The sequence below is a fragment of the Nesoenas mayeri genome (genome assembly GCF_963082525.1).
Source record: "Nesoenas mayeri genome assembly, chromosome: 3".
Lineage (NCBI taxonomy): Eukaryota > Metazoa > Chordata > Aves > Columbiformes > Columbidae > Nesoenas > Nesoenas mayeri.
Genome location: NC_137544.1, coordinates 19,217,751 through 19,506,108, shown reverse-complemented (window position 1 = coordinate 19,506,108; position 288,358 = coordinate 19,217,751). Strand labels below are relative to the sequence as shown.

The 288,358-nt window shown below is 39.6% G+C and overlaps 6 protein-coding genes across 14 annotated transcripts in view; 3 read left to right on the top strand and 3 right to left on the bottom strand.

Annotated features, from left to right (window-relative positions):
- Positions 1-64,722: 64,722 nt before the first annotated feature.
- On the bottom strand, positions 64,723-157,773 carry EIPR1 (EARP complex and GARP complex interacting protein 1). Of its 5 annotated transcripts, XM_080341314.1 has the most exons (10): positions 157,668-157,773; positions 148,119-148,202; positions 141,932-142,064; positions 113,779-113,935; positions 101,893-101,992; positions 93,157-93,293; positions 89,683-89,850; positions 88,255-88,422; positions 77,255-77,474; positions 64,807-64,849 (listed from the first exon to the last, which is right to left on the bottom strand). In XM_080341314.1, exons 1-9 carry the CDS (start codon positions 157,707-157,709, stop codon positions 77,300-77,302), a joined length of 1,164 nt encoding a protein of 387 aa, XP_080197440.1. In that variant the 5' UTR covers positions 157,710-157,773; the 3' UTR covers positions 64,807-64,849; positions 77,255-77,299. The 5 variants fall into 5 exon arrangements, with proteins under 5 accessions (XP_080197442.1, XP_080197440.1, XP_080197439.1 ...); XM_080341316.1 differs by lacking the exon at positions 77,255-77,474 and having other exon boundaries at positions 64,723-64,849; XM_080341313.1 differs by lacking the exon at positions 64,807-64,849 and having other exon boundaries at positions 75,093-77,474.
- A 72-nt stretch (positions 157,774-157,845) lies between these two features.
- TRAPPC12 (trafficking protein particle complex subunit 12) lies at positions 157,846-209,819 on the top strand. Of its 5 annotated transcripts, none has more exons than XM_080342713.1 (12): positions 157,846-157,947; positions 158,541-159,757; positions 164,618-164,734; positions 173,604-173,717; positions 174,278-174,416; positions 186,046-186,158; positions 191,047-191,119; positions 194,915-194,988; positions 203,550-203,648; positions 207,010-207,110; positions 207,906-207,993; positions 209,402-209,819. In XM_080342713.1, exons 2-12 carry the CDS (start codon positions 158,546-158,548, stop codon positions 209,642-209,644), a joined length of 2,373 nt encoding a protein of 790 aa, XP_080198839.1. In that variant the 5' UTR covers positions 157,846-157,947; positions 158,541-158,545; the 3' UTR covers positions 209,645-209,819. The 5 variants fall into 5 exon arrangements, with proteins under 5 accessions (XP_080198839.1, XP_080198843.1, XP_080198840.1 ...); XM_080342714.1 differs by having other exon boundaries at positions 157,851-157,886; XM_080342715.1 differs by having other exon boundaries at positions 157,896-157,935.
- Positions 209,820-217,324: 7,505 nt separating this feature from the next.
- ADI1 (acireductone dioxygenase 1) lies at positions 217,325-222,847 on the bottom strand. The gene is made up of 4 exons (XM_080342051.1): positions 222,679-222,847; positions 222,180-222,299; positions 220,446-220,625; positions 217,325-218,733 (listed from the first exon to the last, which is right to left on the bottom strand). Exons 1-4 carry the CDS (start codon positions 222,796-222,798, stop codon positions 218,611-218,613), a joined length of 543 nt encoding a protein of 180 aa, XP_080198177.1. The 5' UTR covers positions 222,799-222,847; the 3' UTR covers positions 217,325-218,610.
- A 2,028-nt stretch (positions 222,848-224,875) lies between these two features.
- On the bottom strand, positions 224,876-233,964 carry RNASEH1 (ribonuclease H1). The gene is made up of 8 exons (XM_080341903.1): positions 233,805-233,964; positions 233,592-233,722; positions 232,835-233,029; positions 232,168-232,267; positions 231,634-231,688; positions 230,440-230,524; positions 227,274-227,398; positions 224,876-225,660 (listed from the first exon to the last, which is right to left on the bottom strand). Exons 1-8 carry the CDS (start codon positions 233,912-233,914, stop codon positions 225,574-225,576), a joined length of 888 nt encoding a protein of 295 aa, XP_080198029.1. The 5' UTR covers positions 233,915-233,964; the 3' UTR covers positions 224,876-225,573.
- Positions 233,965-239,433: 5,469 nt separating this feature from the next.
- Positions 239,434-245,891, top strand: RPS7 (ribosomal protein S7). Its single transcript, XM_080343092.1, has 7 exons — positions 239,434-239,507; positions 240,082-240,163; positions 240,488-240,559; positions 241,695-241,838; positions 243,316-243,380; positions 245,026-245,176; positions 245,776-245,891. The coding sequence occupies exons 2-7, from the start codon at positions 240,089-240,091 to the stop codon at positions 245,851-245,853; spliced, it is 585 nt and encodes a 194-aa protein (XP_080199218.1). The 5' UTR covers positions 239,434-239,507; positions 240,082-240,088; the 3' UTR covers positions 245,854-245,891.
- A 23,896-nt stretch (positions 245,892-269,787) lies between these two features.
- COLEC11 (collectin subfamily member 11) overlaps positions 269,788-288,358 on the top strand; it is a gene marked incomplete at both ends in the record, with an annotated part of 18,890 nt that continues 319 nt past the window's right edge. The window contains 6 exons of the mRNA XM_080342059.1: positions 269,788-269,917; positions 275,894-275,965; positions 286,294-286,365; positions 287,070-287,123; positions 288,016-288,111; positions 288,286-288,358. The exon at positions 288,286-288,358 is cut by the window's right edge and continues 319 nt beyond it. Of these exons, the coding sequence (XP_080198185.1) occupies positions 269,788-269,917; positions 275,894-275,965; positions 286,294-286,365; positions 287,070-287,123; positions 288,016-288,111; positions 288,286-288,358 (497 nt within the window). The remainder of the gene's footprint in view (positions 269,918-275,893; positions 275,966-286,293; positions 286,366-287,069; positions 287,124-288,015; positions 288,112-288,285) is intronic.

Below are 288,358 nucleotides of genomic sequence, written 5' to 3'. Positions count from 1 at the left end.
ATGCAATGAGTGCGAGGCTATGCTGTCCAATAGGTAAGAAGGTAGGACAATTGGGATAAAATTGTTGCTCCATAAAAATCAACGGCAAACTTCTTGTTGATAGAAAACACATCAGAATTTTATCTTAGTGTCCTATGTTTGATCCTGCTTTTATCCATTGCTTAGCTCTTAACAAATCAATTAATATTTCTCTTCTTTCTCTAAATGTAAAGTGGTCATTTCTATAACCGTATTTGTAAAATGCTTTCTAAAAGTACATATGAAAGAATTATTTAAATGGTAAGTATATTATTATCTACTGACAACTCATCTCCTCTGCTAGGAGACCAATTACGGAAAATGTTCTATATATTTATATGCATATAAATCTAGATTTAAGTGTGACGATTCAGAGGCGGGGGGGTGAGGAAGAGTGCTTTCATACATTCACACTTTCATAAATGTAACTTTGTATAAAAGCTCTTGTAAACTGTTCTCTGACCTATGTTAAGCATTCTATATCCTGCAGGAAAAAAGAAAAAACACTTAACTTAGGCCATAAACTTATTCAGTTATATAGATAACTCATTGCTACAGAGAAGCATTAGCAGTAACTGTCGTCCAGCTGAATACAAATGTGGACACAAGCAGCAGGTTAACCAAAGAATCATGTTCTGGACTCAAAGAGATAGCAAGATGTTTTATTTTCTAAATACAGAAATTTCAGGTGTTCCTAGCAGATATAATATTTTTAAGCAAATGTGTGTGAGTGTAGGGTAGGTGTTGTAATGTGTCATGACATTACTGGTTTAGTCAGAAAGCAACAATCATAGTATGAGAGCCTATGAAGAGCTCACAGATACTCTGGGCTTTTCCAATTTTGTTTTTACTCATTTATCCCTGAAAATCTATGAAGATGTCAATGAGTAAAAGATCTTTGAAATCTTTGAACCAGATGCCTTAAAGTTGCTTTGCAGCATGAAGAACAATTTTGCTTTAAATTTAGTAAATTGCCCTCACAGCATTAGAGCAATTGCGTAGTATTGGGAGAAGGAGCAAAATTCCAGTCCCATGGGATGTCCATGACAAAATTCTGCCTCCCTTCGAGGAATTCACATGTTACTCAAAGCATGACAGGAAAGAGTCATGCACATTTGAATATTCAAACCTGGAGATGGCTGAAACTAAGATGAAAGCTATAAAAAGGACAATAACAACTGAACTGTGGTTCAGACATCTTTTTGTAAAGGATGCAGTGACAGATGAGAAATCCAAGAAGTCACGGTGTAGGAAAAGAGGTCAAAAAGCTGTATCCTATGAGTACAGAAATCCATAAGAACATCAGCTCTAATAAAATATACACCTTCAATATGTTGTTATGACTGAAAGCTCAGAAAAGTACAAAGCTCAGTCTGGTACCCATGTCATAAAAAAGCCATGTTTCTCTGTCTGATTGTACCCTGCAGTGATGAGAATCTCAAATAACCATATTTGATGAATGAAAATAAGACAGTGTTCTCGTGAAATGTATATCCACACACATCTTAATTTATTTCATCAAAGTAATTATAGGATCATAGAATGGTTGAGGTTGGAAGGGACCATTGGAGATTGTGGTCATTGACGGAACATGCCATTTAGTACCAGAGCTACAGAACTTGTTTCTTCTCTACAGATACATTTGATTGCCATTCAATGGAAGGATAAGGTAGACTTTTGAAATTTCATCAAAACCTTCTTATAGTTCTCAGAAAAACATGGAGTATATTAAGCCACTATGTCAAATAGTTTTGGGAAACGTGAGTAAGATTTCAGGTTCTTTCTCTCATTAATGGTGCAGCAGAACTCCCTGCAGACTATGAATCTGGCAAATGAATGCTGTAGGATGTACACAAGGAATTTGAACATATCTCAGTCAAAACCCTTGTATAAAAATTAGACTGGATGTATTGAAACTAAAGGGACTGAACACATGAGAAGCTGAGCCTGCATTGAACCAGATGCTTCACAGAAAACATGAAGGGCTGATACCACTAAAGATAGTGCATTACAGATAAAGACATATTAATTTCTCACCAATATTCATTATGTCAAGATTTTTCTCATATATTTATGTAGTTGCAGACAATTGGAAATAATAATCTTCCTCAGATTCTCCTATTTGGAGTATTACTTGTCATCATCAGTCAAAAATCATTAAGAAGTGGCCACCTCTTTTATTATAGTGTTTCTATAGTAGATCCAGGGCACTTGCAAAGATGAAATTTGTTTTCTTGTATATGAAAAGATAACAACCTTTTCACTCTATTTTAAATCATATGTGAAGTGGTATTACATTTTCAGAATGTTAAATCAAGTAATGCACTGGTTGTATGACTTGTCATTCACTGGACTCTGTTATTTAGGAATGCAAAGGCAGAAGCAGTAGTTTAGCTGAGCAAGATGTAAGATGTTCCTGGTGTGTGAACAACACTGCAGGTTAGTTAGTTAGTAGTAATGAATGCTGGTCGCTATCATATGGTGGCAAGTGGTGTAATGGAATGGAGTACAGACTCTATTCAGCAACCTCTGGCAGAGTAAGCCAGGAGACAACAGTGTCTAGAACATCCTCTAGAGCAGGGGTGTCAAACACATTTTCACCGGGGGCCACATCAGCTTTGCAGCTGCCTTGAAAGGGCCACATGTAATTTTAGGACTGTATAAATATAGGAGTAGGTACATTTATACAGTCCTAAAATTACATTTGGCTCTTCGAAGGCAAACACGAGGCTGATGTGGACCCACGTGAAAATTAGTTTGACACCCCTGCTCTAGACCAATCCACAAGGCTCCTCCACACTGCAGTCAGTCTCCTGCCATGCCTATCAGTTTATTAATAACACTGAAACTGAGGACAGCATGGCATTGTTTGTATTTCATTTGTTATGGAAATACACTTTTTAATGAGCAAATATATGAGAAAGTTTTCTTCCCTTTCCGAACCTGCCCACAGGAGTTATAGCATTCATATTTTTATCTCACTGAGTCAATTTTTCATGTAGGTTGTAAAATGTCTACTCCATTGCAACCTATTATATGTATGAATAAATAATCAATTCTCTGTATGCTATAATATATGTCTGTTAATGGCACCACAAGTCTATTGATCTCAACCATCTACTTATCAACATGGTTTTCTTTGTCAACCTGTGTGTAAAATACTGCAGTGGACAATGACTGGCCAACCACTTAAGATAGAGAGTGATGGGAAACTTGTAATGAAACTGTCCTGGAATTTGCATAACTATAAGGTTCAAAAACTAGTAAGTCTCCTGTCTCTGCTTCTTGTTTAAATTTCTGCCATATAGCATGATCATCTGGATCCAGGTTTTCCCATTGATTAACCAGAGTTCATATATTTGGTTTTGGGGGCTTGGCTGCTGGCTTTTCCCTCCCTATGTCCTTTATTTTACTTCTAGTGGCCCTGAACAGTGATCAATAAGTTACCAATTTATGCTACAATCAGTTTCCTAGCTCATTTCTGCTCCTACAAAAAAAGACCTTTTTCTTATTCTTTCTAAATTTTTTATTACCCAGATCAATATAATCAGAGTTCTGTATCTGTCCAGCCTCCACTCGGCAGAGTCATCCAGTGCAGGGACCTGCCAGTCTCTCAGTAATGTTCACATCAAAAGGGTGATTTTTTCCCCCCACCAACTAAGTTCATCTCAATTATTTCCTCTGAGATGCTGGGGGTGTCCTCACTTTCCTCCACCACGACTCGCCATCTCTGTCCTGCCATGTCTGCTTTATAAAATGACACTTTCCAATTTTAGACCCTTTTTTTTTTTTTTTTCCCTACAAGTGGCAAATGCTCTGTTAATCTTTAGGAATGATCCTCCCAAGAAAGCTGTAACTTCTATTTTAAGGATGATTTCAGTCTGGGTGGATGATTTTTATGACCGTAGTTAGTACTATTTCTAATCCGCCTTTCTTATCTAGGGTTTGGTGGAAGGTCACAGCAGTTTAAATTCTGGAACACCTTGTCAGAAATCATCTGCCTGAAGAGTTTTAATCTGCTCATCCCATTACAGAGCTGACTGTGACACGCAGGGTGTGTTCTGGGTTTACAGAAACCCTCGTATCGATAGTAGAAATTTCTGTTAATATTCCCTATACTTGTCAGACTCTCCTTACTTCCCTCCTCTCCATGCATTTGGAAAAGTCAAGTTTTTCATAATTCCAATACAAGGTTCTGTCTAACAAGCAACAATTGAGAAATATACTTCTAGGCATTTAAACCAATATGTACAGTGTTTTTATCACAGAACCTGTGTAACTATAAAACCAGCTGAAAAGAATCTTTGGTGTTACTACTCAAAATATTCTGGAGCAAAATCTCCTCTTCATCTCTTCCAAAGGATCCTAATGTTCTTCAAATGTTTTAGGCATGTGCTTTATTTATAAGCACGTGGGGGAGGGGGGCAGGCCCAGGGTGTGGAGAAGACAGAGAATTCTTAGAACACTTAAAATTGGACAAGGACCACAAAGATAATCAGGGGGCTGGAGCATCTCTCCTATTAAGACAGGTTGAGAGAGTTGGGGTTGTTCAGCCTGAAGAAGGGAAGGTTCCGGGGACACCTTATAGCAGCCTTCCAGTACCTAAAGGGGGCCTACAAGAAAGCTGGAGAAGGACTTTTTACCATGACATGTAGTGATAGGACAAGGGGTAATGGCTTTAAACTAAAAGAGGGTAAATTTAGATAAGACATAAGGAAGAAATTATTCACCATGAGAGTGATGAGGCACTGGAACAGGCTGCCCAGAGCACCTGTGGATGCCACATCCCTGGACGTGTTCAGAGTCAGAGTGGGTGGGGCTTTGAGCAACCTGGTCGAGTGGAAGGTGTCCCTGCCCATGGCATGGGGGCTGGAACTAAATGATCTTTAAGGTCTCTTCCAACCCAAACCATTCTACGATTCTATGAAGTAGAAAGAAAAAAGTGTTTTCATTGCTGTCCCAACAAACAGTAAACAAATCATCACAGACAAAATGAGTTTCAATTGTGTTAATGTACTGTAATATTACTTCCAGTAACATGAAAGCTAAATTCTGAAATTAGAGATAAAATTTAAATGGGACTGGAGTATCATTTTCCTGGAAAAAATATACTTTTTCACTCCACACTAAAAAAAGAAGGAAGTAAAGTTAAAATACTTACAAATTAAAAAGAAATCTTTTTGAAACAACAATCATGGATTTGTATAAACACCACAGTTTCTTAAATATTTGGTCTGATTTTTCCTAGCATCAGCTTATTCAATGAATTACAACTCCTTTCTTATACAGTACATTTAAAAGAGATCTCTTAATCTAATAAATTCATAAATATATTCTTTTTTTAAAAAAAATCCTGTTAATATGCCATAACATACCAAATATATTCTATAAGTTTTTGCCTGCTGTATTCTCAGATTAAATATAAGGCTATAAAAAGTAAATAACTCATTTAATGCCCAGTTTTTCTTGTATAAACTTGATGAGATTTGAATTATATTTTAAGGAAATAATTGGAAACCCTACAAGTTCCTAAAAAAAAAAAAATTGGTTCGATTCAATGTCTAATAAAAGGCAGAGCACTATTTCAAATTTAAGAGATTAAATCTACCGGACATCTGAATCTAATCCAGTATTTACATTATTAAAATGGATAACCAGAAAAAAAAAAAAACAAACAAGTAAAAATGTTTATATACAATTCTAAGTACTGAAGTTGAAAAAATGATTTAAATTCTATGTAGAAGAATGAAAAAAACCCCAAACAATCAGCATGCATAAACCTTGGCTACCTCCGATATTAATAGATGACTGTGATAAAATAAAGGCACTAGGTCAGGAGAATATTTTTGCCCTGAGCTATCTGCTTCCAAAATGAAAGCCCAGGTGGCAGTTTGAGGACCTAGAAGACAATTTTTTTCCATGTCAAGTGCAATTACGTGGTACAGGTATTCTCGTATGTGTTGATCTCGGATTAACAAGTAATTGATTTCAAGATGAAAAGGGGGACGTAACCTCCGGAGTAGCACAAGATCATTGCTGCTGCACGTCACGGTGAGCACAGGTAAACACAATTCAAAACATTACTCTTCCAAAATCAACTAGAATCAATCTTTAAAATGATGTCACAGGAAAAAAATTTCTCATGAGCAACTAGACAGGATTTCCTCTGAGTTTTATGTAATGAAAAGCAGCAACATTACCTAGCTTCACAGAAGCGTATGTCACCATACAGAAGAAACCCACATCTAATTATTCACCAGAAAATGGCCTCTCTGACATAAACAGGGAAAATTGTTTCATAAATCAATTTTGCACTAACCTTCTAAACAAAAATGCACCACACATTTGAGATGCAATTACTTTGCCTTGTACATCACAGGATAAGGTGACTGGATATTCAAGGGAGGAGAGGTGAGAGTTGCTCTTTGTTCTCTGCACTGAACATGACAATCTATTATCAGAGAAATTATAAACATTCACAATAAATACATTGTCCTCGACCCTCACGCGCAGGCTTGCCTGCAGCACCTCCATGTAGTATTTCTTCACACCAGGGCCAATGACAAGCTCAGCACCACCCTACAGCAACAACTGTTGTCTGTGCTTCATTTATCCCCTTCCCACTGATCACATCACAATAACAATTTAGGTCCAGCCCTTTCTGTTGTGTATATTGTTAATGGACATTTGCATCTACTTTCCAGAAACTTCTGGAGAGAAGACCACTTACATCAGAAGCCCTGACTTTTTACTGTTTTATTATTACTTTTACTATCTTATTATCTTCTTCAGACAAGAAAATAAGCATAAGGGTAAATCAGTGCTCGCCTCTAAAGAAGAATGATACAAGCACCACTATTTATACTGTCTTAATACTACTGGATTTTTTTTCCCACTTCCTAAAATTGCATTAGGGAGATTACAAAGAGGTATGTAAGTGAAAAGCTCTTGCCTAAATTTCATAGAGAGGTATGAACAGAGATGGGAGGAGGGAAGTCAAGCTAATGGCTTCTAGCAATTGTGACCTGCAACCTTGAAGGGTCTCATATGCTCTTACTTCTTCACATTTCAGTTTATACAAATAAACTAAATATACATATACATATATATATATATAGATAGATAGATAGATATAAACTGAGTACAGGAAAGACATGGACCTCTTGGAGACAGCTCAGAGGAGACCACAAAAATGATCAGAGGGCTGGAACACCTCTCTTATGAGGACAGGCTAAGAGAGCTGAGATTGTTCAGCCTGGAGAACAGAAGGCTCTGGGGAGACCTTATTGCTGCCTTTCAGTACTTAAAAGGGACCTATGAGAAAGATGGGGACAGACTTATTAGCAGGGCTTGTTACAATAGGACAAGGGGTAATGGTTTTAAACTAAAGGAGGGGAAATTCAGGCTAGACATGAGGAAGAAATTTTTTATAATGCAGGTGGTAAAACACTAGAAGAGGTTGCCCAGAGACGTGGTAGATGCCCCATCCCTAGAGACATTCAGGGCCAGGCTTGATGGGGTTCTGAGCAACCTGATCTGGATGAAAACGTCCCTGCTCATTGCAGGGGGTTGGACTAGGTGACCTCTGATGGTCTCTTCCAACCCAAACAATTCTATGATTCTATGATATTTATTTTCTGGGAACGTGCTCTAGTCACAACTACCATTTTTGCCCCTTTACCACACTTGTTTCCGTATATCATATGGAAATTTGCTTGGCTTGGTCACTCCAAACGACAGGGACAGTTTGGCTCAGAGTCTCATGAAAGTGAAGTTGTTTAACACCTGATTTTCTCTCATAACACAGAGCGCAAACAATAGCAAGTCCTTTACTTACAGCAAGAGCCAGTTACAAAACCAAATGCAGCAAGTCCAAAGGTGCCTTGGGAAGAAGCTGAATTTTACCAACACCTTGTAGCCCACAGAAAAGAAATGAGCTCTATAGAAGTGTTTTCTTGATGAGATGGTTCTAAATAAAGGATTAGAGGGATATTCAAAATGAAGGTGTCAACATGGGATCACACAGACAAGTCAGTGTGGATGAAGGCAGCTGGTGGGTTTACCAAAGATGATGCCATTTGCGTAATACATCAGTTTATACTTTTCCTGTGGAGAAACATAAACAGGGAAATAAATGTTTGTGGCAAGTGTTGCATTTGCTTGAATCCAAGCTCATTAAATAGTAAATATCAAATTATTAATAGCTAGCTTATGTAATGTTAAATTTACAAAATTGCTCCACTTCCTCCTGACAAATCTGACATCAGCACACTAACAGTCAGTTTCTTTACTTCATTACTAATTTTGGTTTTAAACCTTGAGGCCATGATTTCTTCAGTGTTGTGATAAACCCACCACTGATTTTGAAAAACTAATTGTGCATCCAGCTATATTATTTGCAAGTTATAATATTAATCTTTTTAATGCTGAAGATAAATTAATAAATACCATTGCTGGCATGAAATAGGTTAATGACAAGGTTTGAAATATATGGATTGTGGCCACTTCATCATCAGGTGTCAAAGCAAAAAGCATTGTGCCTTTCTCCATAACGTCATCCTACTCCACTTTTGTCCTTATATATATTATGTCTGCCTTTTTTGGCATGTGATATGCATTCAATTAAGTAATAGCATCCAGATGTGTTAAGTGCTCTGCTCTAGTTTTACATTACAGTACAATGTGCCATGTATTAGTAAGGTAGACAATGATCTGATTTACTATATGTATTACTCTAAATGTGAAAACACTGCTCATAAATTATATTTTTTGTATCTAACTCTTAGTCTTCCACTGCTATTACCTGACTTTAAAAACCATAGCAATTACACAGTGAAAACAACTTGAAAGTTCATGGCATCCTGCAGGAGACAACGCATTGTAATGCATATCCTCAATTCTCTGCAGGATTCAGCAGACTGCAAATCTGTCAGGGTTGAGTCTGTAGGGAAACTGTACTTTTCAGCTGTCTCTGCTGTATATAATCCGCATTATATGATGCAATAAGATATAAAATTGTCAGAAGAGCCTAGAGTTCTTCTCTCTTTACTTAAAATTATATATGTGCAAAGACAAGCAGACTAAAATAGAGTTTATATGTTTTTGGAGCTGAAATCATATTGGCAACATGATGCATCATAAATTTTAAGCCATCAGCTGTCACGGCTGATCTTATGCAGGTGCTGAACAGTAAGCATTTGTGCTGAAATAACACCATGTTATATATCAGCCTCGGTAAGTGTCGGTGCATGCTTTTATCTAGTTATAGTGAACATAAATAAATAAATAAATAGGTAAATAGGTAAATAAATAAATAAATAAGCATACAGCATTGCAAACACTCACAAGTAGATACATCTTTAAACAAATACAAATACTTGAAAATAAAACCTTAATAGTACTGACTTTACTAAATCAGTGAAGAACTTTACATATCCTGGACAGATGGTATTGTCCTACAACATTTCTTCAGAAAGTACACAGACACAGTAACCTCTCCAGATTTTGTAAAATGTTCATCCTAACAGAATCATCAGCTCTGGCTATAACTCAGATTTTGCTCCTTTCTCGACTTCTGTCCACAATCGTTAGGTTAAGGGGTCTTTTTTTAAGTAGGATCACCTCTCATCCTGCTTGGAAACCTCTCAGACAAACAGTAACGCCTGCAGAAATGTGACAGGTGCCCTTTGGCACCGGGAGAAGAAATAAGCAGGCAAAGATGGGAACCACTTGATCCAGCCCTGCTGCATCGAGAATGTAAACTAGTTGGACCAGCTGGGGTGGGATTGCTGAATCTGTACCAAGTAATGCTTTCAGAGGACAACAGTTTCAGTTAAAACAAACATCAGCCGACCCATCACTCCATGTCATGTGTAAATTGCTCCAATTGCCCAATAAAATGCTATGCAGAAATACCCTAGTTCACTTTTTCAGACCTGTATGGGGTATCTAATATAGCAAAGGTCCAACATTGGTTGTAGGACTTATCAGGTTAATCAGCACAATTCTGGGTTTGATGCTCCTTCGAGAAATGCAGACAAAGCCCAGGAGCAACACCAGGCAGGTACCCACACTCCTGCACTGCTCAAGCCGTGCCAGCTGCAGCCCAACGCTGTCACAGAGAAGGGACGCCCAGTAGGAAACATTTCATGCTCGCATTGCCAGTTAGTGTCAGAAAAGGAAATTAAACACTGAAATAACAGGAACCAGATCACCAAACAGATCATTAGTGGTAACTACCTTGTCAACAGGCAATCAGACTGGAGGAGATATGTGTAACACACACAGAGCATTGTAATAGTAGTTCAGTTTTAGTGGAGTTAACATATGCTGCTCTTCAAATAATAAGAGACAGGAAAAAATGAAGCTTAAATTGAGGATTTTATTAAAATAAGAGTATGTTCTTCAAAAATATATTCTTATATAATGGTGGCCATGCTCTAGTTCAGAGGCTTTTCAACTTCTTCTTAACATGACTGAATAACAGACCTTCTCCTCTATGTATTCATAGCCTGACAGATGTAAAAATTTTAATTTGAATGACTTCACTTTTTTGTCTATTATTTGAGGGTTAGACATGAAGAGGCCAAAAGGTGGTAACTTCCATTACATGGTGATTATCTGCAACTCATGCTGAAAAAGTGGCTCCAGAAATGAAAACCTCAGGGCCACACCTCATACCTATCCCTCAGTTAGCTGCTGCTCCCTCCCACAGAAATTTGACCTCATCCCATTACTGCTGTAAGTGATTTATAATACAACAGCAGCGTAAAACTACAATCCGAGAAATTTTGTTGACACCAAAAGGAAATCTCTGCTTCTCTCTCTTCCCATTTAAGTATTTAATGGTAACTTCACTGCTTGTCAAAAATTACTGGAATCACAGACCTTTTACAACCAGGTCAGGCAACCTGGCTCCAGGACTGGCAGCAAACATCAGTTCCCACACCTTGTCCCACTCACTTTAATGAAATGAAATTGTTCATCAGGTGGGTCCAGGAAAAGGGTTTATGTTTGCTGCACTGAGCATGAGCACTTTTGCATTACTGTAGATTGATGAATTACAAACTCATAATTTAAGAACTAACCGCTGATATCACAGAAAGCAATGATTATTTGGTTGTTCTTGTAATGGGACAAAGGTCTAGTCTAAATAGATTAAGCCACAATCATTAAGTGACTGGTATACGTAACTGGGAAATCAGAGATGATGACTAAGGCCAAGTGGACGAATTAGTCTCTGGGAATGGGTTTGGAGCTATCACAAGAGTGAAGAAAGCAGCTCAATATTTGTAGATCCCCTTCGATCCCCTTCCAGGCACAGCCATGCTGGCTGTACGGGTTACAGATCCCAGCCCCATCCGTCTGTCCCACTCCGCAGCCAGCCAGCTCATTCAGCCTGCTGGCAGAAGGTCTTGTGGAGCAAATGAGCCAGGTTAGCTGAGACCAATTATTTCCACTTCTTAAGGTTATTTGGCTCACTTTGACCGAGACTGGTTTGGAAGCAACTACAGCAGCAGTTGGGCAGCAGGCCTGTGGGAGAGGGAGCCCTCACTTCAGCAAAGGGATGATCACAGGCAGCTGGGGATGGCTGGAGGCAGCAGCCTCTTCAGCTGACCCAGGGACACCTGGAAACGGAGCACAAACATCAGGTCAGCCTCACTGGGGCAGCCCAGTTTGAACTAATTACTTCACAGGCAATCAGTCATCAGCTGATAACCACTTTTGGATATTGTGGATCTGACTGATTCAGGCAAGAGACCAGAGCTGAAATTCTCTGTCTTCGATAACCAAAGCTCTGAGCCAGCTAATTCCCTTCTGATAAAGCTGCCTACACGTGTGCACACACACACATTTTCTTTCTCTTTTTCCTTTGTCTCACACCCTGAGCTGTAGCAGCAAACCTGAGACAGAGCAGGCTGAGCCCCAGTTCCTCTGCAGTTACCCTGGCAGGTAGTGCAACCTACTTCTAGCTCTTAGGGCCTGGAACAGCAGGGATGGTAGCAAAACAAAAAGGTTGATGTGATATTTGTCTAACTCTGGCAAGGCAAAAGCACTTCTACAGTAAAAACCTTACAATATATAGCATCAATGAGCATAACGTATATTATAGTGGCAGGCTTATTCTTCTAGGATGCAAGTGCAGAGGCTCTCTTGTGCATCTGCAGAGCAGAGTACTTAGCATAAAAAGATTATGTCCTGTTTGTGCAAGAGGAAATGGGCCATTCTTTACTTTCCTGTGGCATTACAATTGCCAGCCCTAATTGTCTATCACCTTCTGGGTAGTAAATTACTGCTGCTTTAGCAAAGATTCAGATCCATTGGCCTTAACGTCTCCCTTTTAAACTTTGAAAAGCATAATAAGTCTAAAACACGTAACAAGTTACATAGCGTGGCAGCGCACCAGTAACAATGGCAATATTTTTAGATGGTCAGAAGTTTTAGAAAAAGTAATTTTTCACAAGGACCCAAAATTCAGTTGCAAAAGTGAGCAGCAGCAAACAGCTGCTCTAAGGAACCGAGGGGGCCTGGGTGGTGAATTCTTCAAAGTCTCAGCTATGGCACTCCAGGTAACACATATGGCGCTTGAGCAGCCAGGAAAAGATGCAGGCAACTCCCCGAAGAATTTAATAAGGTAATCTGCTTCCCAGTGAAATGAAATTGAAATTTACATGTGTGAGGAATCCAGGTGCACCACCTCCATATTTACTGATTTTTTTCCAGCTTCAGCTGAAGTCCATCAGAAAGAACTCAGACTTGGATCCCAGGTCGCTTCTGCTGCAGATATGAGTTGGTATGCCAGAAAAGGTTTCACAGAATCACAGAATCACAGAACGTCAGGGATTGGAAGGGACCTAGAAAGATCATCTAGTCCAATCCCCCTGCCGGAGCAGGAACACCTAGAAATGTTTTGCACATGAAAATGCCCTATGATGTGATCTCTTTTCATTAGCCTTAAAGTTTGAGACGCCGTCGTGGTTCCCCCCAAGATTTTTCCAGTGTGTAGGCTGTAACCAGCACGCGATGTGAACCAGGTTCTGCGGCCCCAGAAACATCCCAGCAACTGGAGCCCCACGGCCAAACAAAACAGGCATCAAGTCACGCTGTCTGCAAGCACCCTCACCTTAGGCTGGTTTCAACCAGGAAGGAAGGACAATACAGAGCATATTTTCAGTAATACTAACAGAGCAAGCCCTATCAATGGTTTAAACCCAAAGAAAATCAACTGATAAGAAAGGTGCAGTTGCCTTATGCAAGAAGGGAACACAGTGATCCACGAGGTCACTCCCAGCTCAGTGTCATTTTATCTGTGCAAGCTTAAATTTACTTACTTTGACTCTGTACAAGACTCACATAAGCATGTGCCTATAGCTTTGTAGGATGAAAGGCAGCAGGGTTTGATTCCGCTTCATTAAAAGCAACCAGCAGATTTTCATATACTTGAACAGGAATAAGATGGCCCTAAGTTATTAAATCAAACAGTCATTAAAATATTTGGAAAAGAGGAAGAAAAATGCTCATTTTTCTAGAAAGCAACTAAAACAGCCATAAAAATAGATTAAAAAAATATCAGCAGCTTTGTTAAATAGAAAACATTTAGTATTTTAAATACAGATACATCAATGTCTAGCAATATTTTCAAAAGCATTGAAGTGATTCAGGAACTTAAGATCATTACATGTTTTTGAAAAACTTTTACATTCTAAATCAGACTGCACAAAAATCTGTGTAAGTTTAAATGGATGGACAGACAGATGGCCAAATGGCTTTCTATTCTGCATTACTTGCCTGCAGCTTCTCCCTCTGCTAGCTGCCTTTTTTAATCTCACATTTTTAGGAATTAAAAAAAGGAAAGCAGTACTCAGACATGTAGCCTGTTTCAAAGCTCCAGTGGGTAGCAGGGAAATACTTTAGAGATCAGGTGAAATGAATTCAAGACAAGTGAAAATGGTCTTTGGTTCTGCTCTGCTACCTTTTACTGAAGAATCACTGCAGAGACATGAATCACCTCCATCCACACTGTGCTTTGCTCCTTGCAGGTGTTTTTCACAGATCCCTCCTGCTTCTTTTGTCTCCTAGTGTCAGACACCGTGATTTTCCATTAGTCACTGTGACATTAAGGGTTTACTACCAGTTAGAACAAGTGTAAGAGAAAAGGAGCCTCTTGCAAAATAAATAAAATAATAGCAGACACCTTGTAATAAGGAATAACAATCAGGTAATAAAGTCAGGGAAAAAATAGGAAAGCACAGCTTCTGTTCACTTGGCTTACAGAAGAACAAACAAACATTTTTAACTTCAGATCAACTAAAGTCTCTGCTTAAAGTAAACTGAGAATACAATTATGTTCAGGCAACAGGAGTCTTTGCCTTTTTAGAAAGAAATCTCCTTCCCAGACAGAAAAAAAAAATAATAATAGAAAAAGGGTAAAAAAAATATGTTTTTATGAAACCATTAATAATCAAACAAGCATAACTGTACAAGACACTGATAGAAATCATTGTTCGGGGGAGAAGAAAAACATCATAAAATGCTGGGTTTATAAAGTATATGAACCTTCAGTTCACTTCCAATTACCCCCTTAAAATAAATAAAAATCACGTCTGGAGTATAGCAATTGTGATTCCATTTAGAAAAATCTAAATCACAGTTTTTCAGATAATTTGAAATACCTAGGAGTGGTATCTGCATTCTTAAATTTATTTCTTTCCTTTGGGAACTGTAGCTAGTTTTTGTGTTTATGATAAAATAGATGGCAGAAGAAAAACAAGGAATATATAAGAGAAATATGCGTTTTTTAAAGTTATGTACTTTACCTGAAAAGAAGTTTTGTCTTCTTCATTAATATATAATAGCAGCAATGATGCCCTACATGATATCACATTTTAACAGAAATAGTATGCCAGAAAAGGCATGTGCAATAAATTGATAAAGTTTCCAACCTACAGACACTACAGTGTAAAAGAGAATCAAATTCAATAAAGATCCCCCTTCTTCTTTTCTATGCTCTGTAGTTAATGTAAATACTTTTAGAAGTGTCTCTGAAGGCTTTCAGCCTCTCAAAAAATACTTCAGCTGAACGCAGACTGCACGAGGGCCTGAACAGAGCACTGGGCAAATCCAAAAGAAAAATGTAGGCAATTATTTCTGAGACTTTTTTTTTTAATTCTGTTGGACAATAAAATTAAAATCACAGATGATATCAGGTTCTGTCCCAACAAACCTCATCACAGTATGGGACTTTCTGATGGTGTTTAACATTTTTCTGATGTTTCAAGGAAGCATTAGATAAAAAGGGCCAGTGCTGGAGTGTCTTTAGTAGCATAGTTGTTTTCTTCAGGGCAATTCATTGTGCTTGTGAACAGTTTTACAGCGTATTTCCTTAAAGATATTCTCCATACTGCCACTGAAGAAACTATTCCAGGTAAAGAAATTTTGGATGTATCAAAGAAGCATTGTTTCCCAAGAGCTTTCATCACCAGTGGTTTTGGCTCTTTTAATAAGCATGAATGATCCAAGGATTGAGTTTATTGTATCCCTAAATTAGATGAAAAAAACTTATATATTTCCAAGGGATCTCTGAAAATAGAAGTTGCAATGGAAGTCAATAACTTTTGTTGTTGTCGGACCCATCCCTGACATACCTTGGGCATAGGCATGACTCAAGATTTAATATCAGCCAGAAATAATTTCCAAATATATTTTTGAAGCAGTCTCTCTATTTCAGAGCTTTTTTTTTCCCCTAAAATTAGCACGCATATGAGCTGTTACATGCAGATTCACTCATGACCAAAGAATGGTCCCTTTTACCAGTCCAGTGGTGGCCAGAGGCTCCTGCACACCCAGCCAAGCCCTCCCTGGGTCTGTAACATCCCTCCTGCAAGCAGGCTGTGCTGTTCCTCCCAAAAAACACTCACTTCTTTTTTCTGTGTGGACTACAGGAACTATTGCTGAGGGCTACCACTGTGGGCTCTGCTATGGAGACAGACCTGAGTCTTTTGTTCAGCAAATGAGTATATTGTTCCTATTTTAGGCAATTTTCAAATTATTTCCTAACAGCAGGAAAAGCAGAAGATGGAGGCTGCAACACATGGCACGTGTATATCCACTTTCAGTCCCCAGGACCCCCTTTGCAAATGAGATCTTGTACTTTATAGAGCTTTGTTTTCCCAGTAGTAAACTATTTAAATGAATAACCACATTTAAGCTACTCCTGGGGAAGAGCCAATTTAAGAAAAACCATCCAGGAATTCACTGCAAATGAGCTGCAGCCTCTCCAAAGACTCTGTTCCTTACCATCACGATGACATGCCTGGGATAGGCTTCTAACAGAGAACACCAGAAAGCTGGGAATTTGCCCAACCCCTCCCCCATAACTATGTTTATTTCACAACAAATAAAAGACGGTGACTATGTTTTAAATACTGACCACAGTAAAGTAGTTAAATTTCTGTCTTACACAGTCTTTTCTTAGAAAATGGAACCATGTGGTTGAGGTGCAATTGTTTGGTGCAATTAGCTGTAAGAGGTTGTTATGGATTCTGTATTGCACATTGACCACAGAGAGCTAGTCAAGGCCCCAAGCCTGTTAGTGTTTAAGAGGCATTTGGACAATGCCCTTAATAACACTCTCTAACTTTTGGTCAGCCCTGAAGTGGTCAGGCAGTTGGTCTTTCAGATTTTCATAATTTTCATTAAAATAGTTATTTTAATGCTGTTGTTATCATTATGCATTTATATTGCATTTGATGTCAGTAGGGGAACCACTACTGATTCAACACCTGGAGCACTGGGATACCAGCTTTAAGATGTGGTTTGCATCCACAGTGGCACCTATTTATAGGTGATCTACAGGCACTGAAGCTTATCAGTCTTTTGCATAGCAAAAATTAAGCCTAGCGTTCACACAAAATTTCTAAAGGGCACTAACCAATCTCATCACGATCTGTCCATTCAGCTGTTTGAAATGCTACAATAGAGGAAACAGCCATTCAACAGAATCCAAAAAGTAGTTCCAAGAAGTAACTTGGCTTTCTGTCTTGGGGGAACAAATGTAATGCTTGTAGTGCACTATCTAGACTGAATAAATTCACACTGATGCACAGAAAAATTTACCTCAGTGGTCATGCACACCCATATTTGCAAAATCCATCGTCAACGTGTTTAGCCTGGAAAATGAACTGATGCATAAATATGTCTTGAGAATATAGGGAAAACTCTCTGTTAAGTGATAGTTTTCATCATCTCTGTAGGTCTTCCCCATGCACTCTGGTTTCCTCTTGCTAATTGCATGCAGCCATACATTATGCAAGAAATGAGAATGCTATCTACTGCAGTGGTGAGGTGCCTCAAATTAGACCAATGGCTTAACTTTCTGTTCTGGTTGCTCTAAAATGAAAAGTCAGCCACAATGAATATGTTTATTTTTGATGGATTCAGTAGTCATTACAATTGCATTCATCAATTGGAAGCATTTCAAGGGCACTGAAGTGTATTAATTGCAACAGGTTAAGTCAAAAGTCATCTCTGGAATTATTCCTTTTCATTTTCTTTCTTGAACTAGCTGGCCTTGATGCCTTCGATTAAATCACTTGAACAGTATTTTATTGGTATTTTTAATTTATGCCTCTATTCTGCTAACATCCATCCATAAGCCATCAGGGCTAATTTCCATCTGTGGACGTTTGAGAAAGACTCATTTATTCTTTACTGTTTACTCTTCAAAGAGAGAAGGTTCTACAATGGTTTGCTAACTCTGGAAGCTTGCCAGCCTTACTATGATTTTCAACATGACTCATGAAAAGGAGTTGAGGATAGTGAATAAATGCATGCCAAACTGGCTACAAGTCTATGCAGGAGGTCCAATGAGATTAAAAAAAAAAAAAAAGTGTGTAGGTCAAATGTAAGTGATTCAAACAGTCAAACAGTCCCTCATTTCTCCACTTTCCAGGTTTCGATTACAGCTTCCTTATCTACCAAGCTACAACCCCACTTAGTACAAGCAGAACTTCAAAAAGTAGAGCTCCTTCTTGGCATAGGTATAATACCTTTCCTTTCCTGAGCAACTACTGACCTGCTGGCCCTAGTTCCAGGAAGAAATATTATATTCCCACTTATAATAGTATCAAGGTAGTGGTCAAATATTAGAGTACCAATAACAGCTTTGCACAAATCAAAGTCTCTATCTTTTAGAATCTGTTAAAAGTGTTAAGTAACACATTTGCAAAATCTATTTTGTGTTTGATTGCAGCGGGAATTTGGGAATGTTGCTATGCTATTGCACATTATTTGAAAATCAAAAGAACATCGTTATACATCGGGAGTAGAGTGTTTGTCTACTGGTATACCATGATAATTAACTATGGATTCACCAGCCTGGCCAAAGTCAAGAGCCACCCTTGGAATTTAAGAACCTTTTTGACGTTGCCATTTGACTGACCTTTCTTGTCTTCTTAATGTCACACAAGCCAGTGAACTGAAGAGTAAAGTTCAGCTAAATCCAAAACTGTGCTAAGAGCACTACACACGCACTTCCTTCAATTTAGTTTTCTTCCTTCGAGCATGACGAATTATGAGAGCACTCTCAGGTTTACTGATGCAAAGCAGTCACTTGGATTCTCTTCCAAATGCAAATGAACAGCATTCTTCTCTAGATCTTGATAACATTCTTATGAAATTATGAAATTATTACCTTTCTGGTTTCTTTGAAATAAAGGTGAACTAATTCAGAAATACACTTCAGTTCTCAATGCTAAAGCCACTCAATCTTTCCTGCCAGCCACGGAGAAAAAAGCTTATTTCAAGACTTCCCACGTCACATATGTTATAATTGCAGCTCATTCTTTGTCAGATATGGTAATTGCAGGCACAGCCCTGCAGACAGATACAGACTGAATCTTTGTACAGGCACCTGCCTGGCTGGACACAAACCAGCGTGAGTACACAAATTGTCAGGCTAATTGCCAACATCTCATTATGCCCAGACTAGGAAACCTTGTATCATAAACCTTGCTTTTTTCAGTCGTCCTGTCTTCTGAACAATCCTTTTGAAGGATAAAGCATATGTGACTGAGTGAGGCTAGAAAAATTAAATACCCAGCTACTATTTTATCAGGACATGACATTCAGATACTGGATTTAACTACACAAGACCGTAGAACTGAATTATTACTCTGAAATATTTTTACTGATATTATGTCTGATTCACACATTTTAGGCATTTATAACCACCAAAGCTGCAGAAGGCTTTACTCAAGGCTTGCAGGCCATTCTTTCAAAAGAAATGGTCATCAGCTAGGACTTTCTTTGCACATTTCTTTCACTGCAGAACTCTGAGTCCTAAATGCTGCCAGATATACAAGTGTGACAAACATTCACAGGTACAGCAACACCAAGGGAATTAATCCTTCAACTATGCTTTCACTCAAGCTTGTTTCAGCTGATGGACCACTGGAACAGGCCGTCCAGGGAGGTTGTGGAGTCTTCTTCTCTGGAGACATTCAAAACCTTCCTGGACACATTCCTGTGTAACCTCATCTAGGTGTTCCTGCTCCAGCAGGGGGATTGGACTAGATGATCTTTCGAGGTCCCTTCCAATCCCTAACATTCTGTGATTCTGAGTGATTCTGTGACCACAAAGACCTCACGTCTCTTCACCAGAGCCGTTCCTCAGCCAGGTACTCCCCAGCGCATGCTATTACAAGAGGTTTTTCCTTTCCAGTTACAGGGCTTCACATTTGTCCTGATTGAAATTCAAAAGATTCCCATCAAAAAGGTCAATGAAAATTCCACAAAAATTTGGGGAACTGTATTTTCTTTTTTTCCTTCCTTCTGGTTAAGTTCTTTCTATTGTTATCTGCTCTTACAGCTTTCCTAATCAATTTAAATAATATTTTCTTAATTTTTCAAAATAAAAAAATACTTTAAAATGAGAATCAAACTTTTATTATTCCAAAATTACATTTAAAATATTCTTACTTGAGTCCTTACTTGAAAACTTGTTCACAGCTATTGTGAACATAAGCTAAGGTTCATGTTGTTTAAGAAGGGAAGAATGAGTAGGATCCAACTCACTGTACACAAAGAAAAGTAATACTCAACATTTCATGGTTCATATAATAAAATAATTTAAATAGCTCCAATAGGCAAAACAAACATTCAGAAACCTTCCCTTCACTTCTCAGTTCAGCTGAAGCATTTTAAATAAGGATAACTTAAAACATGAGACAAACAATCTATCACCAAATTGTTCCATCATAAAATTGTATTTTCAGGTGCTTGTCGCTTTAGTAAATCTTAAATTTCATTGCTTTATTTCTGCTTCATGCTGCTTTTGTCTGCCCATGCTTGGGCATTTGGACTTGAAACTGAGTTCTTCTGTGGGGCTGAGGAAGACAGGGCCTGGAGTGATTCAGTCAAGGATATTGGTCAGATATTTTGTTCCAGTTAAGAAACTTCTGTTATACAGGAGCTACGATACAGTGAAATACTGCTGTATTTCAGTAAAGACAAACAAACCAACCAACCAACCCACCCAAAACAAACAACCTTATTACCTACATTTTCAAAAGATAATTTCCTAAGTCCACTTCGGATTTAGGTGTCCCCAGTAAGTGCAGTTCTGGGCCAGGATGGGACATCTCAAGCCCAGTTCAGAGAATAGAGACCTTGGTCTCTGTGTCCTCATTGCTAACTGCAGACAGCAAGGAGAAGCTCTCCAAACAAGTCAGTGGGCTTTAGCAGCATATTAGTTGACTCAAATACAAAGTTGCAGATAACTTAAACTGGATGCTCGAAGTTGGCATACTTTAATGTCAAAAATTTATCTCTATTATCCTTTATAGAAAGATAACAGTACCAACTTATCATGTGTGAAAATACTTCCATTCTTATTTGAAAGTCATGAAATACAACAGGGATAAACACCACTGAAGAGACACAATGGATTAGTAATTCTCCCTCCATAACAAGATTTGGCAAGGCAGCAGTGACTGAGGCCTGGGGATGTATAACAGGGAGAAAGAGAGTTTTGAATAACTACTTCGCACACATACAGGCCTGGTGGTGCTTACTGTCTGGGAAAGAGCCCTGCGAAAGAAATGGCCATGACTATGTAATTAAGCACTCTTATCAGGATGGATGTACACACAGGAACTGAGTTAAAACTGCACAGGCAACCTTAATTATGATTTTTCCTGACCTCGCAATCTTAATCATGGTCTTTTAATCTAGTTCTGTATTTGTAATTTTAATGTCATTTGGCAGTGGCACTATGAAAAAACAGGCAACAAGCTGCAAAATGAACTTTACCTCAGCAGAAAAGAGGAACATAAGGCAACACATTTAGGCAATTAGTTTTTATAACTATACCTCTAGATGAAGCAACAGTAAATAGAAAAATTTAATAAAAATTGTTAATTTATAATAGAGAAGCCATCTTCAAAAAAATGGCAGCACCTATATGTCTGCTTTTTCAGTTAGCTGTTTCTTTTCAAAATACCATTTCATTGCTGATTTATTCCACTTAGATATATTGTATTCTGATCTCCTAATTCACCCACTCTCAGGTCCTGCATTATGTATCTAGGTTTTAGGTGATGAGTACATCCAATGTGCAGATTTTTTTAAAAAACTAGTGAAATAAAAAGATGGCATTACATTAATCAAAGGATTTATTTCCCACATCTGATTCAAATTATTTGCCATGTATATCTGCTATTTCAGTACAATATAGTCCTAATACTGATCTAAAATCCTACATAATAATACATCTTAAAAAACACAGATCCCCACACTATTCTTGTCCTGGAATAGCTAATGATGTACGGATGCTTCTGAAACACCCCTAACTATGCTGAATTCAGTCAGCAAGAGTACCAGCAAAGGGTCGCAGCTACACTCCCTCATATTTAATGATGGCTGAAACAACGGAAAGAACCAATCTTCCCATTTAGTTTTGTGAGCATCTGGAATGGAACGTGAACCTGAACTGATGGCTTCAGGTACAAACAAGTATGGCGAGGTCTGAGCAGAAGCTGTGCTGCATGACCACAAAAATTATCTGCAAATGCAAAGCCCAAGAGGTTCCTTACACTGAGTGCAGAAGAAGAAAACATGCAGATTAACAAGGGAGGATTTGAAAAGAAGAGAAGAAAGCACAGGAGCACAGGCCTGCAGCAAAGCAGACTAGGAGACGAAAACTGCTGCCCATTTTTTCCTGCTCTGCTCAGGAAACTTCTGTGTATTCTTTGCAAAGTGGCCTGAAAAGACATAGATAGCTTTGTACATGAGATAACTCTTAACGGAAACAGGCCAAGGCAACAGTATTGTGGCACAATTTCAGACCTGTGTTAAGAAAACATCTGAATTGACAACTTGGAATTATTTCCTTGTTTCAGTATGAATTACACATATGTCTGAATTTTAAGTGTACGGAAATCTGTGATTGGCTTCTGGGTGGACAACAGCTTCTTTAAGAACATGTATGAAAGTGAAGGGCACTTTTCCTATGTGTTACACCTGCCTGCTACTGCTGGGCCTATAAACAGCTCTAGAGATTGATTTGACTTAGGCCAAAAGGTGGATTTCTTTAAAAAAAAAATAATCTTCCAGCAATAAACCATTCTGAGGCGCCACTTGAAACATATTGAAATAATAAGGCTTGACCAAACAATGGGCAAGTTCCTCAGTTTTTGCTGCTAGCAGTGTCCAGAAGAAATGTGCGGGACGTGCCCAAATGTCGTCCTCAGGCATGAATTCAGTCAAACTAGAATTTGTCCCAGGTCTGTTTTCTAGGGATGCTGTGATCATGTGCAAAATGTGCGTGTCCCCTCTGGCTACTCTTTAATTTGGCCATATAACCTCTGAGGAGTGGGATGGAAATGGATTTCAAGTTGAATGCCTGACTTTATAGAGGAATAAATTATTCAAATTAATTAAGCTTTTTATTTTATTGTTTTCCCCCTCTGTGAATTAATGAGGAGCAGCTTATAATGTTTAAGTTTTCATATAAATCACAAATATATTCACTATTCATTGAGCAATTTGTGTAAATCAGACCTGGGCCCATATAGTCTGATCCCAAGCAAGTTGAAAAAAATTGTTTACATTCAAAATGTGCAATTTTTTTTACTTTTCATTGGCTGCAAAGATCAGGTTCTATTCTCATTTTCCGTTGCCTGAATGGTTAAACATAATAGGTTAATTTTTCATGTGAGAGAGATAAAAACATTATTTCCACCAATACTTACTTACATGTATTTAACATTTGCTGTTTCTGCCAGTGAAGCCTTTCACAAAATTGTTTTCCAGAAGAGTGTCCAAAGTAGGTGGAGGGAGGGGAGAACATACGAACTTTGAATGCCAGTACATATCTGAAAGCATTTTTATGCTGTTCACCCACATTCCCTGATTTGCAAGGGAAGGAGCCATTGTGTCAGCCACTGATAGCAATCAAGCACAACTTCTCACAGATGTCATGGTAAGTTTTGACACAATACGAAATCAGCATTAGTTAAATAATTAAAGTAATGACTTAGCAAGGCCATATTTAGTAAAATGCAGATTCACATTTTAAATGTTTCATTTTAATTGAAGTAAAGTGTGAAAGAAACAAAGAAAGAACAATCAAAGAGCCTCTGTGTACCTGAACCGGCAGCCTAGGGGCTACATCCACTTTGCAGGCTGCCTCCATTCAAAAAAGATGTAGAAAAGATGTTTGGGAAAATGAGAGGATGCTGCTATTAAGAAATATCTTCTCCTGCATATACAACCTATATACCAAAGCCTATATATTTACCAGCTCAAAGCACTGATACCAAGGGGAGCTGGAGGAGCGGAGTTAGAAGCACAAGTCTTCTGCACCCACCCAGAGTCCAGCTGAGAGCAGTCAGCATGCTTTTTAAGGAGGCCCTAAAGCAAGCAAAACTGGGAAAGCTGGACCACCATGGAGAGTATGTCCACAACCAAACCACAGTGGTGTGAGATTTATGATGTGCCTCCCTGGAGTTCAACAAGACAGCCCCTCTACCACACTGTTATAACCACACATTACCAATGTGGATTGTGCTTTCCAGATCAAAGTCTTTCAAGCCACATATTTAGATACTTATTTCAGAATTTTCCTAGTTAAGGTAGCTAGTGGATATTAGTAATTAAATTGTTTCTAACAAGAATCTGCTATTTTGATATTTCTCTAGCTGTGGTAGCTTTCCTGGAACCTTCTATAACAAGGTACTGCATTCCTTTTGGTAAAACAAATTGTCTTTCTTGTCTCTGAAGTCCTGATGTTTTTAGATAGTTTAGTTTATTATATGGCATTAGGAACCTTGCCATTCTTTCCCGCACTGTACTTGATTCTGTATCAGCAAGATTAAATAGCTGTATAAACACCTTATTTTTTAAAAACTGTTCATTATATTTACTCTGATTTGATTTATGAACTGGATTTACTTCATCTGACTACTTTGGAGCCGGATGTCTACCTACTTCTAGTCAAGCTTCAAACCGACCTCAGTCACCATTCTGTTCTTGTGGCACACTGAATTAAGGCAGACTTTAAAGAACTGCACTTTTTATTGGCATCCCATCTCACAAATTAAGCATTTTGCCCCATCTTTTACGTCACATAGCTATCCTTGTTCATTATCTAACTAGGTGCATTAACCAGTATTTCTTATATGAAATAAAAACATGTTATTCTGACACTTCTAGCAAAACAACTTCTTCTTTATAAGGCACTTATTATTTTCAGGGCTCTGTGTCATGAATAATTTAAATAGCTTTAATTTTCTTTATAGATTCCCTAACTTAATCTTTCTAAGTTTGATGACCTATGAGAATGTTTTATTGTTACCATCATACCACAATAACTTGATTGCTAAAATGCAATACCTTTAAATCTCTATGTACTAATGTCTCATTTCAACATTGCACTTAAATTAAGTGGAAGGAAGTTCTTTTGTCACATAACCAGGGATTTCTGTTTAGCCAGTTTCATGCCCATAGGTACAGGTTCTCTTAAGCGTATTTGTAAACGGTTAGAGTTGATCACAAATAAGCACATCATAAAAAGGGAAGAGAGATTCATGTTGTACTAGTTCTTTTCTAATAAAAACAGTGATCTTTCTGGTTTTGATCAAAACATAAAAAGTGAATGTTTAAAGGTAAGTGACAGTAGAAAAGAAAGGAAAGCACAAATCTGAGAAAATAACGGGGAAACCCCTACTGAACTTACCTAGCAGTTTGTTTAAAATTCACCAGATATCTAGATAGTAAGTCTAAGGTAATAGAACACAAAATAATTGTTATCTGACAGACTTTTTCTTTCCTGTAAAGCCCTTCTTTTCAATCTTATAAAATTACACATTCTCAAGGTAATTCTGGAAACAACACAGTTATAAGTGCAATTTTCCTTCTAAGAAAAATCATCGATTTGTGAAAAATTAATTTGGAAAAAATAAACAAGGTATTTATTAGTTCCATAATTTTGAAATTGGTCAAGGTGTTCTAATATTCATATTGTTGGTGACAATGTGACCTGGTAGACAGTACTACAATTGTAGTTTGCAAAGACTGAATACACATCTTAAAGATACGTATTTCACGAATGTACCCAGTTGCAATGGCAGTTTGCAAGCTGTCGTTAATATACCAATAAGGACTGAAAATATGTCTTCACAGGTATGTCAATACACTGAATGAGGGTTCTGAAGAGAAGGAAGAAGTAGTTAGAGGAAAGAACTGAACTACTATCCAGCACAAAACGCACAGATTTTTAAAAAAAAAAAGTGCTCATCAATGAATACTATCTGCCTAAGTAACCGGCAAGAGGAATTGAAGATATTCATATATAGCGGGAAAAACAAAGTCCTGGAAATATTAATGAAACCAGTGGAATGGATCAAAATACTAAGGTGCTGAAACTGAAGTTGGCCAGCAACATGGTATGTCACTGTGTCTGCATCATCTTTCCAGCAGATGATTGAGGCTTTGAGGACTCACAAAACCAAAGATGGGATACTGGATGTCGTCCGCTCCACTCCTTCCGAATAGCAAGCACCACTAGAAAACAGGCAAATTTTTTCTTTAAATAGTACTTTCAAAAGTATTCTTACATTGGACATCAATATAAGAACATTTGGAAACTGGAAAACATCTGATACTTACAGATTTTTAAAACAGTACACAATACTTTGTGAGCATGTTTGGCAATCAACAGAGGTAATGCAACATTGAGCTTCACTGACAGAGTTAAAAACTGACTTTAAAAGTTAGGAGATGAATTGAAAAAAGCAATTATTATGTTGCACTTACTTCCTTCAAGCAACATGTAGTACACCAAACACTAAAGAATACAGTAAGAAATTTTAAAAGGGTCACCTTCTCAAAACTGTAAGTAGCTATCACCATAACTGTATTTTTGGAGCACAGAAGTATTAGAGAAGTATCAGCAATAACTGGGAACAAATTACACATACATTATTAGATGCCCCAAAAGGAGCAATGAAACAAAAAAGCCATGTATATACAAATAATGAGAGAAAGCAAAAATAATAACAGTACAGTTTATTATTTTTTAAAGGATTTGGGACTTCACAAATTTTGTTAATTAGTGATAAATCTTTCGATAAAACAGATTATTTCTACACAATTACAGAAAGGGAAATGTGGTTCCATATGAGTTTTTTAAAAAGTAAAAAAGAGAGGGGGGTGGTGCTGATAAGGGTTTAGAGCTTCTAAGATAGCTAAATAGATCATTCAAAAATAGACTCTATCAACAAAGAAATAAACGCTAAAAAAAAATCAAACCATTTCTGTCAACAAGTGCCATGGTAACTAGGTATTCTCAAATAAATCACTAACCTTCTTTGACAGGATACAAGTCTGGATGTTCAAAACATTTCTATTGATAAAGTACTTGGACTATAAAAAAAAAATCTTAGTACTGAGTGACATCTTGATTTTAAAATCCTACCATTTTAAAAATGGCAATGTACAGAAGTAACAACACTCATTAAATGTATCAAAAGTACTTCACCGGCATATCTGAAATCAAAGTGACTGGGAAAATATTAATGAACTGGGCAACTAAACACCGAAGCTCCTCAAAGATCATTTTGGTCTAATTCTCATCAATATATTTAATTGATGATCTGAGAATATTTTTGATGAATGAGAATAGAAAACCTTTGGTGGTTAAATGTTTTAGTTGACAAAGATTCATGAAGCAGTGAGTAATGAGGGAGCTGGTTACTGCTACAAACAGTCTGAATCACTTGGCTAGATGACCAAAAAGCATGAAAATACTTTCAATAGATCCTAACATGAACAAAAAAAAATAAACCTCTGAAGAAACAACACAGTTTACAACGACCAGACAGGATTTTCTCAGTTTGTTACTGAGCAGAACACAAAGAGGATCTAGTTTTACTGTAGTTTTGCCTTGTTTTAAAAACCAAGCTGCCTGCTAGGAGTTTACATTTACACAGACAAGGACAAAACAACCTTCAGTGACTTAAATCTAAAGGGAGAGGAAGATAACTTAATAGTCCCTTTTTTACAACGCAGTTGCATGAACTTCCCATTTTCCTGAGTCTGATGATGTTCTGGGTACTAATCCATTTCCTGGGGTGGAGGGGGATTCCCCGCACTTAGATCTTTCCACTAAAACACAGTATCACAGTATGTTTGGGATTGGAAGGGACCTCAAAAGATCATCTAGTCCAATCCCCCTGCTGGAGCCGGAACACCTAGGTGAGGTCGCACAGGAACATGTCCAGGTGGGTCTTGAATGTCTCCAGAGAAGGAGACTCCACAACCCCCCTGGGCAGCCTGTTCCAGTGCTCTGTGACCCTCACTGAGAAGTTTCTTCTCAAATTTAAGTGGAACCTCTTGTGTTCCAGCTTGATCCCATTACCCCTTGTCCTATCATTGTTTGCCACCGAGAAGAGGCTGGTTCCATCCTCGTGACACTCACTCTTTATGTATTTGTAAAAATTAATAAGGTCACCCTCAGTCTCCTCCAAACTAAAGACACCCAGCTCCCTCAGCCTTTCTTCACAAGGGAGATGCTCCACTCCCTTCATCATCTTTGTTGCCCTGCGCTGGACTCTCTCCAGCAGTTCCCTGTCGTTCTTGAACTGAGGGGCCCAGAACTGGACACAATATTCCAGATGTGGTCTCACCAGGGCAGAGTAGAGGGGAAGGAGAACCTCTCTCGATCTACTAACCACCCCCTTTGTAATACACCCCAGGATGCCATTGGCCTTCCTGGCCACAAGGGCACAGTGCTGGCTCATGGTCATCCTGCTGTTCACCAGGACCCCCAGGTCCCTTTCCCCTACACTGCTCTCTAATATGTAATTTCCCAACCTATACTGGAACCTGGAGTTGTTCCCGCCCAGATGCAGGACTCTACACTTTCCCTTGTTAAATTTCATCAGGTTATTCCCTGCCCAACTCTCCAGCCTGTCCAGATCCCGCTGGATGGCAGCACAGCCTTCTGGCGTGTCAGCCACTCCTCCCAGCTTAGTGTCATCAGCAAACTTGCTGATAGTACACTCTATTCCCTCGTCCAAATTGTTAATGAATATATTGAATAATATTGGCCCCAGTACTGACCCCTGAGGCACTCCACTAGATACTGGCCTCCAACTAGACTCCGCACCATTGACTATCACTCTCTGGCTTCTCTCCTTAAGCCAGTTTGCAACCCACCTCACTACTCTATTGTCTAGACCACACCTCCTCAACTTAGCTGTGAGGATGCTGTGGGAGACTGTGTCAAAGGCTTTACTGAAGTCAAGGTAGACCACATCCACCGCTCTGCCATCATACATCCACCCTGTTACATTCTCATAAAAGGCTATGAGGTTGGTCAAGCATGACTTACCCTTGGTAAAGCCATGCTGACTGCCCCTAATAACCCTCTTATCCTTGATGTGCCTTGAGATGGCACCAAGGATAAGCTGTATAGTAATTCAGAAACACAGTTTACCTATTCCCGTATATTTGGCAACTGCAGAAGAACCAGGAGCTCTTCAGCTGAGAGTGCAGCTTTGCACAGATGTCCCATTCAGCAACACACACTCTAACTGGTCAGTCTCCAGATGGGAGTTTGGAGCAGCTCAAGCGTGACAGCTGAAGGACCAAGCACATCTAAGAGCACAGCGCAGCAGGGTCAGGATGGACAACATGTGGAGACCAAACAAAAGCTCGATGTCAAATGCAAAAAATCCCTCAGGGCACCAGGCCCAGGTGCCTGAAGTACTAAGTGGTTGGGAAATTATAAGCTTAAAATGATAACTTTGCTCTCTTTTCTAGGTAATTGCAAAGACACAAAACAATAATCTTGTGAATGTGAGCATCGCTACCATTCTTATATTTACATTTGAAAACAGGAGAAGAAATGTAACCATGTTGAGAGACTTGAGGAACTCGCTTCCTACATATTTTAGTGAGAAATTAACATTGTAAGTCAGTTTGCAAGCTCTAATAATGTCTCCAAAGTTTTTCAGAAAAACATAAAAGTAGTTTCAACTGCAATAATATTTACCAACTTCTATAAGCTGTCAATAGTTGTAAGATCTTCAAATGAGAGAGAAATAGACAGAAACCATATGGTGTAATTAAGAAGTTCACCAATAAAATCACTGGGAGGCACATCTACAAATGTGAGCAGATAATGCTTAAACATCCAAGTAAATGCCCGACCATGTCCATTTACTTTGTCCAGCACAGTATCACTCAGGTGATGGTCCAAAAGCATTAGTGCAGCACTTCACTGGAGCTGATGAACCTCCTCCAGTAGAGCTGGGGCAGCTGAGCGCAGGGCCACACTGACACGCCTGTTTCACTTCTATCCCTGGTACCAACCCAGATGTTGCTACCCTGGGTAGCTCTGCACTGCAAGAGATTTATTGACTTGACCAAGAGGTGTCGTGACTTGCAGTATAAATCACTGGCTGTGAAAGCAGAAAGATGTGCTTCTAGCCCTCCACCTAACACCTAAATCTGCTTTCCTGTCCTTTTGTGAGAATTGTGAGGAAAAGCAGAGCTGCATTACACCCATGTAACAAACATAACGCACTGGGGAACAGAACATATGTGCTGATGGAAAGAGCCATCGTTAGCTGAGCCTGAAACATTCTCCTTGTGATTTAATGACAATATCTGATTTCATTCCTATGTTTGTTTTAAAATATTTCTTCATCTCCATCAAAAGCAAAACGAAACACCACTGCCAATGTAAGAAGGTGAAGGAAACTTGGGAAATTCTAGTAATTAGTTCATTAAAAAAACCACAATTTGCCATGTAGGTATGTTATGCTACAAATTTCTCTACTCTGGACAAGAACCAGGGGAAAAATATTAATGTCACTGAGCCAGTGGAAACTTTCTCCACCTACAACACTGGGACCAAGGTTTACATCAAAATATCTGTTAATCACATGGACAGAGGAAGGTTTATCATGTCTTTAATTTCTCATTTTTTAAGACTTTAGGATTAGTTGTTGAGGAAGACACTCAATTTAGGGAACACTGTTACTTAGCAACCATAACTGGTTTTAAAACAAAGCTTTAGCCTGTGCCTTTTTTTCAGTGAGCAAATAATAGATCCCTGTCCCTAAGTGTCTCTAACCAAATTAATAGTTAGAGTGAATGTCTAGACCGAACATCAATGGAAGGCTGTAAGCAAGTTGCTTGTCAAAGAAGCATCCTTACATAGTTTGACCCTTTTCTTGTTTTTGCATTCATGGCAAAGAAAGTCTCAATTCTTAAAAAAAACAAATAAATAAATAAATAAAATTAAAATGCTTCCTCCAGCCAGTAGCTGTTGGTTGATATAGAGCAGTCAAATCCAGGCATAATGGGAAAAGTGATGCTATAGGTTTCATTCTCTGCAACAAAAAGTGCAGAGGATAGCAAGGAAAAAAATCAAGGAACACAGAGTAGTTCATCCTCAAAACCAAATATCAGATCAGATATCTGATATCACGCATCAGATAAAATACCATTTCTTACTATGCCCATCTAGGACTCAAGCACAGACTCCACAAAGCTGCCAATTACACTGAAGCTAAGCTGGCCCCAGTCGTGTGCTCCGATAGATTTTGATGCTCCTAATCATTGTACGTAACAGGCTGAGCTACCCAAAGGTTTCAAGAAAAGGACAAGGCAACAACATATGGCCTAAACAGACTGTTCACGTCTTTCCCTAAACAAGGCACAGCTTCACCTTAGACTGACCTTGCAATTACAGGCTACTGGGAGCAGTTATGCACTTGAAAATAGTCAGCACAGCAAATGGCAGAGATGGGAAAAGACTCAGAAATGCTGAACGCAGAGAGCCCTGAGCAGGCAAGCTGTGTGTCCTGGACGTGATGGCCAAGACCATCCTGCTCTGCTCAGGCCGTTTGCTACCTGAACCTTAAAATGCAATGTGGAAGCAAAAGAATCCTCTATAGTGTCACTTCCTAGACAGAAGAAACAATGATAAGAACTCCAGAAGTGCACTTTTAGCAATTTGAGGCCAAGTTTCTGAAAAAATCCTCCCCAAAAGAATAAATTTAAATAACTGCAAAGTAAGCAAAGTGGATTAACCTGCCAGCTTTCTCCAGCAGTGAGAGCAGAATCTGAATAGATTTTTTCTAAACAGGTATTAAGTAGCTAGGGAAAAATTGCAATGCCACCTCAAATAACTCATGCCCATATGACTCAGTTTAGGAATATGAATAAAATTCACATATCCAGAGCCTGTACTAACCAGAGTATAGGAGATACTGAATTCTGAGCAATAACCTACCAAATTTACCCTAACCGTTCTGTACCCACTTGTCATTTGTGTGGGGCAAAAATAACTTGTCAATTCCTGACAAAGTCCTAAATCTTAGAAATTTGCTAATTTTAAATGTGAAGCTGTTTTGGCTTTCATAACCATGCTTTACTAACAAAAGCTAAAAGATAAGAATGTCTTTGTATCGTTTTTACGCTACAAATTGCAGTTGATGTATGATTTCTTTTAAGAACACATACATTAACATGTGTATTTGATATGCATGAAAGGTAAACATAATGCAAATTTGTATATATGCTAAAATCTAGATTGATCTTGTAATACAGTGGAAAAATCTCATATACATTGACCAATCGACAGGACTATGACTAGCAACAAGTATTACAGGTAATTCACATTTCTTGTCAGACAAATTCTTATTTTCTAATACACTTCTTTTCCTGCTTCTAAATCAGAAGTGGCTTTACATCAAGTGTCCAATCTCAGATCTCAAATATTTCCTTCTGAGAGAGCTGTAGTAGATGACAACATAAAAGAACAGATTTCAGGTTTATTAAAAGGGTATTGAAAGGGTTTTTCTCCTAGTAACACAGTAACAGCTGCTGGTTCTTTTTCCTCCATGATTTCACATGACATGCTTCTCACTAGAGCTCTCAGGAATTTATTCTTAATACCTTCCTGCTTTGAGTAAGTGGGGTTTTTTTGAGAAAAGTTGAGTGTTGCATACATAAAAATTAGATATGGGGAGGAAAAAAACATCGCTTTAATTGAACAGTTTGCATGAAACGCCTCTATGCCAGAAGATGCCAAAGCGATGGCTGGATTTTGGGTGCAGAGAGGGCATTTATTTCACTTTTAAAGGCACAATATGTGCTAGACACAGCACTCATGTGGAGACTACTGATTTTAAAACTGCTGCTCAGTTTCCACCTCCATCAGATCAGGTCAAGAATCTTGGAGAATTTATCTCAATGAGCCAGGAAAGAGGTCACCCCATGGGGAAAAGAGAGCCCTTAAGAAAGATTGCTACCCAACCGCACCGCTGTGTCAGAGCACGCTGCTGCTGACAACTGAGCCCATTAGCCAGGGCTTGCTTACATTTGTATGGCTAAAAAGGAGATAAAATTCCATCACTGACACAGCACCCTGATTTTACTTTCATGAATTGCTGACTTTAAAAACACCAAGTGTTTGGGGTTTTACATCCTAAAATTAAAATTACATCCATGAATTACAGCTTCAACTTTGAGGACTCTAAGCTGTTGCAGCCAAAGACAAGAAAGGAGCCCCCAGGAGGCCACTTAACCCTTACTTGTACATTCAGAACGCAAACACTACATCTCATTAATCTTTTGATCACTACAAATTATTGGTAAGCTCTGTGTTAAGCCAGACTGCTGTAAATTGGAGTTGACAGTATTATCACTGAAAGAAATGCATGAGCTCTGTTTGCCAAAGTGTGACCTCCTGGACTAGTGGTGTAGCACTGCAAGGACTGAGATTTCTAGTCCAAGTGCCATTCTAAAGCAAATTATTTCAATCACACAGAATTAAGTTTGCTTAAGAACATTTCTTCACACTAGACATGCACTTGTTTGTCACATAACAAACAAAAAACCCAGAAGAACATGGGTGTAACATTCCCATCTACAGATGCAAGCTTGTAAGACTCAGCTGCATCAGGACACTAATACCCTTCCAGAGAGCCTCCTTCAGGGAAACCATCCTCAACAGACATTCTGACACCAGCTTGGATGCAAACAGCACAAAAATTCAAAAGAATGGTCCCAGAAATTAAATGTGGGTGTTAAAACCACAGGAGGAACCCTACTAACAAGGTTTGTGACAAGTATTTTTATACTGTAGGAAGCAAAGAGATTACAGAACATAACTGGTAACTGAAGCTGGCACGATTGCTAGGTTTGACAACTGATTGGAATGAAGACCTTTCTCTTGTTTTGTTTTGTTTGTTTGTTTCTTTCTTTCTTTGTATACTTGAGGATGGTATGTACATATTGTTCCCCAATGGGCGTTCTTTGGCAGCACCTCGGTGGTAAAGAATTACTGAAGGAAAGCAAGCAACAAAGGAGAAAAGAAGGAAAGAGTTACTTAAGCCTTTGAAGGTTATTTGTTGATGTGGGCCAATGGTGACATTCAATCTGAGGCAAATAATAGGGTTAAAATTATAAACAAGGAAAATTGCTTTGATGACCAAGGCTTTTATGGAAATGTGGGAGCTGGTGTACCACACCTGAAAGGCAGGCAGGTACCTGGGAAGAAGCTGAGGACACCAAGAGGGGTTTCAACTGCAGAAGTTTGGAATTTTTGTACCTTATTTTCCATTTCAAACATCTAATGGAAATTATGTAGCATGCTTACAATACAAACATGTTCACATAATTAGTGACATGTTTATGTTATCTTATAATCAGAATAGTTCACTTGAGTTTGAAAAGCCAGAAGAAATTCTCTTGACAAGTAGCCTCAAGAGATATTTACAGATGAATTGAAGAATATTGTCTTTGGTTCACAATTAAGGGACAGAGCCAATAAACACCTTAGGAATCTGAGAGATTTGCTCTGCAGTCCCTAGTTACTTTAGGTATCTGTGTTACAAAGTGGAGTCAAGAATCGTGGTCTTAACACAACTCCATCCCTTCCTGAAGGAGACCCAGAGCAGAGCCCACCAGCCACCCAAATGACAGCCAGTGGCACCTGTGCGAAAACTGTTAAATTCTTTGGGACAATGAAAGAGTAGACAGAAAACAGGGCATGACCATGTAGGCACATGGTAAGAAGGGAGTTCCTATCTTCTGTCTCCGGCTTAGGTTAGGTTTAGGTTAGATTATTAAGCCAGATGGGTTTTTAGTCTATCTCCTTCTAGGTCCAGTAGGCCATAATTAGAGGAAAACATAGGAAATAAGACGACAAGAAAGTGATGCCTCCGGGGTATGCAGTGTTGATTGCCTCAGATTAGAAGAGAAAGGCCTTTCCAAGCCAAAGGTTGCAACTACAGCAACTTTTAACAGCCACAGTACTCATGATTTCTTCATGAATTCCATTATTCTGCTCTCAGATCATACTCTGGCACCAAGTTCCACAACTTTATACGTGCACATGAACTTTGTTGTTGTTGTCTCTCAGTTCTTCTGAGTAGTGGAGAACAACTGTTTTCTCCCTTCTGTGTCTTTTTGTAGAACCTTCTTGAGTGCAGCAGCAGCAGCTCCTTAACTCCTGATCATCTTTGTCACCCTTCTCTAGCCTGTGTAACATTTCTTTTGAAGCAGAGAGACCAAAGGTGTGTGTAGCATTCCAGATACGATTCACCATAGATTTATACGCTGGAATAATGAGGTTCATTGTTTTGCTCTTCACTCCTAGTCTAATATTTCCTAATGTTTTATTTGTCTTTTTAAACTTTTCTGAGCAGCAAGCTGATGTTCTCGGGAGGGAAGCCTAAAATTTTTTCTTTACTGTGTTATCTTTTTCACACACACCATTTACATTCAGAAAACAGTGCTAGAAAGAAAAAGAAAAAAAGGTCAATTATTCTCTTCATCCTCAAGTTCAGAAACTCACTACTCAAATAATTAGCCCCCACAGGCAGGAAAGCAAATAATTCTGATAATTTATCTTTGTCAAAGTATGGAGCAATTTATAATGATAGTCAGATATTTTCTGATAGAGCACTTTTCTGTAGTCAAATGATAATTCAACACTCAATTTCCTAAGGAAAAAAAACAAGGGGGAGGTGACTCAGCTTCCCACTTCTTCTGCAGCTCCTCCACAGCCCATCCAGCAAGAGACCTAAGGACAAGGCACAAGTTACGCCAGGTTTCCAGTGACATCAGGCAAAGAATAACCAGTTTAGACTCTTCCCAACCTGATTTTAAAATAATAATAATAATAATAATAATAATAATAATAATAATCATCATCATCATCATCATCATCATCATCAAAACCAAAACAACAAAACAAAAACAAACCACCTCCTTCCTGTTGAAATTTTGCTGATCAATCTTGGACTTTTGGTTATAAGGACAAGCTTTTAGAAATACCAAGACCACATCAGGCAGCTCAACTGATCCCTACAGGGGAAAGACAAGCCCAGACTAGACTCACACTTGCATCTACAGTCAGGAAGCCATTTGGAGCATAACAACAACTTTATTGACTCGGCACATTTCTGGACAATGCCACATATATGTTCTCCCCTTACATGTCAGTAGATGGCACTCTATATTTACTATCTACATATTTTGCACACTTCCCCCAAAAAATGTTTCTTCTCATGGAACTGCAGTAGTAGATCACAGGTCCTTACACAGGTTCCCTCAGCAGGGAGCTCTGTGCTTTACCTGCTCTTTACTGCAGATTTCAGCTTTCCCTGGGCACACAAGTTGGTCACACATGTTGACCAGGGCACACAAACCCATGGAAACATGAACAGTACATGTGGTCTATGCAATTAATAGATAAGCCACTCTCCTATCCACAATACTAGGCTCAAAATTGGCCCTTTCTCAAAGGCTAAAAAAGTTTTCAGCATAAACAAAACATCTGCATACAATACCAAAAATAGGTTTATGTTAAAACGAACACTTTTGATTTACCTGGTCAGTTCACTACATATATAGTCATACTGGCTTCACTTTGTTGTTTGCCCTTTGTATCTGTGTAGCCAGCACAGTCATGGGAAGGCAGACTGAACGCCTTTTCTGTAACCCAAATTCTCAAATTCTGTTACAGAATCTTTCTTAAGAATGTGAAAACTGCTCATCACTCTCAAAGAAATACTGCAGAGACAGGTGTCCACTTTCTTGTGGCAAAAGTTTGTCAACATTTGAATGCTTTCATCATCCATAACCTTCTAAGCTTATAACTTGTGCACATGTTCATGAAGTTCCCTAGAATTAAAATTACTAAAGTTTTATTTGCAAGAAGAAGAATAACAGGTTTGGAGTGAAAGCTAACAGTTCCACATGGCACACTTCAATCCAGAAATAGTTCAGAGAGAAAGCGTATTTAGGGTTGACCGCTTGCCAGGGCATTTGGGGAAGGCTGGTTGGTACAAACCCCTTGTGCTCTACCACCCTGCTGTACAGAGCCCTATTTTTGTGATGTGGTCAGAACCGTGAGTTTCACACCTTTGAAAGAGTCTCACACCTTTGAAAGAGTCTCACATGGGGGCACTTGGTTTCTATCAAAGCCTTCTTCATACAGCAAGCTAAGAGTTATGAATATGAAGCAAGTCTAAACCCTTGTTTATCCTCACAGATCAGACGAGATTGGAACACTAAGATGAGGAGAAAATAAATGTTTCATTTATCATGCACTATTATGGTAAGTGCCACCCCCATCAACCCAATGGTATGAACACATAACACTAGTATAGTCCTTTAATACTTCCTTTTTCAAAAACGTTTCTAAACCATAATAATATATTAAATTTGATACATACAATTACTACTAACATTTAATTGATTCTTGATTACAATCAATTATATTTCTGAAACAATCAAGCATCCTACAATTAAAAATAATTGATTCATTAGCACACCCCTACTAGACAATTACACAAATGCATTATTTATGTAATTAGACACATTTACAGTTCATTATTCCACTTTTATTCTATTGTTGCAAAGCTACGGAAGTAGCACCTTACTTTTTAATCTTTCTTTGCCTTCTATTGACACAGAGACTGCATTTATTTTATTTACCCAATATCAAGTTAGAAATCAAAACCTGAAAGAGACTGAACCCCTATAAAAGCAGTAATTAAAGCTCATTTATTTGTCATATGGGTGAAAAGGTGACAACGTGTTTTCCAGGGCAAATCCGCTTATTGAGTTGAAAAAAAAAGCAGCTGTACGCAACAGATTTTTGAAGGTTTAAAAAAATATAATTTAAAATATCTATGTGGCAGGCTTTTGTTTAAACTGGAATTTAAGAGTGAACATGAAAGAGAAGTTAGTGAAAAATTATTGTGATCAGAGCTGCTTTCAAGCCCAAAAGTAGCTAATGGGCATGTGCTTGTTATTCTGTTGGGGCATCAAAACCAGTTCAGAAGGCTTAACAGTCATTACAACATATTAAGGATCTGATGTTAGATATTTTAGCCCTCTGCATGCACAGACAGTTTTCTAGCCTTGTTGACAGTGCACCATTCTGTCTGAAAGCTACATGTTTAGCTTACCTGCAATCAGGGTGTCCATCTTAGGGTTTGGTCAGCTTCTTTTCTTCCCACCTTCTCCATACTATTGAAAACTGATTTTTATTATTTAAGAACGGCCACACTTGGTCAGACCAAAGAAGGAAGGACAGATGTTTGAGAACCAGAAGGGGCATGTCTGAGCTGAGAAACAGAAGATAAAAAAGGTGTGCTGGAAGCTCACTAAGCAAGGGATCATGGCCTGCCTGTTTATTGATGACTACTGCAATAACTCAGGAAATAAGTAGATACAGAGAAACACAAAGACATCTTCCCATGGGGATGCTACCACCACCCAACGGCCTCAGCAGACTTCAGAAAACACAGAACCCTGAGGCAGCAGCTCTTGAGAGATCCCGCCTGACTCCTCCAGGCTGAATGTGGAATGGCTGCTAAACAATTTTCCACCAAGAAGCATCCAAACAACAAAAGCCTACAAGCTTCTGTGCTCAAGTTGTGGCAACCCTCCTTTTCCAACAGCATTCCAATTCACTTCCACTTATTTCATACAAATGTTTAATATTTCTTGTCATCCATGCATTTCTGGTTTGTTATTTGTTTGTTATGGCTTTTTTGTTTGTTTTTGTTTTGTTGTTGTTTGTTTTTGTGGGGTTTTGGTGGGGTTTTTGGCTTGGTTTTGTTTGTTTGTTCATTTGGATTAAAAGAATCAGTTTATTCTTCTGTTGCTGTACTTAGCTTTCTTAAGTAAAGTTATGTAATAAAGCTTCCAGAGTTGATGTAGAAAAAGTTGCAAAAATAGCTTTTTTGTAGAGTTCCCAGGCAAAATCCTACTCCAGTTTTCCCTGGTCTTGATATATTTCTCAAAGGAGCCCACTAAGCCTCCAGTCTCTTTCCTGAACAAACGATGATGGAACAAGAGGATAAGATATTCAATAATTGCTCACAGTTGCATTCTTCAAAAATTAGGTACTGGGAATGGCAAGGAGCATCAGGAAACAAGTGGTCATTGCTTCATTCACAGATAAAATTAAAGACCCAGTTCCCTTGTGGTTCCTTGTTGTCATCACAAATGCTTCTTTCCAACTCTTGAGATGTTCCAATGATGGTAAATCTTCATTAGCTTATTCCTGTAAGCCCAGGTGAATGGTTTAGACCTTGTGTGTCCTGTGCATTTCTTGTTTTGTGACACAAACCCATCAGCCACTGTCAGAACCAGAGACTCAAGGTGGAGAGAAGTAAACTATAATAATAATTTATCTCATTGCTTCTCTTGCAGCCTTGATGCTGAAGGAGGACCCTACTCTATTTGAAACAGAAATGAAAAATATCATTCCCAAGAGAATCCCACCAGCTGTACTTTGCATAAAAATAAAGTATATCCGCTCAGATTCTGTTAAACGCGTAAGCATCCCAGCCATTTGAAAAACATCAAGGACTGGCCAGCTACACACAGCCAAATCTGTCCATATATTACACCCATATTGGGTACTGTTACTCCAAAATAGTTGAGATCAGGAAGGCAATCAAGAAAGCCCTCAGGCAAAACAGAAGATTTCTTGGGCAATCAGCTGACTACATTACAAAGCAAGCACTGAACAACAACAAAGCTAAAACAAATATGTCAAAATGATCATGCGTTCAGCCCTGAGTCTTCTGGATTGAATTTAACAGAAACGGACAGAAACTGTATTGGTTTTATGCTTATATGTGTCCAGCTTTTTTGATTGGTTCCATCACTTTTCACAAGTTTGTTTAGTTTTGGTTGGTTGGTTGTGGTTTTTTAAGCTTTTTTTCCCATATGCTTAATAAAGATTATGAAACAAAGGAAGAAGGGTATCTACCCCTCTGCAACCCTTCTTTAAATCTCCTCTGTTTCTGGTGTCCAGACTGGGTAGAAATTTCTAAGCCCCATTGAGGTACACAGCTCCGAAGAAACTAAAACATGCTGGTCTATCTGTCCGCCCAATGCTATTCCCCGTTTCTTATGGGCATCACTTACAAAACTCTTAAAACTTCATCTGAAGGCAGCCATGCTGCTTTGCAAAATCATTACATCTCAAAAATCAGAGGAAAGTTCTTCCAAGTGTGTTTATTTAATCCAAAACATTAACATGCTGACAGCTGTTGAGCTGCTCCATTTAGCTGTCACAACAGACCATAAAGCACCATAGCGAAATGGACACTTCTGTGGATGACATCTGCCACTCTTCGATTAACTGCTGCTTTACCACAAACATTTTACTGAATAATTAATTTGGCTAGGTGTATGCAACAGAGTATTTTTTCATGCATTAAAACATCTGGGTTTTTGCACTGCAAGGTTCTGCTTAATGAAGTCTAAATAGGAGATTTTAAACTGCCATTTTTGGCTATGACACGAGAAGGATTCCCGCAGAGAGATAACATGCCTCATCTACTCAGGAAAGCATACCTTCTCTAACATAAGTTGAAAAGCCTTACTAAAAATATTAACATTGTAAGCTCTAATAGAAATAAAAATTCTTAGGAAAGCTTCATCTCTACAGGGCTGTTCTTGAATCCAAAATATCTGCACCTCAGTGGGAAACACAGGTTATATGAAAGCAATTTATAATGTGCTGCAGCAGAGGGAGAATAGAGGAGCCTGAATAGCAAAGGAAAAAAAAATAAAAGGAAAAACACAGTAGACACCTTTGCAAAATGTAATCCTGCAAAATGTAGAGTACTCAGGATTCTCAGAAGAGTCTGTAAAAATGTCTGAGAATCAGCAGTTCTCAAAACCAGGTGGAAAGTCAGGAATTCTCCTGCTATCGAAACATCTAACGTCTGGTTTTTGAACTGACTAAAACTCAAGTGAAAAAGTCTCCTTATTTGCTGAAATTGCAAGCTAAATCTCAGAATGCCACCAAGATACGCACATATAGTGCCTGCAAACCATAAGAGTGCATAGCAAGAAACAAACTTTCCCTTTCACCTGGAAATGACAAAGAACTGATTCTAGAATGTGTATTTTCTCAGCTTTATAGGAAGTATAATATTTGTCTCCCCAGATTTAGCTGAGTATCTGAAACAACAGTGATTCCTTTTAAAGACTAAAATAAAATAGGTTGAAGTAATAGATTGAAAATCTAAGTTTTTTGTAATTGCCATCCATCTTATCCAATGGACACACTTGAAGTATTGCTTTTGTGTTGTTTTTTTTTTTCCCAAATGCTTGTCATTGGTCTCCAAAATAATCATCCGGCTTGGAAACAGAAAACAGAGAAAACCTACAGCTCTGCTCTGTACCTTTATGTGTTTTACAGAAGGTTTAAACCCAAAATGAAATTTAAAACATAATGAAAAGCATTCTTTCCCAACAAAGCAAAACATACTTGACTGGCAAGGCCTTTGGAAGGCATCCCTCAAATGCCACTACATGATACCGCAAAGATGCATCTGACTAGGCCACTGGAATGGTATCCTTTGGGAGTCTGCAATCAGCCCAGACAGTAATTCCAAAGTAAGAACTCAGTAGAAGCTGATTTACTGTCATAGCGAGGAAAGGGAAAATATAAGAAAAAATTAAGACTAGGATTGCTGACTTTTGCATCCCACACAGGACAACTTTTCTGAGTCATTTTGTAAGGTATTTTTTACAAGGGCATGTAATGATAGGACAAGGGGTAATGGTTTTAAACTGAAAGATGGTAGATTTAGATTACTATAGATATAAGGAAGAAATTCTTCCCCATGAGTCACTGGAATAGGCTGCCCAGAGAAGCTGTGGATGCCCCATCCCTGGAATTGTTCAAGGTCAGGTTTGATGGGGCTTTGAGCAACCTGGACTAGTGGAAGGTGTTTCTGGTCATGACAGAGGGGTTAGAACTATATGATCTTTAGTGTCCCTTCCAACCCAAACCATTCTGTGATTCTGTGTTCAACATTCCACTGTACCTGTGCAATCTCATCTAAATTTGAAGTCAGTACTACCCTAAAGCTCCCTTCTGGAGGGTATATCACAACACGTATCAAAGATGGAAGTTCTCCAAACAGTTAAATCATTCCACTTACAATAGTACCTAAACCTTATCGAAATGCAGATAAGATCTGCTTCAGATCTAGTCACACATCCTTTTGAATCATTTAAGAGAAATAAACATAGCGATACTGGGATCAGTGCATGCCTGCGTATAGGGCAGGTGGGACTACATTATTGATTACTAGCAGCTACCCGTTACAATAAGAATCTTTTCACCCTTTTTTAATAGACTGAGATCATTGCCTAAGTTTCCTCTGGTATCACTGGGGAGAAACAAGTACTTTCACAGGGCAACTAATCAACATCCTAAGATAGGTAACTTGCTCTTTACAGCTGTCCCTTATTTTTTGATGACTACAGAAGGTAAAAATTATTATTTCAATCTAGAAGTCTGGCTTTTAGACAGACCAAATTAAATGACAGAAATCCCATTACTTACTGGCCAGGGAGGAATCAGTAACTCCTCACTGGAAGAAGGTTCTCCATCCCTTCTGTTCACACAGCTCTGAAGGTGGTAGAGAAACATAAGGCCCACCTAAGACCCATATCCAGCATCTTTATTATTCAGAGGTGGAAGGAAGAAACATGGTTGTTGTGGGCTTAATTCCTGAAGTGTTAACAGTGAGTACATTATAAGGCCAAACTATTAATATCCACAATATGCACATCTTCCTTGTGTGCCCTGAAAAAAATTTTCAGGGTTAAATTCATCAATCACAGAAGTAGAGGCAACCACAAGTGCACCCTTAAAAATCTCCTTAGACTATTAGTCCTTGTTATTACTTGATTTCAGTTTTCTGCAGCAGAATTACAGCAGGGTGTCCTGGTTTTGTTAAAAACAAGTTTCTCTTTTAGTGATTTTGCCTGTCAGCTAAAGCCTTCATATTAACTGCATTTTCCTGGAGAACCAGACACATGTTTTGGTAAACCTAGCAATGGAATGCAAACTTATTGATAAGCATTGATGGACATCTCGTAAGAGGGGCAGCAAGAAACCAGTGACCAAGAAACTGACCAACTGTGTATAACATTCCATTCACATGAATACTTCATATAAAAGTGGGAAATCACGAGGATCTCGCCCTTTTCCTTTTTCCCTTCTGCTTATCGCCGACATTAGGAGAGGACCTTGCTAGTCGTCCCTGCGAACTGAGGCCTAGTGAGAAACTGAATCCAGCTCCGGTTGGCTGCAGAGTCCAGTCCAGGACTTTGGGTGCTGGCTCTGCAGTTGCTGAGACTTTCAAGATTGGTTTTGTATATTTTGTATTATTTTCTCTACTCTTATCAGTAGCATTAGTAAAACATTGTTAATTTTTCCAACTCTCTTCTCTCTGTCCTTCTTTCCCTCCAAATCGCCTGTCCTGAGTGGGAAGTGGGGAGAGGGAGGGGCAAAAGAGGGAAGTGGGGGGGAGAGGAGGTTAACAATACATCTGCCAGGGTTTTATTGTCACCTCGCCATCTAAACCCTCAACACAGGGATACATTCTGTGCCTTATGCTTATCAATTGTTATTATCACTGAAATGTTTTATCTTAACAATTTAACGGAAAACTGAATGATAACGACTTAGAACGGACTTTGAAAATGTTTCTAAGGAATTTATAGGGTGAAGCTCCACAAAAAACAAAACAAAACAAAACAAAAAAAACAACAGTTAGGCTTAGTTATTAGCTTATTTTGGTGCTTTTGAAAAACAAGCAAGGCAGTGCAGGTGTTGCGCAATTCCATCTGCATCTACCAACATCAGCAAAGACTGTCTTAATTCGCTGTAGTTATATCCTCTGCTTTACTACGGTCTTGCTACACTGGTTACTGCCTCTCAGGGACAGATACAACCTCAATTTAAATGGAGAAGCCAGGCTGTCTGATGCTAATTGGACAGCTTAGCCTTCTTAGTCCTCCCTTCCCTGTAAATTCATGCCTGCTTCAATAAACAAAACCACTATTTCACTTGCATTGATGAAAACTGTTCAACAGTCATCACGGAAGCAATTCTAGGTTTATACTGGCATACATTAGAGTTGAATCTGCTCCAATGTTTTTCAAAGAAGATCGACAGAGCTGAAGCTCTGCATTCATACATTTTCAAGGCTCTTGCTAGAGCGGGGCTTTTCAGCAGCTGCACAGCACTGCAAGTTGGCATAAGTTCTTGTTATACTGCTGCAGGCTAAATTCAAAATCCTAGTTTAACACTGATGGCAAACTACAATTAGTACTGTTCCTACACTAAAGAAAATAATCTGTGAAATCCATCATTTTCATAGCCACATAAAAATTTACCACGAAAATATTCAGCTTTGCCGACTTCTGTTCGCTCCTGCTAATTTCTTTCTTTGGACTTCATATGAACTGCTATCTTTTATGAAAGGGGAAAAAAAAACTGTTAGAAAACCAAATTTGTGTAAATTTTTAGATGTGGACAAAACTTCTGTAATTTCCAATTCCTCTACACATTTGTGAAAATATCAACCAAAATATACAGACTGTCATTCCAGATGACAACTCAAGTTCACCTAATTAAATATTCTGTCTTGGACACGAGCTAGCATCAGACATTCAGAGAAGGACATAACAAACCTATATATTGTAAATATGTATTTTAGTTGTTTGTGTCCTGACACAAGAGAAGGAATTTATCCAAAGTAAATATTCCCATCATTCCTACAATGCAATAAGTCTTCCTGCAATGAATTATACCACTAATATGTTTCTTAAAACAACATCACAGCAGAAGAATATTTTACCTTATTTTTCAAAATTTGCCTCAGATTATTTTGAGTACTCTCTAAATCCCTGGTAATTTACCAAATAATCTTGCACTTCATCACAACAGTGAAGCCAAACTATTTTGAACAAGAGTTTGCACAATAAAAGTCTTTTAAATGTCACTTGAGTGTCTTGCAGTAACTGAGGTAAAGTTCCTTATTGTGTAATCCAGTTCTAGGTCTAAATATGTTCACCTATGCCTGGCAGTTCTCTTCCAAGATAATACATGAACATTCAGAACATAATAGTCTAATTATATATCATTTTAAACAGAATTCTCCTACATCCTTCTTCATTGATACAATCAGATCTTATCCTCTTTTCCAGTTTCTTTCTTCTTGAAAACACTAACATTTAGGATTTGGTATAAAAGGGCTCTGCATTTGGAGGTGGAGAAGATGGGAAACTCATTAATTTGCAACTAACAGTAACATATTAATAATTTCCATAGCCTGATGTGTTTGAGCAATAGAAGAAATTCCTGAGGTGATATAAAGATCCATTAATAAATGTTACAACACACAGAAGACCAATGAGAACAAACAATAGCACCACAGCCATCTGCTTGTTCTGTATCTACCTGCAGCTGTGAGCCAGGCCCAGTCAGGACTCCAAACATCTTGGCCATAGTCCTGAACTGTACTTGAAAGAAGAGGCACTGACACATGTGTTCCTGTGTTGGGAAGGCTGGGAAGAAGATGTCTGATTTAATCTTGCCTGCCAGTATAAACTTTTAGGAAGCAAGGAGGAGAGCTAAAGGATATGCTCAGAGATACACCTGTGGTTGGCAGGATGCCAAAGGATACAAAGTCCCCTATGATGAACCACTTGGACAGCTATACACAACAGAAGCCAGTAGCAAAGAATAATCCTGCAACTGCAGCTGGTTGCTAGTATCTCCTTAAGGTCATACAACATTACAAGCAGAAGACATGAGTTTAAGAGCCAGGAGAAAACTAATAAATGGGGACATAAATTCTCTCCATCTCGATTAAAAAAGACAGAAGTGTTATAAGAGACTAACCTTACTAAATTATGACTTCTCATTGACACCAAACACAGGAAAGAACTCAGCAACTAGGTCAGGTCACTAAAGAATGGCATAAAAGAATGGCACAAGCAGCTGGAACACAAGTAAAAAGGTCAAGGCACAAAACATGACCATAAGAAATAAAGGAACCCTATGATCATTGCTGAGAAGAGATCAGGTCAAGCACACTTCTGAAGTGGATCTGCCCATAACTTGCCCTTAAAGTGGGTGCTCCAAAACACCGAAGTGCTTGCAATCTCTAAACATGACGTAGAACAAGGTAATATTTTAAACACAAAAATCTCAGACTAGTCAAATAAGAAAGACGTAAATAGCTTTGAAAATGAAGCTACTTTCTCCCTACCACATCCTCAGCCTGTTTTTCGTCATTGGTCTTGTTCTAATCCAGCAGCCACTCTGTCCTTTCGAGGTATATGGGTACTCCAGCCTCCTCCTGGCCCCTGCATGCCCCTTCCCTGTCTGTCTCGTTAGTCAGTCACTCTCTTCATTTGTTCTGTTCCAAAACCCAGCTGCCAAAGTCAACCTTCCAGAAACTTGTCCCTCCTGAGCACCCTCTCAGGAAAGAAGCAATCTCTCTCCCTACAGGCAGCCATGAGAAGGGAACCATATGAGCTATTAAACACAACCTAAAGTGTCTACGCAGTAAGCTCTAAACAAACAAATAAAGCAGATTTTAGCCTTTACAACTAGAAAGAAGACATTAGCCAACTATTCAGAGAGAATATAGAGATGACGCAGAGAATGCCAGAGTGTTTAATGACTTTTTGCATTAATCTTAATAAAAAAGATCTATTGGCATAAAAAAAATTAATAGAAACAATAGTCAGATCTCAACTGAGAACAGAGATTATTAATTTTTTTCAAAGTTAGTTGGCTTGATAAATATCAGCTGAGATATATAAAAAATAGTTGAACTGACATAAGAACTGATAGCAGTTCTGTGATGTCTCGTGGGAGACAGGTGAAAGGGCAAGTGTATTGCCTGTGTTAGAATGAGAGGAAAGAGGAGCTGTGCGGGAAACCACAGACAACTCAAGCTGAACTTCAGATGCAAGAACATTTCTGGATGAAGCAAACCACTGTGTGCAGCTATATAACAGACATAAGTAGCAATCAATATACAACTGTTAAGAACAAACTGACAGAACAATCCCATTTCTTCCTGTGTGTGGCTAATAGGCCTTTTTAGTAGGAGAGGAGTAATTGTCATACATCTTGACTTCAGTAAGTCATGATGAAATTTGAAAACAGAAGTTAGATAACTGTACCCATGGAGGACCAATGTTTCACTGTCAAACACAAAGATGTATTGAGTGGTGCTTCAGAGGGTCTGTCCAGGGTTCAGTCCTTTTCAGCATTTCTCTTAACAACCTAGATGACAGAAGAAAATATTCCTGACAGTAAGTGGGATTGCAAGTATGTTGGAGGACCAGAGAAGTATTCAAATAGATTTTAACAAGCTAGAGAAAGAGCATTTACTCAATCACAAATATAAGATAAGGAATCATAGAAACATTTCAGTTGGAAAAGACATTTAAGATCATCAAATCCAACTGTTAAGCTAGTTAGTAACAGTTCTGTGTAAAAATAACAGTTCTGTGTAAAAAAGAGAGGGGGTTGTCACCTGGGGAGTATTTCCAGTCTATGAATCACAAGCATAACACTGCTCAATCATTTTGGATATTCAAGGAAGAGGTGACCAAATAGAAAACATTCAAAACCAGAGCAAAGAGAACTATGAGAGCTGGAGAAACTAAGCAACAACACAGGAAAACAAAGAAGAAAATAAACTGTTCTCCGTACCAGTGGTGGACAGGACAAGTAGCAATGGGTTCAAATACCATCCAGAAAGATCCAGGATAGATTTTAGGAAAACCTCTCAATTGAGAATAATAATGAATCACTGGAATATATTGTCAAGGGAAACTATGGGTTTTCCACCACTGATGATCTACAAAATAGAAATGACAATCTGATCCTACTTGGAGCACAAGGGTGGCTTCTCCAACTCTCTTCCAAGGCAGTTTTCCAAAACAATAAAACTACTGTGTCCTATTTTAAGGGCATCCTGTCACACATGTGCCTTTCCCCTATATAAACGCAATCTGTTATACAATGGACACTGATTCAACATTTTTCATTCTTTAGGAGTGGGTTTATGGATGTGGTAGTCCCAAATACCAGCAAACACTGTTTTGATCTTTGGAAGCAAAAGGGAGAGTGGGAACCACCTCAAAATCCAAATATAGAGAAGAGAGACACATCTCAGTTTTGCTTTTTTAGCAGAATGAAACTTATGCCACATCCATTTTTCCCTTTCTAATAATATGTTTTCTAGCAAGGGTTTGGTTGTAACTGCTAAGTGTGAATCTCCAATATGATTCAGAGCTTCTAGCCTTCAGATCGGAATCATTAATAGACTTTACCCCAGAATGTTCCCTGATGATGGCCTGTTGCTATGGAAGTCAACCTCCAGAGCAAAACTGGAAGGAAGAAGTGCTATACCATTAATCACATCATTAATACAGCCCTAATAAGCTGAGGTTCATAACCTCTGGATGCTGATGAATTGCAGTGAGAAAAACCTGATCTGCCCAATGTTTTAATCAAATGCAATGTTTGCTGAAGGCCATGGTAGCATAGCTTATAAATATACAGATGCTTTACTCACTTTATGAGTAAAAACACAAACCAAGAACTGAACAGTCTCAATTGTTAACTTCAATCCTTAGAATGTATCAAAGCCAAAGGAGTTTGTAGACAAAGATAAGATGCTCCAGCAAAGCTTCCTTATTTCATTAAAATTGTTCTGAAATAATTTCCAAGTATCAGGGAGATACATTACCATCCCTTGTTGAACCTCAGACTTCCCTAAAATTTCTGGTAGATGTCCAATTAAATTAACTTGGTTGAGGTTTGGCACGCCGTTCTGTATTGTAGCATCCATACTGAGTGCATCAGAAGCTCAAAATAATGTGAGATATGAATAGAAAGGAAGGGAAAAGAAGAATGAGTTACAGAGATGATATGGCAGGTGGAATCTAACTTCTAGACAGAGATTCCCAAAATAATTATACTCAAATAGTCACCCATCACCTAAAGCGCCTGCTGAATATCATGAGACTCCAAAGGTAAAAGAATTGCTACTCAACATTTTCCTTATGTATCAGACTAGAACGTGCTTTGTCACAAACACACGGATATTGTCATGCTGGTTTTCACTCCCGCCACTGATCTGAGTAGCAAGCTGCCTTCTGAAAACCATATCCTTAGGCACCAAGTCTTTCACTTTGTTTTGCTAATCAAAACTGAATTCTCTCTGGTTATTCTCCATTTTGATTTAAAACAGAGGACAACTGGACTTTTGTATGTAGTCAAATATATAATTTTTAAATATCTCTCTTATTTAAACAGAGAAGTGGTTACAAGACCTTTGGTCCCAAAGCCTTTTCATTCACAATACCTGTCAACTTCAGTGAATATTATTTATTATTGACAATTCTGAGAACTCTTAAGATGCAGTTTTGCACCTGCAAATAACTATTAAAAAACCCCTCAAAAACCTCATCCAACAGGCTATGCTGTCATACTGCAAGGTTTCTTTCCCAATTATCCCTAGTCCCACAAAGAAACCTAAAAATCAGCCTTTGATGCAGATGTGTTAAGAATAAAAAAGATTATGTGATCAAAGAGTGGTTTACAAAAAGTTAACAAATGACCAGGCAACCATTTCTCCTAGTCATTTTCCAGAGTAAAATTTCCATTTAACTGCTACCAGAATTGTAACAAAACAAAAACTTACACTAGAAAAAGTCCAGTTCTTTCCCATAGCTATATAAATCTGGCATAACTGAAAATGAAAGAAAGTAAAACAAAACAAAAACAAACCAACAAACAAAAGCCCCAAAAAACAAAAACCCACAGAAACCAACTGTTGAGTTCAACAATTGTAAGCCTAAATCCACAATGAACAAAAGGAATAAGTCTAGAAACAGCACTGTATGATCCCTATTTGAACAAAAGGTGTACTCTAAAATGTTGAGTACTTCCTAAATGTAGCTATGCAGCTTTTTCATAATATTTCTGTTTATTACGCATGCCTGTTTACAGAAACAGGGAGTCTTTTAAAATTCTGTCTCCTATTTAAATATATTTTTGGACTTAAATGCTGTTAATTGAAATTCCTAACACTGAAATCAATGGAGGTCTTCTCCAAGCTTCCCTCAGAGACCAAGAAATGGATGTCTTTAAGTTCAGTTGATTTACTGGATTCTGATCATAGGACAGAGATAACCTCAGTTTCTCAGCCATCCTATGTCTGGTGAAAAACAGGGCTGAGAGGAAAACATGTTATATATTCACACCGGGCTAACAGGAAAGGAGCCAGCTTGCAATTCTCCCCACATTTACTCCTTCTAATATCCCTGGCTGCATTCAGGGTCAGAAGGAGGAAGCAAACTAAAGATGTTGAGTTATGTAGCTCTGACTTGCAGGCACCCAAGGAGAATTTTGCCAGGCTGAATACGCTCTCTCCAGGTCTCACAGCAATATTAAACTGATCAAGCAGCACAAGCAGCCGCCTAACTATTCAGCTTACTTTGTATTCAGTGTACACTCTCCTAATTGTTTCCAATTACTGTGTTTTTTTCTGGAAACAGATAGTGCTTGTCTGTGCTTGGAACCTATTAACATTGCTGCCTCAGTCACTGGAAAGATAGCAGCTACATTTCTGTGCATGTATCTGTGGATGCAAGACTTGATTGCATTGAAAATGCACTCGACATGCCTGAAACTTGCAGTTTCACTGTCCTCAATGAACAGATCTGGCTTATTTTTCCAAACAATGAGGAATCACCATCTCTCATTTTCCAATAGCATCATGGAGCTCTTCTTGAAGCAAGCTGGTGGATGTTTTGAGTTTATCAGGCCACTCATATCTAGCCAGATATTTTTATGTGTTCATGATAGTGGCACCTAAGAGCATTTTCCAGATGTTTATTATTCACACGTTTCCCACTCCCCTAAAACAGTCATTCCCAATCTGCATGTTGAAAGATACCCAAGAAATAAGCCAAGTAACTTAAACCAACACAGTATCAAAAGAATATTGGTTTATTCTTCAAACTACTGTCTATAATGTCACTCAACATCACATCTACAGATGTGACTATATGGGACATTCTGTTAACGTTTATATTATTTATATAATATTTACAAGATATTATAACTTCTCTGCTTTCCTCAGTTGGATGTATTTGAACTTTTGAGTCTACGGTGCTGCTCAGCAGAGGAAGTTTGTTTATACAGTTCAGAAGATAATCTGATCGATGCCTTAAAGGGGATATTAGAGAGACCTGGTTATAAAAATTCTCCCTCTCATTTTGTTCACTTTCTCTTGGACAAGATCAGTCATACTGGAGTCAAGGTCCACTTGGGACTTCTTGAGACACCTTTACTTCCATATATGAATTTGATGTACTTAAGCTTGTCCTTATAAGCAACACAAATTTGCTAAGCAAAAGAAGCCTGCTCAATTTTGACAGTGAGTTTTTTTCCCCTGCGTTTAAGTTCTAACAATATATTATCTCCTTGAAAGAATGGTATTCCAACTGACAACGAGCATTTCCTCATAGACAAATTTTAATATCTTTGCGTAAACAAGAGACCATCAATAACAGACAACCCTTCAGAAGAGGATGAAATTACTTTACAGAGTACTTTAAGAACCCCTGTGAGTAAAAGTATCACTTGTATTACTAGTAACTTACATACATGACTTGGTACGTAAGTACGTTTATCACAAAGAGGATTCTACCAAATTATTTTCTGACATATTTCCAAAAGCGTTTCAAAGTCTAATATAACACATCACAGATAATTTATGTAGGAAAAAAAAAAAAAGGATAGCTTGAGACATTTAAAACTGTTGACAACCTTCAAAGCAGCAGGACAGTAGTTCAAGCATACAGGTTGAATGTTCTTAGTTGTGAATACCACAGATTTCTGTAAGACATCAGCCTGCAAACTACTCATGTACAGGGAAATAAAATCCCTTTTTTCCAAGAGAGGGAGTAATATTCAGAGAACTGACTTGTAACTAAAGTGTGGCAACTGAATTTGATGTTTGATTAATACCACTCACTGTTACTGTAAAACACTGAGCTGTACTAGTTTGTTCTACTTTCTCTGGTTAGTACATTTTAAGAAATAAAACTTATCTTTTTCAGTAACTTCTGATGAGGACTTCAGATACATACCCTCCTATGAAAAGCTGTAGTCTTTAACAAAACATACTGCTTGCTAAGAGACATGGACACATTGACAAAGAATTGTGAACAGCAACCAGCGCCTTGCTTTCCCACCAAAAACTGGTGTTTCTATATTAAACAACTCATCCTAGCCTTAAGATTGAATTATGGTGATTTAAAATAGAACTTTGGTGGTTTTTTAAATTAATTTCAAGACATTTAAAATAATAATTAAAAATAATGCCTCCTCAATATTCTTTGTTTAAATGCATCAAATGATTTCTAGAGACTAACCACACTCCACAGAAGTCATAAAAAAATGCCACCTGTAAACCACAAGACCTTTGGCTTCTCCTGCACTGCCAGACATGCCAGGTAGCTTTCACATACATACACTGCAGCAAGGCTCAAAAACAGATTACAATGACAGAGCAGCACAAATCATCACAGAGCAGCACAGCGGTCAGAGCAGTGACAACTGCGCAGTTGCTTTCACTGTAACTTTGACAGCCAAGAGAGCAGAAGGAAAAGTGGAAAGATTTCTATCATCCAGCTAAAGGAAGCCCCAGCTTACTAAACAATGAAATGTTACCTATTTGTGCCTCTTGGTAATGCAACATGCACCAACGTGCCATACAAGCCGCTCTTTATTTCCAACGTTATTCTTTCACTGTCTCTGGCAAAAAGTTGCACTTTAACACTAGCAGGAGCTACTGCCTCGCACAGAGATGAGATTGAGCTGCTCAGCCCAAAAACCAGCAGCTCCCACCCCACATCCCCACACCGGAGGAGCGAGCCACAATGTCCTCTACACACAAGAAAGTAACTCTTTGATGTGACATCACACTGGTTCCATCTTTATAATGCACTAAATCCCAAGTATTGGGTTTTACAGGAGCAAAACCAAGACACTGAACAGAATATGAAGTTCTCATTCTCATTTCAATGAAAGTCTGTTTATAAGATTTTATTACTTAAAATGCACGGCATCCTGCTTATCTGAGCCCAGTTCACAATTAAAACATCTACAGTTATCCAAGGGCTGCTACACCTTCTTTGGAGGACAAGGTATTCTCCAGATTCTTCTCACAATCTCTTCTTCTTCACTCCTTACTTCCCACTTCCACTACCACATTATTAATTTCCCAGGAAACATCTTAAAAATGTTCCTCACTTAAATATCTTAGTTCCCTGGTATTACATTTTACATACTTCATTAAACACAGTGTTCTTCCTTTACTGGTGCTGGCAGTTTAAGTGGGACAGAGTTTTATTTCCAATGCATCCAACTGCTTCTGTATTTGGCTTATCATAGTTAGGTACTTTTCTGTCTCTCCTGTGTTATTAGTTTTAAATTTTTTTTGGTACATATAACTAAAAGAAAAAAACAGTTTTTCCTGATTGCATGAGAATTTACCCAGCTCCACATGACACTGTTACTGTACAATGACTGCTCACATAAATTTCTATTCCTAAAAGTAATGTCAGCTGGGGCAAAAAAAACAAATAAGATGAAAATACAATGGTAATTTTATTTACGTAATTCAAGTTTAAAAGTTTTTACGGGCCTACAAAGAATAAGGGCTTCTACTGATACATAGATATTTCACTACACAACCTGGATTCCACATTGAACCAGCTGTTGGAAATGCATCTTCTCTTGAAATATGAACCCACTAATTACAGCTCGTTTTGTGTGTTCAAAAGAGACAGGAAAACCAACGATATCCTCAGAATCAGGAATTATACAAGATGAAATCCTAACAAAAATTCAGTCTCTTGTCATGAGGAATGTACATGTAAGACAATGTAAGCTCTTAAAAGAAGGTTTTATTTTTTAATGGAGGAACAATATGCAGAAAGATATGTCAGACTGTTTTTACATACTGGCATAAAAGAGTTTGACCTGAGTCATTTTAACAAATTTAATTTTGAGGTTTGATTTCAACTCTTGTGTTCAATCTTTAAAGTTCTGTATTTTAGGTTTTACAGAAAAACCTAAAAAGCAAAACTATTGGTTTATTTACTTTTTTTTAAAGTTCAGCACAGTATTACAGAAAATGAATGATGATATGAATTAGAATTTTCCCACATGTTCTTTTTGTGAAGTAGAGGCAAGATTGAAACAATCTTACAAAGAACTCAAATTGAAGCAGCCCTTTCTAACAGAAAATTTCCCTATATATTGTCTCATAAGCAAATTCACAATCAGTGAGCAAACCTCTCCTTTAAAACTGACAGCCGTTGGCTTGGTATATGCCAGCTTTGACCTGGATGACTTGGGCTTCAGCTATTTTGGGTGTAACTCTTTCTCAGTAGCTATAGTATAACTCATGTAAGGTGAGACTTGTCAGCTCATTTTGTATTTCCATCCCTAGTTGGTGTCCCTTTGAACCAGTTAGGGAAATGGTATTTCTTGCTGTAGACTTGGCTCTGCCTCCCACAGCAAGGTCTTCAGAGCTGGAAGAGATGAGGCTGGAGTGGGACAACCTGACATGGCAACGCGGGGCAGTGGACACCTGGATGAGGGTAAACCAGGAATCTGCAAAGCTCAGCAGTGTAGGAAGAACCAAGTTTTGCCTCACAAGCAAAGTTACTGACAGTTCCTGCTCTGAGGAGGGGAGAATGAAGAGCTAATTGAAAAGAGAACCCAAAGCCCTAAATGAGGGTAGTAAAGTACTAGAACAGGTTGTCCAGAGAGGTGGTAGATGCTCCATCCCATTCAAGCCCAGGCTGGACAGGGCCCTGAGCAACCTGATCTAGTTGAAAATGCCCCCACTCATTGCAAGGGGGTTGGACTAGATGACCTTTGAAGGTCCCTTCTAACCCAAACTATTCTATGGTTCTCTGGTAAAGAAGCAGGCTCATTGCTCTGTTCCCCACTGGAAGCATGAGGGGTGCAGGTCAATGACTCTACTTTGGGTAACATTGGCCTCCCTCCTCTTAGTGATGATGTCTTTGCCTCTACTGGGCTTCTGCTGCTGAGAGGAGACGCAGCAAGCCTGGCTTTCTGTGGCCCTGGCCTACAGAAAGCGGTCAGTCCCACTCAGCAAACACCTGCCCCACACGTTGCCTCAACACCGAACGTGCACAGCGCCAAGCCTTGGGTCAGGGTCCTCCGGAAGTGCCACATGCTGGAGGAGCAAACAAAGGGATTACATCTGAAAGGATTACATCTCAACAGTCAGCTACAGCTCCACAAGCTTTGGAAGCTGGAACTGGAGGAGAGTCTAATGTAAGCTAGTGTGAATTCTTCATCCCAGGTAGGGCATAATTACAGCATTCTGCTTGACAATGTGACACAGAGGGGCCAATAAAATATCCATTTCACGGTGAGGCCAGTATGACATGGCTAATATGGGTGGTTAGGCTACTTAATTTCGGAACTCATCTGAATTCATTAAGCATTCTCTACTACATTCAGCATTGCCATAGGTAGCTGCTTATAAAGGTTATAAGAAATAACCACTTTAGGCATAGGTAATTTATCTCTTCTCTCAACCTCACTACTTTTTGTGAAACTGTGTGCTATAGGGCAATAACAACAATATCTATAGAAAGCATGAAAACCAGGGACTTCACACTGCTGCAGAATGGTAGAGAGTCGCAAATATGCTAGAGGAAGAATGAAAACAAACAAACAAAAAGAAAACTCTTAAGGCACTGAAGGTGTGCCAAACAGTGAAGATTAATGTTTTGCACTGTTTATATATTTTTGAAGAATGCTTTCAAGAAAGCCACTTACCACTTTCTGTGCTTTTTGCATTTGAAAAATAATTAGCCATGGGGTGGGATTTTTAAAGAAGACAACAAGGCAAACATTTCCCGAATTCTTGTAAAGTGAGAAGGTAAATATGTGAAGACTTGACTGGAATGAAATAGAATCCATCAACTTTGAGTGCATTGTTTGCCATCCTTTAAAAACAGGCTAACCCAGTGTGCAGTTCATTAGTATTCTAATTGGCAAGTAGTGCTCAGTGGTTGTCTCGGGCTGTCTGATTAAAAATTAAACAAAATTAATTTTTTTTTCCATTGCCAGATGCACTGAAGTTGTGTTGTTTTTTTTTTTTTTAATTAAACTCCCTTTCCAACACTTAAGATCACACGTCATCATAGCGGAGCAGTAACTGGCTGTACTTCACGAGAGTATTTGATTTTGCAAGATTATTTAATTCCGAATTACAGTGCAGAGGTTTTATTCTTATAATGTATGGCTGTTCTTCTGTTCATTTCAGCTATTCTTTGTGTTCTCCAAGAGTGAAAGAAAAACTGATGGGACTGTGACCCCAGAGCATGGCAAACAGCTCCACGACCTACAACCAGCTGTGGAGCACAGGAGACAGCTTGTTTCCATCACACATCGTGCTTCAGTGAGGATGTTCTCGTAGACATGATCTCAGCTGCTGTACAGATTCAGACATCAAAAAGTAACACCTGGGCACTAACCACCTAACTCCTCTCTTCCAATTATACACTTTTCTAACATAAAACTGTATCAAAAGGTATTCCCCTGAATCATTACACTGTTAATAAATATCATAATGTAATGTTTCTACAACGCTAAAAAGGACGACCTGAAAACTGAGTTGCTGGACAGAACCTCAGGGTCCTGGGGCACATTTTCTGGCATATCCACAGACAACTTCTGCTTGATTTACCTGAGTAGATCACTTAAACTTACTTGCGCCTTTGTTTCCTGTTATTACTATGGGGATCCTTATTTCTCTGTGTTGCAGTTTGATATTGTGCAAATAAAATTAATTGTGTTATGGGTACAGACCCTGTAGTTGTAGAGAACAAAACGGATTCTATATTCAGAATACCAAGATTAACAGGACCCAGAGTATTTGCAAACTACAAGAAAACAGTGATTTTAAGCTACAGTCAACTAGAATAACATGCAAAACTGTTTGATCAAGGATGAGAAGAGTCATGTTTCCATCATGTTCCAAGTCATGTTAAGACACAGGGTTTGCTGAAGATTAGACCATGCCCTCTTGTTTAATGTGTGTTAAGTATGCTGTCAGCGACACTAACTGTGGCATTTGTAAAATGATCTTAAAAGACAGCAGCAAAAGGAAAAGTGGTGAACATGCCAGAAAGCTGTAATGAACATGCTAAGGTTGCATTAAAAAATGTATCAAAAACTTCAGAAAAAATGCCAATCTCCAGCAAGACAGAACTACTTTTTCTTTTGTAACCAGGCTCCCTTATGCTGGGAACAATGTAAGAAGGCAAATAGACACTATGCAAATAATGTGATTGAGTTAACTCTTTTTACATTTTGGAACTGGCATGGTTAAAATAGATCGGTGGCAACAAACCAGAGCTGAAGAACCACACAATTTTTTAAACACTAATTATTTTATGTTTTCCTCCAGAAACATTTGAGAGTTATCATGTACCGCTATGATATTCAGCTTTCTTGCAGTATTTCCATTTAACTTCTTCACTCTCTTAAGCAGTTGCAGGTAGACAGCCAGCAACACTAGAGATGGGTTCATTCTTATTTTTTTGTAAGACTCCACTGAATTCCTCTTGCCCTGTGGAAATGTTGGCCACATTTGTAAGATTATGCATTAAAAACTTAAGGTAAAGACTAGGAAATTAAATTAAACCTCAAATCTGTTTCCTTGCAACAGGGCCCATATTCTTATGGGAAGTAAACATCTCATCTGCAGTAGTGGATTGCAGCAGATGAAGGGGGAAGCAAGAGAAAGAATTAGAAGAAACAAGGCAACTCATTCCAAGTCACTGAATCTATAAAGTTACATTAAATGGAGCCACAAGTCTGGGTTAGCATGTGTTTTCTTAAAATAAATTTACTATTCTTTTAAAGTTCATCTGAAAACTGTCAGACCTTTCATATTTTAGACTTGATTGTCAGAGTCCTTCCTGTTTGAACACAGAAAGCATTCAAATGCTCAAAAGTTTCAATGACAGCCCACACAATCTAGAAAAGAGCAGGATCAATAATATGATGTGTTAATAAAAGTTTAGCCCACTTAAGACTAGCAAAGAGTAACAAGAATAATGCTGTTGCTGTTCAGTAAGAAAAGCTGCTTCCTTCTTCCCCTGCTCCCACCCCAAGCGTGAACAGTGTTGGTTGAGCTGGTTTTGAATTCAGAGAAACAGAATCTCATGGCTCTGCACCAAAAGGTGAATTTCTATCCCTCATGCTGTAGACATTTTCACTTTATACTAAAAAAATTAGAAAACTAATTAAAAAAAAAAAACTTACACCAAGTTCAGATTTTTTTTTTTAAAACTGAAGTCAACAAAGAAATGGAATACTGAAAAAGATTGCCCTTTGGTATATAGGATATAAGAGACACAATGTTAAGATTTTTGTTATGAAATATACAGAAGTGCAGGAGAAAAATAAGTACCCTCTCTCTTGCTATTAATAATTGGTTAGGTATTCTTTTCTATCTAAACAGACAACACTAACGAAGTTTCTGCAAAGAAAAACACAATCCTACCTCATTTCATGGATTCATTGACTGTATAAGAGCAAACCTCAGCTTGTATGCCTTGATAGAAGAGACATAACTATTCTACAAGTAATGTAACTAACATAACTACTACAGAAAAGGTTGTGTCATCATTAATGAGCTTTATATCAGGCTGACATTCCCCTGGTTGTATTTACATGGTGACGGCATTATAGTTTTCATACATACCCCAGACAGGGTTATATAGTTTCATGATCCAAGTACACACATGCACACACATTTAATAAATCTCTCAAAGATTACTATTTAAAATGTGGAACATAACCGTAAATAAGGAAATAGTTATTCATGGAGGTCCAGGGAGGTCCTGGGGAAGACAGAGCATGGCTGCACTCCACCGTAGCAAAGACATCTAACCCGTGACTTACCTCCACAACCAGCCAGTAGAGATGCTTCAAGAGTAAGAACGAACACGGCCGTATCATTCAGCCGTATCACCTGCTCAGTTACCAGCAATCCAGAGCAAAGTCTTCGGAGATGAAAGTTGTGTGGGGACTAGTTGCTATGAGAGACATCCTTGAAACTACAGCCCACGTTATGAGGCAAAGTATTTTTTGTTTTAAACTTGCTGCCTTGTATTTTCACTGGACGCATCGTGAGAAACAGAGAGAGACTCACTGTTTATTTTACTCATCGGCATTTATTTCTCTTAAAATAATTCTATTTTATGAGCTGCATCTCAGTCACAGAGATATGCAGCTGGGGATATTGCTAAGGTTGAAAAGTTTTTTATATGTGTGTAGAGAAGATTAAAGTTTGCCTTACTTGTTCTTCCATTTATTCTCCCTTTTCCCAAACTTTTCAAATTTTTCCACAAAAATCACAGTAATTTGAAAACAAGAATTTACAAACTCCATCGATCTGCAACCTAAATTACCACTTCTAGCAATTAAAACAAGCTGACTTAAATGCTCTGCCCCTCCTGTTGAAGTGTGGATGCCCCAGGTGAGCAGTGACAGGAATATAAACCATGAAGAGTTGAACAGAGAGGCTGTGGATTTCAGAAGCGATTCAGAGACCATGGATGCTTGTGCATCAGGTGCTTACAAAGACTGATGGGTAAGGCCCATACATTTTTAAAGACTGCTACCTGAGATCCTTTAGTAGAGTTTAAACAGGTGATTTATCAGGCTCAAAGTCAATATAGTATTGAAAGGTAATTGAAAGGGACTTTATTATGGAACTATTAACAGCAATTCACACAGGATATTTAGTGGCAGTTAAAGTATTTTGTAAGAAGACAAGTATTAAGTATGAATAGCTGTACTAAGGTAAATGTTTTAGCATTTGGAGTTAAACTTAGCTCTATAAGCTTTCGCGTCTAAATGTAAAGTAACTACTATGACAGAAATATTGCAGGTTTTAAACTAAAAGGATTATTTTCTGCAATGAAATAGTCTTAGCACCTTAAAAAAAAATAAGTAGCTTTAAATTTCTTGTGTCACCTACTATGCTTAAACATTGTACAATTAACAGCTGAGTAATTCAAACAAGCAGAATCCAACCATGCCAAAACTTAAACTTCACCCAGCTGTGACTTCATCCCCCAGGCTGTGACTTTGCAAATTCTTTTTCATGAGGTGAACTGAAGCAAATGGTGCTGAATCTGTAGTAAAGGGCACCTCTGTAGCATTACCATTTTTCACCAGAAACACCTACAGCTTCCCATTCAACCTATAAAGGAAACTGCCTACACTGCGGAGGAAGAACCAAGAAATATTGGCCTGCCCTGATGTTAAATCATTATGGCTATGACAGGCATTCCTACACATGATACATGTGCAGCTGCAAATAAGGTCACCGTGTTGTTCTCCTTGGCAGTTAACACTGTGTGCTGAACAACTCTGCTTCCATTTGAGTTTCACACTAGCTTCACTCCCTTAAAAATTAGATGAAAAATTTGCAAAGTAATTAGATTTCTATGTCTAATTAGCAAAGACTTAATTCACTACTGATAAATTTCATCTTTCTGTGAGCTACTTTAGCAATGACTTTCACATATTCAGAGCTTTCTCTACCACTGAGCTCCAAATGAATTTACAAACTTTGGATATTATAATGTACTGTGACAGTAAAAACTACAAATTCCAGATTTAGAGGTGTGTTAGATCTAGGCTTCCCTTAAAACATCCACATTTCCAGAGAAAACACAGAGCTGCTGGGCTCACCGCAGTCACAGTGTGTGCACAAACCAGGTCAACACCATGTGTGCAGGCAGCCCTGTGTTTCTAACAGCACATGGGCTTCATCAGCAGCCTGGCACAGATAATATCCACGTGCTTCCTAACAATTATAATTACTGAGAAAGCACAGAACACCTGGCAGTGTATACACACACATTTCTGTCATCAGTTAGGGTAAATCAGTACAGCACTGATCAAAGTCAATGGCAATGATCTTATTTAAAACAGACAGGGATCCGGTCTTGAACAAACTACCTCTGTCAACTACATGAATTCATTTTAGCAAAGCAGTGCTGCACTTTCTAGAAGAATCTTGCTAATACTAGCTTTGTGTTAGCTTGGCTACATTTGGAAAATTAGGATTCAATTCACTTGCTTATTGCAGTGGTATGGTCTAGCAAAGACAGCATTCACCAGGAGCTACTGTTGAAGACAGCTTAGTGAGAATGTGCTGATAAAAAATATTATTTAAATAATCTCACTACAAGCAGCATCTCTCATCATGGATGCTGGCCAAGTGCTTCCAATATTTTGTGAGTTAGTGCAGCCAGAGGCAAAAACAAACTCAACAATCACCAGGAGGATTTGTGGGGCTTCCCCTGGTAGCTTCCCATCCAAGTACGATGCATGCTTTGTGAGATCTGATACTACATGTGGCAGGGCTGCTGCTACGAGTGTCACCATGGGATTATTTTAATGTTCACTGAAATTGAAGCAATTTATTACATACTGCAGTAGCATTGCTTTCATTCAAATTATAAGAGGTTGCAAGTAGCCTTTTAAATCTGCTTTGCCTTTCCCTCCGGTACCAGCTTACCTTCAAGCTTCTTGGAAAGATGATGCTCTGCGAAGCAGGCTTCAGAAGTTATACTAAGAACAGAGCATTCAGTAAGTACCCTGTTGACCTCCCAGAGCATGCAGGGTTAGAAACATAGATCTGTATGCATAAATCGGGTTTCCCCAATGGCCTAAGAATGGGATGCATCTGCAGAACGAGTTTTGCACTTACTTGAATATTATCATGAAACATTTACATGATTTAATTAGATTATGTAAATGCTTTACTCCAATTCGAAGCTTTGAAAATCATAATGTCATGCTCTAAATTATGCAAGTATTGAAAATGCTTTTCACAAGAGCAGGAGCAAAACCATCAGTGAGACAGTCCTGCCACATGCCCTTCTGCTGTTGTCTACTCACCAGACCACACACAACACATTACTGTAATCCGCACTTTTTCTATTAACATTTTCTGCACACAGTGTAGTTATTTTGTGCCCTAATTTTATGCTAAGCCCCAAATCCAAATTTGATTTGCAAAACGTTCTGTGGTTTATATCCACATCCTGACTAAGTAGCAGATTTTTCTCACTGTCCTCCCCGCCATTCTCTTACACAGTGTGTACTTCATGGCAAGGAGGCCTCAGCAAGCAGATTCAGTAAGAGTTATTCATGGAGGCATCTTCCTAACTGCTGAGCAGTGTAAAAGGGAAGCAGGTAAAACCTTTGCAAATGTTTTTCTCCTAAATTAACTTCTACTATACTCCTGGATAGGATAGTGCTGCCACAATACTGAGCACGTCACTAAGAGATCCTGCACTCCACAGAACATTCTTTAGACTACACAAAACAGGCATTTATATGATTTACAGAAATAAGTTACAGCAGGTAAGGACAGTATCAAATTACTGGAGACAACAGGAACTGTCATTGGAGACAAAAGAACCATAATGAATTAATTCCAGGAATTAACATGTACCCACAGAAAAGTCACCAAACTTGGGTAGCTGAACTTTAGCAGGACATCATTATTCAGAATATCACTTATTTTCCAGTAAAAACGGAGTGAACCATATTCTTCTTCACACTCAATGTGTCTGACACGCCTAAGTCTGACCTACCCCACCACACAAACTGCCATAATGGGCTCTAAAGCACATATCCCTTTACACTAGCACCACAAATCTTTCTATGCAGTTAGAAATAATTCACCACCAAATCCTACTGGTTCTCTCATGTTCTGACCTGCCTCCCCCCACTCCCCCCAGCTAAAATGAAGGATAGAATAAAAAGAATGAAAATAAATTTAGGATATTTCATAAAATTAAAGATATCTGAGTTTCAAGACGAGGGAACTTTGAGAATAACAGCTCAGAAAGAGATGTATTTCTTCCTGTGCAAGTGTAGGGCTGTTCTTCACCAGACAGTAAAAGGATCTACCCCACTGCTCTTCAGTCATGGGTGACTAGATAATAGTGTGACTAGATAATAGTTCATATGCAGGACAGGTTATGTCATACGATTGCTGGTCTATCCATGCTGATACAAACCATCTGGGGTAACACATATGTCTCGTGGCATACATTCCTGGCTCACCATAGAATAAACCTGTCTGCTTTTGTCTTACACAGATTAGGACTCTTGGGAAAGCTGCTCTCTCAGCAACCCTGTGTCACCCATGGCATGCTGCCCAGCTTTGCTTATGACTTCTGAGAAAGCAGATGAGTTGTGAGAAAAGGCTGGATGAAAGTCTATGGGGAAAAGCCACACACAATAAACATAAAACTGCAGAGAGAGGTAATACTGTTGCTGTGGGAAACATCAGCAGCTCACGGATTCAATAGGGAAAGACACCAAAATGGGATAAATGGAGCTAGAAAATGGCAACTCTATAAGAGAGGATCAAGCAAGCAGAGAGAACAACCCTTCTCTATTCTACTGACACCTTCCTGGCCAGCAAAGTTCACTTCAGGCGTCTTACCAGGTATGGAGAACGTGTCAGTGCTAGACCCACTAGCCTGTTACCTTTTTGCCCATATTGTTCTTGCAGAGTCTCTTTGAACATTTCAAAAGACACCCAAACTGACTAGCACAGAGACAAACGGAAGCCACTGCCATTCCCACACACACTCCCCTGCTTGCAGCTCTCACATCAATTCAAATCTCTTATTCATGACAACAGGAAGATATTTGTCTGCAACATGCTTGCTCCCTAGCTCTGCTTGCTGTGATTTTCCATTCTCTACTGACTTCATCCAGTCATTACAACACCGTAACCTGCTCACCTTCCTGTTTTACAATACCCTTTACATTCAGTACTCCTTCTAGGACATTCCACTCAAAATTCCTTTTTTGTTTGTTTGTTTTAGCTATGTGGAAAAGTGAAGCAGACAAATTATAAATTTTTAGGGACAAATTTCTTTTTTCGAAGTTTCAAGTTACACTCTTCAGGTAAGCATGGGCACCCCCTTCATTGTAAGGACGGAATTGATGTTCATCGCCACTCAGAAGAATTCATAAAATCCAGAAGTGAAATATTCATAACACTTGTCATCTGAAAATAATTTGCTAGAAACGAGTGTAAAGAACAACATCCAGCCAACTGAACAATAAAGGATTTTTCAAATGCTAAATAGTAAACTCTCATTATTGTTCCCAGCAGATATTCCACAATGCATAAACCAGAAGTGACTCAGCCTCTGTTAGGGGCAATACCAGAAGAGCTCAAGGTACTTACTCTCCAGTTCAGATGGGTCTTAAGCCAGCTCATAAATCTGTCCTACAGGCCTGGCAGCAAAATTACGTTGCTCTTTTTCCAGGTTCCTCAATGTCTTTCCTGTGATAGGAATCCTTGAGATGAAGCTCCCAATTCAAAACTGCACCCTCCTGTGGTTATTGGAGAAAATAAATTGAGCACAGCTGACTGAAATTATTCTGATTCAATTATTTCACGAACACTTCAACTAACCACATTCATCAGCCTCCTAAACTCATAAATCACAGCGATCTCTGTTGGGAAATTCAAAACCGACGTGGCCCCGCCTGAGTCAGAGAAGGCAGTAAGCACCTGACAGCCTTGAGGAGCAGCCTTGTGTGAGCTGATTGGAATTTCTAGCAGTATTAATCTTAATAACCTCAGGTAGCTTCCTCCCCGCAGCCTACATCTTTCTGCGCAAGCAGTGAGGGAGGGAGCACAGCAACAATTACTCCGTTTCTCTCCAGCTGACTCTATTTTCTGATGAATTTGAACACGTCAGTCATGTTCAGCCTTCGTCCGTAGCTCTTCTTTGCCCTCAGCAATGACCAGGCCAAAACCTGTAGAATTTAAATTGTGATTTGAGTCTTGAGGTATAGGAGACAGGAATAGAAACCACAATACCTCCCGATACAGCAGCATGAAGACTTAAAAACAAAAGCAGTTTTCCCTCTCTCTCACTCTTTGTGAACTGCAACTGAAAATTGTACAGTATTTACCCAAGTCATTCAAACAATAGACTGAAGATATTCAAGCAGTATTAACACTGTAAATAGATTATAAAAACACAGATCAGAAATATGCATGTATCTAGGAAACCGAATCCAAGTAACTGTCACTCACAACTGACAGGATGGTCAGAACAGTTGTTGAAGCTCTGTGGTATTTGCCTTGTGAAGGATTAACAGCTCCCATTGTGATGAAGTTTCCATTTGTGCTTTTCCTAACAGACTTCCAATAATAATATATCTACCAGATTTCTCCCATTTCACCCAGATTGACTTCTAGAGAAAAAAAATAAAAAAAAAACCAACACCACCACATACACAAAAAAAACCCCAAAGTAGCAGCATCAAAGTATCTATGGCTCCATTTACGTAGCAGCTGCTACCAGCAGACATGGATGCACCCAAGCCTAACTCTTTTGTAGTTGCAAATAGACGTGTTACACAGCCACTCTCCTATGGAGAAGGAAACATTCTTAAGATGATGCTTTCCTGTTTGTGTTGGTATATCCTTGTCCTGAGTCCAATAATCCTTTATTGCAAGCAGTTTTAGATAGGTAACTTCTGTGTAAAATACTGATAACTTGTATACTGAGATGAAAGTACTGAAGTGAATGTGTTACCCCACAAATCATTACTGTTCATAATCTCTGCAAAGGCAAATTCCAGGTATTCCTGTCCCCCCCAACTTTCCATGAACAGAGTCAAAGGATGGTTCATTGTTTTCTTTAGAAGAAACACTTTCCCATTATAAGAAACTATGAGAAAATGTGTATATATTTATTTATTTATTTTAAATCTGTGTGTGGAGACAAGTTACATTTACAATTATATACTACTTTCCACCCATCCTCTCTGGAGAACAGAGAGTTGTAAGGGAAATAATACAAATGTTCAGATTATAAATCTGGGTATTTTTTGCAACGCCATGGATAATCTGCACTTTGTTGCATAGATGCGATCATATCATTCCTGGTATTTGTTACTATTTCGACTGGTGTTTATTAAAAAAAAAAACAAAAAAACAAAAAAAAAGAAAAAACCAACACTAAGTAAAAAAGGCAAATAAACCACTCATAATTTGGCTAAAAACTTCCTCTCAGAAACATGTTTTCTTATCCAACTTGGTGCATTGCTGTTCCACACAGCTCCAAACACCAATACCACTTCTCCTGTTTTCCAGACTTTGTCTTCTCAGTCCTCTGCAAATTTTTAGAAACTGGCAGTGGTTCACAGAATTTGTCTGCCAAGTCTATTGCCACTCCAGGATTCAGCTCATCCAGACTTCCCAATTAGCATGTAGTATCTCTGAGTTTTCCAAGGTTTCCCATACTCTTCTAAATTCATCCTGTTAAAAAGTTTTTCCATAGTTCCTCTTGCCAAAATCCTGAACTCAGGGCAGCATCAGAATAAATGGACAATTTGCTGAGAAGGTACATTAGAGGTCCTCTCTGCTCAGCCCAGCTGCTTGGCAGCTGTTGCTGTAGCTCCAGGGCAACAGCAATCCACACATTTGCCATGCATCTCCACACAGGGAGCTTGGCTCCTGGATTTAGCAAGACTCATTCATCTCTTTCTCCCCAAAGCGACCTTCTGTGCTGGAGCACTAAAACCCCTTTATGAAGTTGGGGCTGCTGCCGCACCAGAATAGGGGGGATTTTCTCAAGAACAGATCAAAATTTGTTCGCTGTAAGGGAGGATGTGACTCAGACACTTCATTAATCACATCTAATATCTTGAGTTATTCTGACTAGGATACTCACCTGAAGTCATAAACAAGGGGATAAACAGTGTCTGTCATAAACAGATGCTTTTGCAGATCTAAATAGCGTGACTCAAGAAACAGCCCACTTGAAATTTTCTTACAGCCTCTCAGGATCCTGCTCCCTCGGGTTCATTACCCAATCTGGTACCTTTGCACCGGAACAGACTGCAGCTGCTCACATGTGCAACCTGATCTCTGAAAAGAATAATGACCAGCTAACAATCCTGACCCCTTAAAACAAACAAGTTCAGATTAATAACATATGGATCAGTTAAAAACTTGACAGGAACTATCCTGCATGAACCACCTCCAATATCAGAACTAAAAGGCTGCAATATAAAATGGCAGTTCTCTAGCATTTAAAACAGTTAACACAGGAGGAATAACAGAAGATTTTAAAGGACCTTTAATATCATAGCCAAAACAAGCGAACAAATATTTTTCTAGTTTTTCACTCCTTATACTTGTATCTTTTGCTTTTCTTCATTTACTGCCAATTTATCCCAGCTTTCCTATTCCTGTTTTCCAAACTGATCTTTCTCAATTCACATTTCACTCTGTATTTGTCAGTCCTTCTTTTACTTCTTCTTCTCCTTTGTCTCTTCCTCCAAACCTCTGTTTTCTTCTCCCTTCACTAGCTCCTCACTGACTGAAGTGGCAGGAGGAATGAGCAGGCGCAACGTGCAAATTGTTCTGGAGAGTGTCCACAGCTTCACACCCAGCAGCTCCTGTTATGGGAAGAACAGGCTTCTCTAAAAACTGATTTGCACTCTTCTCTCAGTCACTCCGCTTGCTATTGCAGAAATCATAGACTTTCTGCAGCATCAGAATGGCCTTCATACCACAGGCTCCACAACAAAGTTTTAAGCACTTTCTTCGTATTCCTTAGAAAAATTAGAAAGGACACCAGCCCTCGATACCTTCTGTGAAGTTAAATAGCAGCTCTACAGCACTATGAGCTTGTATCCAAACACCACTACTAACAATTACCTTCTCATTGCTTCAGTTATGTCAAAGCCATTTCTACCTCACAGTGTCTAACCACGTCAGACCCTTGTCAGATGATATTGTAGCTGTAAAATTTCAGTCTCAAACACTGCAAAGAGGTACTGGACTATAAGATTTGGGTATTTTAAATGAAAAGACAAACACAGAAGCAATGCTTTCTCTTGTCAGCTGGAAAATACAATAGTTAGGCAGCTTAGTTCTTTACAAAGCACCGTTTTCACCTAATTTTAGTGTCAAGTATAATCCAGATCATACAGCTTCTTATTTTCACTCACTTTTGTGAAATGAAAAGGTATGAGGTAAGGAGAATTTGTCCAGTGTAGTTAGGAGTAGTAGTAGTAGTTACATTTATACAGTCCTAAAATTACATTTGGCTGTTTGAAGACAACTGCAAGGTTCATGTGGCCCCCAGTGAAAATGAGTTTGACACCACTGGTTTAGAGCAAACATGAAGTCTACCCATCCTATTCCATTACATGTTCTTCATTAATTCAAATGCTGACAAGTTCATTAACTTCATGGGCTTCAGTACAGGTCAGGCTAATTTTAACACTGACACCACAGGTAAAGTTCAAGTCAGTACTGAGGGGTTTCGCTTTTTGGAGATCTGTGGGGTTTGTTTTCTTTGTATAAATATAATTTTATGTAAGGACTATTTTTAGTTCAAGTGAAAGAGATTGTTACTTCGAGCTTCTCATTAAATGGCCAAGACTCGTATTGACTTTGGTCAGCCTCATTTAGATCATGACCGAACCTTTTAAAAATATTATCAATTCCCTTCTCCTCCAATAATTCACTTTATGTGGAATAAAAACACCACATCTCAAGCGTTTTTGCAATTCCATACCAGACATGTATATTACATTGGTGACAAAGAAAAGATTTTCACCATCAGATGTGGAACAGAACAACTTTTAAGATAGCAATATCTGACATTTTTAAGGCATACCATAATTCCCTTTTTCCAAACCAAAACTTATTAAAGCTTCTTACCTGGAGTCAGTCTGAAAAGAAAGAATAATAGTTTAAGAGATGCTGGTTTGAAAACACAACCATTATGTGCTTACCAATTCTGATATGTGACTCTATGAGACACTGAAACAAGCCAGTGCTGTGATTTCAGTTAGAACATGATTTGAACTTCCAAAGCGGTGATGGACTCCCTGCTGTACAGAAATCACAGTATCACAGTATCACAGTATGTTTGGGATTGGAAGGGACCTCAAAAGATCATCTAGTCCAATCCCCCTGCTGGAGCAGGAACGCCTAAGTGAGGTTGCACAGGAACATGTCCAGGTGGGTCTTGAATGTCTCCAGAGAAGGAGACTCCACAACCCCCCTGGGCAGCCTGTTCCAGTGCTCTGTGACCCTTACTGAGAAGAAGTTTTTTCTCAAATTTAAGTGGAACCTCTTGTGTTCCAGCTTGATCCCATTGCCCCTTGTCCTATCATTGTTTGCCAACGAGAAGAGCCTGGCTCCATCCTCATGGCACTCACCCTTTATATATTTATAAACATTAATAAGGTCACCCCTCAGTCTCCTCTTCTCCAAACTAAAGAGACCCAGCTCCCTCAGCCTTTCCTCATAAGGGAGGTGCTCCACTCCCTTAATCATCTTGGTTGCCCTATGCTGGACTCTCTCCAGCAGTTCCCTGTCCTTCTTGAACTGAGGGGCCCAGAACTGGACACAATATTCCAGATGGGGTCTCACCAGGGCAGAGTAGAGGGGAAGGAGGACCTCTCTTGATCTACTAACCACCCCCCTTCTAATACATCCCAGGATGCCATTGGCCTTCCTGGCCACAAGGGGACAGTGCTGGCTCATGGTCATCCTGTTGTCCACCAGGATCCCCAGGTCCCTTTCCCCTACACTGCTCTCTAATATGTAATTTCCCAATCGATACTGGAACCTGGGGTTGTTCCTGCCCAGATGCAGGACTCTACACTTTTCCTTGTTAAATTTCATTAGGTTATTCCCCGCCCAACTCTCCAGCCTGTCCAGGTCTCGCTGGATGGCAGCACAGCCTTCTGGCGTGTCAGCCACTCCTCCCAGCTTAGTGTCATCAGCAAACTTGCTGATAGTACACTCTATTCCCTCGTCTAAGTCGTTAATGAATATATTGAATAATACTGGCCCCAGTACTGACCCCTGAGGTACTCCACTAGATGCTGGTCTCCAACTAGACTCCGTACCATTGACTACCACTCTCTGGCTTCTCTCCTTAAGCCAGTTTGTAACCCACCTCACTACTCTATTGTCTAGACCACACCTCCGCAACTTAGCAACTAGGATGCTGTGGGAGACTGTGTCAAAGGCTTTACTGAAGTCAAGGTAGACCACATCCACGGCTCTGCCATCATCCATCCACCTTGTAACATTCTCATAAAAGGCTATGAGGTTGGTCAAGCATGACCTACCCTTGGTAAAGCCATGCTGACTGCCCCTAATAACCTTCTTATCCTTGATATGCCTTGAGATAGCACCAAGGATAAGTTGTTCCATTACTTTCCCAGGGACAGAGGTGAGGCTGACCGGTCTATAGTTACCCGGGTCCTCCTTCTTGCCCTTTTTGAAGATTGGAGTGACATTTGCTTTCCTCCAATCCTCGGGCACCTCTCCCGTTTCCCAAGACTTGGCAAAGACGATGGAGAGCGGTCCAGCAATGACCTCAGCCAGCTCCCTCAGCACTCGCGGATGCATCCCATCTGGACCCATGGATTTATGGATGTCCAGTCTATTTAATTGCTCCTTAACCCAGTCCTCATCAACTAAAGCAAGCTCCTCCATTGACCTGGCTTCATCTGGGGTCTCAGGGGTACAGGGCTCCCCAGGACAGCCTCCGGCAGAGTAGACAGAGACAAAGAAGGCATTCAGTAATTCTGCCTTCTCTGTATCTTCCGCCACCAGGGCACCCACCCCATTCCTCAGTGGGCCTACATTGCCTCTGGTATTAGTTTTATCCGCTATGTATTTGAAAAAGTTCTTTTTGCTGTCCTTGACCCCTCTCGCCAGCTGTAATTCTAAGGAAGCCTTGGCTATCCTAGCTGCCTTCCTACATCCTCTAACAGCAGCCTTATATTCTTCCCAAGTGGCCAGCCCCTGCTTCCATGACCTGTAAACTCTCCTCTTCTGCTCGAGCATACCCAATAGATTCCTATTCAACCACGCAGGCCCCCTGGCTCCCTTCCTTGACTTCCTACGTGTGGGGATGCTCTGATCCTGAGCGTGGAAGAAGCAATCTCTGAATGCAATCCAGCTCTCTTGGGCCCCTTTTCCTTCAAGCAGTCTTGCCCACGGGATTTCCCCCAGCAATTGCTTGAAAAGGCCAAAGTTAGCCCTGCTAAAGTCCAGGTTTGCAATTCTACTTGCTATTCTGTTCCTGCCACACAAGATGCTGAACTCCACCATCTCATGGTCACTGTAACCCAGGCAGCCCTCAACCTTTACTGCTTCGACCAGACCCTCCTTGTTAGTGAGGATGAGATCCAGCAGTGCTCCTCTCCTAGTCGGCTCCTCCACCATCTGCATGAGGAAGTTCTCATCAATGCACTGGAGGAACCTCCTGGACTGTGGCTGGCTGGCTGAATGGTCCTTCCAGCAAACATCAGGGAAGTTAAAATCACCCACAACAACCAGGGCCTGTGACTGCGAGGCCACTCTCAGCTGCCCATAGAAGGCCTCATCAACTTCCTCAGCCTGATCTGGTGGCCTGTAACAGACATCCACAACAGTGTCACCCCTGCCAGCCTGCCCCTTGATCCTGACCCATACACTCTCAACTCGCTCGTCATCCACTCCTGGGCAGAATTTAGTACATTGTAGTTGCTCTCTCACATAGAGAGCAACTCCACCACCACGCCTGGCTGGCCTGTCTTTTCTGAAAAGGGCATAGCCATCCATGACCACATTCCAGTCATGTGAACTGTCCCACCATGTTTCTGTAATTGCCACCAGGTCATAATCTCCCAGCCGAACATAGGATTCTAACTCCTCCTGCTTATTCCCCATGCTGCGCGCATTGGTGTACAGGCATTTCAGGGAGCGAGCAGAGCACTCCCATTTCTCCCTAGGAGCATAGGAGGCCACCTGGTCCTCATCAGTTTTAGAATGCTGCCCCACTGGGACAAGCCCAGCTACAACCCCATCCCCCTTCGAGCCTAGTTTAAAGCTCTCCAAATGAGCCCAGCTAATTCCTGCCCCAGCATTCTTTTGCCCCTCTGAGATAAACCTTTCCCACGTGACATTGTCCGGACTGGTGTCTTATAGAACCAACCATTACCAAAAATCCAAAGCCCTGCCTGTAGCACCACTCTCGGAGCCAACCATTTAGAGAATGAATTTTCCTATTCCATCCCACATCGTCACTTGAAGATGGAAGGAGTGAAGAAAAGATCACTTGAGCCCCTGAGTCTTTCACCATCCTTCCCAAGACCTTGAAATCATTCTTCATTGCCCTCAGACTACAGGAAGCAGCTTCCTCCCCATCTGTCTGGAAGACCAGCAGCAGGTAGTAGTCTGTCGGGTGCACCAGTCTTGGGAGCTCTCTAGCGATATCCTTGATTCGGGCTCCAGGTAGACTACAAACTTCCCTAAGATGAGGGTCAACTCTGCATATTGGGCCCTCTGTTCCTTTCAGAAGGGAATTTCCTATTACTATCACCCTTCTCTCTTTCTTAACAGAGGCAGTCTTAAGTTGTGGAGTCAACCGCCTCTTCCTATGTGATCTTGTAGGCAGGCTTGGCACCGCTTCCTCACCTACCTCTTCTTCAAGATCCAGGGCCTCAAACCTATTACGGAGGGGCACCTGGGGAGGCAAAGCAGGCAGGGAGGGGGGCTGCCTGTGACGCCGAATCGGAATACGCCTCCAACCCTCGTCGTCTTTTAGGTCCCCTACCTCTGCCCGACAGCAACAAGGGTGGGGCCGTCTCAGTACTTCCGCCTCTGTCCGAGAGGACAGGAGGTCCATCTCTTTTTGGGGGGTACCTCCCTGGGACTTTTCCGACTGGCACGTCAGGGTGTTACTCCACCAGTCAATCTCCCTTTCGCACTCCCTGATGGTCCTCAGCGTCTCAATTTCCTCCTTAAGCTTCACAACCATGTGGAGCAGATCTTGCACCTGCTCACACCTCACACAGGTGGAGTGCTGGCCTCCCTCCCCCGGCAGCAGCAGGCTCTGGCACTCCCTGCAGCCAGAGACCTGAACAGCCACCGTTCGGGACGGAACCTCAGTCTGCGTTGCCACCGTCTGTTTGAGACAAGCTCTCCTCCTGGACGCGACCATGGTCGTCAGTAGTCTGGGATGCTGGCAATAAGTTAGAGGGGCTAGCAAGCGTGAAGTGCTCTCTGCACCCTGTTGCACAAGCTACCGCACCCGCGGCTGCAGCACAGTGTGGGTGGGACTCACCCGCTACTCAAGCTGGTTGCTCCTCCCTGCGCCTGGTGGGCAGCGACTGCCCTCCCACAGGACTTTTCAAGGCAAGGGGAGGGGGTGTGGTCGCCGTCACGGTGGGAACGCCCCCCGCCACGTCAGCCGCTCTCTCGCAATGGCTGCGTGGGCTTTGGGGATGGGGACCCGCCGGGAATCACGCTGTCCCTGTACGTTTCCCTCTGAGCTTCCTAATCTCGGCTGAACCTCGTGGTCGGCTGCACCCCGCCGGCTCCGGCTCTCGCTGGGCTGGCTCCGATCAGCTGACTGAATCATCTTGCCTCCACAGTCTTACTGTCAAGGAGTGTTTTGCAACAAGGTAATTTCCAGAAATAATACTGAGATTCTATATGACATTCAACTCAGACATGAGTATTTTTTGAAATCCCCTCAAACACAACTCGCAACCAAAGTAAACAGGTGCAAGACAAACATGCAGGAGCAACATGCTGTCTCAGCACTGGAGACAACGCTTTAGAGAATAAATTATTATTTTTAACTTCCATTTTCTACCTTTAGCGGCAAACAGCACATGTCCAGGGAGGTAAGTAAAGACTGGACAAGCACACAGGGATTCTCTGCCAGTGCTTTTTGTAGTGTCCAGCAATTCATGGTTCAAAAGGATTTTCTAAGCCAGAGGTGCTGCCTTTATATTCAGCAGCCTTTATTGGATTCATCTTACAATTAGCAGTTCAGCTACTTTCAAGTCACGTTAACTTTAACATTAATGAGATTTTTTTTGTTGTTTCTTCGGGAGGTTTTTTTTGTTGCGGGGGGAAGGGGTTGTTAAAGACAAGTGCCATAGCTCACCCTCACGCCTGTGGAGACCACCTCATCTTGCATGCTTTGAGCCACCACCTGCAGATTCCATTTAATAACCTCTAGTTGTGGTATCAGGAGGGACAGTGAACAATCATTCCCTATTCATCCTTTCCCTCTGCCACTTGTGATTTTATGGACTTTTATCATTCCCTCTCAACCATCTGCCTTTCAGTCTATTTAGTTATCCTCATACAGGTGTTGCATGGTATTCATCACTCCTGTCACCCTCCTCTGAAATCTTTCCCAGTTTTACTACATTGGGTTTGAGATAGACAAAACCAGAACTACACATACCATTCAAGATGCACACACACCACAGATTTATAAATATCTATTGTTTAATGAATTAACAACACTTTCTTTTATTCTCTATTTGCTAATTCCCAACATTTTAATTAAATTTTTAACCTCTATTAAGCTGACATTTTTAAAGATCTATGAAAACCCTAAGATCTTATTTCCAATCTGTAATAGCCATATACTGATGGTCCCCAGTAGCCATGCAAGATGAATGTTTTCTCCCATATCTGTTATTTCATGTTTCCTGTACTGAATTTCATCTACTATTTTATCATCCAGGCACTCTGTAAAACAAGGCCTTTCCATAATTCTTCAGTCATCTCTACTGCTCTGAACAGCACCTGCAAACGTTGCCATATTTCTATGCAGCCCTTTTTCTAAAAGGGTCACAAGTATACTGTAAAGCACAGGCCTAGGCACAGATCCTTGCAAGACTTCATTGGTAATTTCTTTTTGCTGAGAAATGTGATGATTTATTCCTGCTTCCTATCTTTTAACCAGTTATGTTTGAACCCTCCCTCTTACCCTACAGCAGCTTGCTTTCTCTAACAGCCTGGGATGAAACCTTGTCAGAAGTCTTCCCTTTCTGAAGGTCATTTCTATATTGCTGCCAAGGCTGTGCATAGAGCTCAGATCCTGCTTTACAGACAGATGAAAATGATTAAAACTCGACCCTTCCTGCTCTCTTGATTCTACTGTAACATATTTCATTCAAATTTGACTTGCTACTCCCCTTCCTGCCCAGTGTTCATCCCCTCTCTTCTTCCCTATTGATATTATACACACTTTAAACTTAAACAAAATAAAATATTTCTTGATATTTGTTTACAGACCTCCCCAATTTGTTAAAAGAAAGAAAATAGTCACATCAAAATTAGTCTGAAATCTGTCCCACATTTATTACATGTTAAAAAAAATCAAATCCCACGTACTGTCATGTAATCCCCTGTCACCTTCACACTGCAAGCCACATATGTTAAAGTTTCATTAAACCCTTATTGCTAATGTGAAGAAAGTTTTAAAGAGTTCTGTTGCATACCAAAGATATACTGCAGGGTTTTTTTGGGAGGGGACATGGAAACACACAGACACACAACCAAAACCAACAAAACCCACCATAAGGTTTTGTGTCTGAAGTGTGAGAGCTCCACATATAAAGCTGCAGCAACCAAGGATTTTGATATTCAGACAGCTGAAGCACTACTGATTTGGAAATGTAATTTCTCTTACAGTATACAGGTGGATAACTCATGCCTAATTACAGACTGAGACAATTTCAACTAGCACAAGTTTAAAATATTAACGCAGAAAATCAGACCATCAGAATTTCCAATAGTGTATTCACTCTGGAGCAGGCAGGCAGCATCATAACACAAATACAAACAATAGTACAGATTATTTAATTAGATTACTTCACTCTGTGAATCATTCCAAACAAGCTCTTTAAGAAAACCAGAAACAGAATTAAACTTCCATGGTTTCTGGACATTTTGGCCTATAGTCACGCTCTCAAAGCGTGTTCTCACAGAAGCAGCAGTGTATACGCAACAAATCACATTTGGACATATTTCGACCCAGGATGGGTAAGGACAAGCAGAGGTGAGCAGCAGGCTCTCCCTCAACACTAATACCAACAGTTGCCATAGTAACGGGAGGAATCATGGGAAGAGGCTGGTATTGATCTTTCCATCCCATGTTCTTGCCATTTCTTCAGAGTGATCTTACACAACGGCACCAGAACTAACACCGTCGTACGTACCCACGTTCTGAAGTTAATGGGAAATAATAGTGATGAAAAGGCAACAGGGAATAATTACTGCGGAGGTCGGTCTGAGTACACAATGAAAAGGCAGTGGAATTTTCATCCTAACACAAGCTCCGCGGGGGGATGTCAGTAAGCACAGACATGTTTCACCATGCCTTCCATCTACATTTCAAGTTTTCTGCGCAGTCTCCTGCCGAACAGCACCTGCCTTTTCTCAGCGTTTGTAACAAGAGAGTCACCAGTGCCAGGTCAGGTACTGCAAAAAGCAGGATATAGCTTAGGCTGTTTAGTGCTTTGCTGAAAGCCTGCAGCATCATGCCAGCATACCATGGAATGACACAGGGCCAAAAGGATAAGGAGACTACTTACGAATACTGAAGAGATTTTTCAGGTTAACAATGGCATAGCTCCAGAGTCCCTCAAAATATACTAGAGCACAACAAAGTTCCATAAACATGGGATAATACATTACATGAGAATAAGATATTTCAGTAGATATTAATATGTTTCCAATAACACGTAGCTCAAAGTTGCATTTAGTTTGCAAATTAAAGAATGGTACTTTGTTAATACTACCATGAGGCTTAAATGAAAAATATATTTTGAAGGTTTCACCTTCACAATTAACATTTCTTCTTACGATAGGCAAAACAGGAGAAAAAGCATTTAAAATATATGACTGCATTAAGAAAGCCTTTAAGACCATTCCCAACTGTATCTCTAAACACTGAAGAATGACCAGAATAGTTAGCAGAATGTGGGCCTAGCTAAGAGCAGAAGGCTGCTTATATCAGAAAGGGAAAATATTATTCTTGTAAACAAGTAGGTCATTTCTGCTACATGCACCCTACATTGTCCCAGTTTTATATCAGCATAACACCTCTGTAATCCACTATACGTGCAAAAGCTGAAGTAATAAAGCAACAGCAGCATGGGAAGTACTCAGTATCTCCAGAAACTTTATAATTCACAAAGTTATTAGCCCCGCAAAAAAAAAAAATCTGAGTAGCATTCCGAAAATGCATCACAGTTTTCCAAGGCAAATACAAAAGACAAATTAAAAGTGTCTATATTAGTACAGGTATTTTTAACAAATTTTTAATATTTATACTTACTAAAAATAGAAATGGAAAAAAACCCCTAGATAATACCTACCATTTATGTACATCAAGATAAGAACTCCACCAGAATCCAAACAAATTATAACAGTATATGATATTTAAGAGCTCTGGGAACCCTGTTAATCACAAGTCTCCCATCGTAACTTAAAGAGGCAAACAGCCACGGGTCTGCTGAGGACCATTCAACTGCATATACGCTATCTTCATGTTCTTCATAGGTAGCTATTACACTGTCCTGAAGGGGCTCTTTAACCCTAAAATAAAATAAATTAAAAAAAAAAAAGAAATAAATTGGTAAGGATCTGTGAACACAATTTAAAAGGCATATAAAGCACCACTAACATCTAGATATGCAACCTACCATTTAAAGTATAAGAATGCAGTAGCAGACCCTAAGGAAATACTTTACACCAGATACCTGCGTGTACCTATGTTTTAGATAACACAGCAAAGTCAATATTAAAGACTCCATTTGCAGAGACAAAGTACCTCTTATTTTCAACTTCAGTGCATTCCCAAGTCTCTCAGAACCTACACTAAGCATTTCTCTCTCTCTAAAGCAAGTTAAACCACAGGGTATGACCTAAATGCACTTAAACACCTATTTTTAATCAACAGCTTTTCTCTCACCATGCTCCATCCCTTCCTTTCCCCCTCTGTTGTTACATGAATTCTTAAAATATCTTATTAGAGACACATAAGTAGGTAAGAAATTGCAGTCCTTAATGTCACAGTCACTCCTGTGCTGCCATCCTGAACACATTCTCTCCAGAAAAATGGAAAGGAAATAGAGGCATCACCCTGAATGCTTTGATTTATTTTTTTTTCCCCTCTCATTTCTAGAGTTATACCAACACCAGATTCTCATCTACTATTGTATACCTCACCTCTCACTGCAACACCCAAGCTCCTGGTCACCTACATCACAAGAGACAAGTTCTCTTTTGCATTGCAAATACATAAACACAGATTCAGGCTATTCTCTGAAGTCCAACCCCCCCCCCGCCCAGAGTCGTCAATTGTGCTCTGCTAGCGGAGAACAGCCCTTGCTCCCTCCACTCACAGTGTCAGTCCCTCCTCTCACAGCAACACCACAGCACATTATTCCATAGCTACGGGGTAGGTGAGTTTTCAGAGGATGACCTTAGAGCTCCGTCGCCCACAGAGGATCACCTCTGTCTGACAGCAATCAGTCAGCCTTTCAGAAGCATCCCCCTGCCTCCCAGAGACAGCCTTGTATTACAGCTGCAATCCTCCTAATAGAAAGCAAAGCTGAAGAGCCCTGTGAACGCCACTCAATCATTTAAACAGATGCTGCTACCACAGAAATGAAGTGCTGTTATTGGCCATTCTTTGCCCTTTACCGCTCTCTGAAAGCACAGCTCCCTGTGCTCACAAAGCGGATATTCTGTCACATTTGAATCACTTGCTCGGTGTCACTGCTCCACCTAGCCAGCCCCACCAGCTGTGAACCTAACATCGCAATTAAAACTGAACTGAATGAACAAACCAAAAGCAGTCTGATACTGCAGAATAGCTTCGGATATTTAGTTTCAAGGACTTTTATTATTTACTTATGCTACTTTTAAGGTCAACTAACGAAAGAAGGTCACAGCACAAACACCAGGCAGTCCCTGGTTAACTGCAAAAAGGCAGCTTGTTTTGCAATTCTCCTGAATACGTACTTCGATACAAACCATCTAACAGCAGAGAGCTAATGAACACACAGACGCACGCAGACACTTCATCTCCTGCGATGTGTTTTTCTAACTCCCCGTTAACTGACATGCCTGGTTAAGTGAAAGTTGGTCGTGTCCCCAGACAGCCATGTGCTTCACGCCGTGCTCACCCACTTACCCACAACTCCATTATTCCAAAGGTTTCAGATGTCTCTCCAGATGAGCAGGGGAGTAATGCACAGTGCACATGGCTGTCAGGGGACACGACCGACTTTCAGTTAACCAGGAGCCTCAGTTAACCAAAGGCTGGATAAACAAGGACAAATAAGCTTCTAGATTATACTACTTTCTGTATGCTCAGAGCTGTTTCCGTGTTTCATTTAAATAACACTGTTAATCTAATCTAATTTACAGAAATCATAGGGGAATGAGTGCTCAGGAAAGAAGCCTGCAGATGAACTTCTGTTTGGCATTTCAATTTATAACTACAATTCCTAACTGTCTTTTGTTATTGCCTATACACCAAATTTATTTTTGGGTATGAAAGGAACTTTGTGCCCTCCCACAAAAAGAAATCATGCTGTTCCATGTGGTTCCTCCATTTTCAGGTCTTTTTTTGTTTAAAATAGCACAGATCTATGATAATATTATGTATGGACTACTTGTGCATAAGAACAGCATAGCCTTGAGACAGATACTAAGAATCTGAGAAAATCCTAATGGAAGTGATCACTTGGTGTAAAAGAGCTAGATACTAGACAAGAAAACTGGATGGAAAAAAATAATCTCAGAATGACACGTCTCAGGAACAGTAGAGAAGATCCAAAAGGAACTGTCTATAATCTTCCTTTACAAACACTATGAATGAAAACAGATTACCCATTACATAATTTAAAGGCTAATGAGCCCAGAAGGATTCTACTGGTGGAATAAAGAGCAGAATTTACTTCATGTACATGAAAGACTATTCAAAATAACTAAAAACCAAAACCAAACCACACACAGAAGGAACAAGGTTGTTTGTGGTGAGTTTTTTTCCTCACAACAGGAGTCTCTTAGAGACAGATCACATTAGCTCATGCTAAGTGACTTCCAAGAAAACACCTCAGATTTGTCTGTATTTTGGCTATGTGTGTGATTTTTTGGCAATCCAAGAATAGGCTGAGGATATTATTTTTGAATCTATATGAATCTATTATACTTAGAATTAATCAGTTCGAGTCCCACAACAAATTATTGACTCTCAATACATTTGTACACATTTTATTTATTAAAGAATCAGCTCAGACTCTCCTGACTCTCCAGATATTAAGTATAATTTGGTTAATGCAAGCTACAGACTTCATCACTATGCCGCTGACTTTTATTTACGCAAGGTAACAAATACTTTAAAATATATATAATAAAATAATATATGTGTCTATATATATGTAAACAGAGTCTACAAAAAATATTATTTTGGTCACAGTATATGCTAGCAGAACACATACAAAACTTGTATTTGCCTAAATAGACAAAAACGTCTTAAGATATTTAAATTATCCTTCTGTTTTTATCAGTTTCTAAAATTTTATTTCTTCATAACATAAAGTATGTAATTTCAGAGCCTAACACATCATAGCACTGATAAGCGTACTTTTTCTAATACTCTATTCATAATGCAGCAACGATTAAAAGAACACTGCTATACTTTCATGAGCGTTGTTCTTATGTCAGAAACTTTGCATTTCACAGTTACCACCTCCTGATGACAATGCTCACCTCCCTTATGAGGAAAGGCTGAGGGAGCTGGGTCTCTTTAGTTTGGAGGAGACTGAGGGGTGACCTTATTAATGTTTATAAATATATAAAGGATGAGTGCCACGAGGATGGAGCTAGGCTCTTCTCGGTGACAAACAATGATAGGACAAGGGGTAATGGGATCAAGCTGGAACACAAGAGGTTCCGCTTAAATTTGAGAAAAAACTTCTTCTCAGTGAGGGTGACAGACACTGGAACAGGCTGCCCAGGGGGGTTGTGGAGTCTCCTTCTCTGGAGACATTCAAAACCCACCTGGACATGTTCCCCTCACCTAGGCATTCCTGCTCCAGCAGGGGGATTGGACTAGATGATCTTTTGAGGTCCCTTCCAATCCCAAACATACTGTGATACTGTTATTTGCCTTATTAGGATAGATGGGTAACACCAGCCACAGGAGAGTGTTCACAGTGTACTGGATACTGGGATTAAGTCAGATCTTTGGCAGGTTTTGAAACAGTTCAGGACCTGAAATTTTTTCCCAGTTGGAGAAGTTCAGAAACAGCAAAAGTACCTGTATAGAGCTGTATGCGAAATTTCTTCTATCCTACTTTAACATGTATAATTCCGGTTGTTGCCAAAACACAGAGATTTCTGTTTTTACATAAAAATTGCAGGTTATGGGTGTAAAAATGTAGTTGTGATGCTACAGCTAGTTTAGTGTACCACAGGGGTAGGTGCCTGGCCTATTGATCCCCTGCCGGAGCAGTCCAACTAGACTATCTTTGATAAGCACACTTGGCAACCACTTGTTATGCCTGGCAAGCTATTTTCTTCCTCGTCCTAAGTTTCCCTGTCCCTTAAAAAGTTCCTTCCTTGTTTTCCTGTACTATTTCAAAGACACTTTCTGTCCAGACTAAAACACCTTTTTCTCTCCTTATAAAAATTCTTGCATTGCATCAACTAACAAGGCATCAAACTCTTCCATCATTGAGAACTCATAGTAAAAAATGTGTAATCTCTACTTACACCCTGCAGAAGTTTAAGACCTGTGCCTTACATAGCTGACATGGGACTGCTTTCTCCTTGTAATCTTATTTACATAGCATGACCCCTACCAGCTTCTCCTATGAAAGGTGAAGAGTTTTCATTTTACTAGATAACTTGGAGGTTAATTGTGTTACAGACTTGAGAGAGAAGCCTGTTAAGCCTCGAAATTTTTTTTTTAATGTAGTGAGCTGTTATTTCCAATTACTTCTCATGCTAACAGCCACTTAAGTTTGCAGTGCTTGCAATTCTGTTTTGTCGCCACAGTGTGCAATAAAGTAAGTTTTCCGGAGTCACCAAAAATCATTAATTCCTCATCACAGCCAAAATTAAATACTCTTTAATCTAAAAATGACTACGAAGTAGATGCAACTTAATAAAGCAGCAACATGTACTGCAGCAACCCAAATGAGTCCTGAAATGTGTGCCACTGGATTCCAGAACAAGCCCTGTGGATGCCCTTTCCCTGTAACTACAGGAGAAAATTCAGGAACTGTAAGGTTTTGTTTCTGATAAGCTTCGGCAACTCACTACTTACTTTTTCACCCTGTTGCACAAGGCAGAATTCAAGGATATTTGTAGGGGAGCACAATTTTTATTTATAATAATTGGGCATTCATCTATTTTAAGCATTATATATATATATATATATATATATATATTTTTTTTTTTTTTTTTTTTTTTTTTTACTGAAAAAACAGCTTCTACAGGAAAATGTCATCTTTAAAACCAGGAAATGCGTATTTCCACGTAACAAGTTCCATAGTAGTCCTAATATGCAAAATAAATTAAGGAGGGTATATCTGCTGATTAAGGCTAAATAAATTGTACAGATAAATGACCCTTTGAAAAAGCAGAATAGTCCAGGAATTGGAAAGTGCTGCTGCACTAGATTTGGTCCAGTTTCTTACACACCCAGCCAACCGCTGAATAATGCTGTTCCCCAAAACAGAAACTAAAATGTTTTAATTAATTGAGATTCCTGGTTGATTCCATAGTATAATCCTGTAATTTCTAGACTTCTCTGAGACATAAATACCAGAAGCAAAATATCACCCAAATTAGCACTACAGGCAGCTGTGTGAAAAATACTCTGGAAGTTTACTTTATCATTAATGTTTGGCAAATACTTTTCAAAATACCAACACCTGCAATTCACTCTCATGAAGTCACGGATATGTATTCAAAGGTGTTAAATTAGACCACACAGTTCGTATGCATTACCATGAAACCACGTTATTTACTGTTCCAAAGGGTTCGAATCACATTTCTAACACAAAAAGTAGAAACCACCATCTCCTTTAAATGGACTTTTGAAGGAAATATTTTCTACAGAGAGGCCAGCCACCATTTTCTCTTTGGTCCATTCCAATTGCTGCAGATGCTTCTACACTTCACTGTCTCAATGAGATACTCTGTCCTGGAAGGATCAAATCCATTACAACTCTCATTTTCAATGCGAAATGGTTGGAAATGCCTGTCTTAGATCTTGTTCTGTTTATGCCAAAGGACAGTGCAGCTAACATGTATGGTGACAATTATTGTAACATAAGACTTCTGGAAAAAAACGAAAAAAAAAAAGTATTTCCTAATGTGCATTTCTGGTACAGTCTTCAAAGATAACAAAGATAAGGTAAATCTTAGAAATTATTGTCAAAAAATGTAGCAAAAGGGAGAAGGCAGCATATTGACCTTAGTAATCTCTCCTGACAGCAAAAACACAGGAGACATCTTAAGCCTGTAAACCCCAAAGAGAACAGGTAGCTCATTCTGCAAAATTAAAGTTTAAGGATGGCTTGCTTTTCCAAACTGATTTTTAAGCTCAAAATCCTATTGACCATGTAAGCCTTCTCATTTGTATGGATACAGAAAAGGCTTTTTCTCTTAAAAAGCAAGTCCTCCACTAGCCTTGTCCCTAAGTTCTGGCAGTGGATGTCTTGAAGAATGGAAACATTGTACATGCAGCATGTACCTTGCTGTTGGTGCTCCTAACTTAGTAGATGATCTTCTCATGCTGTGTATCATCAGTATATCAAACAGAGGCAAACATTTTAAAATTCAAATTGATAAGGCAAACACGGTGCAGTAACTAAAGAAAAGGAATCCTGAGTGGCGAATAAAGATGGTCACATTAAACTGCAAAAACCCGGTAGTTTTTGCTAGAAATAGCAATGTACAATTAAAATGTTAGAGCAACCAAATATATGCTCACTCACTAACATAAGGATTTTGGATGACTGAAATATGAAGAAAATATATAAGACAGTCATAACCTCCCTTCGGAGGAAGACAGTTCTCAGTACTCTGCAGATGACCAAATTGGAGCTGACAGACACCTTTGGGAGCTTTGGAATTCAGGCAAGTTCAGTGTTGCAGGGAGGAAGTCCTTGCAACATCAGAGTGCAAAACCATTAAAGAAAGAGAGGCCACGGAGAAGCCTGCCTTAATCACTTGCATCCACAGATGTGGGACGAACCCATGCTTAAAACGTTCTGTTCAAAGTGCGACATCAAAAAGTACTCCCTGTGTTCTTACCCAGGCAAACCAGCTTTGCTTTGGGGATGAAAACTAAACACACCCTAAATACTCACCTCAACTGTTCTATTTTCACTTGTTTTGTACACTTTTTTTCTACATCCGGATCAAGATGCTAGAAATTATGCTAGGAAAAAAAAGGAGTTTCATTCCCCATTTCTCAACTAATTGTTTGCTATATTTTTACTGTGCATTAAATTGTTCAGACTAGGTACTTGACTAGAACATACCACAGCTCTCCTCTACTCATATGTCTATACTTCCTTTTTGTGGGCAGCTTGATCATCTTTTTAAGACTATCTACTTTCGACAGAGGCTTTGGGCTTCCCAAATAGAGAGCCGTTAAGCCTTGCCTTATTCAGTGCAAGAAAACACAGTTGGTGTATTTCCCGTAGACACATTTCACCAAGGCAGCACGTGCACAATGCTGGAACAAACAATAACACAGTGAGAAGAGAAACTCGAGAAAATGGTGGTTGGCAAAAGAAAGTCCTAAAGGGAAGAACCAGAACTCTCCAAAGATGATTCAGAAGGCAGCAAAGGTCCCTGAGGTGGAAACCATCAGAGGCTAGAAGTGCACCCCGGGGAAGCATTATCTCCTTCTCCTGTTTGCATAATCATTCCTCTTGGCCACTGTCAGAGACATGATACAGGCCAGGAATACCTTTGTGTGATACAGGAAGGCTGCTTGTACGTTTGTGTGATTGATGGGAGAAACGACAACAGCAGTTAAAAAGTAGGGGACAGACAACAACTGGCTGCTCTGATCTGAATCAGCGGTTAAGAAGAACTGAAGGTCACTCGACCTAGACAAGAGATAATACGCGATAGCCCTAGTTATATTGCTATGCAAGAGTGTTCTGGTCCCCAAGATATGAGCATATATATTCCCCAAGATGTCAACATACACATGGACAAACACACAAAGCAGAAACCTCAACGAATAATTCCTTAGTAAGAACAAGAAACAGCAACTTTTGGCTTGTTGTCTATTCATTACTCAGTGAATCTGTATAATTTTCTTAAAAAAAAAAATCTCCAAGTAATTATTTTTCAGTTGTGTACCTTAAAAACTAGGCATTTACTACAGAAAGTTCAGCAAGACTAAGTGATTGAGTAGACTCATGTACAGTCAAACAACGAGGCAGTTACACTGACATTACTTGACTAACATGAGTCTTAAAGACCTCAGAAGTCTTAGCTGTGTAGAGTAGAACTGGAAGTCAACATTTTGAAAATATAGGCATTTTTGCTAAGTAGGGAAAGAAAACAAACAACTTTGAAGATACAACTAGTACATACTCTTCATTTTTAATACTTAATCCCAGGAGCATTTTTACAAGTTATTTTATTCAGAACATAGGTAGCCCAAGAGGAAATAGTCTTTTCCCTTCTTTGCACTTGATATTTCAGCCTTCTTTGGAAAAGGATTTGGTGACTCAGTCTGAAGGTAACTGACTGGAGATACTAGTTGTACAGACACCTGCTCCTCCTGGTGTATTTCGAGATACACCTCCCCAAAAGACACTTCCGAGATTTGTATGCTATTCAACAGCAAAACAGATGTCCTCTAAAACAGAATAAAAATAAACCCCGTGAGAACATAACACTTTCTTGAAAGCCTAGAACATATCCAAGCAAAAACAACAAACACACAGCCCCCACGCCTCATCAAATCACACAACAAATCCCTGTATTTTACAGAAGAGACAGGACCCATGGAATGGCGCAACTGACTCTTCAAAGAGGTCTCCAGGAGGGAAACGGGTACTTAAAGCCTAAACACTTGGCTGTAGTGGTTGACTAGCAAGAAGCACTCCCAAGAGCTGCTACATTAGTGTGCCCAGAACCAAAAGAGACATTCATCTGGTGCTGACCTGGTGGTGAGCACCTTGAAAACATCCTTCCAGCTCTACTCAACAAGGGGGCCGACTAAAAAAAACAAACTAAAAAAACCACCAAAACCTGAACAACAACAAAACCAAAAAATTAAAAAACCCCACAAACAAACAACAAAACACACCACAAAACAAGACTCTCACAGTAACAAGCAAATGTTAATATACAAAAGCTAACATGCTTCCCCTTGTTTTATAGGGAACAGATTAGCAGCTGAAAAGCATATATTTTAAAAGTAAATGCAGTATTGATACTCTTAAATCATCTGGGAACATGCAAAGCCTCCACATCATTACAATACAAGTCATTCATGATGTGGTTTACGTGCATCCCATAGCCAAAGGTACATTATACGTGTTGTATTGCTTTGCATATTATGATTTCAAAAAAAATCCTACTCTAGAAAAGATGACTTGTGTTTTAATGAGGCAACCCTACCCAGCCTAATACATTCAGAACTCCAGATAACCTACTACACAACATCTGTCAGAACACTATTTACTTATGATGATATTTATATTAATACAGTCTCACCATATATAAAACCCTGTAGCTTCTTTCTCACTTCCATTAATGCTAATTTTTTCTTCCACCCAGAGCAGTATTGCAATCCCCAGCCCAAGGTAAGGAACCAAATCGTACATCATATTTAAAATGCTGTAGTTTAGTTACATTCTGAAAAATAAGTATGTACTGTTGATGTGAGCAGCTTTCAAGGTACTTAATTTGATGCACCTTGATTTTCCAGGCACTTAGATCATCTATTGCTTTTAGAGACATTTTGTACATTTGAAATTAACCATTTCTATATACGGGACAGTTTCCCTATTTAAACTAAAAAAAAATGCTTTCCAAGTTCTTTATGTAAAACCAAAATATCAAAACTATTTGGAGCAATCCTACTTCTTTATTAGTAAAATAAAGGTGCATGAGCAACCTTAAAAATGCAACTAGAGAAGTAAAGAACTTGACTAGATGTTTCAGTTTAAATTCTAAATAAACAGCTGAGTAACTGGGGGATCTTTCTTTGCAATTTCCTCGTTCTTCATCCCCTCTGACCATTCGTCATTTAAAAAGATAATTCAGGAGGTAGCCTGTTTAATTAATTGCAGACAGTTTTGACTATTACAATAAATTAACAGAAGTAACAAAACAACTGCTCAATACAGACATGTAGAACATGGATAGTCACAGTTGCAAAGAACAGAAAAATGCAGACTAAAGCCTGTTTGCCTCAAAATATTTTACATGAGTTGCCATTGTCATACCATTGTCTTCACTTTGTAAAGGAAGAATTTGCTGAAGACCACCTCGTAAGGTAGCCCCAAATTAGAAAGCCTCAGCCCACAGTAGGTCTACAGAACTCCCTATATGCATTTATATTAATAAAGTACAGAGAGGAAAACAAGCATCACATATTGTACAATGAAAAAGCTGGAAACAGACAAAAATTGAAGATGAAAAATGATTATTTCACCATCTCAGTTAACTCTTTAGTAAAAACCCCATCCCTCAAAAATTCACATGCAAAATACATGATCTGTTACACACCCGAGCGGATGGTGTTAACCTGCAATAACATCCGTTATTCTCTACCAAGAGTTTCAAAAACAAACTTCTGTTTTACCTGAAGTAGGTCTAATGAGTTACTGATTTCTAGAGCAGCCAGCAATACTAAGAGCTAAATTGATGAAAATGAATGTATTTATACTTCCCTTCTTGCCTGTACAGAAGCTCACCATTAGAAGGGTAATGTTTTGCAAAGGTTAGAATACATACACAGAAAATGCAAAAGGCAGATTTTCAACTGTCACTTAACCCAGATTATTGCACATGCTTGACTTGATCCCGATCTCCCTTAAAGTGAATCTTTTTACTGATGCAGTGGACTTTAGGACTGGTCTTCAGCATCACCATCACCTTCCTACCAGTGAACATACAGTTACAGTGCCAATCAAATTAAAAGAGTGTCTTCCACCCAAGACTCCAAGTAAAGACAAACAAAGCAGGAATTAGAACTCCTTACCTGGAAGGCCTGTATACAAAAATCCTAGTCAGCAAAAAGAATAGCATGTTAACCACTACAATAAAAAGATACAACTATAAGCATCTGCATAAAACTCAGAAAGCTTCATACTTCTCTTCTTGATGCTGGTCCTCTTGGTCACTTAGTTCATCATCATCTACCATATGACCAAATGGTTCGGAAGAAATTGATACCATATTGGACAGGATAACTCTGCTATCACTGCTTCCTGTAAGGATCAGCTGATCATGAGAATGATTGTATCTGACATTCCAGACCCTAAAAAATGAAATCAGAAAGAACAAGAGTTTATTCTTGGCAGGCAGTGCATCTGCATTAAATGATTTTGGTTTAAAAAACCGCACTAAAAATAGATATTTGACTTAAATGTTATAAAAACACACAGAAGTGACATGCCTCATTCCAGAGACTGTTTTTTGCCATCTTAAGTTGGCTTTTAAACTTTCACATCATCTGTTTTCTAAGTGGTGTCTTTAAAGTTCAATAAATAATTTTCGGAAAAAAAAATTCAAAGAACAAAACAGACCATTCAGTGGTATCACTCCATGAGGGTACATGCCAACTCAGTGTTTGGCAAGTCAGATAAATAGTTAAGTTCCAAACATAAAAATTTCCCCAAAGCAAAATACAGATTAGAATTTAACCTGTTAAACATAAAAATCTCACAACATTCTTACAGTAAAGTTTAAAATAGACCCTAAAACAAAAGTAGGATTATATTTCTCTTCAATTGTTACATTTTACGCATCAAGTTAATACCGAATATCTTATGGTTCTTGTTTTATTCTTTTTCTTTCAATCTTCTGTAAAGAAGTATAAATGCTGCTTCTGTTAATTCACATCTTCATTCCCCTCAAAGTTGCTTCAGGGTCCAAATTTATTTTGCAAGTATTACTCCAATCCAAATTTTATAAAATATGAACTTCTCATCTTTCCTTAACCACTGAAGTCTGCAAACGTCAGACAAGATTCTCTCCTTGCTCCAGCCACAGGCCAGAGTGGTAGATACAGGCTTTAAAAATTATCTCGGAGAATAAAATTACTCACTCACATATTCTGCCTTAAGGGCTGCAAAGAGCATGAAAAAAGTGTGGCTGAATTATTGAGCATTTCCACCATTCGACACCAGAAGGATTGATGGCAGCTGCTGCAACCAAAACAGCTCAAGGGATTTTCTGCACAGCAGGTGCAGCAGCTCAGGCTCAATTTGGGCAGGCACACCTGTGTCCCAGCTGGCCCCCACAACTCCAGTTCTGTGTTGTGTTTCTCAAAGGTGTACCCTATCTCCCAAAGTTAATAATACTTTCTTGCCAATTAGACTATCATTGTCTGAACTCTTAATTTGCATTTACAGAAGGAACATTCACATGTTGAAACCTTTCCTCAGTGCAGAAAAATGATTATTCACAATAGCACAAACATAGTTAGTTTGTATTGTTCCTAAACAGTAAAATAATTAGCTGAATAAATTACATAAGCCATCCACCCACAAAACAGCATGCAGATAATTTGTTCTACCAGTGGGAATGCTCCTCTAGTGTCTTCACTGGTTCCATGACATTTCTTGTGTCCCAGAATTTCACCTTGCAGTCATCTCCACAGCTAGCCAGGTAGTACTGTTTATTGGGATTAAAGTCCAGGTCTCGTACCAGCTGTCCGTGTGCATTTTCTATGCAATATATCTGTCTGTAAAACACATTAAAAAAATTAAATGGTCTATAAAAGGCTAACTGCACTCTGCTGACAGGAATCTGTTTCCCTGGAAACTTGCATAATTTCCTTAGCACCCGCAGACCTAGAGTTCCATTGCTAGTGCACAGTTTAGGGAAATCCCAGCTGTTAACAACAGTGACTTGTATAGATTTATCAGCTTGTGCTGAAGCTTTGCTCTTTCCTTGTTTGCGTTAGGATCATCTGGAGCTAAAAGGAAACAGTAACTCCAGATGATTCCAGGACAGCTCTCCAACAACTGTTATGAAATGTCTGCTACTAAACTGCAATATTTTCAGATACAAGTTTCTCCACCCCTAAGTAGGCACGACAATTCTGTATTTATGACATCTAGTTCTCTCTATATGAAAAGCTGAAATGCAAGGGAGTCAACAGATATGAAAACCAGCTTTTTATTATTGCTTTATTTTGGACTTACCTTCTTAAGCTCTGGCATTTGTCATTAATTTACCTGTGGCCCAAAACTACTCAGACATGCTCATACTCATGCACCTGGATCACTTCAGAAAACATTTGTAGCACTGATAACAACCTAGCATCCTTATTCAAAACATCACATTCCATCAGTTTGTAACCTGTCTCTTAAGCTCAGGATTGTGTTTGGTTGTTTCCGCTATTGCATTACCTGTTTTATGAAAAGGTTGTACCTGTTCCCATGTGTGTTCTCCAAGCCATCATCTACCAATGTTCTGCTTAGACTTGACAGTCTCCTACAACCTTCACTAGAACTTGTCAACACTGTTTGGTTTTTTTTAAAATGAAAAATGTTTCTCTTCAGAAAAGAGAGTGACCAAAATTGTATTTCCTGCACTGAATGTTCTCCTCTGAATACCAGAGGAGTCTCATGATGTTAATACCCAGCTACCCATACAAAACAAAGTTTCTCCATAAGGAGAGATTCAAAGTCTACCAGGCCTATACTAAGCCCTATCCTGACAGTTGCAGCAGTCTCTTGAGATAAGGGATATCACACAGATATCCAGCTTCACCACCCCGCTCCAAGTTTGAGAGATTAAGGAGATCACTTAAGTATGCCTTTCTATCAGGTATTCTGGGATTTGAATTCAACGATTCCTTTTAATTTCTTGAAGCATCTTTATAGGAAAATGTTTGCAGCAATGAACCACTTATTTCCTCCTTCCTTGCACCTTTCACTTCCTTCTTGTGCTTCTTGCATTGCTCATGAAAATATGTGTAAGGGCTTTAAAAGAAATACCACTGTCCATTCAATAGTGCTTACCATGAAAGCCTTTAGCCCAGCTTCACTATTATTCTGACCACTTCATACTTCTCCTTCCCAAACATGAACATTCTTGTCTTTCGATCTACCATCCTCCCTACAGCAATAATACCTACCCTGAATTTCCCACTTATATCATAAGATTAATGCCAGATCACAGGAACATTTCTTCCACCTTCTCATCTTCTTTTCTCATATTCTATATTTTTTTAGAAATTAGTCTTTGAGTCTGAGTTTTCCTGATAAAATTCTCTCTCTGAATCCATTCAGCTTAGTGTCTGTCTACTCTGTTTCTCAAGCCCTTCTCTGTTTAATATTGCTTCCTAGTCTAGTCCAGGACTCTTCCCACCAACCTCTCCCCCCTCCCCACTTTGTTTGCTATGTGCAAAATCATTCACTCTTATCTTACAGCTATCAAATCACACTCTGAGGAAGTAGGTATTCTAGCTACTTCTTTAGTATCTTTCCTCTCTTATTCTTTGCTGGTACTGTAGTTTCGATTCCTCCTACCCTTCCTTTTTTTTTTTGCTTCTTATACTGTCACAGTTTACACTGCACCGACTTTAAACTCATACCTCTAGCCTCATGATCAAATATTCACATCATTCTAGACATATTACAGTGGAATTGCAGATGAGACTTATCCTTGCACATATTTTTCAACTACATTGCAAACACCTCTTTAGCACAGCCTATCACACACAAATTGGTTCAAGGACTATCTAATCTGAGCTTCACTTGAAGTAAATAGAATTGTGGGGTTTGCTTTTGTTAACCAAGCCATCCTTTCATTGAGGATCTTGTTAATATCTGGACTATCTTTTATGAAAGTTACCCAGAGTATTCACTTAATGCAAGATGGAGATGCTTTTTCTAGTGACACAGAGGATGAAGCAGACTTGACTGTACTTAACATTTTCTACTTAGAAATAGCGGCTTTAATTTTAAGGTCTGCATGCTATATGCTGAGAATAGGACGACTAGAAAACATCAAAAAAGGAACTTAAAAAACCCTTCTCCTTCGACCTTTCTTTCCTCTCTTGTACGCTTCATTTAAAAGAGTCTTCACAAAGTGTGTATGCATATATATATACGAAGTTATATTTTTATATATCCTTCTACAGGGCAAAGAACAGGATCTGATGACAAGCATACAGGAAGTGACTTAATTATTGTATTTGTGGTTTTAGCTTTTGTTTATTGAATTAAATAAACCTTTCTGGCAAAAACAGACAGCTAGCAAACATGGGAATTTATTGCTACACCCCTGAGCTGGCAGGAACCACAGAACTAAATTTAAAGTCATCCCCCTTTAAGGCAACAAAAGTTATTACCAGACATCAGTCTTCTCGCTTTAGTGATAAATTACGATGTGCTAAGGGGATAAAGCATATCTTAAAAGAGCTTGCACAGGCTTTAGTAGTCATGGCAACAGATGTGCACAATATCACTCCTTTGCTTATCAAAATCACAACTGAGCAGGAGGAAAAACACCTTAGTAGGTATACTCAAACCCTTAATTGATTTGGTTATGATTTTGATAGATTCAGTAGTTTCATATAACTAGCACACTACAATCTTTAATATAGTATAGTATAGCATACTATTTGTTAGAAAAGTGAACAGTGAACTTACACTGTGAATTACCTTCAGAGATTAAAGTTACCTTTAAATAGTATGCCATGAAAACAGTTCATAGCATAGTCAGGATTGATGTTAGGTCATTTTTGCATTGAATTACAGAACAGCTTAATTCAAGTAATGCCTATATATTGAACATATCACTAGTACATATTTCAGTAAAACTCAACACACAAGTTAGAACTGAAGCTAAAGGGAAAAAAAACAGAGAAACCTCTTTACTAAACTGTAAATATGTTGGCTGTGAAAGTCCAGCCACTCCTTTTATAAATGATAGCTTTACCAAGTTTGCAAAAAAAAAAAAAAAAAGAAACGTTAGAAGCAATGACAAAAAAAAGGAGATTGTCTTTTTTAGAGAAAAGATCGCAATTTCTCATTACCTCATGGTTCGTGTATCCCATCCTCGAATAGTTGTATCATTGGCTGTTGCAATCTGTGTACAATTGTGGTGTGGACTCCATCTTCCAGAAGTAAATTTTAATTGTCCTTTCCCTTCCAAGGCTGCAGAACTAGAGAGCTAAAACAATGAAACAAAGCTGGCAACGATTCTAAATGTAAAACTGAAATAATAGAATAGTCTGGGTGACCTTTAAAGGTCATCTAGCCCAACCCCCTTGCAGTGAGCAGGATCATCTTCAATTAGATCAGGTTGCTCAGAGCTCCATCCAGCCTGGCCTTGAATGTCTCCAGGGACGGGGCATTTGCCACCTCTCTGGGCAACCTGTACCAGTATTTTACCACACTCATTGTAAAAAATTTCTTCCTCATACCTAGCCTGAATCTCCCCTCTTTCAGTTCAAAACCATTACCCTTTGTCCTATCACAACAGGCCCTGCTCAAAAGTCTGTTCCCATCCTTCTGTCCTCTTTTAAATATTGAATGGCCACAATAAGGTCTCCCCGGATCCTTCTCTTCTCAAGGCTGAACAACCTGGTTTTGTTTTAAAGTCTTTATTTCAACCTTTATCATTTAACCTATTATAATAAGATCAATATTTTCAAATTTTCAGCCAAAAGTTTGCAAGTGAGGCCAACACACACATCCTGTGCTATTTCTTAATAACATATGAAAAAAAATCCCATACATGTAAGATTGGCCAAGTCATCCTTGCCTTCCTAAGCAATCCTTAAGTATTTGCAGGAATTAAATGACATGTGTTCTTGCATGAACGTCCAACTATGTATACAGCCAAGTTCCCAATCAAGTCATGGTAGAATTCTGTTACTAAAATGAAATCCCAGAAGTTACTGAATAAGAGGTTTTGGTTTGGTTGTTTTCCTAGTGTTCTTTTATATGGCTTCTATGAGCCAGAAAGAAACTGCATGGATTTAAAGGACAGCTAAGAGGTAAGGGAAGGAAATGTTCATATAGAAGAAGGAATCTGGATATAACACAAGGAAGTCCACAAGTCTCCCCTCTGGAAATCCAACAAATGAGCTTAAAGAAAACAAAGCTGGTAGTTCAGAATCACAAATGCAGGTTCAAAAAACCATTCTAGCTTTAACTGATACCTAAATACACGGACAGGTACGCAAGTTTTTTTTAATCTTGAAGTTTTCCTTCCACTTCTTTAAAGGCAGAAGAGTTGACTACATGAGGAAAAGAAAATACAAAAAAAGTCTGGTTTAGACACTAATCTCACATAAGGATTTGGATTTGTGTGGCCCAGAAGATGAAGACACACAGCTCTGAGGGCCTCAGTGGATACTGAAGGAAAAAAACTCATTGCAATATTTTATTAACAAAAAAATGTGACTTATTGTAAGAAAAACAAAAAAGGAAGTAAGAGCCGATGTTTGCTTTTAGACAACAGAACTAGCTATTGCTCTGCCGTTGCACGAGCATCACACAGACTTTAAAAGAGTCTGACAAAATGAAATTTTGAACTGTGTAAAATGTTTATCAGAACAAGGAAGGATTTAACACTGTTCATGAGTGCTTAAGCGGATCAGTGCCTAAAGCTGGGTACACAAGAACAATAATAAAAAGGTACTCGAATTGCACCAGAGGAATGATTTGAAATAAAAATAAAAGGTTCTGAAAAAAACTAAGCGGTGTAGTATGACCAGATATGTTATTATCCTCAATGAAGGGTGGGGTTGTACATAAGTAACATATCTGAAATATTAAAAAGTCTATCCTAGCTTTGAAGGTGTGATTTCTATGTATTCAAATGAAAACATCAATTACTCTAACTTATTTTTAAACACAGCATCAGTTAGGAACTTCAAATGCCTCTGCTTCAAATTTTGATCCCATAGGACTGACTTGGAAAGTAGAAAGGGTAGGCAGTATCCTTTAAAAGAAACCTCAGCATGTATTAACCTCTAGAAGGGTACAGAAATTATCTTGAAAAGTCACAAGCAGCATGGAGACAATTCATGCTCTCTTCTAAAACAAGAGCTATAGGCCATCAAATGACGGCCATAGAAGTCAGATTCAGTAGTAAACAAGAAGGTGGTTCTCCACCTAGTGCACTCCTTGACAAAAGACACTTGAATGCACCAAGCTTTACTTATGTTCAAGAACAGAACAGGAAAGTACTTGGAAGAAAGATCTATGGAGGATTACTAAGTAGACAAATCCAATGAAGCTCAAAAAAAAATCCTTGGACTGAAAAGCACAGAAGACTGTTGGAGTGTTCAGGGCACATCCAACGCATTTGCTCCACTGAACTTTTCCTTGGGGTCTGCCACGGCCACTGTTTCAAGCAGAAAACCAGGGCTGGATGGACTCAGACATGGACCAGTGTAACCACTCTTAGAACTCAGCAGCATTAAGCAGACAAATGGCAGAATTTATCAACTTTTCCACTGATGGGGCTGTACTTTTCTTCTCTCACAACATATTCTGAAAAAATTATGTGAGAGGACCAGTTCTACAGTTCTATAGACTTTTGAATGAAATGGTGTTCGGAAACATGAAGTTCTGTTCCCTCACTATACTATCTTCACTTATAAAATAAGTTTTTATATGTGCAGCTTGGTTGCATTTTTATTAATGTATGAACTAACTCTAAGGTAGAACGACCAAAAATTAATAAAAGTGGAAGTTGTGTTGGTTTTTTTTTTTTCTCAGATTTTGACACAAACCATTAGAAAATATGTCCTAAGATAGAGAATGTTCCAGATGTATTTAGAAATACATACATCTTCCTGGTTAATGAAAAGAGTAACAAGTTAAATAAATGCTACATTTCTCAGTGTATATATAGTTATCAGTGACACTGAAGCAAAGTTCTTATAAAGAAAATAAAGGCTAGCATAAAAATATTAAAAAGACAACATTTTCTTTTCTGTTAATTAAAAATCAGTTCACTTGGTAGAGTGTGTAATATTGGTACACAGATTGGTATCTTAGTTTCAAGATTTTCCCATTCGAAAAAACGTGAATGACAATCATTCTATAAGGAGAGCAAAAGATGCAAATTTCTAAAGGCTTAACAAGTGCAGCAGTATACTAAATATTTATCCATACATTGATGCTCTGCATTTTCTTTAATGAAATGACTTCGTTTTCCTTTCTTGAACAAAAATGGTCTTTATAATATGAGGTACATAAAAGACACTGTGGGGTTTTTTTTTTTAAACACAGATTATTTGAAAGCTAAAAAACTAGAAGTCTTTTACTCAATAAATGAGAAAACATGCCTTTTGACTTCTGAATGTCTCTTTTAAAAATATTTATTAAATAACTTTAGTTTTCTTATCCCTACAGCAGCAGTTATGTTTTAAACAGAATAAATCACACACCCACAAAAATTGAACACTAAGGAACTCTCACATCTTACTTGAGAGGTTGTACAACTGAAAATCTGATGGATGTTCAAGTACGTTCTAGACAAAACCACTAAAGCAGCTGTTATCACATTTATGAAATATTCATAGGCTTATGTCACACATGCTTATTTGATCTTGACTGCCTCCTTAGTGAAGACCAGGTAGCGAAGACATCTTAAACAATTAAGGCTATAAATATTTAAACTTTCTAAAGAGGATCAACCGAAAAGTTAACTCATGGCAGTGATTACTAACCTAACTGACAGAAATTACACGTTACTATTTTGCTTTTTAACCATACCCTCATCAACTGGAAATGGTTCAAAATTCTGTGCATGCTGGAGATTGCATGGAGATCTCAAGAAGGTCTTAAGGAGATGTCCTTGTAATAAAGACAGTAATAAAGCCATTGAAAGACTATTTTGAGATTCACATTTTCTAATGACTGTTGTTCTGGTTTGTTATTGACAGAAACAGAAATATTGATGATGACTCTAAATTCATTGAGTTCAATTCTTCCCATTGCAGGCAACCACATCACTTAGTCCTTCCATAACTGTATAACTGTTCTTTTCTCCTGAACCATCTTATAGTCATTTGCCTTTTCAAACAGCCTCATCATACTGGCAGCTCAGAGTCATCCTCAGAATAGTCAAGTAACAGAATCTACATATTTTTAAGTGCTGAGTTTAACTCACAGAAAAAAAAAAAGAAAAAAGAAAAAAGAAAAAAATCCTTAAACACAAGTTTTCTGTTTTATATTATAAAAATTAAACTAAACATCAAGAGCTGATAGTTCATCCTCTGAAATATATTGTTACACCTATACACTGATGATGTGTTTGTTCCAAGCTTCTGTCATCAGCAACTTTTCCCCTTTCACTCCTACTTCTATGCTGTCATCAAGGAAACCATTAAACAAAATCAATCACAACACCAACTCATTAAGAACTGGTCTTCAATCCTCCTTCTGATCCAATAATTTCTCTTTCATTTTCCTTCAGACAGTTTTTGCCCTTCTTTAATTAATCTATGTTTTTCCTAGTTGCAGCAATCACAGGGCACGCTACAAAGTTCTCCACTAAACTCCACAATGTATTTCCTGCCTTGAGGAACAGCAGCTATCTTGCCAAGAAAGCATCTCATGCTTCTTCCTAACATCCTTCTATATTTGTATATGCTACTTTCATCCAGATATACTGTGAAATCTTCCCCATAAGATGTTCTTTCTTACCTGGAATGTCACTGTTGTTTTGAATTAACATTGTCTGTACGTTAAATACTAATTAATAATCCAGAAGGAACATTAAATCTAAGAATAATCTAATCAGTCATTTGGAAAAAAATGATCAAAACTACACCTCTACTCCTCCTCTTTGTGAAATAATAAGACAAGCAGAAAAACATCTGTATTTTTAACATCTTCATTTCATCTGCCATTCCAAACATACTGAATTTACCCAAGGAAGAGTTTTAGTGACTTGGTAACATCTGACCTGAAGTCCATATACAGAAATATTAACTGCCATCTTTTCAGCAGAATCTACCCAGACCTTGTAGACTGGCTGGGCTTCTCTCGAGTTCAGCTAATGATTATAAATGGCAAAGAATAGCTAATTTAATTGCAAAAGGTAATGATGCAGTGAGCATAAGATTAGTTTCACCCCAGAAGGTAATGTCCTCAAAATAATAATAAGGAGAGTGATCAAAAGGACAGGAGAAGCTTATCTTAACGTGAATAGAAGTGGATCTTTCCATATTAAATACTGGAATGAAGAAAAAAGTTAGCAAAAAATGATGAAAGGAAAGAAAACAAAACCAACAAAAAATCCACCATAGAGCTGTATAGTAAGTTATGGTTAGTAGGTATTTCCTCTGACAGGTTGACCAGATAATTCAGAGAATGAACACACCAGTAATTTTATTACAAAGCAGCTCTGAAAATATCAGGAACCGTAAATTTTTTCAGGCTAATTCTAATTAAACAAAATGATTTGTAAATCCCAGGCACATAGAGAAGATGCACCCAATAAAAGACTTAGTTTTGATCAGTGTAGACAAGCAGAAATTTTGGCATCTGCAAAATTTTACAGACACATATATTTTCAGTTTTTCACTAATACTACAATTGAGTTTTATGTGAATTTTTTCAGAAACGTGAAAAGTCCATAAAGGGTAGCAAGGGGTTTACTTCTTGCCATTAAAATTAATATTGCCTAGAAAGCATACTTAGCTAAAACGTTAGCAACTGAAATTTTTTCTTAAAACAAGAAGGTCAGTGCTGCACTAGTGTAATGAATACCTCCTGATACACATACAGTGGACCAGATCCTACTTTTAGTTAATGATGACAATGTCATTCAACTTGAACACCATTCATGGTTTTGACAAAGAGAGACAAAAAATCAGAACACACTGACATTTTTATTATCTTAATCCTAGGCTATTGATTTATTCCATTCAAATAATGTATACACACACACACACTGCTATTTCAGTTATAAGTCTGTAGGAACAAGAATACTTTGTAAATACTTTTTCCCCTCTGCAGAACATATATGTTTGCTAGCTGCTTACTGTTTTGTTACCATTGGCTAAAACAGCATATTAGGTAATAAGACATCAAGTGGCTACGATATACAAAAAATGGAAAACCTGTATCCCAATGAATAAACACAATGATTTTTATGATTTAAATAATCATCCTGTGTACCTGCATATAAACTAAAGTTGGACTTCCTGGCAGGAATTTGCTACACGGCACCATAATCAGCTACAACCTCCAATGGAACTGTGAACAGTTTCCATGGCCTCTCTTCAGGAAACCAAACTAAAAAACTCATGCCTCTTTTTTAATGCTGGTGAGAGACTTTTTTTTTTCCTGTAGGCTGTTCTGTACCTGTTCTCAAGGACTAAAAAGCTTTTTTTATTAATATCCTGGAAAAGTGTGTTTTTACACTCTGGCCAAAAAGCATTAAAATGGGAATGATGTGGTTTTTGGGGTTATGACATAGTCTGCATTCAACAATCCCTTATAAACAGGATAGACACAGGAAGAAATCACGATTTCACCAACAGCTTATTGGCCTATAAACTCTTGCACATGGTGATAACCAAATGGAAAACATATTTACTGCTTATCCCTACCAAAGCTATCTGTTTTTTCCACATTGTAAATACCATAGCAGCAAAGGATGGGGTAGAGTGATTTTTGTTTTGCTTATTTTTATAAACAGGAAGTCATCTCAGTAATTAAATATCACAGAACCACAGAATCAACTGAGTTGGAAAAGACCTCAGAGATCATCAAGTCCAACCCTTGGTCCAACTCTAGTCTGTTTACTAGATCATGGCACTAAGTGCCACGTCCAACCTCACTTTAAAAACCTCCAGGGATGGCGAGTCCACCACCTCCCTGGGCAGGCCGTTCCAATGCCTGACCACTCTCTCTGTAAAGAATTTCTTTCTAATAACCAGCCTAAATTTCCCCTGGTAGAGTTTAAGCCCATGTTCCCTTGTCCTATTCTGATCCAGTAATTTATTGTTTTTCCTCATTGCTCCTGTAACTTGTCAGTCCTACATAATTTTTTGTAAATCTAAAAATGTTACAGAACAACAGTTATTGGTTTTCAGCCTTCTACTTATCCTAACAGGCAGCTAATCTCTTAGGAAGAAGGTAATCTTCAAAGATTTCAGAAACACACAGCAGCAGATTCTAGGCTGGAAAAAAAACTGTGATACTGGACTTCATGTTGTCATCATAGTAAGTACTAGAAAGTCTATGGTGGGCATTTTAAAGAGATGCTCATGTTTTCCTCAGTCTTGGACTCTGGCCTCTGTTTAACTCAGGAACCCATAGACATGTTTTCAATAAATTTGTTGCAGACAAAAATTCAACAGGAATGCAACAATACCCTTCACCTTAGATGAGATTCACCTGGCTTAAGATCTAGATGCCTAGAGATGTTTTCTGAGAGTCAAAGCTTCCATGAACTTTCGCTATTAAAACATCACTTTAGAAGTGGTCACTGACTTAGTGATGAAGCAAATATCGCCTAAGAGTAACTCAAAATTGCTGAGACAGAAAAGTGATAATGGTAAACAGTTCCAAGTAAAATTTTAATCATGAGCAATCCTAATTTGCAATGCACTCACATAAGATACTAGATTATTTTAGACAGAAATATAGAGAAAACAAATTCTGCATCAGGTTTCTGGAGAATCTGACTGTAAAAATTTCAAATGACACTCCTAACTTCCATAAACTACATTTTTTAACACACGTTTCAAAATGTTCCTATCTAAAGATGCCAGACAAGGTCTGATATATCTGGTTTCACAGTCTTAGCTTCATTAGATGAAGTAGGTTTCTGATGCACAATTTAACTTTTGTTATATTTGATAAAAGTAAACAAGAAAAAAACAAATGTCACAGGTAAGGAATGCTAACTGAAATACTGAACGGATCAGCAAGCTGAATATTGGTTTGGGGACAGAAATAATGATTTCCAAAAACCAAGCTGAGATTACATATAGTTTGGAGAAGAGTCTAGTCCTCTCCAAAGTTATGTGGATCACAGAATCATAGAATAGTTTGGGTTGGAAGGAACCTTTAAAGGCCACCTAGTCCAACCCCTCCGAAATGAGGGGAAGATCTTCCAATTCTAGCAATGGAAGAAAAAGAAAATGGAAATCATAGTTACATTCACAAATATGTGAATGACAGAGCAAGGAGATTAGTTTTGAGGAACAGAATAGCAAAAGGAAGACACACCATACAAAATTTTAGTAAATAAATCCCCAGCAAAATAAAATATATATATATATAAAAAAAAAATTTGAAATTCATTACAAGATTCTCATACTGAGAAATCAAAGCACTACACAGACAACAGAGAAATGTATATTATGCTCATACATACAAAGTCTGTAAATTAAGCAGAAGGCTGCAGGGTATTAACCAACATGAGTTAATATACTGTTACCTGAATTCAATAATCTTTGGCTTTACTGATGACCAGTTTTTCCCCTCATACACATTCACCAAATTAGCATCACTTTATTTTATATGACTCATTGTTAAACCAGTAGGGACTTAAGGGCAACTCTAGAAAAAGGAAAATATTTAACCTCTAGCAACAGATACAAAATACTAAGTGGCCTACTCTTAAACACTCATATTCAAGACAACTGATATTCACTTCCCGTACCCACATTAAAGGCAACAAGATATTTCTGAAGTAGTTCAGAAATCAGCAAATTCTAGACTAGTGAATGTTGTTGTTTGTATTACACTCAAGTATATCACGATTTGTAAAAAAAAAAAGAATTTCTTACCACAGCTTCAGCTGAACTTTCCTGCAAATCCCACAATAATATGTTATTATCAGCCAGTGAAATAATCTTTTTACCATCTCCCATTGGTTCCCACATAACGCTGTAAAACAAAAAACAAAACAACCTAACATTAAAACCAATCAGAGTATGCACTAGGAAAGCCATTTTAACTTTGTGGACTTAATCTATTCCAAAACATAAGAAACCATATTCCTGATGGTTTCCTTCAGCTGAAATCCATCACATTTTAACTGCAAAATTCACCACTAACTAGCAATATAGCAATTTTTACACATAGTAGCTGAACACTATTGCAGCATCAGCTACTTAAGAGCTATGTGACACCAGACCTAGGCTTCGTTATGGAATCTTTTAGTCAGTGCTAATGTACACCTATTTTTTTTCCTAGTGTCCTTTGACATTCCATCTAAATCTGTCAGAAAAAGGAATGCAATCCAGCTTCCCTAGATGCTAGCCTACCCATAAAGAGAAAGCTGCTGAAAATCCTTACTCCATTTGCCATCCATTTTGCATACTGAATCATACAGTAATAATGCAAAACAGTGATTACATCATTGTAGAGAGGTCATTCTGCATACACAGAACATACACAAAAAACCCCCACAAAACAAAAAACCCACCAAAACCAACAAAAGAAACCCACCCAGACCTTGACATACACTTACTTTTGAGTGCTCTACCTTGAAACCTCAAAGTTCTTCTTCATATGTATTGTAGTGCATCCTTTTTGAAGATGCACGAAAAATCATAAGCCTCAGAGCTTGGTGCAAACCCTTTCCAGTCCAACAGCTGTCATCATGACTCAATGACATACACTTTTTATCTGCAGTTCACTAGTTCTGTGCCATACATGAAGGAACACAAGAAATCAGTCCTCATCTCTATTTCTGCCTATAAGAAGTGGCATATTCAAGCCAGTTGGCATGGACAGCAGAGCTGAGTATCATGGAATGGCTCGAGTTGGAGGTAGCGCAAAAGGTCAGGTATTTCCAACACCCCTGCCATGTTCAGGGACACCTTTCACTACACCAGGTTGCTCAAAGCCTCCAGCCTGGCCTTGAACACTTCCAGAGATGGGGCATCCACAGTTGCTCTGGGCAGCCTGTTCCAGTGCCTCACCACCCTCATGTGGAAGAATTTCTTCCTTATATCTATTCTACCCTCTTTCAGTTTAAAGCCAATACCTCTTGTCCTATCACTCCATACCCTTGTCAAAATTCTGTCTCCAGCTTTCTTGTAGGTCCCCTTTAGGAACTAGAAGGCTGCTATAAGGTCTCCCCAGAGCTTTCTCTTCTATATGCACTAAAATTCTAATTTTGCTATAGGCATCAGTAAGGTTAAAGGAATAATACTTGTCATTTGATGATAACAGGCTTCCATACCCAGCACTTTCAAAAGAAAGTTCTGCAACCTCTGAATCATCTTTTAGTGACAATATCACTGAAGGCAGAGATGACAACTTCACTATGAATAGCTACATGGAGAAAATCCCTCCCCTCTCTAGACAAAACCTTAAGTCACTCAAACGCATTTGATGTGCTGTTCTCATCCCTAGTGTATATATGAAGAAATATGTCAAGGTTTGTCAAGAATTCATGACTAGAAGTCAATTTTCTAGTCAGTTTAGCTTTTTGCATGAATCAATTCAGCATTTAGATTGAAGAAATGACAGAAAGTTGCATGGGTAGGCACAGCAAGCAAGCCCAACATTCAGCAGCCACCAGGTACCTTCCTAACTTGGTACTGCACACTACGCATGCTTCTGTTTTATCCACAATTTTGCATAACTCCTACCTTCCTCGGACAGTGGGTATGACCTGGCTGGCCTCAGATTTAAGCCATGTGACTTGATCTAATCTTATGGTATAAGATATAAGGAAAAGAAAATAGGAAATTGCAGGAAACAGAAATAAGTGAGACACTATTTTTTTCACATCATAAGTGAAACACAACCTTAGTCATTCTCAGCTGATACCTTCCACACAAATTTCTCTTGCTTCTTCCATGAACAGGTTCATTTTTTTTCCCCTGCACTTTTAATTAAAAAAAAGTATTAGATATATAAGGCAGATGGCTACACCTGTTTGCTGTTGCAGAGAAAACAAAGTATGCAATGAAAATAGATTATGCCAGAAAAGAAAATTTTAACAGCAAGTAGCTGATAAAGCTGGAACTATAACTAGTGAACCCACTGAACTTCTCCCTAAGGCAAGAAAGCAGATCAAAGAAAGGACAAGATTCTGCATTTACCTTCTGCTGGAACCATGACCTGCATCCTTATTTTGTTGTCAATCCATGGAGATTAACTACTTATAAGAGTTTATTTGTAATGAGCTCTCTTGTATTAGGACTTCATTTAGCACATTAAACTACCATGATGTTTTTGAACGTATTTTAACAAGGACATGGAAAAAGAATGATTCTATGATTTGCTTTAAATTGAGGTGTTTTGTCTGTAGTAATGCCAATTTTATCTTCAAAAGTGTTTCTTGTTAAAGTTGTGTGGTACAACTTGGAAAACCTTATAAGCAACTGAAAATGAGTGTTGATAATAAAAATGATGCAGCAGTTTCAATTACAGGTTCAACCACCATTTTGTCCATAATAATGAGAAGTAACCAACTGGCACTGGCATGGTTATTTCAGAATTTCATGTAGTCCTGCTGCACAGATAAATCAATTAGATAATTCAAAGAAATGAAAACATTTTATAAACAGGTAAGAGGATAAAAAAAACTACATGTGACCACAGCTAACCTTCCACAATCCAATTTTCCAAAGTGAAATTAAAAGACATCAGTGTCGTCACAATACTGAATGGGTAAATAAAATCTTCAAGTCGATTCTGATCATATTTATTTAAGTCTATAATTTTTCTTAGCTATTACAGAAAGTGCTTATATGTAGATATAGTTTTAACTATAGACAATTAAATCTTGTTTGACCAATTAACTAGATAATCAGATAAACCAGGCAATACCATTTTCTTGAGTGTACCAACAGTTGCTGATGCTTATACTTTTCAGAAATGGACAAAATAATTGTCAAATTCACAGCTGCCACTCGGAAACTGAGTGTCAACTTCATGGCTGCTTTTCAGATAATCTATAAACAGCAGACAAGCAATTATATTTGTTGCCTTTTACCCTGTTTTGTTATCATCTGACTCCTGATGCTTCAAATTAGCTTCTAGCTAGTAGTTTTTGGTAAAAAAAATAAATCCTACAGAGAACATTTTGCTAGTAAAAAGATAATTTAAAATATTCACTCAAGTGCACACATAAAAGGACTCTATTATCTGTGCTTTATGCTGAAAAGATAGTTAACACCATCATTTATTAACGTACTGAGCTTTTACAAATGAACAATTCCAAGTTCTCCATTATAGACTAAATAAGAATAAAGCAACATGCAAATGCTTTCATAGATGTGAATTGCAGTCAGGCACAATGTGTTGGACAAAGCAAGTATTAACTACTGCTTAAACATAATTACAGAAGTGACAACCGTTTATTTCTGTAAGTGGAAAAATTTTGCTACACTGAAAATTCTCATGCACTGCAAAATGGAAAATATACTCAAACATGCAGTGGCTTGGGAGAACATCCTGCAGCCTCAGTGTAGCCAACCAAAAAAATTCATGTGTTATGGATTCAAATATCCTTGCTTCTTTGCAGTACAATGATTTAAATATACAGGTGATTCTGCTAATTAGGTGATTAGAACATTATTCAAAGAAGACGGAGAAAAGACTGAGGACAACCTGGAACCCACAATTCTTATTCCTTACCCAAACGCTCTACAGAGTGGCCACTTTTCTGAATGAAAACTACTCTGGCTATTTTGTAGCATACTGAAGTCTATGCTGCAGGAAGCACATATAAATTATGCTTTGTCTCAAAATTCTCAGCCACTGAGATATATTTTGGTGTCCAACTCCTCAAGATACAGTAAAACAAGAACCATAGCTTCCTAAAAAAACTAAAGGTAAGGTGGATCTATCTTAGCTGCCTTTTTAGCTGAGAGGCTGCTAAGAAGAATGAGAAATTAAGTTAAAGATTATTTTGGACAAGAACCCTAAAGACAGCTGGACTTTTTCCTGGCTCTTAAATTATTTTTAAATGCAGAAAAATAAAACTGTTGTACAAATGAATACAAGAGTAACCCAACAAGGAGGTGATGCAGAAAACTCACTTGCCTTTTTTTTCATCCCCCTCAAATTGTCATACTACAGTCTTGGCAACTCCATAAAGTCTTTTAAAAAAAAACAAAAAACAAAACAAAACATAAAGCGGAAGGCAAAATAATAAAGTATCATTATCCTGTATTTACTTCACTGCATCTCCTTGTCTGCTGCAGCTGCTGTTGAACATGCTTATAGTGAGAAAAAGAACTATGATTCTTGCTTATGGGCCAAATTAATTTCAGCATTGGAAAGGCATTTATGTACATGTAAACATAATAAAGACATCCTGTATCCTAAGAGTTCACAATGTAATAGAAAGCATGGTAGTGACTTTGCTACAAGAGAGCAAGATAAAGGACTCATTGATTTTAGGTAGGAGCTCGTAAATACCCATTTTGTAGAAACAAGTATTAAATTCTGTTGAGCTACTCATGATTTAAAGTGATGACCAACAGGTGAACATCTCCATAGTTCATTAACAACCTCAGACCTCTGTCTGGTTGGCCATGGGTTTACGTATTAATAATGCTTAAAACAGCAAATTCATGCAAATTGATTACACAGACTCTACATAGGAATTTAACTGACAAAAGCTACGAAATAATTTATTACCAAGGTCATGGGGGTTCTCCATGCTAATTTGGTATTGGAGACAAGTCCTTACAGTTGATTAATTATATTATAGGGTTAATTTTGCCTGTTTGTTGTCACATGTATTTATTCCAGACAGATGCAGAATATTAATTCATCCTTCCAGAAAGAGTTCTGATTCAAAAGACATAAAAGGTACACTAGATTTTTAGGACACTGCTTTCCCCTCTGAGGTCTGCCTCTTACTAGCACATCCAGGATACACTAGATATGCTGGATTTTTGCTCAACTTCATGCTTGTTGGGATAGACTGTTCTTGAACTTGGAGGAGGTGATCCTTGAATATTAAATAGCTTTCTTGGACTCCCCTTCTAGAGCTCTATCCCATGGGACTTATTCAAGCAGATCCCTGAAGAGGCCAAAGTCTGTTCTCCTGAAGTCAAGGGCTGTGAGCTTGTTTGTTGCCCTGCTCTGTCCTCAGGATCCTGAACTCCACCATCTCATGATCATTGCAGCCAAAGCTGCCTTTGACCTTTCCATCCACAACCAGCTCTTCCTTCTTTATCATTATCAGGTCCCGTAGAGTATTTCTCCTCAGTGGCTCCTCTGTCACTTAGGTCAGGAAGTTAATGATGCTCTCCAGGAACACCCTGGATTGCTTATGCCCTGCTGTGTTTTTCTTCCAGCAGATACTGGGGTGGTTGAAATCTCCCATGAAGACCAGGCCCTGCAAATACAAGGCTACTTCTAGCTGTCTGTAGAAGGCCTCATCTAATTGTTCTTCCTGATCAAGTAGCCTGCAGCATACACCTATTACTGTGTCACCCATAGTGGTCTGCCCTTTAATTCTTACTCACAAGCTCTCAGTTGGCTCATTATCCCTCCCCAGGCAGAGTTCCATCAGCTCTCTCACAGACTAGACAACCCTCCTCCTCATCATCCGTGCCTGTCCTTCCTAAAATGTCCCAGTTTTGTCTGCAGCTACTTCGTCTATCCAATCCAAGTAACTGACAAATGAGTTATCACATATAAAAGACTAGGAAATATGTTGCTTAAGTGCTGTTAAATAAAGTTATAATGATATCAGTGTACAAGAAGGGGTTATAACCCCTGGCTTCCCCTGTTGTGGTGATTTCCATTAGGCTAGAAGTTATGGCACTGGTTTGGTTTGACCAGAATACTACTGTGAAAGACTAATGTGCCTTCGGTTTATTAAGATATTTTTATAATATCTCTACTATACAAAACACAGCTTACCAAAAGATCACTGACTCACAGAATCACTTCAGTTGGAAGATCGAGTCCAATCATAACCTAACCGAGTCTAACATTAAACCATGTCCCTAAGAACCTCATCTAAATGCCTTTTAAACACCTCCCGGGATGGTGACTCCACCATTGCCCTGGGCAGCCTGTTCCAGTGCCTGACAACCGTTTCCGTGAAGAATTTTTACCTAATATCCAATCTGAACCTCCCCTGGCACAACTTGAGGCCATTTTCTCTTGTCCTATCACTTGCTACTTGGGAGAAGAGGCCAACACCCTCCATGCTATGCCCTCCTTTCAGGTAGTTGTGGACAGTGATAAGGTCTCCCCTCAGCCTCCTGTTCTCCAAGCTAAATAGCCTCAGTTCCCTCAGTTACTCCTCATCAGACCCCTCACCAGCTTCACCGCCCTCATCTGAACTCTCTCAAGTACTTCAACGTCTTTCTTATGATGAGGGGCCCAAAACTGAATGCAGGATTCAAGGTGCTGAGTACAGTGGCACAATCACTTCTCTAGTCATGCTCTAGTCCTGATCTCCCAGTATTTTTTTTGTTTGTTTTTTCCTTTCTGGGTGCTGTTTTTCTGGGAGGCTGTTTTATTCTCTTTTAGTTTCTTCTGGAGGAGAGAGAAGACATTTTTCTAGGGGGGCTGGATTTAATTAAGAAAGGTTATACATTCTATGAAACACCACATACAGTCTAAAGAACAAAATAGATTAAGAAATGCAGTGTTTTGGCAGCATAGTTTACAGTACCTGTTGAACTCCAGATCCCATGCCAGAAAAAGCACTTTACAAAGCATAAAGCTGCATATCTGCTTGTGGTATTTGCAGATACTCTTACACAGCAAATCTTTTCATCAGTTTTAGGAACAATCCACTGAGAAGCTGAAACCTATTTATTAATATGAAACAGAATTGATTGACAACATGTTTTGGACAAGAAACATGGCCAAAGAGTCAAATAAAAACTACTTGGAGAAGTATGTACAGTTTAAAGATCCACAGAGAATTAAAAGTTGTTTTTACCTTCTTTCTTAACACCAAGAGGAAGAAAAAGAAACTTCAAAGAAAGGAGGAGTAACACATTTCACATGAGGAGACATTGATGATAAGTTACTGTCAGCCGGAGTTAATTGCTATATACAGAACAGCACATGTAGAAGAGAAACCACACCCCCAGCACATGAGTTTCTTAATGAAACTGGGGTGGGGTGCAGGGAATCTGTGTGTAAAGCTGACAGACAGAGGCCATGTAACTTCTACCATTCTACAAAATATTGCTGTTGGAGGAGCTGCTGCCAGGGTCACCATTGCCATTCTGCCACTTGAACAGGGCTCAAAAACCCCTAAATTAAAATTATGGATGTGACATATCCTTAAAAAAAAAAAAAAAAAAAAAAAAGGGAAAAAAAAAATCATATAACCAGCTTGTCTGTTAAAGATTGATAAGGTGGTCAACCTAGGAAAAACTTTTCAGTAGTATGAATGCCTGGCAGGAAAGCACAGGGAGCTGTCAGGTAAAAGTCCTGCACAGCCCCTGGAGGCTATGCAATGCCAATAGTTTTTTCTATGTACTAATGTAAAGATTAAGGTCTGAAATAAGCTTATTTATGAAGCAGCTGGAGTGGGCAAAAGCAATCTCTGCAGACTTATTTTAGAGGAAACACATAACCGCTTTGAGGGGGGACAGAATCTAAGTATTTTCATATGGGATCTTCCAAAAGAGGGCAAAATCTATCCTTGCTAATTTATTGCTGTTTGTAACAAACGGGCCATCTGAATGGTTGGATTATGGGGAAAACCCCAATAAAACAAAATCTCCATCCCAGTACATTTCTTCAATGATCTGAAATATGTGCCAAAGAAAAGAAGTATTATAGCCTAGGATCTGCATTGCTAGTTGAGCAAAATCACCACTCGCATTCAAAGGAACAGCAAAAACAGTATTTGGGGGAAGTGGGGTAGGAGGGGGGTGGGGGGGTGTGTGTGGTGTCTTGGTTTTTCTTGTTACTTGTTTTGTTTTGTTTTTAATGAAACACTAAGGCAGAATTTTAACATGTATATCCTAACACAGGGATACTACAGAAGAATTAATGTTACCAACATCATAATGAGAAACTAAAGTGTCACCTGACTACAAAGTGAAAGTATCCAAGCTATAGAAAACACCATTTTCACTCTTCTTTTGAGTTTCAGATTCACTTAGTGGGGTTTTTTTCCTTCCCCACTCCTCCCTCCCCCCTCTGCTTTGAGACAATATTTTGGGGTATTGTGAGGTTTGTTTGTTTGTTTGTGGGTTTTTTGCTGTTTTTGTTTGTTTGTTTGTTTCTTTATAAAAACTATTTTAAAGGCCAAAAAGAATACATAACACTTCTGGACTTCATTTCTGGAATACTCACCTGTCTTCAGGGCATTACTTACAAATGCCATCTTTCATCAGATGACTGTGTTAATCAGTAGAGTGAATATGAAGAAATTGAAGCAATAATGTTATGTATAGTATCTTATGTATCTTAAATAAAGCAACTTCCATTCAAGTTGAAAGGACTGACATAGCAAACCTGTACTTTTGTAGGAAGCAGACCTTGATGAGGTTGCTCCATACTATGCAATCACACAGGCAAAGAAGAGATGGTACTTCCCAGTACTCCAGTTGGAGATGTTAGATGAAATACCATATAAAATGTAAGTACTTTAAAAAGGTCTGTGGGATTAACTCATTTATAGTCATTTTATCCTTTGTGAATACAAAATTCTGGTTTAATATTTTAGTGATAAACACCCTCAAGTTCTTGAAACATGTGAAACTTCAAAAAAAAAAGTCTTCCTCTCTAATTTCTTAGATGTGGTAATATTTGCAAGTCCATATTTAAGATTGCTTGAGTGGGATACACTAAAAAAAAATTCAACTTCAGCAAGCAGAAAAGCTTAATGTAATAAGCTATCATTATTCCTAACATATTCATCCCCTTCCAACTTTTTTTAGCAGCTGACTATTGTTTTCTTCATAAAAGGTGAATACTTCATTCCTCACCTTTCAGGCCTCCCACTGTTGAGCTCCCACTTTTCTTGTCTCTCTGATCTCCATTCATTTCCCCATTACAGTTGTACCTATGTTGTCCATCTAACACTTTCCCCTTACTTATTTTGCTTTTTAACTTATTCCAAATTTACTCCATGGACCACCATCCAGCTTCCTTTACTTGTTCCCCCTCTCTTTGAAGCACCTTGCTATTGAGCAGCATCTACCCTATTTTATACCTGCCAAATTTGGAAAGCATAAAGTAGGATATTAAGCAGATACAGGCAAGTAGATGCTAGCAGAGAAACTCCAGCTTTGCACCTTTACTTCTGACAAAATAAAAAGTTCCTGCTGAGTTCCGAATTCAACATCTCACAGATTACACTTTCTTCCATGGCCTGTAGTATCTTCCTTCTCTGAGGAGTATCCTGTCAAGTCAACTATCAAAAAAGTCTGTAGAAAAGCTGAGGAAGAAGTAGAACAGTAGGCTACTCAAAATATAAGTTTTCAGGATTTTAACAGACACAATTTCAAGGATTCCTCCAAAGCTGCACTCAGAGGAGTAATCAAAATCTTATTAAATGCTACCCTGTTTCCTTGGCCTCTCTTAGCCAGACTGTACCTTGGGCCACTTATTGCAAGATGCCCAATGGCAAGCTCCTTTAACTGCTGAATCTTAAAACATTGCATAGAGCAACATACCTATGGTTACGTATGTGTACGCTGTGTGAATACATACATTATCTACAAAATGAATTTATGAAAAAGCTTTTTTTTTTTTTTTTTAATAAAAAAAGCCACCACCACAAATCCCCATTTATCTCTGGGGGTTTTCAGTCTGTACTTAATTCACTTGGGAACTTTGCAGTCAAAATCTTTGCATTTCGGCTCATATGAGGAACAGTAGGTAGAGGATGGAAAAAAAAAATTCTTGAGCTTAAACCAAACAGAGCAATTAATAGGCCTATTTGTTTGCCTAATTTAAAGACCTCCTTCATTTTCTGAACTCTCTTTATGCCATACAAGCGTTTGAGTAAAAATTCTGATGGGTCCCAGATTTAAAGCTCAGAGGCAGTTAAAAAAAATTCTCAGTAATTGAAAGCAAATAGGTAGATGTTATTTTTAAACAAAGTAACTCATGCAACCCAGATGAAATAGAACCGTAGAATGCACATTTCTTTTTCAATTGCCTGCAATGTCCTGGAGATCAGATTTTTGCCAAAGGATTTGCCAAGACCAAAAAATTGTTTCAAAAGATCTTGAAGCAGAGGGGCATAGTGTTCAGACACATGCATGGAAGGTTTAGGATTTTAGTTACAGTCAATAGGAAATGCTGCTTTGGTCTTGGTTCACAGAAGAGATACTGATATTAAACATGTCACTGCTAAGCTTTAAGAAGAAACTTCAGAGACATTTGAGCACAGAATTTCACAAAGGTGATGAGATAAAGGTCAGGAAACACAGGATTAGTTCTTAATGACAGTAAACAATTGTGCAAAACCAATACCTGACATATCAGACCTGGAAAAAACAAGTCCCCTTGAGTTCCCTAGTACATGATACTAGAAGCAGAAATGAGATCAATTTTCAACTATCAGGCTTTCTTAACAGAAGAAATGAAGAAATAAAGCAGAACTATTATTTCTTTTTTTTTTTTTACTAGCGAGCTAATGAATAGAAACTTTTATGCAGCCAGGTTTTGTAAAGGAACTGAGACTGATTTCAAGTATTGTTCTCTTTTGATGTAATTTACAATTACTCCTACTAGAATATATTTAAGTATAATGAGATTATGAGGGATACCTTACATAGTAGGTCTCTGAATATAGAAACCAAAGAGGACCTTTTCTACTCTCATGTAAGGCACTGCAAAATCCAATGTAGATGTTGCATTATCCTTGTTTGGTTCCAGTTCAGAGTTGTCACATTTCATTTACAAAGATCTGCTGTGTTATTCCACATTTTACTCTTAAAACTCTCTAGTAATTGTGAAGGGTACTGTACAACATGCATGATCACCTACTCCATATTCTGACAGACAGACATTCCTGGTACTACAGCAGACCATATTCTTATGGTTTCAACTTCTCCTGCCAGTAGAAGATGCTCAGGTGGTCCCAAAATTACATCAAGCAAAATTGTATTTTGTAAAATATGGACTGAATGTATTAACGTTTCTTTGCCGTGCATCTGTTCAGGAAGCAGTGGGAACATGTCATATACATACTCACAAGGCAAAACACTTGCAAATACACAACAGAAAAATTTAACTTTCTTTTAAATAACAGAAAGGAAAACAAACCTCTGTAATACCATCGGCAGTACTGTAGCTCTCTTTGTCTTTTGTTAGGCAACAGAAAAGAGTAGTTAAGTAGGCATCACATAATATACTGAATTCTTATCCTTAGCAAACAACAAATTAATTGCACTTATTCCAAATCAGCTGACTGAAAAACAAAAACTAAAGTGCAACATCAAATTTATATTCCATAAAAAAGACTGACATGCTAAATGTTTTACCTTTGTGCAAAGGTTTTAGATGGGGGCAGGTGGGGAGAAACACATTAAAACAGTACACAGGCTGTTACTCCATATGTGTTTGCAGGATGATAATAAATGTTTTTAATCTATGAAACATCTGGGATTAAAAATCCAATTTGTACTTTTTCTTTTTTTTTTTAAGATGGATTAGTTTTAAAGTGTATAGCACAGCTTCTACAGTATAAATCTGCACAAAACTAACAGCCTAGGTCTAAGCTTTAGGCTTTTTCTAGGAGTATAAAATATGCAGAATCCTACCAGGCCATATTGCCATGGGCTGTGTTGTCAAGGTGACAGAGTAGCTCCAGGGTTTGAGTGTTGCTTGATGAATCATCAGGGGATTCATGACTGCCTGATTCCAATTCCTTCGGCATCCTCCAAACAGCAGCACATGTCATGACTTTACTGTCTGAAGCTAAGCAACAGAGAATAATGTCAACAGATCATTGTATGGGAGACATATTTTGTATACAGTGCACCAACATTTACACAAATCTATAAGCAATGCACACCTGCTGTTTAAAGTATTTAAAAATATTATACCAAAATGAATTTTAAGAACGCAAAATGTGAATACAGACCCAGACTTCAAGTTAGCACTCAAGTTGCTGCAAAACTCAAAATTATCATGCATTTAATGCACTTCTCCCTATTTGAAGGCAAAATTCAGTGCTCATGAAAACATAACTCTTTGGGAGGCAAGTTTTCTGAGCTTCAGGACCCATATTGATGTTAATGAAAATGACCCACAAGTTACATTGCCAGATTCCTTAACAATCAGGATTTAGATATTGTTTTAACATTTTCCTTTCAAGGGCTATATTCAGTTGAATCTATAGCATTATGTTGTGTTCTTTACTACTACTAACTGTTTATTGCAAAATTAAGTTTTCTGCTCCTCTAATTGTAGCAAATAAAAACGGCTTCCAAAAGACAAACGGAATTCACATGCACATAGCGAAATATTGCAACATATGATGAACAAGCCAAGTGTAGATTTGAGGAGAAAATACCGTATGATCTACACACTATATGGCATCACTTATCACCCAGTATAAGAATATGTAGCAGTACGGAATGGGAGGAGACCAGAGCATCCTCACGTACATTCACATTGTTCCAGCTGCTGGTCCAGGGTTCAGAGAGGATGAACAGGTCAGTATTACCCACCGCAATGGGAACAAAAGAAACCTGCCACGCTGATGTCAGGCAGAGGCACGGGGAGCAACTACCTGCTGAAGGATGTGCTAAACCAGTCCAGAGAACTAGTAGCAATGAATGACACGTTTTCTGTTCCAAGGACATTTTGCAAGCCTCTTTCTCAGTTTTCTGTCTCCAAGTACATTTTAGCTGATTTTTAGTGTAAAGTGCCTGATTACAAAGCTATGAGCAGACATGACCAACTTACATGAGTGGAAAAGAGGAACAATTGTAAGGAGAGTGTTTTCAAGAGGAAGGATGGTAACCCTGAAAAAGGTCCTCTTAGGGTAAAATGACACTAAAAGGGGAGGGAAAAAGTCTCTATTATAAAGGCTGGAAATCTGGATATTTTACATGCAAAAAGGCACCCAAACAAAACAGAATAGGTCAAAAGGCAATTGATACGTGGTTATACATAGTAAATAAGCCCAAAATAAAACAATGCAGGTGTGTTTAAAAAGTAGCCACATGAAATAAAAAACACAGGTAGTTAGGTCAAACCAGTAAGAGAAAAAGACCACTTCTGTGAGGAAGAGACTGGGGTAGGAAGAGGACTTTAAGTTCAAGCACATAATACACAAGCACTAGTTATTTGATCTATTGTACTAAATGTAAAATATGTGTATGATGCACATAACTATTCCACAGTAATTTAGCATACACAAGTTGAATACAGTATCAGGAGACCACAGTATCATAGAATCATTTAGATTGGAGAAGACGTTTGAGATCATTGAGTCCAACTGTTAACAACAACAAGTTCCTAAGTGCCACATGTACATGTCTTTTAAACACCTCCAGGGATGGTGACCCAACCGCTTCCCTGAGCAGCCTGTTCCAATGCTTGATAATCCTTTCGGTGAATAAATTTTTCATAATATCCAATCCAAACCTCTCCTGGCACAACTTGAGGTCATTTCCTCTCATCCTGTTGCTTATTACTTGTTAGAAGAGGCCAACACCCTCCATACCACAACCTCCTTTCAGGTAGTTGTAAACAGCAATAAGGTCTCCCCTCAGCCTCCTTTTCTCCAGGCTGAACAGCCCCACTTCCCTCAGCTGCTCCAGACCCCTCACCAGCTCTATCCAGCACCTGAACACCCGTATGATGAAGGGTCAAAACTGAGCACAGGATTCAAGGTGCGGTCTCACCAGAACTGAGTACAGTGGCACAATCACTCCACTAGTGCTGCTGGCCACACGATTCCTGATGCAAGACAGGATGCTGTTGGCCTTTTTGGCCACCTGGGCACACTGCTGGCTCATGTTCAGCCAGCTGTCAACTGACATTCCCAAATCCTTTTTCTTCATGCAGCTTTCCAGCCACTCTTCCCTGAGCCTGTAGTGCTGCCTGGGGTTCTTGTGACCCACGTGCAGGACTGAGCACTTGGCCTTGTTGAACCTCATACAATTGGCCTCAGCCCAATGATCCAGACGGTCCAGATCCCCTTGTGTGGCCATCCCACCCTCCTCCAGCAGATCAACACTCCTGCCCAACTTGTCGTCTTCTGCAAACTTCCTTACATCTAGAGATGACGGATAAACCCTTATATATCACATAACTGAACTTTTTCCGATTGTAGTGTATGCTAACTAAACAGCTATTTCCAAATCATTTGAAGCAAATCCTTTATTCTAAATCCATGTATTACTGAACGAAGAGGAGGAAGCAGCAGCAGACGGCTACCTTTCGTTAGCACAGGGCTAATGAGTGCACAGCATACATTGGACACCATACAAATAATAACCTAAACTGAAAGTGCAATATAGCTTAAGATGGTGAGCTTTATCAAATGTTTCACAGAGATACTCAATATGTAAGAAAATATTAAAGAACACCACAAAGAAGTTTCTGGTAGATTATAATTACTGAAAGGTCTGTACCATGCATATAAAGCATCTGCTTGTCCACTGTCATCAACATCTAAGCAGAGAACCACAACAGCAAATAATGTAAAACACGGTACACATTTCTCAAGCCACTTTCGCCTCAACATAGCAACATGAGTCTTAACATAGCCTTGAAATGTCATTTTAACTTCTTAAAACCTGAATATTTTGAAATTCTGATGGTGTGTCCTTATGAATAACTTTAGAAAAAAAAAATACTTAGTTTCTTGCACAATCAAATTTCTAAATTGAAAACCCACAAACAACTAAACAATCACTGTTTTGAAGATTGAGGGAGGCTCAAAGAAAAGTGTGTGTGTGTGTGTGTGTGTGTGTGTGTGTATATATATAAATATACATACACACTGAAGTCCCCCTGAAACTTGATGTGGCCCAGGCTCCTCTAATACTTCGCTGTTTTGAAAATTGTCAAAAGCCACCAGGTAAACGTATCTGCTAGAGTTTAACATACACAGTAATTCTACATTGATTTTGTATTTGTTTCCAAGTTATTACTACAGATGCTGCTAAGGGGCAACACTGAAGTGCATGTTGATATTCCACACAGAAGAGATTTCTTTGAGTAGTTAAAACAAGTTTATCAGATTTCCACATTTTGCAGACCTAACTATGCCATTCCTTGGAGCCCAGAATGCAGGTTCCTCCCTTAAAAGTTGTTCAACTTCTCTGATAATATGATGTGTATCAGATGACATTTGGTATTCCAGAATGCAAGAGAACCTTATCTTTTTCAAATGTAATTTAACCACAGTAGATTTCTGAATTAATGGCTGTTATTATGTAGTCTATTAGGCATTTTTTTAATTTTATTTTTTTAATCATTGAAAATGCTTTAAATCTTGTATATTAGCACATACATTTAAAATACAATTCTAAAATTAAGGATACCTATCAAACTTGGTATGGATCCCAATAGCACAGGAGTCATTTATTCTTTCTTAAGTAGTGAAATTAGTTGTTTTCTTCTGTCTATGTTTAGCAAAGTAGAAATAAAAAAATATTTCTTCTTAATTAATATTAAGAAAAGCTCAGTAAGGTAGCTGTCACTTCTTTTAGCTACAAATAGAAAAATTCTCTTGATACTTTAATTATATCTTGACATTCACTAAATGTTTCTTCTCTCGTTACCAGTGTACATGTATAAAATATGCCTATTATCTCCGCTTCCTCTTATAACCACAGATACTCCTGTAAACAACTGGTAAAATGGTCTGAAGTACAAGTTGCCACAGAGCATCATATACAGAATTCTGTGCCATTCCATGCATGTTTCACTTCCATCAGGACTGGTGGTGAAGGACAAAATTCTCTGTGCATCAGAAAGGGACAACACTAAATCCCAACACACACAAAACTCAGCAGAGACATCACCCTCTGTGTTCAACTGGGCTTGAAGATGCTCCTGGAAAAGTGACAGACCACTTTCCAGCCGCTGAATGACCATCCATCACGAACGGTTGTATATGCATTGCAAATCTTCAGATTCTAGTTTTAAACTTTGGACAAATTCTGGAATCAGATACACAGCTGAAATCTGTAAAGCAGAGACTTGATTCAGAGCACTATTAACTTCTCCTTGCACTTTTAATGCACTTATCTATAGTTCTGATACTTTATAATTCCAAGATGCATAAAATCAAAATAGAATTGCCACGTCCTACCGTAGTAGTAATTTTAGATATGACTGGCCTTAAGCAAGGCTTAATTTCCCTTTATATAAATAGCTTTTTAAATATACCATTTTCTATCTGGTAGAAGAGAGGGCATAGTGCCAAATAAAAGCATCGCTCCATTATGACAGGTGAAGTGGAGGTTTTTTTGTGGGTCACAATTGCTCTTAATCAAATAACCAGTAACAACAAAGCTACGGGAACACACAGACAAAAAAAAAACAACCCAAAACAACAAAAAAACACCAAACACTTTCATTGCATAGAAATCCAAGTCCCACAACAAGCTTCTCATGGCTGTATGACAAGCTTGCCAGCAGTACACAATATCTGTGGAATTACCCATGTAGTCTTATTTCCCAAGTGATCATATTAAAATTTTAAAATGCAGTATCACCAAGTAATTTCACTACAACCCCTGTAGTGCCATCGCTTACCTAGAAAACCTACAGGCAGAGAGAAACTCCAGATTTCTCCTTCTTTTACGATCTTCACATCACCCTACTGCACATATACATACAAACTGACAATGTTTCTATCTACCATTCTTGTATTATTTCTTAAAAAGGTTAAGAGCCTATATGAGTGTACTAGTTAAATGACAATGCTAGTTATTCTGTAAAAGAAAGCAAGCCCCGCAAAACACACAGTGTCTATGTAAGTCAAGCTTCTACACCTTCCTTAAAGCTATTTACACAGCTGGAAACCACTTTTCCATCCCTGGCAGCAATGAGGGTACAGTAACCAACTGCAGGAAACAAACTTTGGAAAGTTCAGCCAAAGCCTAAGAGATATAACCACAGCTACAGAGCACAAGGCCCTCTTTAGATGCCTACTTTACAAGTCGAGCAAGTGAGAAAACCCTGCATGCAGAGCATGCAATTTGCAAAAGGTCACAACTTGGTCAAGTCAATACCAATTTTCACTGCAGCACTCAAAAAGACTTCTCAATGAGGGCTATTGCTATTACAATTACAATTTTCAGCTTTCCACTACCACCAGCTGTTTCAACAGAGGAAAAAAAAGTAGGAGTTGTGGACAGGTGAAGCACCCTGTTCATCTTTCTCCAAACACCATTCCCCTTGGAGAGTCGCTCCAACTTAAAGTAACAGCCTCTGAGACAGAAGTAATCCAAGAAGAAAAAAAAAAGTCTGCCTGAAAGGTAAACACATCAGCAAGTATTACTGAGACTTTGAAAAGAAACACATACATAATGTTACCTACAAACACTCATTACTCCTTTATAAAGTTAAATCACACACACCAGATCAGTTTGCTGTACTGTTGCTGCTGTAACGCAGGAGGCAGCAGACATTCCTTAACAAGTATACAATCATTTCAGGACTACATGGAAGAAGAATAATGTGGACATAAGAGCACAGCCTGCTGATTTCAGATGCAATACGTTTGCTGGAAGTCATTCCTGCCCTTGAGGAAAACTACAATTTTCAACAAATTTGTAGACGTTTAAGGTAGAAAGGATTGTCACACAATCTTCGCACAACCCTTGATTTTGCTTCAGCAATTCCTACAGTTAAAGACTTACGTAATAAAAAAAGTGAGCTCTGTCACATCTCCAGAGAGAGAGGTACCTAAAATTTTAGGTCACTCAAAATTATTATAAAGATTTCTTCAAAAAATGCCACAGACTGCAAAGCTACAAAGAATTCAATTGAACGTAAGGTGTCATAAAAATCTGTTTATACAGACTTCTTGAAAGACACAGTTTATTCTCTTTAATAAATAACAGCTTTAAAAAGGACATAACATGCAACTCCAGTAAACATACTAAAAAACCAATTGATATCTGGATGACTGATGCAATAAATCAGAATAGCTGCACAAGAAAGATGCAGTCTAGTCTGTCAATGTAGAGAGTTAAGCGTTCTCACTTAGACTTCTATTTGGTTTTACATTGAGAATAAAAAGCCATACTTCTAATGTTGGAGCTGTAAGTGATTTTCCAAGTGAAAACAACCCTGTAATTTCATTGTTTTCTCACACTGAATCCCTTTACTGAAATTCTCCCTCCCCAAGTATGTGTGGGGTTTTTTGTGGTGGTGTGGTTTTTGTTGCTGTTGTTGTTTTGGGGTTTTTTTTGTTGTTGTTCTGTTTTTGTAAGCCAGCTAGAGAAACTATTTTACTTAAAAGCTTGATAGTTTGAGTTTCAACCAAAAAAAAAAAGAAAAAAAAAAACCACCCCACCTGAAACTACTTATGACACTCCCATCATCAAATACTACTAGAACAAATATTAAATAGAAAACCAAAAAATATACGGAATATAAAAGAAAAACCAAATCCTCATCAGAAGTGTAGATGCTAATCAATACTCTGCAGTTTCAGCAAAGATGTTTGAGTTCACATAGAAACCCACCAGCTCTGTTTACCTTCCTCTTTTAGGTGTGAATTGAGGCACATCCATAACCTGATAAAAGTAATTAAGCACTACTGTTTGTCCAAATTCTGCCTGCCAACAGTTCACCCACTGGAATAATTTCTCAAAAAGCAAGGTTTGTATCTTTTACAGGCAGTAAACAGAGACATCAGGGAAAAAAAAAAAAAAAAAGGATAAACCTATTTTAATAGGAGTGATTAAGAAAAAAATCTTTATTATTTGATAACAAAGTTTAAAACAGGATTTTGACTAGTTAATTCCCCTCTTGAGCCAAGTGTTAAGTAGATGTTGCATTAATACAAATGAAAAAGTATAAGAATAAACATACAAGAAACGCTACCACCTACCCCTCCTACCTGTCATCCAACAGACTCAAGTGGATTTTGATCCCAACTGTAGAGGTCCACATCAGTCAACATTACAGTTTGCTGCTGTTCCATCTTCTACCTTTCATTCTTTTGGCACCACTGGCTGAATAAAACCTACCAAGCCACTGAAGCATGCTCTGACATATTCATATACGTATATATATAAATACATGAAGTAACAACTACAGTGATGACCTAACACAAGCTTACAGCAGTCACCCAAAGCAGACCAGATCCAGTTCTGCTCAGTCCTCCCTAATTATATCATTTTACAAAGCATTTTAATCTTTGTCTTCAATCATTTTTATGGTCTTTCTTAACTAAACACATATGATAAATCACTCTTTATTGTCTTTCCTTCTCCCAAAACAATATACTCAAGCCAGCTACTGCTAGTTTCCTGTTCTGTTTTTTAATGATTTCAAAACACATTTTATATGTATGTTAGTAATTCAGTATATTAAAATTAATTTTTTCTCACCAATATCTCTACACATCAGATGGTAGTACCTACAGGAACGATGTTTTCATTTTACTTTCTGCTGTCATTGTACTTCATTCCCCTGTGTTTAACCTTGAAACCTGAATGACAACGCTTCCTACATCACTGTCTGCAGATATTCACACTGAAGCTGGAAGAGCTGAAGTATCAGTGCCTGACAGGGTTTGCTCTTTAATCAGCTCAGGTGGTGCAAAGCCAGCTGGCTGCGCTTATCCTGTTGCCCAGGGAACAACAGCTGAAGTGTATACTTGCTAAATCTGCACAGGAGGCCCTTCTGCAGCGTTTCCACAGCAGCTCTTGCTGTGCGAGGCTGGAGCAGTGAAGCTGCTGTGGCTACAGCTCAGCTGGTGCCCATTAATGCTCTCGGTGTGACAGGAACAGGCAGCCAGCACTCAGATGCCTCCTTCTCACCATTGACAGAGTTATCACTCTTCCTCATTAGTGAATGTAAACATCCTTCTCCTAGTTAAATAAAATGAAGAAATAAAAAACAAATTATTGAAGTACATATCTACTTAAAAAATAATAATCTTGTAGCCTTTTTAGTCAATTTGTAAGACAAACCATATTCTATTTATTCAACAACATGTACTTCACAGGCTAAAGAAGGCGGGTTGGGGAACAACACATCATTCTGTTTCTGGATCGAGAATTTCATTTTTTGTGCTAAAAGCCTGTGTATTCTTTCATATTACATTTTTCTGAAATACACAAGATGAGATACATGCAGGAATAAAGAGTTGTAGGCAGTTTAATTTTTCTTTTCATCACTTAGAGGCACTTTTTAGCTACCAAAAGACAGCCTTTGATTTTTTTGAAAAGTATAAACACAGAAGCAGGGCAGAAACATAACACAGCAGCTCACTCTGTATCCTAATAGAACTATATTTTCAAGTGGAGCTGAAAGTAGAAGTAATAAGTAGAAAAACAGTAACATGCAACAGTCCAGACTTCCGTACAGTGGATATCTTCCATAGTTAGCTGTTGTCTCATTTCTCCAACATGTGGAAAGCACCACATAAACATCAGCCTTCTTGTTAGTATGCAGATCACAGGTGACCATAAATTCACACTTACTGCACACCAATACAACACAGATACTGCTTAGGTCTCTATACAACAGGCTCCTATGTTTGCATTGTATATACAGATGTCTACGGAGGTTTTAAAAACCTCACACGCTGAACAGTAAGTGCAGAGAGAACAATCTAAGTGTGTGAAGGCACAGGGCACAACATGGAGAGACAGGTAAACCACCCATTGTGTTGTATGGATACAGGAGACAGAACCCACAGAAAGCAGGCTGAAAAATTGGAGAAGGCATAAATTACACTTTTTAAATAAAATCTGATGTTTCCTACGCTATTTAGAGATTATTTCAGACAATGTTCCAGCCCATACCTTTTGGAGGGGGATATGCTCTGCAGATATGTATCTATTGGAAGGAGCTAAAACATTTACTGAGTGCATGTCTGGAACTCTGCCATACAGGGAGAGCCCAAGTGAAAGACTGCAGCCACCTCTATATTGATGAGCTGAACTTTGCTTTTCAGGCAGAATTTGGCAACAACACTGTAAAAGCTGCCCAGCAGCACAAACAGGCATGTTTGCCCTCTGACACTTCACATGACCAGATCTCCTAAGTCACAACAATGACTTATGGCTCATTTGATACCTCAGATAGATCTCTTTAGGTATTTTAACAGAGTAGAAAAGAATGGAGAAACTAGCACTGACTAGTGCTGCTTTTGTTTGTTTGAGATAATCTTTCTGCTACTGTTACAACGAGCACAGGGTAACTGCAACACAGGGAGCCACACAACCAGCAAGGGATCAGCTGGCCACATAAAAAAACATTGCAATATTTAACCCTGTGCTGAGGAGAGCAGCACAACACACCAATAAAAGGCAATGAATCATATTTACATGTTGGCTTCCATCATCACAAAGGCCAGTGAAACTGAACACTATTACCAACACTGATACTTTTACACACAAAAAAGGGCAAAGGGAAAGCAGGAGTCTAATGGAGGCACTCATTTCCATCACCAAAGCCATGGCAGCTGTCACTTAAGGCTAGATGACAGCAATGCAATAAGGTTTCCACTTGATGTTTCATGAGCTAATAAAATACTATACTCCTTAAAAAGTTAATGGGAGCTGTAAACCACTTATCCCCCAATCAGATCAGGCATCCCACTAGACAGCTGCACATTCAACATTGTATTTAAATAACCTTTAACATTCCCATTCAACTCCATGGGAGTTCCAAACACAAATAGGACAACTTGACAGTTCATGGAAATGTCCTTCAAATGGGACAAATGTCTTTGTGTCCAATGTGAGCAGTTTATCTGGCTGTCCCAAGTTTACCAGATCAAGTTATAAGCACCAGCTTGATCTGAAAAGGTGGGTTCACTACCCCTTCCACCAGCCTTTCCTTTCCCAGCCTCCACTTTATCCTGTACCTCAGACACACAGACTGACACACAGACTTTCTTCCAGCAATTACTTGTGATTCAGAGTTTCGATCTGAGTCATAAGCTCCTTAAATCTTTACTTTGTCTGGCAAACTTGGGTAGCTACCTTTCAGATGTGCTCACACATCAAGTACAGATATTTAATAGAAAAAATAATTATAAACAGTTAGTAGCTAGATACAGTATCATTTGATGTTCTGTTCGTAAAGTCAATTACAAACGCTATGATAAAAATGCTGGTTTTACTAATACAAGAAACAAGTTACTTGTGTGTGGGTTTTTTAAGTTAAATTCCACTTACCTGACAACTCAATACCAACAGCTACCACATCCAGAAAGTCCAGAGAAAGAAAAAGAACAAATACTGTGGGGCCAGTACCATTTCACATCTTCATTAATGACCTCAGGGAACTCCAGATGGACTGCAACAGTCTGGAGAAATGGACCAACAGGAACCTCATGAAGTTCAACAAAGTGAAATGCAATCTCATGCTCCAGCACACTCTGGGGACTGACCACCTGGAGAAGTTTTATTTTAAAAAACACTTAAAACCTTAATTATCTTAAACTGTGTAAGTTATCCCTGAACATTAGGAAAAACTCTTCAAACTAGAATAGTTTTCAAAACATTCGTAACATGTTTTCATGTAAGCACCACAGAGAACAGAATACACTATAGATTTAGTGTTATCAGATTACTAGAGTGAACTCTACATTTGCTCCTTTATCAAAAAAATGATCAATCGGCTAAATATTTAGGATATGGTAAGGACTTCAATTGTGGTGCTGATATGTCAGAAAAAAAAATTAAAAACTCTTTAGTGTTCTCTTAAGAGACTGTGAAGCAAATGACTCTCCTTCAGCCTCTTCAGCTTTCAAGCAAGATGGGATCTGAGGAAGCTGAAGCAGCCTGCCCTTCCATGGCAGAAAGAGGTCCACAAAAAATAGAATGTGAAAAAGGTAAACCTGTAAAATGTCTTAATGTTTACTGGAAGGAACTTGCACAGTATACTTGGTTTCACTTGCATGATTTGTGGGTAACTCCAAAGTCTAATACAAACCAGAGCTTCTATATTTTACTTATTAACAAGCTAGTTGGACAAGAATCCCTAAACACGTGCTGGAAGACCTTCTGTGTAGCTGCAAAACCTCATTTACTGCAATAACAGTATTGACTAGAAATGGAGAAAGAAAACGTTTGCTTTCAGTTTACTATACTAGTTCAGTATTTGAAAATTTTGAGTTAAAAAGCTACTAGAAATTGAAGAAAAAAAAAAAACACACTACATTTTTCTTGCTCTTATCTTTCAAAAAAAGGGGGTAAGAGAATGAAACCTTCTAATGCAGAAGGATAGAGCATCCTGACAATTTCTCTCCCAGTGATGGTTTAATTCAGAAGCATTTTATTCACTTTCTGTGTTTTAGAAGCACTTTTCAACATCATGACCATCCTGTAATACTTCAATTTCAGTCATTCTCTCTCCTCCCTCTTGTTTCTAACATTAGTTCTACTTTGCTTCATAGCACAAACATTACAATTATCCTGATAATGGTTGTCAAATAAAGATGAATTCTTAAATCAAGGGATAACAAGCATCTGTGCTTCAAGTTAATTACATTATATACACTCCCTCAATTCTTACACTTTTCCCTATGTACCTGTTCTTCCACACTGGCTGAGACACTACTGAGCTTGACTTATACAGGAGTCATACAGGTAAATAAGACTGTAGTACAGACTAAGATAACACAGGTATGTCACCTGCCATTTGGACTGAACATAAGATACGTCTACACACAGAGGCCTTCAAACTGGAACAGTAACTACCATGGAAAAGATCTCAAGCCCTTCACCACTTCTGTAGTGGTTTTCTATCAAATGGATCAGATAGCCAATCATTTCACTTAAAACCATATTGGAGAGTACTTCGAAAGGAACACAAGTTAGTTATAACAGCTAGAACTAAAAAAAACAAAACAAACCCACACACCCACAAAACCACAACAGGTACCAGCTACAAAGAACACTAGGAGAACATTTACTTCTTCCCTCAAACTACAAGAATAAACTTTCTTCCATCTGTCCCGCCACTACTGCTGAGAAGAGCACTGGGGAATATTTAGAAAGACACATTCAACCTCCCTCCACATTCTAATGGCTGCAGCATCTCCCAGAGCTGTGCAGTGATTTCCCAACTTGGAAGGTTTTCACTACAGCAAAGTGAAGTGAGATCAGTAAAGTCTCCTGCTGTGATCAATACGAAGCAGTTGAGAGCATCAGCAGCAGCATTATTTCCAATACCCTTACTGATTTATTTCCTCTGCAGGAAGTTTTTTTATAATACACAAGTTTACTGTATGATAAGTGCAATGCACCAGACAGCCATAACTCATGGCTGATTTAATGTTTTAAATTAAGAGGATTTTAAATGCAAACTTTATTTTCCTTTTCATCCAAATAAAACAGCAGTTTTGTGTTTGTATGCCTGCATGTTCTGGATCTACAAAACTAAGCTATTTATATTGAGTATATCCACTCCAAAGTGGCTCCTAACTTGTTTGGAACAAGAAAACAGAAAACCCGGATGTGTTTGCACACAAGCCTGCCCGCATGCATAAAGTTGCAGGTAACAGTCTTCTCCATTCCCACTTTTGCCCTCTGGTGGCTTTGCCTGTCCCTACACGTAATCCAAGCGCAGAACCCAGTTTTGTAGGACTTGAAATAAATATTTGCACTATGAAAATAAATCAGTTTCCACATATATTTCAATGGACCAAAATAATAAATTGAATTCTTAAGAGAAGCAGGGGCAAGCACAAACACAGAAGAAGACTGTAACATGGAATTTTATTTTTCGAGTATTCAATTTCAAAATTATCTGAGAAAGGGTATTTTTTAAATCAACTTCAAGAGTACTGCTTTTGTTAGTCACCCACTTTACATACATAATCTATTTTTGTTGCAGTGGTAACAACCTGACTTAAAAACAAATCTCAGTATTGTTACACTTCATAGAGATTTTGGTTTTTAATTTCATTTTTTCTCTTCCTAGTGAAAGGAATTAACCTTTCTTTATCCCATGGATTTAAACCATGTGTTTATCCAAAATGTTAAGCAGAAGAGGCATTCCAGCCTGAGTTGCCCAAATAGTGCTTTATGTCACAGTGTCAACTCCTGTAAGACTAGGAGTTGACACTTTCAAGTAATTTCATGCCATGCCAAAGGTGAGAACAACTGAAGGACCCCAAAAAACTTGGTGGTCAAAAACGTGACAGAAGAGCTTCTCTATATACAAAAGTCACTTAATGCACGTAGAGAAAAATACGCCATTCCAATGTGATGCTGCACTCAGAACCAGTAGTTATAACTCTGAAAAAAGGCTCTTTTGAGTCAAGATTGATGGTTCTCTTGACCTAATGTGTAGCAGCAGCAATGTAAGCCAGCAAAACACTGGACATCCTTACAAAGGGCACTGAGAATAAAGGATCATTTCACAGCCTCAAGTACGGAGTATAAGTCTGGTATCTGCATCTAAAGGAGGGCATAGAGTTGGAGAAAGGCAACATAAATGAAGATGATGGAACAGCTGTCTTTAATAAGACGTTCAACAGATTTGGACTATTTGCAAGAAAAACACCTTGGGAAGAACATGACTTAAGTTTCAGGAACAGAAAAGCAGTGTCAAGGTGAAAAAATTTCTACTAATATTACAGGCTAAATCTTGCAGTCTTAGAACTAAGAGGCACTCACTGAAATAGTAGAAGATAAGTTTAAAAAGAAAGGGTAGGGAGTCTGGCCAGTGAGTAGCAGACTGAAAATTAGTGTTACAAATGTTTGTGGCAGAAGACAGTCTCAACCAGTGCAAAAAGGGATCACAGACCTGTCTGTAAACCTGCCTACAAACCTGTTTACGTTGTTCTACATAGGATCTCCTGTTGCTGCTGTAGGGGTCACAACGCTGGTACAGACAAACTAATCGTTGGTTTGATCAACAGGTTGGCAGCATTCCCTTTGGAAGGAAAAGGTAAAGGTAGTTTACAGTATCACAGTATGTTTGGGATTGGAAGGGATCTCAAAAGATCATCTAGTCCAATCCCCCTGCTGGAGGAGGAGTGCCTAGGTGAGGTCGCACAGGAACACGTCCAGGTGGGTTTTGAATGTCTCCAGAGAAGGAGACTCCACAACTCCCCTGGGCAGCCTGTTCCAGTGCTCTGTCACCCTCACTGAGAAGAAGTTTCTTCTCAAATTTAAGTGGAACCTCTTGTGTTTCAGTTTGAACCCATTACCCCTTGTCCTACCATTGTTTGCCACCGAGAAGAGCCTGGCTCCATCCTCATGGCACTCATCCTTTATATATTTATAAATATTAATAAGGTCACTCCTCAGTCTCCTCTTCTCCAAACTAAAGAGCCCCAGCTCCCTCAGCCTTTCTTCATAAGGGAGGTGCTCCACTCCCTTAATCATCTTTGTTGCCCTTTGTTGTTCTTACATAAAGTTAACTTCCACAGAAACAGCAGCACGAAGGTAAAATGCCTTGCTACATCTCATCAAGCCACTCTGTACCAAAACCAGTTCACACTAACTAACCAGAAATGATTGTGTCATTACTTTTTTTTTTTTCCTCACCTCTGTAGCTTTTCCACCAGAACTGATAGTTCCATTCAATAAATTTAACTCTATACAGGCACGGTTATCATGAAAATAATCAAATCAGGATAACTAGGTTCCTTTTCCTCCTGATCCTGGAGATAAGCAGGAATGGTAGCTCAGCAACTGTTTTCTCTTGTTAACTCCCAAAGTAGAAATGGACAGGGAATTAGTAGGAGGTTTTGTGATAACCAGTTGTTAAATGAGCCATATTTCAAAACAAAAGGAAAGCACAGGCAGGGAATGAAACATACATTGGATTAATTTACAGCACCAAAGACATACTTGGATTGTTGGGAGAAGTAAGTAATCTTATTATGACATTCAGGTGAACTGCAAATAATCCCCTTATTAGAGAGGAATGTGAGATAGAGAATATTGCTTATGCAATGTTGTAAACTGCAAGTTTATGTGGAAAGGTGTACTTTATTTAAAATTCCTCTAAGTTTTTTTTCAGTCATTGATGCTAAATAGCTGCTCAATAAAAATGGAAGTCTGAAAACAGATTGATCAATGGCCCTTCCCTCATCAGCCTCCACACTTGGGATGACACCTTCACTGGTTAACTAGTCATCAAGACAAGATGATCTGATTTAAGGGGGGAAATGTGGAAAGGATATGAGTAAAAAATAGGAATTGGTTTGATAGCTTTTACGAAGGAAACAGGAGAAACCACCAGTGATGAGACTCTCTATTTCCTTTCACAAACCGATTTTCAAAATTTTTGTATATATAGATATACAAGAGAGACCTTCATTGACAGCTTTTTTAGATTTTACAGTTCTGTAAATGACAGACCACAATCACATTCTCCTCCTTTGAAAGAAATCTCTAGTTTCATTAACAACAAATGAGTCAGAACAAATGCAATAGTATATACTGGTGTCATCAGTACAATAGGTGCTTATTAAAGTAATAAGTCTACCTAAGAATCTGCAGTAGTATATAATAAATTTTCATTTACATAAGCATGCATATATATTGCTCAAAGTCCAAACAAATTAAAAATCCTATGACTTGCCTACTTATTTTTTTTTTAATTTAAAAATGGGTGAAGTAATTTGCTTCACATCTGTGAAAATGGGATATAGCCAAACTACACCAAGTTTGAAGGAACTCTTATTCATTGTGCTGAATTTATCAGAACCCCAGGCCCTAGAGCATCAGGACTTCTGTCTTCCTAGGGAGCCATTTTCTTTGTTTTAAGCAATTTTATTCCACAAGTCAGCAAGTGGAATTTAAAATCATCAAGTCATTTTGGTTATTTTAACTGCTAAAACCATTTGTTTGTTTTCTTGTTGTTTTTCGTCGGGTTTTTTGTTTTGGTTTTACTCTTTTCTTTTTTTTTTTTTTTTTTAATAAAAATGTCTCTCAAAGTTGCACTGAAGATCATTCGACTATGAAAATTGTGGGTAAAAGAGAATCACAAGCAATTCCTAAAACAATTACTGACATTTATTTATAAGAGTACAAATTATTCCCTTCTAATTAGTCAAGGCATGAACATTTCTTAAACCCCAGAATACTTGGAACCTTTCTATAAACTCAGAAATGACCATGCTGGCAGAGAGCTCTCATCTACCAGTTAATTCAGAATTTGGCATCCGAAAGCAGCTAGAAAGAAGCATCCTTTTCAGAAGCAAGAGCTCCAAGACAAATTAGATAATTATCGTTGTTAGACAAATAACTTGCCTCAATGAATGTGTGCACCTAATACCCAGTAATTAAATATTCACTTCAAATCAAGAAATGTAAAGCTTTCAAGTCATCAGCATTCTTTAAGATATACCTGCACAATGCCTCGGAATCCCAGTTACAATGTGACCACCTCATAGCACTAAACACTGTAAGTGTCAAGCATCATGGGAGAACTAGAGATGCTGCTCACCACTGTACAGAAGATATTTGTGTGGGCAAAGCTCAATTAGAGTTAAAGCTGACCAGTACTGTGAGAGACATTAAAAGGGGTTTTTTAAATACATTAATGAAAAAAGACAAGGCAGAAATAACATCTGCCCATTACTTGATGAGTATGGTCACCCCATAAATAGAGACATAGACAAAGTTGAGACATTTAATGCTTTCTTTGCCTCTGTTTTCCACACAAATATATAGAGACTGGGAAACAAGAGGCTGGAGAGCATCTCTCTGAAGAGGTATCTGGGGGTTCTGGTCGATGGCAAGTTGAACGTGAGCCAACAGTGTGCCCTGGCAGCCAAGAGGGACAACCATGCCCTGGGTGCATCCAGCACAGCATTGCCAGCCGGGCAAGGGAGGTGATTGTTCCGCTCTGCTCTGCACTGGTGCGGCCTCACCTGGAACACTGTGTGCAGTTCTGGGTGCCACAGGACAAAAAGCTACTGGAATGTGTCCAGAAGAGGGCCATGAAGATGGTGAAGGGTTTGGAGGGGAAGCCTTATGAGGAGTGGCTGAAGTCACTTGGTTTGTTCAGCCTGGAGAAGAGGGGACTGAGATGAGACCTCATCACAGTCTACAGCATCCTTACAAGGGGAGGGAGGGGACGAACTCTTCTCTCTGGCAACCAAACCTGAGGGAATGTCAGGAAGATGTGCCAGGGGAGGTTTAGGTTGGACATCAGGAAAAGGTTCTTCACTCAGAGGGTGCTGGAGCACTGGAACAGGCTCCCCAGGGAGGTGCCACAGCCCCAAGCCTGACAGTGTTCAAGATGCAACTGGACAAAACTCCGAGACACATGGTGTGAACTGTGGGGTTGTCATATGCAGGGACAGGAGTTGGACTCCATGATTCTTCTGGGTCTCTTCCAACTCAGGACATTCTATGATAAGTACTATACAGAAAGGATAACTGTTCCAAAATACCCTCTTCTCTAGAACGACCAAATTATCCCCAAAATTATTTCTCTGAATTTTGTGGAATCAGCTGCACAACAGAACCACCATTCCATTGAGATCAGCAGAACAGAAATTCTTGGCCAGGTCTTCATACATTAATTTATTTCATATACATCTTTATGATGACTTTTGTCTAATTTCTGAGGTACTTACATGTTTTCCTACAACATATTCTCCAAAACAATTTGTCTATTTTATAACAATCTGCAGAGAACCATGACATATACTTTTGGCAACTCACTCCAAATAAAGCAACCAAGAGAAGCAAGCTGTCTGATACCAAAAACTGATTATTCAATGTTAAGATTCTTACAGTCAGCAAGTTTTATACCTTACAAGCTAGCACATAAGGATTGTTTCATTCTTAAATCATTTTCAGCGTTGATATAGCTCATGCACCCACACTCTCCACATCTGCTCTGACCCTGCTTGATATCATTGAAGTAAATCATTCTAAGCATCAAACTTGAATGCTGTTATTTTTTGTGGCACATTATGTCACATTCTAATTTTCAAGTTTTCAAATATGTAAAGGTACTCTTGTGGCTGAGAAAATTCTCATGCAGCCCAATTCACAGCTCCATAAGCAATCAAAACAAATATCTTGTTTAGTTTGCCAGCAGAGTCCCAATCAGTGAAATCTCTAGCTCACTGCTCATCTTATAGCAGCAAATCTAAAAGTTAGACCAAACAATTCAAGAATTAACAAATTATTTCCCTGACGATTTCAGTAGATGGCATGGAAAAGGAAGAACATAAAGTCTCAGAAAATTGGGGTAGTTGCCATAGGTAAAGAGAAAGAATAGAAATAGAAAACAAAACACAAAACAAAACAGGCAGTTATTTAGTCACAATAACCAATCTTTCCACTGACAGACACTAAACGGTACATAAAACACCTACAAAATGCTAACACCTAAGGACTATATCTTACTTCTTTAAGATTTCTACAGCCTTCCACAGAACTGATTGCCCAAAGGCTGCATTCCACTTCCTACCTGCTTGCCTTCCACAAATGTCTGCAGGCACACACTTGGCCTTTCAGCAACATATCCCTTGCATACCTTTGAGATCTCCTTCCTTCAGAATTTCCTTATTTCTCCAATTCTACCATTTCTTTCATTCCTTCACCTTGTCTTTCCGCAAGCATTATCCCATAATACGTGCAACAGTTAACAGTACACTGGCATTGCCACCAGTCATGGTCCCAAGATAAGGTCATCTATTTTTGTCCCACAAAATACATCCTTGATGCATGCACGCAGGAGAAACAGAAAGTAGCTGCTTTTAACTACTTCTTCAAGATCTCTACTGCAATGTATATAGCTACCGAGATCCAATTAGAGGTACAGCAGGCATACCATATTTTCCACCAATGCAGAATTCTTAGTCTGAATCATTTCTCTATTTCCCAACTAGTAACTACTGAAGTAATTGGTGATTACATAGTATCAAAATTGAAACAAATCACTAGTTTCTCACTGACATTCTAAAGAGATGAGAATAGAGCAAGGCACTTATGCAGAGCAATGCACAAATCTGAAATTTTTTTCTTATAGGATTTAACCAAAGTTTATTCCTTGCAAAACCTGAATTTAAGTAGAAACCGTTGAACTAAGAGTTCCCTTTATATTTAACAAAATTAATTTTTTAGAATGATAGTCTTCACCAAACACTTCATGAGCATTTACTCCCTTTACCAAATATTCTGCTGTGCAGAGACTACACCTACGCCATTCAGGAAGCAGCAATTCGTTGCTGGCAAAACTGGCGTGGCTGCGGCACTCTTCAAATGGTCTACAGGAAAATCCTTCTGCATTTCTTCCTTTAATGGTGCAGCTAAAATTTAGTTTCTACAGCACTTTAAGTCCTTAGGAAACAGTCCACTCCCATTTTAACAGAATCCTAAAACGGCAGGTGAGAGAAACGGAGGGAAGTATAAACAGGAGAGTAGATTAAAATGAATTTCTGAAGTTCTATCTGAAACAAAGCATATGCAAGACATACAGGTTTTTGGCATTTCACCTCATCACAATGAAACATCTCTCCTAGTGTAGGCTAGGAGGCCCTTTTGAATAGTGAAGCAGGCTTCTTTCATACTTTTAGTAGTGATGCACAGAATCACACAGAATCGACTTTATGCATTGTTTAAATGTCTTACAAAGCATTTTTCTGAGTATATCACAGAATCACAGAATCGACTGGGTTGGAAAAGACCTCAGAGATCATCGAGTCCAACCCTTGGTCCAACTCTAGTCTGTTTACTAGATCATGGCACTAAGTGCCATGTCCAATCTCAGTTTCAAAACCTCCAGGGACAGCGAGTCCACCACCTCCCTGGGCAGGCCGTTCCAATGCCTGATCACTCTCTCTGTAAAGAATTTCTTTCTAATATCCAGCCTAAATTTCCCCTGGCAGAGTTTAAGCCCATGCCCCCTTGTCCTGTTGCTGACTGCCTGGGAGAAGAGACCAATCCCCACCTGGCTATAACTTCCCTTCAGGTAGTTATAGAGAGCGATGAGGTCACCTCTGAGCCTCCTCTTCTCCAGACTAAACAACCCCAGCTCCCTCAGCCTCTCCCCATAGGTCTTGTGCTCAAGTCCCTTCACCAGTCGTGTTGCTCTTCTCTGGACCCGCTCCAGCACTTCAATGTCTTTCCTGAACTGAGGGGGGCCCAGAACTGAACACAATACTCCAGGTGTGGCCTCACCAATGCAGAGTACAGGGGAAGGATCACTTCCCTCGTCCTGCTGACCACGCTATTTTTGATACAGGACAGGATACCGTTGGCCTTCTTGGCCACCTGGGCACACTGTTGGCTCATGTTGAGCTTCCTGTCAATTAGTACCCCCAGGTCCCTTTCTGCCTGACTGCTCTCCAGCCACTATGCGCCCAGCCTGTAGCGCTGCAGGGGGTTGTTGTGGCCAAAGTGCAGCACCCGGCACTTGGCCTTATTGAACTTCATCCCATTGGAATCAGCCCATTTTTCCAGTCTATCCAGATCCCTCTGCAGAGCCCTCCTGCCTTCCAGCAGGTTGACACACCCTCCCAACTCGGTGTCATCAGCAAATTTGCTGATGATGGTCTCAATCCCCTCATCTAAATCGTCAATAAAGATGTTAAACAGGACTGGACCCAACACTGACCCCTGGGGAACACCACTAGTGACTGGCCGCCAGCTGGATGCAGCCCCATTCACCAGCACTCTCTGGGCCCGGCCCTCCAGCCAGTTCTTAACCCAGCGTAGAGTGCACTTGTCCAAGCCACGGGCTACCAGCTTTTGCAGGAGTATATTATGGGAGACAGCATCAAAGGCCTTGCTGAAGTCCAGATAGACCACATCCACGGCTTTCCCCTAGTCCACCAGCTGAGTCACCTGATCATAAAAGGAGATCAGGTTGGTCAGACAGGACCTGCCCCTCCTAAACCCACGCTGGCTGGGTCTGTGAAATTACTTTCCCCTTAGCAGGTGAATACAGATCTTTGATGACTACCAATTTCTTGCACACTATTTTTCCTTCATTTCTAAACTTATTATATTTAGTCTACTATTATTCTTTTTTAATATCATTTTGGAGGGTACATTCTTGACCCTCACCCCACCATTATTATTTTATGATATTTAAGAGTGCTTTTCTACTAAAATGCTATAATCCCCTTAATTACTTTGTCACCTTTCTTATTCACGTTTTTAAGTGTTACTCCTGTCACATTGTAATGAAAGTAAAAAATGAATACTCAGTTGATTACAGCTACTCAGACTAGCAAAAAATGAAGCTGCAAAGTTCCTAGAATTGTTCTGACAGAGTTTTTCCACTAAATACACAATTCTCCTTTTTATTTCTGGGCCACTGTGAAGCAAAAGACTTGATTTGTGCTTTGTTTAACAAGCTTAAGATATTAATAAAATATCAGAGGGAAATAGGTCCATATAGCTTTTCAGAGATCAAGCATTAAGCAATTAAAATGCAACTGCAGCACTCTAGCTTGTTATCACCTTTATTATCACCCAAAACTCTGTGTACTTTGTACCCTTCTGTCAACAATCTTTTTAGCTTTTTTAAAAATCTAATCTCTATCATACTGAACTTGAACAATGTGATTTAACTTCTAAAGCTAGAAAGATACTAAAATTATTTTTCCCCTTAATTCTTACGTACCTCAAGCTGTAAGTAGCAATCTTATCCTGTTCAAGAAAAAATTCCTACCCCCTATTTTAACACAGTTGACTTGCTACAATAGAGGGGGAAAAATGATGCATCCGTGTCACAAAACCAAACTAACAATGCATAAGTTCATCTAGATATCTCAAGTATTAATTTTACAAAGCCTCTTCCCCCATCTCAAAGATATTAACAGTTTAATCCTTTTTTTCTCCCCTTTTATACCTAGCTACTTTCACATATTTATACCCTTTCATTCCTTCAGTTATGGAATCTGAGATGCTCACAATACCAAATAGCTGCCAAACACATTAGCAAAAAAAGTTACTTTTCAGTGTAATGACTGCTTAAAATTGGTAGCTCATGTGTAAGGATTTTTATTTCTTTATTTTTAAACCATGGAGGTGAAGGATCCAGATACATTTCTAAAATATAATAAAGTCACTAGGTTCATCAGCTGCTACGCTGGTCTCTCCCTCTCCACCACCATAAACTTTGTTTAAAAACCCCTATGAAATCATATTGATTTATTAAAACAGAGAGACAAAAATTAAACTTACAAAATGTTACCTGTTACTAAATCACTTCTAATGTTTTATCATGCTTTGGCTACATCCAGAATACCATTTGAATATAAGACAAGTAATTTTTTTTATGGTGAAGGTAGCAAATGACAAAAAGCAGAAAAACAATCTCGCCTCCAATCAGTTACTGGATCTACCAACTACACATCTTGTTTATTAGCAATGCGAGTCACACAGGAACAATCTTAATGTATTTCTAGCATATGATACCACTGAGTATGTCAGAAATGTGTAGTACAGGCGAGTACTGTGCCACCAACACAGTAAATTTCTGACGTTTGTTGAAAGTTAGGCAAGACTACACATAGCTAGTAAGCCTATCATATGATAGTAAAATAATCTTCCTGTAACCTCAGCAGTAATAGTACAAAATTCTGTAAGTCATATATCCAGCATTGGTGGCAGGGGAGAATTATAATTGAGACACGAATTGAGTAAGAATAAGTTTCCCTTTGTGATTACACAATTTTTCTAAATCAGTGTTTTTCATGTGCGTGTATGAGGAGGGGTGCAGAGATAACTGCACGGGTTTGTCTTTATATTAGGACAAAATGGCCTAGAAAAATGCAATTTACAGTTAATATCCAAAGATATATTTGTTCCAATAGCATTAGAACCAGTATCATTCTACTTAATATTACCATCCAGAATGAAAATATAAGACTTTATTAATGTCAAAATCAGAAATCAATGTAGTAAATTATGATGCTAAGAAGAAAATGGGTTTTCCCGGGTTTTGACTTGAGAGAAAATAAGTTGTTTTTTTTTTTCTTTTTAGAACCTACTTTATATCACAATATCCTAGCAATATATCTTGAACTAGAATAATATAGGGCAGCATTTAAATTACCTTTATTCATTCTTTAGAGAACATAGTTCCCAAACTGTATATTCAGCAAGGATTTAGATTTCTCTGTGACTTCTTGAGAACAAGAAAGTTATCTAAGACACCTTATTTTACTCTTTAGGGAAGTTACTGTTCTTGAAAGCATAAGAATTTAGAGATCGCAGAATCAATACACCAGTAAATACTCTGTCAGGCTTTATGTAAAAGGGCAGTAACTCTTATTAGACCTGTCTGCCAAAAGTAAGAGTGGAGAGTCTGCCTCCAATTGTTGAAGTCGCTATATTTGGTACTTTTGCCAGATCCCACCTAGAGTTTCTCAAAATGAAAGCTCATCTCAAAATAATGACTGAATTCTGGTCACTTGCAAGTTTAACCACATATGGGAAAAACACATGAATTTATCACAAGTCAGCACTTGGATGCAGCGGACAACAAGAAAACCAATTTTCATTGATATAGAAACTTAGCTATTACATTCAGGTTTTCCACATTACTTCGCTCTTCAGTAGGTGTACCAATAATAATCTACATTTGAAGTTCTACCTCCTTATGCCTCTTTCATTTATACATGTCAAGGAGATGTAAAAAAACTTCACGTATCCATGAAGTCAGGGCGAGGAGGGGGTGTGTGTGTAAATCTAGCTGGAAATCTCCCAGAGAGTGACAGGGGGGCAGATTGTTTCAACATTAATATCACTCCTTTTGAAGGGGGTTTCCTACCTCTATGACTCATCGGTGGGGAAAAAAAAAAAGCCTCATAACTACGACTTTGGAAGCAGATGCTGTATATACATAAGGGGAAAAATAATCCATATATACATATTCATGCTCATGAAAAAAGTTTCAGATCTGTAAAATTCGACAACATACTTAAAAGTACCTAAAATGCTTCCTTTGAAGAAAAATAAAGAACAAAACCACAAACATAGGAACTACCCCATCCAACAGGATCTTACAATTTTTTTTTATTAATAATCCCATCACATCAAGGCCCCTCTCAACCAGAACAGTAAAAACTGCCAAATATTATTATATCAGCATCCTTCTCAAACATACACAAGGCTTACAGCTTTCCATTTGATTCCTGACCCCACAGATAACCTGCTGTTACCAGCTGTATTAGAATATCTGCTTCCATCATGCAACTCTTGGCACTCAGCAGAAATTAGTGAGTTTTGCATTTTACATTATTTTGCTAAGTTTTATCCCGACAAGAGAAAAGAGGAGCAAACAATATCAGATCCCTTGTATTTCAAAGCATACAACAAGACTGCTCATGTTGTCTTTGAATTTTGAGGCAGTAATATTAACTGTCAAGTAGTTATTAAGTAAAAAAAGAGCTTGAGTGTCTCAATTTTACAAGGTATGATAACAATTGGATACTGCAGAAAGATTATTTTAATTGCATTTTTAAAATCTACAATTAAAACAAAACAAAAACCAAAGAGTAGCTAAAATCTGGGGAAAGTAGGTTTAACAAGAAACCTTGTACCTTGCATAAGTCAGCTCTAGAAAAAGAATTAACCTGCAGATTGAAGAACAGCAAGTCCAAATGACTGAAACACTAAAACAAAAAATTATTCAGGAATCAATATTTTTCTCTATCATTACCTGCAAAATGCTTTTAAAAAGTTGATCAAGACTCAAAAATCTCTCTTCAAAGTAGGTACACAGTATTACTTTCAGTTCAACCATTATGATATTTCCCAAACTTTCTATACGAAAGGCATTCTTCTGGCACTGGTGAGGCCGCATCTCCAATCCTGTGTTCAGTTTTGGGCCCCTCAGCAGGGGAAAGACATTGAGGTGCTGGAGAGAGTGCAGAGGAGGGCGATGAGGTTGGTGAGAACCAGTTTGATGAGGAGCAGTTGAAGGAACTGGGGCTGTTTAGCCTGGAGAAAAGGAGGCTGAGGGAAGACTTTATTGCTGTCTACAACTACATGAAAGGAGGTCGTAGCATGGAGGGTGTTGGTCTCTTCTCCCAAGTAAGAAGTGATAGGACAAGAGGAAATGGCCTCAAGTTGTACCAGGGGAGGTTTAGATTGGATATTAGGAAAAAAATTCTTCATGGAAAGGGTTGTCAGGCATTGGAACAGGCTGCCCAGGGAAGTGGTTGAGTCACCATCCCTGAAGGGGCTTAAAAGAGACATAGATGTGGCACTTAGGGGCATGGGTTAGTGGTGGGCTTGGCAGTGCAATGTTACAGTTGGATTTGAGGACCTTCAAGGTCTTTTCCAATCTAAATGTTTTTATGATTCTTCTTTTAGACAAAAAACAAACCAGTAGAGCAGTGAAAAAAGTGCTCTTCTGTTTGCACATTCTACATCTTTTTCTCATGAAGTAAAATAAGACCTTATTCATAGCCTGCTTTTGCTAAATATCTATAAGTTTGACAAAGTAGAAGAAAACTCAACATCTCTCCCAGTATAAAAGAGGAAATTTCAAAGTTTTCATGAGTGCTTCACCCTATTCCATTAGTTTAATGAGCTATGAAATGCAAAGTATATGATTCCACTTCTTTTAAATGCCACATTTTACCATTTATTTAAGCAACTTCAAAAGATAGTTATGAACAGTAGACACATGTAACATTTCGTCAGTCTTGCATTTCCAAAACCGGTCAAGATTTACCAGAAATATTGGGCTCAGACATGAGATGGTCACAATATCTACAACTGTTCTGGACAGGATCATCTCATTTGCCTGGTACTTCAGTGAGGAAAACAGTTAAGAGTCTTTTTAAAGTTAGAAAACAAATGAAACCTTTAAAATACTTTCATGTATTGCAATTGCTTAATTTGGTTGCATTACTGCTTGAAATAAGTTGTTTGCTAAACTAAGTATTCGTTACTATTAGAACCCCATGCTGTGTGCTTTCTGTTCTGTAGGTTGCTATTTAGAGTAATCAATAATCATTTAAGGATCAGATTTTGTTTTCTGTAGAAAGTTTTTGGCTGATGGTTCTAAATGAAGATGCACGAAGTACAAACAATAAAGCTTGTTGAGAAACAATAATGTTCAGAAACTAGGTAAACTAAATCTAGAATACAAAGAAGCTAAAATAGAATACATGCATATCAATTAATAGATCTAATAACGGAAAACAGAAATCTCAAAGAAATTTAAAGTGTTCGGATAGAAGCTCAATTCTAGCAATCTCAGTAAGCTCTCTTCCAAATAGGATTTTCAATTAATATGCATATTGCCATACAGAATTGGTATAACATGCTATAAGGAAGACAAAACTTAAATATAGGTCTTTTTGAAAAAAGAGTGTTAAATTACTTGTTTTCATTTTACTTTCTAGAACAATATCAGAGCTCAAAAATAGATACAAGTAGAATAAATTAAGATTAGGTAACATTAACTAGTACATTACATACATGAAATACTGGACTTGATAAGCCATATCGTATACCTTGCTGTTCAGTTTCATAGGGGGGGAAAAAAAAGGGATAAATTCTTTTAAGTGTTTTACACTATTCTATAAATTACAATATTCTATAAGAAAAACAAATACAAAAAAAACCATAATCAACTTAGAAAGGCGAGAGAAAGAAATTCAGAAACCCATTTTGGTTTTCTTTAAAGGAGGCTTCAGAGTATTTTCTCAGATTCTCCACTGAAACTAGCCAGAGGATTACTAAGACAACCTTACAGTTTCAGGTCCAATTACTGCCTTCTCATTTGCTTCGTGGATCACTAGCAAGGTGAGGAAGTTGCATCCAGTAAGTCAAGTAGAGAGCAAAAAGTAAATCAAAAAAACAGGCCAATATGATTTTCAAAACAATAAAAAAAAACCCCCACACAAACAGAAAAAGCTCTTTATTACTCTAGTGATCTTCTATAGTAATTGAAAGATTTACACAACAACTGTGAAATAAATTCAAATTTTAGCACTTTTATTTCAACCCCAAAGAACTAGGAGAACCGAGCAATCCTAGAGTCTTCTCTCTAACATAGCCACAAGGTTGAGCTGCAAGAATTCACATCTCTACAGCTGTCCACAGATTCACTACCTCATTCTTATATTCTTGGACTGTATTTCCATGAAAGAATGGGCTAATATTTGCTAGAATAAATAATATTTATTCCAACTGACAGCATGGATTTCTTGCTTGTCAGAGAGAAAAAGTACTCCCTTCTCCAACTGACACACGTGGATTTGTCAAGCCTCATGACAGAAAATCCTCAGACCTGCCTGACCCAGGAAATGCGCAGAGATCCTCAACCTCAACAGCTGTGCACTTAGCATTAGGTTACACAAGGAACACTCCTGCTGCTTCTGAGGAGATACTTAGGTAAGAATTTATAGTTCTCCATGGGCATATCTGCATTAAAGATATGACAAATAACATCATATACAAACGTTGTCTGCAATTTTAAAGGGAGCTTGATGATGGCACAAAGCTGTTTTGAAAGACATTTACCTTCCACTTTCAAAAGCAAACATATAAAACAATTTAAAAAAATGAATCCTAAAATAACAGGAGTATATTTTATTTGCCATGCTTTGCATTAATCAGGCAAGTAATACTTCTGCTTTGCTCCTTTCCTTGACATGAATGCAAAAGTAAATTTTTAACCAATATCACCTAAGGATACAAGACAAATGATGTACAGGTAAAGATACAGCAGATTTTTTGAAAAATGTCTGTGTTGACAACTCCAATTTAAACCGTTTACACATAGCTAGATGTTCGACCTTTGCACATTCGAAAATATCAAAACACTTAAACAAGTTTAACACGGTTAGAACAGACTTACTTTTATTGTAGCAGGTTGCTAGTACACCTTTATCTGCAGGGCTGGTACTAATGTGCCAAATTTCACCTACTTGATGAAGGAGAACGTTTTTGTTTATAATGTTGTTTTCATCATCGAAATCTATGATGTGAATCTGCAAATACAATAAAAGAGAACATTAGGGTTTCAAATGTTTTCCTGTGGGTCTTAATTATACACAATGGCTGCACAGAACAATTTAATGAGAATTTTATAACCGATATCTCCTTTAATTAATTGTTATACTAACAATTTACTATATCATTGATTTCATGCAGGACATAATTTTCTAGAAAAACACAAGCAATTTCTCTCTTTTGAGGAAATACAATGTTTTTTATTCTCAATTTTGCAACTTAAAGCTTGAAGGTGATTTTTCATTTTACAGCTAATAGTAAATAAGCCACTCAAATTGCAGTTCAACACTTCTTACAGTAATAAACAGAAATAACATTACAATCCTCAGTCTAAACAGATGCACCAATCCTGTATCCAAATCAAATTCAAACATCTGACAAAGAAAGAAGGAGAGAGAGGAAAAGGACTCTCATTCAAAACAAATACTGTGAACATGGTGAGAAACTTTTGAGAGTTCGCTTCAGCAATGAAGTATCTGTGCCAATATGTAAATCTGTAATACTTGTTATACTAAACGGAAAAATAAGACATCAAACTGAAAGATAAACAATGTTTAAATATATAGATAGTATTTTTAAAAGACACAGCTAGGTTTGTTTGATTGTCTGGGTTTTTCTTGGGGGGAGGAGTAGGGGATTGGGTTTTTTTGTTGTTTGTTTTTGTTTGCGCTGGTTAGTTTTGGTTTTAAGAGGTCTGTGTTACTCTAATTTTTCCTCCCTATTTTTACTTAGTTGTTTTTCTACAGTTGCCTCAAATAGAAGAAATAGAGAAAGATTCTAACCTGGCACAACATACACAAGTAACTTTAATCATGAGACTAATTCCACTGAGCTCAACAGTGGACAAATAAATGGTAGAAGACCCATAATTTTTAGAGAACCGTATCCTCATTAAAAATCCATTAGCAAAGCTGGGTGAACAATGAAGAGGGGAGCCCAGAGACATCCTATCATAATGACTGAATTCAGTCTATCAAATTAACTACTGAATCACTGCAAAAATCTTAGCTACACAGTATTACCAAAAATTTTCTTAAAATACATAAGCTGCTAAATAGGTCTCAAACTAAACTGGTAATATTACACACTGTTTTTTTTAAGGGCTGAGTTTACATGTTACCTTTTTCTTTCTCTTCCAAACACTGTCATCAGCAGCTCCCCCTTCAAATATAATGCTGGACTCTCATCACCTGTATTGTTCTTCCACTCTGTCATCCCAGGCATATAAATACCTCTTTAGCTTATTAGCAAGCTGGTTTTTCAGACTTCATTTGTTGCCACGAACCTAGAAATCTATGCAGTAATTGGGGCACAATCCATCTGCCCCACCAACTGCACAACCATCTCCCTGACCAACTTGAAGAGTGACCCTCCTGCCTTTCAAAACTCTCCAGAGTAATATCACTTACCTTTATCTATTGTTTGACTTTACTTTGGCTTTCTGTACACCCCCCATCTGATCTATTCTCTGTATCCCAATTCAAAAGCTTCTGTTTATATTGAAAGCTCTTGCTCATTTCACCATTAAAGATCACTTTAACCTCATCCTTTGATTTTTGTTGTCTTTTTAAAATAGAAATTGAAAGACATCATCTATTCAGCCTTCTATGCTGTTCTAGTCACATACATTTTGATGTTCTGAATAAACTTACAACTCAAACTGTTGACAAATTAAACAGCTACTTCACAAGCTTCACAAACGTGAAGGTAAAGAATAGCAACATACTCACAACCCTAACGTAAAACATTTTGAACACACTTATGGCAAGAAGAGCAACTCCTGTTCTTATTTTTACACAGTAAAATACTTATAATTTGCTTTACCATCACAGAGAGAAGGAGATCTCTGAAATTTACTGAATCAGGTATTTAACAGAGAAAGGGTGTGAAACATGTGAAGATCTGTTGTCATTTAAAAATAAAAACTTCAGTTTCTCATGTAAGGCATAAACAGATTTGCTTGTTAACAACTATCCAAAAGTGAGGGACTGCAACCTTCCACTGGAGTGGCTGGAGTCTCCTTTGGCAGCTCAACCCAAGTCCCTGAAGGTGAACCAGAAATCTAAATCCCATTTACTACAGTCACACGTTTTCTGCCCACGCTAACCACATTAAGAGGGTCACCCAGCAAAGAAGTGAAGGGAATGCTCTCTACCCCATCTGAAGCCCTTTGGAGGCACAAATAACCAATTTCCCCTGTGCTGTTACGTTTCTGCGTCAGCTGACATAATGGATAGCTGGAAACTCTGCTGAAACATGCAGATAAACAATTAAAGGGCCAGACAGAGTTCTAGGAAAAATGAGGTGTAATTCTTATGTAAGAATATCGTTTATACCCTTGTAGTTGAAAAATGACATGTTTCACAGCTATACCAAACAACAGTCTACCAGAAAATGTAGATCAGCTTTACAGAAAGAACTGCAAGAGCTACCCAATGTTTTTCTGCTAATGATATTAATCATGTCAATCTGTATACACGAAATTGTATTTATCATATGGAATAGTGACTTTGCCAAATACTAAGGACAAAAGAATTATCTATGAAAGTGTATTAGTACCAAATAGAGTACCAGGGTGACGCCATGAAGACATATTTACAGGATGAAATATTCACCTATAATAATTGTCTGACAGAACTGAACAAACTTCAGTTCCACGGGGTGTTATCTTTCAGTTATTGAATCATGATCTTCCTAACTTTTCTTAATAGAGTGTAGAAATGAGCTACATGGGCTAGTTAGTACAGCATACGAACAATGTAGATGATTTCTATAGAAAACAGTCTGAGTAAGCTAAGTAAACACAGATAACTTTCTCAACGTGACTGTAGCGTAATGGTTAATGACATGTAATTGTAGCTCTTGTGGAACACACCTCTTAGAAGTAATTTATTTTATTACCAGTAACTACACAAGTGAGCTATTAATCTGCTCTAATTACACTGGGAAAAATTCCCACTGAACGGAAGTCTAAGTATTGAGGAAAAAGTAGTGAGATTTGAATGAGAATAAATGACTACTTAGTTCTCCTCAAAATCTGGAAGAATTGCTAACTGCCAAGGAAATTACTAAGGAAGGGAGACTAAAACTAACCATTTTCAACACAAATTATCTTTTTTTTCTTCAATTACACAATCTCTAGAACTCATTTTCTTTCATCAGGTACTCATGGGCAGCAGAGACAGGGGAGCAGTTTTAGTTTGTCCAGTGCCCTGCTTTGTGACTAGATAATGCCATGCTCTAAGGTAACCCATGAAAATAAGTATTTTAGGTTCTAAAACACAAAACCGAAAATAAGTTGGAGAGTTCTGAGAATAAGAGAGATGAGGAAATAATAAGCGATGTAAACGTCACACACGTTTCCAAAGCAAACAGTAAGTACATCAAACTAACAACAGTATGAAAAGCCACAGTTTCTCAATGCTGAAAGTACTGAGGACAAAAGTTGTAAAACTACACTCTGTAGAACACAGATCTTGCATCAAAAAGAAGTTACTTAAACCATTTCCAGCAAGTTAAGAGAACCAAGTGCCAAGTACTAGAATCTGTTAGAATCTGAAATGCTGACAGAATATACAATCTTATAAACATTATCCTTTGCTTTGAAATACCACACTACCAGCAAAATATTTTCACCAGATCACCTGTGAATGTCTAAATTGCTTCACAGAGCAATAAACCTCAAAAAGGCAGAAGTTACCATGCCAGCTGTATAACTACTGCTCGTTTATTTGCACACCACCTGTCCACAACCAGAAGGGAAGAAACATTTTGTACATGATGTTGCGGCATAAGAAACCTCTCACTGTGCAGCACTTGGTCAAGCACTAGACGTTGCAAGCCAGCTCATAAGTTAAGTTAGGTAACTAAAAAGTTTTTTAAAAAATCCAGATAACCTAGTGCTGAATTAAGCAATAATGACTTGAGGCCCAGGGCACTTCTTGGGAATTAGCAACTAGCTGAGAGGAGTTGATGGCCTGAGGCACAGCTAAAGGCCAATAACACCCAAACATTTGTTAATACCCTAGGAAGCATCCTGCATTTCCATTATTAATGTTATTCATTGGAAAAAGAAAAGTATACTCAATCAAGTTAAAATATGTGTATATACAGCTATTTCTAAAACATGTAGTATATGCTCAATCAACTTACTTAAATCAGAACATTTCAATTATTGAAGATCTGCTGGATATAAACTGATAAGTGAGAACCATTCTCCAGCTACAGTTTTATAGCAGGATTTAATTAATTGAACTAATCAGTAAAAAAAAAAATAAAAAACAAATGCAGGAACCAGAGTAGAAAACCACATTTTAATCAAATGTGTGAAGACCATCTGAGATAGGACAATCAAAAATACAATTTTCTACATTTATTTTTATCCAAGTTTGTTGAGCCACTTATTTTGCTATTGGTCCAGCAAATACTACCTGAAATGTAAAGAAACTGAAAATGTCACCCCCCTTATGTCTTTGCATATTTCTTTCCTTGAGCCTCATCCAGTATTATTATTATTGAGTAACAAACTCAAAACCTCACTGGGAATTGAACAGCTCACATCCCCCAGAGCTATCGTTCTGAGTTACTTTTACACAGTCCACTACAGAGCAGATTCAGAAGAGTAGGTGACTCCGTTCTAGGAGCTTCTATGGTGGGTGTCAGCCTTGGCTAACAGCCAGACTCTGACCGCCAGCCACTTGTTCCCCGCAAAGAGGACAGAGAAAAAATACGAAGAATAGGAATGAGACAGCTCACGGATCAAGTTAAAGGCAGGAAGATCGTTTACAAATCACTGTCGCGGGCCAAACAGACTTGACTTCACTAAATTAATTTATAGCTAAATAAAATAAAAATGTAATGCCTCATTTGGAAAGTGGGAAAGAAAAAGACAAACCTTACACCAGCACCTTCTCTCCCCCCCTTTCCCAGGCTTAACTTGACTTCAGACTCTGCTAACCCCTTCCAAGCAGTGCAGGGGGCTGTGGGGCACTGGTGTGTGCAGTCAGTACATAGTATTTTCTCTCCGATGCTCTTTCCATCTCACTCTCTTCCTCTGTTCCAGTGTGCAGTCCTCATGGGCCATGGTTTCTTCAGGAACATCCACCAGCTCTGGCTCAGGTACTCCACAGGCTGCAGTGGACATCTGCTACACCTGCTCCACTATGGAGCACCTTCTGTTCTTACCTCTGCTATTTCGTAGTCTTTGCTTGCTCCTCCAGCATTTTGTCCCCTTTGTTTTCACAGAGATGCCACCAGGCTGACTGGCTCAGCTGTGTCCTGAGGAAGGCTCACTGGAACAAGCCAGGTCTTCCAGAGGCAACCCCTGGCATCTTCTCAGAGGCCACTACTGCAGCTCCCACACTCCCAAACACTCACCACCTACACTCTGTACAGCTTGCTAATCCTGCTGGCCTCGAGAGCTCCTTTCATCATGAAGGCATTTACTGCACTTCAGCCACAAAACCTAAAATTGCTGTGCAATTAGGAGTGTTGTGCTCTTAACTACAGAAGAAACAGCCCAACAGAAATTGAGCCATAAAAGTCACTCAAATTTTAGTTTAAATTGTTTTTAAACTTATGATCAGAACGGACATAGCTGATTACCAAAAATTAATAATGAAAGATCCAGTTTATGAAGCTTGACATACACAGAACTGTGCACGTACCAGGAGTCCCATTAGATGCAATCAAGGCTTAAAGACTTGTGTTTTATTTTGCATCTCTTCTGCGGTTTAAAAATGCCTCTGGAGAATCTATAGATTTAAATTATCAAAAATATGGTAGTTCCTTTACTAAACCAATCTGATTTAGTCATACAATTTAGAAGAGTAATTTAATTTTCAGAAAATACACACAGCTTTCTTTCACCTACTTTTCTTATTGATATCTTTATATTCTACTAACAGATGTCTTCATTTTGACTATCGCTTAATGTTCACATTCAACAGGGGGGACAAAAGAGGAGGAATCATATCAGAACAAAGTTAAAAAAAATGAAAAAAATTACAACTGAAATTTGACAGAAAAATTACCTGATTATCATATCTAAGAGACTGCGTTCCAATCAAGAATCTTATTGCATCTGTTTCTGCTGTTTGAGGTGCTAAAGCTCGTGCCTAGGGAAGAAGAAAACCATTAGAAAAGTCTAATTAATACAATACATTAATTTCAGCAAAAATCTTTGAAGCTTACACATCGATTATGATTTTAAGCATTACGTTTTTACAGTTCCTAGATTTTCCTGCCCTTTAGATCTATTTTATTTGATATATTTAGTAGTGTAATTTCTCACATTTGTGAGGTGCATGGAATATACAGGGTGCTAAACGCTGTACCTGGCCTTCATTGTAACACTGATAATATCCAATATTATAGCAGTTCTTTCAAACTAATACTCTTATTAACTTAACAACCTCCATAGAACAGTAGACAATTCTTAAATACATTAACTACAATATCCAAGGAAGAGGTTGTTCTTTCAGAAGTTTTCAAACCATTCAGACTGCAGATTGATGCCAGCATAAAAATGAATTATTTTTCTCACCATTAAACACCATGTTTAAAAGAAAGTTAAAAACCAAATCCCTCCTTTTCCACTCCAGGCCACTAGAAATAAGAATTGCCTGAAGGACAGGAAAAATAACTTGTTATTCACCTATTGAGAATTTGCCATAATCTCATTATTTTGTTCTATTATTGTTGATGAGAACTCTAGACTCTCTGCCTTGCTTCTGCAACTTGCACCAACCGCAGTCTTCGGAGAAGCAAAACAGTTAAAGGCCATGGGAGACACTGAAAAATAAAGTATAGCTTGAACTAAAATCACAATTGCTAGTTTGCACTAGTCATTAGTAGAGACTCTCTTCACTAATTTTGAGTAAATGAAAGATAAACTAACACACAAAGGCCCATTTAGCAACCATAAGTAAACTCTGAGGAATATCCACTACTTCCCATGCAAAAGATACCCTAATATTACCAATCAATGTGAATTTTTTGTTAAAACAGAAAAACAAACCTTTACAATTCTCATCCTTTTTGACATGAAATAGCTCTCTTCAGACACTGAAGTCTGTATTATAAGCAAATACTTCAGAAGGATTAAGGTAACTGTTGAATGACTCTTCTCAAGGCCACCTCTTGTGCAGCTGCTAATGATTACATTCTGGATTCAAGAACATTTACCTTCAGTATAATCTTGTTTAAAAGTTTTTACATTAGCATCAGAGGGATGACTAGAAGCTTAGAAAGGAATAGTTGAAATACATCACAATACATAACTTTATAACAATTTAATTCTAGAACACCAACTTGAAGAGATTTGATTTTTCTGAAGTAAGGCAATCTAAGCCATGGCCTGGTAGTAACAGTAAGAACCAACTCATTTTTTCAGATTAAGTTCTGAACTCCTACAGAGCAGGCACTTCGTATCTTGCACCTTGCTGCAGCATAAGCCCAGACAGCAACTAAGCACCACGCAGCCGCTCACTCACTGCCCCTGCTGGGATGGGGAACAACACTGGAAGAGTAAAAGTGACAAAACTCATGGGTTGAGATACAGACAGTTTAATAAGTAAAGCAAAAGCTACAAGCAGAGCAAAACAAGGAATTCATTCACTGCTTCCCATTGTGAGGCAGGTGTTCAGCCACCTCCAGGACAGCAGGGCTCCATCTCATGGAACAGTGACTTGGGAAGACAAACACCATCACTCTAAACACGTGTGTCCCCCCTTTCCTCTTCCTTTCCATGGCTTTATAGATTGAGCACAATGTCATATGGTATGGAATCCAGTCCATTGGGGTCAGCTGTGTTCCCTCCCAACCTTTCGTGCTCTCTCAGGTCACTATGAAAAGCTGTAAAGCACTATATCAACTACTAGGAAGAAAATTCACTCTATCTCAGCTGAAACCAGCACACACATGAATCGTGTGATTTAGATAAGGTAACATTTTGTTTAAGATTGAGCATAAAAAGTGAAAAATGCAACTAAGCCTATGAAGTATGGGCTAGTACCATAACATTATATAGGAAAAAAAGAACATGATTCAGTGAGTAGTTTGTGTTCAAAACATACTCAAATGCAGGTCAGATCAGTGTGAATTCATCCCGATTTGTTTCTACTCTTTTATTTATGCAGCACTTACCTACAACAAGCCTAGACAGTGTTTATGATTGACAAAAATAACCAAAGTTCACTAAGAAAATTGCAGAAAAGCTTTTATTTTGGGTTGAACAGTATTTACATCAGCAGATCTTTGGTGAGAGCTCCTTTTCATTTCAGATGTGCTTTCAATTATTTTGAAGAAAACACTAGAAATAAGCTAATGGCTATGTATCTCTTTCAACCAAGCAAACTTCTGTTATTTCTACAAGTCAAATAGAAAAAAACCTCCAGGATCTTCAATAAAATAAAGGAAATAAAAGGGTAGTTTCACCCCTTTTAAAGCCTTTTGAGTAGGTCTTATCATGCTGCTTTCAAAAAAATGGATCAGGGTAAACATAAAGTACCCAAAATAAAGTTTTGTCAATACATCATAACATTTGTCATCAACTTCGCTATCCCTTCTTTAAAATATTTTTAAATTGATTCTCATTTTGCAGAAAAAAAAAAAAAAAAAAGGCCTGAGAAAAATATTTTAACCCGTTTTACAACAAGAAATACACTACTGTTTATACTGTCATAAAAGACTACAACATCCATAAAACACAAGGTTCAAACTCAAGCATTCGTAAATCAGGAAGAGCTGATTCATAATAGAAGTAACAGTTCAATGGTCAGCTGTCTCCTGCACAAAGAAATGTCTAATTTTGCCTACTTTGAGATACTTTTAGAGAAAAATGAAAGGAACACTATCACATATCACAAACTGGCTATCAGTTCATAAAAACATTTGTGAGAATGATTCACAGAAGGACTGAAAGCTTGGAACCAGTCTTGCACCTTTGTGAATTAGATTTTGTTAAGCTCACTGTGGGCAAAAGAAAGCGATCCTATGACATGCAGAAGGCTACCAAGTCACCTGATGAAAATATAGCAAAATCATTTTAAGAGGGAAATCAAAAAGCTGAGACACATTAATTAATATCACATTTTATCCTTGAAGGGTAAGCAAAGAAAACAAAACCAATAGAACCTGACTCATAACAAGCTAGCAGGATGTTCCCAGAAGTTGATGGGTTAGCTAACCAACTATGTACTCCCGTTTCCATCAGACAAGAAAAATAACCAGCAACATGACTAAATATTTCTATCCAGTGATGATGATGGGGAAACAGGTAAAGCTATGCATCAAGGAAAAGTTAATCGAAGGAAAACAAACAAACAACCCCCACCACTAACTGTAAGGAAACAAAGGCATGCGTGAACAAAGACTTGAGCAAACTCCTGCTCAAAAAGAAAAAAAAGAAATCCACACACAAAACCAAAAAGCAGCACACTACACAGATGTACTCACCAAGAGAAACTCAGGTTTTGTTATTGCTGTTGGGCACACATGCTTAGTACCAAGTAATTATGGTCAAAGAATAATGAGCTCACACTAGATTAAGACACAGCTTTGACACCACATAAACTAGTTGCACCCTTGTCTTAGAAACAGGTCCAGAAATTGCATCACATGCAAAGGAAAAGGACAAAGACTTAACTGCAAATCCACAGCGAAAATAAACATACATCTATGCAATGCAAAGGGCATGCAAAACCTAGAAAACAAGCATGACAGCAATCATTGTGCCAGAATGCAAGAAAGACTAACTGGAGACCGGCCATCATGTCTATGCCCACACCAAGCTCAGTGGGATGTCAGGCAAAGACCACCTTCTACCTTGCCATGACAATTTAGACCAACTGCAGAAGAATAAAAACCTCTGAGAGAAAGAAATAGGACAGAGCCTGCAGAGAGAAGGGACGTTGACAACAGCAGGAGATGATCCAGAGGAACACAATGACAAACCTGAAAAAGTTAAAGAGGGTTGGTTTAAAGTGCTTTATGGAACTGTTTTGCTCTGAATCCCTACACTTGGTTCATAAGGTCTCCTGAAACTTCCCCTTCTCCACATCTTTTGAAATATCAAATACTTTTTTTTTCTGTTTTAAATTAGACTGTTACTATTTAGGGCATTAATGGGCAAAGAAAAAAGGATCAGTACTTCTTCGATACATACAGGGTGTTTCAAAAAGACAGACCTCATTTCAAAGCAGTATATTTCAATGGCAACATGTTACATTTACAGAAAAAAATTACAAACAGTTTAACCAGGCATCTAGCAGTCATCATTTGAAACTCTATGCCCCACCCTTTCAAGTGGTAAGATTTTCATCCATGGGCAGTCCTGCTTGGAGAGACACTGTGATTTCAAATTGGGTCCACCTTTTTGAACACCCCGTATTTTGTCTCGCTAATGCATTGCACTGGCTTGGTATCAGCAAACAAGAAAACATATACTGACCCCAACATTTGAATATTTTCATTGTGTAATATAATCAAAATAATTTCTGCAACCCATGTATCATTTGAAATTTATACAATCAATCTGTACTAATAAGCAGCAGGCTTGCAATATGTGCAGAAACCCCAGTGTTTGGCTTGCAGTTCCCAAACCTGAATTTAAAGTTATTTCACCATCTGCTTGTGAAAAACTAGAAACAGTATACTGCTACTTGGAAGGGTGGGAACTGACAAAGGAGGAGAGGGGGGTTGGCTTTGCTGATGCCCCATTCTAAAGGCAAAATATAAGGTTTCCCACGCCACTCCCCCCCACCCCACCTGAGAAGCTGTAGGCTGATCACGTGATGAATATTACTTTTACCTTCTGGCATAATTTCAATTTTCAAGTAGGTACACTTTGATCTTTACCTAGGTAGGACAGCCTTGTTTCCCCCATCACAGCAGGAGACCCTTTATCACTGCCTGTGATAAGCTGCAGTGACTCATTCTGTGAAGAGGCTGGCAGCACACATGCCCAGGTGACCTTCAGTGCTCTCAGACAGCTGCTTTCTCCAAGTCTTTCACAGCACGAGAATTCCCACCAATGACATACTTAGTTCACTGACCCTATTCCCAAGTCTGACAGATTCCGTAAACTCTCATAGCAACAAATGCAATCCTCACACAAAGCCTTGCATAGCACAACCATCCTTAGAAATCCCACTTTCACTGTTAATTTATCATGAACCATAATGGTAACAGTCCTATTTTAATAGTTCCTTCAAGTTCACACAACTGTATATTCACATTGTCATTACTGTGTATCATACCTAATATTATCACAATCCTGCTAATTGCTTGAGGGTCATAAAAGAAATAGTTTCTACCCAGTTCACGCACTATGAAGATTTTTGGGTGATTAGTTAAGAGAGTTTTGCCACTTGTCTATTTCCGCCCCCCCCCCCCCCCCCCACTAAAACTTGAAGCCTAACAGTATGTTAGATTGAAGTTCCATAAGAAGTCCTCCCAGCTGAAGTGCTGCCCTCAAGAAGGATCCTGGAGAGGTTGACAGGAAAACAAGCAAGAGAATCACATTCAGCCTGGATTAAAATATACAGGATTGGCACTCATTAGGCAAGTGTTCTTAGAAGAGGACCAAGGCAGAAACTAGGAATTTCACTAAGACATTACCATGCCATTTCTCAAACTGATTCAATTTTCAAAATAAAACCTCCAAAGACATCTCCAAAGCTGTATTGAAATTATTATCTACATTCTGTACAGACCATTCTCTCTTAACCCACAAGAGAGCACAAAAGCTCTCCCAAGGAAGATAACACCACTGCTGATAGGAGGTATAAGCTTAAGACCTGCTCCACTCCCATACTGAGAGCACAGCAGAGCCTGAGGCAACGTATCTTCCCAAAAAGTCCCCTTCCCCCTCTCCTTCTAATAAACCTACTAGCCTTTTCCTCCAAAGGTAGGTCAATTGAGCTGCTCTCAATACATACTGATACTGTATATATATATACATATATATATATACACACACACACACACATCATAAGAGACCTGTGACCAGTCTATTTAAGTTTGCATTTTGCACTGCTTTAAGTCTCTTATTCTAAAAAGTCATATTTGGCTTTAGGGAAGTTAAGTTTCACTTTACTCTTGCAAACATGCAAGAAAATCCTAAAAATCAATAGTCCCTGTTCAGATGCATAAAACCTGTTAACCATTAATTAACAATACAGTATGGACCAAGTATTGCTTATTCAAGAAGCACAACAGGACCACAATGCAGTACACAAACTCTGACAAAGCAGACGTGTGCTCTTTTTAAGCCTGCTTCAGCCAGACACCAGTCTTGGGGTGCAGCTGGAGTTGTACTTGTGTAGCACAGCCCTGTGGTCAGCCAGCAGGCTTCTGCTGTCTGTCCGTCCATCCGTCCGTCCATCCTTCCTTCCCTCCTGTTTCTTATGCATCTCCCTTGCAAGTCTATGGAATTTTGACATGTAACACACAGTAGGAGTATCTGGCATGCCGAAACTCAGCTCCATATTTTGGTATCCCCAAAATCCATTAAATGTGCTTAATACATGCTCTATAATTATCACTCTTTGGCACAAGCAATGTTCCTCCTCCCTTCCAGCATGATGCTGGCTAGCTTATGCATGCTTTTAAACAAGTGATACGTAGGTTGCCCCCCCCAGGAATCACAGTCGGCATTGCAACAGAGCCAAATACCCACCCTGGACAGCCCATTTCCAGGGGTACAAGCATCACCCAGTCAACCTCAAACTAAGGCAAATACAGCATTTCCAGACATTCTGTAGTGCTTAAACACCTACTGAAAACGTCACTGTTTAAAGACTCAAAGAATAGGATGGGGAAAACTGTGAATACCTCAAAATTAGGACTATTTAACACAGTGTAGAAATACTGTGTACTCCAGGCTAGATAGTAAGCATAGGTCAACTCTACACTGGGCAAGTATTAATAGCACATAATTTCACTGAAAACATAACACTTAGTGATACCCTTAGGACCCCATTTACCATATTCTCATAGTTCAGGATACTGGTAAAGTTTACTAAGGTTCCTTTCAGAAGAACAGCTTTCCATATTGAAACATTCTGTAGCTGCTGCTGTTGCACCGTATTCATACTCATAATAGAACGGTTTGGGTTAGAAGGGACCTTCAAAGTCACCTAGTCCAAGTTCCCTCCAACAAGCCCAGACATCTTCAACTGGATCAGGTTGCTCAGAGCCCTGTCCACCCTGGCCTTGAAAGCCTCCAGGGATGGGGAATCTACCACCTCTCTGGGCAACCTGTGCCAGTATTTTACCGCCCTCATTGTGAAAAAAATTCTTCATCATGTCTAACCTGATGATCCACAGTCACATCACTCAGTCCTCAATTCAAGCAGCAACTCGCATTTTCTCCCACCACCCATTCCTCTATCATTTTCTCAGTTTCACGACAGTTGGATGATCAGAGCAACTATGGTGGCATATTGCCTTTTGAAAAAAAAAAAAAGTCACAAAAAGAATCACACAGCAGTGGTTGAAAACAGTTTCTTATTGACTGCTGGAGCCACGTGTAGTTTCTTAGTCTGCAATCCCTTATGTAGCTTCTAGATGCCCTGGTTTTGTCACATACAATTTTTATTTGTAACAAGAGTAAGAAGATCCCTCTGTCTTTTAATTAATTTATAATCTCATCTTTGAATAAGCTTATCATAGAGCTGAAGTAAAGACTAGAAATAACCAAAAAAAAAGAAAAAAATCTAAGAAAAAAACAACAAAATTCTTCAAACCAGCCTGAAAAATTCATCTGAAGAGATGCTTTCAGTCACATTGCTTCTGATACACACTGGAAAGAAGAAATACTTGTGATGATGCAGCTAGCCATTACTGTCTAGCAATACAAAAGAAACCAGGCTTAAAAAGAATACTCTTTCTTATCAGACCTTGAGATGCAAGTTGGAAAAAAAAACAGACCAGTTTTCAGTTTAAACCTCTCCACCAGAGCCTTTTCCATAAAGTACAGAGATGCCATTTGTTTTAATGCCACACTGGCATTTAATGGAGATCAGAAATAGAGCCTTCACTTCTACATTCCTTTTCTATTTAGTCATAAACTGTCATTTCTTTCCTCACATTCTCTCAAAATGATCTGTATTAACTATAATTCCCTTTGATTACAGCCCCTCTTAGTCCTTTTGCTTTCCTTTTTACAGCCCTGTTACATACTTTACAGAACAGAAGAGGTCTGTAGGAGATGTAGGATTTGGGGAGGTATGGGGCACAGGTCCATGGAGGTCCCAGACAACAGGGTTAGCTTTCCAAAATTTCTGAAAGACATTATATATGACCTACTAGAAATAAACCATGAAGTTTATTAAGCACAAGAAATATATACTTAAATTTCATTTGCAGAACAGAATAAGTTCAAGCTTTATCAGTTTTGAAGCACAAGTAACAGCCATCTCTAGCCAATCACAAAATTACAGCATATTATCAGACTTCAGTAGATTTAACATTTAGTACAGGTGAATATTACACACTAGCTCCTATACCAGAGGACAACCAAATAAATACACAATTTGTTAAGGAAATCTATTGGTATAGTCAGGATTACAGAGCACACAACTCAGTAGCCAGGACATCCAAAGTTGTTCCAAAGAACCTTCATATACTACTTTCTGCTAGCACTTTAACAGAGGTGCCTAAAAAACAGTACACGTGTACATATTTGTATTACTATACCTACTGTAAAAAGAAAACATTGCTCTGTGAGCTGCAAAGGAAACACAGCGCCTCCTATTACTGCTATAATAGCAACAACGACAAGCCAGCTGTTGCCAAAGAGAACACATAAAAGCTGAGTAAGGATCAGTGTCCCTCTCACCTCCCCATCTACCTAGATACTTATTTTCCCAGAACTTGCAGAATCTTTATTAAACGTGAGACTCACATTCCTCTATGAAGATGATCAATAAGTTCCTAAGTTAGACAGTCCCATTTCCTTATAGCCATAAACACTAATACAATGGACAGATTTGTGCTATGGGACAAATACACAGACACAGACCCCATAGCAAGGGCCCCCCAAACACCAAGTAGCTTTACAGTTGGGTATAGTCAATTAAAATTTGCAACTTATCAGAAGCAGTTTCATGCCCTCTCCCCACAGAAACCTTTTTTTTTAAAAAAAAAATTCTCAAAAGGAAGAAACAACTCCAATAATCATTTTGAGACTACTGCTGTTTTCCCACCACCCCAGAGCCAGACACAGACTCCTCCCGAGGGGCCCAGGTGGGTGCCAGCACAGGCCCCCACCAGCCAAGCTGGGCCCCCACACCTGCCCTGCAAACAGCAAGCTTTTGAGCAGGTACCAACTCCTGCCCCATGCTCAGACACCTTCCAAAACCCCAACGCGACGGGCAGGTGCCCAGAAACACCACAAGCCGAGGTGTCCCCGGTACCGGCTCAGGACAGTGAGGGGACACCGGTGCCCCCACCAGCGGGCCCCGCAGCTCGCCAGGCACTGCACTGCCCCACCGCACACCACTCGCCCTGCAACCACCACCTTCCCAGAGGTGAAACCGACACCCGCCAACCCCCTTTCAGTCTCCCCCAGCACCCACCTGGAACTCCAGCCCGTAAATCACCGGCGCATCGTCCTCCATGGCGACCCTCAGCACAGCACGCCCGCCGCCTTTCTGGCCCTCGGCGCTGCCCGTCGCTCGCCGCTTCCGGGAGGTGGCCTCGCGCGTGCGCAGTCCCGCCCAGTCCGGCTGGCGGCGCAGGCGCAGTGGCGGAGCGGCGGAGCGGCGGAGCGGAGCAGCTGCCGCCGAGGCGCGGAGGTGAGGAGAGCGGAGCGGAGAGCGGGCTGCGCGGCCGCTGCGCGCCCGGGTGCGTGCTGAGGTAACCTTGGCGCCCCGGCCTGGAGGGAGGGCGGCGGGGCCCTCCCGGGCTGCCTCAGGCGGAGGCCGCGCCCCTCGCCCCCCCTCGCCGCGGGGCGGTGAGGGCCGCGATCCCGCGGGGCGCTGGAGGCTGGGCCGGAGCCCGGGGCCGCACTTGCGGAGCGACGGGAACGGGAGCAGCCCTGGCGCCGCGCAGCCTGTGCGGCTGCCACTGGGGTCCGTAGGCGGCACTGGGAACGGGCATTCGTGTCAGTCGTGATCTCCCTCCGCCTTTGCTTCTCTTAAATGGGGACCGATCATGCCTTTGCGAGCAGAAAAGAAATATGTTTCTGTCTGTGTAAAATGGGAGGTATTTGCTCTTTAAGCCCAATATGCTTGCCATTTATAAACAGGATGAAGATATAGCCTTTTCCAGGATTAATTTATTCTGTGGGTAGATATTAGATGAAAGCTATCAAATAGTGAAATGTCTATATTTTTTAAAGCTAGAATTTCAGTATTTTTATGATACTTAGGAATTTCAGTGTGACAGCTGAGCAAAACCTGAGTAATGTAACTAATAACTTGTTTTGGTGGGGTTTTTTCCCTCTTCAGCTACCATGGAGAATAATGAAAGTAGTGCTAAGGATGCAAAAACCACCTCAGATGAAGATGACAGCAGAGACATAGTTCAACAGAAAACTCAGGGAGAAATTCTCTTTCATGAGGAAACCATTGATCTTGGTGGAGATGAATTTGAGTCTGAAGGGAATGAAACTGTATCAGAAGATTCAAATAACTTTGTAGATAAACTGAACGAACAAATGATGGAAAGTGTCATTATATCAGATTCTCCAAATAACAGTGAAGATGACACAGGTGAACTTGGTTGTCTCCAAGAGATTGTAGAACAAATGGAAGCTAAAAATAATAAAAAACCACAAGCAGAAGTAGATAAAGAAGAGTTTTTAAGTAATGAGAGTGAAACTGAACATGAAGAAACACCCAAAGACATTTCTGAGATTGGAACAGATGATCAGGCATCATTAAAGGAAGAATCAATTCAGGAAGCAGTGAAGGAGGAACCAAAGTTGGAAAATGGCGTTCCTGTTGAAACAAAGCCAAATAATATTGATGAAAGCAAACCTGAGGACCAGATATCATCACCCAGTACTAGCAAACCATCTCCTGAGGCTGAGCCTATTCCTGTGTGTACCATCTTCAGCCAAGCAAACAATGTTAATACCCAGCCACAGTTGTTCCTGCCTGACGGTTTTGAGCCTCAGATGGTAAAATCTCCCAGTTTTAGTAGCATAATTGAGACTCCAGTGAAGTCTAATCCACAAGTGGTTCAACCAAGTCCTAGTCTAAGCAAGTTCTTTGGCGATACCGTTAACACTAATGCATTAGCTTCTGATTTTTTTGATTCATTTACCACATCCAATTTTATTTCTGTTAGTAACCCCAACGCAAGCACTTCAGTTCCAGAACAAATGTCCTCTCTTTCTAATCATGGAGACAGTTCTCGTGTTTCATCTAACCCTACTTTCACTGTGGGAAATGGGAGACCTGAACCAGGTGATCCACCATCATCTCTAGAGATAACTCAGTCCCCCAAGCCATTCTCACAAATCCAAGCTGTTTTTGCTGGAAGTGATGACCCATTTGCCACAGCCTTAAATATGAGTGAACTAGATCGAAGAAATGATGCTTGGCTTCCCAGTGAGGAAACCAGAAATGTTCTAATTTCAGTTGCTACACAACAATACAGCACCGTGTTCATAGATAAAGAGAATCTCACCATGCCTGGATTAAAATTTGATAATATCCAGGTAAGAGTCTACTATTGTATCATAGTGTATGGTTATATTTTAGAATTACTGTGTAAGAGCTGTCTAATAATCTGTATATCACAGTGCTTCATATTGTTGCTGATGGTCACCGTATGTTTAATTACTTCAGTCCTTATTAGAAAATTTAATGTTGCTGTCAACTCATACATGAAGTTGGCAGATCATATTTATTTGTAGTGAAATTTGTTGTGTACATTGGAAACCATTGCTGACAATTGTCACAGAACCCAAAGCTGTTTGTATTTTTAAAGTATTTTCGGTTAGTTTCTGACCCTACTACTTAGTACTTAGTTCACAGTGCTCTTAACACTGACTGAAATTGTGTCATTTATATCTTCCCTAAGCAGTGGAAAGGTATAACCTGTAGGAAAGATTGAGCGCTTGAGCAAGCTACCATGAAGAGATAATCCCAAAATTAAAGGCAAAACTCCAGATGAGATCATGAAGGGAAAAACACAGTAGTGGAAATAAATTTCTTTCTCTTCTATCAGAGTTCCCAAATAGTGAGAAGGCATGAAATGTATCTTCAGAAATTTGAGAAATTTCACTGGGATATATTGAGTATTTCTCATTAAGCAATTTAGTCCTGGCTACTCAACCAAGGCTAACTATAGTAATGGAATTTTTTTTCTTGAAATGCACTTATCCTGCTCTTTCATATCTATTCCTCTCGATAATAGAATTGTTTTCTAGAGAGATGGTGTTGAGGTTTTCGATACATTGTAGCATAACAAAGCTTATCAGTCAATAGTCAAATATAAGCAGAGAGCACTCTGCAGGAACTATCAGAAAAGTTTCTGGAGTGAATCAGGTCCAGATTTGCAGCTGAATTATCTGACAAATATTAGTTTTCCATCATAAACAACAAATTATATCAGTTTTAGACATATACCATGCTGCTGCTACTTCTTGGGTTAGCTTTATCTTAAAACATTTGTTTATTGTCAGAGAACCCAGTAATTAGTATGAAAGAAAACACTTAATAGGAAGCTACTCCTCCACTCCTTCCAAAAAAAATGGAAGGGTCCTTCCCACCCTCCCTGAAAAACCCCTCAGACCTTGATGAGTAATTTAGTAGTTTGCAGTATTGCCCTTCTGACAGCTGATGGGGTGGACAGCAGAAATGATGCCTTCTGCAGGCCCCAAGGATGAGGTCCTCCTTATTGCAGGCCTCCTTTTTTACAACCATTCCCTCTCACCGTCCTCAGTCCACTTCAGGATTGAAGGCTATCTTGTGCTGATGATTCCCTGAATCCGGGCATGTGCATATATGCAGAACTACCAGTTAGTACGTACTTGAAAAGAAGACGTTATGGCAATGTCCATGGGATGTATTTCTGCAGTAAGACCTGATGTAACATCATCAATGGAATTAAAGGGAATTCTTGCTTCTTTCTTTGTTGATTATAATTTGTAAGCAGTCACACAGACATGTCATCAGGAACAAGTTTTGAAGTGCTTTACATTTGTTCAGCTTTGTTACCTTCTAGTTACTGCTTTGCAGTGGCCTGAGTGCACGCCTTGACTGACCTGACATCCCCTAGTTTGGTATCATTGTTCTAAATGCTTATAGTACTGCAAATGTTGTATTTAACTGAAACCGTAATTGTAGAGTACTTGAAATATTAACTTAAACGTTGTGGGAGTCATGTTTTCAATGCTAGATGTTAAACTAGGCTGCATGCAGTTGACGAGGAAGTTAGTTGAAAAGTGCATTTAAAGTGAACTCTAAGTGTGCTTCAGGGAAGGAGTGAAATTTTGCATGACGTGTTGAAGAGCTCATTCCCTTTTTTTTTTTCTCCTGCTCACTCAGAAAGTGTTTGTTCTTATTACAAGTGTGTTGTTTTAAAAGTTAAGTGGATAAATCACACCAAGAAAAATACTTCATATTCTTCAATTCAGCTGCATGCTGCTTTTTGCTGGTCATTCAATAAACTTTTTTTTTTTTTAATTACTTTGGATTATTTATGGTAGAAATTGTCTGAACCTGTGTTGTGTGAGTGTGGGAACAAGTTGGGGTACTGCTTTTTATGCTCTTTCCATTACGCCTTTCTTCATCAGTTACTGTCTGCTGTCATGGTGTCCTTTGTTTCATTACATTCATTGCTAATGTTTCCTTCTCCAAAGTGTTGATGGAGGGAATTAAAAATTCTTTTGTATTTATGTCATTTTGCACACACTGTTTTTTCTTAATCCTTCAGACTCTCTGTCCAAAAGATTGAAGTCTTGTTTATTCATACGGTAGGTGACAGCATTAGAGGTAAAATTTTTCCATGTAGTGCCACAGTAGTTGCAGTCTCATTCCTCAAGAAACTAGGAAGAAAACACGAACATATTTCCTATTACTGTCCATGGGGAAAGTGCAAACATTTAATATCAATTATCTTTATCATAGCTAAGATTTACTGTGTTTTATGCAGCTCACCTTTTTTTTTAGGCAAAAGGCCTTCTGGCTTGCTTTCTGCCTCAGTTCTTCAAGTCAATGTTTTTATACTCTTTAGAGGGATTTTGGTAAACATTCCTTTGTGTTCTTACAGTTTTGCATAGTCACTTTCTGTTTTAACTTCATAAATACTGAATGCCACTCTAGCTACCACAGACCTGAAAAAATATAGTGAAATCAAAACAAATTGGAGAGAGGAGAGGAATGGTGAGGAGTGCAGAGGTTTTCTTGTGAGTGGTAGCTAAAAGGAAGAGGACCTTTTGACTTGCAAGAGCAATAGTGATCTAAAATTCATAAAAGAATTAATGTAAAGAGAGGATTATAATTTGCTGCCTTTTTATGGCAAATGAACTGTTGAGTAATAAGCATAACAAAAGGAGTTACTGTTCTGCAGTCTATGCAACTGGTTTTAAGTTGTAGAATTCATTGCCCTCAGGTGTACTTTTGTTGAGAAAAACAGACCAAAAACTGAGCAAGACAAATGTCATGGGGGGCATGTTGTTGTGGTTTAACCCCAGCTGGCAACTAGAACCACGTGCTGCTCTCTTACTGATCCCTCGCCCTTCCTTGGATGGGAGGGAATCAGGAAACAAAAGGCAAAACTTGTGGGTTGGGATAAAACCAGTTTAACAGAACAGTAAAAGTGAAAAGAGAATCAATATCAATAATAACAACAAAAGAATATACAAAGTGAGGGATAGACAGTGCATTGCTCACAGCACAGCAACACCAGTGTACCATCTGCTCCCAAGTAGTGATCACCCTGACAGCGACCATAAACACTGGTCCTGCACTGCTGATCCTGGAAGACCAGTGACCTGGACTGCACTTGGCACTCACAACAGGATCGTGCTGCCCAACTGGGAGAAAACAAACAGCATCCTGGACAGTGCGCCTCCCCCCAGCAGCAAGTGTTCCTCCGTCAGCTAACTCCCCGAGTTTTATGCTAAGCATGGCGTCATATGGTATTGAATATCCCTTCAGCTAGTTTGGGTCCACTGTCCTGTCCTCTACCAGCCACCTATGAAATTAACTCTATCCCAGCTGACCTAGTACGAATGTCTTTCAGTGGGTGTTTTAAAATGGCAGGAAATATGTCCCCCGGCACATGTGGATCATAAAGTTCTGGCTCCTTTAAGATGGGAAAGACTAGTATGAGCTTATCCTGTTTCTGACAATGTTTCTGCAAACATCTGCTATTCACCAACAGGATGATGAACCAGACAGATCTTTACTCTGGCTGAACGTGGGTTATAAATTGCTTTCTGTTTAAAAATAAAAATATAAGTATATTGTTAATACATTGCTGATATTTTTCCTTCATTTCAGATGTTTGCTTTTCTAGGTGACAAACACATAAAATCGCAAGACTGGCAAAAGTCTTACAGAAATAATTTCTGTTATCAGCTTTTGGCTTGTGGTGACTTCTGACACCACAGGGGCTTCTCTTCTATACAGTAATGTGGAGAGTCCCAACAAGATGAGGACCCTGTCCTGCACTCCATACTGGCCTGAAGAATGTGCAGGCAGCAGTAGCACAGTTTTCAATATCTGCTAGTGTATGGGCCACAGTTTTCCAGTAGCTGCTTGATGTTAAGCTTGAATTTCTTGATTACATGTTGAAAATCTCTAGTACACAGAACCACAAGAACATTAGCCAACAGACAGGGAGGCACAGAAATTGATAGTTGAACAAAGATGAGAAGGGGAAATTGAGGCACAGTTTATTACTAGCAAAGCTGGAAATGGAACCTGGATTTGGATGCTCTTCGTTTTAGCTGCTCCCTGTCATAAATCATAGAATTAATTTCATCTAACTTTAGAAATCTGTTTCAAATGTCTCATCTGAAGTCTTCAAATTACTGAGCTCAGATAACCCAGTTTCTCTTGATTCCTGTAGTTAATTCTTTTGAAATTAAGAATGCTTGTTGAAGGGTTGCAGTTTACTTGGTTTTGTGATCTCTCAAAGTGTATTTTCTGTGGTTACTAAAGGCTAACTGATCACATGCACCTTTATCTTCTGTCAGTAGATTGCCCCTTTCGACATCGATAACCATTATAAAAACCCGTAAAACTTACTGTGTTTTTTTAAGACCTTTGAGGAGTATTTTATAAGATCTTTGAAGGATAATACTATGAGAAGCAAATAAGCTTGCATGTTTCTATGCATTGTAAAAAAGAATATGGCAAATAATGTGGAGTAAATCTAGAAGTTTTTATTAAAATGCTGTAAGTATATATGCATTTGTATTCATTTCACACAAAATACTGGAAAACAGGCATTTCTCATGGGTAAAAAAAATGTTGCTCAGTTTTAATTCAACATTTTATTTTGTTAAAATAATGTTTATAAGTATCTGTTATTATTCTGCTTTTTCTGTTCCACAAACATCAAGGGAGATGCAGTAAAAGACTTAATGCTTCGTTTCTTGGGGGAGCAAGCTGCGGTGAAGAGACAAGTTTTAAACGCCAACTCTGTGGAACAGTCATTTGTGGGCTTGAAACAGCTAATTGTAAGTAACAATTTTTGTGATTCAATGTACATTAAATGCCATGCTTCTCTCAAGAAAATTAGGAGCTACTGAATGTGAGGAGAACCTAAAAAAAAATACACATATCAGTCTATTCATGATCCTGCAAAAGTACTAGCCAAAGTACAGTACCTTTTAGTGGCGGTGACAATGGGGTTTAAATATTTGGTTTTAAATGATGTAGTAAACATTTTTTAATATGCAAAAGTTAATAAAAAAGGTAATTTTAAGTTATTGTGAATTTTATCAGAATTGTGAAATTTATCAGTTATTGTGAATTTTATGTAAGGTAAATGATTGCAAAACAGATTTTAATGTCTTTTTTGTTTATCTGTGTATCTTTTTAATGTGTTTTTGCCTTAGTGTTTTTACAAAAGGTAAGACATACCGGTTGTTGTAAATATAAGTAAAGCTTATGTTACAGTTTCAGCTGCTTTAGCTTTTTATTTCGGTGCAGAAAGCCTAAAATAAATTGCTTCCAAATGAAAGCTTAATTTTCTCTAAGGTAAAATCCTTTCCTTAATGGAAATATTTTGGACCTGCAAATAGTTGCATCTAGCAGCCTTGTGAACTTTGCCTTGTTCTTTCAACCATTGTGTTTCCATATGAAACTCATTACTATTACTTATTTAATCTGTTGAAATGCCAATATATTTTAGGCTTTTTTTTTATTTTAATGGAAGAAAAATTACTGAGGAAAATCAGTGAGTAATTATAAGTGCTAGGACAGTCTGAATTTAGTATTTAAAATCTTTTAATTGTGTTACATATAAAGCTCCAAAAGAGACTCTCTTTGTCATGTTAGGAAAATTCTAGGTGGTCTTCCCAAGCATTGTTAAAGGAATTCAGAGAGAATTTTTGAAACTAAATGAGAAAAAACAGATTGTGATCTCATCCTGGAGACAGATTTTTTTTCTATTCGTCTCAATGTTTTGCTTAACTTGAGAGTTTGGCAGGGGAAAACAAAATCTTATTAAGAAATCTTGTCCTTATCAATGTCTAAGTAAGAAAAGCCTACTGCACTTCCTTTCCCTCTTCCAGAAGAGGAGTTTTGACATATGGGAAATGTTTTTCTGTTTGGCCTGGTAGGTGTGTCCATGCAAAACATTCCCTGCTGCAGAGCAACATGGACCTTCACTGCAGTGCTTCCCCTGAGACTGTTTGAGCTTTGAGTGTGCTCTCGAGCTTCAGAAGAGCACTGTTAAGGCTTTTAGGATCAAAGCAAAGAAAATAGGAGGCAATCTGCAGCCATCAGGTTTTTTTCACCTATAGCAGATTTTTTTAAAAAACTTGTCTTATTAGAAGGTTTTTTTTTTGGTAAAATTGCAGCCATTGAGCCAATAGTCTGGATGTTCTTCAGTTTTTGAAGATTCCAATCATTAGCAGTTCATTTTTCTTGAGTTTGCAGTACAACTATTTCTCAGTTTTGTTTGCAGAACTCTGTTTCTTTTTATGATAAGAATTAGCCTGTGGTTGTAGGTTTATTTTTGTTTGCTTGTTTTCCTTGCAAACATTGCTGTTTTTTTCTGAAATACTTAATGTGGAAAATTTATTTCTGATTGGCAATTGTCTTACAGGTAAATGGTATTTCAGACTTAAAAACATTACAATCACATGCTATCTGATATTAATGTAAAAGATATGTGCTCTTTGCATACACAGTAGGCCAGAATGACACATAAGTGCTCTGTTACAAACCACCAATTTTACTTTCGTTATGAGTGAGTATCTGACCAAATAAGTTTAGTGAATGTATCTTTTAAAGCAAAGGTCCACTTACAGGTAATATTTTCATTAACATCTGGATAAAAATTAGTGAAAGTTGGGAATATTGCTATACAGTTTCCATAAATTTAAGGTCTTTTCCTTAGCCGTTTGTTTGATATCCCTGTGAACTACCCATGAAAATGAGAATGAATGACATAGTCTCAGTCATCCGGTTCAATCTCTTGCAGCAATGGAGAGCCACTTAAAAGTCTCTATTTCAAAGGGGTCCAAAGTACAGAAGAGAAATGCATAGAATTAGGGTAGACTTCAGCTGCAGACCTGTTATTTAGGTGTTTACACGTGAGCTGATGTCTGAACTCTTTAAGTCTCAAAAGACCTAATCAGTACGGTTACTGGTCACAACTAAATCTAGAGATGCAAATCTGGGATCCCATCTAAAAGTCTCAAGAACTATCACATGCTATAGGAAGGTGCCAGTGGCAGCAAAAACCAAAAGCAAATGTTAAGTCCTGTCATGAAGAAATTTGTTAGGTTAACATTATCTAATGAACTTGAGCAAACTCCCTCTTACTGTGGGAAGAAAAGAAAAAGCAGTATTCTAAGCCTGTCTGTGGGCAAGTGCTTCGTTTGTATCTGGTTACTATTTAAATCCTGTGTGAATGGGGAAAGCAGGCTAAATGGCTCATCAGTATCCCAAATCTTCATACCACAGGTCTGCAGCTACAACTCTGGAGCTCTTGCATTCTGCGATACGATTGCTTCTGGTAGCTTGTTTGGCTGTTTTAACAAATACAGATACATTCCTACTACTTTAAAAGGCTATTCCAGAACTTCATTGCTTTTGGTGGTTAGTCAAGGAATTCTAATGAATCCTCTCTCAAAATCTTTTTTCTAATCAAAGGTAAAGTTGTTTACAACAATTTATATGTTTTGATCTGGTGTTGCTTTTTAAGTCATTTTCTCTTCTCGGTGTTTCCTTTCTCTCCCTGGCTACTTTGTATGGGTAGACAGCAGTGACATTTTCACTTCTCAGATTTTCTTTATAAAGGCAAAAATAACTCTTCTAGTAATCTCGTCGTGGATGTCTTCATTACCATCCTAGTAGCTCTTCTCAGAAGCTCTTCCAACTTAAGCTAACATATTTTTATTATCACTGTCTAGAACTCAGTACATGATATGGTGACTTTCCATGTTAATGGACATGTTTTACCTTTTCTGTTATTCTTTATTCTGATATTGTTATTCATCTGATATGGACAGTACTTCCTAGGTTATGTCTTCAAATGTAGATACCAGCTCTGTTCTCCGGAGTCACAAAATATCTTAAATTGGATTGATTCCAGTGTACACCCTTGAGTAGTAACTTTTCGCCTCCCTTATAAAAGTTCCAGTAAAAAAACCATTTATTTGTACAGGTTAAAAGACAATTCTGTGGGTAAGGTGAAGTTAGTGCTCATAGCACTGAATGTGAAGAGGCCGAGGTCGGTCCTTTTTGGGGGATCACAGTGCGAACAGTCTGCAAAAGTTTCTTAAGTACAATTAGTTGTCAGAAAACATGTTATCAAGAAGGTTGTAAGCTGGAAGGTGCACCTTTTCTGATGAGACCACCACCAGCAGCATCATTTCTAAGACAAATAGTTGTACACCAGGAACAGAACTTGGATTGTTAAATTCAGCTAACAAAATTTTTTTTAACATGAATTTGGTCTCTAGTTTATTTTAGTGAGATTTATACCAGTCACCCAAAGAGGGATAGGTGGTCTATTGAACATCTGCACTTTCACAATTTAAATTTCTGCTGTAGTATGGTTAACAGTAAATTGGAAATGTTTACTGGTAGGGAGGCTGCGCAGGTGACCTAGTTTTACAGCTTTGGGGCTTTCAAGAGCTACAGACTGCTGGAGCAGTCCAGCAAAGTAATCCTATAAGTCCATGTGCTGCTCACTGAGATGATAACTTGTAAATAGAGTTACACATGTGTAGAGGCTAAGTGGTTATATGTTTTAACTGAAAACAGAAAATCTTAACTTTCAGTTTCTGAAAAGTTTCATTAATCTGGTATAGGAATATGCATTTACCTGTAAAGCAAATAAATGTAAACAAGAGCTTCTCTTCACAGTGTTGCTTTGTTTTACAGCAGCAAATAAAAGTTACACATACAAGGTGCAAGCTGCAATTATGTTAGTTCCTGTTATTCCATATTTTAAATTGTTTACCCTCATTTGAACAAATAGCACAGTATTTCTTACTAGAGACTTTTCAGTTATTTTGAGTTGTAAGATGTTTGCAGCCATAAGAAAATTATGTCTTTGATAGTTGTCCTACCTAAAAAAAGACACCTGTATCTTGCCACTAAAAATACACAATGTTTGTTCTAACTGCAATCATTTCTTCAAGCTGCTAGACCAGGAAAGCATTATTAACTGCACTTTCTTAACTGATGTGAAAGTGCTCTACCAATGTAATTTACAGGGGAGAAGAATGTCATAGCGAGTGGAGGAGGACATTTTAATCACTTTAATGGTGTCACATGTAGAGTTAATGACTCCCTTTGAGTCTATTTAAAAAAAAAATCATATACTGTTACTTTTGCATGTGATTAATGTTGTGCTCTTCATGTATTTTCAAATATAACAAACTTTGATTCAATGGTATGGCATGCATATTCACTTTAAGTTAGAAATCACCCTTCAAAATATGGGGAGGTGTTCCTTTATTTCTAAACCAGTGAGCAATTTCAACATTTTTGTGGCTGATTTGGGAGTAGATGTGAGACACAAGTAGCACAAACAGCATCTGGGAGGTTGTGGGGGAGGTTACATTTCTACACTAAAAAGCATCAGTTTATTGGATAAAATTCAACTGGCTTACCTCTGAGTCTAAATTTTTTTCCTGAGCAACTGAATAATGTTATAAATACTCTGTGTACCAGGCGAGTTCTCTTTTCATTGAACACTTCTTCTGTTGATGTCCAGTCTCTTTGTTTGACAAAAGAATTCCACCTGTGTATTAGCCGTGTTTGTTGCATCACTTGAGCTTCATTGCTTTCATTCAGGAAAACAATGTGCAGTGTTGTATACAAAGTAGAAATATGAACACTTCTGCAATCATACGTCTAAGATGTTTGTTCACCTGTAATCAGAAAATCAAGCAAAATTGACCTGCATGAGGAGACTTCCAAGGAACAGTTACGTGTTAGATAGTGGTATTCAGCTATTCACAGAATCACAGAATGTTAGGGATTGGAAGAGACCTCGAAAGATCATCTCCTCCAATCCCGCCACTGGAGCAGGAACACCTAGATGAGGTCACACAGGAAGGTGTCCAGGCGGGTTTTGAATGTCTTCAGAGTAGGAGACTCTACAACCCCCCTGGGCAGCCTGTTCCAGTGCTCTGTCACCTTCACTGTGAAGAAATTTCTTCTCAAATTTAAATGAAACCTCTTGTGTTCCAGTTTGCACCCATTGCCCCTTGTCTTATAATTGATTGTCGCCAAGAAAAGCCTGGCTCCATCCTCATGACACTCACCCTTTATGTATTTATAAACATGAATGAGATCACCCCTCAGTCTCCTCCAAGCTAAAGAGCCCCAACTCCCTCAGCCTGTCCTCATAAGGGAGATACTCCACTCCCTTAATCATCTTTGTTGCCCTGCACTGGACTCTCTCCAGCAGTTCCCTGTCCTTCTTGAACTGAGGGGCCCAGAACTGGACACAATATTCCAGATGCGGTCTCACCGGGGCAGAGTAGAGGGGAAGGAGAACCTCTCTTGACCTACTAACCACCCCCCTTCTAATCCACCCCAGGATGCCATTGGCCTTCCTGGCCACAAGGGCACAGTGCTGGCTCATGGTCATCCTGTTGTCCACCAGGACCCCCAGGTCCCTTTCCCCTACACTGCTCTCTAATAGGTCATTCCCCAACTTATACCGGAACCTGGAGTTGTTCCTACCCAAATGCAAGACTCTATACTTGCCCTCACTATATTTCATTAAATTTTCCCCCCCAAACTCTCCAGCCTGTCCAGGTCTCGCTGGATGGCAGCACAGCCTTCTGGCATGTCAGCCACTCCTCCCAGCTTGGTGTCATCAGCAAACTTGCTGACAGTGCACTCTATTCCCTCATCCAAGTCATCGATGAATATATGGAATAGTACTGGTCCTAGTACTGACCCCTGAGGCACTCTACTAGATACAGGCCTCCAGCGGGACTCTGCCCCATTGACCACAACTCTCTGGCTTCTTTCCTTAGCCAGTTCACAGTCCACTTCACTACCCGATCGTCCAGTCCACACTTCCTCAGTTTAGCATCAAGGATGCTGTGGGAAACTGTTTCAAGTGCTTTACTGAAGTCAAGGTAGACCACATCCACTGCTTTACCATCATCTATCTGCCTGGTTATGTCCTCATAAAAGGCAATGAGGTTGGTCAAGCACAAATTCCCCTTGGTGAAGCCATGTTGACTGCCCCTAATGACCCTCTTACCCTTGATATGCCTTGAGATGCCACCAAGGATAAGTTGTTTCATCAGTTTCCCAGGGATGGAGGTGAGGCTGACAGGTCTATAGTTACCGAGGTCCTCCTTCTTGCCCTTTTTGAAGGCTGGAGTGACATTTGCCTTCCTCCAGTCCTCAGTATTCTTAGTATTCCCTAGTATTTTTTTCAGTACAAGTTGGCGAATGTCTTCATAATAGAATGAGAACACAGTCTGTCAGATATAGTGAAGACTCTGATAATTGAAGTTCTTAGGACACTGTATTAGAAAAGGAAGATATACAAAAAAATGCTTTTCCAGACAGAGTGTAATTTTGGATTGTATTGGGGCCATTTTACTCAATTAGAAGTTTTCTTCATTTCTGAATCTAAAAACTTTAACACCTTCAGTGCTATTCTTGTGTTTGAACTAATAACATTCTAGTTTTAGTTGCTGGAATTCTTTTCTACCCTATATCCCATTCCTTCATCCCTCTTTGTAGAAAACAGGCTTACTGAGCGTATTGGGATATATAGAATATCTCAGTTCCCGTTAATTTTGACTAAATGGACTAGAAACATCACTAGATCTTTAGATGTGCATTTAGCAGAATTTATAATTCATAAGCTCCATTTCACATAGTTTTCAGTATTTTTGATGCTATATCTACAGCTGTAGTATCCATATTTGCTTTGAGCCTCTTAGAAACAAAATTCATCCCTATTACTTTCAGGAACAAGGGACTCAGGTTGTAAGGACTATTTGGCTGCGGACCACAGGAAATGTGCAAGTGACTGACCAGCAAGATTTTGAGGCGTGTTTGAAATAACTGCATAAAGATTTCTGGTGGACTGGCAACTCTCACAACTCCAAGTCTGTGTCTTGCCAGTTTCAGATGAAGTTACTCTACCAGCAGCCATCTATTAAGCTTCCACAGAGAATTATGCTCCATAACCAGCAGGCAGCTCTAATTTTGAAATAATGATAAATATTATGTTTCATTTTCCAGCAAGGACTGTTTTTACAATGGTCATCAGACTTGCTTCTCCTGGCTGTCTTGTTCTATAAAGAAAAAGTATTTTTTGTCCATGCCTGAAATAGAATTTTAGAAGTTGTAGCACCTAAGTTTCTCATAAATATATCGTTATTATTGTTGGATCCTAACTCTCCCTTGGTAGGAAAAGTTGAGTGGTTTTAGAGTCTGTGTCCACTTCTGTTCTAAGGTTAATAAGAAAATAATTTGTCTCTGCAGAAGTGGAATAAATTTCAGGTAATCCATGTCAGTGTCCTTCTGCTTTTCTAAGCTGATACAGACCTATGTTAAAGGATGTTATAAATGCATTATCAATTCCTGCTCTTCCATAAGAGTATAGATGTCTCAGGAGCTGCTTCGTGGTCTTGCTGTCAACTGACTTCTGCATTTCAAGTGGAGCTCAGATTTTTATCTGGGATTTGACAATGCAGGGGAGAGAGATGAGGTGGTTAGTGCACGGTGATCTCTCTAGTGGCCACTTGAACCATATGGCTGCAAAATGGGGGCCAGAGAGTGATGAAAACTATTCAGCCAGTTTTTCTGTGTAACTGTTTGCTGTACTGACATATTTTCTGAACTCTGAACATTGGAGAGGATTTAATAAGATACCAATTAAAGGTGAGTACCTGAACTTTGCAACCACCAATAAAAATATATTCTATTCCTTTGCATTTCACCAGGCAATATGCCAGTTTTCTGTTACATTTATATTTTTTACGTATTTAAGAAAATATTTGAAAAAAGGTATTTTTGGGAACAAGAATACATGTCTCTTGAAAAACTCTTTTGTATCATAGAAAAGTATGATAGTTTAAAGACTGTGGGGCATTAGTATGTGTTTTAAGTTTTTGGTAGTGTTAGCCATTTACATGCCTGCATTAGCATATACAAGGCGGAAGCATTAATAGGATGACAGTGTGACAAGACAGTTTGACTTGTCTAACTAGGAAGGTTTTTGTTTTATGAATAAATATATATCTATATACAATAATATTTTTAAGTTAGCCATGCGATGGAAATTCAAATGTTTAAATGATATAGGTGAAACAATTGTTATTGTTCTGAATTTATCATTTTATGCATTGAATTGTTTCTTATCCTTTGTTCTTAATTGATAGAAGCTCTATGTTCTGGGCTATGTTAGGAAAGTCTATTTTCATTAAATGAGCTGCACTAGGGGTTATAATCTGTAATACTGAAGTCACTGAGGTAGGAATAGGTGTTAAATACTTTATGACAGTAGAGTAACTTGAATGTGATTATTGAAATATGGCTGGCAATTTTTTCTCCTTTTAAAGAGAAAGCAAATTCGTGACTATTGTAGTATGTTCAGGTAAATCAGCAAACATGATAGAGCTTTCCGTTTAGAATCCCATATGGTGGTGTATATTCTTTTGTTTTCGTGTTCTGGTAATATTAACTCACTCGTATGCTTGATTTCACTTTTTGCCTAATTAGATGAGCAGCTTTGACAAATGACATTCTGCTTCACTCCAGCCAGCTCTCCTGACCTTGTCATTATTACTGATGGGTACATGTAGCTGCTTCAGGCAAAATAAGCGGTTATGCATTTTAGGGACTTTATGATTTTGCTACTTACTTTTTTCTTCTTCCCAGAGCAGTAAAAACTGGAGGGCAGCAGTTGACTTGTGTGGGCGGCTTCTAACTGCACATGGTCAAGGCTATAAAAAAAGTGGGCTACCTACTAACCATACAACAGATTCTTTACAGGTACGTTTAAAGATACACCTTTGTCACATTTTTCCAACAATACTCACAGTGGCATGGTTTTTAACACAATCAAACTTCTTTTCCTAATTGTTACCTGAAAACTGAGCTTATTGAAGGATTGGAGCATGTAACTTTTTCTGTTTGCTTACAAAACGTAGGTCTTCATCTTAAACAAAATATTTTTAAAGTAAAATTAGATTTTAAGGAATGCGTAAGATTGGAAAAAAAGCTTGATCTTACATGCAAGTCAGTTTAGAGAGGGTGTTCTAATTTTCAAGCAGGCTAGTTTTTCAACTTCATCTTCAAAATCTCAATACCTTTACAAACAATTAAAACTTAAAGCATCAGTCCTGCGTGTTTTGTTTTAGTGATCATATGAAAATATTCTGTTAAAGAGCATGTAAATATAAATCCTGATTCTTATCAGTAAGTAACATAGAAAATCTTTACTCAGCTTTATCAGAAACAATTAGAAAGTTGAAATTGTATTTGGATGTGGCTGTGACTGAAGCTGATAACAGACCTGGTCTTTTCCTTTTTTTATATGTATTAATTTTTAGCTGTGGTTTGTGAGACTAGCACTGCTGGTAAAACTGAATCTATTCCAAAATGCAGAAATGGAATTTGAACCATTTGGAAATTTAGACCAGCCTGATCTTTATTATGAATATTACCCTCATGTATACCCTGGACGAAAAGGTAAGATACTTGATTTATAAAATGCTTTTTATTTTTGTCATTTTTACCAGTCATTATAAAACAATGGTTTCAGGTTTTTTTAATTCTAAAGCATCAGCAAAATTTGGATTATTTCTTTTCTCCCCCCCCCCCCCCAAAGAACATGATTAACTACTGTGTTAAAGTATTGTTTGCCTTATGGAGGTAGCAATAAGGAATATCAATAAGGGGTAAAACTATTCCATCACAATTTAGGTAGGCAATGTATTCCATTATGATGGTACAGTATTGATTTGAAAGAGGAATGTTTTTGCACAAGTAAATATAATAAAGCAATTTAGTTCTAAGGTATTGAAATTTTAAAAAACCCAAACTTTAAGTTCATTTTAGCCAAAAGCAGGCTATGAAAGGTGATGAGTTTGTGGAAACAGAATCTATAAGCTTTTCTTCTTCTTCAATTCATCCAGATACTATCAATATACTATTTTTAACACTCACAAGTCCATGCACACGTGCTAATCCAGGTATTATTTCCTTGGATTTCCCGATTTCTAGGATTATTAAAAAAAGAGATAATTTGATTATTTTCTTTACTAAAAACCAACAATGCACACACTAAAACTGCTTAAATGTAATATTATTTGCTTAGTAATTGTCACTAAATAAAAAGTAGTAATTTACTATGTATCTCATACACCACCAGTTTCAATTCTTTGTAAGCAGTTTATAAATGCACTACTTTGCACTGCTCCCAATAGCCCACAGGTTAACCAGATATTTCTACTGCCCAGGATATACAATCACAGAATGTCCTGAGTTGGAAGGGATCGACAAGCATCATTGAGTCCAGCTCCTGTCCCTGCATATGACAACCCCACAGTTCACACCATGTGTCTGAGGGTGTTGTCCAGTCTCTTCTTGAACACTGTCAGGCTTGGGGCCATGACACCTCCCTGGGGAGCCTGTTCCAGGTCTCTACCACCCTCCAGGAGTCCAAATTTGAGAAACTGCCATTTTCAAGAGCAATTTTACTCTTGTTCAGGCTATTTTGAAATTTTATTTTTTCTAAATCAGTTATTTAGAAATAAATAACTCTCTGATACAAATATAAAGTTGAGTGATCTTACTGTTCTTTGACTTTCATATTTGAAGTACAATGTATAATAAAATGCTTGCAAGTAACAGTTATAATATGCAGCTCCTCTCTCTGAAAAAAATATAGTGCATTTTGCATAAGATGCTGGTAGTCTCAGTTAGGAGGGCTGTAAAGTTACAGAGATGATGAAGTCTCTGAGGAAGGGAAGCTGGTGTCAAGCAAACTTAATATCTTTTGCAGAAGATTTTTTTCATCTGTTTAGTAATGCAAGGATCAGGTGTAGCCCAGCAAAGCCGATGTGGACTGCCTAGAACAAATCCCCATGACCTTACTCATGCTTCAGGCAATCACAGGCGAAAATTTCATGGTTTGCCTTGAATATATTCAGTGCACTGGGAAGGAACTGTGTTATTTTTAACAGCGGGGGTTTTGGTCATCAGATTGGACAGTTCTTTGGATCTGGTTGTATTTTGGCAGCTTTGCACATAATGCAGTGCTGCACAGGAGAAGTTATCTTCCCCAGGCTGTATGTATGTTTCCACATCTTTTTCAGTATTAAAAATAAGTTATTTTGCCTAAGAAGATAATCCTTGCAGGTCATGTCAGCTTTTGAGGCATTTCAGTCCTCGTGCTAGAGGGCATAACAGGTCTGGAGAGTCTGGCCAGCAGTCACAGGCACCTGTGACTGAACCATCTTTGCAGCAGCCACGCAACCATTGCAGCTCCCTCATACGAGTTCTGAAGGTATCTGTGGTAAAAAGATGAGCATATGGAACATACTCTATTTCATTATTACATGCCTCAGTTTAACAATTGATCATACCAACTGGGACCATAATCTGATCATCAGTAAAGAAAACAAGATCAAGGTTGAATGGAGCTGACCTGCTGGTTGTAGATATTTAATGTAAATACAATGTGATGAAGATGTGGGAACAGCTATCAAACCTTCCTTACGTAGTTGTGAGGAAAGATAGAGATGTTATTTGCAGGGATGTAGGAGAGAACAAGCAATTCTCTTCTGGCTAGCATTAAACTACATGGTGCTGGATTATGGATAAAGAAATGTAGTATACATGCATCGTTAACCAGCTAATTTAAATAATAAAGTAGATATAAATCACTCATGTTTTGATTGGAATGTATGAGTATGAATCCACAATCCACTGCTACTTGGTAATTTTATGTATCATTTTGTGGTGTAACAAGCATGAAAAGAGGAGTTTTGTTTCAACAAGTTAGTTTTGATTCATGGTATATAAATGGAGTAAGCACTTAAAAATCAATTTAAGAAATGAGAGTATAGATATAAATAATGTACACATTAATTGTAATACAAGTAACATTTTGCATCATTTCTTTGTATTCAAAATATTCATAATAAGAAATGTGATAAATTAGAAAGTTTTCTGTGTTTTCTGTTTGAAGTAGGGGAAGCTTATATACCTGAGCTTCTTACAGTGGTGATGATAGTCCCTCATCCATTAATCTCTTAGAAATATACCTCAGAGCATTTAAATTCCAAGTAAATGTATGAGGAGTGGAAGATATTTTTTCCATTAATTTAACTTAACATGGGCAATACGATCCTCTTAATTTTCCTCTCTGCCTTCTGGCAATGCTACTAATCTCTGTTTTGTGCTGAGGTTTTGTATGGCATTTGCAGCCATGCTGTGTATGGATCCCTTTACTGTTGTCTTCACCATGGCAGTAAGATCTCATCTTTCTGAACCTTCCTCCCCTGGTTTCCGCAGTCCCCTCCGGTCACCTCCATGGCCTGTCGGTGTGCACCAAGTGGGGGGATCTGCTGGGATCCTGGGGTCCGTCAGGGGAGTTGGTTAAGTCACTCTTTGGTCATTCGTGTTTGATGCGGGGCAGAGAGCAAAGCATTCTTATCTTCTAGTAAAATGTTAAAATTATTCAGTTATGGATTTATTTGTTCTAAATTAATCTCCAGACAGAAGCCAAAAAGTCCAATTTTATATATAATTTTTTTGGTTTGTAATAGGTACTTAGGTCAGGAACTCTGTTCCAGATTGCTTCCTGCACATCTCCATTGTACTCTGTGGGGTATATAAAGCTGAATTTTTGTCATCCTTCTCATGACTAAAGAATTTCAGGGCTTTTTTTTTTTTTTTTTTGGGGGGGAGGGGTGGTGTCTTTATATTTACACAGTCTGACCCACTTCTGTTCATATCATTTGTTTCTGTGTTCCTCATGATACTTACAAACTCTCTCGTGCAGTAGATCAGCTAACCTGAGATATCCTTTCCATTGGTAATGCCCATGTGTTTCTGGAAGAGTTAGAGCCAACAATTAAAATAGAACATTAAAAAGCCATTTCGTTCTTTTTATGAGATAATTTGGTCTTGTTTCTGGTTAATAGACCAGTACATTGCAGAAAACTTAGTGCTACAAAATCAGTGTTCTAAAGCTTCAATAATTGAGAATAATTTATTTTGAATCATGAAGGAAAAAACACCCAAACTTGTGCGCAAGTGAAAAAAGGCCTTTTATTCCCCTGACCAGAGGTTTATATATGTAGGGGTGTTTCTTCTACTTTGCTCTTTCCATTATCCTTGTGATGACACAGCATCATCTGTATTCCTCTAACATGAAATCTGTCTTGTGTTGTCTGGTGCAAAGTGCCTAAATAAGGAACATATGTTTAAATACTTAGTTGTATCTGCTCTAGAAACCAATTTCATTCATACTGTACACCTTCCCATGAACTCTGTTGCTAATTCTAGCATCAGGTTTTTTAGTGAGGCTGTATTGCAACCATAGGTGGTATATGTGAGTGTGTGCTGCAATATTCTGGCACTTTCAGGTGGATAGTGACAGTTTTTTAAAAAATAATTATAAATATAATGTATATATTTCTCTCCAAGTAGTGTGTCTAGACATCACACCTATTGCTTTAGCATGTTACACTAGGTCTACGTTACTTTATGACTTTACTGATATCCACTGTAGTTAGAAGTTTTAGCAGAAATACATGAAAAAATTGATACAAAAATAATTGGCTGTGTAAGTTTTCATTTTTAATGTGTCCTTCTTTACTCAAGGAGTGCTCTTAATTTGTTTTATATGCAGTTTTGAAATTCAGATCCCCGTAAAGGAATCCTATCATACGTGGTCTCGAACTGTCACTCAAACCCATGCTGTAAACAAGTTTTCAGTGCTGATGTCTAAGGTGAAATGTAATAATAATAATTATTGCATTTAATAAGCTTATAAAATAGCAAAAGACATAATAGGAAACTTGTCATATGCATGTTGATGCAGAGATGCTGCTCTTACTGTGAGGATAATCAGCCAGAATTCAGCTGTGATAGCCACAGAAGGCATTTTACAGGCAGGGGGCTGTGATGCAGCGGACTGTGTGCAGTGCAAGGTCAGCCTGCTTGGTCCCAAGCTTGGTCCTGCTGCTCAGTGTCAGTCTGTGCCGTAAGGAAGGACAGGCATGGATCGCAGAAATTACCTCCAATGCACTTTCACAGTAAAAGTAGTGATTCCCTTACAGTGACATTTGGCCATTTTGAGTTTACTGTTTTCCTTTTTTCTTCTCTCCTACTTGTCCATGCCAGTGGGAGGCAGCCTTGCTGAAGCTTATTTTCCTTTTTTCTCAACATGGTTTTGGATGATGCTATAAAATAAATGCCTTTTTTTTTCCCATTGTCATGCACTTTTGGTTAGTCAGAGAACTGTAGCAGAATGGGAAGTGGTGTGGGGAAAAAATTAAAAAAAATAAAATAAATTTAAAAAATAGTTTTGTCATATATTATCACAAATACTGCTGTGCCTGAACTTACAGTCCCGTCTCAGACTGGTTCAGTCCTGGCAGTTGCTCAGAAGAGTTCTTCGTTCAAGCTCATGTTGGGCAGTAGAAAACATATTAAAGCCTCTAGGGGAACTGGTTTGCCAATTATTTTATTTACAGTACTGTGTACATCTCTCTGTTGTCTCTTTAAATTCGCTGTTCTGTTGCTTCAGAGCTACCGTCTACCTGTGAAATCAGATAATATGACTTGAATAAATACCATTCAACTGTTGTGGTTCCAGTTGGCTATTCAGAGGAGTCAGACTTGCAAATACAATTTTTTTCTAAAATAGCAGATATTTTAGTGAAGAAATGTATGTATAATTTAAAGAGGGTAGAGTGCTGCTGAAGTATTTAATTGTGCTTTCTTTGCCAAGGCCACGTAGTCTCATAGACAGTACTAGTTTTACACAGTATTTCTTTAAAAAGTGAGAAAGTAACTTATTTCTAAATTCTACCTTACTACACTTACCAGTAGGTAAGATTTACGGTGATCTCTTTCCGGCAGGGCAGTTGTTGCAGGTTTTTTCTGCATTCTTTGTCTTATGTTTTCCTTGCTTCAGTGCAAATAACTCCAGGTTACTGAAAAAGTGTTTTTGAAAACTTTCAAAATCAAATCCTAATTCAGAATATCTGTGTTCTTATGTCATGTGCAATTAAATTGTGTAGTATATGGAAACATGCAATTTCAGGTACAATTTTCAAAACATTTTCTTCCAATGACTACAAACATTTGGGCTCCTATCTCTTCTTCATTTTCTCTGGAATTAAAGTAATAAAAGCTTCAAGCTGGTCTGTTGAATCTGGATTTTTAAGTGTACTTTTAATTGACAGTAAGACTAGGATTCAAAATTACTACAACATCACTCTTAAAAATCTCCTTATCAGTTATACAAATATGCTATTGTAGAAGTATGTAAAAGTGTGTGTGAGCATAAAAATGCGAGGATATACATATTTCGGTGCCTACATATGCATAAAGCAGAATATCTTTCTGAAACTGAATTTTCTGTAGCTCTTTTACCCAATGAAGAAAGGGTTTGTTTTTTATTGCCATAAGATCCCACTTTCTACTATCAACAAATGATAATTTGCCCTACTACTACTTTTTGGTATTTAAGATTTGTTGAATAAGCTGTAGAAGGCAGATCAGAAAGCATTCCTGGTTGCTTATTTTGCGACAAGAAAATACAGAGATAAAATAGGTAGCCATTGGAATACTCTCTTTTTTCCTACTCTAAAAAGGCTGCAGAGGAGGGCTGCAGTTCGAATTTGATTGACATGAGGTGATGTTTCTCTTACGACAGTTATGAAAATGTGCAGCTGTTCATAAATAAATAGAAATTGAAATCTGTGGTCTTAGAAAGTTTTACCTGATCTTACTGTTTATTCCATCTGTTCCCATGCTTTTGGAGTATCCATTTTCCTTTCAGCAGACCTTTTTTCACTTTTTAGTGTTGCCTTTTGTATCATGATTATATATGTATATCAATGAGATTAATTCATTCCAAAGTGACAATCAAAAATCATATTATTTGAAAAAGGTTCTCTACTAAATTTAAAAGTGAGAGCTGAGAAAAGAAGTCTTAAACCATTTTTCCATTATGAACTTTTAATAGATAAAATTATTATGGAACCTGTAAAGAGAAGCAACAGAGGTCAACTGCAGAACATCAAGCTAGAATAAGACTTACTTAACTTAAAAATAAAATTTTAATACATAGCAGTAATTGTAGGGTATTGTCTTTTGTTGAAATCGTCTAAGCTTAGTTGACGTGGTTTTGCTGTGTAAGAGGGTTTTACTTCTTTAGAAATCAGCCCTTCACTGCTTTTCAATAAACATTTTAATTACAGGATATGCTGCTTGTTTTAAATATTTTCTTGACATGTTGCCTTGTTAAATTCAGTACTGAGTGAGTTATAATAGAGGACATGAGTTTGATTCCAAATAATTTTGCAAAAGGCGGCACATGCCCGAATCCAGTGTTTATATAAAATTCTCTCATCCCTGCTGGGATATCACAGTCATATAGGAGCCTATTACAAAGAAATATGTGTTGTGCTGTGTCCCTCAAACATGTGGCCTAATCATAAGCAAGGAGGTGAAACCTTTCAGACAATATAATGTCATTCTTAATCTAACAAGCACATGTATGATTGTTACAGCTTAGCGTTAATGTAGTCAATCTTTCTTGTTTTGTTTTTTCCCCAGTGTAGCTCTGTTTATTGAGGCAAGCATAGGTTTATCCCTGCTTTTAATCTGCTTTTTAATTAAATTTTGTACTCTGAATTCTACAACCTGCCTTTCAGACTTTGGTAACACTGTTATTACTGATCTACTAGAGTCATCAACAAATGTCATTTACATCTTCCCAGCTGTTTTCTTGTTAACCTAGACAATGTAAAATGAAAATTACAGTGTTTTATAAAATCTCAGACACACCTTTTTTACATCTCAACCCTTTTTCATTTGTCACCAATTTAATATAAAAATGTTAGGGAATGCTTACCAAAAGGTTCAACTTCTGTGTCTTGCAAGACAGAGTGGAAGCTCTGGTTTTGTGGATTTGTGTGGAGTTTCCTTTTCTGTCATGTGTTTTTTAACAGGAATGGGCTCCTCCACACTGTTGTTCTTTCAGCAGAAAAGGCTCAATGAGGAGCCTTTGATGCAACATGATATGGTGACATCGTAGAACAACAAATCCATGTCCTGTTGTTTAAACCAAAGTTCTTGGTGAGTTATTGGTGAGCTCAGGGTTAACTGTTCCAAGCCAGCACTTTCTGTGATTCTCTTATTTTTTGCTTTTTACCTTTTTATCAGTGAACTGATGTGGCTTTGATGAAGATTCACGAGAGTCATATTACAGTTTTCCTTTGCCTTTTCCATCTCCTCCTCACCCCATGAAGCTCTGCTGGGCTGCATTTCAAACCCATCATGGTCCTGGTGTTCTCTTCCATGGGTCGCACAAGGTTCACCTTGCTGATTCCTGCGAGAACAAAGGTTCATAACCATCCACCCTGTGAAAAGATTTTTAGTAATTTGCTATTGCTTTTCTCAGGCTCTTACTTGACATTTTTGTTTCAGAGAAGTTCAAAGGTGATTGTTCCATTTTCTTAGTTTGAGAAAATAGCAAATTCAGATTTTGGATGCTGGAGACAATATGGTAGCAGTGTACTTTGAGGAAGGGAGTGTTGTCAGTTTTTACAGCTGTTAACCAGGAGTTACAGAATTGTTTTGATGAGCAGATCTCTTCACATGCGTTTTGTATCACTGCAATGTATTTCTTCTTGAGAAGTGAATGTAAATTGTATTAGCACTTTATATAATAGCACTCATTGAAAGCTTTACCCAATCTAAAGTAAATTTATCGTCATTTTTTATAACCAGAAAATCCATTTATTAATTTAGGAACTCAGATATCTTTTCCATACTTTGTATCATTTAACTGAGAGACAGGAGTGTACTTACTTGGAGACAGGAATGTATCTGGGAAAACATACTTAACCAAAAATCTCAGAGTTTCTTTTTTGTAAACAGAGTATTTAAGGAATAAGCTTGGATGAGTGACTTGGATAAGCAGGTTTTTTATGAGCAATTTGCTCATCTGATTTGACTTGAAGTTACAAAATACTGTTTACATGGAGTGGTAAGACAGCCTTGCCAGTGGTAAAAGATCATTTGTTTTCTGTTTTCCCCAGTTACCACATTTGTTTGAAAGCACATGTACAGTTTTTTACTTTCTTCAAAAAAAAGAAAATCTACTGTTCAGAAGAATTACAGGGAAACTGATGAAGAGGGCAGAAACGGTTGGTTTTTCTGACGTTTCAAATAAAGTTAGCAGCCTGTTTAATAAGCAGTAAGTAACAAAAATTCTCTGGACAGATTTGCTAGATGCTCACAGTAGATTTTCTGGCAGGATACTAGTCATATCATGACTTTCAAATAGAAAGAGAAGAAACAGATGCTAGAGTTTGAGATCTTCCTGTGTGAAACAGCAATATAAACTGGTTTGAAAAGTCATTACAGTGAGTACCCTTACGCTGTTGGCCAGAAACTTCTGGCTCTGTTTGAGAGACCTGTCATCACACTTGATGTACCTACTGAGGAGAACACTGGAATGCTTTTTGGTCACATGCTCTGAAGGAGATACTAAGTGGTTGAGAAAAAATATATTAATAAAGTACATTTCAAAGTAATACAGTTCTGAATGCCTATTACAACTGAGGTCTTAGTTGTGATAGGAAATAAATCAGATTGTTATGGAGTCTAAGCTGGCCTGGAGTCACATTCATCATTCTGACATCCTGTGACACCACTTCTGATGATGTAAATTGGTAATGGGTTATTCCTTCCCCTCACATGGATCATAATAGTGCAGCTTCATTCAGTAAGATATAAGATCAATACTTTACAAAATATGCCATGCTACAAAGTGTTTTACAATACATTATATAAATTTTATAAAAATGGATAATGTGAGACATTTCATCTGTGCTCCATTAAATATCCGTCTGTCCTATGTTGAGCTGTTTTGTTACCAGTTCAGTTTTTCTATATGAGTATTTATCGAGTTGACCTTCTGCTGCATTTTACAGGAGACTGTTACGATACAAACTTGTTCAGAGTTGAAAATGCTGAACGCAGTCATTAACCAAAAATACTGCTAAAACTTTAGATTCCTTTTGGTTTATATCTTGGATTTTTCAGAGCTTTACTGATGAACCAATTTTATACCTTTGCCTCAGAAGTCCTAGTGAATGCAGCAGTAGGTGCATGGTTCATGTATTAGCAGTAAAGTAGGACTACTTTGTCCAAAAGGACAGTCCCAAACTATCTGGTTTTAGGCACTGCTTTTCTTAGCAGGATTACTGTTGGGTGGTAGAGTTAGAACCGAGTCACCAGAGGGGTGGTAGAGACAGAACCAACCACAGGTCACGTTGTTTTCTTTAGGTTTGCAATGCAGGTTCTTAAGCTCGCAACATGTCTACAAAGCAATTTTTCTGTGTTCTGGCATGGAATTTACTCTTAAATTATTTTTGCCTTTCTTTTCATTGTTGTTCAGCCCACATGTGATCTCATGTCATGCTAAGTACTAGCATATAGTATACATATAGGTACATATATAAAATATTTCACATCTTTTGTTACAGGTTGAAGAACCTTCTCTTAATAGACTTTCAAAGACAGTTCTGTTTTCTTAATCTCTCTTCCATGTTCATGAAACTCATGTGTACATCCGTTATGGGAACAGAGCAGTCATGGAAGCCATGGGGAATATTTAGCACTGGTAAAAGAGAATTTATGTAGACGTAAGTGGCTTACTCTGAAGGTCATTAATTAGTGAGTTTTGTGATTAAAATTTTGTCAACCTTTAAAAAGATGTCTAGAGGCAGTGACTCATTCTATATAGCATTTAGCTCTTTGACATAAAAGCCTGTTAAGAACAGGTGCAAAAGTCTTTCTAAAAAGGTCCTGAGTCCTATTTTTGAGAAAAGGTGAGGCAAGCAGTGACTGGAGAGAAAATCCCCTTAGGATATGTCTAAAGTAAGAAAATAGTTTATATTAAAATATTAGAATTGTAGCATGGTATTTTGTGAGGCTATTTCCCCATTATACTATCTCTGGTTTCTTTTTAATAATAGTATTTAGTTTATGTTCAGTATTGTCTGTGTGTCAGGATATGCAGTTATCGGAAAGCAAGACATTGCACACACTAGGAGTCCCTAAAGCCCCTGAAACTGCCCTTGCAGTCACCCAGGATGCTCAAGAACTTAAGAGGACTGGGTCTTTGGTAAATATTATAATAATAATGAAGATAAAAGTAAACTAATTTGAAAAGAAAGAAATTTGGTTTTCTCCCCAAATATTCCTTAAAATTCTTTCCCTATTTGATTATTTCAGTAAACCAGAAAATACACAAAATACACCATCTCTATGAAGGTCAGTCTCACAGTATAGAGTAATTTAGTAACTGTCTGTGGAAGAGTGAACATAAATGAAGTAAAACTCAGACTAAAGTCATCTTTGGAGCAATTGAATGGTCTCTGCTCAGCATCATGGACTCAGACCTTTACACAAGCATATGGATATTAATAGAAAAAAGAAACAAAAAAGTCCCAGAGGACTTCATATATTTTTAGATTTAATGATTCTATTATAGTATTTTTTTTCTTCATTATACCATTTTTATTTCTTTTCACTCATGTTGATTTTCTGGTGGTTTGGGTTATTTTTCTGTAATATAGGGGCCCTTCATAGTGTTTTTATTTGGAAAAGGATTACATGAAGTGGTTTTGCATGTGCTGGTTATATAACTTCTTCACAAGGATGCTTTTAAGGCAAATAATTTCATCTTCTTTCTTCTGCATTGATTGTAAAATATGCATAAATATTAAATGTTAGGAGTAGTGATGTATGTGCAACTTGAGTAAACTTCCGTTTTTTTACTCCTTCATTTTAATTAGTTTATAAAAGTCTTTAATGAAACATTGGTACTTCCATGCACAGCTTGGTTTTGAAAATTTGAATTAGATGCACCTTTTCCTTGCCTTCTTGATTATGGTTACATATACGTTTACCTGTTTAAACCATTTCACATCTTTCATTAGGAGACAGATATGAAGGTAAAATGGACTTGATGTCATATACGCTAGTGAGAAATACCTTGTGAAATGTAGACAAATCGCAAACTGAACATTATAGCAAACACACTTAAAAACATTGTTTCTAGGTTCCATGGTTCCTTTCTCCATGCGGATTTTACATGCTGAACTTCCTCAGTACCTCGGCAATCCTCAGGAATCACTGGACAGACTGCATAGCATGAAGATAATCTGCGCCAAGGTAACACCTTCTCTGTACGCTAACATTTCTGATGTTTAAGGAATACATTTGATTGTCCTTATAAAGAATATTAAGTTTAAATGATGACATTTTTTTAGTCCATCTTGATACAAATAAGGAGCTCACTAATAGAAGCAACTAAATTCCTCTTCCATTTTAGGGTACGTCCTCCTCTGTGGTAGCTCTTACTAAAAGAAGTAAAACAGTAGACAATGTACTTCTCTTGCTGTTGTGCTTTTGCCAGACAAGACACAGAGGGCAGCAAGTCTCCCTTTGCTTCTGACAGGTTCCACCAGAGCCAGGATGCAGTAGCCAGTGAAGGCCATTGTCTGTGCTGATGGATACTCCCTTCTAAAGTACAGTACACAGAAAACTACAACCGCACAAATAAAACATACCATCTTTCTCAAGGGAATATTTCTGATTAGTTATTCTAGGCACCTCGTTGCAGATTACTTCATTTGTTTGCATTCAATTAAATACCTTGTCTTTTGGAGCAAATCAAAGACAACTGTAGAAGGCAGAGTGTGAAAAAGGACAGCTCGTAAAGATAAATATGTATTTAAAGTTGTCAATTGGTGATAATTTAACCACTTGAAGTCAGGGTTGGCTGACAAAAAACATCCGTTAGATATATGTTTTAATTTTTTGTGCAGAATGCTGATAGTCTAAAAATCTCGATGTCACCTGGATTGTTCAAGAATAAAGTGTGTAATACATATGAAAACCCATGGCATAACCAAGAAAATAATATAAAGGATGTGCACTCATTAGCCTTAATATTTGTATATGACACTTGGGAACCATTTGGTTTATAACAGAATTAATTGGGGAGCTTTCAACCAAAAGCCTCTAGTGTTTTACTTCCCTATTTTAAAAGTGGAAAAATAATCTTTAGTCATCTGTATTTACAGAAGGGCGTAGGAATAGTCATTATCCAAATGAGATGATCTTGGAGTCGTAAAAGCAGAAAGACAGAAAAGACCTATTAGCTCACCTAGTCTGTCTCTCTGCAACACAAGGTTGTTTTCCAGTTTTTAATGAGCTGGCCTACAGAGCTGAGGCCACATCCCCTGGGAGGCTATTCCAGACTAATGCTAAAGCATTCTTATCAGAAGAAAATTTGTCCTTCTGTTTTGTTTCTCTTCCTTAATGTAATTGTGGGGGTTTTTTTTCCTATCTGATGCCTCCTTTTAACCTGCTAAATTCCCTCTTGCTTTTTGTTGTATGCATTCTACAGACGATTGTCAACTATGGACTAGCCATTTAATTTAAAGATCTAACCATATTTATTTGTTACGATTTTGCTAACTCAGTCTCTTCAGCCCCATCTTCGTACTTATTTCTGGTACCTGAAGCAGGATTGGAGGTTGAGTGCAAAAACATCATTTTCATTTCTCGTGTATAAACAATAAAATTTTTACCTTTTCCAGTGTTCCTGCAAATTTGTAATGAAGATCTGGTTGGATATTTTACATCTCTGTCTATGGGTACAGCATTTGGGAGAGAGAATCTGTAGTGCCAAATGCCTATTATAGCTTGGGGGAGGAATCCAGTGAAATTGTTCCTGTCCTTGTTTTATTGCTAGTCTTCCCAACATGAATTGCCTCAATGAGTTGTTGTCCTTGTAAGTCCACCTTGAAATAAATGGTCTCCAAACAGCCAAGCAGTAAGAGTAACAATAGTAATTTAAATCACAAAAGGGCTTGTTCTTTTCAAATATTAATTTAAAAACATAGGCGTGATTGCTTTAGTGCTCATAATGCTGAGGACATGCTAATAAATGCTTATCTGGAGACCAAAATATGAAAAGAACAACAGTCAGGCTTAAAGTAAACTCCTCCCATGTTCATATACTTAAGCTCCCCAGCTGATTGGGGGAGAGCTCCTAAAAATGCCCACATCCCATAGTGCAGCGTATTTCACTTTTTAACCCTAATCCTTCAAGTGGCAGAGCTGTACGGGGCTCTTCTAACACGTAGGTGGATCAGTGGCAAGTGGATTAACAGTCTTGCTCCTTAGAAAAGCCTCTCCAAGTGTCACCTCTGCAAAACTTTGCAAAAATACTTTCTGCCCTGTGTCCACCAGCCGCTCCCTCTGTAGTTCCACCAGTCTCCTCCATGAGTAGTTGTGTTCCTCCCTGGCTTTTCCATACACACTCTTCACATCTGGTTTGCTGGCTTACTTCTAAATTGGGAAACTTTTCAGTTTCTTGGCTACTGATAGTTTTGGCTTTTATTTTCATGCAACATCCAGTTCTGGCTCAGTGACTAACGTCACATAAGTATTCTGTTTCTCATATGGTACTTCAGTCTGGGAGGTATTTGTCTTTACACCTATTTTGGTGAGTTTGTAGAAATAATGCTGATCCTGCACCAGTCAAAGTACCCAAAAGCCACAATTGCAGAAGCACCAAAAAAAGGTTATTTTAGGTAAAAAACTAAATGCTGATGAAAAGTTGTGGAACAAGAAATAAAGTATTAAAAAGAGATACATATGGATGGGAAACTAGGAATGCAAATGGTGGTGCGTATAAGTTAGTAGTTACAGTATAGAGGCGATTGATAGCGAATGAAACAGAAGGGTCAGTGAAATAATGCTAGCCAGTGAAATAATGAGCATGTATGTTCATAAATATTCAAAACAAGAAACAGCACAGGTCCTATGTAAAACTGATGTTTAAAGTGCACAGTAGAAGCATTCAATCGTATTTCTCTAAAATAGAAAAGGATGTTTAGAGCTATCCTATGTGATTTCACTCGAATAAAGAGTTTACCACCAGTTGAAAAGTGAGATGAGGGGATTTGCTACAATTAAACATTTCTTGCCAGCTAACCCAGATACTGAAGAACTACGTGAATCATTAATATTATTAAACAATTCTTGGAAAACTGGGGAAATACCTAAATATTGGATGACATTCATGTACTTAAGAAGGGCAAAAGGAGATAAACCTGGGGAGTAAAAAAATTAGCCTCAAATCAGCACCAAGTTCTGTTTTAATTAAATTGAGCTTGAGGTGATGGCTAGATATCCCCAAGAAATGTCACAGAATGGTTAATGTAATACTCTAATTGTATGCTAATATCTAATTCTTTCTTTTTTGATGATGTTAGTGAGCACATTTTCAGAGAAGGGTGTTAAACAAACGGGTTGTCTTTTTCTTTTTAAGTAAGACAGTGTGTCTCATTGATGGAAGGCACATTGTTGGTTTTAGACCATTTAAAGAGTAAGAACTCAGAGCCTTCTTAAGAATGAGAAGTGATCAGTGGCTGTTTGCCAGGGGAAGAGGAAGATCAGGATTCTTAGACTGGACAGAAAATAGACGTTAAGGTGGTTTTGGTTTGTGGGAGAGAATGCTTTTCCTCTGACCAGGTACCTTGTTATACACCAGGCGCCTCGTTATGCACCAGGCATTGAATACTTTGATGTGGTGCTGTGGTTTGTGAGTGATTTCGAAGTGGCTACGCTGCTTTTGAAAGTGGGGCTGCGATTGAGTCTCGCTGGCGTGCCACTGCAATCTCATAAATAGCCACCTGTCAGCAAAGCCGCAGGATCTCCTGGTGTGTGCTCAGAGCCTCCCAGAGCTGCAGGTGAGGCAACGTCACCTCGCCCTTGGCCAACAAGGTGTGCAGTAAATCACATTGCCTTGTATTTGTCATGGGCTAACAATTCGTATTGGGAAAATTACCCTGGCTCAGCTGGCATGTGGTAACTGCTGTTATTTCATCATGTGTGTCTCCTTGCTTATAAGTCCCTTGTAGCTAAATTTATGGCACCTCACTTCAAGCTTTTACTCTGGTCTGTGAAAAGAGATTGGTATCTCTTAAGGTAATTCCTTCCACCTTAAGATATCTAAAATAGGTGGCACGAACTGGCTTTCTGGGGGTACCAATTGCTCTTCATTGGCTGTAGAAGGCACCAACATGCTGTCTGAGGCCAGATTAATTCTGCCTGTCTCTGTTTTGGAGGATTTCATATGTTTTCTTGCTGGTGTAGGAAAAAAAAATTCTTCTTCTCCTGACAGAAGCTGAGATGTCCGTGTTCGGAAGTGCACTCAGTCCCCGGACGAGGAAGCGTCTTGTATTTCCTCATCAGCTAACCACAGCAGCTGATTAAAGTGCAAGTGGCCTTAATGGTATCTGAAGGAAATCTCAAGTATAACACCCAAAGTTATAAATCCGTAACAGGAAAAATGAGTTGATCTGTGGGAATCAGTAAACAAATTTAGAGAATCTGTAATGGGATTAGAAAAAAGAAAAGTTGCCTTGCATTTCAAATGGAACTTGCATATTTATTTTAAAAGTGCTGAAGACACAAGCTTCATTAAGTATACATTTTCATTCTTCCAATAACACAACAAATGTTTCATTCACTCAACAGTTTACACAATTTAAAATCTATAATAAATAAAAAGAAGGAATAAAACCCAAACTTTGAGAAGGAAATTGCAGAAAGAACTAAGAGGAGTGCTTCATTAAGGACAAAAATATGAAAGCAGAGCCCATACTTAGGGTGGGAGTGTCAAGAGGCAGTGGCTTTCTATGAAAAATCAGTTTGACTTTCTTTGTGGTCATTAGCATTCATTCTTTGGTGAAGCATATTTCATGTTTTGCTTAACAAAATGTTTATGTCCCTAGATTGTGCTGATATTTAGCGTTCTGTAAGTATCATAAACCTGAGGTCTAATATTCTTCTACTGTACAATGGCTTTCTTACTTTGTGCAATTGATCTAGCAATGGTAATAATCCATAATTTTCAGTTGTGCCTAGGTGAAGCATTTCTTCCTGGGCTGGTTTTCATATAGACTGTCCATTGTACATATATGGTATTTAATATATAGTGCTGTTTAAACTCATGTTGGTTACTTTAAAACACTTACTACAGATACTAGAAAATTTGGAACAAGGCTTAGCTGAAGATGGAAGTATGACTAACATTACACAGGAGAACAGACAAGGTGGGTATTCTTTAAAGTTTTTTTTTCACAGGCAGTGTGTTTTTATCAATTGCTGAAGTATACCTGAAGTTATCCCAGGACTGCCCCAGAGTTGTTAAAACAGTATTTTTGCAATCTTGTAGCCTACTCAGCCTCTGAAATGATGCACCTTGTACTTCTGTTTGCTGGTATTAATTTGACAGTTTTGCCCTTGATCAAACCAGTGCCCTAAATCCATTTTTTTTCCTACTTAGAAGAAACAAAGACCATGACTACTGTCCTTTAGTGATTAATATGTAAGTGTATTGCTGTTGCAGCTAGATGGATGTTTCATCTTAAGCCTTGGCTCACTCCTCTTGGTCCTTATGTCTGAAATTCACTACATTTCTTTAGATCAAACTGCCATCATACAAGGGCTACACTGGCTTAGGATGCTCCTGCATAGATGGCAAAGTCTCACTGCAGCTGCATGTACTTAGGCTCCTGAAATACCTAATTCACTTTTTACAATGAGATTTAGATGGTATTCATCTACATCACCATTTTCATTATTTTATATGCATTTTTTTTTCCTTTTATTTTTATCTTAATTGTTTAACTTCAGTAGTGCAAGATACATTACTGGATAAAGATCATCCAGACAAATTAATTGTCCAAGCGTGTTTGTTTGTTTGGGTTTTTTTTAAATGGAATTTGTACTAATTAGGTGATTCAAGTACACATAAGAATTGGACAGGACGTGACATTTTTGGCATTGCTACAGGTTATATGAACCACTCATGATGCTTAGTGCTATGAAAGTTAAAAACATCATAGGAAGACAACACAAACCTTTCAGCTTCAGCTAACAGTCTAAGGAAATCTTACCAACTTATTTCTAGGATAACATTTACGTAGAGGATATGCGAAGTAAAAGTCTGCCTCTGAGGTAGGAAGAGACTGCATATAGTTGTTAGCAGAGTTAGTTCTAATATAAACAAATTCCTAAAATGATATGTACATGGAATGACATAGACCTGTCTACACTCTTCTGCCTGGTCTTCAGATTGACTGGATGTAAAGCAGCTTTAATGTGTCGTTATGCTTTAACTTAATGCACCATCTAGACGTGTCCTAAAAAAGTGAACGCACATGTGAGCAGCATGTATCATAAAGGCATTTGCAAAATAGCTAAATCAATACATTTATTCTCAAAAGAGATAGGAAAAGTATAAATTATCCACAGCACTCTGGAAGTTTCTGTTCTCTCTGTGTATTCCCTGTTCTTCTTGCCTCCCTTCTTTTACCTCCTTTTCCTTGTTACCCCTTTCTACCCTCATTTTTGTCCCTATTGTCCCCATATTTTTTTTTTTTTTCCCTCCCTGTAAAATCAAGACTCTGATCCCCTTTTAAGGTACAAGGACTTTTTCCTGGCTGTGTCATAATCCTGCAGTCTGCCTCTTGTTGAGTTTCTGGCTCCTTGCTTTTCCTCTCTGCTTCTGCTTTAGAGCTGAGATGAGCTCAGGAGGAGGCATGGTTAGAAAAGCAGCAGCTAGTAGTTACCAAGGGAAAAGGCTGCTGAAAATTTGGAGAGATCTTTGTATGTCTGCTGTGCAGCTGCCTGTGGGTTTAAGACTGCGGAAAAGCCCGTGGGACCTTTGCAGAGGCTGTTGACTGCTCGTGTCTGTGGAGGTCAGCCAGGTCCTCTCCCTGTCTGCTCATCTGCTGCCGTTGGAGCTCCAGGAGGCTGATAATGGGTTTGGATTTTTTCATGTGAGACTAACTGAAGCAAACCTTATTAACTTTCTGTGAAGACAGCCTTAATTCATTATGGGGATTATGCTTAGCATCTAATTTCCTTATTGCTGGTGTAAGAAGGTGCCACTCCGATCGACTTATCACGTACATCTCCTCTAGTCTGGAACAGCGCGCCTCATTTGCCAGTTTTTCAACAGGCAGAGAGATTTAGCATTGCACCACTTGCTTGGTAACGCATTCTATAAAATGCCAATTTTGCAACTTCTCAGTGCACAGAGCTCCTATTGAAATGAATGGCAGTGTGGAGTGCAGAGTCCTTGATAAATAACAAGGAAAAACAAATGCTTAGAGCGGCAGCACAGCTGTGTGGACCTGCAGAGTGGGTTTCAGGCATCTCAGTAACACACAGTGGTGGGCTGTCGGGTTTTCAATGATGTTTACTGCTTTGCAGGTTTTCATTAACCCCTTTCTGCCTGTGCTAAGAAGCCTCATCCCACTGAGCTGCAGAATTTCCAGATCAGGTTCCTGTTCAATTTATACTATAGCACAGACTGCAGACATCGGGTCTCCCTGCTTTGCAGTCCTGTTTGAGAACCGGAGCTGATGCTATTGGATTGTTCAAAGGAAATCTAGATAACCCCACTGCAGGAATCAGCATCTCATTTATTGTCACCTGAGTCCTAAAAAGCTGAATGTGGTTATCAAACTATGAGGACATGCAAAAAGGAGAGATTAACATAAGTGAAATTATAAAGGAGTGTTATTTAATTATGTCCAAGTTTTACAGATACTCACAAGGTAAGAAAAACAGAAATGTAGCATAAAATATTTGCTCATGGTTTACAGCATCCTCTCCATTAACGGAAGTAGGCATGTGTTGTCAAGGGGGAATTTGTAAAACAAAAGCTAGGAGTAATTAGTTATTTTAAGGTACAGTGGATGAAAAACTGGGTTCAGTCTTGGGCCACACATTATGCCCCTCTTTTGACAAAGGTAATTTGGGAATATTCACAGAATCACAGAATAGGTTTGCTTTGTTTGGGTTTGTTTTGTTTTGTTTTGTTGTTGGAGAGGATTGAAGGAGTTTTTTGGAGAGGATTGAAGGAGATTTTAGGAAGGGGACTAGACATTTCACCGCTCTCTCTTCTTATTTGTAATGGCATTTATGTGTGCTGAAAGAATTATCTATGTGACCTGCCATGCTTTCATCAGAGACTACATTACTGATACAAATGAGCGGTCTCAGTTATCACAATCATGTTGAAAGAGCCTCTTCTCCCTTTCCTCCCTCCCTTTCCAATCATTACAGTGACCGTGACAGCTGATTGACTGAGATACATTTATTTTCCAAATCTACTAAATTAATACTTCTAATGTTAATTTTTGAGGATTAGAGGAATATTTCTAGCATTGATCTATGGTACTGTCACACAGGAGAGAATAAGGATCTGTGTGAACCATTCTCTTGCATCACGAGTCTGTCTGCAAAGCAAGAGAGAGAAATCTGCTGCTGCAGCTTTTAATGCCTGCAGGCTCCAGGGGCGTGGGGAAAGCAGACAGGCTTGGCAGATTTTTTTCCAGCATTTCTCTAAGCCAGAGGCAAGCACAAACAGTCCCAGACGCAGACGGTTCTCACCCTGCATGTTTTGGCTCTGAAATGACATTTTAGCTGTGTTTGATTTTTGAGTTTACCACATTTAATGCTGTAGATTGCATGTTTTTAAACTGAGGCTTATTGTCACTTGAATATTTTTATGCACCTTTTGTTCTGATACTGGAAGATGTGTGGCTTCTTTTAGTGTTTAATACATGGCCTGAGCTCAAAGCTGAGCGGTTGTCTGGTGCTCCAAATTGTTGCATTGTGAATGGTCCCCAGAGCCGCTTGAGCTCTTTCCTCAAAGATGCAGAATTTTCTGTCTGATGGTGCAGTGTGGCTGACAATTAAAAATTCTAGTCTGAAACCCAGTGGTGTTAACGAGGAGGATCTTTCAAAATCGTAATTCATAGGACCAATAATTGATGGCAAGAAAGAGCCTCTAATTTATTTGTGCGAATTCACACGCTGCTCTTATTTTGCAGCCTCTGTTCAGCTGTGGAGGTCGCGTCTGGGCCGGGTGATGTACTCCATGGCAAACTGTCTGCTAATGATGAAGGTACGTGGGTGGCAGCAACTGCAGAGGTACCGTATATTCCAGAATAGAATGTCAGAGAAAGTGCAGAATTGCTGGTGCATAGATAAGGGAAGACTACCTGACTGTACATGGAGGCTTTGCTTAGTGAAGAATTAATTAGACTTAATAATGTCTTACTTAATAGATAACCATTTGCAGTAATGTTCTTTGGGAACATATCTGCACTTATTTCTCCCCAAATAATCCTGGAGAACATGTAATAACAATACTGAATTTGCATTTTTAAATTGAATTTTTCAAACACTTAACTAAATGCTGTAATTAAAAGCTATTATGTGCTCTGTCTTTTTCAAACTGTGCACTAGGAATGTTTCTCTGTTTGGGAGAATTAATAATACTGTAGCCTTTGTATATGATGAAGATCCAGAACATCTAAATACATCCTCCCTTGTCAACCTATCTCATTTGTAAGATGCCTTCTTTCAACTTTAAATCCTCACTAGTGGGTAGAGGCAGAAGAGGAAGAAATAAAAGCAAAAGTAACTGGCTTCTGCTGTTGGGGTTTTTTGTAGCTTGGTTGCTGTTTTTGAAGGAATCCTACTACATTTGGTACAACACTGAGCTTCTCCTTGTACTCAAGAAACAGAAATGAAACTTCTTCTGGCATTCATGTCATGGTCAGGGAAGCAGGGATATCACCATTCTGAGCATGCAACAAACTGTTGTTTTCCTGAGCTTCTCTGTGCTTCACAAATCAATTAGCAGCAGCAGCCTCAGAGCAGAGCTGTCACCAGTATCATCTTCACAGGCCAAGACCTGCACTCCTTGCTCCCTGCTCTTTGATTGCCCAAAGTCATGACAAACCTGACCCTCCGATGTTTCCTAAGCTACTTCCCAAACGGGGCTCCATTTTTAATATTACGATACCTCAAAAATCGTGCATTTTTTAGATATGATCCAGCTATCCAAATACTGCTTTACATGAAATATAATATCCTTTTTTATGAGAATTATGGAAAACAGAAATGTGTATTCATAATAATATTGTGATCATAACATTTCTGTTTTTAACAGAAATAATCTTCCATTAAACTTTAGGTATTTTTAAGAATTAGTAAGCATTTGTGTTTTTAAGGAGATATGTAATGTAGGTTCAGTTTTTAGGGAATTTTCTTTTTGAAAAAGGAAGTGGAGAAAAGCAGGAGTTGTCATCCCAAACGAAGTATAATATATAAATAAGAAAATGCTGGTAATATATTTTTTCAAGAAGTTCACTTTCATTTTGACTGTGAATTGTTTTTAACACTTACAGTGTTTTTGTGTACACACAAATCCACGTGCATGCACAGTTCTCACCTTTCTTCTAGTTTGGTCTTGTTTGTGCTTTTTTCTTCTAGTAATAGAAATATATTTGTGAATACTAATTGTCACCTTTTTGGAAATAGTTCTTCAAAAATACTGCAGCTCAGATACTTCTTAAGACCAGTTGTATTTAGGGGCTATCTCACAGCTGTTAAGTTAGAAATTTAGCATTCTACAATAACTTTCTGGTTACCCACAACTGCATGTTAATGCATAATGAATTCCATCTGTAATTTGCATTTCAGTGCATTGGCTATGGAGCAGTTGTGAGTCTTTCAGTTTTCAGAAATATCCCTGTATGGAGGAGCAGGGAGTTTTTAAGAAAGATTTTTCATAGTCATGTGGCGCTTGAAAACAGAGTAGTACGTGAAGTTAATTTTTCCACTTATGTGACAGATCCTCTGTGAGACAATTACATTGGTTATTTCTAAATGCAATAATTTTTAAGACCATTCTGACATGCAGCAATGCTATAATCATCTTCTCCACCTTCTAAAGAATTCAGTGTTTCTTCAAATAATATTTAAACACAGATTTGTTAATTCTCCCATGAACAATTACATTAATTGAACAGATTTCCACATATATATAATTTTTTTTTGCCGTTGTGTAATACATTTTAAAAATTGCGTTTGTTTTTATTCAAGTACTTCAAGTGTATGTAATTAAAAAGAAAAAAAAATCACCCCAATTGATTTCATTCTGCACTTCAGTGCCATCTATTGCCATCTAGTGAGTAATCACAATATTGCAGTATGGTCATATTTGATCCCCAAGTACTACTAGGCAAACGGGGTAGGTTGTGCTATTAGTAGATTAATAATAGTCACTTATTAAAGTAAAACATTGTGACATTGGTATAAAAAAATAAAAATGCTATCTTGTTTTTACTAACCCCTTTCTTTGGCCAAAAAACTTCAGTAGTATGTAATAGGGAAGAATCTTGTCAGGACTGAGTCTTGAAAATGAAAATACTTTGATTAGATGTTTGGCCTATAACTATTTAAATCTACTTCAGTTATCCTCAACTTTAATTAGGTTTATTTCATATCATTGCTTTTCTGCATTACTTTTCTGACTCAGGGAATGCCGTTTATGAAGCACAGTGATTTTTGTCTTTTTAAATATGCCCTCATTAGTTTCATAGCTAAAGATCTCATTAAATTATTGAAAAAGAGGGGCAGATTGTTTTGGATGTAGCAGGTGAGGTACAAAGAAGTGGTTCTCCCAGACTTGCACAGGTGACCTGTGGGAACAGGAGATGAACCACGCGCCCCTCTCACCCTGGGACAGTCTTTCCGAGGCACTGACGTCTGCCCGTGTCCCTGGAGCTGTGTGACCCGTGACACGTTCAGTAGCAGTTTAAGGCAGTCCTACTGCACGGGCTTTTCCTGCTCATCCCCTTTTCATTGTAGAACCTTTCTTAAACGTATTCTAGCTTCCTTCCATGCACCACTATGGGACTAAACCAAGTCACAAAACTAAAGAAGTGGTGGACCTCAGTTGACTGAATCGGCTTGTCTCGTTCCATGTGAACAAGGGCAACAAGGTGAAAATACAGCAGGAAGGGGAGGCCACATAACGTGTCACTGCAGACTCCCATTTGCAGGAGCTGGGGGCTTAAGTCACTATGAAAGCATACCCTGAATACAGCAGCATGAGACAATGTTAATTTAAAATGCAACTGATGATGTGCATTGCTTCATTTCAACAATTGTAAAACATCTGTCATTTTACTAAATCACCATGGAAGTGTCTTGAAAACTTTTAAGGTTCTTTTCATCTGAGTTAAAATCATTTTTGACACTATCTTACCAGACTTTTACATCTCTGAGGAATAAACACTTAAGTACTTTCCATATATATTATAAATGCACTCTAATTAACAGCACATTTTGCACTACTTAGATTTTTTTCAGGGTTGTCTTAGCTGTTGTAGAGCTTGCCCTTCGTGAAAACAAAAGTATTAGTATTTATTTTAGTTTGGGTCTAATACAAATTAAAACTGTACAAAGGAGGAAGCAGCTTGAATGACGCAAGGGATGATGCCTAAGGACTCTGGTTCCTCTATGATTTAAAGGAGAAACACTGCATGAATCATCATGTCTTTTGCCTAACTGGTCTTCCACAGGTGCACTAGATGGAGAGGAAGGATAAGTTCTACCTGTCCTCCCTTCCCAAAATATAGTCTTTATGAACTATACAGTTTGTATGACTAAAGCTGATTTTTAGTGTAGGGTTAATTGAACCTACTTACAGCATTTTACATGTCATGGTCATTTACACTTATTTCTAAATCTCTCTTAATTAATATTTTAAGCACTTAAGGTGGTGGTGAGGGAAACGTGAAAATGTATAATGCAGTGACTGTTAAGTGAAATACAGTTATATTGCAATACATCAAAGGAAAAACAAGCCCCACCTGCCATTTTCCAATAGATCAAATAGCTCACTAGAACTATTTTGAATGAGTATATTTAATGTTAGCTCTAAATTTTCATAATAAAAGAGACATTGAATTATAAAACAACAGACCAACTCTCATTCATATCCTGATTTGTGTGACTTCAATCCTTGTTTTGAGATTTTTTTAATGAAGGTGTCGAAAATCTGTAGGCTCGCAATCTTGAGAAATAAAAGACCGCGACAATACATCAGCCCAGCCTTTAAGTTGTAAGATTACAGGCTGTAGTCACTGGGTTTTTTTCTGGCAGTACCTGATATGTCTTATTCCTTACAACCACAGTTTGTATCAACCAAGACTTCACTCCTCTGGGAGGGTATCTGTTCATCATTCTCATAGACAATTTTTCTTATACCACATTGCATTAGCAAAGGTGGGAATGAAAAATAAGTCTTTAGTAAATGAGAGTAAATCTCATTTACTTTACAACATGGTGCTTCAGAAGGAGCTGTCAGATGAGATGCTTTTATAACTTATTATGGAATAGTGTAACACATGTAGGATACTCTAGAAATCTGCTACTGCTTCCAGGATAGTGTGGGGGAAAGAGTAAATGTGTATAAAACTCACTATGGGATCCTGGATTAGCTACAAAATGAGGTTGTATTTAGAAGTGAGCCTGGATATTGTGATAATGTTCTACAGTTTCATCCTGGGGCCATCCTTTCCTAGGCTTAGGGGTGGCTTTGGACATACATAACTTAGTCCGTTGTCATGTCCTGGAAGAAATGGGTCCTGTTCCTGTGACAAGTACTGCATGGCATGGGGTAGATAAGCACAGATGCTGTGTGCTGTGCCGTCACATGGCACCAGGGTGCCAGATCCACAGATACTGTGCATAGACCTTTAAAGCTTCACCTATACTCTCATATTTTAAGAGGCGTGAATGTTTATGTACTCCTTATGATAATACATATGGTGATGTACAGTTATAGAATCATAGAATATTTGGGTTGGAAGGGACCTTCAAAGGTCATCTAGTCCAACCCCCCTGCAATGAGCACAGACATCTTCCACTAGATCAGGTTGCTCAGAGCTTTGTCCAGCCTGGCCTTGAATGTCTCCAGGGATCCACCACCTCATTTGACAGGGAATGCAAAAGGAGAGGAGGGTTTGTTTGCCTGACTGGGCCATGAAGCCCCGGCAGTGTTGGCCTCCAAGATGCCATTTGGCTGCTTGCTGCTGCCTGCACTGGGGCGCCTGTGGTGTTATCATTGTGCAGACAGTGCCCCCTCGTGCAGCTGCTTCTGGCTCTGACTTCTCTGCAGTCAGTTCACGCTAAGCTGTAAACTAAGCTGACAGAAGCACTTTTCCTTCAGCTTAACTGCATGATCTCCTGCGAGCTGTTTGTGCATCAGTCTGGGGATGTGCCTGTAAAGCCCCGTCCCTCGTGGTTGTGTTCTCTGCACCTTTGTGGTGCAGCCTGAGCCTCAGAATGTGCGTCAAACTGAATGCAGAGTGAGGGGCAGCTTTAGACCACAGCATGGAAGACATTGAGCACAAAAGCTAGAATTTGTTGTAATAGAATTATTTCTCCAATGAACACATTTTATGCTTGAAGAGAGAAAATTCACGGTCATAAACAATCTTTCAGATTTTATAAATGATGCTCTTGCAGGTATTAATAGCTAATACAAGTGTGGCTGGGCTTCCTCTAAGGAGCCAGTTCATGGAGTTCTTAGTGCAAGTTTTTTATGCCTACCTAGCACCATGGGACTCTGTGATCAATTAATTCCTTTAGAGAGCTGTTACACTGAAAACTGAGCTTTTCTTAAGCTATAAACTAAAGAAAAATTTTGGTAGCATAAATTTCATCACATTTGGCTTCTGAACGCTAAATAAATCAGAATTTAAATAAATATTTTTTCTGTATATGGCCTTTTGTCTTTGGTCTGGACTCTTTCCATTACCAATATGCATGAATGTGGCATAGCACACTAGAATTGGAATAAACTCTAAATGTTAATAATTAACTGTTCAGAATTAATAATTATATGCACAATATACAAGTTGTTTGCAAAAGAAAGGTCCTGCAGAACACCTCCTGGGCTGTGTAAGTCAGCTTCTACTCTGCCCTGGTGAGACCACACCTGGAATATTGTGTCCAGTTCTGGGCCTCTCAGTTCCAGAAGGACAGGGAACTGCTGGAGAGAGTCCAGTGTAGGGCAACAAAGATGATTAAGGGAGTGGAGCATCTCCCTTATGAGGAAAGGCTGAGGGAGCTGGGTCTCTTTAGCTTGGAGAAGAGGAGACTGAGAGGTGACCTCATTAATGTTTACAAATATATAAAGGGTGAGTGTTACGAGGATGGAGCCAGGCTCTTCTCGGTGACAGCCAATGGTAGGACAAGGGGTAATGTGTTCAAACTGAAACACAAGAGGTTCCACTTAAATTTGAGAAGAAACTTCTCAATGAGAGTGACAGAACACTGGAACAGGCTGCCCAGGGGGGTTGTGGAGTCTCCTTCTCTGGAGACATTCAAAACCCACCTGGACACATTCCTGTGTAACCTCATCTGGGTGTTCCTGCTCCAGCAGGAGGATTGGACTAGATGATCTTTTGAGGTCCCTTCCAGTCCCTAACATTCTGTGATTTTGTGATTACAGGACATGTCATTTCTCTTCTATACAGATCAGATTCCAAAGACTTATCTTGATTTTTTGTGTGTGTGAAACAATTATTATGTTCCAAATGGTGACCTGGTGCACAGGTCAAGCAGGTTTCAGTTCTTTTAAGTGTGACCTCAGGAAAATAAATTAGTTACAACTGGGGCCCTTTGCCTCCTCAGACTAAGCAGCAGATGAAGAAAAAGTACCTTTACCAGTAGCTGTGACCACATTAGGGACAAGTTAAATGAGCACTCTAATTTTACCAGGAAAAATGGTAGGGTAGAGAGTATCCCAATATGTCTGTGCAGTTTTTAAAGATTATTCTTTGATGTCTTTGACTTCCTGACACCCACTACAAATTCTTGTATTAAGTTGAAGGGCAGGACTGTCAGGAAGCACCAAATCTGTACAGCTCAGAGAGGCTTCTGTCTTTGCGTATCCGTGGCTTTTCTAAGCAAACAGGGGCTTCCTCTGCCTCTGCTCTGGATCGCTCCACAAAGCTGGAGCTGTGGCTCATGCAGCCCTGTGACCGAACCTCTACGTGCCTTCCAGACCATGTAACGCACACACAGCGTTCCTCGTGTGTCGCAGCCGAAGGCCATGTAGCCAGGCTCTCCGAGTCATTTACTGCCCAGATCACGGAATTACTGCTGTTTAACCATGAAACAGCTGAACATGAGCCAACCATGTCCTGGGTGCATCCAGCACAGCATTGCCAGCCGGGCAAGGGACGCGACTGTCCTGCTCTGCTCTGCACTGGTGCGGCCTCAGCTGGAGCACTGTGTGCAGTTCTGGGTGACACAGGATAAAAAGGATATAAAGCTACTGGAGAGTGTCCGGAAGAGGGCTGTGAAGTTGGTGAAGGGTTTGGAGGGGAAACCATATGAGGAGTGGCTAAAGTCACTTGGTTTGTTCAGCCTGGAAGAGACTGCGGTGAGGCCTCATCGCAGTCTGCAGCTTCCTCACAGGGGAGGAGGAGGGAAAGGGGCCGAACTCTTCTCTCTGGTGACCAAACCTGAGGGTTTGTCAGGAAGGTGTGCCAGGGGAGGTTTAGGTTGGACATTAGGAAAAGGTTCTTCACCCAGAGGGTGCTGGAGCACTGGAACAGGCTCCCCAGGGAGGTGTCACAGCCCCAAGCCTGACAGTGTTCAAGAAGAGACTGGACAATGCCCTCAGACACATGGTGTGAACTGTGGGGTTGTCATGTGCAGGGACAGGAGTTGGACTCGATGATCTTCGTGGGTCACTTCCAGCTCAGGGCATTCTATGATTCTATGACTGCACTAACCAGTCACATGGAGGTTTCTTTCCTGTGGGAAATGGGACCATGACTTTGTTTAATCCTCTGTCACTGGTTATTATGTGGAGGGTACGGTCGCGCTGCATCTTGAGCAGGCAGGTCTCAAAGCTGCCACTCAGCACAGTCTTTGTGCAGGTGGTGGGGGGTCACTTGCAAAGCTTCCTGGAGTTCAGAACCAGCCCACCCCTCTCTTAGTTTTAGCCCAAATCATTGTTCTGTTTAGATTATCTGCTCATTTTCCTTTTACATAGTATAGTAGAAGGGAAGAAGGGTTTGGGTGGAGGGATAGAAAAAGCCTTGTTTCCATTGGCAGCAGTGCTAGTTTGTCATCTCAAGTTGTGCGTGAATTGCAGCTTCTGTCACATTACATTTTTCACAAGAGCACATGCATAAGCAGTTCTCAAAGCTTTGGAACATAGTTTGTTAAACCGTGTAAATTATATACATACTTGAAACATGAGAAACTTCTCAAATGTGTATACCTTAGTGACACAGGCGGCTTTGGATTTTCATTCCAAATCATAATCTAAGCTGAAGAGTAAATGTTCAGATTCTTTGTTCTTGGCATTTAGCTACACACAGAATATGATCTAGTTTAAAACAAAACAAAAAAAACCACACACAGACACACACAAAAAAAAGCTCCTCTGTGTATGCAGTTCCAGTGTAACTGAGAAAAGGCCAATATAGTGAGCTACTAGTCCCTACTGTGACAGGTAAAAATTCTGTCCCACTGACAAGTTGCAGTTACTTTAATTCTGTTTGAATATGTCATTAAGGAGAAGGCAACACAAAGACTAAAGAATGCTGAACTTAAATATCTGGTCACGTGCTTTTCACCCCTTAGGACTATGTGCTTGCTGTAGAAGCTTATCACACCGTCATCAAATACTACCCAGAGCAAGAGCCTCAGCTGCTGAGTGGAATTGGAAGGATCTTCCTTCAGGTATGCATTTTATTCTAAATCTGCTAGGTAACATTGCAATTAACAGCTATGCAGTGAGTAATTGTTGCATTTGAAACTATAACTATTTTTATAGGGCAGGTATCAAATTGTAGAGACAGTGGTCAAAAAAAACCCCAATTTCTACCATGTGGTATTAGATAAAGTTAGGAGATATATAGCACCTATAATATTAAAAGTACATGCATGTACATTTGTGAACAGAGAATATGCTGTTGAAAATTATGCTAATAATTTAATCAAAGAGCAATATTCTGCTTTCCCTAAAACTAATGGTAAAACTCCTCTATGTAATGGCTGCCTTCAGCTAGGAAAAAATTGAGTTTCCTTTTTTTGTCCAGGTTATATCCCTGAGAAGAGAGAGCTTGGTTTCCAGACAAGCAACAAACTAAAGCACATAGTATATTGGAGGCTCCTTGTTAGAGGATATGATTATTTGAGTTTAACAGAGGAATTTTCATTTTTCTTCCAAGTGCTAATTATTATTAGATACTGAAATCACATTTTATGAACTAAGTAAAATTAAGTGATGAAGGCCACTTTAAATATTTAACATTTTAATTACTAATTACAATTAATTCTTTCTTTTAATTGTTCTGCCAAAAAAAAGTAAACTGTTTCCTTCCGTGATAAAAATGAGAATTAAAAGTTTGGCATGTTTGCTGAGAACATACAAGATGCTGCTAAGAAATGAGAACTCTTCACGATCACAAATACGGTGTGATTAGTCTCAAAGCATATTTGGACTCATCAAGCTCCCAGTGGAGCAAACTGGTAGTTTGCTTTAGAAATTGATTATTCTCATGGTTAGGGGCTTCCTTCTAATTTCCAGGCTAAAAATATTCAAGGACAGATTCAATTACCCTTGTGCCAGTATTATCTTTTAGTTAAATGTGATTATCTTCTTGGTGGTTTATACCTTTAGTGGTATTTATAGAGGGGAATTGTGTTCTTTGTCATTACAACTGAATGTGTAAGTTTTAAGAATGAATAATGGTCGCTTTGTTTGAGTCCAGTTATGTAACATCTGGGAGAAATGCATCTTTTTCATCAGATAGAGTATTAGTGGATATTCCATAAATGCTTTGGTAGATGAAAGTTACATCTTTGAGTGCAGTGTTCAATCAGATCATCCCCTAAATGAGGGGATATATGTATAAATGTATAAATGTAACTTATAAAAGTCCTAAAATTACATTTGGCCCTTGGAAGGCAACCACGAGGCTGATGTGGCCCCTGGTGAAAATGGGTTTGACACCCCTGCCCTAAACATAAAGAATAATAATTTCTTTATGTTGTCAAGGGAGAGGTCTTATGGTCAGAGGTAAAGTAGTATCTATTACATTAGGGATGTTATTAAGGCTTTGGATACTGCCACTATGATACTCCCATGAGCAAGTTGGGAAGAAATCTAGATGAGACCTTAAGATGGATGATTGCTGTGTCTGAAAAGTGTACTTGGAAAGTCATTCGCTGGTAGACTGGAAGGACTTGCTAGATGATCTTTTCTACAAGGATCTCTAGGGTTTGCCAGTGTTTGTATTTTTTGGTTAGGTGCTTGTATGATGAAATTAGAAGCCTGCTTGTAAAACATAGAGATGATACCAAGCTGGGAGTGATACAGACACTATGAAGGGCAGGATCAGAATGCAAAATAATCTTGACAAGTTGAGAAACTGAAATGTTAAATTGGCTGCGATTCAAACAGCGAAGGCAAAATACAACCAAAGACTGAGAGTAATAACAAATACAAAATGGGAAAGAACTAACAAGACACTGTTCCGTAGACAGGAATTAGGCTAAGGGTAAGCAGACTACACACGAGTAAACAAACAGGATTTCCAAAATACTGTGGCGTAAAAGCAAACTTCATATTCACACGTGAAATATAAATAATTCTTCTATTTTCACTGCTGGTGAGAGCTCAGTTGGAGATCAGCAGGCGCTTGGGGAGGACGTGAAGTAACAGGAGAGAGTTCAGAGAATCCAAAAAGCATTACCTGTGAGAAAGGAGTGAACACTGATTTGCTTGGAAATTGATTCTCATTCTAGAAGAGGAAACATAGGAGAAAACGTTCCAGTATGGAAAAGGCTGTTAAAACAGAGGAGTTGTACTGCTATAGATGGGATGGAAAGGTGGGTTGCTGCAGCAAGATAGGTTGTATTTTCTAATGCTAAGGCTATTTAAGAATTCTGGATTAAGTTTCCTAGGGAGGCTGTGTAATATTCACCAGCTGAGAGCTTTAGGGAGGCTTCAACACATTTGTCAAACATTTTGGATAATGTTGGTCCTGTCCTTGAACAGACAGGTGATCACTCTTGAGGGCCCCCTCAGTCTCCCCATCTGCGGGCTGCCTGGTTTCCATGGCTTTATGCTCCTGAATGAGTTTAGTTGTGCTCCTTTTAACAGATGTATTTTACACAGTACTAAGTCTTTTTCTCCTTCCATCTCTGCAGCCCAAAACTAGACACTATTATGAAACCTTACCAAAAGTACAAGTTATCCTTCTATGAGATGCACATTGCTAACTTATTTACCAAAGGCACCTTCTTCAAAGATTTTTTTTCATCTCAAATAGCAATGTATGTGACATACCATTAGGTGGAACGCCTCTTCCTTTCCAGAAGTGCCCTTCTGTATCCCCTCCTCCCATAAAACCTGCTCCTCTCTATGCCAGTTTTCACATCCCTCATCCCTTCAGCCTGCATGAGCCGCTCACCAGTATTTCTCAGTCTGCAAATGGACTGTCTCCCCAATACCGTCAGAGACCCGTGTCATTGGGGTTGTTTTCTGACATGCTTCAGTCTCATGCACTGAAGTCATCCTGAGGTCCCCAGCTGTGACCCGTAAGTGTGGGTTCACCGAGGACAGGTCCTACACTACCAGGCTGCTGCATTCCGGCAGTTCTCCTGCCCACTGATGGCTCCAGCCTGTGGGCAGCGTCCTTTTCACTGCCTGCAGAGTAACACCCAGTCTCACAGGAAGGAACTCGGACCTTTTCTCATTTTCAGCTGATTTTATAAACTGTGGAGTGGGTTACAGCAAAAGAGGTGAATGAAGTGGGGCAGCCCTGCCATACAGTCAGTGGGTGCTCCACAACCCACAGCTGAGAAACGCTGCCTTAGATAGAACCACGTCTGCTTTTGGGGTTCTTGTCGTGATCTTAACGTGGCTCTTCAAATACCATGTTTGATAATAGATGTGAACCAGTCAGATAGGTACCAAAGAACTAGATATTGGACTTTGATATGTTTTCATGTTCTTATCCTTTGTAATAGGTATAATCAAGTTGGATATCTTTTCTTCTTATTGTGGTAACTTTCTTATGATTTTACTGTCTAGATTGGAGACATAAAAACTGCAGAAAAATACTTTCAAGACGTTGAGAAAGTGACTCACAAATTGGATGGACTACAGAGCCAAATTATGGTTTTAATGAACAGGTAGATAATTTAATAGCTAAATGAAACTTTAAAATATAGTTTTGCAAAGTATGCATTGTGAACATTAAACTACCCTTGAGACAATCCCATTCTCTTTCTTTTATGTAACTACATCTGTCATAAGTGGGACTGAATGGCATATAGACCCTGGAGATCGGTATTACTCGGTACAGTCATATTATCCTGGATTGAAATTGTGATCCTTCAGTTGATTTTACAAAGCTTTTTCTTATTCTTCCAGGCATTACATATTTTCACTCTGCTTTTTCAATATGCATTTGCATAAATAACTCTTAGGAGAGGAGAAGCTATTTTGGGCCCTTGTCCTACAATCAGATCTGCTAGTAGAGTTACCGCCCGGAGTTTCAAAGAACGCTGGAACACACTGTAGTAAATCGAGCTGCATGATGGGAGACTCAGTTTGTAATGTTTAGCACATTGGCTTAATATATTTAGAAAATGCTATTCAAAAGTGCTCTGAAAATTACACAGCATGGCTAATTTCATTAAAAGAAATAATTCCAGGAAGAGACTATCTGCATTTAAATTAATAAAAACACAATGAAGATTGTTGCTTTGGTAGGCAGAATATATAATAGCCAAATGGTCCAAGTTGTCATTCCATTTGTCTGTAAATCAGAGTCTCCTTGCTGGTTGTAATTACACTGTGAAGAGCAAATGTCAGAAACTCTCACATCTATAATAGGAAAAATAAAAAATGATGTCCATTCTTTTTAAAATATATTATCACCTTGGGTTTTTGAGGGGAACTCATTCATGTCACTTACTTTCTAGAGCATTTCTCCACCTTGGTCAGAATAATTTTGCAGAAGCTCATCGATTTTTCTCAGAAATTTTAAGGATCGACTCATCAAATGCTGTGGTAAATCTCCGAATTGCTACATTTATAATGAACACCTAAATTATTCCTGTAATGCTTCATGCGTGGATTTAATTAGTACCTAGAGTATGCTCAGAGCTTTATAGAAAAATTGGATGTGGCATGTCTGCCAAAGGGGTTTTAGCATACATGAGGATGTGATACAAAATGGGATGGGAAACAAAGAACCGGTCTATATGAAGGGCATGAACACTTGGGCACGCATGTAGAAATTCCAAAACATTCTGTTTTACAGGATCTTTGCAAAAGCACTTTTTTTTTTAAAATTCACTGGTTTTAGCATAGACATGCATGCCAGAAAAAGAAATGGCAGCTGCCAACGTGTATGTAAGATTAACTTGATTTCACACAGCACTGAAGGGATATTGTGATTTTAAAAGTGACATTTTTAACACATTGTATGTCAGAGCCTTGGATTCCCATCACAAGAGGAGATCAAAGAAGAGCTGTTTATTTACTTTTGGGGTTTCTACATTTGGCAGCTTTCAGTGCACCGTCATGTAAGAGCGTTCCTAAGAACCGAGTCCGCTGTCCCCCAGCAGCCTGTTCCAAGGCCATTTAAAGACAGGGGGGACTGAGTTTAAGAAACACATGAACTGCATTGTGTTGCAGGCTGTAAATAGTACATACTATTAATGGCCCAAGATCAGTGAGGTTTCCTGAAGGGAAAGAAAAATAATTTGTTTGAAATGGCTGTGTTCTTCCTTTAGCTGCAGCTTTCAGAAAGTGCAAAAGTTTCTGCTGCTGAACAGGTTATATGACTTTGTACTGTTGGAATTCTTTGGTAACTCATAAAACCTTTTTTGCGTGGAAAAGAAAATGGATCATTTATGATGTATTTTGACTGCCCTGTCTGCTGAATTTACTTGCAGTCAGTTGTAGATGCCTTTGTGATAATTTCTTCTTGTTGCCTATGTGGATATTCTATATGTAATCCAGAGAGAAGAACATTTCTGAAGATACAGTAATGTCATTAAAAAATATATATATGAAAATGAGAGCGTGCAGAGACTCATGTAGTTTCTGAAATCTGTGTCAGTTGACTTTCAAAATTAACTGACTTATGTCCTATACTCTTTATATTTTATTTTAGACTCCGTCTTCCAGAGTTTAAACTCTTATAAGTCAGCAGGACCTACTGGCACAGGATAAATCTTGAGAATAACAAGAAAAGGATTGGATTGTATGATTGATAATGTATTTCAGTTACTTGCACAGACACACACACAAAATAGTAGTTCTTAGCACATAGTAAATCTGTTGTAACTCCAGACGCTAGACTTCTATTTTTCCTTCTCTTTCACCACTTGTAAATACATACATACATACATATATATATATACACACACACACACATTTATTTATTTATTTACAATATATTTTTATCTAGGCTAACAACAACGCTGCTGTTTGCCTTCTTTATCTGGGAAAACTGAAGGATTCCCTCCGGCAATTGGAAGGAATGGTTCAGCAGGACCCTAAACACTACCTGCATGAGAGTGTTCTCTTCAACTTGACAACGATGTATGAACTGGAGTCCTCCCGCAGTATGCAGAAGAAGCAGGCGCTTTTGGAAGCTGTAGCTATCAAAGAGGGTGACAGCTTTAATACTCAGTGTCTCAAGTTAGGATAGAGCATTTCAACTAATTGTTCTCAGCAAGGCTGATTGTTTTAAAATTGTATATACTCTTGCTAATGTATAAATGTGAAATAAAATCTATTCAGGTATGAATATTCAGTGGCATTACTACAGAATCTGTTGTCTCTCAGTCGCGTCATTGTGAAGACTTTGTGCTGACCTAGGGACAGTTTCATCCCTACAAGTCTGTTACTGTCTGATTATTCTTCATTACAGTGTACTATATATAGACAGTTGCTCAGATTAATTTTGTAAGAAAAACTGAATTTGATCTTATATTGTCTTGATCATTGTTACAGTTTCTCAGTAATGAGTGAGCAAATCACATGAGCTAATTTCATCAGCCAGGAGTTACTGACAGATTATCAGTATGTGTATTATAGAAATGAAATTCTGAATGCAGTTCACTTGCCTCTACGATGTGTGCCTCATTTTGCCTCCATCAGACTATTGAGTATCATAACTTTGTGTGTCCACTGCTCTCAAAGGAGGTGGCTTGATAACCACCTTAGAGAATCACGGCATCGTTGAGGTTGGAAGGGGCCTCTGGACATCACCAGCTCCAACCCCCCCCAAGTCAGGCACGGCCACCTAGAGCAGGTTGCCCAGGACCATGTTCAGATGGCATGTGGAGGACTCCTACAGTCACCCAGAGTAGGAATGTCCCACAGTACAAGGGACTGCATCATCTGAATGACATCAGTGGTCTCCCTACACTTTCTTGGGTTTGTGATACCATTAAATCTTCCAGATTAAAGCATTTGGATACTGGAAAGCTGTGGGTGTGAGTGAAGAATTTCTCTATTCCCAGACTAACGCTAGTTTCAATACTTTTTTCCTCTCTCCCATTGTTTGGCCAACATCTCTACTGGGATGTCACCAGCAGATGCCACAAGGTTGTTGTAGGAACCCTTGTGCATGTGTATTTCAGCTCTTATTCTACTGCAGCTGTGTTCCTCATGCCCACCCTCAAACCTGGGGGTTCCTCTGGGTATAGACAGGCAGAGCTGCTCTGCTCCAGCATTCAGCTGGGTAGACAAAGGAGCGCTGCAGAAACACAACCCATCTCAGCTCAGTGCCTCTGTTAACTAGTGAAAACATGGTGCAGAAAGTATTAACCAGGGACAAGGATGGACAGCCTGAGGCAGAGGGACCTGAGGGTCACACCACATGGAGCAGGAGCAAATGGGGTGAGGCGGAGCAGGACACCAGGTAGTCACCGCTGATGAGACAGGATCAGCACACGCTGATTTTGTCATCCCTTGGAACACAGATTTTTGGAATCACAGTACCGCTGTGGTATCAGTGTATTTCTCATCTCTGCCCACATTTCTCCATCTGTAATGAAAAGACACAATCCAGATACTCTTTATTGCTTGTACATTAATACAATATATACATCTTCTCATTGGTCTTTTTTTATTGTTCTGAGATTTAATGTTTAGCAATTGGAATACCTTCTTGTCGTAAATCAGTGCCATGGGACAGTTCTGTAGCTGTATTTGTTACATTTTTTATACCACATCCATCAATTACTCTCACCATCTTTAACTGCCCCCACCAGTTTTCTAAGTAACTAACAACAATTTTTTATGCTTGTCCAACTGGAGATGCTGTACAGGGGCCCAACAGTTGTCCTCAAAAAACAGGTGGTTTGAAAACTGCTGCAAGCTGGACTTGCAAAAAAAAAAAAATGAAGATGCCTAAAAATCACCTCAAAAGACATAACCCTGCAGCTCAAAGAGACAGAATTTGTTCCATCTTTACAGGATATTCATGTTTTATGGGTCACACTTGCGCACTGAAACAATGCCTAGTTATGTATCAATCCAATGAAAAAATATTAAATTAGTTGGTATTTCTCTTTTCTGGCTTGGCTTCCAGGTTCCACAGCTGGATCTGAATTAAACTATTGCAGCACATGGGTAGTCTTGTCCTAAAGTACCATTATTAAAAATGAAAGATTGAGCACCACCTGCTTTAGTTGGGTTTAAATACCATTTACATCTCTTGGGTGAATATTAAAATACAGGGAAATAAAAGTAGTTACTTTTGCCTTACTCTTTATGAGGTTTTACATTTGTTTTAAATATTGCTAAGATTTTAGACAAGGTTTAACAGTAATTGGACAAATTCTCAGTTAAATTGTTATACTATTGTCTACGCTTTCAGGAAGCTTGATTTGTCTTGTCCAGTTCTAAATGAAAGCAGCATGATCCACCATCCTCCAGCATGCTGAAGCCACTTGCCTTTTTTCAGTCAAGGAGTAAAATGCTTCCTTTTTTGATTCAGTAGTGCCTTACACTCCCTGCACATGTAAGTGACAGCCTACATTCTGATCGGCAGAGAGTAAAAATTTACGATCAGAGTCAACCATTAAAAAAGAAACACTCTGAAAACATAATCCCCTGTTCTCCAAGTTTCTCTAAATTCTAATTCATATGTATTAGTACCTAGGTCTCACTTCAGTATGTTTGCTGTGTTCTTATTAGTCGAAGCTTTTACTTGGGTAAAACGCCAGTAGAGGAGACTTGGACTGGGTGACCTCTAAGCTCAGTGAGCCATTAAACAAGTGACATCCTGGTAGACTTGCAGAATAATTAAAATTTAAATGCAAAGGCATATTATCACTGCTGGATGTATGCAAATTGTTAACTGTTTATAAAATGCAAGGAAGAGTGTCAATGTCAGTTTATGGTTTAGATTTAACATACATAGAAGTGTTTGTATTTCCTGTATTCAGCCAGTTACACATATGAATGCTGTACATGGTGTTAAAGCATTAAAGCTAAGGACAAAATTTGTCCTCAAAACATTAATTACACCAGGCAATCCTGTTAAATACAATGAATTCAGTTGAATTTAATGAGGTTTCCTGGTGTAAATGAGGGCAGAGCTCAGTTCTAAAACACAGCATGCATGTGTCATCTGGCTAAGTGAGAAAAGCTGTGGAAAGTACAGCCTGAATGAGCTGATTGTTGTATTCAAGTCTTAAAGCTTAATGTGCCTTAACAGAAGTTCTGCATTTAAATTTCTTCTTTTATTAAAAGCAGCAAAGAAGCTGTACTTCAGACATTCAGATAATTACATTATGCACAGGGCCCCTGATCCTCAAAAGGACTTAAGCATCTATCTGCCATTTCTGGTACGTAACTGCAGTTCAGGTGATAAAGGCATCCCTTAACCAGCTGGTCATTTACATTTTCCTGGTGCCTCAGTTTTTGGACTGGACCCATTCAACGTTCCCCAAAAGGCATGTGCAGATGTGCCTGAGACTCCACAATGGACTTCAGCCAGCGTACTGGAAAGGACGATCATTCCTGCACCTACCTCATGTTTCCAAGAGCCCTCGTGCAGCCATGCGTGAGCTGGATGAGCTCACTGACCCTGTGGAAAAGCTCCCCAAGCCAGCAGACACCCGCCTCAGAGTCATCGTCATCCCGAGGCTTTCAACACGAGGACGTGCTGGCAATAGCCACCCTGCCCGGGCAGGCCACCAGGTTTTCTGCACTGCAGTGCTCTAAGGGGTGGTAGACAGACCACCTCCTCTGAGGCATTTGCTGCAGGTGTCTTTCAAACCCAACTGGAGAGGGGAGTAAGCAGGAAATAGTCCGCCTGCATAGCTACGGTGCATCTGTCTTACTTGTCCATCAGCTCATGTTCTTAATCACCCACATGCATCGTAGCCATTCAACAGAAGATTGCAACATGTGTGGTACCCCCATCTCCAGTCGTATTTAGCTGTAGTGAGAAACGCACATTCCCTCTCCAATTTGCAATCAAGCCATGTGTGAAAACAGGACTGAAGCATCACATACAGATTTAAATTTATTCCAAATAGGTAGAACCACGGCAGCCAGAGTCAATTTCTCTGAGCAGGTACTTGGGACACTGGCACACACACCGGCGCAGGCAGCAGGACTGAGCCCCAGCCCAGGGCTGTGGTGGCAGCTGGTGCGTAACCCGGCCACCACATCACCAAGAACAGCAGCGTCCCTCCTTCCCACCAGCAGCGGGTCAGCTTTATGCTGTCTGAGTCTTTTGGAAGAAAAAAATAAACCTCAGGGTAGACCCAAATTGAATTCTCCAGGCCCAAATGCCTGTGACTACAGGGGAACCCACAGCCTAGAGCTGGGCTTGGCTGCTCAGCGCTGTGTCAGTGAACAAATGCAATCCCAGAGCACCACAGGGGCAGAGAGCACACCCAGCCCAATTTTCCACCAGCCAATGTGGCTTACTAACAGGCACAACAGCTATTGACCAGTACCCTGAGAAGCAGCATAGAAGGGAACGAAATGGAGAGGCACTCGTCAAAATTAGCACAGGTATCCCAGAGAACTGCAGTAGGGAAAGCCAGCACTGAAACAGATCCACAGGCCTTTCACCGTTGAATCTTTGCCCAGGCATTTTAGGTTTTGAAATTTTGCTTCTTGTCTTATTATACATTTAATAAAAAATGAGAGCTAGTGACCCAGTCACATAAATATTAGGTTTGCAAATTGCAGGTACAACAGAATGCTTCTTTGCAAACACACTAAATGTTTTGGGAATCAAGCTGTAAAGTCACAATGAGTGCAGCAAATCACATCAAATCTGGATCCTTGAGCCAGGAACATTTAACTTGTAACAGTAATTCATCCCCTGATGAGTTTATATGTCTCTTGGCTTCAGGAAACAGAAGCCAAGTGGCAGTAACCCTGTTTCAGGGAGAGGGAAGGGAATGTCAGAATTCCTACCATTTTCACAGGGAAGGCACCCAGGCAGATGATGTCATTTTCCAGCACAGCACAGGTCAGGTCCCCAGCCTCTGCCTGGCCAAATACCTAAATCCATGATTTGGCTACTAGGGATATTCTTCAAAGCTCAGCTGCCACCTTGGTTGTTACGCGCAGTGGCGTCTGCCAGCTGATATGACATGATGGCCTTTGTCAGGAAACCATCCCTTCTGAGCAGTTCCTCGTGCAAACTAAATCCCAGAGTCAGGAACCAGGCAGGAGAGCGTCTCCTCCGAGAGATGCTCCGAGTGCAGGAAGACTTTATACTTGTCAGGTTCGCTGTCAGCATTTTCCTACACTCCTTTGTAGGCACCCCTCAGTGCCTGGTGTGGATGTTACCAGTCTAACTAACTGGTTATGAAATGTCTTTGCATTAGGATATCAGCCAAAGACACTTGCCCCAGGACACATAACAAGGGAGGGCAGCATCAGAGATTTCGCAGCCATCTGGTTGTCCACCTAATTTATTAAAAAGCCCACTGACCATCCACAGCTTTCTTATAGTTTACTAGCAGAAAACAAGGCCACTGCTCTCTCAAGCAGATCATGAGAAACTGAGGTATATGCCACTTGGGAAAAGCTGCGATTGAAGTGGAAAATAATACACAGGTACCAAAAAAGCTATCGCCTGCAAACCCCTCAGCTCACTACCACTTCTCCTACCATTTAAAAACAAACAAGCAAACAAACAAAAAACTTTAATCCTGGAGGAGTTGAAATATTTCCCTTGCCTGAGTTAATGCTGCCAAAGTGTTGTTGCTGGAACCACTGACATAAATTTTCATACTACACCAATGCACTGAGATTTTCCACTAGCTGCAGTAAAACAGACCCATGGTTTCGGACCAAAAATTGATTTAGCTTTGCTCTTTTAGATGGGGGTGGGGGGGAGTGGAACAAAAACCACACACACAGAAACACAAAAAATCACCATGAAAATACACTGCAATTTTCATCTGAAGGAACGGAACATTCTCCCTCCCTCCTCTCCACTCTCTGGAGTGTTTTCTATTAACATTTTATTCTGCCCAGCTGTTTCCTCACAGTGTAATCTCCCATGTAATCTCTTCACAGGTGTAGAATCTTTATACCGGCCCCAAATTGCTTTTTTCCTGGCTGACAAAAGACACTTTAAGAGAGCAAAGCTTTCACCCTTACAAAGACACCTATAGCACTAAAGGGCATGGTCTCAAAAGCACAGACAGTGAGACCCCCACAGCCTCCACCACCTCTCAGCAGCAGAATGCATTGTGCTATGAAAATGATGAATGAACGTTAGCACTGTGATCATGTGTTATTCTTGACAGCGGGGAGATGGGAGCTGTACTGGGTGTATATATTTCTCCAGAGAGGCAACAAAACAAGGTGGTTCAGTCCTGCTTTCCAGGTCACACCCTACATCAGCGAGCTGCTGAAAGCCATCGCTGCAGGCAGCTGCTGCACTGGCCATCCCTCACTGCTGCCTCCAAACCGTAAAACTCTCTCAAGAAGAGTGTGTTACCTGCTCGCTCTTCCCAGTCGCTCCCCTAGTCCGTTATGGGATGGCTGTGCAGTAAATGGGGTTCCTGAGAGCCCACGGACCCTGCTTCTGCTTCTCCTTTTGCAGCAAGAGACTTCAAAATGGAGAGACACGGAGGAGGAGTGGAAAGTCTCATGTTGACTTCTGTTTAGCAAAAAGAAAACAAAAGCAGGAGGAGTGTGAATTAGATTGCATACCAGGGAGTGGGACCAGCACCAGAAGAAAGCAGTAATTTTGTTTTGCATGTGGAAACACAATTCTCTGTGGCACGTAAGTCAAAGAAATAAAACTTGCCACAGGCAGTAGCTGTCATTTATTCCTGTAGCTGTACTTTAAAAACCCCCAAAGTTTATATTGGGACCAGGGTGCCCAAGTGTGCTGTACAAGAGGGGACTCAAGTGCTGCTCCCAGGGCAGTGACACACAAATCCCCGAACTGGGTATGCAGCACCTGACCCAGCACAGCGCCCACGCAAGCCCAGCCCGTGTGTGCCTGATTGCAGTTAAAACGTGCACTTGCCAGGAGCACCGATTTTTCAGCCACGCTTACAAACCACTGCACAGAAGCCAGCCCAGACCAACTGGAGTGAAGGGGGGGTGCACGTGGCAAGCATGGGTTGTGCCTGCACCCCTCCCTCAAACTGAGTCTCCACTGGCACCTTGTCCAGCGTGCAACCCAAGACGCTAAGCCAATAAACTCGTGCCTTTTTTACTCACCTTTTCCAACTTTAAAATAAAAGCTAGTGCAGTTTCACTTCAAAAGTGCAGCTTTGTTTTTAGAAATGCTTTTACAGAAATAAAGCACTTAGAGGTGGTTAACGTAGGGCTGCTACATAGTGAGGAAAACATTGCCTGCTGAAGAATGGCCATGTTGCACACCCTACAGAATTATCTACTGTCTGCTACCTTAGGAAAATTCATGTAAGCCCCAATTTCATCTTCTTTCTACAGTTGTTTATTCAGGAAGCTGCAAGACAGCAGTCCGCATGGTATCCAGCTGAAATCCACACACGAGCTGCAACCAACACACAGCCCATGCTTTCCTCCTCATCCGTGAAGAGCTGAGGCAAGCAGAACCTCTGCCGTGCTGACATCATTCATCATTGTGAAGAGAAAATTCATACCAAAATGCTCCTGTGTCCACTGCTGAGGAGCTGCATGTCCTGAGTAACCACAAGGCATTTTCTGAAAACTGGACCAGCGTGTCTAATCTGCTCTTCTCCATCTCGCAGCTAAGGAAACTGAGGCACGCAGTTAATGATCTGTCCCACGCTACAGAACAAGTCAGTAGCAGCACAGGGAATAAAAACTGATTAACAATTACAGTAACACTGTTGTTCAATGTGTCCTTACCGTCAGCACAAGGAACAAAAAAAGCACGCCCAAATCAAAGTAACTTTATTAATAACTCAAGAGCAAATTGTCACATTTTACTGAGAGAAAACCACAGCTTTATGTACCAGGGCAGAACTAGGGAAGCTGCATACTAAAATGCTGATTATGCAAATTTATCTTGTGAACATTTTTAGACAAGAATAAAGCAAGGTTTATTTTCTTTAATTAAAAAGAGAATCCTACATAGTTCATTAGCATGGATTCAGAGCAGAATGAATATTAATGTAGCCCACCGCTCTCAATTCTAACTGTCAGAAATATCAAGGAAAAAAAGGTTAGAAAATGGATTCCTGAGTAGCTTTAAATGTGGCTGAAGTCACCGCAAGGCTGCTGGCAGCTTTGAAAGGTCACAGTGACCAGGGAAGCCTTTTTACTGGAAAAAGGCAAGACAAAGGATCTGGGCAACTACAGGCTGGTCAGCCTCAATTCAGTCCCCAGGAAAATGACAAAATAAGCCTTTGTGGAAACTGTTACAGGCACGTGAAATACCAGGTAACAGGGAACAACCAGTCAATGCCAATTTACCAAGGGCACATTCTGCTTGACCATCCCGATTGCCACCCACGAGGCCAGGATTGGCTCGGTGGCAAAGGGGACACAGTGACCACAGCAAGGCTTTGGACAGTGTGTCCTGCCACAGCCTTGTAGCTGGATTGAGAATATGAATTACAATGTGGGTGAAAAACTTCTAGACCCTCAGGCTCAAAACAATCAGTGGTTCAAGGCAGGTGGCATTCATGTGGCATTCCTCAGTAGTCAAAATTAGGGCAAAGCATGTTGAACATCTCTCTTAACAACTCAGAGTGCAGCAAGTCCAGCACTGGTTTTGTCTGTCCTGGAGAAGGCTGAGAGGAGACCTAACTACAGTTTCCCATTAGAGAAGAAACTGTGGAGAAGACAGTCAGGCTGTTCTCAGGCATTCAATCAAAGGGCAAGAAACAACAATCGCAAACTGCAAGCAGGGAGTTGGCCATGAAGAACAAGTGCTTGTCCACAAGAGCGGCTATGTGCTGGACCCTGTGCTCAGACAGGCTGTGGAACCTCTATCTACCACTGGAGGTTTCCAAACCTTCAAGTCTTGAGCAACTTGGTCTAGCTTTGAAGTTGGCATGGTACTTTGCAGGAGGTTGGACTAGATTACCTCCAAATGACCTTTCAACCTAAATTTTTCTATGATACTGTGATTTTAAGTGTGTATGTAAATATAAGTCACCAGTCACATTAATTCTGACAGGGCTTCAGGCTGTTCCACCTGTCAGGTCTCAGGCACCATTACTGTGCTTCTGCAGACAAAAGCTTCAGGTATTGTTTCCGAGCAGGGAAATCATCAGCCGGCCTGTTGTACGGTGTCCAGACGGGTTCTCCAACAAAGAGTCTCATTGCCTTCACGTAATTCTGTCAAAGAACAAGAAGTCATAAGTAATTCAAGAGACTTCCTTTCCATGAGGTCTTAATTCTGAAGTTGTTCCATTTGCACTTCTGCAGCAATTTCTGAAACTATTTCAAGACTGACTGAAAGCTTTGTATGTTTCAGGAAATGGTGCCACTACACCATTGCTCCTGCTCCCAGCTACTGCAGTGGGAGATTTTTCAGCTACCTAGCAATATGCTGTGTCATAACCTGTGCCTCCAGGTCAGGCAGGGACAGTACATCTCCTTGTTTCAAAGAAATGAAAAAAATCCTGTCTTATGCAAATCATTTTGCACCAGATCCACAATACTGAGCAATACAGCATCTAATTCCTACTTGCTTAGTTAAACAAGAGTGATCAGAATCCCCAAGATGGCTAAACAATGCCTGAGCAACACCAGAAGCTCTAAAGTGAGAGCCATGAAAGCTGAACGGGGAGTACATAACTAGCCAAAAATTAATGCTACAGGAAGAGAAGAGACTCTAGATTCCAAAAGAAAAAGCAACAGCCCCTGCCGCCAGCTAATCAAAAGAATGCCAAGCGCAGAACTCAAGCTCTGGCAGCAGAAAATTGGCTTTTACGTCCTGCAGAAGCGCTCCAACCATAGAGTTATGGGGAACTCTCTTTTGTTCACTACACCACAAGTTTAGACGCTGCCTATTTTGTAAACCCTGCTAAGTGCTTATCTTGCACTCCAGTGCTCAGCAACATCAAGAATTAACTTAGGTACCTGAAGAACTTAGTTGCAAAATGCAAAGTTCTAAAAGTACCTAAAGAATTTACTTTGATGATGACACCTCTGGACTAAAGTTCCTGAAGAGGACAAACATTTAAGACTTCTTGTAGACTCAACCCTGACATTTTTATTTTGTAAAGAAAAAACTTTACACTAGCATTTGTAGCTGATTCACTGTGGATCTCAAAATGCAGACATGAAAAGTTGGGTTTTTCATCAAAGCAGCACATCCCATCTTTACATATACAATAACTGCTATCTGGACAGCTGATTCGAAATTATATTGTCCTCAAGACTGTGCCAGAGATGGAATTCTGCCACACAGGAGACAGCACACATTTCCCCATTTTCCAGGGGTAACACTGAGGTTATATATTTATAAGAGCCCATAAGGTCGGACACAGAGATCAGGCCCACATGTGCCAGTCTCACAGTCCCACTACCAAAATATTCTCCAAAAGCAGGTCACCTCCTGTGAAGCCAGGAGCACACACAAGCTGCAAGTAGCAGCTCTGGACCCTAAATTCTCCTTCATAGAAAGGATTTAAACACTCATGAAAAATGCCACTGCTGGACACAGATATGCTCTGTTTGTCCTCATTGAGACACAACAAGGCAGCAGAGAAGGATCCATCTACACCGTCTCCACCCCAAACAACTGCAGGGGCAACTGTGGGAGTGACAGCCGCAGGGCTCGGCTCTTCTGCCACTGCCACATAAGATCCGCTACTGACAGCACGTGGCAATCACTTGCAGTTCAGCTGACGAGAGGAATCTGGATTTGTGACCGGGAGATGAAAGGTTCAGATGCTGTGAATTATTTAGTATTTTTCATATTCCTACTTCATATTTAATATGTTTTGCTAATGAACTGCAAGTCTCAGGGCATGTACTTACTAACGTGATATAGAGTCTCATGGATTTGTCATCAAAACTTACAGTAATCTATAACAACATACATTCTCATCCAGCGTAAATCGGTGATATATGCCAGCAGGGAGGGTTATCATGTCTCCTTTTTCCATGGAAATCCGGATCCATTTGTCATCCTTGTCTCGAACATCAAAATAGCCAGATCCATCTAAGATGTAGCGAATTTCGTCATCCAGGTGTAAATGTTCTTCATAAAATGTTTTTATCTAGGAATAGCAAGTATCTCTTAAAACTGCTGAACACAGAAAAACTGCAAAGAAATCTGGTAGAATCATGTGGCAAAGCAGACAAAGGCTTTCAAAGGGTAACCACAGTCATTTAATCAACAGATGAGATCAGCATGGATAAAATGGCCAATCCAGCCAGCCAGACCTCAGGACACTTCTAACTGGGCTGCTACATTTCCCTTGAAAGACAGGAATTTTTCTGACAAGAAACAGCAGCTGTATCTGCACACAACCAGTCTCTGAATAACAGTAATGCTTACACCCGTTTGGGAGAGAGGCAGGTAAAGCTACCCATCACAGGATTTGGTTCTTGAAGCTGTTCAGTTTGATCATTTTGCAACTTTTTTTCCTGACATGCAAAAATAAAACAGAGCTACAGATTATTCCCCCTCATTTACACTGCTGTAGGCTTGAATTTACCCCACAGGCTGCTACAACTCTATGTGAAAATGGAGTTATTGCCAAACGTGGCCCAGCTGTGGCAATCTGATGTGAACAGCATGTCACACCCACCCCTGCACATCGAGCCCCAGCTCCGGGCTGTCAACTCCCAGGCAGCAGCAGCCACATTCTCGTTGTTTCCAGAATGGTGAATTCTTTGTGCGTTTCACAGCACATAACAAAACACACTTTAAAGGTTCAGTTAACAAAGACCTGATCAGGTTAGCGCAAAGAGAGCAATGCAATGCCAGGTACTACCACGTGCTCAGGTCTGGACACTGTTTAGCCCCAGCAGTGCAGGTGTTCCTGGGCCAGGATTGATCCAGCATGGCAAGGTGAGCAAAAGTCCACATGCCCTGTCAATAATGGCCCATCTTTGTGCCAGGTAGAGCCCACCCAGGCAACCTTAGTTACTACCTAATTCACTTTATCATCAATTTAAAACCAGTGTAAGACAACAGGCTTAAAACCACCTGGTAAATGGAAATTTAATGAAAACACGGAAGCACCACAGGGTTGCTGTCCTCAGGTCAGAGCAGCATGCCAGCACTCAGGGTCCAGGAGGACAAAGGTCCTTCTAGGAGGCTCATCTGAGAGCCTGGCACCATTCCCATTCAGCTGTTATGAAACAGCCAAGGTACCAGCATCCCAAAGTAAAAAATCATCCTGTACAGAGAACATGTCCCTCCGATTCCACAAGGTTAACATTCACTTTCAGAAGATGCATTTTGCAAGCAGCCATTAGGATGTTCCAGGCTTCAAAGGCCGTGCCCAGCTGCCGGCAGCCTGCCTTCACCCTGGGAGGCTGTCCCAGCACAGGTCAGCACCGGCGGGGCTCTGCTGGTGGGACTCTAGTTTTGAAGTGACAATAATGGAAACTATCCTTAAAACCTTTGATGGCAACCCACAGGAGCAAAGGGCTTCTGTTATTTTTAAAACAATATCAAAATTGCTTTTTTCACGTTCAGAATTTCAGTACAGGATGTTTTACACGCGGAAGCCTCATCCTGTGGCCCTGCTCAGGTGTGCAGGTGTTGGGCAGTGGCTGCACGTCAGCCTGCAGATCTGCATTTAAAGCAGAGACTCACGTACCTTTTCCTCATAATTTGGAAGCTTGTCTTTATGTATGGTTACTATATCCATCCAAGAATAATTCTCTGCTTGCCGAATCTCTTTCAGGCACGGATCAGTCTCATAGTTATCTGCATCCAACTAAAAATTAGGCAGGGAAGAAAAACTTGTATTCAGACACAATAGCTTAAAATGCAATGCAGAGCACTAAGGTGAAAACAGATGTCAGGGGTGCCGGTGCGGGGCAGGCTGCTCCAAAGGCAGCTCGGCTGTCTGCCATGGGCACACAAGGCACGCCGGCTTTGTCAGACGTACCTGCGGCCAGCCCAGCCCCACACAGACAGCGCTGGGACCCGCCTGCTGCCTCACGGCCCCGCGGCTGCGCCCCTCCCCGGGGCTCTCCCCGTCCAGCCGGGGAGGCCCGAGGCGCCGCCGCCCCCAGGCCCGCGAGGCCCCGCCCGGCCCGTGTCAGCTCCGGGCCCCGCCGAGCGGCCCGGTCTGGCCCCGCTCCACCGCTCACCTTGCGGTAGACGACGCCGAGGCGGCGCAGCTGCTCCAGGCTGACCGGGCAGTTGGGCTGCAGGCGGTGGGGCGCCCGCTGGTCCTCTGGGGACTCGTCCATGTACCAGGCCTCCACCATGCTTCGCTGGGCCGCGCTGGGCGGAGCGGAGCGGCCCGCCCCGGCGGGGTGGAGGGGCCGGGGCAGGGCCCGGGAGCGGTCCCGCGCAGGCGGGCTGTGGCGGGAGCCTCCACCCGTGCCATTTGCAGGCTGAGCCGGGTGAGCGCGCAGGTCAAGGGCACGGGTGACACGGCCCATGTCCAGCCGCAGCGCTCCGTGGAACCGAGCTGCGGCCAGAGGGTAGCGTGGGGCGCACAGCAAGCGCAGCTGTGCGTACCCCGGCCTGCCCGGCAGCAGTGCTCCAACTGAACTTAGCGCTGCCCGCCAGCCTCAAAGGCCTGCACTGCGACCTCGCAACGTGGAAATAATAAATAAAGGAAAGAGCAGTAAAACATGCTGCCATCCATAGAGACACAGCCTGCACTCTCATCCTGAGCGACCTCCAGATGATCTGCTTGAGCTGGGGTGGGCAAGATACATGCCTGCAAACCCCTCCAGCCTCCACAGTTCTGCATGCTTCTATGAATCTATATGGTAAATAAACCAACAGCCAAACACAGTGTAAGGATGGAGAGAAACAAACAAAAACTGAAAAAGGAAACAATCCCTCAAAGGTTTTTCTTCTCCCTAAAAAGTTTTATACTTACCAAATGGCTTAACCACTATTTCTCAGAAATGCTACCAGAACCCTTTAATGCATAGTATTCAATCTATAAGCATTTCTGGTTATAGATTCTGGATAAAATTCAATTGCGAGCCCCATGACATTACAGATAAACTGGTCTAATCCTGGTACTGTCCACATTTAAGGAGCACATTACAAACCCAAGCAGAAGTTAACACCTGCCCACTGCGTGTCAGGGCTGCTACAGGTCAACATCCTCTCCAGAAGTTTCAGTTCTTTAAAATAATTGACTTCAACAGCCAACATCCCCTGTTGGTCCTACAGCCTCTAGTAAGTCCTGTTGAGAAGTATCATTCACTTTCAACCCTTTCATCAGCCTTAATCTTGCAGTTTACTCTCAGCTTTCTCCTGACCTTAATTGCCAGAGTAAGAATGATAAACACTGGTATCAAAATAACAGAACTCTTTCTTACTAGGTTTCCTATTATAATCTACCTATTAGATTCAGGCAGTCAAGTTGCTTAAATGCAGTATTACACTGATGTTATGATTTACTCACCATTATCTACACTTTTTTTCTTTTTGGAGCAGAAGCTTTGCAAACAAACAAACAAACAAAAAAAAACCCCAACCAAACGAAAAACAAAAACAAACCCAAAAAATTTCCACGCAGTAAAGAGGATCTACGTGTTTAACTGGAGATGCATGCTAGAGGCAGATTAGATGCCACCTCTTCAGTACATTTGGTGACACTGTTCTGCCCCAACTAGAGATCCAATCAGGGAGGATGGGGTGTTTTTCTTCAAGCCAAACTCCTAAAATTAATAAACGTATAATTGTGTGCATATATACAAAAGAAGCAAGGGGAAAATATACCTCACCTGTAGATGAACTTTACTCTCCCTCTTTGGATGACAGAAAACACATTTAAAAACCTCACTCATCTATGTACCGCTAGCTAGCCAGTTTCCTCATTCTATCACAATTCACGTGACTCTAAATACATAAAAGCTCATACTTTGCCTCAGTAAAGGTATGATAATGCAGGAGAACTTTCAAGAAACCAAGCTTCAGCAGCCCCACCATTCTGTATAGTAATTAACAACAACAATCAGTGACTTCCAGCTTAAGCCCTAGTTTTCAATGGTATGCAGGTACTTTACAAAAAAGTTGACAAAAGATAACAAACCAGACCTGTTTGCTTCTCCCATGTAGATGCATAGAAGGTGGATTACTGGTAATTATTCTCTAATTGAAGAGCCCATTAGCCATTCCATTAATCTCATAATTGACTGGGAAAAAAAAAAAGTCAAATACTTGACGTCCGGAAGATCTGAAGCTGCTGATCATCTTCTAGTTCCATTTCAGATAAAATGGCCAATTATTACCTTTGGGACAACACTGAAGAGGAACTAATAATGCTAATGTGAACCAGTATGCATAAAAAAATTACTTAATGGCAACAGGACGCCAGAAAACAAAGAGCTTGCACATTAAGCAGCTAGAGAGAGAACAGTAAAAATTCATTGTTCAAGACTTCTTGTGACCTGGCTTTTTAGTTTGTTCACACTACCTTGCAAATCAGCATTATAAAGAAAACTACAGATGCTGTAACTGATGATACTGGGAGGCCCAGGTGAGTGTTACAAGCCCACCTGCAGAGGGGCTACTGCTAGCACCAGAATGACAAAGCATATGAATGGACAACACCATGTTAGGTCACTGACCTCTTACCAAACCAATCAACCTTGAAGTTCCCTCGCCCCCAGCTATTTTGGGCTGTTAATATATATACCTCTGTACAAAAAAAAAACAATTATAATTTATTTCACTAAGATGAAAATACAGAAGACTTAAGATAAAGATTTAATATTACTTCTTCAGATGTCTGTCTTTACAGTGAATTCAGAAGTCTACAAGACAACTAAAAACACTGACCACGGCCCTTCAGTAAGATGGAGAAAAAGCATCATCATCAACTAGATATTGACTCAATTGTAGAAGAACACGTGTGGGTTTTTTTTCTCCTAGAAGTCTGGTATATATTTAACACTTCAGACCAGAAAGAAGTACAGTTCAAAGTTCAACTCCGAAGCAATTATAGCATTTCAAGTTGTCACTGTGATGTTAGTCCTTTTCCTCCCACTGCAACAGTCTCTAGTCCCAGTGCATCAGGGCTTCTGTTTACTAGCTCCTTCTCTTGCTAGTCTGTCGGCTTCTTCATTGCCTTGGAAACCAGCATGACCGGGAACATGCATCTGTTAGGACAAAAGTAGAGGAGCTTTAGATATGCAAGAAACCAAGAAAAAAGTACATAAATGAAATTTGATCATGCACCACCCTTTCATTCATCATATAGTAGCACCTCCTCAGCTGCCCTCTCCTCACATTTAGTCCTTATGTGTTCTTCCCAGGAATGTTCATAGTCTCTCTAACTCTAGGAAACTCTTGGAAAATCATGAAAAATCACCTGAGAAGCAGTGAATTGGATAAGGACTGCCTAACCCAGCCTTTAAGAAATGCAGAGAACAGCTTCAACTCAAAATTCCCACTTTCAGAGGCCAGAGAAAAACCTCTCTCCGTTCAGTGCTCAAACCAAGTTACTAAAAAAGCACTTTCACCCCTAAGCCCCACCTTGTCAGAAGCAAGGGTAGAAGTGTGGTGGAAGGAGAGGAAGAAAAATCAAACTTGCCATTTGCCCAGATCTGAGAGGGGACAAGTGTGAAGTGTGTACAGGATGGTATCAAGCTTACAGGGCAAGGTTTTGGTACTGGGCCAGGGGCTACAGGGGTGGCCTCTGTGAGAAGACACCAGGGTGTACTGACACACTAGAAACAGCCAGTTCCAGCGAGCTCCACAACAGACCCACCACAGGATAGAGGTAAGCCCATCAGCAAAGCTGGTGGCTCCTCTGGGATAACATAATTAAGCAAAGGTCAAAAAAGCTGCACAGTAGCTGTGAGAGAGAGGAGTGAGAATATGTGAAACAACTCTGCAGACACCAAGGTCTGTGAAGGAAGAGGGGAGGAGGTGCTCCAGGCACTGGAGCAGAAAATTCCTCTGCAGCCTGCGGAGAAGACCATAGTGAAGCGGTTTGTCACCCTGCAGCCCATGAAGGACCACACTGGAGGAGACAGCCACACCACAGCCCATGGAGGACCCCACACGTCAGCATGTTGATCACTGTAATTAAGTGCCTGCATACACTGCTCCTCCTGAAATAAAACATCTTTCCCAAAAAACCCCAAACACTTTACCAGGAATACCTGTACAGAAGTTGGTTTACTTCTTTACCTGAGACCTCAGCAATTTAAATCTTAAAAATCGGTATTTTAAATACTTTTCTATGTTCAGTTTTCTCATAAAAAACAGAGTTAAGGTACAGAAAACTAGAGTTAGTCTATCCAGGATTATACTCAAGTTTTGCCAGTTTGAAGACATTAATGTGATTGAGTTACACCAACAAACCAGCATCTTAAGAGTTCTGAAAAGTAAACCCAGAAATTGAGCTGTGACTCAAAAAGACAGAGTTATGTTTTTAGCTTAGAGTTCCAAGAGAAATTCATCTACTAACAGTACTAACAAAGTAATTATTGCAGGCATTTTCTAAGTAATAACAAGAGAGAGGAAACAAATATAAACAAACGTTTTAATAAATGGAATACTAGCTCCAATAGCCTAGGTTAGGTTGCTTATTTGCTTTAAATAAAACAAGCAACTTCTCCGTATTTATGGTTTTACCTATGGATGCAAAATACTATTATGCTCTATAAAGTTCTTAGTTAACAGTCATACTGGCAAGTTTTCTCAAGAAGCACATGTAAGATGTCATTAAAGATAACAAATGAGGTGCAAGAAATGAGGTGCTTACCCACTGAATTTCTATGCCTTTTGATAGATTATCAAGTCTTTCAAAATCTTCTTTATTTATTACGCTTCCTCCAGAACTTGTTCTCCAGCCATTTGTTTTCCAGTTGTCAACCCAGCTTGTAATACCTACATGAAGGGAGCATTACCATAAAAATGTTATGAAAGTAGCCAGTAAGGATCAAGATAGAGCAAACGGCCTTCTAGCACACATTAAGTCCATACAAAGTCTGAGGCAAAGACATCGCATCGCAAGAGTAGAAGATACTCTTGTCTGGTTCTCTACTACTGTCTCTCAGGATTGTATTTTTCCATTATTACTTGAACTACCCAACCATGTTTTCCTGAGCAGATATTTAAATGCTACAATTTTATACATGCATTACACACAAAACTATAACGCAAACTTCAATAAACTGAAGGTAAGGATTTGCTTGATGGCACAGTAAGCTAGAACAAATCTATGGCTTTATTTGTTTTGACTAATTGAGGAGACACACAAGCACAGAGGAAACACAGATGGTCACCTGTCTTACGGCTTCTGCACACTAAACAGAATCCTTCAGAGAAGGACCACATAAGCAGATACCTACAGAATGAGATTTAACATTCTAGCCAACCCTTTCTGGCCAGAAAATCTACTGTATTACTCCTTAGATACGGACTTTTTAAAATATATCTTTGCTAGTTTCGACAATGTAAGACATCCTTACTCATTTAATGACAGACCTAAGCTAAACAGAGAATCACCCATCTTGCACACAAAACCTGAAAAAACATTTATACTTAACCACAAGCCTCCATCTCTAGTATTTCGAAAAATAACTCCTAGACATATTTACAGAATAACTTTGATTAAATAAGAATGGAACCTGGTCACCTCAGTGACACAAAACATAAGAGCAAGCTGCAAGCAAAACCAAAGAGACTAAGACATTACACCTACAGATTCTTATAGTCCTCCCTCATAGTTAAGTCTCATACCTAAGTTTAACAGGAATTTTATTCCACAAAACTTCTTTCTTCATAACACCAGTTTCACAGACAAGACGATACAGACTTTCTCCCACAAAGCAAAGAATTGCAAAGATGTTTCTTTGCTCCTTAATGCTTTGAACAACTTCCTTCTTTCCACAAATGATGCAGTCAGGTTCTACAGATCAGCATGCAACACCAAGCCCTAAAGAGCAGAGACCCTTCCTTTTATTCTTTCCTTTTCCAGAATATTTCCAGCATTCCAAGTAAAACCACCATACAAAAAAAAAAAAACCCCACACATATTCTGTTCCTATAGAAAATGCTATACCTAAATCTTTTCGAGAAAATAAGCTACTCAAGTGAAAGATTTACAAGATGATCCTTAGGGAAATGCAATGGAAAATTCATTTAAGTTGTTTCTTAACATTTATTGTCCCTTCCTCAACTTATGAACTAGAATCAGGGGGACAGAGCACTAGTTGTTGACACTTTTCACTTCCAGACAGAACCTCCTCCATGCATATGCAAGCTAAAGGAATTTGAAAAAAAGCAGCACATGACAGCTCCAGCAACTCCTTCCTTGACTGGCTGTTATTTGTTCCTACTCAGTAGCCTTCTGTCCTTTCTAGGGTATTGCTACTTAAGGTGACATCAGAGTTTTTCAAAGTAAGTTTTATTTTACTTCTAGAACAAAAAAGCCTGATGCTCTTCCTTCATACTCCTCTCCACTTTGAGAAATCAGGGGGGAGCTTCTGGAAAGCAGAATTACTTACTTGGAGGAAAAGACATACAGATTTTTAACAATACAAACCATTTATTTGCTTCATTAATAACAAGCCATGAAACAAATAATTACTTTTAGCGTTAGTGATCAAGCATAGGAAATTATCCTAAGAACAAGGTATCCACATCTCCCTACATTCCCCCACACCCCTGAAGAAAAAAAAAAAAACAAACAAAAACCAAACCACAACACTGAAGTGTGAAAGAGCAACATTTAATCTCCAATCAAAAGTTTCAGTAGATTTTCATTTACAGTTATTTAAAAAAAAAAAAAAAATCAAAACAAAACCAAAAACTTTCAAAGTGATCTGGAAACAGCTAACACATATACTCTCTTGTAAAACTGTGAAACACAACAAAATACTCATGCAGTTCAGAATTATCACAGGAGTAAGATATGAAGATCTGGGGGAAAGGGGAAGAAGTATTCAGAAATTATGTCCTACTGGCTGCTTCACATAGCATTTCTAGGAAATAAAATTAAGTTTTCCACATCTTTGGATGAAAGTGAAACCTTAAATACACACAAAACATATATAAACTCTGACTAATCTTCCAGTCTAGCCTGAGAGTTTGTAAGTGTAGTCTACATGTAAAAAGTAAGGAAACTTGAATGGCCTTCACTTTTGTGTATTAAGCCAGCCTCTCCGACCCAAACAAATGAAACCAAACCCTACAGGGTCACTACACCAACTTCTGAGTACTTTCCTGCACACATCCTTAACATAATATACACAAACCACATTTTTTCTAGACTTTGTGTCACACTAAATGCCTTAAGACAAAAGTCCTTTAGTTACTTCTGTCATTCTTTACTTTAATAGGCACTTTGTCTCTAGTAGGTAATCCCTGTGATAGTTTTTTCCCCAAGCACTCATGAGTATTGAAATAAGCTATGCTATGAAGCTATGAAATAAGCTTCCTTATAGGATCATAGAATGTCCTGAGTTGGAAGTGACCCACAAGGATCATCGAGTCCAGCTCCTGTCCCAGCATATCACAACCCCACCGTTCACACCATGTGTCTGAGGGCATTGTCCAGTCTCTTCTCGAACACTGTCAGGCTTGAGGCTGTGACACCTCACTGGGGAGCCTGTTCCAGTGCTCCACCACCTTCTGGGTGAAGAAACTTTTCCTGATGTCCAACCTAAACCTCCCCTGGCACATCTTCCTGCCATTCCCTCAGGTTCTGTCGTTGGTTGCCAGAAAGAAGAGTGTGGCACCTGACCCTCCTCCTCCACTTGTGAGGAAGCTGTAGCCACCATGTCTCCCCTCAGTCTCCTCCAAGCTGAACAGCCCCAGTGACTATAACCCTGTCCCCAGGCCTTAGTATGTTCTCTAGGCCTTATGTAACAACATTGCATACAGTGTGTCTTTAAGAATCAGGAAAACTAGAATCATTTACTTACCATTAATAGTGAACTTGCTATCTGTGTAGATAATTAGCTTCTTGATGTTTTGACTCTTTGCTTGCTCTATTGCTTTGCAGGCTGCCTTAAAAACATTTCAATAGAATCACAGTTCAGAACATGATTTTGGCACATGCAATACCAGCAAAGTACCTAATGCTAACACAGAACTGGAAAGAATATTACTGTAATCTCTCCATCAGTGATTATCAAAATGCTTTAGAGCAGACGTTCCCAAAATTGTGCACGCAGACAACCACTTAATGAATTGAGCAAACAGAAAGTCACTTAAGTTTCACTAGCAAAACACCCCACTAACGTTCAGATGCCCAATTCTGTACCGCATGAGCAGCTCTCTGCCCAGTTCTCTATCAAAGCCTCTATTAACTGCACACTAAGTTTTACACATTTTCTCCATAACTTTGAGGAGGAAGAATTCGTGCCAGTTCCAACATTCTGGAACCCCTAAAAGGCTGGGGCTTTTTTGGTGCTATGAAATATTACAAGAGGGAGAAATGGCTGAGTCTGGATGTAGAGCTGAAAAGCTCTTCAGTAACAAGTTTGATCCCTGGCACACCACCATCGCCTCTGTTTGTCCTTCACTAACATAAGCTTCCTATAGTTTTTAAGCAGATTGATTCCCTGTTTCAGTTTATCTCCAAACACATAGTGCAGGATAGCAGCAGTACCAGAATTAAGATGAGGCGAGAAGGGAAGACTAAACCTGCTGTTGCCAACAAAAGCTTACTTCAGAAGTAACAGCAGTTATTCCGGATAGCCTACAACTGTTAGGTTTCTATAAGGAATATTATACTCTAATCCTATCCCAATAAGAAGCTGATTCTCCTCTTAACTGCTACTCGGCAACCCTCACCCCAAGCTCTGAGATGTGCACACAAAAACTGCAAGGGATACTACACAGATTTGAGAATCAACCTTTCCTAAAGCAAGGCTGTTTTAAACAGCTGTGCTTGGCCTATTGATATTCTGGAATTCTCAAGGTGAACTACCTTGTTCAAAACCAATAAAGAGACTTAATTTAAAGAGAACAATTCGTTTAAAGTCATAACTCCTGATATTTTGTATACTTCCTCCACAGCTCCATTGCTGCTTTCTGAAGGCCAGAGTTGAAATAGTAATGATTGTGCTACTAAACTTTACATGCAGAAGCATCTTAGGACATTTACTACTTACATGTATTTCTGCTCTTTGATTAGTCTGCCGCCCAGGAAGTCTTTCACTGGTATTTCTGTGTCCAAAGAATGATAGCAGATTAGTTTCCTCGAATATTCAGAATGGTGTATATGACTACAGATTAGAAAAATAAATATAGCTCATTTTCTTTTTATAAAGTAGGATAAACATATTTTAGCTCTAACTTCCATCTGCATAGTGCAACCCTCATATTTGGCCTTGCCACCAATATGCAATTATATTTGTTGTCTTCTGTGCACACCTACACCTATTTTAAGACTTCCTGCATTACTTAAATCATAGTTTCAGCCCCTAAAAATATTATTTCCAGTTGATTTTCTCCATATTTTTACTTCCTAGAGAGGCTGCTTTCTCTTTTCCCCTCAGTAACTCACTATTTTCATAGGGCTGTCATTATGAATCTCATTAGCACGGTTTCATATTCAAAAGAAGGCTGGTACTACACATCACACATAAACAATAGTATATATTAAAAAAAAAAAAAAAGACAAAAGAATCCATCCAGCTACTTACAAAGGGTGGCCTGGTCCCCAGTAGACACCTATACCAGCACGTGCCCTATTACGTCCATTACCTGAACAACAACCATCTGTATAAACGACTGCAAAGTCACCTATAAACAAATTACCAAAAGCAGAAGTTCAAGCACTCCTTCAAGGATGTAGACTCTTTAACCGAAAAGAAGTGTCTGCCAGCAGGCTAATCCCCAAAATCTCCATCCCAGAGAGCCCTTCAAAAAGTTAACTATAGAAGCCACGTAAATGCAGCACACCAGAAGTCCCACTACAGCTTCACATCCTCACTGCTCCCAAAACAGTCAGCCTCAGGAAACATCTCTGCCTCTGTTCTCACTACAGTTCCCACCTTCTTCGGTCAACACGGAAACTTCCTAGCAACATCTGTATTTAAATAGTCTGTAACCTACACACACATAAAATCACATGTATAATGATCAGACCAATCTATAAATTGATATCCATTAAAGCACATTAACATTACACTGATATATTTGTGAACAAATATATCATGGCTCATATTTCCATTTTAAAAAGAAACATTATGCTGGGCACTGTGCTGCCATACAGAAGCCTCCCTAAATATCTTTCTAATAATTACAATTTTTAGTTATGAAAAAGTGCAAAGGACTCAAAAGAATTACAAGAATAACAAAAGAGCTTACCCATATATGAAAATTTATCTTCGCTGACTGTTGGCGCTGAGTATACTTCATCATGTTTTACACGTTTTGCAATGTGGTCTTCATTTGTAGACTGTTCATACGGCCTTTTACAGGCATTGCAACACAAGACGTTTAATTCTGGTTCCTCTCTCTGGTTAACATTTTCCTGCGTTACAGCTGAAGGAGCATGTGTCTCTTCCAAAAAAAAAAAAAAAGACACAAAACACAACACCAAGTTCAACTGAGACACAATTTTATTTTATTCAAAACAACTGTTTCTAAAGGCCAACGGTTCATTCATTAGCAATGCCAGCCTGTTAAACTCATTAGCAATGCTAGTCTGTTAAACTGACACTCCTCAAACTATTATGCAAAAAATATTACAGTGTACACCAGTCATTTTTTATCCTCGATCAAACCGAAGTGGAGACACCCACGTAATGGCCCTTAAAACGGGCATGGTAGAGGCAATGTTCTCCAAGCACCCACAGAAATACTTGCGCGGCACAGCCACATCCACCTCGGTGTCCGCAGGGCCACCGCGGCACCCACCATCCCGCCCGTCGTAGGAGAAGGAGAAACAGAAGTCGCACTGTTTACACAGGCGCCATACAGCAGCTAGCCGGGATGTGCCAGTGCGCAGCGCGGCCTCCCTGCGACCCGGCCTTCCCCGGGAACCGCCCTCCGACCCGGCCTTCCCCGGGAACCGCCCTCCTGCCCCGCCCGGGCAGCTGGAGCCGAGGGCAGGACGCGCTACCTGCGGGTGCGGGCTGTTGCGGCTGCTGCCCCGGCAGGCCGGCGCGCACGAAGGCCCAGGCGTCCTCCTCGATGGCGAACTTCTTAAAGCTGGCGGAGGGGAACCTGTTCACCTGCTCCTGGCACTCCGCCCTGCAACACAGCGGGCGGGGGTGAGGCCGAGCCGGCCCGCGGCGGCTCCCCGCGCTGCCCCGGCCCCGGCCGCGGCCCTTACCAGGTGCGGAACACGCCGGTCCGCCGGCCCCTGCGCACGGCGTAGAACATGCTGTGGCCTCTGGAAACGAAGCAGGAGTGACTGAGCACCGCCACGAGCCACCGCAACATGTCGCAGCCCCGCCGCCATGCGCGCCCCCGCCCCGCGGGCCCGGCCACCGCACCCCGCGCCGCCGCGCCCCGGCCCTTCCTGCGCATGCGCGGCGGAGCAACGGAAGAGAGGGCGCGCTGAGGGCGCCGTACGGGCCTCGAGTGAGGCCAAACTTACTGGAAGCGCCCAGGGCTTAGGCTTTTTTTTTGGTGGGTTTTCTTGTTTGCTTTTGTTCCGCCCCTATAACAATTGTATTTTAAAAGCCCAAACAAAAGCAGCTTTTGTTTTGGGAAGGGCACGAGATGTGCGAGGTCACAGCAGTTTACACCAGCGGCTTATTCAGAAAGCCCCAGTTATTACAGAACAAATGGAACCCCACAGGTGCCCCCAGCTGAAGCTCCCCCTGACCGCCCAAATCATGGTCCCAGTCCTGCAATCAACTCTGGTGAGCTGAGGGACCCTAACAAGTCGTTAAAACGAAGGGTTCACTGCCTGAGAGTGACTGTCCCTACAAGCTGCTGCATAGTCCCCACGTCCTTCCTCCTGATGAGCACCAGAGGAAGGACTGTGGCTGAAACATGGCACAAGCATCAACACGGTGGGTACACTCACAGGTCTAGAGCTGGAGAAGGTCATTAAACTGGTTCTCACCCTCCTATTTAAATTGAGGGCTCTAGATCAGCATGTTCCAGCTGAGCCCTGTACCCTGATGGCCTCTGAGGTAACAAGAACCACCTTGAGCGCACAGGTTAGAACTCTTAACTGTTGCCCTCCGTAACCTGCTGCCACGGATTCTCATATCAGGAGCATAAAGTACGTGGAGACCGAAGCCAGGAGGTCTGGGTGTGTGCTGAATTCAGTGTCTCAGCTGAGCTGCCACTGAGATCAAAGCACAGAAGATGAGGGCACAGGTATGACTGCCCCCAGAAACACTCAATGTGTGCAGGCTGCTGTGTTTTCAGCCGCTGGGGTTTTCCTGTAGCTCTAATCCAGGTGTATTACCACAAACCCACCTCAAGATGCCAGAACCATAGAGCATTGTAGCTGGATTTACAAGGGTGGCCTAGTAAAATGTCAAGGATGTGAAAAACTGACTTTAATTTTGCCTTCCATTGGAAAAGCAGTGGCAGGTTCAAGATTACTGTTATCAGTTAGATGACACCTCTCTTTGAGAAAAACAAAACAAAACCAAAGAGCTCTTGCATTTGACAGGCCTTGGTAGAATACAGCAAAAATTTGGTCAGGGTTGTATCATAATTACCACATTTTTCTTGCTTCTTTCAACATATGCATGAGACTTCATATTATTCTTACTTACAGAATGCTTACATACAATTTTCTCAGGTTAAGATTATTTACATTAATTATCTCTGTAAGGGTTTCCACTGAGGCTCTTGGGCTTTTCACTGCTTCCCGTCTGTGATTTTTCTTTTAATTATGGTTTTCTGTAGTAGATAGATTTCTTATTCCTTACAGGTTTACACATTTATATTACTCGTAGTTTTCTTTGGGCAAGACATAATAAAGGAGCAATGAGCAGTAACCGATAGGGAAAGAAAAGACCTTCTGTTATGCTCATTAATTCTGTGGTTGAACAGACAGATTCATACATCCAATTTACATGCAAAGACTGAACAGTAACTCTCCTGCTGCCATGACCAACATGCAGAACTCAGATTCAAATTGGGAAAAAACAAATATATTTTTGAAGTTCACTGAGTATCACACACATTACCTTCATTGCTTCTTCTCCCAGCTAGTGAAACTGAGGCTGCATGTGATCAGTGAGCCCCAACTTTACCACTGCACCTCTGCTGCTGATTTTCCCTTACTGTTGTGCTGCAGTGGAAGGACAGACAGGTCCCTTTCCTCATGTGACAGCTGGCATTTTAGCACAGCTAGGCTAAGCGATACCTGGGCCTTCTTCATGGTAGTTGCCCACTGGTTGCTGTAGCACTAGTGGATTTGTAGCGTTTTTCAGTCAGCCTGGGTTAGAGAGGACATATCAGGCTCCGTAAGCCACAGTTTTGTGAAGTGAGTATGAAGGCTCACCAAGAAGCGAGCCATTTAGTCCCCACTTGGAAAGCTGAAGGGTCCAGTCACAAAAGATCTCCTCATCTGAATACAGAATAATGTAAATGCATACATGGATAGGACTTTAAAGTGGGTTTCACAAATGATTTTGCACTTGTAATTAATGCCACAGTTTATACATGGTAACGCTGTGTAGCCACTGTAAAGTATTCTGATCAGATATACAAATCTAGCCAATTTTTGGCAAACCAAAGTTTGCTTGTGCAACCACAGCTGAGGCATTGGGAATAAGCGGCTCAAGGAAAAGAGAGCAAATCCCCTTGTTTTGCTGGCACCATGCTGAATGAAAGTGGTCATTGAGCCATGGCCTGATAGCGCTTCTCTTAACACATTGCACTATAAACTCAGCTGTGTTTTACTGGTCCTGTGTTTCTCCTCCCACTAGAACCCAAACTTGTTTAATAATTTATTAACATGTCTTCTTGACAGCCATTTCTGTATTTATAACTGAGAGTCTGCAGAAAAGAAATAGGACTTAATATATGTATATAAAAAATACACTCATCACTTAAGTAAGGATGTGTCTGTAGGGCATTTTTACTCAAATTCACTGTAAATGTTAGCTGATTACTTTGTCGCAGACTAATGCATGTAATGTACACATTAGCTGAGCATTTTAATCTTCTTTGATAAATATTTTAGCTTGAAACACGCTTAATCATAATGTGGTTCCATACATAAGCTTTTAAAGGAAATTTTGATGTGACCCAAATCAAGTGTTTCCTATTTAAAACTGGGGTTTTAAGTAGGTGGGTCACTAGGCTGTCACTTTATCTAGCATACCCTGCAAGTGTAAGTTATACTGCATCTCATTACCTTGATTAAAAATATAAAACAGGAAAAGGAGGTGTTTTATCTTCCTTCTTAGAACTGTGTAAAACAATGTGTCAGTGAAGCTGAAAAGCAATAATCCCCTCACATCATCGCAGTCTTCAGTAGACACTTAGAGGAACAGCTCACCCATGAGCTCTGAAGCTTTGCTGTGGTTATACAATCCTCTTTCAGATAAGTGAACTAGTAATAGATTTGGTTTTGCCTCTGAGTCTAGAGTTAGCTATGACACTGGCAAGTCTTGCGCTCTGTTTCTTTCCTTATATTAAATCACATTATTCATGGCATTGTGACACCTTGTCCTATTGCTGCTGGGATACTTTTGTAACACACCTAATTTATTCTTTCCACTTCTTCACCCTGCCCTTTCTGAGTCTGCACAGCATGAAAACCTCATTAATTACACCACTTTGTAGTGACATAACTTCTTCTAAAGACCACATTTCTACAATGATTCTTGAAAACCGGTCAGGTGCTTTGGATACAACGCATTATTGACTGGGTAAAGCCCACACAGACCTCAACACCCTGCATCCTTCCCCTAATGCGTAGTTGGTGTTAGAAAGGAAACCCTCTGTACACCATCTTCTCTCATTGCTCTTACGTAGCATCCTGGGCTATTCAGTAGCACTAACAGCATGGGGATGGGAAGCTGTAGGTAGTCATGTTGCATCTTTATTTCTTCATTACTGCTCTGAACATTCCAATTTTCATCCATCTGCACACCACCTTTTCTTTCTCTCGTAGACAATTTCATAGTATAAACTGAATTTGGACTACTGGACTGCTGAGATGATTACTTGTTATCTTTCTTTTTTTTACTTCAGATCAGATCCTCATCACTGTTTAGATAATTTCAAATCTCTGTAAATACTAATCCTGGACATCAGTATGAGCTAGGCAGTTTTTCCCATTCGTTGAATACATGCAAGGAAAGAAGAGTGACTTGAGAGAAAAACAGGAACTGAACAATCTGCATTTCTGGCTATCATAAATTTACCAAAAAGCTCACAAAAATTAGAAAACATGACAGGCTGCCTTCTGCAGATGCTAAAGTTGTTTAGGTTGGGGGAAGGGTGTGTCCCTGCCAGTTTTTTGCTTACAGCAGGAGCCTGTTACTCCACTACTGGATTTTTTTTTAAGTAACAGACTTTACACACCCTATTACCTAATAACAGTGAATGTGGTATTACAAATTAAATTGGCTGTTCTTAGGATTAGTGAGGGAATCTAAGCACAGAACCAGAGCTCTGAACTGTGTTCCTGTGCCTAACTTCTCCGGACAGTGTGTGCCAAGAGCTGCACACCTGCCTCTGCGTGGGACTTCCCCTTGAGTGGGCAACCTCTCTAAATTAGCCAACAGGGAAACATCAAGGTGGGGACCTTTTGTCAAGGCAAGGCTTTAGCTCCACTGCGCATGCACAGCCAGGCACTTTCACCTGAATCAATGTGCAAGTGACTTCTTTTGTACCTAGAGTACAGCTTGTTTTGTTTTGTTTTTTTAATCAGCATGCAGCTGAAGTATTGATAGTGTCTTCCTTGTTATATAATAACACAATATACAATAAAGTGCTTCCAGAGATAAGAGAGTAAGTGGAGCCCAGGACTCCCATACCTTGAGTTTGCACCTGAACACAGCAGAAGACTTGTGTGTTATTTCTACTCTAATGACAGTTTAGTAACTATGATCACTGCGATGTTGTGTCAGCAGAAGCAACCGGGAGCTCATGTTTATAGAGGTACACAAAACAAAGCCCAGGCACAGTTTGGAGCTGGCACAGGATTGCCAATCTCTCTGGTTGTCAGAATGCTCCCTGGTGTGGTTTTGGCTGTGTCTCTCAGGCACAATGCCTTGCCGCATGTCATGGGTGACTGTGCCAGACACCGCTCTGGCAGGTCTCTTCTACCTTGAAAAGGCTGCATGGACATCACGGGTGAACTCTCAGCCCACTAAATTAATGTGGAGATGAAACAGAGAGGGAAGGAAAAAGCTAGTGTCTGCTGCTGTTCTGCTGCAGGTGAGGCGCACCACAGAAGGGCAGACATGTACTCAACCGGTGGGCTCTGCCTTTGCTGGAGCAAACCGAGCCGCCCTGCCATGGCTGAGATCCCAGTGACGATTCACGGCTGCAGCGCTCCGACCCCAGAGGTCCAGAACTCCAGCCTGAGGGCAGCGGCCGGGAGCCTCTGAGGCCAGCGAGCCGGCGGGGGCCGCCTCAGGCCGCCCGGGCCCAGGGAGAAGCAAGTGACGGCGAAGGCTTGGCATAACCAGGAGCGACCGAGCGGAGCAGGCTCTTCTCCCTCTCCTTCCCGCACCGCGGCACGGAGAGAACCCTTGGGACAGGGACAGGGACAGAGGCGGGAAGAGATCCCGCGCCCGACCGCAACTCGCACCAGCCACTGCCACCCGCACTGCGCATGTGCTGGACCACGGCTTGTGCCGGCTCCCCGCCCGCCCAGCAGCTGGTGATGACCTCATCAGTGGGCGCCACGCCAGGACTCTGAGCATCCAGTCCGGCTTCTCTCTGGCGGAAGTTGCTGTCGGCTCGCGGTGCACGCGGGTATCTGTTCTGCCCTTCTTCCTGGTCTGGCTTCAGCCCTGCGTGGGCGGGGCGAGTGCCTTCCCGGGCCGCGATCTGAGCCGCGCTCGCGAGAGCTCTCCCTTTTCCCAGGCCGGCGCTGAGAGAGGTGGGTGCCGGGCCCTGCGCGGACCGCGGTGGCGGCGGCGCCTTTTTCCCCGATGCCGCCGCAATACGGGGCTGGGCGTCCAGCGGCGCTCCCCGCGGCCGCCCGGCGTGGGGATGCCCCCGATTACCGCCTGCCCGAGGCCCGATGGTCGGCGGGGCGCCCGGTGCTGGGGGAGGAGAGCCGGCGGGGTTCCCCTCCGCCCTCCCCCGGCAGTGCCCCGAGGGAGGCCGCTGCGGCGGGGCAGCAGCCGCCGGGCGGGAGGAGGGGGCCAGGGCCGGGCGCGGAGCCCCGGGAGCTGGGACAGACTGCCTGCTCGGCGGCACGTGGGGCTCCGCGAGCGGCCGGGCAGCCGCCCCGGTGCCTCGCAGCGCCGCGCTGGGCAGGGCCCCGCGTTCCCCGCGGCTGCGCTTACGTGCTGGGGTCGGCAGCTCCCGGACCGTTGTGCTGGGGCTCGTGGGCTCTGCCTGGCTTCACTCCGAAGCGTGTGGCTGAGTAGCTGGATTGCAGGGTCTCGCTGTGTGTGTAGTAGAAGACATGTTGCTGGTGACAACTGAGATGTTGTTTTGCGTTGCAGAAAGGCCATGTTCAGCTCTAGCGCAAAGATAGTGAAGCCTAATGGCGAGAAGCCAGATGAGTTCGAGTCTGGTATATCCCAGGTATGTCTCTTTTCTTTCTGCTGCTTGGTGACTGCACATTGTGGAGACGGTGTTGTGATATTGTCTAGAGCTTCAACTTCGAGGGTGGTGCTGTGTGAATGTGTATTTTTTCCTGGTTTTACTGAGGAACCGGAGCAGTCAGCCTGTGTTCCCACCAGTTGAACTTGTTGCATCTGTCAGTGTGGCTGACAGGAAGTTAAATCTTTGTTGACTCTAGTAAAAACTATATAGCTACTCTCTGGCAGTGTGGACAGACTTTGATCTCAAGAGTTCCTATAAATTGAGCTGTATATAATGGATTGTACTGCAACTTTACTTCCCTAGGCTCTGCTGGAGCTGGAAATGAACTCTGACTTAAAGGCTCAACTGCGGGAGTTGAACATCACAGCCGCTAAGGTAAGACAGACCTTCTCCACAAAGACTTTCTCACTGATTTGCTGTGTGTGTTTAACTTTTGTGAACGTTAACATACTATTTGAATGATGTCTTTAGCTGTTTGTTATGGCCTGTGATTGTTTTCCTATATGCTGTTGTGATTTATTTTCTGGTATTTGTTGTTAACAGGTAGGATTTTGTAAGTTATTTTTTTTATAAACTGGACTGAAAAGTTATTGTAAAAACTCAAATGGCAGTTTAGTGTTTTAATCAAATGTGTTTAAAAATGGTGGTTCTACTTTTTGTCTCTGTGAATTGGGCTTGAGATGGTCCGTGTGTGGGTATTGGCTGGCAATGTAGGCATTGCAGAATCTTTGTCAGGAATGTAAACTGTAATACTATTGGTAAAATCAGTTGTAAATCCTCTTTTTAAGTATCGAGTAATAGATAAAGAGGTGGATCAAGATAATAAACAGACTTGGTTGCATAGGTTAGCCTGTTTTTAAATTTTAGTTTTAGTTAATAAAGGCAAGCAAAATGTTAAGGAAGAAAAGGAAGGAGAAAATTAGTGGAAAAGAAGGAAGAAAATTAGTTCTGGAATTTATCAGCCTTGGAGACTACATGTAACTTGTGAAGCTGGTTGCTGTCAACAGAAACTTCAGTAGGTTGCTTTTCGATTCATGCCCAGGCCCACCAGTGTGGACACACATGCAGATGCGTGAGTGCTTAGAGTTAAGAGATTTATTACTGTAAACTTTGTCTAGAATCTGCATTAGGAACTTGTGAAACTTCCTATCAGCGTGTATCACATCACTGCAGATGTGATGGTAAACATTCAGTATAGTTTGGGTTCTGGCATCTGAGTCCCATCCTGCAGAAAGAATGAGCTTTGCTGTTCAGAGGATGTGACCCTGCAAGGAGTGGTAGGGTTGGTTGCCCAGCCACTCTCTTACAGCAGAACAAGTGCTCTGACAGAGGTTTTTCTGTTTAATGCTTGCTCTTAAATGCATTTAAAACAGGTACTGCTCTCTCCTCTTTTTTTTTTCCCCTGAAGTAATAAGCAAGACTATCAAATATCTATGTTCAGAAGAGTCATGATCAAACCAAATGTTGCTTCTTGACCCCTAGATAATGTTAGCTTCTACTTCTGTTTCAGGAAATTGAAGTGGGTGGTGGCAGAAAAGCCATCATTATCTTCGTACCAGTTCCTCAGCTAAAATCTTTTCAGAAGATTCAGGTGCGGCTAGTTCGTGAGCTGGAGAAGAAATTCAGTGGGAAGCATGTGGTGTTCATTGCTCAGGTAAAACACTTAAAATCATAAAAATGTTGATTTGAAGGGGTCCTTGGAGGTCATCTAGTCCAGCCTTGTGTGTGAGATGGGACTGTTGCCAACATTAGATCAGGTCAGCCATGGTTTTGTCTAGCTAAGTCTTGAAAACATCCAAGAGTGGAGATTCCACAGCCTCTCTGGATAACCTGTTCCAGTGCTACTACCCTTCTTGTCTTGTCTGTTCAAGGTAACCATGGTAGAATATGTATTTTCGTACCAGTAGGAAATGTAATGAATGTTTTTCTGTGAGTGTAAGCTGAATGATTTCAGCTAGCAGCCAAGGCTTTGTAAACTTGGTGAGATGTGAAACTTTTTGGAGGAGGATATAACTTTCTTGTTCTGGACTCTCTTAATCCTTCAGAAGTTTGAGAAGCAAAGCCTGAAAATAAAAGGGAGCAAATATTAATAGAAGCTTTACTTACACTTGCATAGTCTAAATACTTAAAATTCAAGTTAATAGAAGAGGAAAGAAAAAAGCATACTCAAGTTCTAAATTTATGGAAGGAGTGAAGCCATGAAAAGTGTGATAGAGGGCTCTCTGGGCAGTACCGAGAGCTGGACAAACTGGAGATCTGTTTGCAGAGTGAACAGTTGTTAGACTAAAGCTCTTTTTCAGAAACATTCTTCGTAATGTAATTTTAAGAGCCAGAGCATCCTACCCTGGATCTTTTTGTTGCCAAGAAGACTTTTTTTTTTTTTTTCATAAAGCGCCTCTGGCTCACTTAAGTGCTTGAGAATTCCCTGTCAGTTTAGTAATATGCATTTTAGAAGGGAATATGAGTAGTTCTGCCATAGGTGAAATGTTGATTTGGAATATGACATGGCCCAGTTTGTATTACAATAACCCCATCATGAGTACAGTCATGGAGAAGCTGTGATGTGTTTGTAGAAAGTACTGCAGGTGGCTACAACTGTATCTGAAACAGTGTTTTAAAACATGTACCCTTGAGGGTGAGGAAGTAGAAAATAAGCTGGTTGGAACATTTAAGCCAAGGTTTAATGTGGATTGTGTAATATATCTCATCACTCAAAGTAGTATTTCGATCTCAGTTGTCACCTAGCTGTCTGTGGGACTGAGATTGTCTGTGGTGTGAAGCAGAGTAGTAAGCTCAATGTATCAGAAATTGTAAAATTCCATGAAATTTCTCTTCCCAAAGAGGTGTGTTCAGATTGTGAATACAACATAGTAAACTACCCTGGTTGTATTCATGGGAGCAGGAGGTGTGAAATAAAAATATTTTATTTCAGCACATTGGTTACAGAATCAGTAAATGAGAAATAAATTACTACTAGGACTTCACCTTCTACACATAATATCAGATTCTAATGCTGTTGTGGCTTTGGGCATGCTTAAGTCTCCCTTTTCAGTGTTTCAGGAATGTGTTTTGCATGTGTGGGGGTTTGGTTTTGATACTGAAAAATGCCTTTTTTATTTTTCTCTTAACAGAGGAGGATTCTGCCCAAGCCAACAAGAAAAAGCCGCACAAAAAACAAGCAAAAGCGTCCCAGGAGGTAAGTAGCTAGTATTGATTCATTATGTGAGCTTTCTTTTGTAACTTGGTACTTTAGTCAAGTAATGTTCAGTTTTTGAGCAGTCATTCAAGTGATTGGATGGTCTTGTCCTTTCTCTTACTGCTTGAAATAGTATCTGCCATGTGGCTACTAAAGGGTGCAGTAAAAAGGTTGTCTTTGGGCACTGTGGTGCATTTCTTAAAACTCCATCTCTATTTCCAACTACAGCTGTAGTGAATTTTTAGCCAGCAATACTGGATTAAGAAATACCAACGTGCTGTCTCTGTTACCACGTTATGCTGACAAGGGTGTACAGAACGCAGGTCTGGCACACTGAAAGGGTGCAATGAGGGGGAGAGAAGCTGAGGAGGGCTGTAGGTATGAGAAGTCCTGCTGGGTATGAGTTTAACAGCAGTAGTGTAGTCATTTCTGTTAAATGGTCTCTTGGCTCTCATCTAGATTTGTTATGGCTAGATGTGCAACACTGCTGTATCTGTGTGGATGTCAATGCCTCTTCTATACTGTTCTCTCTTGTATCATTATGTAGTCCGTGTCTTCAAAGTTTGTCCTCTCTCTGACATGTGGCATGTTCCTCTAACTTCTCCCAGCCCCAGTATTATACCTGTGTTTTGTCTATTATTGTATTTTGAATTCTTCAGGCATGGGTTTTAAAAGTGCAATTTCAGAGTACTTATCTAGCTGCAGTCCTGCCTTTGGAGGGCTCTGTATTACATAGGAACTAGTATTGCACAGTGGATGGAAAAGTTGTCATTGGTGTATGTGATTAACAGGCTGACACTTTGAGTGAAAGGGAAGGAGAGTGTGCAGGACTGTCCCTTCCTCAGCCTGAGGCTAGACCAGGCTAGTATTGTTGTAAAACTGTGATATGTATATATAGCAAAGCATAGAGATGTGATTGATGTTTGTCTCCCTTATGTATCCCAGTCTTTCTAAGATTAAAATGCAGCTGTAGACATTGGCTGTAGACTTGGTTCCTAGTGATACTGCCTTGAAAATGCAGACAGGGAAGCTGGACATCTTACTGGTCATTTAGACTCGTACTGAAAGTAACCTGGGTTAAGTTTTCCTATTTTGGATCACTTCTGGACAGTTCAAGAAGAAAAAATCTTGATATCAGTCTTCTAAGCATGAACTAAACTTATCAGGTAGACTTTTCCTGTAACACATTGATGTTCAGGCAGATGGATAAACCAGTGTTTTCAAGACTGGGTCTCCTATGAACATACTCTTCAGTTTAAGTGTGCAAGTAGGGATACTTGCACACTTAAATGATTCCTGTGAGTGTGGCTGTCAAAATTGCAGTTGGGATAACTTGGTTCTGAGTTAAGTAAAATCTTCCTTATATGTGTAGAAATAATGTTTTGTGGCTGTTGATGCAAAGTAACGTGATCTAAAAGGTCAGAAACCTGGCTACTGACATTTTTCCCCTCATGCAGTCATTAAGTTTCTGCACTCAGTGTAGACTTTAGCTTTTATTTTTGCATGACCTGTGAAAAGGTGTGGTATTGTCAAGAAACACACCACTGAATTTTCAGGTAGAGCATGCTGTGAAAGGTTTAAGCCTTGGCAAACTGGAAAATTTGGCGAGAGGACTTATTTTAATGATACAAACGTGGTATTTCAGCCGCACGCTTACCGCAGTGCACGATGCCATTCTTGAAGACCTGGTCTTCCCAAGTGAAATTGTGGGCAAGAGAATCCGTGTAAAACTGGACGGCAGCAGGCTCATAAAAGTGCATTTGGACAAAGCACAACAGAACAATGTTGAACACAAGGTAAATGAAACAGCTTTACTTTCTCACGGGCTGGGGTGGCATTCTGACAGAGCTAAGGGGCTGCTTGGCTGCCTTCGGCTTGTGGCGAGGGAGATGCTTCCGTTTGTATTTGGAGTATGATGCTGAAGATGAGCAAGACAGTTTTGAACTAAAGCTCTAGTTCAATTTCACAAAATCCCTAGGTTGTAAAGTAGCTATATTGGTTCCCTCATGGGAACAGAGAGTGTTTTGCTGTGGGTTTTTTTGTTTTGTTTGCTTGTGGGTTTTGTTTTGGTTTTGTTTGTTTAAGTGAAGCACTTAGTTTTGAGCTTAAACAGATGTGCTTGATACAGCCTGAAGTCCCCAATCTCTTTGCATAGGTTTTTTCTGTGGGGACAGCTCAGCTCTCTGGGTCTCCTATGAAATAAATTCCAAATATTCTCCAGAAAACATGTCTTCTTTGTAAACCCTCAGCTACCTTAATCTAGAAGAAAATAATTTGCCTGAGAGTTCACTTCATAGTCAAGATGCAGTGGGAAATAGTGTAGTATCTGAAATATGTTAACATAGATTTTACTTTCTTATACAGCATGTATAAACAAGATCGTTTGTCTTCACAGGTGGAAACATTTTCTGGTGTCTACAAGAAGCTCACAGGCAAAGATGTGGTGTTCGAATTTCCAGAATTCCAGCTGTAAAGTGCAAAAAATGGCTGAATAAACAACTGTTCATATAACAGAGTAATTTCATTTAAATTTCAAATTCCATAAACATAGATAGGGATTTACTGATTCATGGGACGTCTCTACTGCCTGCATGGGTGATGTTTGTGTATCAAAGTATTAAGGCACCAGCATTTTAATGGTACCTCTCTTAGGTTGTTCTTGGCACTGCTGCAACACGGCTCTGGAGAAGAGTCCAGAGTCTGCAGAAAGAATTGGTGTAGAAAAATAAGTATGCTGACACTCACCTTTTTGGGGAGAATGTGTAGAATTACTGTAGAGCAGTGGAACTCCCAGGTTTTGCACACAAGAATACCAGTTGGAGACCTGCATGTTCCTGACACTGGAAGAACTCTCCATAGCAGATGGTATGACCTCTGAAACATGGAGCAATGACATCTGAAAAAGGGGTTTGAATTTTGGGGAAATATTTTGGACGAGGTATAATTTGAATTTGAGGTAACTTTCTTGCTCTTTTAAGTGGTAAAATTACCAAATAAGTTCTTAGCTAAAAGCAGGTCCCTTAGTTTCTCACCTTTATCAGCATGAAATGGGGAGACATTTTCACTTCTGAGTGCTTGATTACCTGGCTGGACACAAACTGCAGTATTTTAAGCATTAATCTTGCTTTCAGAAATCACGGATTTTTCTATCTTCATGTATTAGCAGTATGTATATCTTCATATCAGTGTTGGGGTAACCTTCCTCATGGTTAATAGGCAGGGACAGATATGCCTGGGTGAAGCCATGAGGGCTGGCATGTTTTGCATTCTTTCTAGATGGTGTTTTAACGTAGTTCAGTATATGCTTGGTGATGCAGGGGAGAGGTGGGGAAGGACCAGCTGTATCCCAGCAGCCAAGGCTGCGTGGTAGTGTCCTGAAAATAATGCATTGTTCACTTGGGTATCTATGTTTAGAAACACTTTCAGCAAGTAACCTTTTTTTTGTTCTCTCTCAGAGAGGGGAGTGTGGAGTTGGGTAAGCATATGTTCTGAGCAATTTATATGTATTTAGTACTTCACTGTACTGAACAGGCTATTCTGTTACTTAGGAGTTAAGTGTTTAATACAGTAAAAGGCACCTAATTATTGAGACAGCCTACTAGGTGGAGAGCTAAGTAGGTAACAGCCTGTGTACCAGGAGCCCTTAATAACTTCCATTTTCCTACCTGAGAGTAGATGGGAGAACAAGTGCCACTGAGGGTCTTTGTACCTTTACTTCCTTTTCCCATTTACTGTTGTTTTGTTTGCTTCCCATTTGATACCTATTTTCTTCATTTGTGAAGAACTAAAAGGTTAAAACAAGTTCTGTGTCACTTTTGCATTGAAAAAGTGAAGCTTTTTAAGTCATGCCATAACTTCTGTTTGTCAGGACAGATAGCGGTATGCTGTAACTTCTGGTGCAGACCATGCAAAGAGAACAAGGAAAACACATGTGCGCTGCTGCAATCAGCAGTTAATTTCCTGCTACTTACTGAAAAGGCTTGAATGTTTGCACAAAAACACAGGTTATTTCTTTAAAGAAGCTGGCTTACCTGAAGGCCTGTTTTCTCTCTCCTTTTCAAACTTCTGTCTCTGGAGTATAACTTCATTTGTTATTTATTCCTTGACTATTTATTGTTTGCCTTGGACGATTCAGCAGAAGTTAATTCATCAGCTTCCCTTCAAATTAGATTAGGGGAGTTTTAGGTATATAATAACCCCGAATCCTGGCTGCTGCTGTGGAGAGTAATTACAGAAGATCTTACAGCAGAAGGAGAACTTCAGAATTCAAGTTTTCATTGTTAAAATTGGTATTATTCAGGTTGGAAACACCACCACTCTAGCCCCTTTAAAATAATTCAAATCTCAAGTCAGACATGTTACTAATCTTGCTGATACAAGAATCACAGATGGTAGCCTGTGCAAGTAGCTGTTTGCTGGTGGGAGTTGGAAGCAGTAGTCTGGGGAATATATGGAGACATACCAGATGTCAACTACCTTTTGTTAGATGTTGGTGAGGCTGCTGGGGCTGTGTAACATCTGCAAGAAGAGGTGATGCCCAGACAGCAGTCTTCAGTAGATGGCGTTTCCCCTTTCATGGCGAAATGTAACTCAGGTTTGATCTCTTCATAGTAATAAAAATGTCAGTAGCGTTTCTAGTTTTGAAGCACTGGGAGGGGGTGAGTGGGGAGGAGAAATCTAGTAAACTGCATGTGAAGATTGCAAATGTTCCCAGGCATTGCCAGCTGACTATAGATTTTTCTTGGCTCTTGTTGCAAGCCCTTTGAACTATAAGAAATGCAAAGGCCCATGGTGGCCTCATGAGCAAATTCTTTGAGTGAAAGGATAAGGCTGTCAAAGCCATCTATGGTTCTTACGTCAACTAAGCAGCAACTAAAGGTGGAATTTTGTGTCATAAAAATACCAGGCTGTGTACTTTGCAAAAGACTTCAGTCCTAGTTTACCTTTATTCGTGGGTTCCCTTGTGTGTTGGTGTCAGTGATACAGTCAGACAACTCCCTCTGTCCCTTGACAAGTGCATCCAGTGAGTGCCTGCAATCTGGAAAATCAGTTGATACCATCTGGTCAAGTGCTTATGAGGCTGTGGGAATACTGGTGTCAAATGTTACTTTAACCCAAACAGACTCCATATGAGACCATGGTAGACTTTTCCTGTACCTTTCGTGTGCTAGTGCAGTTGAACTCTGAATGCGTGATTCCTCAGTTCATCAGCTGCTCTGTGCAAAAAAGCAATGGGGCATTCTGTACCAAGGCCCTGTGCAGCAGTAGTACATGGGCAGGGTCAGTGTGGACATAACACATACTGAGGAGTATAAAAAGACTGATTCTTTCCTGTTGTAGCCCAAAATGAGAAGAGGGCTTTACACCTGTTAGGTGCTCTTGAGACTTGCACCTGATATTAAAGCTTTTGTTGTTTATTCCATATGAATCCTTTCACAAATGTCTTAGTGTATTTTTGTTTGTGAGGAAAGCTGCTCCCTGTTGATTGCCCTTTGAGAAGGTATGTAAATGTGTTACAAATCTAGTGTGGCAGAACTTGTTGGAAGTTTTGGGTGGTAAGTTCTCGACCTAGGTTGTATTAGTATGATAATTTGATGCATGATAATGTCATGTCTGATTAGCCTCCCTTAAGTGTAAGTGGTAGCATCTGGCAAGTTTTAATGTAGTGATCCTCACATGAGCAGTGCTAAAAGGAAATCCTGCTGCTCTTGCATTACAGACTGAAGGAATCTTGTTCCTATGCCTTTGTTTTCTAAGCAGGAGGCCCAAGTTTGAATCTGTCGTATCTAAAAGCCAGAGCAATGCCAAAAAGCTAAAGCTTTTCCTCTTTATGGGGTGTGCTTTCTAGGTCTCTAGAGGTGTACCAGAATGACAGAAAAGTAAGATATTGATTACAGAAAGTCATGAAGTCTCGCAAAAAGAAGTCTGGGGTTTACGCTGGGAGAGCGTGAGTTTTCCTGTCTGCCAGACGGCCTGACTGCAGCATTGATCAGTGCGAGTGGTTGACCCCTTTATAACGAGGTGGCTTTGCTCATGTGAAAAACCTGCGTTCTGCTGAGAGCAAGAAGTGACACGAGCATCTCTTTGTACTAGTGCTCTGTTCCCTACAGAGAGATACATGTAAAGGATCTTATTTATGTCTTGTGATCAAGAGGAAAAAGTTTGTTGGATTTGTTACAGTCTGCAAGTTCAGGTATCCCTCCCCTTCTCTACCCTCCAGTTACTGTTTCTTTTTTTCAGGAAAATCATTCTTAAGCTTGGCAACGAGCAGTTGCTGCTAGGTGTTGCTAAATGATTAATAGCTAATATTTTTCAGTATTGGTTATTGCGCTGACATGTCTGGCTCAGTTTTGATCTGCCCCTGGAGCAGCAAAGATAGAATTAAAGCCAGGCACTGAAGAGATTATCCCAATTTTAGAGGTGAGGACTAACAGAAAAAGTTTCCATACAGCTGCTGTGGTGAATGCTGCTCAGAGGTTTTATGCAAAAAAATATTAGTGCGATACCGCGGATGGAAATGAAGGCTGGATTACACAGCTACAAAGTCAAACCTGTGTTGCTGTTTGTGCACTGACCTTTCCCGCGATACATCTTGCGTGTTGCCCCGAGGGTGCTCGGGGTGGCTCCTGGAGTGTCGCTGCCCCAGGGCTGCGCTGAGGAGGGAGGTGCTGGGGGCATCTTCACAGCGGCAGTGACACAGACTGTTTGTTCCCAGGTGCGTCTTGATGTTTAGTAAAGTTGCTTCCTATTCTCTTGGCTTAACAACTACTGTTAGGTGAAGCTGAAAGGAAGCAGACAAGTCATTACGGGAGCAGGGGAGAGGTGCACACAGCGTGCTGGTGTGCAAATCTGTTCATGGAGCAGTCATGGAGTTGTTGCATCTCCTTAACTCATTCAGGAGTTTGCCTTGGGAGGCTTGCTGCGGGCTGGTTAATGAGGCAGCCCTTATTTTCAACAACTGGAACAGCAATTTGTGACAGCCTGTGATAAGCTGAGCTCCAGCAATTGAATTCATACTGATTTATTAAGGAATTTGGGTATTGGCAGTTTTCATTCCCTGGGGAAATGTAATTGGGAATGTTGCTGATACCATTGGATGTTTTGTCAAATGAAGGAGAGCATTAGGGTGTTGTCATCTTTTCATTTTTAAGTAGCCATTGTTTTTTTGCACAGGTATTATATTCAGTCCTCTTCTAGATAGAGAGATAATGCCCAAGTGACTGTGGAAGAGCAGAAGAATTTGCCTGAAGGCTCCTGAAATTTATAAATATGGGGGTTTTTTTTCTGTTAGAAATCTTGTTCTTGTCCTTCTAGAACCAATTTGCTTTTCTTCTGCAGGTTTTTGGTTGCTTTTTGAACTGTTTCAATCAACTTCAACTTACAGTTGTGTCAATGTGGTATATAACCTGAAGTTAAAGGCTGGGTGAGTGTTGGGTTGTGGTCAAGCCAAGGGAGCTGATGCAGCTCATGTGTCTTGCTCTAAACCCCAGTTTCTGAAGGCTCTGCCTCTCCATCCAGCAAGCGTGGCTGAAAAACTTGTGAATTAGCTCTCAAACTGCTAATAGTTTTTTCAGACAGGCATAATAACAAAATGAAAAACTGAACTTAATAGCCAACCGTTATTGTGACCTGGTGATGGCTTGAGCTGCCCCAGTGAAGTCTGTGCACCCAGTACCTCACTTAGCCCACAGCAATCAAATTTAGATGATGCACCTATGTGGCCACACAGCTTCCATTCGGCTTTCTGGGTGGGCGAAGGATGCTTATGTGTTTCTGTAAGGGGAGTGTGCCCTTTTCTCTCTCTTAGGTGAAAGAAAACCATGTTCTTGCTCATTTTCCCCTTTCTTAGAGAAAACACATTCACTGCATTTATAGCGTTTGCCCTTTCCTTTTGAACTCTGGTCATTTGTGTTTATTTTTCACTTCTGTTTCCCCAGTGTTTAATCCTACCTTTTTTACTACTTTCTCTGAAATGGCTCTATTTCTCCCTTGAATTCTGTTTCTGGCCTCAAAGTTATTTGCCTGTGTTTATAGGGAGGGTAGATATGTATGTAAATGGATGTTGCCTTTGCCATCGTAATATGATCTTCAAAGGCTTGGACTGCAGTCACTTTACTGCATTCTTTACATCAAACATTTCTCGTGGCAAATTGCTGCCAACAGAGTGCTGCAAGGGCCTGATCCTGCAATTGCCTTCTGCTCCCACTGAACTATTGGGGCTTGCATGCATAAAACTGAACTTTGAGTTTAGAGGTGCGTGGTACTTAAACAGTTCACGTTTTACCATTTTGTCCTTTCTTTACTGGTGTAATCTGAAAGTGATCATTACTTCTTTTCATGACCATTTGGTGTGTGTTAAAATACAGCAGCTAGCAGCGGTGGGGGAGGGTGGCTAGGTAGGGTAGCCTACCATGGGAACAGGGTGGTTTGGGCATAGTCTGCCTTTATGAAGGTACCCCACAGTGAGTCTCAAGTATGAGGCACCACTACTATCCGCGGTGCTCTGGTATCTGCAGTACCTGTTTTTGTTGTCTTTTCCAGCAAAGCTGCTCAGTGTGTGTGGTGCTGTGGGGCTGGGGAAGCGGGAGCTGTGGTGGGGCAGGAGGTTGCACACCCCAGGGCTGGGGAGACTGGGAGAGAGGATGCAATATGTTGTGAGCAGAGCAGGAGAAGGCTGCATCAGTACTGTGTCACCAACTTGTACCGCAGCCTGGAATCCTCAGTGTAGTGGACCTACACCTCCCGCGAGAGCCGATCAGAAGGTTGATAGAAAAGTCAACACACACGCAAGTGGTCTTGGTACAACTTACTCTAGTCCCTCAGTCTAGAAACTTTTTGGTATTCTGATACTTTTCTGGTCTTAGGACTGTGGAAGATGGAAAGGGAACCTCCTGCTATTGCCACAGCTCCCATCCTGGTCTTCTGTGAGAGGACGCATACTGGGCATTCTGCAGGCTCCCGTCCCATCGGGTGCTCTGGTCTGCAGCATGACCCCTCAAACCCTCGCTGGAGAAACTGGGAGGGGGGACAGTGGTGTGAGCGTGGGGTGGGAACTGATAGTTTGTGAGCCTCTTTGTTGAAGCAGCTTATCAGAGCTACAGCCTTACAAATACACTAGCTATTCACTAGAGGGTATTAATTGGTTTAGTTGTAAGCGATACTCTGCCCTGGAAGTTCAGTGAAGCCAGTAGTATCTATTGAAGTATAAACTGCTGTAACAAAGAGAGGGAGGTGTTCTCAAAATCCCACTTCCCACTATCAGCTTACCCAAATTTTCTCCTGCTCCTGTGTATGTGGAGTACTGTGGTTTACCTAGGGCTCAGACTAGCCTAGCTGTTTAAGATGAAAACTAGAATTGTCCAAGCAGTTGGAAGCTACAGCGAAGGATTTCTGTCTCCTTTTTTTCCTCTCCTGTTGACACAGAAAGTGATATCAGAAGGTGTTTAAAAAACAAAAAAACCAACACAAACACAAAAAACCAAACACATACCCCCCCCAAAAAAACCCAACCAACCCAAAAAAACACCACAGAACGAAAGCCCCAAAATTTCATGAAGAAGCCTGCCATGCAGATAATTTAACATTTATGTTCTTGTGGAGCATTAAGACTCAGCTCTGAACTAGTTGCATGTTTTACTTACCAAGTCAAGAATGCTATGGCACATTACAAGAATGGAGAGACTTTCAGTAATGGGAGAGTGTGTTAATTATCCACATAAGATGCTCGCATTCAGTGCTGCATTTTGTGTGTTTTCATATCTGCTGAAGCAAAGCAAGAAATGTGCTGTGCTGGGGCAGTGTGAATGCAGGGCTTAGAGCTGAATAGATGTAAATGGTTAAAAAGGGGTTCTCTGCTAGAGAGGAGGAGGGGAGAGTAAGAGTGCATTCCCAAAAAAGTACATTCCCAAAATAAAAAGCTTACATCATGGACCTCTTCAGCTTTCCCACACTTCTTTCCTAATTATTGTCCTGCAGGACAGCTGATCTATTTCAAACAGGAAGCTGTTTACAGATAACACTTGCAACTGTTTTGTCTGATTTGTTGAACTGTCGAAAAGCAAAAGACAACCTCTTTTCAAATTAAAAACTGTCAGACTTCTGTAAACAGCAGCAATGAGGTTCATCTGTGCAGTGTCCCTGCAGGCACAGACCGTTCTGCAGTTCCCATTTTCTCAGCAACCGTAAGGTAAGAGACTTTTGTACTTTTACTCTTTAGAAGCACGTAGAGGAAAAAGTCTGGGTTTGTGTTAGGGGGCTGCCTTGCAAGTGGCAGAATGTGACTGACAATCCTCACGTAGCAGGAAGGTAAGGGAAGTGGGAACTTGCTTGATTCTGTCAGATGATGTTGGACCTTTCTGTTGAGAAGCACCCGTGTGGGTAAGATCACTGAATTCCTGTTTAGTGTGGGGCTTGTATTTAACATGTACAAATGCCATTGGAAGAGCTCACTTTCCTTTGAGCAGGGAAGGACAAACCAGCATATGAATTCTAAATTTTCCTACAATAGAAACTTATTGCATTTCATTAGTGGGTTGTGGTTACTGGTAACAGATAATATCTCAGTTTAATTTTGGAAATATTAAGTGCTTTTCTCCATCCTTCTACTTTTATTCCCAAGCAGCTGGCTATTTTCTACTTAAAAAAAAAAAGAGCTTTTAATGCAGCTGCAGAGCAAGGGACCAAGACTGACATTGCAGAAAAGAAACAGATGACAGTAGAACCACCAAGAACTAAAATTACACCACTGGGTAATTAAAAGTAAACTCAGTGAAAAACAAATCAAGGTGGAAGCAGTATACAGGAATACTTAATGAAATGTAAGGATATAAAATCTTGGTGTAAATGAACTGGAATATGAGAGTAAGCTGTACTTCAGTAACCAGAAGGCCATGTCCCTGCTTTTTAGGTGTGAGATATGAAAAGTAGGATTCATAAAGGGACCGCTGAGTTTCCATTCTGACCTCTGTGCATAAATATGTATGTGCTCAATATAGGCAATGAAATTTAGGAGGGGGATTGTTTTCTAGCAAAATCAAATCACTGCAGAGAACAGAAATACCCAGCTTCACTTAGTGCACAGTGAAAAAGAAGGAACCTCTCGACTGGAAATACTACAACTTTGATCCTTGGGTATTGAAAGATTTTTACAATTTAGCAGGAAGCTCTTGCCATTCTCTGTAGCCAAGATCTTTTAAATTTCATAGTTATATGATCCTTTACATGATCATGATCATTTAAGGCATTACAATGATCAGAGAATATAAAACAAGCACTGATTTTAAAGGTCTCACTTCTAACAATGATATTAGAATTTTTTAATCTGTGAAGCTCGTTAGACATATCCCTAAAATTTTATTATGCTATGGATGCAGTGTAAATAAGGTATGCAGATGTTGTAGACAAGAAATAATACTTCCAAGCTGAGTATTTATTTTATAAATGTTTGGACTGTCTTTCAGAAAGTTCTTGGATGTATCTGTTAAAATGAAATTATTGTTTTAATTAATACAGGAAAGAGAATATGTAATGTAAATTCATAGTCAAAATATAATTTTAAACATGCTGTAGTCCTACAGTCAGCAGAGAACTGCAGTGTGGAAGCAGCAGAATCTACTGTGTGATTTATAAATTGTATGTTAAATTGAAGGCTGTTTTTTCTAATTACTTTTGAGTGATTTTACACTCTTTCTAAAGCTCTATTTAGTCATCTTTAGGGCTGTCCAAAAACTCTTGAACCAGAATCCTTTTGAAGTAAGAAGGCTTTTGGCAAAGTAGCTTTTTAAAGAAAAGTGTCAGCTTTCTGGGGTAGCTTAGTTCTTTTGTCAAAGTATTTTGGCTGAAAACCAGAAGAGCTTAGCCAAAAATATCCTCATGGTGTCTCCTGGGAAGTGTATTTTGTGCTTTGCATTGCATTTCACTACTGGCTGAACTTCACAGCTGAACCATGTTTCCCGTAAAGCCCTGTGGTCAGGGTCTCACTATTTTAATTTCCCTCGATGACAGGGGCGTTAGGATGTATTTTGGGAAAGGTGGTCCTGTGGAAGAGGTCACAGACTGGGCTCTTAAGGCATGCACTGTAGGAAAAGCCACTTGGATTCCTGGTTGATAACCAGCTGGCACCTTAAAGTTTGAGCACGCACTTCTAGCCTGCATGTGAGCTATAGACCGTCCTCTTTGTGGGCTTTGAGAACGGGACCCTTCAGAAGGGTTTGATATGTCAGTGAAAGGCTTGATGGTTTTAGCTACACAAATACCTGTGCAAGGGAGAGAGTATTTTTAAAAGTTTAAGACTTTGTTAGTGCTTCTGCCAACTTTTGTGTAAGAAATGCTCCGTTTTATATATTGAGAACTGAAAGCTGCGAGGCAGCATGGCTGGATTTTGAAAGCTAGATAAACTCTTAGGTGAAATGGAAAACAACCTGCTAGGAGCCTGAAGCTTTAGAAAGCTGTGGTTTAGAAAATCCATCAAGGTCTCATCTTACTCATATAAGTGCCTTAAAAATATAGTCCTGGTTGATTTGCTTATAGTTGTGTAAGATGTTTCTAAACAAGAAGAGAACTGAAGGTGCTCTGCTTGAGTTCTTCATCACTGGACCAATCTCTCACTTGTTTGTTAGGATCCAAGGATCCTTAGCTACTGTGACTGTTTGGATGTTGCTTCCTCAAAACAGTATCAGAAGATTGGTTAGGAGGTCCAGAAGGTGTCCCAGAGGCCAGAACAAAGCAGTAAGACAGATGGTGAGGCGTTTATATTGGTTTTCTCCTACACTGAATTATAGAATGGTTGGGGTCAGCAGGGACCTTTAAAGATTATCTAGTCCAACAATAAAGCACCTGAATGAAACATGGTATTGAATAAATAATTTCATAACGCTGCAAGTTAGACACCTGGCTCTAGACCAAGAATCCACAATGTTTACATGCTATATGGAGTGAATGGAGGAGAGCTAAGTGCTGAAGAAAGTGCCTCACCACAGTGAGCAAAGTGTGTGATGGCCACAGCAGCTGTCTGGAAAATGCTTATGAGGAGATTCCCTCTGCTGGATGCGGGAGTGGGTAAATCCACCGCTTTCTGTGCCAAGTGCCTGCAGGAACTGGAGTTCCAGAAGCTGGCACCTCACCTTGAATATATGTGCCCAGTTGTCCTCTAGGCATGCAGACTTTGAAAACTGGCTCCGAAAAAACAGTTTTTTACAGTTCTCTTTGAAAAATGGGCTGCTGCTACACAGTTGTCAAATAATAGTCTACTGACCAGGAGGACTTACCTGGGAAGCAGGAGTTCTGTGTCCAGTTCGTTGCACTGATTCAAACCTCCATTTCCCATCTGCTGGAAAGGTGTCCTCATCACTAACCAACACAGTAATTTGGAAATGGGACCACTGAACATTGCAGATTGTGTCCACAGCTCCCAAGACAGTTTCTGATGCTGATACAGCTTTGATTTTAGAAAGAAAAAAGACAAAGCCTAACCTGTCCACAGAAGTCTATTCTTTTGGCATGAACACTCCCATAAGAAGATGGTCTGCAAGAGAGAGGCATCTCCCAACCATGTTTTGGAAGAGAATAGCAGTGTTTTCTATTATCATTCCTGCTGACACTGTGCTTAGGGGATACTGAAGGAGTTTGGAGGCATTTCCTTAATGGACAGAAATGGGCTTGGTAGGGGGAATAGTTACTCTCTTCAGGCAAAATGTTGGCCACCTCTAGTGTGTACAGAAAGAAAAGCTTAGGCACCCAAGTTAAGTTTTCTGACAAAACCACAGGCACCTCCTGCCTCTTAAGGTGGGTGAATTGTTAGGAGAAGGGTTTGGATGCTTTGTTTGGACTTGAGAAGAGGCCACAGATATAGATTTCACTGATAGTGTTTCCAGTGTTGGCTTAAACAGCTCTCATCTGGAGGTTTAGGGGTGAAGAATGGGGGCAAAAGATAGCAGAAAGAGAAACCGCTTCAAATCTGGCTGGTTTTTGAGAGATGAATGAAGCTGTGTCTGTAGCTGTGCAAAGGTTCCTTGCACCCATCTTTGTCTGGCTTTAAGCATGGCCTATTCTGTGATTATTTTGGTTTGGTCCTGTTAGTATGATTTGCTAACTGGAGAATAAGCTTAAATAATAACGAAATCCTACAGATTGCACTTTAAGATTCAGCTGGAGTGATTTTTTTTTTTTTCAGGCTTACTTGTGGGTCCCTCCAGATTATCCTGTAATGGTACTGATGATTTTATCAGATACTGAACCTTGCTCATAATAGTAATGCATTTATTAATCTTTAGTGGACTCCTTAGAAATAGTCTATGGACCTCCAAGAGACCATGGATCAGGGGTTAATTTGGTCTCCATCTGGTCTGAATGCTCAGGACAGCCTGCTCATTTCCATGCTGTGAGGGCTGGACAATGACGCTTACATGAGGCAGTGCTTGGCTGGCCGAAGAAGGCTCTGTGCAGAGACTGAAGGGTTCATAAATCATTTACCTTCATAAAAGGAGTCACCAAAAAATCTTGCATCAATCTTTAAAGGCTTCACAAGCGCTTCTTTCTTTAAATGGGTCTTGTACACCAAAGGCTGCTGATTATATTGGAGTCAAGGGAAGACAAGAAAGCCTGGAAGTTTTTGTAAGGACATTATTTAATACAAGTAGAATTTTATGGTTGTCATCAGAGAAGGATTTATAAGAGATCATCTAATGTTTGGGAATTAAACCAAAGAGCTTTAAAAGAATAATATCTGAAGGAACTGGCAATGTTGGATGGCCATGATAATTACAGCCAATCAAAATAAAAACATCAGACAGGAATGTAGTGGAGACCTAGCACAGGAAACAGCAAAAAATGCCTTATTACACAGGAAAAGAAAAATGTTTCTCAATGAGCTCTCTTGGCAGAAGGGTTTTAATGAGAAAATGGGTCTATAATGGGTGACTGGTTAGTGGAGTTATGTAGAAGAAATGTTAAAGAAAACAGTTACTGAGAACTTGTTGCAGAGCAAGAGAACTGTTGTTTGTGTGTGCTGAGGAGACTCCAGGGTGGTGGATCTGTCAGCAGCATCCACAGATGCATTTGCAAAGTTTCCCTCTAGTTGTGTAATGAACTCGCATTTTAAAGCTGATGCAGAGCTGAGGTGAGAGGATGTAATGAGAGCTGTTATATATGAGCTGTAGCTGAAAAACTTCTTTATTGGAGGTTTTCCTCCTTTGCTGTTTAGTACCTTCATGTCAGAATTGCCTTTAATTTAATTGTGGAGTGCCAAACACTCTATAGTCATTGTCTACTTATAAATGTTATATAAAACCTTCATGAATGCATGAACATACAACAGTAATTTATAATTAAATAGTTCAAAATTAGTCCAAAATCCCTAGACAACATACATAGCTATTTCCTTATGTCTACTCTGTTTAAATAATTCTGAACACAATCCTAAAGCTTAAATCTTCAAGGAAAAATAATAGGTTTTTTTTTTTTTCAGTACTTTCTTTCTTTTGAATTTTCAAGGGCAGTTCCTGAAAGGACAAGGCGTATTTCTTTACAGACCACTCACAGATAATCTTTGCTTGTTTTGTTGAGGAAATCACAAAGAGGAACCTGATTTGTCTAAAGAAGTCCTTGTGACATTCTTCTTACGCAGAATGTGAGAATTTATACCAGTTTCTAAATGTCTTCATGCCTTGAGTGCCACATCTTCAGAATTATTCAGGTTGGACTATTTAAGTTTAAATTCTTTATGTATCATATGTGGAGGCAACTGCATTATCTTCACAAGTTTTGTGGAGTTAGGTAAATAGTTTATATACCAGAAGTGCTTTAAATGACCCTTGATTTTTATGCAGACCGTGCCCACTGCTACATCTACTTCCACAGTGTTGTGGCTATGGTGAGAACTTAATATACTGTTGAAGAAGAGCACTCTCTGTAGCTGCTGAGTCAGTTGTACTGTCAACTGGAAACCCTCCCATCTGAAAAGAGGCCAGCTAGGCATCCCGTGTCTTGCAAATACTGAGCTTAGTTTCTGGATGGCATGTGTCAAGCTTGTGTAAGTGACACCAACTTGATCCTCCCAGGGAAGTTGCTGTATCAGCTACAACAACATGTGTGCCTCCTCTTGTGTAACACAAATCTGTTGGCACTCGATGCCAGGGTCTGTCAGGTGCTTTGTTTCTGGTTTTGGTCATAATTGCTTTTACTCTGTTTTCTAAGCAACTCTCTAGACATGTGTTTGCCCATTTACGCTTAGTTTGCATGTGATTGCATTCACATTGTTCCTTGATTTTAGGGAAGATGATATTAAATGTTGCAACTACAGTGTTGGATACATGGAGTTTCTGATGAGTTTGGAGATGATTCCTCTGTACCTTTTTGGCAGGACTGAGAAACTGTGGCAAGTCTCATATGTAGTTCATTCTTCCTTTGCTTGAGTCAATTGGCAGATGCCGGGATTTCAGCCAGGGCAAGGTCAGTGTGGTCTTTACCTCAAAAGCCTTTTCTTTTACTAGTAGCTGCATAATCAGAGCAGTAGCATTAGTTGTTGTTCCTGTAAGTGCCCTATAAATGCTGAACAGTTACACATTGATGTTCAAGTGCCACGGCTTAGCTAATGTGCAGCTCCTTAATTTGTGCACAACTGGCCTCTGGTCATGTTGTAGCTGTGCGAAAGATTAATCTGCTGCTACTGTTAGGGAATTTGTTGAGTACCAAAACAGGTAGAGATGCCAGTACTTATAACAAGCTATGTTAAGTAAGTAATATTCTTCCCTAGAAATGTACATTATTGAAAAAAAGTTGGTTAGATGGAAGGATTTTAGTTAAAAAAAAAAAATCTCAGAAAGCATTGTCATCCTCAAGAATCTTTTGGTAGCAGAAGCTTCTTGGCATATGGATAAGGGAAGCAGCACCTTCAGTTTACATGAATTCAGATAAACACCCTTGTTTGCAAATCATATTCTGCACATTCTGTTTCTGAATTCACATTTCTTTTTCAAAATAAGACAAGCTTGTCAAAAGCATTCAAACCTACATGCAATCACTTGTACTCTTAATATTTTTAAATATTTGTAGACCAGTGCATTGTATATGGCGAAGGCAAATGTACATGTCATGGTATAAGAACTGCACTGGGAAATGTTTTAGTGCTGAAAGATATTCTTTCAGCTGGCTTCCATTTGACATTCCTTATAAGTGGGATCATGACCATTGCCAATGATATAGACTGATCAGTAAAAGTCTGCTGTAGCATACTAGTATAAAAATACTTCTGAGAATGTCGTTCATGTCTGGTCATCTGCAGGAACCACATAGATACACATGTGTTTTTACTTAGTCACATCAGATCCATACAAACCTGTTTTTGTCTGTTGCCTTTTGCCTCTACAAGCGTTTCTATATGCCCAATATATATTTTATCTGGGGATCTGCTTTGGTAGGTTCCCCTTCTTCCTTTATCTGCACTTGGGAAGGTGTTTCAGGGCTCCAGGAGTGAAAGGACATTGAACAGTACTGTTGCTATCAAGTTCACCCTTCACTTGTCCAGTCAATACTTGTGGTTGTATTTCCTGTGAGGCTTGATTTTTGCTCAGTTTTCTCTTGTGTTGAGGCTTGGCCATTTTACTGAAGATATTGTTGGTATTTGTGTCACCGATATAATTTCTTTCCCTCCTTTTCCCAGGTTCATGGGAGCTGGTATGAAAGGTTCAGCATACGAGCACATGTAGAGTGTTATTTGCTCTCTGCAGATCCCCAGCTTGAGAATAAAAATGAGCTTTTGTTGAAATTGCATTGACACTGCCCCAGTTCAAATGCAAGATTTTTATCATGCAAGCTTATGTACCATTGTGTTGTGTTATATTGCAGTTATCATTCTAAGAAGCATGTCCTTGTCATCTGAGGATAACACTCTTGGATCGTTTCCATGACTCTTGGTAGCTTGCATGCTATTGCAAAATGCCTCGTGGTGTTGTATCTCCTATGCTCTGTATCTTTCACTGGATATAATTTTCCATTGCAGCCGTATCTTTCCTCCTTTTAAAATGTTCCCACTCTAATTATGTGCTGGGTTTTGTGCCTGGTGAATTTAGTCCCTTTAATTCTTTCACTTATGCATCTTTTTTCTGTATGCTGCTGGCACATGAGGGCAGAGTTTTGTAACTCACCGAAGGCCATCTCAGCTGCTGCCAAGGGCATTTCTTTGCCTGGCTGGCAACATTTTTCACAGGAATAATGGCCATTTTACTCTCACCAGGAACCAAAGAACTAAATCAACCGAAAAATAGTGTTGCAGAAAGAAGAATAGCTTTCTGCTGGTGTAGCAGCCCGTGCTAGCTCATGATGGGATCAGCTGGTGGTTGGTGACAGTACAGAGAAGGGAAGGGGAGCACAGGACTGCAGCACGGGAGCTGATAGCCTTCCCGTAGATTAGCTTAGCTAATTAGCTATAGTGAGACTCCCCTCACCTAACTTTATGTACCTCGTAGGCATGTAGGCTGAGCTGGTCATAGCCACTTGGGTCTCATCTCCCTCTGATTACAGGTTTTGAAAACGTACTTGCCCCCTTCTCTTGCTACTTTCATTTCACCCTTGATGAAGCCCTGATTTTATATTTGAAGTAGAGATGATAACAAGTGAATTCTGGCATAAACTCATTGACTTCAACAGAGCTACATCAGCAAGAAATTTGTCTCAATTTTTAAAAACTCGCTTCTTGATGAAAAGTAAGGCTACTATTCCTATGTATGACAAGGGCATCTGCACTGTACAGTCAGAACTAATAGTGCCTTATGCCTCACAAACATCAGCTGAGGAAATAGCTCTATTGAGCCAGAATTAAGTGTACTTTGGGGACTAAGCAATGACTTCCGATCAATTAGGTTTTTAGGTAATGTTAGCTTCCCATCAGCTTAGAATCTCTCTTTTGCCCTCTGCAGGAGACCTCGCTGTGTTTTTCAGCATCATTGGGACATGAAATGTGTTATGTCTGCTTTATGCTACTCCATGCTCCATAGATTTCACAGAGATTTCGTAGCCACAGCAGTTATGGTCCTCATTTTAAAAATTCTATGGTATTAACATTTAGGGATTATTTTTAAATCCTTCAAGCCTGTTGCCTTAACCTTTAAATCAACATGTAGAATTTAATTTCAGAGCATTGCAGTGTTATAAGAACGATCACCCATTGCTTAAGCAGCTTTATCATTGATTCTGATTTTTATATTCCAGCTAAATGGTGAACTCTTGGTTACTCAAGGTAATGCACAAGGGAGCTGTGAGGACAAATGAGAAAATGCTTACATAAAGTAAAACCATAGCTACACAAAACGTGTAGGCTAGGATGATCAGCAAGGCTATAATGGAGAAAGAAGAGGTCAGTGACACAGGTTTCATCGCCAGTGTGAAAGACATCTTCTCTGGGGAAGGATGACAGCCCTTGGGCCAAGGGGTGAAAAGCAGCTTCCATGCACAGCGCTGGGGTCTTGTCCCTTCTGCCTCTCCCCACTTCCCCCAGAAACCTATCCTTGACCTGAACTGGGTACTGGGTACTGCTCTTACCCCTTACAGGCATGGAACTTTTTTTTTTGGCTTTTATCTGTTCAAAATGTTTGAAATAATGTGAGGTCTGTGTCCCAGCCTGGCATTTCACTGGCATGAGTTTTTGGGCATGTGTTGCATGCACTAGGATGTAGCTTAAGGCTTGCCGGGGCATTTGAGGATACACAGGCTGCCAGATTGTTCTGGGAGGTGTCAGGATGTGGATGACGAGAACTTGAAAAGTCAGGGGAGTGAAAACTGTTGAAAGTTGTTGATGTGTCTGTAGTGCTGACTGAAACCTGCTTGGGAAAATCACCCACCAAATGTGGCTGTGTGGCTGTGCAGATTTGTGTGCCTGTCTGTACCAGGAATGCACTCAATACAGAATATAGATAGTTCAGTTCAGATCCCTGAGAATTAAGAATGGTTTTAAAAATAGTAAGAGTGAAAATAACTCAGTTACAGTGAAATAAAAACAGCTCAAAGAGGAGTCCCGTAGGACAAAGGATAACAGCCACTCCGTATCTGTTGGCTGACTGAGCATTAATGCCAGTGAGCATCATTTCCCTTTTGCATTTCTCAGCCATTTGGATTCAACTAGGCAAATAATGTGGTGTTGCTTCTAGGTCCAAAACAATGGTGTGCAATAAGCCACCAGCCCTTACGGAGCAGCTGCTGGCACATGTAGGGCCTTCATGCACGAGGTGTTTGCTGGCTGAAGGGATCTCCAGGCTTCCCATCCACAGCTGGGGGCAGGCGGGGGAGCCAGAGGAGTACTGGGTGCCAACTGGCCTGGCCAGTCCCTCAGCGTTTTTGAGCGAGCCTGTGGTGCCTTGGGAATTCTCCGATGACCTCTCAAGGATTTGTCACTTGAAGCCTGGCTTAATAAACTTCTGTCCTGGCAACTGAGGCAGATTCCCTAAAGCTGACAGATCTTAAAAGTTGTTTTGAAATTATTGTGCTAGTTGCATTGGTATGTTTCCGTTCCTAATGGAAGTAGAAGAGTGTTTTGCCTTTTTCTTTTCTTTTCTTTTCTTTTTTTTCCTTTTTTTTTTTTTTTTTTCTTTTTTAGGAAAGGCCATATAAATGCTACCTTTTCCTCTTCCTCTCATTTTTCTCCAGAGCTTTCAGCTTATGTTAATTGAGTGGCCACCATTATAAGTGCTGCAAATTTGACTCTTGGCCCCTGTGTAGACAGCGAAAAAATGTTCATACTTTTACAAGTGCCGAGCATCTCCGGGTTTCTCTCTGGCATTGTTTTTACTTACGCTGAAGATATTCCAAATAGCAGGGCTAAGACAATGTTTGAAAAAACAAGCTGGCACCAGTTTAAATGGGATTTAGTTTTCTAAATGCCTTTATGAATTTGGGTCTGAAAGAACTTGAAGATAAGTCAGAAAGGCAGGGAATTTTCCAGGATTTTAAAATGAAAGGTGCTGCTGTAACACATATGTGAAGATCAAATTCTTATTTCAGTCGTTGTCACAGAGGCACCCCAAGTTTCGTTTAAGGGACAACAGGGTCCAAAACAACTTCTATTAAACCAGTGAGAAACAGGGTTTTAGCACTCCAAAGTGACTTAAATACAGGCTCGGATATCAGTTGAGGAGAATTATTAAGGGCAACAACTAATACAACAGGTGGTCCACAGAGTGCATGCACGTGGCTTCACCCAAAACAATTCCGGAGCCGTCTCTGAGTCCGGGAGGAGTACACACTTGCCTGAACACGGTGTGGGATTATTTTAAAGAGACACATGTACTCGTAGTGAGTATGGAAAGCGTACACTTGCGATTCTGCGAGGGTAAATTTATAATACACTCGCAATCCTGCGAGGGTTAATAAACGTGCAAATGTGCATGGAATATTACACGTGCTTATGTGGAAGCACGGGAGGAAAATACACTCGCGATTGTGTGAGGAAATAATTTATACACGTGCTCGTATTGAGCATGGAAAGTTACATGTGCAAATATGCACGGAAAGTACACGTGCAAATGTGCACAGAAAGGTACACGTGCTTGTATTAAGCACGGAAAGTGCGCGTGCAAATGTGCACGGAAAGTTACACGTGCTTATGTGGAAGCATGGGAGGAAAATACACCCGCGATTATGTGAGGATTAATTTTACACGTGCTCATATTGAGCACGGAAAGTATAAATACACTCGCACTTCTGTGAGAAGTTTTACTCACAGCTGTGGCGGGAAGGCAAGCGGATTCTCCATCCCGGGTGGGGGGGCTCTCGGCAGCAGCATCTTGCTCATGCTCCGAGAGACCTGCGACAATGGGCAGAGTCTTGACAAGAGTCCTGTTTTTTATAGTCTGATCAGATCTGACTGTGGGCATTCCAGACGCTTCTCTGCACCCCCACCCTGGATGTGGGTGCCTCTGAAGCCTCCAAACATCCCTGACACTGGCCACGGGCACCCAGCGGCTCCCTGGCGCCTTGGCACTCCCTTCTTAACAGCCCTGGCCAGGGTGCTCTGGGGCCAAACAAAAGAAGCTGTTAGCCTCAAACATAACAGAGAAAGAGTGGGAGATGTGTATCCTCCTTCCATATTGAAGGAGGGAGGTGGAGAGAGGGGGGTTTGCATCCTGCCACAATCATATAAGGCAATTTTAGCTGCAGAAGAGAAGGTTTCTTTCTTAAAGCAGGAAAAGATGGAGAAAGTGATATCCAAAGTGCTTTTGGTTTGATTTCTACTACTACTGTGTCCCTTCACTGCATCTGCAGACTCTGTGAAATATTTAATCTGCAAGCTCTTCAGAGTTTTCCTCTGTTAGTGGTTCTTCTCAGACCAGGGTAGTTTCCCAAGTATTTGTTGTGGGTCCAGATGTTGTGACCTGACTGACACTAAGCAGCTCTGTTTTTCAGAACGACTCCCTTTTCTCTGTGGGTCGAGGTAGGTGTATCCCCTGAGTCTCTGAGGCTTGTAAGCCCTGCAGCAGCAGGCAGGGGGAATGTGTAGAAGCTTAATTGAAAGTGTTGTTTTCCCCAGAAAATCCTTCATATCTGGCTGCTGAACAGAACCACCAGCAGCCCTGACAGTTCTCTGCTGCTGGATACCTGTCTCATCTCTGAGCTGTGTAGGAGTTTGCAAAGGCAGATTAATATTTAAAGTACCTGGAGGCTTTGATCTTTCAGTTGTAGTCTGGATACATCTAAAACCTCATAAAATGCAGCCAGAGGAGGTGATGCTGCCTCTTTTTTCACTAATGCAGAGACTGGAGCACCTTCCTAATTTCAATTCCTTCTTCTGTCTCAGGCCATTTCATTCCCATTTCTGACTTATCTGTTGAGAGTCCTTATCATCAGCCTGCTGGGTGCTCAGCTGGGTGCTGAAACTGCCTCATTTCCAGGATTTCAGCTGTGTATCTGAACCACTCGACTTGAAAGCCTCTTTGTCTGATCTTCTGGATCCTGAAGTGCCCCTGCTACACTGAAAAGGTGGTGTGCCTTGCCTGCAGTGTCCTGCAGGCTGTGGGGTGGGAGCTGCAGGCCAAGGCAGGCAGGACCTGTGTCTGTCTGCTCAGCCCACAGAGCATCAATGCGGTTGTCATTCAGGATGGTCTCACTCCCTGTTCCTCAAAGCTGACCATTGCTGAAGGTTAAACACCTACATTCAGGTTTCTGGAAGAGATTTCCAGGCCTGAGTCTCTGCCACATCCTCCTGACTGGCTGACACAACAACTCACTGCTTTCCCACATAGGGAAGAGTTCATATCTAACTTGGCATCGAGAAGCCTGTTCTTGCAATGAACCCCTTCACTTTCCAGTCCACCAGCACCGATTGTTCTAGTGACAAGTCTGGCCCTAAAAGCCTTGGAAAGGAAGATCTGGAGAAACACCCTTCTCCTCAGCCTTTCCTCTTGGCTAGTTTCTGTTGCTCCCTCTTTTTCTCACTGACTACTGTGAACCATGGACTTGGCAAAAAGAGACAGAACCATCCACTGTGGATACTGTGAGCTTCTCCAGGTCACAAAGTACACCAAGAGACAGTGCCTTGTATGCTGGTGTTAGGAATCTCCTTCTGGGGGATGTGGCCAGATTCAAGCTTAATGTATGTGAAGTGATTTGTTTGGTATGCACATGAGGATATTTGGGAGAAGATATCACAGAGATCTGATACTTCAAAACTATAGAAGACTCTGGTCAAATAGTTTGTATAACCTTAGAAAATAGCTGTAAACTGGCCAGTGGCCTGACCTGGTCTTTAGTAGTCTGAGCTGGCTCTGTGCATGGACAAAGCAGGCAGCAGCCCAACATAGCAGAGGACAGTAATAGCAAACATTTTCCTGCCAGTTTTGTCTGTCAGAGCCCTTGGGAGCTGGGCTCATTATTGCTTCTGCAGTAAAAGCTTTACGTACAAATTTCCATTACTCTTCCCTTCACCCCCACCACTACTGCTGTCTTCTGTGTCCACCTTTAAGATGTGCCTTCTCCTCTAGCTCTGGTTCCTCATCCTTGGTTGGCAAAATCAATTTTGACTGCATTCTTGAGAATCCTTGAGTGATGTTGCTGCAATTGTGAAAAAACTTAATAGGACGTAAATATTTGAGCAGCCAAGGTTTGTAACTCTGTTGGGTTTCTGTGCTTGTAGCAATACCTGAGCTATGTATTTTAAAGCTGATTCAGACATGTACAAATGAGCTGCAGTCATCTTAGTTGTGGTAGCATAAGCAAAATTTTGGGAACTAAGCACTCTTGAAAAGAGGAAAAAAAAATAGCATCTGTATATGGCTGAGTGTTGTCCACAACCAGCACCCTAAGCTAGGAGAGGAGATTTTGTAAATGGCCTTAGTACTTAGTAGTCTGACAGGAGTGATGGTGAGAGTACAAAATGCATCTCTTCTAAGATTGTATTGTCACCTTCTACACTAAAAGGTAATAGGATGTTGAAACAGAAGTCTTGAAAATAAAATTGTTACATTACAAATTGGTGGAAACTTCCTTTTTTGGGGTCTGTACTCTCCTGGGTCTTCTTTCTGGTTGACAAAGCTTGTCTATGTAGTAGTTCACACCTCTTCTGGTACAGGAGCATAGCATGTCATGGCTGTGAAAATCCACAGATAGTCCCTGTTCCTCCCTTCCTCCATGGGAGGATTACCCAGAACCAATGGTTTTCCCTGGGATCTTCTGTCTCACTGTAGGCCATATCAATGACCATGACTATGACCATATCAAGTGATCCCTTGACCCTGGAGCTCTTCCCAGGTACAAGCTTATACCCCACCGTTTTGAACCGTGGTCCTCCTGTACTTTGCTCTCCTTTGGAAGGAAAACTGGGGAGTCAAAAGGGGCTTACAACATAGTGTAGTCTGTGCCCTGAACCTGGATGATCAGTGAGAACTGGGGAGTGTGTTGTGGAGCACCACTGCCCTGCCACAGACATGGTGCAACAAGGCTGTTGTGAGGCAGAACAATCTCCCCAATAACTCATGCCATTCCCCCTCCACATGAGGAGTGAGACAAAATCTGCTCCCATCTGACCCCCCCACTGCAGTCTACTAATTTTATCTCCTAGAGGATAATGGAAGCACATACTAGACAGCAATTCAGAGGGATAATTTATTATCTGAACTCCAAAGTCATCTACTTAGTCTTACTGCTAAGGCATTTACTAAATGTATCAGAGTTGGTGGTGGAATTTAAAATTAGAGCAAGGCTTTTTAATAGTACAGGCAAATTGAATTTTGTTGCATGCAAAGGGCAGTTTGTCCATCTTGCTCCTTCCGTTATGTTTTGGTATCTGCTTCAAGAGCTTATTCTCACCCTGAAGCTCCTTAATCTCTTGTCCCTGCTGAAGTGCACTTAATCCTTCCAGCCATCACCAAAATAACAGATCCACCCCCAGCATGTTGAGAAACACAGACCCACGTACTGGCCTCACACCTGTGCCTAATCCTACTTGGCTTATTTTTGGAGGAAATAAGGGCATGAAGAGTAATATAACCCAATCTTCTTGCTTTAGATGTAAAATGCACGTCTGTATCATGGCTATAAAATATGATATATGATATATGACTTTCTTTCGAAACCCTCATATGACTTCCAGCTTGTTTGTGTAGTCCGGAGCCTTGGTGACAGAAAGACTTGGAAAAGCATATCAGAAGTACATAAATAACACTTTTGTCAAAGAGTATTTCTACAGAGTCCCTAAATATTGACTTTTGATGGTCCTTCCACACAAACTCCATTTCTGTACTGTTATTTTCTGAGAGATCTCTTCAGAGCCTAATATCAAGCAAGCCATTTCACTTGGAGGCTTAGACAAAGGTAGTTTCAGAGATGAATCTCTTCAGGATTTATTGAAGGCTCTGATGTAACTTTATTGCATGGTATAGTGAAATATTATCTCCCTTTCACCCTCAATGAGTTACAAAAGGGCTGTTGTATCGGACAATTTGTGGGCACAATTTCACTGCTCAGGTAGATGGGAAGTGAAATTTCAGGCCTTTGGGTTGGTCTCATCGTCTGCTGAATTGCCTCTAGAGCAGTGTGTGCTCTTTCTAAGTGGCAACTTAGTACTAACATTTTTCAATGCAAGCTTATGAAGTGGATTTTCTCCATTGACCTTTCTCTCCAATGAGAAATCATGAACACAGAATTGCCTATTATTAGCATTGCTTAATCTCCTTCCTCTTAATTAAATTTCTTCTGAGCTTTATCTTACCAAGCCTAACACCAAAACAAACTGCTGAACACACTGCTGCATGTTTCATGTGTGCCTGTGGAACATACAACCTGCTCGGAGGACCTGCGCACATCCTGCTCATGCTGTGTGGGTTATGGCATGCAAAAATGTATTCAGAAACTGTTGAAAGTCTTTGGAATTCTTATAACTGTTTATTCATTCTTTTGTCTAGGAGTCAGTGACCTGTAAGTGCTCATTATGAAGAGAGATCTGGTTTTCTTGGGGACTCTAATTAGCCTTGCCTTCCTGTCACTGCTAAGGTCTGGATATCCTCAACATATTGCAGAGGAGTCCTGCTCTGTTCAAATTCTTGTTCCAGGCCTCAAAGGTAATGTGGAAGTCTACTCCATCATTCAAATGCTAATCCTTTCTTTCTAACAGGCTCATTTGCACCCCTGACTGTTTCTAAGAGAGACAAAGAAGGTGCCTTGCAGTTGTCCTCTTATTTGTCCAATTTGTAGCTTCCTTAAAAATTGAATTTTAAGGTTTTTAAGATGAACTTAAGTCTGTTAAAATGAACACAGTTCAGAGGATGCATGCCAAGTTTCCCAGACTTGCTCCTGACCTGTGGTGCTTCTTACTCTGATCTGCTGCCTGGTTGCTTTCTCTGTGTTTATAGTCATGACTGGTAAATCAGGCCCTACTTTGTATCTGGGGAGGTTTTCATTTCCATTTTGTGTGGTAGTATTGGGAAATATTTTGTATTATCCAGTCTTATGCTTGTCTTCCCTTGATTTTTAAATGCTCAAGTGCCTTTTAGTAGAAACAAAAAATTAGTTAGATTTTTGGTATTTCTGTAGTTTCTGTTGATGAAAGCAACATTTTTACAAATATTCCCTCAAACTATTGCCCCAAAATGATGGCATAATAAATTACTGATCTTTTAGTATCAAAAAAAGTATTAAGGTACCTTAGATAGGAAATCAACAGCTGAGAATAATTAGCATTTTAAAACAACAGTATCTATTATAGTGTGAAATCCTTGGCCTGTTTAGCCAATAACAGTAATTCTTGTTATGAAAGCTATAGGATTTCTACTGGACTGTAACACCTATGAGCACAGGGAAATACCTGTTAACTAAGGACAGAAAATCTTATGAAAACCACCTGTTTATAATTAATGATTTTTTAAAAAAAGGCATTGTTTAAGAATTGCATAATTAACCTTCCAGTTTTTCTGGTAGTTACGCATTGTAGTATCACAAAACTCACCTAACTATTGATGCCACAAATATTATATAGCACAACACAGGACTTGACACGGTTCCCTGAGGACCATAGTATGGACTGCAGGGGCTGCCTGTGTTGCTTCATAGATTGGTGAGGGAAAGGCTCCATTCTGTCCTGCAGTTGTTCATAGGGTTAAATTGCAAGCACAGCCTGGTCACAGGTTTGGCAGTGGTGTAAACTGCCCTCTCCAGATGTTTCCCAGTTTGGATGTGGCTGCCCTGTGCTGGAAGCAAGAGAATTGGGCTGTAAGGGTGTGAGTCATGCTTGGCCAGTTGGCTTCAAGGCCAAAAACAGTGCTCCTGTTTTGTTTATTATTATTATAGGTGCAGCTTTAGATGCCTGAAGCAAAATAAAATCTATATTTTTTTAATTTAACTTCAGTAAGTGGCCTTTGAAGTCTTAATAATATTTACACCTTCTGCAGATGTTCTAGTTAGAAAGAACAACATTATATCCAGGTCTTCTGAGGTTTGACTAAGCCTTGAGTGAAGTTGCTTAATTTGTTTGATATGTTTGCTGTAAAATAGGCATAAGATAGCGCTGTTGATGTGACTCACAGAGAAGAACACAGTCAGGGTGTGTTGTCTAAAGTCACACAGAAGATCAAAGGGTCGGACCCCACTGCATTGGGGGCTGAAGCTTTGAAATGATTTTTAATTCCAGAGAAGCTGACAGGCCTAGATGAGTTTTGTAACTTCTTTGCTTTAGTTTCCTTATTTGTGTAACCAGTCAAAATTAGCATCCATGATTACCATGTTTATGAAAGGACTGTTGTTATATACAGCAGAAATTTTTTAAATGTATAAACAGTACAGGGTGCTGGCCCTTTGTCAGAAGGCAGTCCTGAGCCGGGAAACAACAGAGGCTTGAAAACCATCATGTGTTAATGATTTCACTCTGCTTCATGAGATGTGAGCCTTCCAAAAGTGAGAGAGATTGATGTACAAATTCAGTGAAGCACAAAATGGCCTGATACAGCCCCAGTTAATGTGAAATCCCTAAAAAGCTATCAGTGCTCCAGCAATGCTATCAGGGGGACTGGCTCAGAGGATTGGTAATGAGATACTACTGTCCTCCACTGGCACAACTCCAACCCATTTCGGTGTCCAAGGCTTCCTTTAAACTGAGCATTTATGTGGCTGCATGCCCAAACTTCGTCTCCCACGCAGTGGGATTTGCTCACTGCAGCTTTTAGATCTGCCCCATCTCCTCCTCTGTTGAGCTGCTGGCAACACCTCCCATGAAGGAGGAACACAACCCCTGCTCCACTGCTGGACATGAACCTGTTGGGATTTGGGAAGAACAGGTACAGAAAAGAAGTGGAAGAAATGGGGAAGACCATGGATATGTGAAAGGGAAAAAACAGGAGGAGAGGGTTAAGTCTAAGAGGTGGTTCAGAAAATTGAACTGAAATGGGGCGGTAAAGGAGAGACACTAAGGAAAAGTACCCAAACGTGGGAGGGTGTAATGGAGAAATAATTTTAGAAGAACAGGAAAAGCTCAAAGGAAAAAAGAAAATAAAGGCACAAAGAATGAGACCAAGTGGAGAGACTAGAAACTAGAAACAAAACAAAAAAAAAGAAGCAGAAAAAAAAAGGAATAAGAAGATGACACAAAGCCAATTAGGAATCCACAGAATAAAAGGGGAAATCGGAAGGGGGATGAGATAAGAATGGAGTTGGAACTGGGAGATGAACAAAGCCAGTAAAGACACCAAGAATAGAAAAAGGCACAAATGAGTTTAAGGTCAGAAGCTCAGGTCATAGAGACTGATTTTTTTTTTTTTTTTTTTAATAACATCAACAGTATAGAAGAGTAAGATGAAATGTAGAAGGGAAAAATACCATGGCTCTGAGAATCCAGACAGCAGACTGATCTTTGTTTTAGAAAACCAACAATATTAATAATAGGAAAAGTGTGTTATGTGTGAAGAAGGGGTGGAAGATGAAGCCTCACTGCATTGCTCACTCATATTCTTCCTAAAGTCCTATTCCTTTTGATAGGCCCATGAGACTGAAATTACTACTATTGCGGAAAAAGAAACAATATGGAACAATCCTTCAAAGCTTTAATTATTTGTCTGCCACCTTGTTTTCTCTCCCTTCTAGAATCTAAAGCAGGAATTGTCTTAAGAGTCTCAATAATATACAATACATTAAAAAGCTGATGCTACATAAATAAAATAAAACCATTTTTTTCATGCCCACATGATGCATCTACTCACACACAGAATATGAGTAATGAAAGAGAGTTATCACCAGCCAAGAAATGCTTAATAGCTCACATAGTTAATATTTTGTGTGCTATTTTCATTACAGTAGATGGTACAACTCAAGGTAGGCAGGATGCAAACATAATCCTATCCCGAAGAATTCAGAAAAGGAGGCCAGTTGACAGCAATGTTAAGATATGTAATTCTAATTATGAAAGATCTCTCTCAGAAACAATAGGATAAGGAACTTGCAGTAGTGTCAGGGTTGTGCCTGGTACCCGTGGTCCTGCTGAGCTCAGTTCAGTACACAGGTTACATTTCTTTTGGGGGTGTGGGCCATCACGACGCTGTGGAGTACTGCTGGGCACGAGGTAGGGACCACAATGCACTGAACCCAGTGTCCTGCTCCCAAGGAACTGGTTGTAATGTGCAGCACAGGGGCTGGAGATCAGAAGGAGGGTGCAGAGATGTCTTTCTCTAAGTTAATTTGTCATTTTTTCCTAATTCAGGAATCAAAAGCTAGAAGTTAATGTTAGTTGGTGATAAATTAAATGGATTAAAATTCCTTGACAGAAAACTGTTTTGTTGCCCATGACACCTGCACAGGCTTTGCTTCCTTAGCTTGCACAGTGCTAGGGTACATACAGCAAAAATAGAGAATTACAGCAAAGCTGAACTGGACTGCTGGTCACTCTTGGCCAAGGCCTTGCTGCTTAAAACAGCAAACCAAAAAATGCAGAGTAGTCCATAGCTGGGCCTGTAATGGAGTAATCTTCTCCCAGAGAAAGTTTTTTAAACACCCACACTAAGGAATGCAGTGTCATCTTATTACAGGAATAAATGCAGGCAAGTGTAATGGCCTGAAGCAAGAGTGATCTATTTTATTGATCCCTAATGCACAGCTTTCACTCTGAAGAACGTGTAAAGCAATAGGCTGTAATAGCCTGCTCTCAGCCTCTAGAGAGCACGGAAAAGTCACTGTCAGGATTTATCTTTTGGAAGCAAAGAACTCATAACCAGCCTTAAGGGGGAAAGGCAATCACACAAATCCTATTGGTTACCTGATAATAAAAAAGTGACGTTCCCAAATGTGCCAAATAATAGCCTGTTTCATACTAGCAATATTATTCACTGGGGATTATGTGAAGTTTGTCCTCATTAAGGTCAGAGAATGGCCTATTTTTGCATGTCTGAAATCAGGGAAGGTGATCTGGAACCTGCTGGCAACCTGAAGAAGGAAAATATAACAGATGGGGGACCAAGTTCAGCTCACAGCCACCTATGTCTGAAATAGAGAACTGGAGGCTGCTTATTTGAAACTTACCATGTTTTGGCGTGTTTTTACATGTTGTCTCTATGGTCCCTTTCTCAAGCACAGCTGCCAGCTCTGCCAGAGAGCAGAGCTTGAGGGGAACACAACTGTTGACTTTCGTGGTCTGGAGCTCCCTTCAGCTTCCCGGAGAGCAGCTAGTGCTTGCTTTCCACTGCAGAAACACAGCGCTGGCATGTCAGGTCTCTTGTGCTAGCTCTGGCTTTTAGATGTTTGCTTTTTATTTTCTGTGGAAGCCATAGAGCTTTCTTCTCCTTCATATAATTTTTTTTTTTTGGTAAAGGTGGCTATATAAATCATTCTTTAAACTTCAATTTGTTTAAGAGATTTTAATTTTATATCAATGGAAAACTACAACTGTAGTACAATATTAGGGAGTGAAACAAGGTAAGCATCCCTAAATTTCCATCTAAGGCACCAGGGAGGCAAATATTTACAGAAACTGATGTTTAAATATGCTGAATATAATAATAATGTGCATGATCCATGTACCTGGAAGTACAATGCACAGTGGTTTGTACCACAGAGATTAAAAGGCGCAGTATATAACTGAGAATATGGATTAGGAGATACTCTTTCATGTTTAAAAATGATCCTCTAAGTAAGGGATGTAGCAATGCCTTCCTATAGGCCTGATCCATCCTTACTCCATAAATGGTGTTTTTTGGTTTTTTCAGTTTGAGATTACAGTTAAGCCATTTTCACTTGGGCCTTAAGGATGTCCTTAGCACATACTCAGGGAATGTTTGGTGAACACAGAGCCAGAGGTTTATATGTCAAGTTGGACCCTAATTCTGAAGTTCCTACTTAAGTATCTCCTCGATACTTCTACTTAAGCTTCTATAGTACCTGAAACTTCTACTTAAGCTTCTCCCTGGTATCCAGTGATAGGACTTGCGGGAATGGTTCTATGCTGTGCCAGGGGAAGTTTAGACTGGAAATTAGGAGGCATTTCTTTACTGAGAGGATAGTCAAACACTGGAACAGGCTTCCTAGAGAGCTGGTTGAAGCCCCAAGCCTGTCAGTGTTGAAGAGGCATTTGGACAAAGCCCTTAACAATATGCTTTAACTTTTGGTCAGCCCTGAATTGGTCAGGCAGTTGGTCTAGGCGATTGTTCTAGGTCCTTTTCAACTGAAATAGTTCTATTCTATTCTATTCTATTCTATTCTATTCTATTCTATTCTATTCTATTCTATTCTATTCTATTCTATTCTATTCTATTCTGTGAATTGTGCTGTTGGACTTTCTGGACGTTGATGATATGAGCAACATCTATAAAACTAGGCCCATTGTATGAGACTTCAGTAATGTGTTGACTTTGGTTTTGTCAGTGTCTACGCAAATTGTGGGAAACTGTTCTGTGTGCATTAAGTAAAGCTGTTAAGTCAGACTCCATCTGCTTTTACTTATTCTCCCCTCTTCTTATAGCAGGTTTTTATTTTCAGTAGGGAGGCTGATACTCTTGTCACTGTCACCAGCAGAAAATAGTCCTGATTTAATAAGATTCTTCTGTTTCCTTTTGTATTGACAGGGGAGGCTGGAGAAAAGGGGGAGAAAGGTGCTCCAGGTCGTCCAGGCAGAGTTGGGCCTCCAGGAGAAAAAGGTAACTTTGTTGAAGAAGATGTTTTGAAGTCATTCCTGACCAAATGGTGCCTTTTCTTGTGAGGCAATGATGATGAGCATGCTCTTTCCTTTGCTGGGTGTCTAAATAATCTTTGGGCCCTTTTGTGTACTGTTATTTAACCCTGGTAGGCAGCTCAGCCCCACCCAGCTGCTTGCCCACCCTGCCCCAGTGGGAAGGGGGAGAGAATTGGAAGCGTAAAAGTGACAAAACTTGTGGGTTGAGACAAAGACAGTTTAGTAGGTAAAGCAAAAGCTGTGTGTGCAAGCTTCCGTTGGCAGGCAGATGTGCAGCTATTTCCAGGAAAGACGGGGTTCATCGTGTCTAATGGTGACTTGGGAAGACAAATGCCATCACTCTGAATGACCCCTTTCTTCCTTCTTGCCTCGGCTTTTATTGCTGAGCCCAGTGTCATATGGTATGGGACATCCCTTTGGTCAGCTGGGGTCAGCTGTCCCAGCTGTGTCACCTCCCAACTTCTTGTCCACCCCCAGCCTACTCGCTGGTGGGGTGGGGTGAGAAACAGAAAAGGTCTTAACTCTGTGTAAGCTCTGCTCAGCAGTAACTAAAACATCCCTGTATTGTCAATGCTGTTTTGGTCACAAATGCAAAACATAGCACTCTACCAGCTACTGTGAAGAAACTTTATTCTAGTCCAAACCAATAAAACCACATGCATTCATTTGTAGACTATTGCTTTCTGGTCAAAATGATTCATTTTGGGAAAAAAAAAATCTTGATTTTTTAGACAGGTCTCTGTGAAGAAAGACATCAAAATGTCTTCTTCATAATTTGCCTTTTGCAAATGAAAAAATATTAGATCAGAGGGAAAAATAATGAGGCTCAATTTCCCTGTTTTCTTATGTTTGTAGATGTGAACACTTACAATACCATAATTAAAACCCTTGAGGGAAAGCAGTAAGCCATAATAGGCAGAGATGGCCATGAGTGATTCCACATTTCTTGCATCACAGTTCAGTAATATTTATGGAAAGATGGTGGTAATGCTGTTTGCATTGTAGTTCAAAAATATTTGGAGCTCTTGAGAGGAACAGTTTTCAACAGTATTCAGTTATAGAGCTGAGAGAAACATTGCATTTGTGTCTTTCAGAAAATTCTGTCTTTTCACATCTGTTTTTTCTCCTGGAGCAAGGAGGAAATTTGACCTTCCTAAGTTTTCTGGGAGATGCACATTCTGAAAAAAAATCATATTAGGGGTAGTCAAAACCTTTAATTTCAGTATTGAAATTAAACATTTGACATTCAGAACGATGGAGTTAGTTTTTACTAAACTGAATTTACAAGATTCCTTTCAAAGCAGTCACAATGGTAATTTACATTTCCTTATGATGATGCATGATCCACTATGTAGTTCTTTTGGGCGATTATGGGCGCCTGATACCTGTAGTTTTCCCTGGGACCAAAATCCATAGCTGGAGCTCTTTCCCCTACACCACATAGAAAAACTGATAACTCCCATGAGGGGTATGTGTGTTCAGTCATTGTATTTCCCTTATGGAGATGTACCCTTCAAGGATGACTTTTGTAAAAAATACTGGAAACTAGACTTTCAGCTCTCACAAGGTAATGCAGCATGAAGAGAAGTACCACAGAATAATTTAGGTTAAAAGGTCATAAACAGCTCATCTAGTCCAATCTCCTGCTTAAAACAGGGCAGATTTCAAATTTAGATCAGGTTACTCAGGGGCTTGTCCCCCAGACTTTTGAAAATCTCCAAGGACTGAGATTCCACGTCCTTTTTCATAGGTCTGTTCCCCAGTGCCATTGTGGAAGAGTTTTTCCTCTGGGCCACCTGAATTTTTTCTTGTTGTATTCGTTGCCTCTTGTCCTTTTGCTATGTGTCTCTGAGAAGAGAAGGCCACATCTTCTCTACAAAGCACTTGTAGGTAGTGGAAGACTGCAGTTAGGCCCCTCCCTTACCTTTCTCTGCTCCAGGCTAAATAAAACTGTCTTCCTCAGCTGGGCTCCAGTTTGCTTCTGTTGTATGAGTACCCAAAAATCTCTGGGTCCTTCTCTGCAGAGGAGTTTTTTAGCCAGCCATTGGCCAGCCTTCATCAGTGCATTGCAGGTGAGGAATTAAGCATCTGGCTGAACTCATGATACTCCTGTCAACACATTCCTGCAGCTTGTCGAGCTCCTTCTGACTGGCAGCACTGCCCTCCAGCACATTAACCACTCCTGCCAGCACGGGGTTTCTTGCAGGCTCACAGATCATCCTTCTACTTCTTCCTCCCTGTCACTGGTAAGGACTGAGGAATCGCACTCATTGTCAGCTGGTGATTAGACTTTGGCAGCCTTGCATCAGCTAGCCTTCTCAGCACCCTTGAATGCCTTCTGGCTAGTGCCATGGACTCGTGTACATCCAGATGAAGCAGTCCCTAACTCAGTCATCCTCTACCATGAGTAGCATGCCTTCCCCAGATCTTTGCTACCAGACATGAAGAACTGGGAGTCCAGAGAGCAGACCTTGACAGTGGAGATTAAGGCAAAGAAAGCACTAAGTACCTTGGCCTCTCCTGTGTCCTTTGTCACTAGGCTGCGTTTCTCCTGAGCAGAGTGCCCATGTTATCCTTGGTCTCTTTCTTACCGCTGCCTTCCCTGTCTTGTCTTTCATGTTGTCCTTCCATAACTCCAGCTGAACTTTGACCTTCATCACTTCATCCCTGCACACCCAAGGAATACTTCTATGTTACCTTTTGGTAACCTGTCCTGGTAGCCACCTCCTGTGTGTTTCCTTTCTGTATTTGGTCTCAGTCAACAGTTCCCTGTTCAGCCAAACTGGCCTTCTGCCTTATCTGCTGATTTTCCTGCATGTTGCAATGGACAGTTCTTATGCTTTAAGCAAATTGTGCCTTAAGACTGAGAAGCTCTTTCAGGGCCGCTTTGCACTCCATAGCAGCCTCCAATAGGATCATGCCTACCAGTTCCTAGAACAAGCCAAAATCTAGAAGTTCAGGGCCTTTGTCCTGCTGCTTGCCTTTCTCACTTCCCTCAGGATCTTGAACCTGTCATTTCATGGAGGCAGTCATGGTCACTTTAGCTGAGGCTGCTGTTGACTGTCATATTCGCAACCAGAGGGAATATGAGGTCTAAGAGACTACCATCTCTAGCTGGAAACTCAGTTCCTGCATTAGATAATTGTCCCTGTTGCACTTTCTGCATTTATTGCTCCTCATGGTGCTGCTCTCCCAGAAGATACTGAAATAGCTAGTCTCCCACTTCTTGACAAGACAGTGATGTTCCTGATTTTGGCTGCCCCTCTAAATCTGACTTGCATGCTTTCAACAGACCAGTCACCTGTTATGAGGCAAAGCTCCATGCAGTCAAGGTGCCCACTGTGCAGAGCATAACCCTTGCCTTGTCTTCACTGCCTGTGCTTCTTAAAGAGCCAACATCCATCCACTGCAGCACTCCTGTTGTTCTGACTCTCCCACCATACCTGGACGATTGGTGTCATTAAATAGACTTCCAGTTCCTCTTGTTTGTTTCTCAGGCTTTGATCATTTTTGTACAAGTATTTGAGATGGGCACCTGGTCGTACTGCTTTCTCAGGGGAAGCCTGAGAGCATCTCCCATCGTGCAAGTTTCTCTAGCTTGGCATTTGGTCAAATCCATTCAAAATGTTTTGGCCCATCTGAGAAATGGATGTACACTTTTTCAGTCAGAACAATCCATGATGTAACATTTCATTAATATATTTCATGCTGTAAAATTGCATTTACTTGGAAAATCATTCTCATAAGGAATGCTTGATTAATAATAATTATAATTTTCCACTTTTCCATACCTCCAAAAGTCTGAAATTCTGAAGAGACTGAAAGAAGAAACACTGAAGTGAAAGCTCACCACAAGAAAACATACTTGAAGCAGACAAGAGATGAAAGAAAATTTAATACTAGCGCCTATTATATTGGTATTTTTCCAGGAAGTGCTTTCAAATTAAGTGTGGGCAAAATTTCTTACTGCTTCTGTAACAACATATTTTTTCCACTTTCCTTTGTGCATCCAGATTTGACTTGACGCAGGTATGTTCTTGGAATATTTGGTAAACAGCTTTATTTTAGAATAGTAATAAATTTCTACAGACAAGCTCCTGGTTAAAATAAATACTAATTAACATAGTTTAGTGAATAATGAAAGATGGATAAAATTGTTGTGTCACTTTGCATTTTCCCCATTCTAAGAGCACACGTGGATGATCACAGCAGCTCTGTTTCTGCGCAGTCGCCTAAACTGCAGTCACTGTGTTAACACGTGTTTGACCCTCTGTATTTCTATCAAAGCCTGTCTTATTGGGCTAATATTTGTCTCCTTCTCTTGATGGAAACTGCTACATTTCAGTGTATTTTTCTGCTTTTGAGTAAGTGATGCTTTACATGAGGGAAACTAATTCTTCTGCAACATTTGTGGAGTTTTCTACTTTTGCTGTTAATTTACATTGTCAGAATCAAAGTCATATTTTTTTTCTTTTTTCCCCCTTCCCCTTTCTTTGTTTCATTTGTCAGGCAAGAAAATGTGCTTAGTTTCTTTGAACTCCTTAGGCATATAACGATCAATGAATAAATAACATGCAAAAGAAATGCTTTTCTTATGGTATATTTGACCTGAAACGAACATCTCAAGATGTGAAAGTCCTGCAAATATTTTTATCATATCCTTTTATGCTTTCCTCATGATATTTTCAGATTTTGGTAGCTCAGAAGATGATAAATATTAGAACTTTCTGGTGCTTACTGGAAATGAATGTACTTCTGAGTGTTCTGATGTTTCAGGGTGAGATCAGACATCCTGATGTCTTTGGGCACTGATTAAGGTTAAATTCCACTTACTTTGCTCATTGCTTTTAATTAATTGTATAGGTCAATTATGATGCATAGCATATCAGCAGAATATAAAACTGCATTGGCCTTATATAAAGCACAGAGTGCTGGATCAAGTGAAATGGCTGATTCAGACAAAAATAGAGTATACTGCAGTGCAACTTTTGGGGTGTGAAGTTAATAGATGTAACTTTCCCCACTTGCCCTAGTTGCTGCACTGTGCACTCCCGTGTTGGGAGTGAACTCAATTATTTGACTGAGTCATGATCCTGTCTGTGAAGCTGAAATTTCCATGTGTACAAATTCCACAGAGGTATATCAGTAACAATACAATACTGTGAATATTCCCAAGGTAGCAAGTGTTCTGCTTACGATAATCAAAATAAGGAGAAGAGGGTGAATTTACTGTTGGAATGCATAATCAAAGGCAAGGCACATTAAAAGTGTTTTCTTCAAGATACTTTATGTTGCAAAGGGAGGATTTGAGCAACTTAATATATTAATAGTTGGAGATGTCCCTGCTTATTGCAGGGGGGGTTGGACTAGATGACCTTTAAAGGTCCCTTCCAACCCAAACCATTCTATGATCCCATGATTTTTCTTAGAGCCATAACCTTTTGAAAATATCTTATTTTAGTATTTTACTTTCAGCCTTTATGCATCTTAATTCATTTATACTGGTATGCGAAGCAGAGTCACATACTGTTCTTGGACATGGAACTCAGCAGTCTTTACCTTTGCAGTGTTAGCTCAGTCCCTAGCATAGTTTTGGCTTGTGCCAACTAACATTTTCCCAGACAATTCTTGGGCACATTTTGGGAGCTAACACAATGAACAGCTTGCGAGTGATTACCCTGATTTCAAGCGTAAGACAATTTAATATTGTGGAGTGTACCATTCTCGGCCACCTGGTTCCTACTGCCAGAGAACAGTCCCAGGCATCTAGTTTACTAGTACAGGCATAGCCTCTTAAGTATGAGAGAAGACTCATTAATGTAACTGGATGGAAGCCAGAGTGCTCAGTCATTTGTATAATCAAATTCTAAAGAGAGGTAATAATATCTTAATTTATATTTTAGTATTACTGATTGCTCATTAATATGTAATCAATCAATCCTTTAAATTTCTGAGTCAACTTTTGCATTAATTGATTGCTCGCTAAGGAGTGCTGCAGGCAGGATTCCATGTAAAAGTCCTGACATTGGCAGTTGTGGATTCACAAAGTGGTTATCTGGTTCAAAACTGTCTTTCAGTTCTACCTGAACTCAATAGGAGTTTGAGAAAATCCATGCTAAACTGAGTGGATGAAAAGATGGCAGATGGGCTTCAGTGTAAATAAATGTATTACCTAGGGACATCAGGGATACATAATTTACTCCATAATTAATGATGCCAAAAAACAGCAGTGTCACGTAAAGCTCAAGAACTGCTCCGAAACCACTATCAGCAGCCCCAGAGCAAACTGTCCATCATCAGGAAGGACAAAACAGGAAGCTCATTCTTGCAGCTGATTTTGCTCTCTGTAAAAGCCTGACATGCACCTGACGTGAGTGTGGTTCTGGCCTCTTGTCTCTCAAGAAGGACATGGGAGATTAGAGATGGGCACCACAAATGTGAAGAAGATGGAGGAGCTGCCTCATAAGGAGAAGCTGAAAGGGCTGAGACTCTTCACCTGTATGGAGTAGTCTGACATGGATATAATCAAAGTTATGGAATCATGAAAGCAGTGGGTGATGTGACCTGCTGCTCACCAGATCCCATCATACCTGAACTACTCACTGAAGCTGCTGAAGGGACTGATTCAGCAGGTCCATCTGCAATGGACCAGAGATGGTGGCTGGGTTGTGTGGTCTCCCTATGCTGCACCTCTTGCTGCCACGGTGGGAATCAGGATGTTGGGCTAGAGGGACGATGTTCTGAACAAGCTTGGTATTAAGTTGTTAGTGTAATTCTGGTAAGACACATGTTTCATAATAGCAATTATTTGTGTTTGTGTGCATCTGAATATAAACTCTGCCACTCAGGAATGGGCCATACTATTTCTTTTGTTTTGAATGTACTTTAAAATCCTTTACACTTTTCTGCTGCCTTCCTAGATTGGATTTTTTCTTACTATCTTTAGTTTCCTTTGTGAATCTTCTGTCCTCTTTGATTCCTACTCAGTATGGATTGATAATAGTTTCCCCCCCCCCCTTTTTTTTTATTTTTTCCTGTTTCTTATGCAAAGCTTTTACAGTTGTACTTTGTCATTAAAATACCTGTCTAACATGAGTGGAATGGATCATTGCTTTGTCTCAGTCTCCTCCACTGCCTAAGAAGGTAGCCTAGGTAAATAGCTTAGGCTGAAAGTCTAACTACCAGGTGGCTAATGCTGGGTGAAATTAATTTGTCCCAGCTACATAAAATGTCACCTGGGATTATCCCTTGTTTGTTCATATAAAATGTAACTGTGTTGTAGCCACTGTTCCCTAGCCAACCACCAAACTTCAGTAGTGTGTATAATTAAGATTATTTAGTAAAAACCAGTCTGTTGGCATATTCAGAATTTTCTGATTTCCATTTGCCAATAGTCCTACAAAGGTAAGTATCCTGAATGTAGATTACCACCGTACCATAACATAATTATACCATTTAAAAATACTGTTTATTCTCATTTAAATCAGGCTAAATATTTGCATTGGGCATACTGGCTTCTGTAAGACTAAGCAGGTACAGTGGGGGAAAGACAGTGTAAGCTTGGTCTGTATCTTAACATTCTTTTTCTAAGCATCTTCTGTTGACTGCTGTCAAAGATGGCACTGGATTCAAGAAGCCTTTGATCTGGTTTGGTATGCTTCTACAATAATTGTTGGATAGGTGTCTGTGATGTCCGCTATATCAAATCATGAAGAATATCTATCTGATTTGTCTTCAAACCCTTAAGTTTGGCTAGTAAACTAATGTTCTCTTCTTCTATTTGACACAATTCAATTTGTCTGTGACGTGGTGAATTTCTATTTCTACTGAATTTCTTTTTGACACCTTTTTTTTTTTTTTAAGTGCTTTTACACCTTCTTGTCTTATCCAATTAATCCTCTCTGAACAGATTGCTGTATGAAGACCCCCCCATTTATAGTGTTGCACAGAGCCAAAGCCCTCATTTTTCACTGGTTGTGCAGCCCACCATTCATCACTGGTATTTCATTTCTTCTCTTGTTTGTGGGCCTGAAAAGATCACCAAGAAGATAATTTAGAGTTTCCTTCTCTTCGATTCCTTCCAAAATCCTTTAAGTCTTCTATAATTGGTTCTAGTGCATATCACCTTCATCTAAGAGATGACAGATGACTTGCTTTGTATTCTCCATTCAAACTTTCAGTTAGATTTCCTACTTTTAGTCTATGGAGACTTAATTTCCTTCACTGTCCTCATTTCTTTCCAGCTCTCACTTCCTGATTTCATTAAGACTCTTCAGACTGCATTTTTGGCAATCGTAGGGCCACTAGAAAGGACTTTACAAAAGGTAGTAAAACTTTTGAAACCCTCAAGGCAGGTGGGTCTCTTTTGAAACCTTGTGATTTATTCTGCAGAAGAAGCAGAATAAGCAAGCCCCTGGAGTAGAAGTCACAGTAAGATGAAACCAAATCCAAACAGTTCTTTTAATGAGTACAGGAGACTTAATGTATGTCTTCATTGTTTGAGATAACACACTTCTACTTCTGAGCAGATCATGTAGCTTTTACTGAGTAGTCGTTCATTTTCTGAGCAGTATTTGTGAGAAAGGAAAGTAATTTTATGTATTATATTTTTTTTAATGCATTATATCTATATGTTTATTTAATGTCCATAAGTCTGAGTGGACTACTTCTATTCTTTCAGTAGGAATATATAGCACAAGAGTAAAATATTTTTTTGTTTTTGGTAAAATTTCCTAATTGAGTCCATGTCCAGTAGTGACTGAATCTGATCCTTCTTGGAAACAAAGCAAAGTCATTGGTTGTAGGACTTGCCAGTAATTAATTAGACCAACAAGCCATACACATTTGGCTTCTCTCAATTCAGAGGAAATTATTTCTTCCTGACAAATGCCATCAAGTTACGGTTGCTTGAAACTTCATGGAGTAATATAGAGGATATCTCTTAGGCCAGTAGCTATCAGTTTATGTTCTGAAACTTGTCATTGATTACACTTTTAAGTTAAAGGTATTAATAAAATCTGTCATAAAATTATCCAGCTTTTAAAAATATGGAAATATTTTAAAAATAAAGGAAATATGTGACTGTCATCCAGTGGCAGTAACAACAGATAACAACAGATCTTCAGTTGCTGTAGATCCACAACTGGGCCTGAGTTGTGACAATTTTCACAGGTTCAGAAAAGCCATATGACATAATAAGTGTGTTTCATCTGTTTTATTTCTTGAGCTCCAGAGGAGCTCATATCAATGACAACAATACTTGGACTGTGGCACACATTTTATTAGTAACAGAGCTTCAGCTTGGTTTGTGAAGACAGTGATGACAAAGAAACTGCCTGTTCCAGTGCAAATTCTGTTTCCCCTGAAGCTATTCTAATATTCGCTTTATACCACATAGGAAAGTAGAACTAATAGAAAAGAGGTCAGTCAGGCAAAGTAAGAGAATCAAGCTCTGACATGAGATTTCTGAGTATGCCTCGTGGACAGACACAGGTGATGGTGGATAGTTCATGCAGGTTTGTTGACAATTTCAATTGACCTTAAGAGGTGGATAGTTGCCTTTTACTTGTAAAAACACAGCTGAGGAAAATTATTTTTTTAGCAGCTCCTTTGCTACAACTGCGCTTTGAAGTATTCTGTAAAACTGTCTTTAAATTTAGTAACACTCAACATTGCTGGTTTGAGTCAGACTTTGAACGTATGCATGTCTGTATATATGTATATATGTCTATGTAAGACTTCCATTAATTTTCATTTTTCATTAATATAATATTCAAATGCAAGAACAAAGAGTGAGGATGTGGCTGCTTCCACTCTGTTTATATTGTATAAATAAGCCATTAAGCCCAAATTTGGCCCTCAGTTACAGCACAGCTACAGTATTCGGTGAGACAGTCAGTTGTGCTTGAATCCTTCAGGCATTCTCAACTCCATGATAGTTTTAATCCACTGATCCATGTTTGAGTGGAATCCTCCCTCATTTTCAACATAATTCTGGCATGATCATCTGAGAAAAGTTTGCAAAAACTTTTCCAGTGGCTCTCACCCAAGATCCGTTTTCATTTATACCTGCCTGCCTTGCTAATGTCTATAGCTTTGCAAAGATTAAATCACTGTCTAAGTTGTTAAATGTAAGTTATTCACAAGGAGTGAACTGGACTTCTGGAGTTCAAATAATATTGGGGATACAGCATATTTTACTCATTGTAAAAACTGATTCTGCAAACATGCTGGAATCTGAATGAATCAGACTACATTGCTGTCTTATGTCTTTTGTGTTTCTGTTTTGTTTAGGAGAAATGGGGGACAAAGGACAGAAAGGCAGCGTGGGACGGCATGGAAAAATCGGTCCTATTGGTTCAAAAGGTATGCTTTGTTTCTCCATTTGTGTTTCAGATGAAACACCTGTGATCGTTTATATTTGAGAAAAGTTTAGTGGCTTGAAAAATGTTTTTAACAAGTGTCAGGTTTACCATAATAGGAACTTTCTCACACTGTAGTCAGCCACATGACTGAGATGTCTAGCCAGTTACCTTTTGTTCTGACAGCAGAATATTTAAAGCCTTAAAGGTGAGTGAAAATCCTGGTTTAAAGCTAAATAGGGAACTTTGTGCACCATGACACAAATGCAGATGGGAAGCTGCATTGTATTTTGGCAGACTTCTAAGAGCTAGACAACTTGAATTCTAGTCTTGCTTACTCTGTAGGCTTCGTATGTGATTTTGACTAAGTTACGTGGACCAATGTTTACTTAAGTATCTAGATTATGAGTCTAGATTTAGGCTCCAGTGTAACATATCCAGCCCTTTTCCCCCTAGAGTATCCGAACTTGTTGGTTCTGTGAAGTTCATTGATGTAAAAAAATGGATATTGGTACATATTCTTTGTGTTCAAGTTTCGTAGGTTTTGCTGGCCTTTTCCTGTGGAACGGCTAGGTCAGAAAAATCTTTATCTTTCCTTTGACTTATTTCTGCTTTCCACGTTTGAATGTTACTGGAGAAAAACAAGTGCTAAACGAGCTGTTGACTAAAAAAACTGCCTTAAATTTGTATTATTTTTCATGTTTTTAGGTGAAAAAGGAGATAATGGTGACATAGGACCACCAGGTCCCAATGGTGACCCAGGTAAACCATGACACATATTGCATATATGAAGGATTTTACAAGATGTATGCATCAGCACCAAAAATACATGTCTGTTTACATACTGGGGGAAATCATGAACAATTGAGTATTTGTATAGGCCCTGTAACATTTCACTGAAATATTTTCAAATTGCTTAAAATTATTGAAGCTGCCATAGTTGCTGGACTTGTGTATTTGTTGGAACAATGTCTCAGAGGTTTGATCACTCCGGGAGATTAGTGGGAACTGAAATACTGTAACTGATCCTCCTTTTGAGGTCGTAGATGTAATAATTATCCTTTTAGTATCTTCCTTCACATTACTTTTGTCAAACCAAAATCAATTAGGGGTTAATAGATAGTTTTCTATTGTCTTATTTTATTGGAAGAAGTACAGTGAATTCTATACTTTTGGAAGTGCAGAACTACATTTTGCAGGTAATTATGTGCATTACATGGTTGGAACATTGGCCTTTTGGATCTGCTGTGTTATGTTCTTTGTGAGGAACAAGTGAACAATGTGCCATGCAAATTTTTGCGGTGGAAAAAGTGCTCTTTGGAGAAGACTGAAGAGAATAATTTTAGTCAAAATGGGAAATTTTGACAAAGGTTTTTTAAAAAAAACCTGTATATTATTTTCAGGGAATATCTGTTGGTGTTTAGGTTAGCAATACTAATGCAGGACTGAAGTTTCATGGGAAGTGAACATGGTTCTGCATAGCCCAGACACCCATGAGAACCATGGTGTAGGGTAGTGAAGGCTAAAGTTTCTGACTGTTATTTGTGACACAGCCCTCTGCAGGGCTGCCAGGCTGGGTCTTTTCATAAAATTGTTTAGATAATTATTGAATTAGGTAGCTTTTTGATTTTGGTGTATTTGTATCATTTCACAGGCATCCCTTGTGAGTGCAGCCAGCTAAGGAAGGCTATTGGCGAAATGGATATCCAAGTGGCCCAGCTGACAACAGAATTAAAATTCATAAAAAATGGTAGGTTAATTTTATATAAATATTGTCCTTTCTCATTGCTACATTTTACCGGTGGAATTGCTCATAGAGAGCTTCACCATCCCACATTTGATTTGTGAAGCTATTTTGGGGTGTACAGTAAGTTGGTTTATAGAAATGCGAGTGCTCACTTTTCAGCACTGCCCTCCCCCGCAGCTGTTGCCGGCGTGCGTGAGACAGATAATAAGATATATCTGCTGGTGAAGGAAGAGAAAAGGTACAAGGAAGC

Bases quoted from the DNA above. Each gene is read 5' to 3' on its own strand.
- EIPR1 (XM_080341314.1), bottom strand. From the start codon at position 157,709: ATGGAGGACGATGCGCCGGTGATTTACGGGCTGGAGTTCCAG. The intron at 101,993-113,778 runs GTAGGATTCTGC...TTTGTTTTACAG, and splicing joins GCCCATGGCAATATGGCCTG to CGTTATGTGGGAACCAATGG. The intron at 93,294-101,892 runs GTAAGAAATTCT...TCATTGTTTTAG, and splicing joins AAAGTTCAGCTGAAGCTGTG to CTCTCTAGTTCTGCAGCCTT.
- TRAPPC12 (XM_080342713.1), top strand. From the start codon at position 158,546: ATGGAGAATAATGAAAGTAGTGCTAAGGATGCAAAAACCACCTCAGAT. The intron at 159,758-164,617 runs GTAAGAGTCTAC...ACAAACATCAAG, and splicing joins TAAAATTTGATAATATCCAG to GGAGATGCAGTAAAAGACTT. The intron at 191,120-194,914 runs GTGGGTATTCTT...CTTATTTTGCAG, and splicing joins TACACAGGAGAACAGACAAG to CCTCTGTTCAGCTGTGGAGG.
- ADI1 (XM_080342051.1), bottom strand. From the start codon at position 222,798: ATGGTGGAGGCCTGGTACATGGACGAGTCCCCAGAGGACCAGCGGGCG. The intron at 222,300-222,678 runs GTGAGCGGTGGA...CCTAATTTTTAG, and splicing joins TCGGCGTCGTCTACCGCAAG to TTGGATGCAGATAACTATGA. The intron at 218,734-220,445 runs GTATGTTGTTAT...GTTCTTTGACAG, and splicing joins GATTTACGCTGGATGAGAAT to AATTACGTGAAGGCAATGAG.
- RNASEH1 (XM_080341903.1), bottom strand. From the start codon at position 233,914: ATGTTGCGGTGGCTCGTGGCGGTGCTCAGTCACTCCTGCTTCGTTTCC. The intron at 230,525-231,633 runs GTAAGTAGTAAA...AATGTTTTTAAG, and splicing joins ATCAAAGAGCAGAAATACAT to GCAGCCTGCAAAGCAATAGA. The intron at 227,399-230,439 runs GTAAGTAAATGA...CCCTTCATGTAG, and splicing joins TAGCAAGTTCACTATTAATG to GTATTACAAGCTGGGTTGAC.
- RPS7 (XM_080343092.1), top strand. From the start codon at position 240,089: ATGTTCAGCTCTAGCGCAAAGATAGTGAAGCCTAATGGCGAGAAGCCA. The intron at 240,164-240,487 runs GTATGTCTCTTT...TTACTTCCCTAG, and splicing joins TCGAGTCTGGTATATCCCAG to GCTCTGCTGGAGCTGGAAAT. The intron at 245,177-245,775 runs GTAAATGAAACA...TTGTCTTCACAG, and splicing joins AGAACAATGTTGAACACAAG to GTGGAAACATTTTCTGGTGT.